The following is a 243,172-nucleotide window of genomic DNA, read 5'->3' as shown; positions in this document are numbered from 1 at the left end:
TGTGCTTAATTATGTGGCAATAAATAAGTCAAGTAGGCTAACATCATGTGCACTCAAAATTCAAAATACTGCGAGACAACAGCCTGATCTGTATGCGTGTGTGTGTGTGTGTGTGTGTGTGTGTGTGTGTGTGTGTGTAATATTGATGGTTTTAGTAGTTTCTGTTTTTGGAATGCATTTAAGCTGGATTTGGGGAGATCCCTGTATCTGTGGAGATCCACTGAATGCCATATATAAGCTGGGTGAGAGCTATGTGCAATTATTCAGCAACAAGGATGGGAAAGCAAGAGGATCTAGGTGACCTCATAAGGGGCATGAGAGCGGATGCTTGTGTAACCAACGGGCCTCTCAAACGTGTCCATCCATCCAATTTCCTGAGTGTTCCTGGAATGGAAACGATTGTAGAAAACCATCAATGGAAACCACAACCTAGGCTGATATTAACAAAAATACAAATAAAAGTGGCACAAAAGTCATTCAGATAAAAACCAAACCCACACGAGAGTAATTCTTACAAAGCTGTCTTATTCCACAGTTCCCTAACTATTCCCCCAACCCCTTTCAGGTGATGAAGTCATTAACTATTTAATTCCCCTGATAAGCGAGAGCCTGTGTATAACGTTAGTCCTCAGAGTTCACCCTCTTCCTGCCAATTCCTGCTCCAAAAGAAAAAAAAAAATCATGTGCAATATTTCAATATAAAAACCCTTACACATATTTTTACTCAGGAAAGGGATCACTTGCCATAGTTGTGCCTACACTTGTGCATGCTCTAATCAGTGAGGTGGCAGTTCTGTAAAGAGGACACACGTTAGTTTATTTTAAATTAAGACAATTATTTGGTATCTTTAAATTTAGGGCTTTCATTCATTCTAACTGACCCTATATTAACACGCTTTTGGTTTTCCCCATGAATTTTTAAATTTTTAAATTTAGAATGTCCAATTATTTTTAGGCTCAGCTCACCACTACCACCCCTGCTCTGACTCAGGAGGCACACGCTGCCCATTTCTTTACACACTGCAGGCTCATCAGGCAGCCACCTCAGAGCTACAGCGCTGGAGGACAACGCAGCCCCGTGCAGCTTACAGACAAGACCATAGGGGCAGCTGGTGCACGGTGAGCTAAGGACACCCTGGCCGCCCCAAGTCTCCTCCCACCAGGCAGCGCTTGGCCAATTGTGCGCCGCCCCTTGGGAGCTCCCATCCACAGTTGGCAGTGGAATAACCTGGACTTGAACCGGCGACGTCCAGGCTATAGGGCACATCCTGCACTCCACAAGGAGCGCCTTTACAGTGAGCCCCCTCAATGACCTTTCTTGTACAGAAGCCAGGATATTTGGCTACTTGCCTTGTTGATTGACCGTATTTTACCAATGACATGAAAGCAGTACCTTTTTCACAACTGTACGGTTACATGAGTTTCCTTTAGTTAGTGCAATACGTGAGACCAAATCCAGAGGGGGGAATTCATCCTTAAATTTGAAGCCAAATAAGCACATTCCAATTCAGCACGTCAATGTAAGCTTGCTTCAGACTTCTGCATCTAAATATAGAACAGAGCAATGACCATCATTGTGATCTACTTGCAACCTGGGCAAGGCTGACCTTTTTGCAGTTGTTCGTAGTAGCAACTATATATAAGTAATGTTTTACCAAGATTGTTTTAAAATACTTAATTGTTGATGAAAATCACAAACTTCTGTATGAACACGATGATTAAGAAAATGATTAACAATCACCATTTGTGAAGTGTCTGTCTGTCTGTCTGTATAGTGATGGATTGCCCTCCAGTCACACATTTTTTTTTTTCAAATAAACGCTTTAAACATAGGATGCCAGGAAACACGCTGTAGCTTGTGTTTATGTACAACAAAAAAATAAATAAACAAAACAAAACCTAACCTGATCTCGGGCCCTAGCTCAACAGCTCTTCTCTAACTAATAACGAGGCAGGCTAAACCTGTTCCCTCGTTGTCAAAACCAATTCACAATCCAAATACCTTTCCAATAGTTCCTTGTCCCGCTTCCACAATGTCAATACCCACAATAACCCGCTTACTTTCCCAACCAAACTGCACACGATCACTCTCATCCAATATCAACAAACACAGAGTTTTTAAACACGAAACAATTACGTTGTTAGACAATTGAAAAGATGTAAATTGAATAATTAATTTAAATGGAGCTAACCCCTGACTCCAGTAGCTTCTACATGGCCCTAATGCCCCATATTGTCTCTGTACAATAAGTATTTATTTTAAACCCGATTTAATTATTTTTAGTCACCCTTATTTAACAAACCATTATCAATTAACATAGTATTAATTAACCAATCTTTAGTTTTTACTACCAAACACTTCACATTAATTACTTTGTTTACCAACCACTTTGTTTACATTGTCTTTTACGTTTTTTTTCACCTCTCTCTACTCTCTCTCTCTCTCTCTCTCTCTCTCTCTCTCTCTCTCTCTCTATCTATATATATATATATATATATATATTATATATTATATATATATATATATAATATATTATAATAATTTTTCCTGGATATTTAAGGTTGAGGTACACTGAAGCATATTTCCCCATAGAATTTACCTACAGCAGTTAATGAATCAAGGAGTAAATCACAGAGTAATCTTTCTTAGGACAAAAGACAATTTACATCCTCAGACCATGGCATGTAGGCTGCACCCTACCCATTCCATGTCTTTGCACAAATGCACATGGTTGCTCCTGTCTGATATGAATACTTTGCTGAAACAGCTGCCTGAGAGTGTGACATTACATTGTAGATATCATGTCACATTACATTTATTGGTAAAAATAATAATAATAATGAGTACTAAAAAAAAATACTCACAAACCAAAAATCACAAACCATCACTGGCCATATCATTTAGATTGGCACAAGATAAAACAGCAAAAAAATGCTGGAGATAATAATTAAAACTGAACAGCCCTGTTGTCAGTTCAAAGCACATTAACTGGCTACAAAAACTAAAAATGTAATTTTAAGCTACTGTTCTGGTGAATATTCTTTTACCTGTATATTATATTGACTAGAGACAATATGATTATCTTTAGTGCATTAAAAACATTATAAAAAATCCTAAGGAAAAAAAAAAAAAAAATTAAAAAAGGCTAATTGATTTTGTTGTTGTAGGCAGTTTATTTAAGAACCAATGCATATAGAGTAATCAATTGACGTTCATACTTTGTGTGTGTTGTATTGATTCCGTGTGTCTGTCTGTGGCCAGGGGGTGTATTAATATACCTCTGATTGCCTCACATAGTTTATTATTAGCTTTTAAGCAACTAGTTGACTTTATGATGTTTAACAATTAGAGTTGGTAGGAGTATCGGTTTCAAAATCTTTTCACAGGATGGGAAAAAAAGATCCCCAGGGTATAAACAGGAAGAACGGAAGGCAATAACATTTGCTAAGAACTTGATATACATTTAAAAAAATGCCTCTTAAAAAAGCATCACCCTTCCTATCAGTGATACCTTTCTAGCACTAGAATAGCTTCCTGAGGAAAGTTTTCTAGCCTGATTGCGACTTGTACCGTAACAATGAGCGCTGTGCTGTATAGTACTGTACGATGTAAAGTTGCTTGATTACATTTCAGACAAAAAAATAGCACTTTTTGATGATAAATACAAATTCTCTTATAGCAAATATTTTTTACATATCTTTCTTTATCAACTGTGCATACAGTTGACAGCAAAGTAGAATTAGCTAATCAATGAATTAATATAATAAAAGTGATTTATCTAACTGTGGCAGACTGGCGAGAGGATAGAGGCCCACAGACAGATAAACACAAAATTAAAGTGCACAAGGGCAAAATAAAGGGATTTAAATGCAAATAAAGCAATACAAAAAAACAAAACTTACAAAATAACAATTTCCAGGCTGGGCAATGCCTTCACTGGATTCACAAATCACAAATCACAAATCACAAATCACAAATCACAAATCACAAATCACAAATCACAAAAACCTGCTTCCTCAGCTCTCTCCTCCCAAATGAGAAGCAGAGGCCTCCTTTTATGTCAGGTGGCTGGGCGTTGATTGATCGTTAATTAACCCAATCAACTAATCAACCCTAGCCACCTGAACATAATAAACCCAGGCAGGTAGGGGAAATTGACCCCATCCCTGCCAATTTAAAAAGGGCAGAGCTTTGCTCTGCCACACTAACTAACACTGTTTTTCACATATTTATAAGACCCAGGTGTTTATTTGGCTTGCTTTGTTTGTGATTTCTCTCCATAGTAATTAATCCCAGTCCCAACTCTTGTTTCTTTGTCATGCCAACCAGATAAATATTTAATAGCTGTTTATGTCCAGATATGTAAAAGAATGCAACAGTAACAGAGGAACCATCTCAATACAACTTTTGTGTAATGAGTGCATTTATACTCTCAGTGGTGCTGCTGGTGGGGGGGAGCAGACAAGGGGCAACTGTGTACAGTGTATACAGTAAATAGAGAGCTAGTTGTTAGCTGTTAGAAAAACAGAAAGAAACTGTCAAAGCTGCCAGCACAGTATTGAGAAACGGGCTGGGGTTACTGTACAGTGTGTTGAATGCTGAAGATTATCAACATGCAGCTGTCAATTGCAACGGCAGCTGTCTATTCTCATTACAGGACAACTTCCATACAAGAGTTTTCAGCAACCACTACAATATGGGCTGGCATGCCACACTTGGCACTGTGGCTGGCAGCGCCCCTGCACTGACTTCTCTGAAATGTATGCATAGATCCCATCGGAGAGGGCCAAGCCGGTGTCCTGTATTGGTGCAAACACACTAGGTCTTCAGTCCCAACCCAACAGGGATATTGCACAGCTGCCTAAATAGAGCACACACACCTTGTAAAGCTTTCACTGGAAAACAAAGCAGAAACTAAACCTTCATTTGAGAACAACCCCTGTGCACTGTATTCCTCTCACCCTGATATCCATCTGTTAAGGAAAGTTGATAAAGGGCTGTGGAAGCTGCTGTAGCATGCAAACTAAGGGCAGGTCACAGAGTTCAGTGATCTTATCATAATCGCCCCTCCCGTCAACATCTCTAAACCACTTCACAATTCTGGCCTAACATGTGCTTGAGAGAGGCCCAGGACTGAATGACAGGCCAGGGGTGTGATGGGTCATGTTTTAAATTTTGTTGCTCACTGAGATGTGAGGGGAAACTAATTTCTGCTGAAATCATGTGTGAGCTGCCAGTGCCATTGTCACTTACATGAGCATTGAAGTCTAAAAGAACACAAAAAAGAAAAAAAATTGAAGGGCTGCACATATTGGAGGAGCACAGTTTAACACCTGCAGATCCTACTAACAGGTGATGGGGGCACCTCCAGTGGTATAAATAAGAATGAGAAAATAGGATCTATAACCTTGCCCAAAAGTCTCTGATAGTGTCTTGCCTGGACAGAAATGAATAAGGCTTTAGTAGGAACATTTTAATATAAGGCCACTTTCACCCCCAATTTATTTGTTCCTATTTACTGGTTAACATATGGTGTTTGGACCATCTAATTAAATGTCCAGCATGTTTGTTTTGTAGTGAAATGAAGACAGTCCTTCTGTCTCAATATCTCTTTCATCTGTCACATTAAGGTTTGTTTATCTGTCATCGGGAGTATTTGACCCAACCTGGCAGTTGGCAGCACTTCAGAACACATTTCAGCACACGTTTTAATTACAATCTGTACACAGCACTTTCATATATGTACAGAATAATGGAAACAAAAAAGGGCAGTGCAATTTGTTGCTATTTATGTTTCATTTTGAAATAAGTTGAGCAGTAAATAACTATTCTAGACACCAATAATTAACCAAACAGAAATATGTTGTAAAAACAATGATTCTTTTGACATAGGGATCATGGATTTTGAAACATTCTATTATACTTGGTATTCAGTATTTTTTACATTATAAATATAACATTACTTTTATTAATGCTTTTCCTTTTGGATGTTTGGAAGTTTGTTTCTTTATTTGATTGATCTGAGAATTTATACTAGCATTTGCATTGAGATTTCATTTACATAGTGGGCTGGTCTGACTTTTTTGTCTTAGTGAAGATAAATAGTCAATTACCTCTTGTAGTACTTATAACCTTATTTCACAGTTCCTAAAGTTTGTACAGAATTTTGAAAAAAAGGCTCTCATGTTTCTTGGTCCATGGTCTTGGAACAATCTTCATGGTGAACTGAAGTTCATTGTATGATATGCCACTTTCTCAATGGGACTTGCCTGGTTAAATAAAGGTTACAAAATAAATAAAACTTGTCTAATAGTTTGGAACAGTAACAGGCACAGTTCAGGATTATTATAACACCCCCACCACCCACCTCCCAGAACACCCAAACTCCCCCGATAGATATTGACAGATGAGTATAATCATTTGCAAGTGCACACTGGTGAGATTTTCCATGTTATTCAAACCCACCCCTACAGTAGCTTAACAGGTTGTTATGTTTCCACTCCTACTCCATCTGCAACACAGTCTAATTATAGGTACATTATTTAAACAGTTGTAGCAACACGTGGGGATGTAGAATGCTATTTTTTTTTGGAACGCTGCTACACTTAAGGTTGCTCAGAAGGATGGTTACTGTATTTTAAGCCAGTTCTTAGCCAATAAGTCTGACAAGCTGCAACAAAAGAAGCACAAGAGATTTAATTTAGAAGACACTGTTAAAACGATTGTATTCCTCTGAAAATTTGCCTTTGAGATTCTGTTTAAACAGGGCTCACTCAGACCCTTTATTGACTAAATATATGGGTATCCCTGAATAGATGCCAGTACAATGCAGGATAACTTCACTGACTACTTGCAAGACTGGTGTAGTGATCAATGTAGTGATGTCCTTGGCTAGCCAGAGGGCAGAATGAAGAGAAAATGCAATACAGCATTGGCAGTATTCAGGGATACCAAGATATTTAGTAAGTAAATGGTCTGAGTTAAAAAAAAAATGGGCAGTGCAATCCCCACTCGCGGTATTGCTGTAAATCATCTATTGTGACAAAGTGGGGTACTTTTAGTCACAGTTCTAGGTTCTTTACCACAGTCTTCTAGTGGCAACAAAGGAGACTCACAATAGCAGGAATCTGTTACAAAATGAGTCTTTGTTGTTTTGAAGGTGTAAATGACAAATGTACAACACTGGTTTTCCAACAAAACAACACAAAACAAAAGCCTATCTCCACACTGGAGAACTAAAGTAAATACCATAGAGCTAAAGTAAACTATAATATCGGACGTCTACACTTTGTACATCTCCTTAATAAAGAGCAGTGACGAAACCTTGGAGTTTGCAACAACACACTGGGTCTGTGGGCAGGACTGCGCCTTATCAAAGCCCCAGCACTGTTGCTTCAACCCTGCTTAAATAACTGATCGCAGGTGTTTCTAATTAAGTACCTGTTGGGACATGTATGGTATCCTGGGAAATGTAGTTCAAGGTTCTAAGACAACTGAACTACACTTTCCTTTACAACACACAGCTATTTTGTACAAACCGCGGTCTAATATAGCCTGTATATACTCCGTTCAATACTTTTCCCCGCACTTTGTTACTATATATAATGAATGATGGATTTACTTAATTTGGGAAACAATCTATTGTGGAATTGTTGATTTATGGTAACAATTTACATTTTTATATGTATAAAACCATTTTTTGTATGATCAGAAAAAATATATATTAAAACTTGTGAGAACAACTCAAGGTTAATTTAAGGACTCAGAATACATCAGTATGTTTATGAGATTTGTAACGTTACTGGTGTGTTTTCCATTAAAAAGGTTAGAATCGGAGTAAACAATTTTGATGAACTAGGGCTACAAGCTATGGCACTTCCTGAAAAAGAGGACAGGATGTTGAAAAAAACAACACTGGGGCCTTATCTTTTTATCTAAAAAAACTAAAAAAAACACCATCAATTATATATAACTGCCTTCAAAAATAAGGCCTTGAGAGTTTGTTTCAACATCCTGTCCTGATTTTCAGGAAAGCTCTGCCCATTGAAGGGGAAGCAAAGGGACCAGTGAATCCTATAAGGCAGACAGATGGTATGTAGTATCATTGATGTCTGCCTTGTCTATCTTCAATAACTGTCCTTGGTTGTATTTTACTGGATCCTGTTTCAAATCTGTGTAGTTGTGAACTGCAGCATTTCTTTGTTTTTTTTAAGACTTTTCTCTTACTGAAGCTTGGCAAAGCAAGGCTTAAATTACTCCCACAAACAGGATAAATTTAGTCGGCTATTTAAAATGTGGGCCTGTCTGTGCACGTATGAAGAGATCAGTTACTTTTGGTTGATGCATTAAAACAGCAGGTGTTAAATTATGGCAGCCGTTAATCAAAGTGACTGTGAGTTTTTCTGCAGCCCAGTCCAAGGCCTGCACAACACTATGAAGCACACATAAAACAGTAAAGCAGCTGCATTGCTTAACCCCTCCATAAAGTCTGGAGAGGTGTACATAATAAACTGATAACAAGAGCCTTTTTTTAATCAAACTGTTGTATTAACAAATGAAGCACCCACTATCGTTTGCAGTTGCTCTTTGCACTTCAAATGTATTCTTAATCCTAGTACACAATTAATTCATACCAGAATCTCTCTGGTTTTCATTTGATTTTGAAATTTTTGCAAGCTTTTGTATGTACAGTATGTTTTTGTAAGAAAGGTCCATTTATATACGTGATGACATGAGACCAGTGTATAATAGGATTGCCTGTGTAAATTAAGGTTGATGTAAAACTGCTAACCTCAGTTTTCAAAAACAAACTCAACCATCAGTACATGAACACAACAAAATGTCGTCAACACCAAAACAAACAACAATGGCCTGCAGAGTTAACGTTTTATCCGCAGAAGACACAGGGACAAACATGTGGAAGAGCAGAATAATGTAAGTACTTTTAAAGCAATACACAATATACATGTATTTACCTCAGCCACGTGTCCTTGGTGGGATGTCAGGCAATGCAGACTGATGGCCTTCAGAAAGCAGAGGCTTTTGAGTGACAAGGAAATCATCCAACTCCACCCTCCAAAAAAGCCAAGTGAACAAATTGTTAAAAAAAACTAAAATTCTTATTTTACATCTGTTTTCCAGAGATATTTTCAATGCTTTTTCTAATTTTAAAAATAAACATAGCTACTTCTATAATTTCTATCTATATGTCACCATGCATTATAACAAATAATATACTCCAAAACTGTACATATAGTGCTGTAATTTAAAGGTGGCTTTCTGGGTGATAGAATTACAACCTATATGTCTTGGTGTATATTACTTGTTATAATGCATGGTGACATTATTCCTTATAATAATAATAATAATAATAATAATAATAATAATAATAATAATAATAATAATAATTCCTTGAAATGTCTCTGATAAAATACATCATCATGTGACCAGAAAATAAGACTGTAAAGTGAGACAATAAATATTACATTATTAAGGGATTGAAATGAAATTTTATTACTTTATTATTAAGAAAAGCAAATGAGTTCTGGGTCAGGTAACCGAGGGTATTCCAGTGCTCTCTGAACTATAACATGTGTTAACTATGTGACATGTTGCATAGTCATGTGAGCATTGACTGTTATGAGCGCCAGGGGTCATGGATTGTGGTGTTTTGATACAGCGAGAAGAGGTGGAGCAGATTTCAGTAAGCCTTGAAGCAGTAATCACATAAGTAATATCAAACAAAACCAGAGCCAGACTGATACATTGATATTGCACCTCCAGAGCCAGAGGGGCTTGGGAGGAATGTATTCATTAACAAGCATGACCTACAATGTCTCTCAGGTTTTCACATGGATTTGGCTGGACAAACTTTTGTTATAAGACACAATATGATTGAAATAAACTACCAAAAGAAATAAGTTTGGTGATTATGGGAGGTTTCTAGCAAGTTGTATATGTAGATATGGTTGTTGGTGACTAGGATTTAATAGTTTTTGTATTTAATGGTTAATAATTTGTAATGTTGTTAATTGATGACTTTTGAATAGTTTATACAGAAAAGCCTTTGATTGTATGTATAACGATTGCAAGTGTAATGCATTCAGCTGCCTTCCCCCCAAGAGCCCTATGAAAAGGAGGTTTATTCATAAAATACATACATACATTACATCTAATTTAAATTAATTGCTGTTAATATATACAAAAAACAACTACAAATAAATAAATAGGGTAAGCAAGATAGCTGATACATACTTTAACATAAAATAATACCCAATATAACTTTTATCTTTACTTTTTTTTCAGTGGCTGTTGTACTGCTCAAAATAAAGAGTGTTTGGCCTTGTGTGATACTCACAGCCCCCCATAGCAAAGTGACAGTGGTGAGTAGCTTCACAGGCATTTGAAAACTGCAAACTTGGTGTGAATTTGAGCTTGTGTCAGATTGCAAATTGACTGGAAAATGTGGGAGGAAAATCACTAAATAGGATGAATTCAAACAAAGCTTTCCTGGCCCATGAACTAAACTGACACTGAATGGAGATGCACTACTGTACTGCAGGATGCCATTGTAAATAATAAACAAATAATACATTTCATTTACAGAGGCACTCATAAAGTCACTGTTTTATGTTGTTTTACTTTTTGTCTGATGTGTGGCATGCCAGGACTTTAAAAAAGCAACAGAGGATATAGTGAGCTGTCATCAATACTGGGAAATGTGAAGCATCCCTGCTTCTTGCCTGCTGGCACCAGAGTTTCTGTTTCACATGTATGAGAAATATAAACCCCTAGCCCCTGCTGGAGAGTGTAGGAAAAAAAAAAACCCAAAAAAACAGTTCTTATGTGTTTGTGAAATTAGTTTTAAAAGACGTCACTATACACATACAAAAACAGAATAAATGTCTAATGAAACTGTTTACCTCTGGAATTGGAAATGTGCAAAAATGTAGTTTGTGGCTAACATTGCTTCCCCATTTTTAGGTGTTATTGCATAGGCAGTTTCGAGTTGTGTGTTGAAACAAAGCAAATTCCACTGAACTTGGTACACTGTAATACTTTATTACCCTAAAATGAAAAAGGTCAGCTAGCCATATGTTTCTTTTAATTACCTATATAGATATATCTTTTTTTTAGTGCTTTATTGTCCCAAGGAGTTCAAAGTTTGGTTGCCAGAGCCACAGGTGCAAATGGCATGCAAAGTCTAATCTCTCTTAACTTACATTATACAAAGGAAAACCCTTGCTTGCAATGAGAGTTTCTTGTAAAATTCAATAGAAAAAAAATAGAAGGGTGTGAAATAATTCTTCTATTCAGTCTCATTCATATTACAGTATCCCTATTTCAAAAGGAATCAAATGAGGTATTTTGCCATTCCATATGCACTTATGTATTTAATGTTTTGCCAATAAAACAACAACATTAACAGTGATGTGCTGGTATAGTTAGTTCCGCACTGCCTTGTCAGTGAGGTGGACACAACAGACGTGACCTTGACACTGTTTTGCATAGAATGGACTGTATTGTTTTGTTTGAATTTGTTTCTTTTGATGATGTGTTTTTTTATTTTTATATAGATATATATATATATATATACTATTATATATATGATATATATATATATATATATATATAGAATATAATTAGTCAAATCAGTGTTTTTTTTTTTAATGATGGATGCTAATTATATGTTGTCTTTGATACACTCTGAGCTTTCTTGGCCAGGTCACCATTAAGTGAAAACCTTTCTCTGTTTATTATTATTATTATTATTATTATTATTATTATTATTATTATTATTATTATTATTATTATTATTATTATAATAGTAGTAGTCATAGTAGTTTTTTTTTTTTTTTCTTTTTTTAAACTTGGTTAGAGATGCCACAAAGTAATTGGCAAAGCCTTAACCGTATGTGTGTTGAAGGCCACTTGACCGCTTCCGTCCTTGTCAAGGCCTGGTTTAATAAAGGAATAATTGATTGATTTGCTGATGTACTATTATGGTGCATAATGTACAGTACAAAGTAAACAGCTCCCCTTAGTGGCTTAGTCACACATCAAATCCAATTTTTATGGAGCTAATAATATTAGACATGTTAATATAGTTCGTTTTTTTTTTGTATGTGTGTATGTATTAAATCAAATATTAAAAATATTAAAAATATTTCTATTCTTATTCACAATACAGAATTATGAAATTAAATGTTCTTGGGTTTTTTAAATTTGTCAGGTCTTAATGAACAAACTTTTCTTTGCAAGTGAATAGAAGGAATTTAGGACAGGTGGTTTAAATTTAAAAAAAAAAAAGCAAAAAAAAAACAAACAAACTGGAGGACAAAAAATAATTAAGATTAAGCATTAAAGGGGAAAAACGACATTTCCCACAATGCCCAGCATTACCATTCTTTTTTTTTTTTTTTTTTTTTTTTTTTCTTTCTTTCGGGGGCGTTATTTAAACCAACTTCCTCGTTTTTAACCTTAGACTTATTAGTCATTGTGATTAGCAACATTGCAGTTCATGTCCACAGTTAGAAAGAATGTTTGCGAAGTTAATGATTAAACTTAGTTTTAATTAGGCATTTCTCGCTCTGCTTGTACAGCGAAGGCACCGCCGAAGAAGTGTGTTCTGAGGAGAACGATGAGTAAATCTGATACAGCAAGTTCTGTGCGCAGTGACACTTCAACTCAAGATCCTGAGGATGAACTGGAATTATTGGGGTAGGAACTAACAATTTATAAAAAGCAACCTTTAATACAGACATTTGTGTATATTTCCATACAATAATTTGAACATTCCTATAGATTATTTATTTATTTTTTTTTTAATGGTAACGTTTATTTGCAAGTGCAACAGGGGAGTGTTTTGTTTTCTGTGGGAAGATGGCAATTCACGAAGCTGTGGTTACGATATGCTAATGTGAAATACACAGTGAAAATTAAAACGTTGGTGATGCGGTATAAACAGCGCGGTGCCAGTTTCAACCACTTGGACAAGTTCAAGTTCACTATTGGCACATAATTTTAATAAATGTTGTCTAAGGAAAACGTTTAATAGTTTAATGGGTTTCTGCAGGTAAATTAAATATGTCAGTAGACAGCCCAGGGCAAATATTTCTGTTTTTTTGGATTGGGACCAGGGGTTGGCAGTACACAAGGAGGACAATATCAAGCTTCATACTTCGAAACTAGTGAACAGACCTGTTTACTTAAAAAAGTAACAGAACAAAAATCCCCTTTTCTATTGTTGTTTCCACTGTTTATGTTTTGTTTCTGAAGGCCCTTATCTACACAGTGCTGTGTCCCTGTGCCACATGACACTTGTGTTGTATATAAGGTAATGCGCTGTACAGTGTATGCTTTGACCTTGCTTTGCTGTGCAATGTTATCTGAATACCATTATTTAGGTTTAAAGGCAGCAGTGTCAGTATTTGATGGGATAGTGACTGTGCTAATAATGTGTCTGTAAATATGCCTAAAAGGGTGCCTAAATAACACTTACATTTTTGTTAATTGATTAAAGATTTGAGATGTAATTCTTAAAATGCATAAAAGTTAGTTTGCAGTTCAAGACACATCTTCTATGTACTGCGTCGACTTTAGTGTCCTAGTGCCCTGAACCGAACAAACACCTGCCTCATGGCCTGGGTTTATTGACATTCTGGGAGGCAGTGGGAGGTGTCCGCTGGTGTTCTCAACAAACTCCACACAGTTTACAGCTAAAATACCTGAGGAAACAGACCGTTAACTCAACTTCTGTGATACAGTCTCTATTTTCTGTCTGCCTGACCGTCCATCAGTCCATCTTTATGTCACACTTACATTTTTGTGTATATCTGGATTACCGCGTCTCAAATTGTGATTAAACATTTCAGTGCCATTGCTCATTCTATACTGTTCTGTACATACTACTGATTAATGACATCAAGCTTTTCATCATACCGATAGCGCAAATTTTCACTGTACAGCCATGGTGGGGGACCCATGTTTCTGACATACTTGTTGCAGTGGTAGCAAAGTTTCAGATCGTTGATAGCTGGCAACTGTTATTCTTAATAAAATATTTTCATACTTTTGAAGCTGGTAACATTTTTTTTTTTTTTTTTTTGTCGTTTTATATTTTGGCTCTTTGTTCCCAGTTTGCATTCACTTTTGTTTCTCATGGCCCTTCACACCAAAGGCGACACGACCGCGCTGCGACACAAATTCCAACGCGAGCGATGAAAAAAAAAATGAAACTGATCTTAATTTTGCGAACTGTTTCGCTTTGTGACGGGGTGCCCACCCCTTGCGTGTATTTTATTTTTTATGTAGGAATTAATTATTATTATTATTATTATTATTATTATTATTATTATTATTATTATTATTATAAATATATTGTGCTTATGTGGGGATGGGGTGAATGCCGCCCAGTATATTTATTTATTATTTTAGATGACGGCGAAAAGCGTGCGTTTGTGTTTTGTTTATTTATTTTAAAAGGTCGTGCAGAAGGTAACCACTGACCAGAGGTGGTCATCTGTATAAAAGCCTGCAGCTTTCTGTGCTCCAGCAGAAGTGTCAGAGGTGACACGTGAGTCTAAATTAATAGAGAAACAATTGCTATATCTAAAATATACTTGTTTAGAATTGTTATTCTCACTTTGGCCAGAGTGCCCTTTTATACAGGTGAACATCTCCCAATTAGCAACAATTAATCAATCAGTTAACTGTGGAGATGGTCACCTTCTGCACAAGGTTTTTAAATAAATAAACAAAACACAAACGCACTGCTTTTTGCCCCCATCTGAAATAATAAATAATCATGTCAGACGGCTTTCATCCGTCTGCACATAATCACAATTTATTTATATATATACTACTACTACTACTAGCCATGTTCAGGGACCTGGTCCGGTCCCGGGTTAATTTAGAGCACGCCCACGCGGAGTTTGCTGGCGACATGTCCGCCTTTGTTGCCCAGAGGGCTCTGGGTGGCGTGCTCTGTACCACCCCCCCTTTTGTTTTAAATATTTAATTTGCAGACTTTTTGAATCCTCAAATTGAGGATGCTAATTTGAATTCTTCTCTCCAGCCATCATTTTAATAATAATAATAATAATAATAATTATTATTATTATAATAATAATAACAAATTAATACCTTCATACATAATAAAATGCACACAAGGGTTGCACCCCGTCGCACACTTTCACTGAAAATGGAGGTAAAGGTCATACTTGCAGTATCTAATTTCCCTGACCTATAATAATAATAATAATAATAAGAAGAAGAAGAAGAAGAAGAAGAAGAAGAAGAAGAAGAAGAAGAAAAATAAGCCATTTTCTATTGCATCTGTTAGTAATCATACTTTCTGAAAGATCTGGCAAAATTCCATCTGTCTCGTCGTTTCTCTGATCGCTTCTGGTGTGCACTGTGTTTTCACAGTGAATTTGTCCTGTCGCCCCAGTAAAAATTGTGTCGCTTCTGGTGTGTGCGGGTCTTCAGACTACGTTTACATTTGGTTTTATTACTGGGAGGCAGGAAATAATGTTGAGCAAAAAAATGGCACTGTGGTTTGTCAGCATGGATGAACGGCAGGCAACAATCATAAAAATAAAGCTACAAAAGATGACTACATGCAATATACACCAGTGAAGCTCAGTATGCCACATACAGTTCCAAAAAATACATTGCTGTTGAAATGCGGCCAAGTACAGTACTTATTTCAAAGTCTTGCATACTTGCCCCTTTAAATTCAGGTCAACTCGACATAAATGCTGTTTTAGTCAGACACACTCACACTTGTTCCGCTGTTCTACAGATATTTGGTTCAGGATTTTGTTTTATGTTTGGTATTAGCCATTCTATTACTACTGAAATTAAATCATCATAAATCTCTTGAGGAATGAGGCTGAAGTGCTGCAGGCTGAAAAAGGATAATAGATTTCATCCAACCTGAATATCTGGTAGAGAAAATAGCTAAACATTCAACATGTGGGCAGTATAGTCTTCATCAACAATAGTAGGAAACATCAGTGAGCATGAATAGAGAGGGGAGCTAGTAAAGTTGTTAGAAGAGCCTTAGAAAAGATAATGCAGGTTTTGCAAGCTCCATTCACCATCCTTGACTCCAAACCCTACTCACTGACAAAGAAATAGCAAACAGGAGTATTCATGTCTTAAAGAAAAACCTTCTGCACTGGGTAAACTATATTCTCTTAGTTGTTAACAACCAGTGCTTGAAATGGGAAAAAAAGTGCCAGAACTCGGAGAAATGGAGGGCGAGGGGTGGGGGGAAATAGCGGTCATGCATGAATTTGCAACATTTGAACCAAAATATGTAACTCGCATGTTTAAAACTGAGTACTTGCAAAACAGAACTCCAATCAAAAGATATTCACAGCTTTGAGAACAGCAAGCAGACTCATGAGCAGATTAGAATCCTGTGTACTTGAGAAATACAACTCCCAAGGAGCTCTACGCTTTCAAGCACTCAGCGTCAACTTTCAAAAATCTCTATGTGCAATATAGGTCATATTTCTGGCTATAAGAATTGCCGGTACACGAGTATTTGGAATATAGAAGTGGAAATACCAACCTGTTTCTGTCACTGCTAGCAACAGCCTGAACCAGCACAGAACTCAGCAAAGGAATAACAGCTGTATATGTCCAGCTTTGGGTTTATTTTTATTTATTTAATTTTAACAACACACCTGTACTTGGTGTGGTTTAGGTTGTTTATTGTATTTGTACCTATAAGTAAATATAGACATAATATTATTATAATATATTATTCTAAGTTTAAAAATAATAGTGTGAGCAGTGGGGGGATGAGGTTCCTATAAGTTGTGTTTTCTGTGATATCGCTAGTCATTTCAATTGCAAGTCTGCATAGTGTTTACTTTTACAATTGAGCTGCAAGTGCATCAACATCACTGCTGAATGTTTTTGGAATAACTACATAGAACCTATTGTTTGATGTTACTTCCTTTACAGTCTGTTTTTGTCTTTTTAGTTTCTATTTTTATTTTAAGCAGGATTTTATTTTTGTTATTTTACAGTGCAAAAAAAAGTGTGTGTTAAACACATTTGTATGGCTTGTTTCTTGTGCAATTTCTTTGCAAAATAAATTAAAAGGAAGCCAACTATAGAGAACATTGGGAGCCCCTGAAAGTTTAGTAAGCAGCACATATTATTAACAATACATGTGTCCTTTGAGTTATGTTTTTTACAGTATTTTTGGTTGCAGTTCTATCAGGGTTAATTGTGTTATCCAGTGGCATTCCTCATAGGCATAATTTACACGGGGGACCCCGGGGACGTGTCCTCCTTACTTTTTCATTATTTCAGATAGAATCGTCTTTATGCATGCATCAGCTACAGAAACTAAGCTTTGGTCTTCTAACCCTCTTTAACCCATTGCAAAGGGCTTCATGACAACAAACTTAATTATTCAAAACAGTGCTTAAAGTTTTGTGAATAGCAGGGTCCAAACTCTTAACCTGCAGTCTACTTTAGCTTTCTGTCTGTCTCACTCAAGTAAGAATCAGACTCCTCTAACAAGTTACACTCTGACTTACAGGAAACAAAGCTCAGAAACTACCAGAAAAAGGTTAACACTACCCTCAAGATAACCATATTGGACCTTATTTGCAAAACTTTAAGGACAGTTTTAGGGAATGTTTCTTTAAGCACAGCTTTTTGAAGAGTGGTATAAACATTCTCATAGCTTAAAAAGTCATTTGAAAATTTAGAAACAACTAATGAATCTGTTTTTAAATACCTGATGGGTTTCATACAATGAAAACTTAACTGAATTAATCAAAATGGGCTCCTTAAAACAGCCCTTACAATTTTGTGAATAAGGCATTTTGTTAGCATTTGGCATTCTTCAACATGTATACACAAGTGTTTTGTAAGTACATCTAAAGGGTGGGCTTATGGATAAGGTGACCAGATTTTTAAGTCCTTAAACTGGGACAGTATGGGAATATTGTGAATAACTTCCAACGTCAAAGCTACGGGGAAGATCTTTTGTTTTTATATTTACTTTGGTAATGTTTGATCTGATATCATATTGAAAGTGAATGCAGACTAATGATGATATTCAGAGTGGAATCTTTTACTTTCAAAAACTTTTGTGAATAAATGGAAAATCAGTAGACGTAAAGATGTTTTATACAGTTATAAAGCAATTATATGCAGGCCACCAGTTATGCATTTCCATTACATGAGAGTAGATGTTAACTTCATGTTGATTTGAACTCAGCTCTCGCCAAAATAAGCACCAACTAAGACCTAGCTTTGCAGAAAACTAATGTGATGCATCTGCATCTCCATTCATTTGCGTTGCTTTCCTTCTGATGATGTAGATATCCTTCTGTCTGGTGTTGATTGCTGAAGTGTAATGCTGGCTCCAGGGATCAGCTCATTTTGCCTCCCCAGTGATCAGCACACACAACTGCTGCGATGCTGGCTCCAGGGATCAACCCAGTGCGGTTTCCCCAGTGCATCAGCATGACAACCGCCTGGATTGAGCTAAGTAGGGTACATCTTTAGGGTCTTCAAGTGGGCACCTTCCATCCTTGGTGTTTCGTTGACTAGCCCACGACACGTCAAGAGGACTCAACGGTGATTCTTCCGTCTCAGCATAACCCCCCTCCATCCCCCACTCAGCTCAGCCCAGCTTACTTACCTGTACAACAGTGTTTTCTTTCTATTATGCTTGAGATCCCCATCCAGAATCTTTCTGTCTCAACCACAGCCAGTTGCTGCTCCTTTCTGCTGTTTCAGATAAGTTCTTCACTGTGCGACGCAACTCTTGGCCACTGAACCCGACGCCTCTGAGAAACCGGTTTGTAGATTGTGCCACAAATCCTCGAAAACCCACCTCCACTGGGTAAACTCGGACTCTCCTTCCTCGCTGTTCCGCTTCAGCAGCTAGTTGAGCATACCGAAGTTTCTTCCTCATACGCCTCATCCACAGTATCTTCCCATGGCACTGTTAACTCTACCAGATGAACAAGGCGTGCTGATCCAGACCACAAGACAATGTCTGGTCGAAGGTTAGTGGTGTCAATCTCAGGTGGAAAAATAAGCCGTTGACCAACATCTGCCAGCATTTTCCAGTCTCTAGCAGCTTCCAGTTGTCCTGGGCGAGGCTTGGTTGTAACACCTTTTCTTGGTGATTGCTTTCCTGGATGGAGGAATATTGTCTTTTGCGTGTAATGCTTTGATGGAACTGGTGGCAACTTAATTGGTCAGGTTACGCTTGCCTTCCAATGCTAAGGCCAAACATCACAGCACCTGGTCAAGTAAACTGTCCTTGGTAAAGACCCACCATACATCCTGTCAAAAGTGCCTTAATGTTGCAAGTGATGAACACATTAACTGATGAACTGATTAAAGCTTCCAGCTTCTCAACTGTTGTCAAGGAAACCTCATACACAGTTAGTGCCACAGCAGTCTTGGCAGTAAACCAAACTGAAAGCACCAGAATTTCAGTTTGCCTGGTAAAGCGCTGCTGTCTATGCTCTTCAGCCCTTCCACTGCTTGTTGTCTAACTTCTCCCACACGAACTGTGTCCTTTAGATCCCCGTTGTACCATCTCCCTAGACTTTTCACTGGCTTCTCGGACACTGTTGGTATTGCCTCACCATTGATGTAGAACCTTTTAGCTACTACTTTACCTTTAATTATAGAGATGCTCCTTGATTTAGTGGGCGTGAATTGCATTCATGCCCATTCAATGTTATTGGTTAGTTTGCCCAATAACCAATTAGTGCAGGATACTGTTGTAGTCATTGTTGTCATGTCATCCATGTATGCTCGAATTGGAGATAGTCGCATTCCAGAAGCCAAGCGCTCTCCTCCCACTACCTATTTTTATTCCCTAATAATTACTTCCATTGCCATGGTAAAAGCCAGTGGAGAAATGGTACATACTGCCATTATTCCAACTTCTAGGCATTGCCATGTAGTGCTGAATTCTGAAGTTGAAAAATTCAAATCACGAAATTTGTTATTGTCATTGGTACACTGAAAAAATCAAATGCTGCCCAAAGAAGTTCATGTGGCACTGAACCATATGCATTAGCCAAATCCAGGAATGTCACATGGAGCTCCTTCCTCTCCTTTTTTGCTGATTGAATTTGTTGCCAGATTATGCTGATGTGTTCTAAGCATCCTAGGAAACCTGGAATGCCTGCTTTTTGTACTGAAGTGTCAATGAAGCAGTTCTTTAATAGGTAGGTTGACAATCTCTGCACAATAATGCTGAAGCAAATCTTGCCTTCTATGTTTAATAAGGAAATAGGACGAAACTGGCCGATGCTTGTAGAATCCTTTTCTTTCGGTATAAAGACTCCACCTGCTCAGCACCATGCTCTTAGTACAACCTGTTTTTCCCATGCCACTTTCATCAATTTCCACAGGATTTGTAGAACTCCAGAAGCACTCTTATACACTGTGTATGGAACTCCATTAGGCCCTGGAGATGATGATGCCCGTGCTTTTTTCACAGCTTGCTCTACTTCTTTCCACTTAGGTGCACAGTCCTCCATTCGGTATTCGGGTGGATTGATAGGTGGGATGTCTGAAGGAATTGACATAGGCTCCTGCCTTTTTGAATCTGTATGTGTTTCTTCCAAATATCTCTTCAGCTCAAACCAGTGCGGTCTCCCCAGCACATCAGCATGGCAACCGTCTGGATTGAGCTAAGTAGGGTACATCTCTGGAGTCTTCAAATGGACACCTTCCATCCTCTGTCTTTCGTTGACTAGCCCACAACACCTCAAGGGGGCTCAATAGTGATTCTGGCGTCCGAGCATCACCCCCCTCCATCTCCCACACAGCTCAGCCGAGCTTACTTACCTGTACATCAGCGTTCTTTTCTTTCTATTGTGCTTGAGATCCCCATCCAGAATCTTTCCGTCTCAACCACAGCCAGTTGCATCTCCTTTCTGCTGCTTCAGATAAGTTCTTCACTGTGTGACGCAACTTGATACTTGTGTTGGAAGATTATTTCAAAATTGTATAATGCAAAAAAAAAATATTAAAGGGTTAATGCGTGGTCGAAGGTTTCTCACTAATCATTTACCTTTTCTCAGTCAAAACGGCAAGCTTGGAAAGCTGATGCCAATAGAAAAAGTAAAAAGTGAAGATTAAGAAAAAGTCATAATTACAAATGATGCATATTCAGAGGGTATATAGAGAATACATCATGAAAGTTCATTGGGTAGTTATTCCACAAATAAAGATAGCAGGATAACCCTCTAGCTCCCAGAGGGGTGATATAGCAGAATGACTTTCTTTAGAGCAAGCGCTGCATCTTCTAAGCAATGTGGCATAATCTGGAACAGTCACCACGTCATTGTATTTGAATGAATGGGTGAAAGATTCCAAAATAAGATCTGTTAAGATAAATATTCACTCAGCACCACAAAATAATAATAAAAAACACTAATAATAATGAAATGCTAGATATTTCAACACTTGTTGTATAAGGCATCCCTTTATAAAGAGAAAGCTGGTATGGGTATGAACTATCAAAGTTATATTTACACCTAGGCAGAGTGTTGCAGGGAAAAATGGTGATGGCAAAAGAGAAAATGTTTTGCAAGGGAAAATTACATGGAAGTGTAACAACCTCCCAATTCACCATTGCCCAGCTAACTATACATTGACTGCCCTTGGGGCACTTTGAACTGAGCTGTGATCCTGGAAGGATGTCCTTCATCTGTTTCCTTTTATTCCCAGGTGGTTCCACAATGGGCTTTCCCGACACGCCACGGAGGCCCTTCTCCTCTCCAATGGGAAGGACGGGAGCTACCTCCTCCGGAAGAGCCATGAAGGTCCCAACTGCTATGCTCTTTCTGTCAGGTAAAGTACCCAGCATCCCTTTCGTTTAAGAAATTAACATATTCTCTTCCCGTGAGTAACAGACGTAATCACTTCACCCGTACAAATATTAGAAGGACAACTATTGCTAAAGTTAATGGAAAGGTTGAATGTTTTTTACACTACCTAGTGAAAACACAACATTTTAATAAACTTGTATTTCCTTTGCATTTAAGTTTTGGATGCATGTACTGTTATTAAATGTTAACCTTTTTACAGAGAGAGATTTTTTTTTTTAAATTGAATTTGTATTTGCTTCTCTTTAAATACTGCAGTAGTTGTAGTAATGCTTTAGTGTTGAATAACCAACTAAATTAGCCCTATTAATAATGTGCCTCTCTTTAAAAAAAAAAAAAAAAAAATATTAAATTTAGTTGTCTCCAATTTAGTATGCCCAATTATAATATGTATCCTTGACTCACTGCTCACTGCCCCTCTTAAGGTTGTGCTGGAATGGAAAGCCATACTTAAGAGACCATGCTATTTTGTATTTTGCCTCACAATGGAAATGCAAGTGCGTGACAATATGTGTCAGTGATATAAAGGGATGCTTTATAAAGCAGAAGCCTTTTAAATACGGACTCCATTTTGAATCTAGTAACATGGTGTAACAGGTGTTACATGTGTGGGTCATCACTGAATAATGAGGCAGACACAGAGCATTGGGTGTTAACACAAGTGCTGTCACTAAGCTACCAGCAATGGTAGCCCTAGAGTTAGATTTAATCTTTCTTTCTTTCTTTCTTTCTTTCTTTCTTTCTTTCTTTCTTTCTTTCTTTCTTTCTTTCTTTCTTTATCTTTATTTTTTTTATATAGTGCTTTTCATAGTGGACCACCATCACAAAGTGCTTTACAGAGGTATGCTGTGAACTGCATTATATGCAGAGTGTTAATAAAGAAAACAAATCAAAACAAAGCTAAAAATAAAAGTTTGCCACACAAGGTGAGCGCTAGCCTCATGAAAAGAAATGTCCAGCTCCAAGAACCTACTACACTACAAAACTCTCTCTATACTGGTTGGGATCCACATCCCCTCAACTAACCTACTGCTGTTGCTCCCGAAGTCCCAGCCTCCTTGCGACTCTGGGTCGTTGTGCTGGTGTCACGGGAAATAAGTTAGCCGTGAAATAAGTTAGCGTTTGCCTTTTTGAGCCTTTCTGCGCATTCGTGAATCTTAGAGCTTAAAGGCAAGGTTCTCTGTGTTCATCAAAAATTACAGGACGCCATTTGTATTTTTTTTTTTTTGAAAAGTTTTGCATTGCAGCAGTGATTTTTGTTTAAATATGTTGTCATCTTATTTATCGAAATGTATTGCAGACAGTATTTTTTTTAAAGGTTACATTTATGGTAATGTATATTTACATTTCATTTGTATTATAAATACATTTTATCTTCAGAAAATTGCTTGCTGTATTTTAGGTTTTTTTAAAACATAATAAGTATTTTAAAAACATTACTTTGTCGGTATAATTTGTGTCTATGTGTAGTTAAAGTCACTACTTGCCAAATGTGTATTTCCTCTAAAAAATGTAGTTCTTGGACATGTCATATATACTGTGGGGTAAGAAAATAAATGTTTAATACGTGTTTATGTAGGCTCACTTTAACAGCTATATATTATTTTCATGGTAAATTGCTCGGTGACTTTGAACCTTTTCAATAAATTGAGCGGGAAATTGGGTACAAACACTTTTCTGCATGTAGAGAATAATGTTTTTGACGTTATAATCAAGTCTATGTGGGATATCTAAACCTGTTAATATAGAAAACGTACACGTTTTTAGTGGAAGATAGTGTTTTAAGGTGTATATATAATTTGAGAAATGCCCAGAACGTTTGGCTTCATATACATACCGTCCTAAAGTGCAGTTTGCACAGCACCAATACTGTACTAATACTTCAGATAGTTCTCCAATTTAATGTAGTACCCTGTGCAAATCTCTGATCCTCACTTCTACAATAAAAGTCCCCACTCATCAGTAGTTGTATTTCAGGAAAGATAAAACATCATATTACACAGGTTATACTTTTTAAGGTGTAAGGGTGGATATGGGAAGGAGGGATATGTTTGCAGAAGGTGTGGTTTAATTCCATGCTGGGAGTTTTTTAGGAATATACCATTACCAGTGTCATTCATATGGACAGCGCCCCACCTAAAAAGTCCAACCTGATTAAAATTATTATTTTTTTTTTTTTGGCGATGCCTTTACATCTTTCCAAAGACTTGGCTGGGTGATGCACGAGAAAATTATGAGGAGTTTGGCAGCTGCAGCTCCAGCCCGAAGTGGTTTTTTCTTTGATAACTTCCATGAAGTTCCTGTGTGTGTATATGCACGCACACACACGCACACAGACACAGACACAGACACACGTTTTTGGTCAAAGACATTTTAATAGTAAGCAACAAAAATGTCAATTTACTAGACACATTGGAAACATCGCAATAACAGTCTGTTCTGAATAAAAGTACACAGACAGAAAATCGACGGCTTAACTTGCCTTTAAGCTCTAAGATTCGCGCATGCATAGAAAGGCTCAAAAAGGCAAAAGCTAACTTATTTCATGGCTAACTTATTTCCAGTGACACCGGTCCTGGCTGACCAGAGCTTTCACTGGCACCGTGTTGTAGTTGAAGGGTTCCGTAGTAGTTATCCTGCAGAGTGGACGCTCTCCTCCTGGATGTAAACAGAGTGCCCCTCTGTGTAGCACGGAAGTGCTGTCACCTCGAGCTGTGGCCTACCTGCTCAATTAGTTACCTATTACACAGATTAATCATTTTTATAATCTCCTCTATGGTGAATATACCTTCCTGTGAAACATTGGGATATTGTAGAGATGCCCTAATGTGTAATTTATAGCCTTGGGGATGTGTACTGACATACCATGTTTTTTCTTTCTCTTTTCCAGAGCAAAAGATTCTGTCAAACACTTTCAGGTCACACGGTCTGGCACCACTTATACCTTTGGGTTTAATGAGTTCCTATCGATTAAAGAGTTTGTCAACCACTTTGCTAACCAGCCCCTTTTAGGGAGTGAAACTGGTGAGTACAACCCCCTCCCCCATGTGCCTCTATTAATGGGACTTGTATTTGTAAGATAATTATATTGACTTAAATAAATATATATTTTTCCAGTCTTTTCTATTACAACATGGACCAAAATAGATTAATATTGTATAAAAAATGTTTAACAATTTTTATGAGTTGATTTGTTTAACATTTTACAACATAAAATATTAACATGGGAATACAAATAAAGGAAGTGAAAGTGAGCTTGCAGCTGGAAGATGTTAATAAAACATATAGAAAATATGTAAAATCTAAGATGAACATGAAAGTAAAGTCTTGGAACAGAAGTGGAGGGAGGATAAGACTGTGGTGTCAGCAAGGACTGAATGTTTCAGTGGATCCACAAAGTGTATATTTTACACTGTAACCTGAGATATTGGATAGGATCCCTAATTCATTGAACATACAAGCCATCTCCCAACCAGTGGTGCAGGCATGTCAGTGGTTTACTAGATGGATGGGATCCATGGGCAGTTGTACATTGAGAGAAACCAGGATCTGGGAACAATAAGTGCCAATAATAGTCAAGGACCTGCTTCAGTTTGTAACAGGTTTAGACCTTGGCTAGTCTGACCTTGACTAAGTGGATGCAGTCTAAGCCTGCCCCCTTGTCGGCTTAGAATACCAAGTGCACGCAGCATCACATTCTCCTTTGCTTCAGGCCGCGAAAGCTCCCGAAACGACCTCGTGACGTGATGGTTATTTTCTCTTTCAAGAAACCTTTCAATTCGAAAATAACCATCAAGGATGGGAACAGTTTACCCAAGCTATCGCGAGGGAGAAAGCGCGGCAGCAGAACAGTCTTACGTCATAACGCAACTGCATAGGCATCCGTCTACGCATGTACGGAGCAGCGCCTCAGCGTCTGTGCCCAAAATGACACCTGTCCGAAGGTAGAATTGTCACCACCAAAAATACTAGTCTGTCTACGTGTCCGTATTGTGCGGCATGAGAGAGTCTAACACAGATTCTACGAATGATGGAGCAGAGGAACCCAGCACATTCAACCTGTAGAACCTCATAAATGTATGTGGTGTAGCCCAACTGGCTGCAGCGCAAATCTCAGACACGGGCACATCTCTGAAGAAGGCCCAGGAAGTAGCCTTTCCCCAGGTGGAATGCGCCTTCAACTGCCCTGGTGGCAGAAGGTCTGCAGATTCATATGCTAACTTAATAGCATCCACTATCCAATGGGAAAGACGTTGCTTTGATAATGCCTGCACCAAGTTCTTAGAACCATGACACACAAATAACTGCTATGTCTGCCTCACGCCTCGTGTATGATCAATATAACCCCATAATGCCCGCACTGGGCAGAGCGTGTGTAACCGTTCTTCCTCTCGGGAGGATAGAACGCCATCAACTCCACTGACTGGTTGACATGGGCCAGGGATATAACCTTCGGCAAGAAAGCCAGATTAGGACGCATGGAGACCTTAGATCCGTCTCCTGCGAAGCAAGTACAAGAGGGATTCACTGATAGTGCGTGTAACTCACTCACCCTCTTAGCTGAAACCACAGCTAGTAAAAACACGTTTTTTACAGATAGGAGCTTCAACTCCACATTGTGGAGAGGCTCAAATGGGGTCTTGGTAAGGGCTTCCAGCACCACATCAAGGCTCCATGACGGTAAGCTAGTCCGTTTTGGAGGTTGCAAATGCCTTGCGCCCCTCAGGAACTGAGATGCCAGAAAATGGCATCCTGGTGACAACCCATCAATACGTTCGTGGCAAGCCGATATGGCGGCTAAATACATCTTCAGTGTAGAGGGAGATTTCCCTTTACCTAAAAGCTTCTGAAGGAACTGTCGTATTACTGCCATCGGGCACGATATTGGGTCATAGCCCCCCGCCAGACATCAATCTTGAAACAACTGCTACTTGTACATATACTGGGACCTAGTAGAGGGCGCTATCGCACTCTGAATGGTCGAAATAACTGCTGTCGACAGTCCTAAGGCGGACAGGCGTTCCCGTTCAGGGGCCAAACCCATAGCTGCATCTGCTCGGGGCTCAGTTGCCACAGCCCCCCCCTCGGCTGGGGATAAGAGGTCCGCTCGCAGAGGGACTTCCCTGGGGCGACCATGCAAGAGCTGCACCAGGTTTGAAAACCATATTCTCCGAGGCCACCGAGGGGTGACCAGAATCACTGTCGCTCGCTCTACCCTGTCCTTCTCCAAGAAGGCGGGGAGCATCAGTATCGGGGGGAAAGGCATACAGGAGCCCTGGCGGCCATTCGTGCGCCAGCGCGTCGACTCCTAGGGGGCTGTCGAGATCCTTCACCAAGAACCGCAGCGGGCAGTGCGTGGATGCTCGCGACACAATGAGATCCACCTGCGCTCTGCCGAACCATTCCCAAATGTGCGCTACCACTTGAGGGTGAAGGCACCATTCGCCTGTAAGGGGATCTGCTCTGGAGAGGAGATCCGCTGCGTGATTGGCTTGGCCCGGCGGATAGACTGCCCGGAGGGAGATTAGACAAGTTTGTGCCCACAGCAATAACCGTGCTACCATCTGGTGAAGCCCCTGGGACAGCAACCCGCCCAGGTCCAGGTAGTTTAGCAGTCAGACACCCTGTACCCGCAAAGTCCATACACTTCGAAAAGGTCAAAGGAGTGAGTGACAGGCCGAATGGAAGGACACGAAACTCGTATGCCTTGCCCTGAAAGGCGAAATGCAGGTACTTCCTGTGACCGGGACAGATGGGGACATGAAAGCATGCATCCTTCAAGTCCACGGTGGCAAACCAGTCACTGTACCGGACAGACTGGATGTGTCGGTGTGTGAGCATCCTGAACGGTAACACCCGAAGGTACTTGTTCAGTAGCGTACTTGCTCAGCAAGGCTTGAATTTCCATACCCAAGACTGAAAACTGGTTGAAGTCCTTCACTGCGGTCACCATCACTCCCCGAAAGGGGGGGGGGTTAACCGGAACTGAAGGCTGTAACCGATAGCTACGGTTTTATGTAGGCTGCCTGGCTGTCTCTGGGCTTTTTGACCTGTTGCCGGTCCTGAGAGGTCTGCACGGGGTCACGTGGACGTGGTCTACCGCCTCCTCTAGAATGCCAACCTCCCTGCTGTGGTCTGGTGAACCACAGCAGGGAGTGTTGCAGTATTATCAGGTGAGGGCTTTCTACCTCTTGGGTGAGTCGGCTGGTGTGGTGGTTTCCTACGCCACTGCTGCTATTGTTGTGGGCGTTTTAGCTGAAAACCCCGATGTGGCCACATTTGCGCCATCTGCTTAGAAGCCTCCCGGGCCTTAGCAGATCGTTGGAGCATCTCCTCCACCGCTGGGCCAAACGTGTGTCCCGGTGTAATAGGGGCATCTAACAGGGGAACCTTGTCAGGCTCTTGAACTCTTGCTTGCGAAAACCAGAGCTGCCTTATAGCCACCACCAACGAAGCTATGCTCCGTCCCTGCGCCCTAGCATTCAAATGGGCCAGTTTGACCAATAATTGGGCAACTAAACCCAACTCAGTACGAAGGAACTCCGAGGGTCATTCTGGGAGGTCCTTAATAATCGCCGCCTGATAAACAGTTAACAGGTAGGCCACATTAGATAGCCTGACTGCCTCTGTTGCCGCGAAATAGCCCTTCTTGAGGTGCACCTCCATAGTCCTGCATTTCCTGTTAGGGCATGCAGGTTCCTTTGTCAACTCTGATAGTGTCGGGGCCTTCACCAGAGCGGTGATAGCAACGTCTACTGGTAGAAAAGACGCCAACCCAACTGCGTCCGCCCCTTGCATTGCCGAAAAAGCAGAAGCTTTTTGCGATGTGGCAGGAGAAGAGGCCGGAGCCCCCCAAGTGGACTGCACCTCCTTGATCAAGTCCGGAAATGCTGGAAGCATCTTGGTATGATGTACCTGTGCAGACGGTGATTCAAAAAGCGACCGTCTAGGTTCTTACACGGTTGGCCAGTCAACTCCCAGGTGGCATGTTACTCGCTCGACTACCTACCACAAAGGATCATCTGTCTCCAACACCTCCAATGCAGGCTCATGCTGTGAGGCCGACTCTGTGTCCAACTCTTCTTCATAGAGGAGGGGTTCCACGTCTGATGCATCCCTAGAGATTGCCTCCAGATCCCAAGACGCTAAAGTTGGGTCCTGCTGTTGTACAGGTGGAGCCGACAGAGTTTGTGGAGGAACCACCGGTTGGGCGACAAGTGACGCAACTGGTTCATCCCTGGGTCAAGGTGCGATATTTGGCACCAAGGCCATGAACAGAGACTGTTGGCCCATCATGACATCCATGAATTTAGACATTTTGGACGTGAGCTCCAACACGCCTGACCTGTCCCTATGACTCCTGTCCCTACGAGGAGATCGAGATTGATATCAGTCCCTTTGATGAAGTGATCCGGAGAGAGATCTAGGGCGATCCACTTCCCTACGGGGTGAATGATAGCGTGGGCGTTTCCCTGCTAGAGGGAGAGTAGCCCCGTGGCTGTGAAGATGGGCTGGGGAAACGTTTCCGAGCACATCTGGTGTCTGGAGATCTCCAGCTAGTGTTTAGCTGGGAAGACGGACTGCATGACAGCTGCAGTTTAAGAGGAGGCATTGCCGACCCTGAAGGCAGGGCAGACTCGGCGTGAGAAGCCTGCGATGAGGGAGAATGACCCCCAACTGACTTCTTTGCCCTGTGGTGGAGAGTTCGCGGTTGAAATTTAGCGCACAGCTGGCAATATGTTTTGTCTGCCAAGGCAGATACAGCATGATATGGCCCCAGGCAAGCCACACAGTCCTCGTGTCGGTCCGACGCTGGAAACTTAGAGTTTCAAGTGAAGCATCTGTGGAAGCCATACATTATGTGATGAGTGTGAGCAACGTGTACGTTACAGCACCAATATAGCTGTACCGAGCGTTGAAACTCGTGGACCGGGCACCGAGCATCAAAGCGCCGAGCACGTGGACTGAACGTAAAGCACCACGGCAAACTAAAGCACGTGCGTTGAGGTGCATGCACCGAGCGTCAAGCGTGTGTACCAAGTACCAAGGCGCGTGCCCCTAGCGTCGATTGCTGAAACGTCGAGCGTGTGCACCGAGCGTCGACGCGGCGCGTCGATCGTCAAGAGTGTACACCGAGCACCGAGGCGCGTGCACCAAACGGCGAGCGCTGAAGTGTTGAACGCTGAAGCGCCGAGTGCGTGTACCGAACACCGAGGCGCATGGACTGAGCGTTGAAGCGCCACGTAGAGCACCGACGCGCGTGCACAGAGTGTCGGGCACCGAGCGCACGCACAGAGCGTCAAAGCGCGTGCGTCGAGTGTTGAGCATGTGCACGGAGCACCGAGGCGTGCTGGTACTATACTTGCCTATATTGCTCTGAAAACACAGGCCAAAGGCCTAAGGTGCTACAGACCCGTGTGTATAATTTTAAATGCAAATAAAATAAAGTATACACAACAAAAAAAATATGGTTGTGGTGGTTCCCTCCTTCTTTTTTTTCTTTTTTTTTTAATGCAGGGGTACTATAGCCAATGCACAACGCATAAGTAAGCTAATAGTGACTACGCGGCGAGTTAGAATAAGCCGTGGGTGATATTACCTTGCTGGCTGACAAGCAAGCTCCAACCTTGGGCTGCTTGAAACTCAAGACTGAGGCTGCAATGTGTGGCCTAGTCGTCAGGATGCACAGCGTATCCTTGCTAAGATCTAGTCTTTTTTTTTTTTAAGTGATTCTCAGAGAGAAAAATACTTACGTGCTTATACCTACCTGGCTGAAAGCAAAGGAGAACATGATGCTGCATGCACTGGGTATTCTAAGCCGACAAGGGGGCGGGCTTAGACGTCAGTGCATGCAGCAGCTTTGAAATACATAAGCTCAGCTAAATCTTACCGCCTGGGGGCTATATCCCATCCTTGATGGTTATTTTCGAATTGAAAGGGAACTATCAATTTTGTTGGCAGGCAAATTGTGTAAAAATGCACTAGATGTACAACAAACTCAGTGTTACAATAGTGTTGTGGATGGTTTCTTATATTTCATAATTTATTGTTTGCTTACTCATTTTCTAATGCCTGAGTGATATTAGTAGGTCATTCTTCATCCATTGTACATTACATGTTATATTTGCTTCTGATTCTCTAGTTTCTAAGCCTAGCGAAAGCAGGAAATCATGCTTTAAAATAGATCATACTATTTGTCCAGTAAAATATTGTGCTTTACTGGTTTACATAAAATTGTACATGCATCATGTAAAAAAACAAAACCCAGAACAGTTAATGTAATCAGTGACTGCTTAAAAGAATGTGTAATTATGGGTAATTAATTGTCAGTTACCCATGAATACTACTAGAAAATATTAATATCCAACAAGATAAAATGGAGACAGTTTCCTGATATACTGGCAACCCACAAAAAATAAATAGATAAAATAGCAAAAAAATATAAATTAATTGAAAAAAGTAAACAGTAATGGAATGTATCATAATTTGTATTATTAAAGTTGTGATACAGCACTTATTTGGGATGTTTTGGGAGCTGCAAATATCAATTTAGTTTCTTAATCTTAGTAATGATCATGTCCCTTATTGTCAAATCTGTTATTTTACTAAATGCCTTCACTTATGAAGATGTCTAGACATTTAACAAACCATTTCACTAAATACATTTGTTAACTGACTGACACCTGAGGAGTGAAAAACAGTTTAATCTGATTAAAGTACATAGAAGTGTGAGGAGATATGCACCACTCAATTTACAGTGCAGCACAGTTGCAAGTGAATGTGCCTCTCTGATCTGTTGCAGGAACTCTTATTGTACTGAAATGTCCCTATCCCAGAGAAGTGGAGGAGCCATCTATTTATGAGTCTGTGCACGTGCACACAGTCATGCAAAGCGGGCGCACAGAGAATGACCTAGTTGCCAACGCTGCTTCGGTAAGTTCCCCATTTGTAGCTCTGTGGTCAGTAGTCATTGTGAACAGGCTTGTGGTTTGTGAAACTTCTTGTAAAAAATTGTTATATATATATATATATATATAATATATATTATATATATATATATATATATATATATATATATATATATATATATATATATATATATATATATATATATAAATGGAGGGTGTGGTAGAGGGATATTAGTAGCTGTTGAAGTACAAGGCTAATGTCACAATGTAATATATCTTGGGATCCAGTAACCCACCTCAGGATGTGGGTTGACATGCTTTGACCTGGGTTGAGTGAGACAAAATGCTTGATGTCTGTTCGTGAGCCGGTGCACTAACAAACAGCCGCGCCTGCGTGAAGGTTTCACTTCCGCAAGGTACATTTCTGTTTATTCTGTTTAGCCATATTTTTGTTGCTTGAGACACACCATGAGCCAGATTGCAGCAGGGAAGAAGAAACATTTGCTCTAGTCAACATTTAGGCTGAGGGTTAAATCCAGAGAAGCTTAGATGGAAGCGTCTGTAACAAGCTGCTTCTGGTGCATGATACTTGCGTCTGTCACCCAGGTCAACCCTGGTTTATGAAAAGCAGTGTGAAATCACGTAGCTGATTCCAGGTCCTGACCGGGTAGGTTCTGACCCGGGTAGATCATGCCAGTGTGAAAGGGGTTTTAGTGATGTCAGAGATCTCACCTCATAGGAGGGGTGTCTCCTTTCAGGCAGAAAGGCATAATCCTGGACCTCACTTATCCTTTTATTCCCTTTAAGAAATATTCTAAAGCTTAATTATCCTGTGACCTCACTTATTGAATAACACATTGACTACTCATGCAGTTCTCACCTATCTCTACAGTATATAACAACATAGCCACCCCTAGAAATAAGTTTTATATCTCTGGGTCACTTGTTTCCTAAAATATCTTCTCTTTTTTGTGGGGATCAAGCTGGGTACAAAGGAGGGCTATCTTATAAAGCAAGGAGCAATAATTAAGGTAAGTGTATGGGAATTCTAAACCCAGATAAATATAATGTGAAATCAAGGTGAAGAATTTCCTACCGGGGTGACATAGAGCCAGGTTTCCTCTCATGTTTAGTAACATCAGTGAAAAAATGAATGATACGCTTTTTTTATTACTTTTGCTGGTTATTTATAATATAAATAAGTTGTTTAATGGTAAACATGTAATGACATGAATGTTTACTTCAAAAAGATTTCATTTTATTAAACCAATACATTTGAACCTTTGTGATGATGACCAATGGCATGACCCTAATTTGTCATTGCAGTCATTATACTTTATTCATAACTTTAAACACTGAATCATTGTCAATGAATACTTATCAAGATACATCAAGATATCTTCAAGTTTTTCAATTTTAGTGAACATTATACTCTAAAATGGCAATAACATGTACCAATATTCATACCAATAGGGAATAATCCTTGATATGCTTTTAAAACTTGCCAGTACTTTGTTCAGATGTTTTAATTTTTTATTATTTTTTTTTTTTTTTTCAGAACTGGAAAACTAGATGGTTTACGTTAAATAGGAATGAACTAAAATATTTCAAAGATAAAATGGTAAGTTGGTTTCTTTCTTTAAAAAAGGTGTATTTTTTAATGCAATACTCTTACACTGTATCCGATGCATAGTTTTGCAGGGGGGGGGGGGGCAGATAAATTGTTGAACAGATGTATTTGGTAGTTAGACTTGGTTCTGCGTGCTCTTTTAAGGTCACAGTAGTACTTTAATCTTTAAACTGTTTCAGAAAGTCACCAGGATGTGAAGAAGGAAACAGAAAATGTTGCTAAACAAATTACTGTTTCACAACTGTACTTATTACACATTTAGAAGAGTGTACTAAGTTAGTTTAGATTGGCTTGTCATAAAGAAGAGCTTAACATTTTATTTTCTTTCTTTGAAGTGTGTAGAGCCAATTCGTACTTTAGATTTAGAGGAATGTACAGGCGTGCAGTTTGATTACTCTCAAGAAAAAGTCAATTGTTTTTGGTAAGTATTCATTGTTTAATATTCATAAATATTCGTATAGAAGAATATATGGCTTGGAGTCCATTATCAGACAATAATAGTAAGTCATATGTCACCTCGCAAAGTAAGGGAAATAACATATAATAACTTTATACATTTTGAAATATAATTTAATGGGGGATGAATGGGACACATGCAATATATTATATGTCAATACTAAACAGCGTCAAAGGTGTATAACAAGTTTAAAACCTGCAATTCTTTACTCAGTACTTGTTTACCGTACATCAGAAAACATGTTTAAACAGTTTCATTTTGCTGCACTTGTGAAAACCAAAGACTCTAGAGCTTGGTACCTACATAGCAAATAAAAAAACCATACAATTCATAAATACTATGCAGTGTGTCATCACTAACCTTTTAAAAAACCTGAGCAGTAATGTCTGGGTCTTTGGGGTTGAAGCTGATCTTTTCATTGTAAGTACCAGTTATATCACCATTGTCAGTGGTAGAGTTTAATGGCTGTGATAATATACAAAGTGAAGGTATTTAGTGTTACTTTCTTTCTTCCGAATAAACCATGATAATTAGGCTTGGTAGTTTTTGACGTGTATTTCTACCAAAACTACTTGCCTTCAGATGACACTTGATTAACAGCGAACGATTCACGTAATGAGCCTTTCATTTCACTCCAGCAAATGATGCACAGGAAAAAAGGCAATGGACTAATTGACTAGTGGTCACTCTAACAGGTTCATTGCTCTGTATCACCATATTATATTGCACCCTTTTTAATTCAAACACAATTAACCCCCTTATTGTTTCTTGCTGTTTCTGCATTTATTATGTGCTTTTCTGGGCTTATTTATTTTATTAAACAAGTGTGGTGACTACATCTTCCTTACAGTGAGAGTAAAGTTTTATTCAGGCAATGTAGAGCTAGAACATGTTTTTAGCTTGTTTCATTGTCAGATATCCGTGATGTGATTAAGAAATGGAGATGGTTTAACAATGCTGATTCCATCTCTAAAGGCAACTAGAGAGGACAGAAATAAATGTTGAAAAATAGCAAGCCTAACCTTTTTAGCAGTCTAGACCAAAACCCAACTGTACATTTAACAACCTATTCCTACATGTGTTACTGTACAGCATTCACTGAACTAGTCCATGCATATTGCATGTAAAACACATAAAAATCAACAGTGGACTGTAATTAGCTGTATAAAACAAATGTCATGTAATATTGTTTATTTTAACATAAGTGGCACAATTTACTGAAAAAAGTTATGTTTTCAAAAACATTGCAAAGCCAAAAAAAGAAGGGGGAATGTATATATACAGTGCCGTGAAAAAGTATTTGCCCCCTCTTTTCTTGAGTTGTAGCAGTATATAGAGGGAGTCTGAGAGAAAAAAATGACACCATAGTTTGGTGCTTTTTTCATTTGTTTGGTGTGCAGGACCTAAACCCGATTGAGATGTTGTGGCAGGACCTGAAACGAGCAGTTATTGAGTCTAAGGGGGCGATTACTTTTTCACACAGGGCATTGGGTTTTGCATAACTTTCTTTAATAAATAAATGAAATAAGTATCAAAATGCTGTGTTATTTGTTCACTCAGGGTCCCTTTTATCTAATACTAGATTTTGGTTGAAGAACTGATAACATTCAGTGTCAAAAATATGCAAAAATTCAGAAAATCAGAAGGGGCAAATACTTTTTCACAGCACTGTTTTAAATGTATTGTTTATTTATTTTTAGAACGGGGTCTCCCCCTCCGCCCTGTGTTATTTTATATTTGCATTATGATTTATTTATTGTATTTATGTATTTGCATATATGACGCCGTAGCCATGCGTTTTGTTTTGTTATTGTTTTGAAAATTGATTTATTGTAAATGACGGCGGGGCAGTATGTTTGTTTTGTTTTTGTATTTTATGTTCATAATTAAACCTCATGCACAAGGTGGCCATCTCCCGAATTAATTAAGTGATTAATTTGTTGCTAATCGGGAGATGTCACCTGTATAAATACCTGCTGCTCTCTGCACTCTGGGTGGGTGCTCAAAGGAGTGAAATAGAGCTGCAGAGGAGACTAAAAAAATAAAAAGGAAAACGACACAGATACCAAAACCTAAAGGATCTGTGAAGGCTACTGCCCAGCAGGACCTTTAAGTCTATTCTGTGTTCGGGATTTGTTTTGTTTCAACCTTTTATTTTCTGGGCTCTGTGAGCGTTCATTTTTGTTTAAATATTTAATTTTTTTGTTGTTTAATAAACGGTGCGTAGCGTGTCTTTTTGCAACTGCAGTTACCTGTGTGTTCTTCCTCATTCTGGCCTGACGTTACCACTCACGGCTGTAACGGACAGTATAGATATATATATATATAATATAGTATATATATTTAATATATCTATATATATATATATATGATATATATATAATAATATTATGATCTTTGCAAAAAACTTCCATCATTTAGGGTTGATATTAAAACTATAAAAGTAGGGAAATGCGATGTTAGGGTTTTTAACCCTAACTCTGCATTCCCTCCCACCCCCTCACAAGCAGTGGAAGGGGCAAGGCAACACAAGCAACCACAAACAGACTTCATTAGTTAAGACGAACAACATACAACTAGATAACACAAGCGACATCTGTCATCTTGGTCCACTAGGTGTATGACCTCTAAGTGCTCCATAGAGCCCTACTGGGAGGCTGCCAAGTTTGTCGGGGAAGGCGCACTGCTTACCGATTGATATTTACAGAACGCATGTGTGTGCTATCTGCAGTAGTCCTAAAACACTGGAGGATACAGAACATGCTGGTATTTCAGTACAATTTATACAGCCCAGCTGTGACGGGGAGGCCATCCCTCCCATTAAACTGTATTGTGTTGCTCATCCTGTATGACATTGATAAACTCTTGGTTGATCCACGTTGTTGGTGCTGCCCTCTCAAACTGACATGACAGCACATTCCACTCACCCATGTAAGCACAGTGTCATAACAGTGTACACTTCCATTTTTGCAGGTGACAATATCATTGTGTCATACATCTGTTGCATGAGTGTCTTAAAGTGCTCCCATTCCCCTTATCCATGTTACTATGAATGCTAATGTGGCCCATCACCCTTTCCTCCCTTACAAGACATAAGAAAGGTTACAAATGAGAGGAGGCCATTCGACCCATCTTGCTCATTTGGTTGTTAATGGTTGTATATTTATATACACACATACACACACACACATATATAGTTAGAAAGAAGATATCCTGTATATAGTAATGTAGAACACTAAGTAAAAGTGGCTATACTTGTAAACCTTTGTAACATAAGATTTTCTTTTTATTTATATTGCAAGCAATCTTATCTTGCTAACATTATTGTAACACTTTAGCACTTGTTGAGTTTCACAGATACAGTAAGATGTTTCTGTCTGAATAGTATAAGAAAGGATTTGCCAGATACCTATACAAGTCCATAAATATATAATCAAAACATAGATGCATTTGTAAAACTGTATTTTAGATGGCGAAGTCAGAATCTGCATATCCGAGCAGAACGAAATGGCCCACATCAAGAGATCTAACCATAGGGAACACACATCCAAATGTACGTGCAAATCCACTGAATGGGAACAAAGTTCTTAAAGTACAGAAATTGGGGTTTAACATTAAACTGCCTACTGAACCCTACCTCACCATTACTATGTGTGTGTGTGTGTTTGTTTTATTTATGTGACGGGGTGGTAGTCTGAGCTTACCCCCACCCACAAGACAGGTTTTTGGAATGCTGCAAACACACCTTGATAGTGTTCACAGGCATAAATATTTATTTTGACACTAGATACTTCACACAAATGACAACTAGTGCTCACAGGCTTAACAGGTTGCACATACAATGGCTGACACTCACAAAGACATCATGAGTGACCCAATGCACAGGAAAGACACAGCATTAAATAAGCCCCAGCCCTGCATACTAACAGGATTAATAATTAAATAAACACTTACACCTGGAATGATTTTATACAAAAATAAACTCTATAATTTAACATTCATTCCATTCATACTTTTTACAATAAACATTTAGATATTTTATGTGAAACATGTTTCTTCTCCTTCACACTTTTTGTTCGTTATTATTCTCTCATTCTTAACTCTTACCAGTAATAACAACATTAGTATTACCCCTTCTATTGGAAGGTGGCTGTAACAAAACGCTTGTCAAGCTATGGCAACTGCATTGAGATAAGCACCCTAATCTAAATAAAGCAATGTACCGTCATATATCAAATACAGTTTCTCAACAACATGCATGATACATAACCTGCTGCTCTATCCCCAGTAGAACAACAATGTAAACACAATAACAGGTATTTAAATATTACAGTGAGGGTCTCGCCCTCACGATATAGCTTACTAAAGTAAGTTATTTTGAAAAATAAGTGCAATGTTTCATTCCGTTCAGATTTTATACAAAACTGCACTTACTTACGACAATAAGTAAACAGATTACCACAGCTTTGTTTCTTTAATAGTAAAACAAATGTGGTGATGCAAACCTTACATTTGCTTTCTCTTGCCGTTTAAATCTGCTATTTCTCAAAATGAGGTTAAGTATTTTGATTATAGAAATGTAAGGACTACAGAAAAAAATATTGAATTAAATAAACGCTGATATGTATAATCGAGTTTCTGTCATGCAGATCGGTATATTCAATTTGACCTAAGACCGTTTCAAATCCCACTAAGAAACTGTTATGTTCATACTTCTGTTTTCTGTTCCCATATCCAACAGTTGTCTGTGATCATGGAAAATGTTTTCTAATGTAAATTCACCACAGTTTATGAAAAAACCATGTTAATACACAACAGTGGCACATGTAGGCAGCTTTATTTTTTTAGAGTAAAAGTACTGGGGCGAAACCACATATTCTAAAAAGTAAGGGGGCCATGTATTGCGAGTGGTAATTTAATGTGCATGATAATGTCTGAGACTTACCCACAACCACAGTGATATAGAAAGCCCCAGCAGTCCAGGCGAATCTTTTGGTCACTGGCTTGTTGTGAAAGGTGGAGGTGGAGGTGGCTTACATTGACCGAAAATGAGTGATTAACAGACACAACCCTCTGCATGGGACAGGTAGAGGCAGCGCAAACTAAAACAGTACAGAGTTAGAAATTCTAGTGGAAGAGGTTGTTTTAAATTGGAATACCTTTTTTGCTTCAGTGTTTTATTTAACTACCAGTGTAATGAACTATAGAATAAAATCTAAGAAATGAAAGCATTCATTCACGTTTGTTCACACTTAATATAACCTGTTATTTACAGGTAATTTTCACTGCTGTATATGAAAACGATAATGCAAATAATGCCTCCGTGATGCCAGATAGATTTCAGCCCAGAAAAATAGGTTTAAATAGTGTGCCTGTCAGTGGTTAAAGTCTGGTTTCCAAAGAAACTAATTATCGCTGACTTTAAAGTGCACATTACGATTATCACCCTTTAGTAAATATGTTTTAAATAAAGTGGGGTGCCTCATTTAAATACCTTATCATGCATTACCATACAAATCACATTTTCATTCTGATTACCATAGTGTTGCACAATAAAGTGAGTGTGCACCATAATGTGCCCACTATTTTGTGCGATAATTAGTACAATTGCTATAGTAAATACAGAAATCATTAACTTGCAGAGTAATTGCAATCATGGTGCATCATAATGTTTAATGTACTTTCGTAAATGAGGTCCATTGAATGTAGCCTAGGGTGTAGCCTGCTGGGTAGATGTTGCAGTTATTAAGCTGTGGCTAAATTTCGTCTAAGAAGCTTCACTTCCCCATGCTGGTGTGTGTGTGTAACAGTGTGTCTTGGGAAATAAGCAAACAGGATTTACTGCACCAGCGGCATATGTGTTCTAAAGCACAACTTTTATGGTTCAGCAGTTAGTTTGGGATGAATAGCAAACATCTATTTTGTTGAAAATATAGTAATACAAACTACATGTTTTTAACATTTTTTTTTTTTTTTTATGTACGATTGTGTTCTTTAAAATAATAGTTTAAACATAAATTATAATATAGAGGAGGGTTAAATATGGACAAAATAACCTTGTTTTGCGAACACACCGACAAAAGTCAAATTACAAAGGCCTCTCTTGTAAATAGACACACCTTTTCTGTGTCCACACCTTTGACTGGAAACTGATGAGTTGGACAAGCTTTTGCGATGGAAATTATGAGCACGTTTTAAAAGGAGACTCCGTGGTAGACCCTGGGATATATATATATATATCTATATACATATATATATATATATATATTATATATATATATATATATTATATATATCAATTAAAGTCCCAGGCCCAGTCCACGGGTTCGTTTCTATATGCACTTACGATATCATATCGGGCAAGTACACTGTTGGGAGCAGAATATACGATAGAAGCAGTGTTTCTGTATAATGTCGCACACACTACCTGGTCGTACTGCTAGTCATATTCTAGCGACACCATCTTACCTGATGTATAAGCACGACAGGTAAATCTCACAGTCATTTCCTATTTTGAACCTTCAGAAATATGGCTGCTCTAATGCATGCAGTGTATTTGCGGCACAAACAGAAGTATTTACACCGACAGAGAACATCGGTCATAGGAATTTTAATAGAAGATATGTGCTCCTCATTTTTTTACGTTGTTTCAGATTAATAAATTATTGCCAAGTACTGTTTGACATTGTTTTACTGTTTTACATTCATTCATGGCTGCAATGAAGAAAGGCATGCCTATTGGATATAATGGAAAAAAATATGAATTTGCAATGAAAGCTTGTGTCTGAAAATCCGTAACAGAAAGCTTAAAACCCCTAATACCGTTTCTTACAAATAAACTAATGTACGAAATCAAAGTGGAATGGCGTGGAATTGCAGCTGTTTTCCATGGAATGGCAGGCTTTGGAATACTGGAAAATGAAAATATTTAGATATATGAAAAATAACAGCTCATCATTTTAATATCTTAACACACATCTTAAAACCCTTCATGCCACTGCTTACAGGTGAACTAATATGCAAAATAAAAATGGAATGGCATGGAATGACAGGTTTGGAATACTTAAGAGCATGCAGGTGATTACTTGTTTATTTTAAACCGTAATGATACATTTTAACAAATAAATAAGTTTTAGTTATGTGTATTCTAAAACTGCAATAAGTAAACTTTGTTCATTTAATGATATAATAATAATAATAATAATAATAATAATAATAATAATAATAATAATAATTATTATTATTATTATTATTATTATTATTATTATTATTATTATTATTATTATAAAATTGACCTTGCTAATAAGTTGTAGATAGATAGATAGATAGATAGATTATTGTAGAAAACATTTTGCAGGAAGTAAACAACTCATATAATGACAGATATTATTTTTAAAAATGAAATATATGATATACTTTTTTGCATGCAGATTAAAGACTTCATGAAGTGATGCAGAAGTATGAGAAACGTGATTTCTCAAAGTAATATATATTTTGAAAGTATTTATCTACATTGGCATTTTTTTTCATACAATAACAATGAAGAATCAACAGCAATAAAGAGATTTACATCATTCTGTTAATTAATTAACATGCTTTCCATCAGCCTTGTATACTTCAGAATATGAAATTGTCCATCTATAACCTTTGCTGTCCAATAAATGTCTTTATTTAGGAATAAAGCAAGATAATGACAAAAAGTATGAGGCACTGTGGCAATGTGCCTGCCCCTGTGTGTATTTTGTGTTGTATGTTGTGGGTTAATTTTGATGTATAGTCATTGGTACACAGGATATAAACGGGTCTGTGTAACACAAGTGCTTAAAATGTATATTTGTATTTAGGCACGAGGATTGCACAAATCTTCACGTGCAAGTAAAAAGTAACAATATGTGAGCACGGGGAATTGCACTTTATTAATTCACATGCAGTTGTACCGCGACTCCAATTGAATGATTGCTAAGCAATCGAGTCTCGGTACAGCTGCATAAAAGCTGCATGTTTTCACTCACTCGGGGTTGTGTGTTCGGTGAGTGGAGAACGGGATTGGAGACAGAGGTAATAATAATAATAATAGTAATAATAAGTGAAATATCAGCTCACTGTGTTTGTTTAGCGTTAATCCGTTTTGTTTGTCTGTTTATTTTGGCTACCAGTGCCGTGTCCTTTGTCTTGTTTGTCTTTGCAACCTTTTCTGTCTGTCTGTGCACTATTAAAAGCTGAGCGAGACCATTCGCTCAGCTCCACCAAACTCCACCTCTCTGTCATTTATTTCCTGCTTCCTGTTTCTGGTCTGACATCCCCCACTACGGCTGTCTTTGTGACAGGCACCCTTCAGGAAATAATTGATTGGTTAATTTATAAACAGTAGGGTTAGTTTATAAACAGTAGGGTTCGTTTATAAACAGTAGGGTTAATTTATAAACAGTAAGGTTAAATTATTTTTAAGATGGTTAATTTATAAACAATATGGTTAATTTATAAACAGTATGGTTAATTTATTTTTAAGAGACAGTTAATTTATGATATGGGTAATTTGTTTTTAAGATGGTTAATTTACAAACAGTATGGTTAATTTATAAACAGCATGGTTGGGACATTAAATGGCACTGTGAAGGGCACCCTTGGGATCCTTACAGTCATACTATATAGACACTTAAATAAACGCATATTCTTATACTTAGATGCTCCTCCTTTTCCAAGAAAATTGCTGCTTTTTATTATCTCACATTTTCCACTCCAGTGACGAAGATAGGCATAAACTTTCCATGAAAAGGCTCAAGTGATGAGGCGTTATTTTAAAACTACAACATACTTGGCTAGCTTCTTATTTGCACCCTGCAAATGTAACACAAATTGAATAAGTAACTGGAGCATTTCAAGGGTAAAATCACTTTGGGCCACTTCCCTCAAAGTTGATTCTGACAGAGGGGGGACCCTTTTACGTCACCCATATGTATTCATCCTGGCCCAAAATGTATTTTGGTACAAAAACTGGCACAGAAAGCAAGTTGGTATTTTATCCAATAACACAAATTGAATAAGTAATTTAGGCATTTCAGGGGTTGAATCAGTATTAGGGGTTTTAATATTTTTGTCAGGGATTTTAATATACAAGCTGTCATTCCTTATTTATCTATGATTTTACTGTTTGTTTTTCAGTATTCTCAGTCTGTCATTCCACTTTTATTTTGTATAATAGTTCATGTCTATGTAATGACATAAGGGGTTCTAAGAAACATTTTAAGTTATAAGCTGTCATTCTTTTTTCCCGTTATATTCAATGGGCATTCCTTTCTCCATTGTAGTCAGTGGGCATTCCGTTTTGTCATTCATTTAAGTCTGTCCCCATTCATTGAACGTCTAGATAATATATAACCACAAACTGATTGTTAGAAATGTGGTGGCTACGTGACTGGGCACCACACTTGTCAAATTGTGATGCTAAAGCCATTGGAGAGGAGGGTGGCCTTTTGCGGGTCCAACTGCTGTAACCAGTCCATTTTTTTTTTTTTTTTGCCATGTTATACCCCTTCCTTCACTAACGAAAGTCATTCTGTTACCAATTTGGTTCCATTCTTTTTGGACATAGTTGTTACATGGTAGTTCAGTTTAGAAAATAACAAATCCTTTTTACTTTCGACGACTTCTAGTACCTGCAAGCTAGCCCTGCTGAAATGCTTCCTTTTACCTGCTGTTTGAGATGCCATTGTCATCGTCTCCTAACACTCCCGACAACTTCCCTGTTAATTCTGGTTTTATATTGTGACTCCTCATGTTTCTCATGTGTCCTGATAGATGTAATAATTAGTCAAGGCAGTCCCAAACGTTTCATTTACATGGGAATACATTAAATAAACACAGGGTAGATGGAAAATGGGGTAGTAGCACATTTAAAACTGTAGTTTCTGTCTGTTACAGGAGTACTGATTACGCAAACTTACTTTTCTAGACCAGTCAAAATACATGGTATCCTTGTGCTGCATGATTAAATCATTTTCAGATAATACGGCATTGCTAGCGACGTGACTATAGAAACACGACGCTAACACCGATTCGAGTGGGTTATAGATGACCGATGGAATTGGCAGGTGATAAGTGGTCGAAAGACCAATCAGAACTGCAGTTACGAACTTGCAATATAGAAACAGCCCCTGGTCTTTGTTCTGAGTCCAACCATGTCCTTTATCATGCAGTTGAACCAGTTAAATTCCTGACCAGGTCCTGAAGCACTTAAGCATTATATTACATTTTTCTATTAAACCAGGAATGGAATGGACTCAAGCAGAGTTGCCTATACCTAGATTAAATGTTAACCTGTTGTTGAAATTTTGGATGGCTTTAATAAATCAGTACAAATGCATTGGCTTGTATTATCAAATAGGAGGGTAAGTCCAAGGTAGATCTCCGGGACCAAGTTTTTCGATATGAGCAATTGGGATCAAAATAATAATTGTTTTCAGAATATGTCATTACTGGATTACATTTATCACAATATCAAATAATCACAATTACTAAATCCCTTTTTTAAAAGTAAGAATTCTTAATATTTTCACTTTAATTTAGCTGTTATATTATGTTCACCTACAATGTGGTTTCAATACTTTAACATGCATTGAATTAACATGTGGGCCATAAATTAATATGGGCTTAATGACTATTTAAAATATGACATTGTTGCCTTCCTCAAATTTGAGTATTCCACTTCATAAAATAATATGAAGGACCTTTATCATTTTCCTAACTAACTGGGACCAATTACCAGCAATCAAACTAACTCAAGTACCAGAGTTGTATGTATTAATATGTACCCAGGGTTTGAAAGCATAACAAGCTCTGCAGACACCAGTATTTCTGTTACTTGCATATATGTTTAGCCAATCTGCAGAATTTACATCTCCAGGTTACTTGGTTTTTAAGAGAGGGCTGGTTAATAGTAAAAGAAAGGGAAGTGGAATGTGAATGTAATTTTTTTCTAATGTGATTTATTCTGTTTTTCAGTCACAAATTAAGAAAAGCAGATGACCAAACATGTCAAAAGAATTTATTCAGATTCTGCTGTGGGAAACAGTGCACCGAAGACTTTATTATTTGCTAACAGCGTGAATATGATAAGTCTACTTTTGAAGATGATAAAATTGACTTTTGTACTTTGTTTCCTGTCCTGTCCTGTTTCTTTTATTTCTTTTATTTGTTTTTACTGAATTGCTGTTCCTAAGATCTAACGTAGAAGCCAACTAATGAAGAAGATTTAATGACAACTGGATTTGTTATTTATACTATTCTTTGAACTTGGAGTGATGACGCCGTGAATCCATTTTCTACAGACACCCATCATAAGGTTAAAATACGGAACAAAAGTGTACATTACTTTCTGTTAAACTAAACAGATAAACTCAATGACATGTTTTTTTTTTTTTTTTTTAAAGTGAATATCAAATGTAATGTTTTGCATCAAATACAAAACGTTTAAATGGTACAAGTTGCGTAAAGAATAAATCGAAACATTTAGTATTTGCTTTGCACGATTAACAACAAGACTACTGAACTTGAACTTTGGGTCAATTTTAAAGATAAGATGTTCTGCTCAAAAAAAAAAAAAAAATATATATATATATATATATATATATATATATATATATATATATATATATATATATATAATATATATACACATATACACACACACACACACACACACACACACACACACACACACACACAGTGGCTTGCAAAAGTATTCAGACCCCTGACCAATTCTCTCATATTACTGAATTACAAGTGGTACATTGAAATTTAGTTCTGTTTGATATTTTATTTTTAAACACTGAAACTCAGAATCAATTATTGTAAGGTGACATTGGTTTTATGTTGGGAAATATTTTTAAGAAAAATAAAAAACTGAAATATCTTGCTTGCATAAGTATTCAACCCCAGTGCTGTGGAAGCTCCCAGTTTGCACCGATGAAAGAAATTGCCCTAACGAGGACACAATTACCTTACCACTGGCCCCCACCTCTGAACCATTAAAGTTGCTGAACCATTTTCTGGATAAAAACCCCACTGTTGAAGGATCATTGGTAAGGCTGCAAATCTGAAGGAAAATGAAGACCAAAGAGCATTCTACAGAAGTATAGAGATAGTAGTATAGATAGTAGTAGAAGTAATACAAATGCATAGATTAGGGAAAGGGTACAAAATAATATCTAAGTGGTTGGATATCCCAGTGAGCACAGTTGGATCAATAATCAGGAAGTGGAAGCTGCATCACACCACCCAGGCACTGCCAAGAAAAGGCTGTCCCTCAAAACTCAGCACTCAGACAAGAAGGAGACTTGTGAGAGAAGCCACAGAGAGGCCAACAATCACTTTGAAGGAGCTACAGAGTTCAATGGCTGGGAGTGGCAAGAAAGAAGCCGTTATTCAAAAAGTACCATCTGAAAGTATGTCTGGAGTTTGCCAGAAAGCATGAGAGTGACCCAGCTGTGATGTGGGAAAAGGTTTTCTGGTTAGATGAAACCAAGATAGAGCTTTTTGGCCAAAACTCAAAGCGCTATGTGTGGCGCAAACCTAACACTGCCCATGCCTCAAGACACACCATCCCTACAGTGAAGTATGGTGGTGGCAGCATCATGCTGTGGGGATGCTTCTCATCAGCAGGGACTGGGCATCTTGTTACAATTGAAGGAAGAATGGATGGAGCAAAATACAGGAAAATACTGCAAGAGAATCTGCTTCAGTCTGCTAAAAAACTGAAGCTTGGGAGGAAATTCACCTTTCAGCAGGACAATGATCCCAAGCACAAGCCCAAAGCAACATTGGAGTGGCTCAAGAACAAAAAGGTAAATGTCCTACAGTGGCCCAGTCAAAGTCCTGATCTCAATCCCATTGAGAATCTGGCACTATTTGAAAATTGAGGCCCAGAAGTGTCGTCCAACAAACCTGAACAACCTGGAGCAAATCTGCCAAGAAGAATGGGCCAAAATCACTCCAACACTGTGTGCAAAGCTGGTACATACTTACCCCAAAAGACTTAAAGCTGTTATTACAGCAAAAGGTGGCTCTACCAAATATTAATGTGTGGGGTTAGAATACTTATGCAAGCAAGATATTTCAGTTTTTTATTTTTCTTAAAAATATTTCCCAACATAAAACTAATGTCACCTTACAATAATTGATTTTGAGTTTAAGTGTTTTAAAATAAAATATCGAACAGAATTAAATTTCAATGTACCATTTGTAATTCAGTAATATGAGAGAATTGGTCAGGGGTCTGAATACTTTTGCAAGGCACTGTATATATATATATATATACACACACATATATAGCCCAGTGTGATGCTCCACCACGCATCTGTTCATCTGGATGCCTAGTGCGCTCCCCCGAAACCCCAGACGTCACTGCACTGTCGGCAGATGTCATTGGAGTATCACCTACCTCCTGCCTAGTTCCCCCTGGTGGATCAGTCTTTGATTCGCCGGTTCCAGGACTCTCACCTCTGCCTGCTGGTGCCAAAGCCTGGTCACTGGCCTGCGCTTCAGTCGCCCCTGCCACCCCGTTTGGTTCCCATGTCACCGGGTCTCAGTCCCTGTGAGGAGGCACTGGAAAGTGGACTGACCACCCATCTAACCTGCCCACAAGAGTCCATATGGAGAAAAATGAACATGAGGGGAGGGGGGTGGTCGATTGCGGCCATACGGGGAGGTATGTGGCAAGGTGAAAGGTGTGGGGAATATTAGATTGACAGGGAGGGGGTTAAATTCCTCCCTGTCATATAATGTGGGAATGTGGCTGGAGCCATAAATTAAATAAATAATTAACCCTATAAACTCCAAGCCGTTTTCACCTGTTTTTAATTGTTCTTAGTTTTTTTACATAAATCTTCATAACTATAGGGGTCACATGAAAGTGCCTTATATCAAATGAAAGGGGACAAACGGGATTCAGGAAAATACTTAATTAACAATCCTAGACTCACCATTTTTGTAATAGTTAGAAAAAACACAGAAAATTAAAACTTTTTAGAAAAAATGTTAATTTCTTGTTTATATATTTTTTGGGGGTTAGGTTTAGAAATGCCAGCTCAAATATAACTATTTACAATAAAACTCCAATATCTAAGGAACATCTGGTAAAAAGAAAAAAAAAATTGCAAATTGTTTATTTATAAAACTATTTACAAAAAAATCATCCAATCCATACCTCTTTTTTTTGTCTATAGGCCTAACCAAAATGACTGGTGCCACTTCAAAAAACAGTTCCTATCTATAATGAAATACAAAGCCACCCCACCTGCTCAGCACTTCCAAGGAGTTTTGGAAAGAAGTCAATTTTGCTTGCACAGTTCACAATACTTTCTTCCGGCAGTGGCTTTTTGTGATTGTTCAACATCGCTGTCTGCAGTGGGTTCTGGCCGGTGTTGTGTTTTTACACAAGAAACACTGTGTGTCTGTGTGTTTCTGAGGTTGAAGCCTCTGTGAGCTGCTTCCCAGCACGTTCTTTGCACAGAATCTGTAGGAACTCCTTCTGTGTATTTGGTTTCTGTCCCTTTAGCTAACGAAGCTCTTTGTAAATCAAAAAGCGGTTTACAACAGCAATGTCAATAAAATGGTGAAAAAAGGTCTTGTACCATTTCATAGTTTTATGATGGGCACTGTAATGTTGAATCAGCTGGTCTGACAGATCCACTCCACCCATGTGCTTGTTGTAATCTTTCACTGCTGCTGAAACTGTCACATTCTTTCGCCAAGAGCCATCTTCCAGTCTTTGTAGTCTCTGGATTGTGTCACCTGAAAAAGCTTTATGGATAGTGAGGCATACTGAAACCTCCCTCGCATCCATCCATTTGATGAACAGCAGTTCCCCACTCCTAATCCATCTGAAGGACTCTCTCAGTTTTTTCCTATAAAGTGTTGACCTTTGTGCAAGGGAAGCCTTTTCGGTTTTCCCTGATTGTCCCACAAGCACCAAATATATTTTTGTATAGGTCATGATTAAGCTGTGAGCTACTGTAGAAATTGTCACAATATAAATTGTAACCCTGTCCCAAACAACTTGTTCACATCAGAGACATGGCTGAATGATATCTCAGCCCTTACCCTGCATCAAAAAGTTCCCAGTATAGATGATAAAGTTGCATGTATAGCTAGTACTAGCATCTGCCAAAACAAAAGGATTGTAGCCCCATTTGCTAGACTTATCTTTCATATTCTAATTCATTCCTATTCTTGATTTTGAAGCAACCATCCTTTCATCTATGGACAAGTTTTTTTTCCCGGATGATAGTAAGCTTTACAGGAGGTAACAATGCTATCTAGCAGAGGTCTCAGTCGGAATAGCCTATCATAATCTGGAGTGCCTTTTTTTTCTGTCATTGTCAAGATTCCAGGTAATGGCAAGGAATCGGTTCCAGTCCATTATGGATTTTTTCTTACACTGTGCCTATATTTACTTCACCCCCTAAGGGTCTAAAACAATACAAAAGATGTTCATCTATTTTATGCACACCTCCAAATCAATTAAAGGTAACTGGCTCATAATGAGCTTGTAACCAAATCCAAGCTCAGCCACTGGCTCATTATGTGACCCTGAGCAAGTCACTTAACCTCCTTGTGCTCTGTCTTTGGGGTGAGACATTGTTGTAAGTGACTCTACAGCTGATGCATAGTTCACACCCTAGTCTCGCATATCCTTACATCACATTATAATATTTGCGCTCGCTTAGTATCCAGATCCCACCCAATTCCCTGCTATTTTCTTCATTTGAATGCATTTCGGTATAATTTTAATGGATTAATGATGGCAAAATGCAAATTTGATAGTGGGTGCAGAACGCCAGGTGAACACCACTCTTTATGTCGCATTTTTATGGCTGCTACATACGATTTACAGCACCCCCTTAATGTATACTAGCATTTCTGCTTTTAAAGTGTTGTGTTGAAATGCTACCGGTAATGTAAAAAATAAATGCTGAACATGTAGCATTTCCACAGTCTCAAGAGCTAACATCTAATTTTAGGTTTCTGTGGTTTTTATTACTTACTGTATGCACAAGCTGACTGATTTGTTTTTTTAAAAATGGTTTTATTGTGTTCAATTATAGTGTTTTCCCCAATTTGGAATGCCAATCGCTTTTCCCCACATGGCACAGGAGACCAGAATTTTCAGTGAGCGTCCACTGATCCCACAACAACCTGGCTTCCTTTTTCACCCAGGAACTCAAGAGCAGATGTCAGCAAGCTACCGACCACTGGAGAACAAAGGCCAGTCCTGCACATGTCCACTCAGCTCACCAAGTGCCTGGCCAGTAGGGTTCGCTGTTGGGTGATGAGGAGAAACAGTCCCTGCTGGTTTTAACCTCCCTAACCCATGGGAGCACCTGGGCTAATGCGGCGCTCCCTTTGGAGTCCCCAGTGAAGACGTGTCAGCTTCACACAGCCAGGATGAGAACCTGCGCTGTATGACTCGCCCTGCATACCATGCGGCTGTGCTTCTACCAGGTGAGCTACTCGGGGACCCCTAACGGTGAAGTGGTTTATTGCATCCAAGCACAGAAGAATGAACTCGCATTTGACCTACAATACTGAGAGCACATTTGTTTCTTTTCCTTCCCCCCCCCCCAACCTATGCTGCATCGTACAGTTTAATTAGGGCTTCTGATTTTCAGTGTTTTACCCAGACTTGTATACTCTCCTTTAAAAATGTAATTGATTCCTGCTAAGCCATTCATGTATCTCAATCACAATGTGTTACTTTTTCATTTCAAAGCAGATGCGACTCATCTTTATTAATGTAAAGACAGTTACGCATAACGATCGTAATAAAGTGTGTCCAGCATAAAATACGTTCTTTTTCATTATAGCTTTAATAAAGATCATTTACTTATTAACATGTTGCAATCTCGTTTGTAGGTTCTGCTTGTAAATGAAAAAATAAGCCTTGGCCGATTTAAAAGCCCATTTTGTTGTTTCACAGAAAAACAAAACAAAACTGTAAATTAAAGCAATTTTACTATTAACTTGTTTCTCATATATATAGCATAACAGCTATCAATTGAATTAAATAGCTTAACAGGTATCAATTGAATTCTTAAAAGAGATTATAAAAGTCTAAAGCCGTAAGTATAATATACAATGTGGTATACTGCTCAGTAGAGTCTGAGCTATTGGTACAGATTTACCATGTCAAACAGTTTACTGTGTTTGCACATTCCCTTGGTTTGAGACCAGAGACAACCCAGAGTGGTGAAGAGCCGAGGGGCTTCTGTAAATTAAATCCTGTGCTTTTATATACAAGCGACTTCTCCATGAAAAAATATTATTTCACCATCACTGGTATAAAGTTAAAACACAGTAAAATAAACACATTTGTGGCTCAAAGTCTTTGATTATTTATTTAAATGTATGCATATCCCAAAAAGGTTTATATGAATATATACAGGTATACATACTCAGCAGAAATAAACTTGGAAGGCAAATATACCAAGTATCCCACAATATTTGATTAGATGATTTTTAAAGTGTTTATGATATGTATCCTAGCTTGCAGTCCAAAACAAAAATATAAATGTTTTCTATACTGAATGAAATTACTTATCTACAGTAGGTTTACTGTTATATTCAAATTTCAAATTTATCTGACAGAAAAAAATAAGGTCACAACATATATTAGCTACTTCCTCAACACAGTACATGCATTTTATATAGTTTTTGCAATGGCACTGGGAGCACACGTCAGGCCAACAAGGACATATCTATCCAACATGCAAATGTATACACTACAGTAATGTACAATATATATATATATATATATATATATATATATATATATATAATATATATATATATATATATATATATATATATATATACCACATACACATATATACACATATATATATACATACATATTATCTATATAAAATATCTATATATATAAAACATAATAATATCATATTTATAGATTATATTTTTAACAGGTTTCCAACTGTCATTCTGAGTAACTTAAATTTGGAAAATCAGCCTGAAGTGTGTGAGACAGATGTCTGGGATGGAAGTAAGACTCCCATAACAGTTTGATCCACTCCTGGTTTTACTATGAGTTTAAAGACACAACTGAGCTTATCTTTACACTCTGGCAAATCAAGGTCATATTCAAATGACTGAATGGGTGAAACTGCTATGCAATAGGAGTCTTATTTCCATCCCTGGATGTTTAGGTAATTACTGCTTGAGCTAGTATAAACCCTGGAATTACATTCTTAGTTCCCGTGCCACAGTTCAATGCAATCTATCATGGCTGCAGATGAATACTGCTAGAAAGAAATACACAAACTGGAATACCATGATGAATACATGATGCATTATAAAGATTCACTGAATCCATTCTTAAACTTCCACGACTTGGCGCAGTTCCTCAAATAACAGAACAAGATCTTTTTCCAAGTTTATAATCAATCCTGTCAAACAACAAAAAAAGAGAGGAGGGGGGTCAAACTTGTATTTTAATAGACTGAAAAAATCTTCAACAACAAAAGGTGAAGAAACACCACATATATGCTGGCTTTATATGTAGAGTATAGACATACCTGTGTTTGCACTGCTGCTTGCTATGAAGCTGATGACCAAAGGCAATCGATTAAACTGTACAATCTAAGGGGGAAGAAAATTTTAAGTAAAAAGTTACACGCCAGTATTAAATCTCACTGTCCACAATGTGGCATGTAGTCAAGTTTGGTGATGTCATTACCTGGTACGTGTTGTAGTAGCAGATGATAGTCTTGTTTTTAGAGAGACCAAGCTTACTGCCTTGGTCTGTTGCCAGTGCAAAGGTGGAGAGGAATCCAGGTCTGAGAGCATACTCAGGAGCATTGTCATTAGCAACTAGGGAAAGAATACACCTGTGTCAGTGTCTGAGTAGACTGTTTCAATGCAGAACACAAAGGCAAGTGGAAAATGTAATTGTTTACAGACACATGCACACAGACAAAAGATCATTAAAAATAACCAACCTAACTGAGATTAAACAAGGTCATTTTTATTTGCACAATATAATGTTCTAATAGCTTGAAACTCATGCTGTAAGGCAGCACTCGACTTTTACTGTGGCATTGGCCAGAAGTGAATATTTTTTAGACTGAAAGCAAGGCTTCACAAACTTCCTGAAAGGACAGCAAGTACAACACAATCAACAGTAAAAACAGCCTAAATAAAGCAATTCCAGGACAATTACCTTAGCTACATGTAAAATGTTGCTTTTAAATGAACACTTCATTGGTAAATGTACCTTTAATTACTGGAACACCGTCTCTATCGGAAACCACAATGGCATGAAGACCTTCAACGCTATGCAAATAAAGGGAAAGAAAAAATGTAATTTGGATCACTAGAATATACTATTGTGGATAATAATAAAATACAGTAAAGACTTGAATAATTCTGGGAACAAATCTGTTGATGTGGCTCACAGGTACTGTTCATTGTATAATAACAGCCGAACTCACATACCCCAGTCAGCACTAATCTTGCACTACCTAGCTCTCAATATGGGCCCACTAATCATGGGAAACCAGCCAGAAGTCCGAATAATTACAGTATATACGGTTGTTTTTAGTCTGTTGTAGGCCTATATATTACAACTGAACAAGGGTCATATTTTGTATTTCATCCTAGAATTGTGCACTCTAAAAAGCCAAAGCCAACCTACCTTGGCAACTGTTTATAAAGATACCTTTTTAGGTCCTGTCAAGAAAAAAAAAAAAACAAGACACCTAATGAGATTCGTTGGCTGGTTTCACAGACCTCGAACTGCACCAACCTTAACGTCACCTCAGTTAAGGTAGAGCTTGAACGGTTTTTACCACAGGCTCATTAGGGACCTTTAAAATTATAACTGTGAAGCGTCCTCGGATGCCTTGACATGATGATCGCGAACAGTAAATATGCACTTTATAGTATTATTTATACTGTATTACATTTTATTACTTTCCTAAATGCGGCTTCTCACTAAGTTTTATCAAAACAAATAACCTGTATATTTAATTTGTGGCTGTTGTACTTTGCACTTTGTATAACTGTAGTAATAGTTAATGCAATGCACGTAATTATATATATATATATATATATATATATATATATATATATATATATATATATATATATATATACTTATATACGCTATTATGCACTCTGGTTTAAAACTAGTTAAGTTAACAAGTTTTAATTGTTACTTTACTTTATACTGTAAATTTCTGGCAGTCATATTAGATAGCAGTTTTAATTAAATTACTAAAGTACACACAAGAGAATGTAATACCTTTACATGTATACATTAGTAAAAACAATAGATCTTACATCATGCCATAGCCATATTGTCCGACGCTTTTATCAAACGCCAATCTTAGACCTAAAAAATAATTTTAGGCGATATAATAGATATATATATATATATATATATATCGATTAAAGTAAGCTACATTTAGGCTATATATCACACGATTAAAGTAAACATTTAGGCCTAATCACACACGAATTAGTGTAATGCCTCAAATATTTTAACGATTACAACTTTAAAACATGTTTCTTGAACAGGGAAGCTCCATTCACAACAGTAAAGCATTTAATTAATGACATTTTAAAACTAAACATGTCTTACCTAAATCGATCTAAGTTTTTTTGTTTTGTCTGGCGAATATAACGTTACCTGTCTTTGTTCCTGTCAGGTTTCAACCAAAATATCACATGACACTTAGACACAACAGGAAGTGCTTCTTACTGACCTTATTTTGACGAGAGCTTCCTCTGTCCTCTGCTTTCCGGTAAAATGGGGAAGGGATGGGCAACTATACTAAAGAATAGAGTTGTGGGAGGTTCCAAGTTTTACAGTATTATCACGAATATAAACCAGTTTCATTTCCCAAGATACTACTTCTTCTGATTAGAGGAAGTTGGCGTATGCCAACTAATAACAGATGATTAGCGCCCTCTAACGCCGTTATACAATGTCTTCATCCACATTTCCCAGTAGTCATTATGTACTGTAATGTTTTTCTTTCCCGTTTTTTTTCCCCTCCCCTCATTCAATTTACCGTGTATTGATACATGATCCACCTCTAATGACTTCAACTGATTTGAATTTATTACATTCTAATTTTGTACGGTTTTTAACCTTTGACAGTCTCCACATAATCCATCTACATGTTTCCCTATTCTAAACAGATGCTGACTCAATGCTGTATGTCCAATTCTCAATCTGTTCATTATAGTTTCTTTCGCCCTGTTCAATTCCCCTCTAGATGTTTCACTCCCTAACCTGACCTTTGGCTGTATGTTGTAATAAAACCTCCCCTTATGATTGTGTTCCCATTGATTTTGTTATAATTCCATAATGTTTTTTTTTTTTAGTTATTGCATTTATTTCTGCCTGGCATAGAGGGAGTGGGAGAGTTCATTACCTAGCACCCCAGAATGGCTTGGCACTCATGCACATTAATTTAATGCTATTAAAATATCATATAATATCTTTCCTGAGTCAATGCAGCCCTGTCAAATTTTCGTTTTTTGACATGTTAAAAAAATGCATCAAAGTTGTACTTTTGACCAGGGTGTCTTGAAAAAAATGACAACACTGTCAAACTATGAATAATACACAATTATGAAAAATGCAGCACAGTATTGTGGTGCATGCACAGAAATGCAGAGTAATAGCATAGCCAGCAACTTCTGGCTAAGCATTTGGAAGGGCAAAGCTGAAGAGACTTTTGAAGCTGTATCAGAAATATTATACAATTCAAAAGAAATATTTTAAACTTACAAGTTATTTTAGTTTATTTTTGCAAACAATTAAGAAGCTCAGTGGAAACACTAAAATAGTAATGGTGCTACCTTCTCTTTACTATTTTATCTGCATTATAATAAGGAGCTGCATATTATAACTTAACAAAACTGTACATTAACAGACAGCACCAGACATTATCTGATACATGATTATTATTATTTCTATTAAATAATTCTATCATTTTTATAAATTGAGATAAAAGCAGGTTTAATACTGCTGAAACTAGGCCAAGTGCTTCAGAGGAGAGTGGTAAGACCTCCAGTTCTTTGGTAACACTTCTCAGTACACAGTAAATATACTGTATATCAAACTTGCATATAATCGCTTAACCAACTGTGATGAAACTTGAATTATTCATTAGAACAAGTTATTAAGTGTATCATAATATGGAGGTATATGCAAGTGGGTCGCATATTGGCGAATCACATATCTGATTTAACCTGAAAAGTATATTCTTTATCACAATTTGAGTGCATCAATCCAGGGATGAAGACATCAATCCACTTCACATTTTCACATGCACATTGAGCAGAAATACCGAAATGACAAATTAAGATTTTTTTCTTTTTCTTAAGGCAATACAATGAAGTTGTAACCAGTTTAACCAGATTTATACATGTCCACAAACTGAATGGAAAACTTTCAAACCAAAAACCGTATATACAACCAAAATACGATCTCTACCCAGCTAGCTGGAGTAAGAAATTGTCCCTTTCACACAGATGAAGAGGATCTGGATTAAATAGGAGATGTGTAGATATGCATCCTCTTGGCTCGTTTGACACCCAAGCACTCACTGTAAACTCAGCCATAGTCATCTGTTGTTGGTTGTACTCTCCTTAAAGTTGCCTAGATCCCGGGACTAAGGATATCCAGGTAGGGGTATTCTCAGAGAACAAAAGAAATGTCACATCCTGGAATAAGAGAAGGGGGAGAAAAGCAAGGTTACATTTTAGACAAAATCAACTCATTAAAAAAAAATAAAAAAAAATAAAATAGTTGCACCATAATTTTCAGGACGCCTCAGGCTTTAGCCATTACAAATCTTCCCATCAAATATCTCTTATCCAAAAACACAAGCAGCAGTACTGCCCAAGACACTAGCAACACTCACCCAGCCAATCAAGTTCTGACAATTAAAGCAAATTTCGCAAATATATATATATATATATATATATATATATATATATATATATATATATATATAAGTATATATATAGATGCCAGCGTGAGCCTTGCCATGAGTATAAACTTGGAAATCACTTAAGTCTGAAATATAATACTATGGAAGTAGCATCTTGGAAGTGCTACTAAAATTGAACTACTGTAGTTAAATTCTGTCAGATGGTCTTGAGAAGACATTGATAAAAACTGATTGTAGGTCTGTTTGTAATTTTACTTTAATAACTCCTAGATATTGAGGCAAGGTACAGGGTGGTTTCTGTGACCATTTTTTTGTTGCAAATACCAAATATTTTCCATATATAGACATCAATAATAATAATCTCTCTCTCTCTCTCTCTCTCTCTCTCTCTCTCTCTCTCTCTCTCTCTCTATATATATATATATATAATTTATGCGGTTTCTGGGGAAAACACGAGTCATTTCAAGTGGCAAACTGCATTACTATCCATGTTTTTGTAATAGTTTGTTTCAAATATTAAAATAGTTTATTAATTATTGTCTTTATTAAAATAGTTTATTCATTGTTGTCTTTTAATTTATGAACACGGCAAAGGCGAAACCAAGTTCACCCTATAATTAAATCAGAAAAAGAAAAACAACGTTTCAAGAAATGGGGACAACTGATTGAGTTGTAGAGACCACTGCCATTTTAGAATAATATCAAACGTTTTTATTGTATGTTATATAATATCAAAGGTACACAATGAAACACAAATTGGTATGATAAGGGCAGAATACTATTTTAATACATAACAAAAACCTTTCAGCACCAAATAGAGCTTAAAGCAGAAATTGAAGCAAGCTAGTTACTATTGAAATACCTATTCAATTTCTGTACACATTTCTGTACAGAATGGCCCTGATGGAGAGACAGCGATCGAAGCCAGATGAAATAAACATTCTTAAATACTGACAATTCTTATAGACAACTCCGGGCACTCTGTGCAAAACATGTACAAGACAACATTCTCATGACTCCCAATCCTGTATAAATTATCATTTATTAACATTAGTTTCTTCCTCTCTTTTTCCCTTTCCCCAATTCCCATAGGTTTGTACTTCCACAGTTTTTAGTGATTTTATAATAAAATTCCGAGTTCCATCTGGCGACTACTCCAAGGATATGCTGTGCCAGCAACCGACTTGCATCTGCATCGCAAAAGCGGCTACAACACAAGGGCACTGTCGTAAAGTGCTGCAAAAACAATGTAACCGATTTAAACAAACATTACCTAATGAAGAAATCGAATAGATATTTCATATTAATCAGCAAATACATCTGCATAAAATACAAAACGTATTGCGTATATTTTTCGTAACATTAATGTTCCAATTTTACGACACTACGAATTCGTTGTATGGTAGCTGCCTAGTTTACGGCAGATTGAGGTAAGCAGCCCACCACGTGTGCTCTGGTATCGCAACAGAACCTCCGGCTGGGGAAGTAAGCAGTTCTCTGGTCAATAAGGTAAGATAAAATACATCTTTATATATTTAATTATGATGGTGGTGTTTTTTTTTTTTTTTTTAAATAAATAAAACGGCTTTACAAGAATTGTGTAACTGTAGGAGCCATGAAAACACACGACAGCCTGATATCTCCACTGACTTCAGTTTTGCAAGTGTTGGAATATTTCCTAGACATCACTAACATCAGTACTTGTACAAAATGTAATGAATTAATGTGTCTAGCTGCTTAATGTATGTGTGTGTGTGTGTGTGTGTGTGTGTGTGTGTGTGTGTGTGTGTGTGTGTGTGTATATATATATATATATTATATATATATATATATATATATATGTTTTTGTACTGTTTTTGTTGTAAGTTATGACTACGATACCCGCGTGTTACTGCACCACGAGGACACTCGGATTTTAGTTATGTTAAAAAAATAAATAGAACCACCAGTAGCTGTGTGGTGTGCGCATCTGTATGTGAGACGTGCAGTTTGGCATTAGCTTCCTGCAATCTTGCTGTATCAACATAAGACGTGTGGTACTCAATCAAAGCTGTGCCACTGGTTTAAAACAACAAATACATAGTTCCACATACGACTTTGGAGACCACTGATTTAAGAATGAGATGTCCATTTACTGAAATGTGTTAGAATACACTACTTTGTTTATAGATTTATATTGTTTTAAATTGTTATACAACAATAATATTGTACAACTACATTGTTAATAGACAGTATTGAAAATATGTGTGTGTGTGTGTATATATATATATATATATATATATATATATATATATATATATATATATAGCGCCAAAAAACTCTTACAATTAATGCAGTGCCTATTATGTTACAAAACAAAACAGGCATATTTGTTGTCAACACTTATTGTGTCATGTAATGTGTGTATCATTAGTCAGCTGGTTAGTTTGTCTCTGTGTTTGCTTAGCCCATACTAATAGTTTTAAAGTGGTTTGAATGTAGTGGTAAACGAGCGCAGCCTCAGTGAAATCCTCTGGCTCTATCGTGTTCCGAATGCGCTATATTTTTGGATCATTATACATTTCAACTATAATTATTTATAAACATTTATTAACGGAAAAAATACTTTTAAGTAATAGCGACATCATTTGCACTTGGATTTAATTTGCACAGATCCAGTGTTAAAAAAGAAAAGGAAAAAAATGTTAGGTTATTACCATAACCCTGGTTCCCTGAAAGAGAATGACAACCATTACAGAACGGAAGAGCCTCTCTGACCGTCAATCTCTGAGCAAATATACAAAAGCTGACCTATCAGCCCCCTGCTGTGAGGGGGAAGTCCCGCCCACCTGTCCCCTGGTAAGTGTCTCCTCGAGTGGTACCGCCTCTGCAGTGACCATCTCGCCTCCCTTGAGAGGTGTCTGCTCCTCTGTACCGGTGGTGGGGTACGGGAGGGTGACCCAGATGAGCGTGAGAGCTCCCTGTTGTCCTGGATGCCGAGGGCAAGGGCAGCTGCGCTAGGAAAGCCCGAGGATTAAGAGGGGCGCTTGGCCCAAGCTGTTTTTTTTTTTTTTTTTTTTGTGGTCGCTGTGGCTGATTAAGTCGGCATAGCGGGCGTCTCCTTACAGCACCACAACAGCTCTCACACAGTGTAACAACTACATAGGGCCTCGTGTAGTGAAAAGAGCAATGGCCGCTCGTTAATCTCTTCAGAGGGGTCGAAACCAGCTCTAGCCAGAAAACTGATGCAAGAATAAAGCAAAGGCACTCTTTTACCATGAATTAATCTTTAATTTGCGGATAAATCCAACAAATTAGCCAAATTCTGTACTAAAAGCAAAAGCAGTGTATGGCCTGTCTCTGAGAGATCAGAGAGAAAATGGCAATGTGCTACTGTGAGGACGTCCCTCTTCAGTAGGAGGTGGGTGGGACTTCCCCCTCACAGCAGGGCCCTGATAGGGCAGCTTTTGTATATTTGCTCGGAGATTGACGGTCAGTGAGGCTCTTCCCGTTCGGTAATGGTTGCCATTCGAATTGAAAGGGAAGCATATTTAAACGGTAACAGCAGTGTCTTCATATTGAGGAAAACAAACACAAGACCTGTTCAGAATACTCCAGGCAGAAACAATATATTCTTTAATTTCAAATCTTAGAGAGTGTGTGTGTGTGTGTGTTTATATATATATATATATAATATATATATATATGAATATATATATGAATCATTGGTTGTGGTGATGCATAGATGCCCCATCTGAACTGTGATGTCAAGTTGGCCATATTGTTTAAGTTAATTTAAGTATTCTCCCACTGTACATCAGATCATGAATAACCACCTCTACAGATCTATGCATGCTTAATTCTAATCCTTATTAAGGACTGTTGTCTCTTCCTTTCAGTTTCTGTGTTTAAGGACGAGATGTCTTTCCGAGGCGGCGGTGGAAGGGGAGGTGGCTTCAGTCGAGGTGGTGGTGGAGGCCGAGGTGGATTTGGTGGCCGAGGTGGATTTGGCGGCAGAGGAGGCGGCTATGGAGGCCGGGGTGGTGGTGGGGGCTTCAGACAGGACTATGGGCCTCCAGAGTACGTAGTGGGTAAGGAAGGAATTACTTTTCATACCAGCTGTGCTGTACTAGCTTGTTTACCACACCAGCCTCCTGCGTTTGACCAGTTAGTACTGCTTTCCTTGAGACTTGGGCTGAAGGTTAAATGTCTTACCCAATGTCACTGGCTCATGGATTTGAGGTTTATCCCTTTCCTAGCTTAGTGTGGCTGTTTCTAATTTATTTTTTCTTTTAAATTGCCCCAGGATTAGGAGAGTTCATGCACCCCTGTGAAGATGACATTGTATGCAAGTGCACTGCAGAAGAGAACAAAGTTCCTTACTTCAATGCTCCAGTTTATTTGGAAAATAAGGAACAGATCGGAAAGGTGGACGAAATATTTGGACAGCTCAGGTGTTTTGTATCCTTTCAAAAAAAGAAAAATAAAAACATAATAATCTCCATTACAGGGGCCTAATTGCTGATCATCTTTGTAACCCTCCAGATTAAGTGTTTTTTTTTGTTTTTTTACATGTAAAGCAACACAACGAATCATAAGGAAAACTATATTATGTAATGGAAGTACGTGCTGTATACCACCAGAAGATAGTTTCACACACCCTGGTTAGCACTAGTTATGGACTGCCATACCTATATATTGTCATTTTAAGATTTAAGTGCTTATCTGGGTCTGAAACTACTCAAATGTCCTTCATAGATATGCTGTTGGTCATTCAACTGTAGCTATATTGTAGGTTGTCCAGCCATACAAATAAAACAATCGAGATGTGCAGAAATAAATCTGTGTTTTCTCTGTCAATTTTGTAAATGACAAACGTTTGAGTAGGAGTCTTTATTTATGCATTCAGTTGAAACATTTGTCAAGTAATTGTTCTACTTTCTTTTAGTATTTCTTCATTGTGTATATAAGCACTGGAGTTGGTGCATGCTTATTTTTTTAGAAACTTTAAAGCTGTGAAATTAATCTAAATGTTACACTTGCATTTAAAATAATTGATTTCCTTAACTCAAAATGCAGTACTTTTCAGTCAAACTCTCAGAAAATATGAAGGCGTCTTCATTCAAGAAATTACAGAAGGTCAGTTAGAGCTGAACTTATTTTCAAAGAGAAAGGCTTGCCTAAGGATGCATTGCTGGATCGGGATTGTTTCTTATTGATTTACTGTCTGTATTACTCTTTGGAATAACCAGTTAAGAGCTGAAGCAGCCTGATCTTGATTTATTATTTTTGAAGTGTGAACACCATTTAGGCTATAACATTTTTACAGGAAATTCTTGCAGTTTGTAACTTGCATGTTATTTTTTCTGTACTGCTGTGCTGGTTTGGATGTGTGTGTTGTTATTAACACAGATATTTATTTGCAGTTCTATATAGACCCAGCGAAGTTGCTTCCCCTGCAGCGGTTCCTGCCTAGACCGCCGGGTGAGAAGGGTCCTCCAAGAGGCAGGGGGAGGGGTGGCAGAGGTGGCCGAGGAGACTGGGGTGGAGGCGGACGAGGGGGTCGTGGAGGTAAGAGGACAGAAACAAACAGCTGCTAGAAAGTACAGCAGGTGTTCTTTAAGGCTGTTTTTAAGGAGCTCCATTGTTTAAACAAATGATTTGATTTGCAACAGAGGCGGTTTATACTTTTTAAATGGAAAACCCAGATTGGTAACTAGGCCAGTCTTGCATCGGCCTCGTAAAGACGGTCTAGTACTCAGTATGTTGGACTGTTCTGAATGGTCCTGGGTTAAAGTGATGATAATGCTTTTAATTTTGATACATTCACAAGTTCATTGCAGTGTGTAAATCAAATGTACTTTACCTATGGAAAAACTACTCGCTTTAATAAATAGTCTAAAAGGTGAAAACATAATAGTAATTTATACAGTGCAGAATTGTAATATATATAATAGTTTGTGTAGTAACAACAGCGGTAGGCAGTAGGGGAATTAATGCAATGACAACAGCCACAGGTAATGTATGGATTCCCAGTGTCTGTTGCATTTACCTATTGTCGTAGTAGATAACAGTAGGTGATTGCAACAGCCTGAAGATCTGCGTTTTGACCATGCTTGTAACCATAGCCTGTAATGTGGTGTTTTCTCAGGTGGTTTCCGGGGTGGTCGAGGTGGTGGAGGAGGCTTTAGAGGAGGCTTTAGAGGAGGGAGAGGAGGAGGAGGAGGAGGAGGTGGCCGAGGTTTCAGAGGTGAGTGTAAAGCAGCTAATCTGGTCACACTGGTACCTTTAGTGCATCATCCACCATTGAAAACAGAAGCGGTGTTGCACTGCTTTGTTAATACGAATATTTTCACACTGCCGGATTGCGACTTAAAGACAATGTGTTTTCAGTTTAGTTTTCCCTCATGAGTTTTGTTCACACCTGAGCTCATGGCATACACCTGCAATGGGTGAATTCTTGTGTCTATCCCTGATGTAATAATTTAATACACCCATTCATTTGTTCCAAAAGTCTTACTACAAAGACTTTAAAAAGAGATTACTGGCATGCCTAGTCACATTTCTAGTAAAACGCCTAATCTTTGGGCACTGTGATTCTTATTGTATGGTAAATGTCAGTGCACTTGCAAAGCTGGTCATCAACATGTAAAACTACAGAAATACTTTGATATTTACTAGTGCTGGGACAAATATCCAGATATTCGAACAAATATTTTTTGACGTGTTCGGATGCAAAAACAAGATGTTTCTATTTGCTACAAATCGCATGACAAAAATAGAATGCACTTATTTACCATCTCACCAGAATTTATGCGACAGTTTAAAAAAAAAAAAAAAAAGCAAATGAAACGGCTCTGTGTGATGTGATATTGATTGATTGATTGATATAGATATGTCTATTTACAAAAAAAAAAAAGGCAAATGAAACGGCTCTGTGTGATTTGATATTGATTGATTGATTGATATAGATATTTTATTTAAAAAAAAAAAAAAAAAAAAAAAAAAACACAGCAGCTCTTGAGCCTCTATTTAAAAGTTTTAGACAGCAAAAAGTAAACAGATTATGCGCGTGCATGCCTAGCGATCTCTATGGAAAGCCACCTGGGTCAAAAATGTGTTGTGCTGCTTTGGCATACCAGAATCTCATGGGGAAAAAAAAACAAGCATGTCATTCTGAAATGCCTTGTTTAAACAGTACCCAACTTCCAGAAAGTGCTGTGTAGTGATTTTTATGTAGATTGTATATATTATATATTTTTTGTTGTGACTTTATGTGGAATGTAATAAGAGAACCAAAATGTTGTGTGCCCCCCCCCTTCACTTTACAACGCCATTTCCACGTTTTATTTTATTTGAAGTGTTTTAAATGTTAAATTTCAGTTTTCATTTGCTTGTTCAGCTTCGAAAAGGCACAAGTAAACATCATGTTATTACTTTATGAAAACGTGTCTAGGGCCACTGTTTTACTGTGAAGAAATAGTAAGGAATGAAAAAATAAATACATAAAATGCATTGTCAAATTTATGTACTATTTATTTCGGGAATAAATAAACATTTAACTTGAACTGCTATTTGGCATCCTTTGTTTTGTAGTTAATTCACTGGGGCAAAGTAAGCCTTACACAACTTATTCTTTACTCCTGGGATATTTTTCTATTTTAACATGTTACATATTATAAGGTCTTGTTGTAAAGTAAAGGCACACACAGGGTTCAGGGCCACGCCCCCTGCTATGCACTGTGCCTGCGTTCACAGCAATAATGGTTTTTATTACTTTTTAAAAAATGAACAAATATTTAAATGGGCGACTATCCGAACATTAGAATCCCGTGTTCATCCCAGCACTTCTTTTTACACAGATGCTTCAGCAAAACATTCAAGCCTGAAACATATAGGATGTAATGGCAATAGTAAACCTTATGTAAAGGCCAGTCAACAGACCACCAAAGTGTGGTCTTAGTAGAAGGATGGTCTTGATACATAGATTTGTATAATACTGTATTGAAGCTGTTCTAGACCAATATTTAGTAAATATGTCTGTTCACCTGATTATTGTACTAGTAGGTATCTAAATATGCATTTTCTTAACTCCTAGGTGGAAGGTGATGAAAATGGGAAGTGAGACCTGCACTGTTATGGTTCCAGTTTCTGCATCAGCTGTTTGGCATCAACGAGGCTGCAGCTCATTTGTTGGTTTCTTGATATTTAAGAGAAAGTGTTTTACTATTAGAGACGGTGACCAAAAACTATTTTAAACTGCTTTTTTACTTTCACACTTTGTATGAGCAGTCCAATCAGGGATGCCTGTGTTATTAAGTGTTTTGGGATAACTGTGACTTTTTTTACGATTTTTTAAACATAATTTTTTTTTTTTTTTTAATCTGGTTTTATTTTTGGTTGTAGTCTCCTTTTTTTTTTTTTAAATGTATTTTTAATTGAAACCGTTCTGCATATCGCAATCTGTGATGTTAGGAAGTACCATTTCAGGTCCCATTTTGGTCAAATTTCTAAAGCATTGTATATAACTTAGTTTTTTCAAGTTCCTTTCTGAAGTAAGTTTTACCTGGAATTATATTGGCAATATTTACTATTTGTACTGTACTGGGATCTAAAACAATAAACCCACCCATTAAGACGTTTGTTCTTGTAGTACATTTAGCCCCATAGGTACTTCTGACACACTTCACATTTTTCTGGATGACCACTTATTCAACTGTTGTGAAATTTGGTATAGTACACCCTCCCTATAACAAAGCTGTTGGGGTCCAGCTTTTTGCTCTTTATATCAAGGGGTTTGTTATAGCGAAAGGACAATCAAAATGAGGGATGAACTATTGGAGTAAGTTAATGAGATGAGATTGTGAATAAAAGTAGAATTACATGTACCTGTTTCTCATGTATGCAGTATTCTGCCTTTGCTTTATCCAATTCGTTAAGTAATTAAAACGCAGTAACTTACATAAAGCAAAGATCCTGAACTTTTATTCCAAATCATCCCGACATGAAAGGCTGGTTGTTTTTTCTTTAATCAATTTTGCTTTGACGCGTGGTTGCTGAACAAGTTATAAAAAAAAAAAAAAAAAAAAAAAAAAAAGTAAAAAAATAACCTATATTCACAACAGAGAGATATATGCCTGCGTTACTCCTTTTTTTTCAAATATAGTTTCCTGCGTTGTCTTTGTTTAGGAGGCATAGTTACACAGCGCATGCTTTTTGAGACAAATAAAAGTCTTCACTGCAGAGGTATATAGACCGGGATATTGACAGTGTGTGTTTATATTCTTTATTTTTTATTTGCGGTCCAGGGGCCAGGTTTGTTATAATGAAGGCTGTTCTAGCGAGGGTGTACTGTATATTAACCATCCAGCTGCCCATTTATTTTGGCAATTTCCATGTTAAATGTGCTTTTATTTATTTATTTTTTTTGGCAGATTTTTCATTTAGCCCTCAAATAAGCAATCTGGACAGTTTACGAAACAATTTGCTATATTTTTAAATACACACTTTTTATTGTGATTGATAACAGAAATACAGCATTTCAATAGAACTTAAATAACAAAATAACAGCAATGTTTACAATTGTAGCATTATAATACAGATCACAACATAACATCATTTATATAAATATAAATAACTTATTCCTTTTTACAATGGCAGCATTATAACAACAATATAATACTTGTGCAGACATATCACTTTAGAAATTATTTTTTGTGTGATAGATTTCAAAGCAGACTCGCTTTAAAGTCTCATCAGTGATTATCTTCTACATATACACTACCGGTCAAAAGTTTTATAACGCCTCCGTTTTTCCAGTTTTTATTGAAATTTACGCAGTTTAATGTCTCAATGTACTTTGAAATTAAAGCATAAAACAAATAAACAATTGGAGATATAAAAGAAATCACGGAATAGTTTTGTTTAACAACATTTAATCTAAATTTTTGACTCAAAGTAGCCACCTTTTGCAGATATAACAGCCGAACACACTCGTGGCATTCTTTCTACAATGGAAATCAAATATTGTTCGGAAAGTTCTTCCCAACACTGTTGCAGAAGTTCCCACAAATGTGCTGCACTTGTAGGTTGCTTTGCTTTCACCCTTCTGTCCAGTTCATCCCAAACCAGCTCGATAGGGTTTAAGTCTAGAGACTGTGCTGGCCATTCCATGATTTGAAGCCTACTGTCTTGTTCTTTTCTTCTAAGGTAGTTCTAACATAGCCTGGAGGTATGTTTTGGGTCATTATCTTACTGTAGGATGAACCCCTGACCAACTAGGAGTATACCAGAGGGCATTGCATGGCACTGCAAAATGCTGTGGTAGCCATTTTGGTTCAGGGTGGCACTCACTCTGTGCAAGTCGCCGACTCTGGATCCAGCGAGTCCCAGACCATCACGCTTCCTCCTCCATGTTAGACAATTGGTGTCACACACCGAGGAACCATCCTTTCACCTACTCTACGGCGTACAAAAACCCTGCGTGATAAACCTAAGATTTCAAATTTTGATTCTTCGGTCCATAAGACCTTCTTCCAGTCTTCAGTAGTCCACTGGCAGTGCTTCATGGCCCAGGTAAGCCTCTTTTTCTTATTTTGCCATCTTAGCAATGGCTTTCTTACTGCCACTCGGCCTGTCAAACCTGCAGCTCGAAGTCTTCTCTTCACAGTTGAAACTGAGACTTGCTTACTTCGACCAGTGTTAAGCTGTGCTTGAAGCTGTTGTCCTGTGAGCTGCCTATCACGCAAGCTGTTGACTCTCAGTTAAACTTGTCTTCTGATTCTGTTGTGGCTTTGGGTCTACCAGACCTCTTCCTGTCAGAGTTTCCTCCAGTTTCCAAGTGCCTTTTGATGGTGTAGGGAACTACTCACTGACACTTTGGCTTTCTTTGCAATTTCTCTAAAGGAAAGACCTACACTTTTAAAGGTTATAATGGTCTGTCTCTGTCTTCCTTTGTTAATTGCCTTTTTCTCACCATTATAATAGCAATATACTACTTCCTGCAGTATAGTACTGTCCAAATAATGGTTAAGAGGGTGTAGTAGCAGTCTGTTCCAACACTGCTTTTATACAGACAGGGTTTGTAAGTACAGCTGTAAGTTGTTAACCCATTACTTGTTCCCTGAAAAAGGCCTTTCTGTATAACTCAGAAATGTACATTATTGTTCAGTTTTTGGTAACCTAAACTTTTTTTTTTAACCTCTGGCATTTTACCTCTTACCTTTGTACCATTTCAGGTTATTCACTGGACTTGAACTGCTTAAATTTCAATAAAAACTGGAAAAATGGGGGTGTTCTAAAACTTGACCGGTAGTGAACATCACAAAACTTGAAGCAAATTTTCAGTCACATCATATACAGTATCTTCCCTAGCTTCAGGCACATGTGTATAGTGTTATTTGTATTATTTGTGAACCTGACCAGGCTTCCTTACAGCCTGTAACACCAACAAATAAATAAAGAAATCTTGTTTTATTCTCTAGATACACAGGCATCTATTTTTCATTCTCAGCTGTCAAGCATATTTCTTAGGGACTGCTGCCATCTGCCAGTAAGAATTAAAATGTCATACACTTTTACAATACAGTTCTATTACTTTTTCTTTGAAGACATGTTAAACTTTGCAGATGCACTTATAAGCCACACACGCTATTATGGGAGCGACAAATTTGGACTTGCATGAGCTCCACGTGGAAATCGCGAGATAAGCAGCCGAGTGGTTATCACATTCTGAATATGGGTGTGTCTGTTCATCTATCCATCCATCCATCTGTAGCTTATATATTTGTTTGCCATGGAACTTGGTATTCTCATTTTAGTTTAAGTTATTGAAAGTGTCAGATTCTTCAGCTCTCGGGGAGTGGCCATACATCCTCCAATCTGTATGCCACACTTGCATTTGTGTCATGTATCTGGAAAACCACATGTCCAGCTGTCATGAAAATGTTTAAGCATCGCTGTAAAGTGAAGTTTGTCAACCTGCCATCACAGCACTTAATTCAGTTTAAAAGTGTAGGTTTGGGAAGAAAGGACTGCCCACATTATATCCAATTATTAGAGAAATATAAATAGACTGGTAACTTATCCTTCTGTTGTGTTTGATTCATTTGTACCCCTCCACCTCCCCATTCCACCCTTTTAACGTTGGTAGTATCCGTTAGGGGAGTCTATTGTCCCTTCCAGCATTCCAGGTTTAAGGCTTTTGTTAATTACTTTACGTTGCATAATCAATAAAATATTAATTATTGACGTTTGAGTTCTGGGTGTTAGTCCTGATCTACTGCTAATATTTTATAAACCATTTAAAAAATTGTCACTGTTGTGGAAAATGTGGGCAAAATCTAATGTCACCCTTCACTTTAACCTGTGACCTAAGGTAGCCAACATATTGAGGTCATGTGAATTTTTCCATTCTGGACGACTAAAGTCTTGAGATTCTGGCTTCATACTTGGTACAAATATGTATTCTGTGAGACCTTAGGTAAAGTTTGATTGTGAGTGTTGTACAAAACAAAGGAAATGTTTTTTTTTTTTTTATTATTACTATTATTATTATTTTTTACAGTGTTTTGCAAAGCTGCCAGTACCTTGTGTCAAAGCATTCTATGTCAGAAACCATGGCAGTGACTTACAGGGTTATTTATAGACTGTGAGTTAAGATTAACCCTTTCACTACCACATTGCTTTAACCTCTGGCCATATCAATTTTACAGACCATGTGCTTTGGTTCTCTTAATAAAGTTCTTTTACAGGTGGTGTGCAGTGAACATTAACCATTTCAGTGTTGTTTTTTTTTAATATTCTATTTAAATACCAGTGTTACAGTCTTTTTTCATTTTACTTCGTGTTTATGAATTGTTCAATCTGATACGGCATTTCCATTGGAGCAGGCTACCAGGGATGCTTTCTTTTTATAACTAAAAGTGTAACTTCAAAAATCTTTTTTTTTTTTTTTTTTTTTTTTTTTTTTTTATTGTGCTGGATAGTTTCAGACTACAAAGTACATGCAGCATTTTACAAAGACATTGACTAATCCCTAATCCATGACTGCATTTGATGAAAGCAGCTCTTGTTTAATGGCTAATTGCATTAAAATGGGAGAACCGTAGCAGTGAATAAATGAGCTGTACTGCGGATATTCATTTTCACAGCCTTACATCTTTTCCATAACTATTAAACACTCAATAGCGCACAAATTAGAAATACTAAAAGAAACTTAAATACAAATGGTTTTGAATTCAGGTTTCTGTTAGCATTGCTAAAAACTTACACGAATGTTCCTTAACTGCGGAAATGTATGTTACTAACGTATGTGTTCAAGTGCCCCCAAGCGACCTCTGTGTGTGTGTGTTTTTTTTTTTTTAAGCTTCTGTCACTGCTGAAAGAATAGGGGCTACTGTTTTTCTAAACCTCTGAATGGTTTTTGTTTTGTGATTAGGCATGAAAAGATGGCATGTGACATCAAATCCCTTCTTATGTTCCCATTTTTTTCTTCTTAATTCTGTTTTTTTTTTTTTCATTGTAACTGTGTAGATTCCAACAGTTTGATCTGATTTCTGAATGCCTGTACTGCTCTGCACTGGTGGGCTGTATAATATAATATAATATATATATATATATCTATATCTATATATATAAAAATTTGCAATGGAGAACATTTCTCGGATTCTTGTAACCAAGTTAGCAGAAGATGAATCATCCAACTCTTCAGATAGAGGTGATGAATACCAGGGACATTCTGTTTTCTCACAGACGGAGCACAACATAGTTGCAACTTACTTGATAACAGCAGGTAAACTCATTTTGGATTTTTTTTTTAATAGCTTCATAATTGACTTGTAGGACTGACCTCTAATTTTAAAATAGCAAATACAATGATCTACAAGCTATAGTGCAACTCCACACATATGCATAAACTTGTGTATAGTTGCATTAACTTTGCATGTGTCATTCTTGGGCAGTATACTCAGTAAAAAATTCCATGGCTGACTGACTCACTGAATTATGAAGATAAAAAAGTAAATGTATTGTCGCTGCCCTTTATGTCAAATTATACTTTGAATTGATGGACTGAGTAAAACTGAAGTCCATCTAGGCTGATATGATCATTATGTTTTCTTATGGTTACATTCACTTTGTTTTCAGGAGTTGTAAGTCTGCTTAGCAACATATTGGTGCTAGCCATGTTTGTCAAGTTCAAGGAGCTACGAACAGCAACAAATGTCATCATTATCAATCTTGCTTTCACTGACATTGGCATCAGTGGGATTGGCTATCCTATGTCTGCAGCCTCAGACCTGCATGGCAGCTGGAAGTTTGGGTACACTGGTTGTCAGGTCAGTATAGAGAATATAAACATGAGAGAGACTTTCAAAGTACATTTGACATTGTACAGGTGAAAAAAAAAAGACAACCTGTTTGAGGGGCACCAGAGTGGCACATCCAGTAAAAGCACTCGCAAAGAGTGGAGGATGTGCCTTATAGTCTGGACTTTGCAAGGTCAAGTCCAGGCTATTCCTTTGGGACCAAGGACGGGAGCATACAATGGGCCGAGCACTGCCCAGGGGAGGAAGGGTTGGTAGCAGTGAGCTGAGCTAAACAAAAGAATTGGACACTACTAAGGGAGAAAAAAAAAAACTATATCTTTTTTTTTTTTTAAAGGGACCACCAGAAAGGAAAGCCAGGAGTCAATATAACCTAAAACATGATTGTGAGATACAGCTGGCTTATTAACTTAAGGAAAACTAGTATTTAAATACAATTTTAACAAAAAGTTAAAACCCTAGTAATGTGTTATTTTAGCATAAATAAGTTTAAAAGACCATTAAATAATATATTATTTAAAAAATAAATTAACATGGATATGTAGTTCTACCTCTTGAAAAAATGCTAATACAATCAATTCAGTAGTATAATAAAATAAGTTGCATATACACAACTATTTATCTATTCATTTATTTGCCACCTCTCTAACACTGTGCAATGTATCTACAAACTATTACATAAGGACTGACATAGGCCCCTCATCCCTGGTCCCTTACCAATTGGGAACAATGTTGAGAGGTGTGGCTACAGAATATCAGTTTGTTTTTATATTTTTATTCTCATATTTTATTGTTAACTAAACAGTTTAAGGTTGTGTTTTTAATGTAGTTTTTTAATAACGGTATGTTTGTCTTCCACCAGATATATGCCGCTTTAAATATCTTCTTTGGGATGGCAAGTATTGGACTGCTGACTGTGGTTGCAACGAGGACTGGCGATGAAAATATACGTCTGGACTATATCCATAGGTATATATATATATATATATATATATATATATATATATATATATATATATATATATATACATTTTTGTTTGTATGAATTTAAGTATCTTTGGTATTTTTTTTTATTGTATTTATTAGTGAGGGACAAACATTCAGGCATGGTGAAGTAGAAACTTTTTTCACACAGAAAGTGCATCTCAAGCCATATGCACAAACCAGCAGTCCTGGGCTTTTCTCAGGTTGAGGGTGCTAGGCTGCTTGTGTAGTGGTATGAGGATTCAGACTATAATCCATTGGGGGCTAAATTGAGACCATCTAACTTATTTTACTTGAGACCTGAACTGAGGCCTCTTGAGATACAATTGCTTTATAAAGCTAAGTGGAACTATTTAATAGCAACTTTGTAGGGGTCTGAAATGCCAACTAATGTATTCTGTTTCATGTTTAGAATAATTTTTGTATGTTCTTTTCTATTTCAGTCATCACATTCTGCTGACTTTTTAAAACTCAGAGGTTTGAAGCAACCATGTGGCCTCAAAAGGGCTTTCAAACATAACTTCTCATGTTCAGCTGGTACAGCAGATTGTATCAATTTACCTGTCCCCATGCAAAACTGTGCCCCTAGTGGGTGAAATTAAAACAGCAGTAAGAAATGCCATGAAGAACTTGGGGCCTCATTCACTAAACCTTATTAAAAGTTTAAATAAGGCACGCATTAACACAATCTCTTAATGCGGGCCTTATTTCTTCAAGTGAGCTGGTATTTACTCATTTTAATTTAGGCGTGCTATGGAACTCATTAGCATACCACAGCACATGCCTTATCTGCGTGCACCTTACGGAAATGGAGCAGAGAGCAAGTGGAGGGACTGCCACGGCTGATAGACACAACCTGTGTTTCCATCAAACAAGTTTTTTGTTTTTTTTTTTCCCATCAATGCAGCACATTTCTACCCAGACAGGGCACTTAATTAAAACTTAATAACACATAACCCATGTCAGTCAAATACTCTATAGCTATGGCCAAATTATGAGACATAATTAAAAAAACAAAATGGGAGCAATAATAGTAGTACAGTATTTCATGTTAGATTTTGAAGTGTCACATTTTTACATTTTTGTTAGTTTTTCATTAAGTATATGGAAAACTACAATATGTAATTCAATATGTTAGTGTAACATTATTCGACAGGTTTCATTCGACTTTATGAAACAAAATGTGCAAATTCTATAGGGTGATGCAAAACATTTGGCTTTCTCTGTTTTGAAAATGCCACTTTTCTCTATTTGCAAAGAGTGCCTCCATGATGAGAGAAAAAAAAAAAAAACTTCTGCTGAAAGGAAGCTTTTGTAAGAAGGATCTCGGCTCATAAAACCTGCTTTCCATCTGTGCTACTAAGCATGTGATTTAAGATGCACCTTATGGCTGCCATGGTTTAGTAAATACACTGTGCATACCATTCCCCTCATTAGTGCTATCTTTCCACATCATTTGAGTACATTACAATGTATTAGTCATATTCATCAGATGCTAATCAACCCAACACCTTATTTTGAAGGTGCATGTTTTAGTGTGCACCTTATGCTTTAAGGTGCATCATATCTAAGTTGATGAGTAAGGTATTCAGTAGAGCACACCTTATCTTAGGATAAGGCATGCCTTAAAGCACAAAAGCCTTTAGTAAATGAGGCCCTTAATGTGTTTTTTCTTCTTCCAGTGAGGAAAGTGCGTTGCATGGGAACAGGTTAAAGGTTAGAGAAAGACATGTTAGAGACCCCTTTTAAAGAAGGCTTAAAGAAGAATGTGTTACAAAAAAATACATTAGTCATGATACCCGTGCTATTTCATACCCATACCAAATCTATGCCGTGACAGTCTTTTTAATGCCCCACCTTTTTTTCTGACAGGAAGGAATATGACCAATCGTACATACGCTCTGCTGATCGGGGCTGCCTGGGTCAACGCCCTGTTTTGGTCCACAATGCCTGTCATCGGCTGGGCTAGTTATGCAGCAGATCCGACTGGTGCAACTTGCACAGTAAACTGGAGGAAAAACGATTTGTGAGTGAGCGTTTCCTTTCTTGTGTGGCTTTGACGACACCAATGTAGTGATGATAAAAGACAAAGTGTATGCAGTACTCTATTAACCTTGTCAAGCTGTTATCAAACTGATGCAGTAAAAAGAAAAGAACTCTACTGAGTCTTCATTGGAGTAGTAATCTTATAACTCATGCTCCATTCTAAGTTACTGTACAGTGCATTTGTTATATTTACTAAGGTGTCTGTAGACATATTAAAATCCTTTTTTTAGGGAGTACTCTGTCCTCTAGTACAGTGGTTCCCAACTCGGGTCCTGTGGACCCCATGTGTCTTCCAGTTTACATTCCAGCTGAGGTCTCAGTTACTTAACTAGACCCTTAATTGAACTAATAATGTGCTTAATTAGACCTTTTTAATTGTTTTCAGATTTCAAAGACCAGGGTTGGGAATGACTGCTCTAGAACACAGACCTATTTAACACTATGATGAAGACAACTGTCTACTGCTTAGCAAAAGCACTGGACAGTGTTTCCAACTTTGCCTTCTAACTAGGGAGGCAGCCAAATAGATTCAGAATGCTCAGAAATGGCTGAGAAGTGTTCCAGTTACCAATAAGTCAGTCCAAAGCCAACTATTTAAAAATTCATAAAACATGGCACCTCCTGTGCCCTCTCATTCCTGCTGTAAAGTGTGATTTGCTTCTGTTCCCTTACAGGTCCTTTGTTTCATACACAATGTCTGTGATTTCTGTGAATTTTATAGTGCCATTATCTGTCATGTTCTACTGCTACTACAATGTGTCTCAGACCATGAAAAGATATACCAATAGCAACTGCCTGGAAAACATCGACATGGACTGGTCTGATCAGCTAGACGTGACAAAGGTAACCCTTACAGAAAAGTTTGAAAACTGTCATTGTGATATAATACCTTTGTATTGCCAGACTGCACCGTTATTTTTAATACCAACACAAAGGACTTACTCTGGCAAATTGGTGAGCAATGGTAATTAAATATACTGTACTATGCTTACCATGCTTTCACTTTGCTTCACAAGCTTTTAATATTATTTTACCATGCTGTGCTTTATCATGTTTTACTTTGCCACACAGCGTTGTGTTTTCATCATAAAATTCATTGAACATTAATGGTTGTGTAAAAAGAGAAATTGCTACAGTCAAACCTTGGCTATTTAAGAAGATACAATCCCTATTCTTTAAAATAAGCCTTAGCCTATGTGTTTTAGCCTAAGCACACTTTTTAAAATTATGTTAGATGTGTAAGTTTCGTTTTGATCAATTTTTAAAATCAGTTTAACCAAATTTCCAGTGTCCAATTCAAAGTCTCCTCACCACTGCAACCCATTTAGGAATTTCCACTGTCAATTAATTGCCTCTTCTCACCTGCTGAACCGTAGCAATGGAAGGTAATTCTCTGCCTAGACTTGCCACTAAAGCACGCTAATTTTCCCTCCCAGCCTATGGGAGTGCACATGCCAATGCGGTGCTCTTTTTAGGCCACCAGCCAAGATTCAGTAAGACCAGGATTTGAACCAACTGTCCTCAACATAGTGTTTTTACAGGATAAGTCACTGGGGACTTGTGTGTAATTCTCATTTATTTGTTTTTGCACAGTGTCTGTATGGGGTCTACAATGTATAACCTGTTTCATTATTTTTTTTTTCAGATGTCCATTGTGATGATAGTAATGTTTCTTGTGGCTTGGTTGCCATATTCAGTAGTCTGTCTCTGGGCATCATTTGGAAACCCACAGCAGATTCCAGCCCCCATGGCCATAATTGCTCCCCTGTTTGCCAAATCTTCCACTTTCTATAACCCTTGTATATATGTGATTGCCAATAAGAAGTAAGTTCTTTACACCTTTGGACTATCTAGCATTTTCTTTATCATTTTTGAATAGTAAAATCAGATGTTGAAACTTGTTAATAGTTTGGGTGGTACAGCCTTTAACTAAGGGGCTATATGGTATTTCTGATAATTTGCTGTCCAAAATATTATAACTCTCTTTAAAATATTGTAATATTACTGTTTAGTGCTAAGTGGGCTTGTGCACTCATCTTTCATCTCTGGAGGCCAGGGTTCAATTCCGGTCACAAGTTGTGAAAATGAAAGGACATTTACAATCTCAGTATCAAACCTTTGTGCTTCATTTACTAGCTGGGTAAAGCTTACCTGTATTTCTATATATTTTCACCTTTCCTGACTGTAGTTGACTGAACTTATTTATTAGTTCAGGTTTATGAATTAGCACAGCCAAGTTTGCCCCTAGAGCAGTGTTCTTCACTAATTTTCACTTTGGCCAATAAGATATCAGCGTGAGGGCCTCCCCACCACTTTTTTCACATTTGTGTATTGTCGGGGGCCGCACTAAAGTCCACCAGGGGCCGTCAGTGGCTCGCGGGCCTTGCAATGTGATTTGTGACGGTATTATCTCACGAAAAACACGTGTTTTTTGACATTAAATGTTCTTCTTTACAAAGCAAGTACACATCTTACCTTATCAAAACCATAACTATGTGTTCGAGTACATAAAACAGTAAGATACTGAATTTGTTATTGACTCAAAGTTTTTCTGAAATTTACTGTCTTGACTTTACATGTCAAAAAGAATCTGATCCTTTTGCAAAGTGAACCCTTCGAGCATATCATATATATATATATATATATATATATATATATATATATATATATATATATATTATATATAATAGAATATATAGACTAGATAAAGTGTTGGTTTCGGTTACAACAAATTGTAAAAGAAATGCAAAGTCTAAAGCTTTTCGTTTGAACGTTTTCAAACGACATTTTGAGCAGTCCTCGTTTGCTGTCAAACTCGTCAGGAGATCACTATCAATAACCTGATGCCAATGAGTATCTCTCATTAACACAATAAGAATTAAAAAAAAAAAAAAAAAAAAAAAAGAATCTAAAAGTTATAAAGGTTAATTGAATGTTATGCAATCAGAGAACAAAATGGAAGAATAATCACAGATGAATAGCTAAATATCACTCCAGTACAATTTCAGTACCTTCACAGAAAGTCATCCTGGTCCTGATTGCCCTTGCTGGCAGAATATGCTTTTTGATTAAAAAAAAAAATGATGATGACATTTTCACATCACTTGAAATATTTACATATCTTCCTGTAAAAGAATATAGCCACAAGAGATTTTGTCACAGTTCATGATATTTTACTTTTGGTGGAGAAAAACGAGCCTCCTATGGTTGTAAGTTTTCTGTCCAGCGCTGGAGAGAATAGAAGGTAATGGCATGTCAACAAGCTTGGGTTATTTATCACACTGTTCATGGGCCTATCAAGTTCCTTTCTGATGAAATGTATTAATTGAGAACAGTGTATATCATGGGCAATAATTTGAATGGCAAATGGTGCAGACAGATGGCACTACTTTTAGCAGCACCAGCCCCATCACTGTTCAATGGTGGAAGGTAATCTATTTTTTATTTGTTACTGTATTCCACAATATTCAAATACATGCACACTCTATTCAAATACATACAGTAATAATATGTCTAAATTGTCTTTGGTATACTGTACAAATAGCATCATAGCATCTTCTATAGAACCTTATATAGTACACCGTATCATACAAAAAAAAAAAACTTCAGTTTTGTTGTTAAAACAGATTAGAAAACTCAACATATTTCTTGCAATTTATTTGTAGTTGCTAAAATATAACCCATTGAATTAACTTGGCCTACAACTAGGTTGTATTGTCATTATATTAATAAAAAGTGTACTATAATTGAATATTCAGTATTTCAAGTGCATGATTCATACCCATAAATCATTTTACTGTATTTATTGAATTCTATTCAATAATATGTTTTTATAGAATTATAGTAAAAAATGTTATGTTATGAAGTGCAAGTGATGCACACTCCAGTACACCGATGATGCTCAGATCCTCCTCGCCTTTCCTTCCTTTGAATCCCACATCTCAGAGTGCCTCTCAACTATCTCAACTTGGATGCATGCTCACCACCTCAAACTCAACCTCTCTAAACTTGATCTACTTTCCTTCTGCTTCCTCTCCCTCCCACCTCTAACCTCTCCATCTCAGTATCCTTTCTCTATCACTCCATCATCTTCAGCTAAAAACCTAGGTGCTACTCTTGACCCCTCCCTCTCTGTATTTTCTCAGCAACATCTACCAGATCTGTCCTTTTCTTATCCATCCAACTCTTGTACTCTCCAGACTGGACTACTGTAACTCTCTTCTTGCTGGTCTACCTGCTTCAGCTATCCACCACTTCCAGCTCATTCAAAATGCTGATGCTCGTCTTATATTCTCCCAACCTTGCTACTCTCATGCTACCCCTCTGCTTCACACCCTCCACTGGCTAACTGTCTCTGCTCACAATCAATTCAAGACCCTTGTTCTTGCTTATGGTTCTCCTCACCACTTACCACTCTTACCTTCTCCTCTCCTCCCGTAAGGGTCAACTGGCCATGCCTTCCCCCATTCTCCATCCTCCCATGCCCGCTCCTTCTCTTCCCTAGGCCCTCGGTGGTGGAACCAGCTACCGGAGAAATTCAAGACTCCATCTCTCACCGCCTCCTCAAGACCCACCTGTTCAGACTTGTAGATTTCTTAATCAACCCCTCCTACAGTACACTGGACTTGCCTGACCTATGCACCACATTACTGGATCCTCAGCTATCCTTGCACTATTGCAATGTCATTGTAGCTAGAACTTATTGTAATCCTAACATGTTGCATCCTATTTCATATTGTATTTTGTAGTATTATTTGCACCTACTGTAAACTGTACTGTTTAAATATTAATCTTGCATTGTAACCCTGTACTGCCCTGTAACACCTGTAAGTCGCCTTGGAGAAAGGCGTCTGCCAAATAAACTAATAATAATAATAACAATAATAATAATAATAATGTTTTAATTTTAGGTAGTGTGTAGTGAAGTAGGAAATGTTTATGATCAGGTTTTGCACATTTCACACTTCTGTTTAGCCTCTCGAGATGCTTATAGTTACAATGGCCAAGGTTATTTAAAACACATCCAGTCTGCCATTGTGGATTAATGCACTATTGATGTACTAAGGAGCAGTGGCGTAACTTTGGCTTCAAAAGTGGGGTGGGGCGTGCATAAAGATTATCTGAAATAATAAAATATGTTACAAATAAGTGTAACAAAACATTTCATCCCTTGTATGTCTAATTAAAAGATCCAAAGACATTCCTGCGGCAATCATTCAAAACAATGAATTGTTGGCACAATGTTGTCATGAGTGATGAGTGTGACAGATAGCTTTATTATTCAGTCACTTCTGAGTCATGGGATTACAAAGCCATGGCTTTAGTCTTCGAAGAGCACTGAAGCTCCGTTCAGATCGGAGCCTGGATCCAGTATCAGATCCCTTTAGTATAACCAGTCCCTGCTCAACGCTGTGAGCACTAGAGCAAGTGTGGCATAATGCAGATTTAATGAGTTTATAGTTTATAGTTGTGTTGTTTTTCTATTGCACTTTGATTTTTTTTTTATACTGATATTCTTTTTTAAAGCACGTGTTTAAACTACGTGCCATGTATATTCACTTCTCAATGGTCAGTGTCCCTAGTTAAGGTGTGTGCAGCTCCAGGATCTTATCAACATTATGGATCAGTGGAGCCTGATCCAGATCCGTAGTAAAACACCATCTCATGATCCGGCTCCAGTGAACCAGGATCCAATCCCATAATTCTTACTATTGACTTCTATACTGATTAGTAATTTCCTCATCATTGAAAAAGTGAGCGGGTCATGTGCCCCGTGTAAATTACGCCTATGCTATGATATGCAGTTTTCAATTCATGTGAAATTTATTCAGTAGTTATCTAAAGTTAGCTCACACTGAACATCAGAATAGTGAGCATCACAAAACAATTACTACACACCCACTCTCATAAATTAGATATGTAGATGAACCCGTTTCATATCACCTCTCTTAATAACATACCCCGTTTATTATCACGATTTTTGAAAAAAAAAACACTTGCCATGCACCATAGATACTTTGAGAAATTACCTCTCTTAATATCATCTCACAAACCATCTTATTGTCATGTTTTGTACAGGCTGTCGAATGCTGCGTAACCAGGCTTTACTAAGTAACCACAGGATATAATTAATTTCCTGCGCAACTACCAACCAATAATCATCTTGTCTGATAAACTGACATTTTGTGCAGCCTGTCAAATGCTGTGTGGGCGGTCTTTACGGGATACAGTTCAGTTACAAAACACCAACGTCACCAATAACATACTCTTATACAAATGCACAAGAAAAAAAAAAAAAACACCTTTTTTTTTAGATAATGACAGAAACTGTGTCGTTCCAGTTAATGATACAAACGTATTTGTCCTGTAGTAAACTGTATGCATTTGTTTAAATGCAAAGAACGACTAAATGCACAGTATTAAAACACTGCTCTTCGATTTTTTAGTTCTTTCTTTTTCTCGCGCTCGTAAATGTGCTGTTATAGCCCTTATGAAAAGAAATATATTTTATTTTATATCAATATACTGTCATATATTTCATAATGCATGTGTTGTAATATATTTTGCCATATACAAATTATTTCTGTTTTCATATATTTGTTTTGAAAATATATTATAAAATATGAGGTCATATATGCAAATATATTTTTACATGTATGTTCTTTATATACTGAAAAATATATACTAATAGATAAGCTATTTTGCAGTATATGCAAAATAGTGCTGCACGGCTTTTATCAAGATCTAGGAAGCATGAGCATATATCACCAATCTTGGCATCATTACATTGGCTACTAGTACAATTTAGAATAAACTACATGATCTTGATGCTAACTTTTAAGGCTTTGCATGACCTTGGCTCATCATATGTCAGGGACATGCTTAACCTTTATTTGCCACAGTGGAACCTGCGGTCTGCTAATGACTCTAATCTACTTGTGCCAAAGACAAGGCTGCGCACGATGGGCGACCAGACTTTTTGCTCAATGTCCCCCGGCTTTGGAACACTCGAAGGACTGTGAGACTATTGAGTCTTTTAAATCTGGCCTAAAGACATATTTATCCATTAGCTTTTTTGTAATTGTTCTACATGTATTATTTTTTCTTCCTCTGTTGTTAAGCCCTTTGTGATTCCTGCAATGAAAGGCGCTATAAATAAAAATCATTATTATTATTATTATTATTATTATTATTATTATTATTATTATTATTATTATATATTATGTATTGTTTAAATGCAGATGTATACCGCAGATATACTATACTGGTATATAGGAATATATATATATATATATATATATATATATATATATATATATATATATATATATATATATATATATATACACTGAGTGTACAATGTTGACTCCAGTGCTTCCTACAGTTGTGTCAAGTTGGCTGGTAGTGGATCTCTACTCCGAATAGCTTGTTCCATCTCATCCCACAGATGCTCAATTGGATTGAGATCTGGTGACTGGGCAGGCCATTGCAGTAAACTAAATTCAATGTCATGTTCGTGGAACCATTCCTGGACAATGATAGCCTTGTGGCATTATCCTGCAGAAAAAATCCATTAGCAGATGGATACACTGCTGCCATGAAGGGAGGCATCTGATTGGCAATGATGTTCAGATATCCTGTGGCCCAATATGTGCCATGAAAACACATCCTACACCATCACCACCACCACCAGCCTGCAATGTTGACACGCGGCATGATGGATGCATGTACTCGTGTGGTTTTCGCCATACCCTAGTCCTCCCATCAGCATAAAACAGCAGGAACCAGGATTCGTCAGACAAGTAATGTTTTTCCAATCCTCCAGTGTCCAGTGTTTTCGTTCCTTAGCCCACTGTAACCACAGTTTCTTGTGTTTTGCTGAAATTTAGGTCGTTGGGTGCCATACCCCATTTGTGTCAAGGTATGACGAGTTGTGCATTCTTTTATGGGTCTTTCGGCACCAACATTGTACTGGACTGTCAGTTGATTAACTGTAGCCTGTCTGCTGCTCTGCACGATTCATGTCAGCCTCCTTCGGCATCTTTCGTCAATGAGCTGTTTTCGACCACTGGCCTGCCATTGGCTGGATGTCCTTTGGGTGGTGGACCATCCTTGATACATATGGGAAACTGTTGAGCGTTGAAAACCCAGCAGCGTTGCAGTTCTTGACACACTCAAACCGGCACCCTTGGCACCTAATATCATACCCCGTTCAAAGATACTTACATTTTTTGTCTTGCCCATTTACCCTCTGAATGGCACACAAACACAATCCATGTCTCAATTGTGTCAAAGCTTAAGCAGCCTTCTTTAACCTGTCTCCTCTTCATCTACACTGATTGAAGTGGATTTAACAGGTTACATCAATAAGGGATCATAGCGTTCACCTGGATTCACCTCGTCAGTCTATTTCATGGAAAGAAGTACGAGAAATTATATTGAATTCCAATTCCGATTGCGATTTAAATTCTTCTACTGAATCAGGTGTCAGTGAGTGTGTCAGTGAAGAATATTTATATTCAACATCAAGTTACAGGTGTCCAGAAAAGACTTAGTTTTGTCGATTGTGCAACAAAATCTCTCAAGTGGTACAAACTGTTATTGTTTTAGGATTTATTTTGTGTTAGCTCCCATATTCCACAGTATAAATATGCATATTTCCACCAACGACATCAATATCTATATTATCTTTGATTTCGTGTTTGTTTTTCTTTGGTATACATCAGGGGGTCCAACCACCAGGAGTGGTAGGGCCAACTTTGGCCATCCTGGAATTAATATTTAATAGTGTTTGTGTAGTTCAATGGCTGTCCAGTTTCCAGTCTTTTTGACTGATCATTTTTGTCTAACCCTCACAGGGTGGATTCAGTAGTCTGTGGTGTTGACATGTCATAGTGCCACTATCTAAACAAACTCACAAAACACTTTTGATACTGGAAACATTTGATAATCAGCCATCATGTAATCATTGTTTTGACACACACACACACACACACACACACACAGTATAGTATTAGTGTTGCCATGAATATTGCATTCAGCAACATTATTAGCCAAGCACAGGTATAATGAGACTCACCATCTTTGAATGCACTAAATGGATAGGCATATTCAGTTCAGCTTTGAAAGTAATAGTTCAATCATATTTTGATAAAGTAAGAATTGGTGAAAGTGTTCAAACTATAAATGCTTTCCACTGCAACTTTTCTCATGTTATTATAGTAGTCCTACTTTTTGATATACAGAAAATGTATTTATGGTTATGATAGATGCTGAAATATGTACTATCAGTACAATGTTGGGTAACGTGCAGCAAATGCAACAACGATACTTGATACAGTATGTTCCCATATCACTTTTTATTAGCTAGGCCTACTTGCAATGTGGTATACAGTAGGGTTAATTCTGAAGGTTACATTACCTGGAGAGCTCTGTTAATCTCCCCTAATATCCCTAATCTTCCATTAGCAGCCTGATGTTGGAATACCACGAAGCAGACAACACATGGACTCCTGAGGAATAGAATTTTTTCCTTCAGTCCTGTTTTGCAGTGTTTGTCATGTATCTGCTTATTTATATTGATATACTGCTGTGATATTTAACAATTGTGCACCCATTTTGCCCTTCTCAGTGTACATGCATATACCATGGCAGGAGTGATGGGACAGGCACCAGGTATGCTGTTTTGTTATTTTTATTCAGCTTTTAAAAAAAAAAAAAAATGAAAGAATGAAATAATGTTTGAATGTAGGTGCTTTTATTTTGTATGGATCATGCTTTTTAATAGTTATTCAGAAATTGTATGATAGATCAGCAAAATGCTAGCTTCAGTTATTCATATTCATAATTATAACCTAAACATTTAGTCATATTTGGCTTGGGCAACCTTTATTCTTGTGGTATAAAAATTATTAATAATTGTATAATTGTTTGTAGGGGAATCCTGCATAAGAATTAAAGCCATTTATATTTACATGTGATTTTTTAATTATTTTTTTTTGTGGCAGATCTGTGCTGACCCAGATATGTCTGGCATCCCAGTCAATGTTTCTGTGGACAATGTTAAGCTCCGAGTGGAAAAAACAGTGGTAAGAAGAGTAATATTAGGTAGGTAAAATAACATTTTTAAAGACCTTTTGTCCATTATATATATATATATATATATATATATATATATATATATATATATATATATATATATATATATATAATATATCAGAATTTTTTTTTTTTTTTTGTTTTTTTTTATTTCAATGTGAGAACATGAATCTGGAACACTATCTGGGTAACTACTATCACTTTTTAACAGTGAGCATACTTTTCTAGGCCCCATAAATGACTTTTTTGTGTGCCAGTAGCTTAGAGAGTATAAAAACCATTGTATTTCTCTTGATCAGGAAGCCAATTAGCAGTTTCATTGCTCCCATTTTTCTGCAGGTTTAATGAATGTTGCACAGTTTCATAACATTTCCACATTGCCAATGATCATTGTCCTGCTGAAAGGTAAATTTTTCGCCCCATTTTTAAGTTTTTAGCAGACTGAAACAGGTTTTCCTCTAGTATTTGACTATACTTTGTTCCATCCATTTTTCCTACAATCCTAACAAGCTTTCCAGTCCCTGCTGAGGAGAAGCATCCCCATAGCATGATGCTGCCACCACCATGCTTTACTGTAAGGATGGTGTTGACTTGGCATTTAGACCAAAATGTTCCAATTTGGTCTCATCTGACTACAACAAATGTTTTGAGATGGCTTATTTTTTAGTAATGGCTTCCTTCTTGCCACCCTGCCATACAGGCTACTTTTGTGAAGTGTTCTGGATAGTGTTGACTGATGCACATTTTCTCCCATCTCAGCCATTGAACTCTGTAGCTCTTTCAAAGTTGTCATTGGCCTCACAGTGGCATCACTCACCAGTTTGGCTGCTCAGTTTGGAGGGACGGCCTGATCTTGGCAGTGTCTGGGTGGTACAATGCACCTTCCATTTCTTGATGATTGAGTAGACTGTGCTCACAAGGATATTCAGAGACTTCAATATTTTTTTGTACCCTTCTCCTGATCTGTGCTTTTCAATGACTTTATCCCTGACTTGCTTTGAAAGCTTCTTGGTCTTCATGGTTGAGTCTTTGCTTGAAATGCACTACCTGACCAAGGAACCTCACAGAGATGGGTGTTTTTATTCTGAAATCATGAGAACCACTAATATTGCACACAGACAGAGACCATTTAACTAATTGTGTGGCTTGTTAAGGTCATATTGTGCACCTGAATTAATTTAGATTTGCCACAGCAAAGGATTTGAATACTTATGCAATCATGACTTTTCAATTTTTATTTCGTATTAATTATCTATTTATGTCTTTCTTTATGTTTTTGCTTTGAATGTGTGGAGTAAGTTGTGTATATAACACATATTAATTCCTACTTCAAAATGTCATGACTGCAAGCTTTAAAGCAACAAAATGTGAAAACTGTGAGAGGGTCTGAATACTTTTGCAAGGCACTGTATATACCTATAGAAAGTCTACACCCCCTTGAACTTTTTTCACATTTTGTTGTGTCAGTGCCTCAGAGTTTCATACATTTAAATGAGGATTTTTTCACTTATCTACACACCATACTCCACGCTGTTAAGGGGAAAAAAGTTTTTATTGAGAAAAAGATTATATATTAAAAATACAAAACTGAAAGATCATAATTGGAAAAGTCTCCACCCCCCTGAGTTAATACTTGGTGGAAGCACCTTTGGCAGCAATTACAGCTGTGAATCTGTTGGGATAGGTCTCTACCAACTTTGCACACCTAGATTTGACAATATTTGACCATTCTTCTTTACAAAAGTGTTCAAGCCCTGTCAAGTTCCTTGGGGAGCGTTGATGGACAGCAATCTTCAAGTCACGCCACAAATTTTCGATTGGATTTAGGTCTGGACTTTGACTGGGCCACTCAAGGACATTTACCTTTTTGTTCCTTTGTCACTCTAGTGTAGATTTGGCTGTGTGCTTTGGGTCGTTATCATGTTGAAAGGTGAACTTCCATCCCAGTTTCAGCTTTCTTGCAGAGGGCAACAGGTTTTCCTCAAGGACTTTTCTGTACTTTGCTCAATTCATTTTCCCTTCTATCCTGACAAGTGCCCCAGTCCCTGCCGATGAGAAACATCCCCATAGCATGATGCTGCCACTACCATGCTTCACAGTAGGGATGGTATTCTTTGGGTAATGCGCTGTGTTGGGTTTGTGCCAAACCTAATGCTTTGAATTTGGCCAAAAAGTTCCATTTTAGTTTCATCAGACCACAAAACCTTTTGCCACATGGCTACAGAAGAGTATTTTTTGCATACTTCAAATGGAATTCAAGGTGGGCTTTCTTGAGTAAAATACAGGCCAGATTTGTGGAGTGCTTGGGATATTGTTGTCACATGCACACGTTGACCAGTCTGTAGCTCTTGCCAAGTTGCCATTGGCCTCTTGGTAGCCTCTCTGATCAGTCTCCTTCTTGCTCATTCATCCAGTTTGAGGATGTGTGCAATTGGCATGCTGACTGCAGGAATGTCCACCAGAGGTGTTGCTAGAGAATTGAATGTTCATTTCTCTACCATAAGCCGCCTCCAACGTCATTTTAGAGAACTTGGCAGTTCGTCCAACCAGCCTAACAACCACAGACCACGTGTTACCACGCTAGCCCAGGACCTCCACATCTGGCTTCTTCACCTGCGGGATCGTCTGAGACTAGCCACTCAGACAGCTGATGAAGATGAAGATGAAACTGTGGTTTTGCACAACAGAAGAATTTCGGCACAAACTGTCAGAAACAGTCTGAGTGAAGCTCATCTGCGTGCTTGTCATCCTCACCAGGGTCTTGACCTGACTGCAGTTTGGCATTGTAACCGACTTCAGTGGGCAAATACTCACCTTCAATGGCCATTGGCATGCTGGAGAAGTGTGCTTTTCACAGACGAATCCCGGTTTCAACTGTACCGGGCAGATGGCAGACAGCGTGTATGGCGTTGTGTGGGCGAGCGGTTTTCTGATGTCAACATTATGGACAGAGTGCCCCATGATGGCGTTGGGGTTATGGTATGGGCAGGCATAAGCTACGGACAATGAACACAATTGCATTTTATCGATGGCAATTTGAATGCACAGAGATACCGTGTCGAGATCCTGAGGCCCATTGTCGTGCCATTCATCCGCCGCCATCACCTCATGTTTCAGCATGATAATGCACGGCCCCATATCACAAGGATCTGTACACAATTCCTGGAAGCTGAAAATGTCCCAATTCTTCCATGGCCTGCATACTCACCAGGCATGTCACCCACTGAACATGTTTGGGATGCTCTGGATCGACGTGTACGACAGCGTGTTCCAGTTCCTGCCAATATCCAGCAACTTCGCACAGCCATTGAAGAGGAGTGGGACAACATTCCACAGGCCACAATCAGCAGCCTGATCAACTCTATGCGAAGGAGATGTGTGCAACTTTGAGGCAAATGGTGGTCACACCAGATACTGACTGGTTTTCTGATCCACGCCCCTACCCTTTTTTTTTTAAGGTATCTGTGACCAACAGATGCATATCTGTATTCCCAGTCATGTGAAATCCATAGATTAGGGCCTAATGAATTTATTTCAATTGACTGATTTCCTTATATGAACTGTAACTCAGTAAAATCTTTGAAATTGTTGCATGTTGCGTTTATATTTTTGTTCAGTGTGTGTGTGTGTGTGTGTTTATATATATAATATATATATATAATATATATATATATATATATATATATATATATATAATATAATGAATAATATATATATTCATTACAAGTTACTTTATGAATGAATTGGCAAAAATTTCTCATTGCGTTTTTTGCAATTACTTACTTGTAAAACTTCAATTAAACACCTCTGCTGTTTATTTACAATATTAATCTATCAGACCCCTACATATTGGAGACCTCTGCGGCGAATATTTGAGACTGGCATTTATATTAGATCACAAACTTCACATGCTTCATGCGATCACTGAGAAGTCGCTAACACTCAAACTTCTAGCAACATCGTAACTCAATTGAAACATTCCAGAAACTTTGTTAAACTGTTGTATGTCAGTGGGAACTAAGTAACAGTTTTGTTTTACAACAAAATTACATTGTATTGTACACCTTCAAGTATAAAGTCTTTTTATATGCCCTGGTTAACAAGGACACGTTAAGCAAAACATTGGAAAATGAACAAGAAGTACAAATTTGTGTTTAAAAACAGAATTAGATCTACCATTAATAATAATAATAATAATAATAATAATAATAATAATAATAAATAATAATAATAATAATAATAATAATAATAATAGCTCCACTAATGAATGGCCATAATAGACAGCCCTGTAGATATCATAATAATAATAATAATAATAATAATAATAATAATAATAATAATAAATAATAATACAAACTTCTAAAATGTTTTTTAAAATGAACAATAAAAGCAATAAGTATAATTATCAAAAATAATGTATTGTTTAATCTCAAACTTGTACATTGTTAATACAACAAAACACGTTAAAATACACCAAGAGGTTTGTATCTGGCCTACTTTCAGCACGCTTAAAATTATCAAAACTTTTAATAACTGCATTAAACAAATATGCGTTACATTTAGACCTACCTTAAATTAAGTTTTCTATTATTATATTTATTATATTATTATTATTATTATTATTATTATTATTATTTATTAATCCTGAGAGTCACTTTCATCGCTGTCAGTTATTAGCATTACGCTCAAGCACCCCCCCCCCCATCTGCCACAGCTTATATGACAATGATAGAGACCCACCGTTTATTTACAATATTTGCCAGCAGACCCAGCAATTATTTGAAGTTTTTCAGTAAATATTGTTTTATACAATTGCTTGTCAAATCAATAATATAGGCTAGATCAGCCAAGAGTTACGCTAGCAAAGTAACATAAAGACACTCTGGCTGGTCTACTCATGTCAAAGCACATACAAAGAAAAGGGACAGTAAGTGAAATCTGTGGAAGTGTAATTGGAAGTTGCTTACTCTTGTTGTTTCTATTCACTTTCCTTAATTGTCTGCTTCAGTCATTACATCCTTTTTGACTTCTTAAAACTCTCAGATATGCTTTATCTCCAGGTACATCTGGCACACCAGAGTGTAACCACGACACTGTCCCTCAGCAACACTGCCTCTAGTGGATATCAGAAATACCTCATTCTACAGTACGTGATAATACTTACTGATGTATTGCTGCTGTCCACTAGAACAGTGTTCCTGGAAGCACACCATGTCTGCTGGTTTTCATTTCAACGCAACCCTCAATTGCTTAATTGAACCATATCAACAAACAAAGAGCGAAAATAACGGGGAAAAGCCCAGTTAATCACTTTATTAGTTCAGTGAAGGGTTCAATTAAGAAAATGAGCATGGCGTCGGAACAAAAGCCAGCAGACATGGTGTGCCGCCAGGAGCAGGGTTGGGAAACATTGCACTAGAAGCAGTGTTACAGGGGTGCAGATTAATGGTTAACTCTGATGTACCAGATCTATTAAACTAGAGGGTTAAGTTATTTTGGAGTTACACTGGTGATTCAAAAGTTTAAATGTAGTGGATTTAAGAAGTACATCAGTAGGAAATAAGCATATTAATGGTTACTCTCTGATGCACACAATGTAAATAGAGATGCAATTAGCAACAACATTGATGATGTTCTGTGTGACATGGACATCTGTTGCCATTTTAAAATGTTTTGGTGCAGGAAACTACCAGTATAAGTCTTAATAATTACATTGTCAGTATAATGGTGATCACTTACAAGTACCCCTACCTGTTGAACGTTTATTTCAATGTAGCTGAACTTCAATGAATTGGTAATTGAATATCATTTATGTCATGCAAAATAAAGCTTTACCTAATACCGCTAATCTTAATAGGAAATACGTTTACAAAATTAATTTTACAACCTTACCATTTGCTTTAGATAAATTCATTTTTATGGAATACCAAATATTATTTCTCATCAAAGATCCACTTATCGTAACATTTCTCATGTAAGGCTGCCAGGAACATAAGATTGTACAGTATGTCAAATTAAAATCCATCTAAACGCAATAAACATTCACAACTGCTGTTTGCCTCTAGGTTTGCAAGACAACCCATGGTTTTGTGACAGTAGAATATCAAAGCTGATAGAACTCTCTAAGACTTTTGAGATAGCTATTGTGCTTCTGGATCCCCTTCTGATGTGCAGCGGCCCTGAGAACCTGGCAGGAGTTCTCTTCCAGAGAGCTGAACTGGAACAGTGCCTAAAACCTTCAGTGATGACCTCAGCGACAAAGATTACCTCACCACTGGGGAGTAATGTTCTGCTTCGCTGTGATGCTACAGGGTATCCTACACCCATTCTGATCTGGACCAAATCTGATGGCTCTTCAGTGAACAACACAGGTAATATTTAAATGTGTACAGACTTTATTTGTTTCTTTATTTATGTCACAAATACACTCATTACTTTGGTCTCCTGAGCTTTTTTGGTTGTTTTCATCTGTGATCCTGTAGATACATAATCCATAATTATTAAGCACTAAGTTGAGTTACACTAAGAATAGCTACACCACAATTAAATAACTAGTATTATGTTTGTCAGCAGATTAAAACTTATAAATACTAAAAGAAACTTAAAAAATATAATCGAAAACAACTGCTAAATGCCAAAAACATTAATTATATTCAACATGTTTTTGTTTGTTTTGTTATATTGTTGTGTATAAAGAGCCTTGGGGTAAACATGCCTTTGAGACACATATTTCTTCTGTTGCCAAATCCTCTTTTTTCCATTTACGGAAGATTGCCAAAGTTCGACGTTTTCTTTCTCTCACTGATGCTGAGGTTTTGACCCATGCATTTGTAGCCTCTAGGTTTGACTATTGTAACTCACTATTTGCAGGCCTTTCATCCAAAGCAACTGATAGATTACAAATAGTTCAGAACACAGCTGTCAGAATCTTGACTGGTACAAAAAAAAAAAAATTACACCAGTCCTGGCTAAACTTCATTGTATCCTATCAAGTATCGAATCTCTTTTAAACTACTTCTACTGAATTACTTTGTGCTTACCAGCCAGTTCGTACTCGCAGATCCTCCCAGGCTGGCCTGGTGGTTGTTCCTGATGTGAAAAAGGTTGGTCTCAGTGGTCGTTCCTTTAGCCACGTGGTTCCTGTGCTATGGAATGACCTCCCCGTTGACACCAGGAACTGCTAGTCAGTTGATAAGTCTGAAGACATCTGTTTTGTCTTGCATTTGGTTAAGGCCCTTGAAGCTTTTATAGCCAAATCTGGTTTTTGTGTTTATGTCCTGATTTTATGATTGGTTTGTTTATTTCTCTCTCTCTCTCTCTCTCTCTCTCTCTCTCTCTCTCTCTCTCTCTCTCTCTCTCTCTCTCTCTCTCTCTCTCTCTCTCTATATATATATATATATATATATATATATATATATATATATATATATATATAGCCACTGAATCATTGTGTGACCCTGAGCAAGCCACTTATGCTCTTGACCTACTTGTCTCCACTGAGAGGGTACGTCAATCAAGTGTGTGGATCAGAACACACCCTATTTCGTGTAAAGCCACCAGGTGATTGGTTTCCACGATATATTTCTATATAATATATAAATGTGTAAAGTACACATGATGTGTATTCGGTCTGAACATAAGCCGACTATATATATATATATATATATATATATATATATATATATATATATATATATATATATATATATATATATATATATATATATATAGAGAGAGAGAGAGAGAGAGAGAGAGAGAGAGAGAGAGAGAGAGAGAGAGAGAGAGAGAGAGAGAGAGAGAGATTGTTGTTGTTATGTAAGGATAGCATAGCCATGAATGTCACGATATCTTGTATAGTCTTATTATTTAAATACTTTTTGAAAATAGAAAGGGTATTTTCATCTGCACACAATTCTCAATCACTCATTTGTTACGCATTTAATACTGTATTGTTAATATCTGCACATATCATGCGCCTCTATTGTGTCACTCCCTGTAACTACAAGTGCAGAGATTTCCTTTAAACCTATTTTAAACTACAAAGCCACCCCTACCTTAGTGTTACACATTTCAACTGGGGGGCTTAGAAGACTGTAAAATAAATGTATATACAGTAAGAAAGTTAATTAAAACAGACTATTTTTTTGATCACTCATATTGTTTTAATATTAAACCTCTCTTGTTTCCCTTTTTACAGTAGTGCAAGAGTCTCCAGGAGAAGGAAACCAGTGATCTATTATAAGCTTGAATGGGATTTTATACAAGGATGCTGGTGAATACCGATGTAAAGCTAAAAACCTTGCTGGAATGTCAGAAGCTTCCATCACTCTGACTGTGGTTGGAGTCATCACTACGACAACGTCTCCTCTGAGGTTCTCAAAGCGATTGAGCGCAGAACAGAGTGTCACCACTCCGGTGAAAATAGAACCTATTACTGAAGGGTTAACGACCCTATCTCCTACAACTCTAGCTACCACCACACTTAGTAGTGTTCTGAAGAAAAATCATGTACAAACTAACCAAACTAACCCTGTTGCTGAGGGGAAAAGGTCCACAAAGTCACAACCAGCTGTCAACAACCAAAAGCCACAACAGGAAGATGGAAACACAACAACCTCAGCCATAATCCAAAAGATCACCATCACAGACCTGCAAGTTGTGGATCAAACTGAGCAGAGTGATATACTGAGCGAACGGTGTAAGAGAGAAGCAAATGATTAACACAGACACAGGGAAAAGCAAAATCTCCATTGATGGATTAATTCCAAGCACTAAATGCACAGCATGTGCGAGTCCAAAAGGAAGTCAAACTAAGAAGGACCAATGTATTGTTTTCTCCACATTAGACGTTGTGACGGAAGACCCTCAGGCACACATTCTGATTTTTGCTGGCGGCATCACCTGTGCCATTGCGCTGCCTCTCGTCATTGTATTGCTTTATAAAGTTTTGAAACTGTACTGTAAAAAGAGTGCTTCTGGGGGTGATGAGATTTCCAAAGAGACATATGTAAAATTTGAGACATTGTCACTGAAGCAGAAAACCATAGGCACTAATGAGGACCTGTGGGCTCGCAGAAACACTTCCGAATCGGAGAGAATGCTCCTTTGTTCCAGGTCCAGCACTGACTCCCAGATGACCTTTAAAAGTGACAGTTCCTGATCAGAATACTTGTGCTAGTTTCTGCTGTATGTGCAGTGTTTAACAAAGGAAGAAGTGGGGTGAATTTTAATCATGCTATAATGCATATCAGACTGCCATGTAAGAGTGACGTCACACTGTGGACAAAGCTTACAAGCTGGAAATGTGTTGTCATGAACTAATGTATATGTTTAATGAACATTTGTTTTCCAAAATCTGTGAATCTATGCATTTTTCTTACCCAATGTGATTAGAATATGATTGTAATGTTGGATTTGTCTGTGATACAGCCTTAAATAATTAATTTCAGTCAAACTTGTTCTTGCACCTAAAACAGAAGTGAACATTGTGACAGTACAGTAGATAAGAGTATTGTAAATGCCTGCACAAAGAAAGGTATTGTGTCTAACTAGTGTTTCACCCAGGTATTTTACAGAAGATTAATTTGTAAGTAAGCTAACACTTGATTGATTTCAAAGATAACTTGTGGTTGTTTGGCCTAGAGATGTTAAGCAACATATAAAGATCTCTTAACCACATATTGCCTTTACTGAGTACCACAACATTTTCAATGTGGTTTTTGTAACCAGTGGTTTATAAACCATTTATCTAAACCTGAACTGAACCTCAGTTTAGCTGGAGGGCTGTGCTGTGATATTTTGTTTAAGTAACAGTTCTCCACTTATACCAACCTATGTGGGAGTCATGTGCCTGCATTTTCCACTATGGGAACTTGCAGGCAAATTATCCACTCCCTAGCAAATGTATAAGTAGGCAATCAGTGGAAAGTGATTAAAATAAGATGTGTTTTAATTATTTTAACATTAAATGTTATGCTTCTCTTTAATAATTTTAGTTTTTAATGCTGTTTTGTTATCTGTACTGTTCTGTTTTTAAACTGGAATAACCTCTTTATTCAGTTTTCTTTCTTTGTCGTAATGAAATCTGATCTTCAGATAGGTAGTCAACCTGCATGATAGAAGTTAGAAGCCTGTGTTGAAAAGGTTGTAGAGCAGTACACAATTTATTCAACATGTTGCCAATGTTGTGAACCAATTCCCTGGTATTCTTTATTACAGTAGGCTATGTGTTAATTAATAGTTAGAATTGTGGGTTTATACCAAACTAGAATTGTAATACTGTAGAAAAGGAACAGAATATCCCATTTGTGATCTGAAGTATTTTTTTAATCCAATTTGAAATGCCTAATTCTAATGTCAACTCACTGCTGCAACCTATGAGGAGGACTGAAGGTCAGTGGCTGACCTCCTGCTGTCCAGCCAATCATTTCTTTTCACCAAGCTAGCTGCCATGTTACTAAGCCCTAACAGCTCCCTATCACATAACCCTGTATATTAAGCAATATTTAAGGATATTTAGAGAATATTTTTTGATATCCCTACTATTATCAAAAAAGTAATCTTTCAAAATGCTTACAAGTTCTGTCTTCAGCATTACTAGTCTTTACTGGCATTCCCTTCAAGTCAAATGCAACCAGGCCTGGGTAAAACCAACAGTGTGAAAGCATCTTTAATTGTACAGTCAATTGCTTAATGTTTTTGTTTTAATAGAACACAGAGATTGACTAGTTTTGCTATGTTACTGTTACAGCCTGTGACAGGGTAGCAGCAAGACAGAGACTCAAAAGCCAGGAAACTGCAGAACAAGCGCTATAGTGCACTTTAATAAACAAAAATAACTCAAAAGTACCAAAAAAGGCACAAGGGCAAACTAAAGGTTTATACACAATGAAAAAACTGTTCAGGCTGGCCAGAGCCTTCATGGATCTTTTAAAGACAGCACAAGTTCACTCACCAAACTCCTCTCTCTAAATGGAGCCCTGGGCTCTCCTTTTATGGAATGGGGCTGGAGCCTAATTAATCAATAATTAGTGATTATCTAATTAAGGCCCCAGCCACATTCTCACATTTTTTTTGGCAGGCAGGAATTAACTCCATCCCTGCCAGTCACCACCAAACACCAATAAAGATACATGGGCAGAGCTCTCAATCTACCACACAGCCCTCATCAGATTTTACCACAGTATTTTTTGCATGGTATTTTTGCAGTTTTCCCATAGTTATACTATGTGTTTACCATAGTTTACATTGCTTTGCCATGTTTATTAATATGCTTTACTGTACCTTGCTATTCTTTGCAATGCTTACCTATGTTTTACCATGCTTATATGCTTTATTACACTTTGCTATGCTTTTACTATGGGAAATTCTTATAAGGATTCCGAGACACATGTGAACACTCGACTTGTGGTCAGAGAGTTGCATGGTTTGGTAACACCCTTAATATTAATATCTTTATCCACAGTATGTGATTTTGTGAACAAAAAGAAGCTGTTTCACACAGTTACTCTTGGCAGAGAGCACCACAAGTCATAATTAATGTTTCATGCGTCTTTCTCAATCAAAAACGCACCCAGCAGCCCTGTCAGTATTTGGAAATAGAAACTGATTCCCAGGGATGAACCCGCCTCCAGCTGGTATGTCTCCTGCCAATGTTAACAGCTGTTTAGTTTTCAATACAACATTTGTACAGTTTGTTTTACACAAATCTAAAGAAAAATAAAGAACCGTGTATTTCCTGAAAATACATTCAAATAATTGTTTGTTAAGGTGTGTCAATAAATATACTGCCACACATTTACTAACTATTTCTGCACTGTTTATAAATAAAGACAACTGTATTTGAAAACAGAACTTATTAGTACAGCAGCTGTGGCAAAAGATACAGTATGAATACATTTTTCAGGTCAGTAGATAATATTATTTCACTTTGCATAATAGTTTACAAATTCATATTAATTTGTGTCATTCTCTCACTTGTCTTAGTTTTTGTTGTTATGTTTTAGATATATTTGCACCTTCATTATCAAGCAGTTTACAGCCAAATTCTTTCCATAGTTGAAATGCACTAGCACACCAGTAAATGCATAGGACTACTACAATGCATTTACTCACATGCAAACACAGAAAAACACTAAACAAATTGGGGATCATATACAACAAATGCAACTCCAATCTTACAAATCAGTACGCTCATTTTATACGGATTACTTAGCTGGCCCATTGCATGTGGAAACCTGCACAGCTCAGTGACTGGCAAAGAAAATAAAGGGGAGGGACAAAGTAGAGCTGAGAAACAGCGGGGTGTCCAGATCATCTGAAAAGAAGCTACTGACTAAGGAGGCACATCTATTCACTTAAAGAAGAGATTAAACAGAAAAGAGTGGTATCACGACTCCAACTCCTTCCCGCTGCATATTCAGCATTCTAATTGCTCCAGTGAATTTCATGTCAGAAAAGCCCTTACGAGCGGCATTTTGCAATGTGTAAAATGTGTCACCAAGGTGTCAGGCATTTCATACTTTGCTTCCAAAAGAACTGTTCCACAGAAAGTTTCTTGCTGTGGTTCTCTGCAGAGCCCCAGTTGATAATGTGAAACGCCTTCTCTTCTCCCCACCCCTGAAGTTGAGTGAAGATGCCAATGCTTAAGCTGGGCTCAGAAGAAACCTATGGGGATTTCTCATGCTTTTCTTTTTCTGGATATGCTTGAGTATCAGTGAAGTGTGCCTTCCTGGGCAACACAAAGCTCAGGATTATGTTACTTGCTACTTTTTTGACAGTGGTGGTCAATGTTGCTTTGGTAAACCCTTCTCTGGCTCCGGAATCAACATGCTTGGATGGATACAAGTTAGCTACTGACAATTCCACTTGTATAGGTAAGTTTTTTTTTTTTTTTTCTGTATGGATCTAAGGGGTGTTTTTTTATTTTTTATTTTTTAAATCAGTTTGCAACAGCTTCTTCATTGTACCTAACAAAAATTATTCAGGAAATCGGACAATATTCACCTATTTCTTGCTGTTTATGAACTAGTTCATATTAAACATGAAACAGTTACAAATATGTAGTAGCTTTTCTCCATATTAAGATACCTGGGCATTAAATTGTTAAAAAGTATGGCAAGGTAACTATTTCTGATGTATCCTCTCATATTTAACTTTATTAAGAGTGCTTGCTTTTACCAATAACAGACTTGGGCTAAGGGCTAAGATTTCAAAAAGAAGATGGAAAAAATAACCCAAAGCTTAAAATCTGACTTTTTCTAGTAGCATTGTGCTTAAACAAGATTTTTTTATATCATTCTGTGGGAAAACAACTACATCTCTATTTATTAGTGTCTGCCTATGAACAGTATTACCTGTCAAAATATCATAATGGTTCTCTGGTTTTACAAATAAATCAGCTAATTTACCACTGAATTCACTGTGAAATGTTCTGGTCTTTCTTAAACCAGCACAGTCAGCGTTAGAACCAGCATCCCAAGCTCTAAAACCAACGTGACCTGCACAAACAGCTCTGACTAGTCCTAAAAACAGTGCTTCTGGTGGCCCTGGATTGAGTTTCACCAGTAACCTCCTCCATGTGGTCTTGTTTTCATTATTAGCTAATTACAGTATATTCCTCTGCTGTCAGACCTGCACTGTACCTGTGGCTGCTCCATAATACCCCTGTAGTTGTAACAATGGTCGTTAGATAGGTCAACAACTCTGCAAAACCAGACCACCCTCCTTCCCTCCTCCCTTCCTTCTTCCCTCCTCTACTGTTGTGGAAATCCTTTTTGTAATTATTATATAATGCTGTGGTTGTTGTAGTTCGGTGTATATGTGCAGTATAGCTGAGGGGGCCCTGTGTAGTAAAATAACATTTAAAGCACAATATCATTATTACGAATGTCTATCATTTTACTTGATAAAGACATGATTTTGTTTTCATTTGTTCCACTTGTTTCATATCAGAATAAAAAAAAACAAACAAACAAGCTTACTAAACAACCAATAAACAAAATAGACGAAAGTCCCTTATTGGATAATAATGTGCCCTTTTTAGACATTGAGTTCTTTAAAAAAAATCGTATGTTATAATATATAGTGTAAGTTGTTTTATGTAATGTTTTAGACATTGTAAAGCAAATTTTTTGTTCAACCCAGATTATGAAAACTAGACTGTGGAAAATAAATACATTACACATTGCTATAAGGTTCAAGTTGGCAAATAAAATATTCAATAGCTTCCATTGCATTTATACATCATATAATAATAATCTTTATATAGTACCTTTCATAGTGGTCCACCATCACAAAGCACTTCACAAGATACAAGACTAGGGTGTATTAACTATGCATCAGTTGCTCACTTACAACAACGCCTCACCCGAAATACGGAGCACAAGGAGTATAAGTGAGGCCGCTCAGGGTCACACAATGAGTCAGTGACCGAGCTGGGATTTCAACCAGGGACCTCCTGGTTACAAGCCTGCGTCTTTAACCACTGGACCACATAGCCTCCTGAAAGAATAAAGTTTTTGGTAAAGCAATCCTTTTTTTCCAGAGCTTTGTATATTTTGATTAGATCACCACCTCATGTAAACAGTAATGCTGGTATCTACGGTATCAAGAGCACAGACAATGTAATGTGTGAGTTCAAAGTAACTGGCAGCCACCAGGTTCTTCTGTGCTTCTAGCAGTAAACTGTGAGCCGTCTCCCCAGACTCCCACACCTCAAACTGGTCAGCTAACATCACCCTGGCTTGTCTTCCCCTGGATTCGATTCATCTTTTTTGTTTTGCTGAGTAACCTGAAAGCTGTAAATCTGAGGTAGACCTTAATGCTGCCAAACTCTCAGCTGTCAGAGGAATCTGATTCAGTATACTTGTTTACAGGATATCAAAATGTTGTGTCTGTCAAGTTATTTATGTCAGCCAGGAAGACACACTGTACTTCTACAGTACATCTTCTATACTGTTATGGAGACTGTTACCTTTTACCTAGGATGAATTAAAAAATACATATTTAAACTTATTCATCTCCTTTGGTGTATCACTTATGATACTTTGTCACCACCTGGAGTATTGTGTTTACAATCCAGCCTCAAAAGTCAACTATTTAATATGCAAAATATTATGTACTCCCAACAAACCTTTCATTTGGTGTTTGGAAAGAGGAATGGGGTGTAGTTACATAAATATAGTAGCTTATTGCATATGAAAATACAGTATCAAAAGGTGACTATTTTGTCTGAACCTACAGCAGTTATGGACTAAGGGCGAAAATTTCAATTTCATAATAAAAAATTCATAATTTTACTTATGGTTAAAAATACTGACTGTATGTCCTCATCTATCTGAAAATATTTCTTTGTGCTTACAATATCAGCATGAACAGACTACCTGACAACATTTTATCTTAGTACTCCATGGTGGACAAGTAATACCTTTTCCCCATATAACACATTTTTAATTCAAACTCAATGCAACTGGAGTTGTGAAAAGATATATTTTTTTAATTGATGTACATTTTTTCCCTTTGTCGAACTTATATTTTTTTCACACCAATGATGGATGAAAAAAGTTGTTATTCAGTAATCCTTTTAAAAAAACAAAACAAAAAAAACCCCAAAGTATTGTTTTCTACATAGCATACCTTGGAATGGCTCAACACGTTTGTTATTTGTCTTTTGGTAGCAGTAAAACAGTAATAACAGCTAGCTGTCCTGCACAAGAGCCTTGGTAGTAGGGCTACAAGCGAGTACTGGGTTTCCTAAGCTGTCTGATTCTTTCCTACTTTGACGTCACTAAGAACTGAAGAATTGAAGATTTTAAGTGTAGGTCAAGATCCTACTCAGACTAGCATGTTGGAGTGAGGGGAGGCATGCTGTGATGTTTTTTGGGGAAAATGGGGAAATTCCCCCATTTACTTTTGTGCCTGGATAAAACTGCTGAAGGAAATATTGACATCATTGTGCACCTTTCCTCTTCCTCCTGCTTATTTTCAAAAGCCTCTTCTATGCTTTACAAAGATCAGAAAATCCACTGCAGTCCTACCCTCGTTATACAGTTTTTAAAAGAGTTCAGTGTTGTTTGCATGCAAATGTTTTCTTTCATAAATGCAGAATTTGCCTGACCTACTGTATCGGCTAGTGTTATTGACTTAACACAAACCTTCAAGAACTTCTGTCTCAAGAATCACTGTCTGGCCAAGTAGTAAAAAGCACCTTTTTATTTGCTTGGTTGTTTCTTTTCTCAGGCTCATAAATAGATTGGGCTATATATGCCTAATGAGATGCAGTCTGTCTTAACTGTGGATTGATTCATAGTCTTTTTTGTTTTCCTTTTTTTTTTTTAAAGAAAGCAGTATCCGCTGAGCCGGCATAAAGGGGCCTATTGAGATTTTGTATTCTTGCATTCTAAACTGTCTGTCAAGTTCTTTCAGACAGCCTTGGCTGGGATAGCTAATTTCACACACAGGAAGGTTCTCATTAGCAGAAGCTGTTGCTTGGATACCTGAACGTATCTTTGAGCACCCTTCTGATTTCAGTCATTGACCCTGTAGAAATAGAGCCTGGCCACTGTCATTCATTAATAATGGCTTACTATATTTAATAGTGATGTAACCAAGAGTTACTTAGACGTTAAAACATAATGCCAAAGCAGATTAACACAAAATAAAAATATCTAATATAGAAAATCCGCAAATCCTAGGTGTGACATGACCACAGGCACCAGGGCCTGAAAGAGACATATTTACAGTATTTTGTTTTAAAAACATGTATTGTCATTGTAACAGGGAAGTGTTATGTGTGTGGGTCATCACTGAATAATAATAAGTTAGACACAGAGCATTGGGTATTAACATGCTCATAGATTTATTAAACACACAGATGCTGCCACTAGGGTACCAGCAATGGTAACTCTAGTGTCAGATTTTATAAAGGAAACAAAACAAAACAAAGCTAAAAATAAAAGTTTGCCACACAAGGTGAGTGCTAGCCTCATTAAAAGAGACGACCCGCAGAAGGGTTCGGTAGTAGTTATCCTGCGGAGCGGACACTCTCCTCCTCGATGTAAACAAAGCATCCGTCTGTGTACCATGGCGGTGCAGTCGCTTTTTCAGCAGCGCACAGTCTCCCTGGACAAGACACCAGCCAATCCCAACCTCCCGATCAGCTCAGCGCCGGACGAGCCTACCTGCTCAATCGGTTGCCTAACAACGCATCTCCTGTTACGCATCACAGCTGCACACATCCGCGCAAGATCCGACAGGATCCCCCGTCACAGTCATGTATAAATGTAATAAAGGAAAATTAAACTGCAGCCTGAACATCTAGAACACCCATAAACACCACAAAAAAATGTTGTGCTTACTGGTATAATGTCTCCATTTGTGAATCTGACATATTACTGCAGAACTACAGAGTATTGCTTTAATTGTAATGCATTTACTCCTTAGGAGACAGATTTCAGGTTCTCGACTTAATGAGCCAGAAGGTGTTTATCCCAAAATACATCAAATAAAACTGTTAATCTTACAAAACATATACTGTAACAAACAACTCATGAGGTTAGCTGAGGGTGCAAAAGAGTGTCTTTGTCTTTTTTTTTACATTTACAGTTTTATTTTAGAAGAAATTGCATTTTGATGTATTGACCTTATCATTACTTTTCCTTTCTTTCAGAAATAAACAGATAACAACAAACAGCCAATAAACAACCAATAAATCTAACTATGCTAGAATAACAGAAAAAAACTGGAAAAAATCTAAATCATTAAGCTCACCAAAACATAAATAATATTTTTTTATTTTGACTATATCTTCTTTTTAATCTTATTGCAGCAAAATGTATGAGTACATTATCATTGAGTTACAGCCAGCCTGTGCAACATGCTTTATACCAAAAAGGTAGAAACCCTGTTGTTCATAGAACACACTACTTTCTTCAGCCCATCTCAGATTTACAATTTAAACCAGTTTATTTGTTTGTTTCATGTTGTCCTCTGTTGAACCAAAGCAAAGAGTGAAAAAAACAGCAACAAGATTCCTGAGTGCTTATCATCTTAGGCAGCAGGCTTTGCAGATAGACACAACAATTCACAGCAGAGAGGCAACAAACACATTCAGTGATTCATTCAGTGTTTGGCTTTTATTATGGTGATAGATTTTTTTAAATTGTTTGCTGTTCATGTCTGGAATGTGCTGTATCACTGACAGACAGTCTGTCTAAATGATAACATGCTGTCAAGTCACTGAGGTAAATGATGCATAACCACATGACTCTCAGCATATTCCCCTCTTGTGTCTCACATTTTATTGTGCTGGAATTAATAACAGGACCACTTCATCTTTGTGAACAAATGACAACCTGGGAAGTAGGTGGTGGTATAAACAACAGACTTAATTTTTTCAGGTGGATGTTAAAAGTTTGAATTACAATATGTAATTTACAATAGTTATTTGGTTCTGTTGTTTACAGTTTTCCCCTTTCAGAAAATAGGAATTAATTTAACACTGCACTATACCATTATGAGTCTCCATAAAACGAATTCTACAGAGCCCAGAATATAAGAGAAAAAAATATACATCTTGTGCACACAACTTACTATCTTGAGATACCTGTGTCATGCACATGTGATATTATCTGGTGGCCAGATATTAAGACGCAAGCACGCAACATTTTTTCTCTCATGTCCCCTCCTGGGCTCTGTAAAATTATTTCAAATGTATTTCTTGAACTTGAATAGAACCCTTGAGATATACATCTCATTTTCAAGCAGGTCCTGGCAAGAAAGCCAGCAAGAAATGACGTACAATCTAAATAAAATCAATAGCAAACATAAACAATTAAACAGGACATCAGTTTTAACTTGAGTTTGTTATTGAGTGAAGTGATGATTAGGCATTCATACTTCTAATCTAGGAGACATTGCTGAGTTGAGCTGATATCTTGTCCCTTGCCTTTCAGCATTAAACACTGGAAATGTCTATGCTTGCGATTGTGCCTGGCTACTGTTAATGAGCTTTCATGTGTGCTCTCATTTCATTTCATTTCTAGTGTGGTTGCAGCTTGCTGTTTCTCTTAGGATTCTGCAGGTATTTTGCTGTGACTCAATGATACCTCACTTGCATTGCTCACCAGTGATCTTTTTAACAGCTTCAATGTTACCCACAAAATACAATAATTGCTATTGAATCCAGTAGTACTGTGGTCACTTTACTTGGATATATTACTTTGCAGACATTGATGAATGCCATGAAGGAGGATTGGGGACTTGTGGGCAAATCTGTCACAACAGTCCAGGCTCCTATATCTGTTCCTGCTTACCTGGTTACACACTGGATGATAACACATGGTCGTGCTTTGTTGATGGTATGGCCAATAAAGTTTTATACTTACAGTCCTAAAACAGTATATTTGTAATGCAATGTTATTAGAAAGACAAATAAATGGTATTCTGAATAAAGGACCACTTCACCGAATTATGTAATTTTGCACACTAACTTGTATGTGTTGCTTGGCTATGCTTTATCATGTCTTTCATCATGCTTACCTCTCTTTTAATGTAGCTTTGCTACACTTTGCACTTTGTGCTATGATATACCACTGTGCATGTTTATAAGAACTGAAACGACACACAGCCCAAAATGTTTTTCTTATTAAAAAAAAAAAAAAGGTAATTATTTCAAGACTTTACTTTTCTCAAATAATAATAAAACAATAATTATTTTATATTTGGAAAATAGTTCCTCACTTTTTATATTATTTGAGAACAATATTCTTACATTTGTTCTTAATAAAAAAAAAACATTCTTCAAATAGGCAACCTTTTTTGAATAGGTAAAGCATTTTGGTGGAGAATCTTTTTAGATTCATATCTTAGATTCAGATTTATTAATTTTTTTAAAATAATTGCTCCATGGTGTCCACTGATTTCCTGGAGCTGTTCTTCAGGTCTAGTTGGTTGCCATAAACATATATAATGTAGACCAGAAGAGTAAGGGCCAGAATCAACTATTTGAAGTCTTAATCTTTAATATTTTAACATGTTTAAAACTTGTTATAATAAAAGCTAACAGTAGAATAGGTTGTTATGGAGATTATAAGGTGGGTTTTTGGTAAAAAAAAAAAAAAAAAAAAAAGTTTGGGAAACTTTTCTATAAACACCATAAATGAAGCTGTTTCCTGGCCTGTAGGCCAATCTGAGTTATAACTGATCCTGGACAGTCCCAAGCAGCCAGTGCAGTGTATAATTGTTTTTTAACCATGCGTTCACATAAGAATCTTGACTTAAATTGACTTTCAAAAAAACTTCAGAATCCACTCTGTTTAAAAAAATAAATAAATTAAAAAAAAAGAAAACAACACAGAAAAAACCCCAGCATGTAAACCATGGGGAAAGTAACCAGTTGTTGGCAAAAAATATAACACAGCTGTCACATTCCTCAGACAAATTGACCTTATTGCAGTTCAACATTCTACTGCTATTTACGTAAACCAAGTCTACCTATTCAAAATATTCTACCATTACACTGCTCTGTGCAAACACTGGGGAAAGCTAAACCCCTGATAGCGGCTTCCAGATTATAGTCGCTTACAGTAGAGTTACCGCAAATATTGTGTAAGAGGAAATGGTCAAAATTTGCTTTGGAACGTACATACAGTGGTGCCTATATGAATGGATACCCACTATTTACTTTCAATTATTTCACTGAGTAGCACAAAATAATATTGATTTAGAGTATGGGAAATGTTTTAACAATGGGGAGAAACCATGACAGTTCTTAAAGTTTAGAATCCAATGAGTATTGCTGGATCTAGTAGAAGAGGGTGGTATAAATTACATAAAATAAATTATTCCAAAACTTTATTACTGACGTTTTACATATCTGTCTTTTTACATCTTAAATATTTACTGGTTCAGGACAGTAGCAAATCAAAGCAGTAATCAAAACACAAGCACAGTTGCAATGGCAGTCTAATGTTGGAAAGCAGCCTAATTGTGTAACTGTTTATTAATATGTTACAGAGCCTCAATAAATTGAGAAATTATAAAAATATATACTGCTATCAAAATTAGTAAGAGTATCTGAAGCAATAGGGTATCAATACTTTTTATCACCACTTATTTGTTTGCGAGATCTAGCATTGAATAACTTTTCCATACTCAACCCTTGTGAGTGAACATATGTTTTACTGTATTTTACCCCATTTTGGAATCTACCATGCATTCATTCAACGACAGAATGAGTAGGTGAATTGTTAAGCTTTGTCTAGGGAAGGTAATTCTCTGAATTCATCTTTTTAATTTAGGTTTAACCATACATACTTTATTTAAACTTTACATAAAAAGTCATTAACTTTCATGGAGCACTGTGTTTCTTTCACTGACAAGGATGATTATACTCAAAAAACTCTGGGGCTCATCATTCACAGAATAACTACTATTTGCTGTATTTGTAAAGAAATCCACGATAACAACATTACCCCTGGACATGCTGTAATGGGTTACTATTGCTCACCATGGTCTAGTAATATCAGTATGAGGTCAGCATTGAAAGAGTGTGTTGCTTTCAGTTTGGGGTGTAAGGAAAACTCAGTTTGACGTCATTTCTATTGCTCTTTGTTGCCTTTGTTAAGCCCCTGTGCCCTACCTCATCTTCAGCCATGGAAATGCCATTTTCCGGATTGACAGAGAAGGATCCAATCACAAGAAACTGGTGACAAACACAGGGATCTCTGTCCTGTTGGACTTCCACTATAATGAAGAAAGAATTTACTGGGTAGACTCTGACAAGGGTCTTGTAGAAAGGGTTTTCATGAATGCCACCAACAGGGAGGTAATGTGGTTTACTCAAGTCTTCTTTGTATGGCTATAGCTGTAGTTTTAAACCCGGTCCTTAGTTTTTTGTTTCAAAGAGGAACTGAATATTTGCTTTATTGTTCAATGCACTTAAGACAGAACAAAACAGAAAGTATAATAACGAAAAATATTTTCCTCAGAAACTGTAGATTACAGATACATGCATTTTATGATGCTTGAGATATCTAGTAGTTTAAATAAGGGCAGCACAGTTGCATACAGTATATGAGAGGGGTTAAAATGTGTTGGCCTAAATAGGTATGTACAGATGCACTACAATTTTGACATTTGACAAATTACAGTTATCGATACAGTCCCAATTGATGAAGGACATGGCATAAGGGTAAAAATTTGACATAAACATTTTCAACATATTAAAAACATCCAGAAAAAATATACAAATAAACAAAAATAACTGCATTGTAATTCACGTTATCCATTGTTTCAATAAGATTTCTCGTTTGTGTGTACAGAAAGTACGTTCAGTTGGAAAAGGTATTTCTGGATTTGCTGTGAACTGGATTCAGAAAAACATTATCTGGACCAATCATCAGAAGGGAAGCATTGAAGTTGCAGACATGGATGGGAAGAATTCCAGGGTCCTTTTAGAGAATGTGTCCCAACCAAGTGGCATCACTGTTGATCCCATCCAAAAGTATGTCTTTTTTCATTCCTGAATGTTTTGTAAGCACTACAGCAGTTCTGGAACATTAAAGGATCTATTGAAATTATCCAAACAGTGGCAGATCTAAATACTGTCCCCTTTAAATATTAAATTAAGTAATACATCCTACCACTGTTTTTTAGATAAATTGCTTATAATTGTTACTTAGATTTGTCCAACTGATTATTATACTGAACAATGTTTAATGACAATTTTCTCAGGTTAACTGCCTTGTATAAGTTCTATAATTGCATAATAAGGTTGTTTCAGCCAATTGGATCACAGCCTTTCACTTATTACATAGCAACAGGCCAAACCAAGTAAATATACCCTTGCCTTGCAGTTATATTTCTAAACGTGCAATTATAGCCATGCAGTTGTACTACAACCCTGGATGAAACCTGAGTCAAAATTGAATGAGATGCAATTTAGATGCCATGGTTCAGTCACAGCACATCTCGTGTCTTTACTAAAAGTTCCATACCCGTGGTGACACGCCCTCTTTCAACCTGAGTAGGGTATTTACATTTACACTACACTGGTCCAGTTGCATCTCAGTACCCTTCATTAGAATTGCACAGATACAAGAAACCATAAATTTGAATGAAATAACTGAGCAGCATGACCTGGTAACCTCAGAAACGATTACACTTGACCAGCTTGTTTACCAATGGTGTCCGTGTGTAAATATTTACAGCTGTTACTTGATTAGTCTAGGTACAGTATAATGTTATTATTCTAGAATCCATTATACATGGTTCCATCACCTGTAAGTTGAAAGCAACTTTCATGTTAAAAATTCCACAAAGAAAAGAATCCCTGATAAAATGTAACCATCATGCCAAAGGAAGTGTATATTTTTTTAAATGTAAAAACAGTGCAGTATTAATAGTACTATGCTGTGTCATGATACCAAAATGAAAGACTCCTGGTAAACACTTTCAGAGCAAGTTTTTAGTATACACTTAACCACCATCCTTCAGTTTTACTATGTTCTGCACCCAGTTATTGAGCTAGAATTCAAACCAAAGATCTGTAGACTGTTCCCCTTGCTACACCCAGGTGGTCTTTGAAAAGTTAAGGAATCACTACACTAGTGCTTTACCCTACTACACCACCAGGTTCACAACCTGAAAGAGTTATATTTTCATGCTACTGATGACCTGTTACTGATCTTCCAAAATGAGGACTGTTTAAGAAGGCAATATCAACAATATTGGGCCACAGTCTATATAATAAACCATTTCAGTCAGATCTTTATTAACAAATATCTTTCTTTCTGTTTAGTTTGTCTGTTACTGTAAAACTAGACGCTAGACAACAACATTCCTTCAAACATGGCTGGCACTTGGGTGTAATCTAGCTGGCTGGCACATTAGCTCCCTACTGTCACGTTTTACTGTAGAGTAGTAGATTCCTGAAGAAGGACCTTCCTTTTAGTAGGACTAGAGCTTGATATTTTGTGTGGCAAAATCTGACTCTGTGTCACAATGATATCAAAATAAAAGGCTTCTGGTAAACTGTCCCAATACTTTGCTGCAAGTTTGCAGTCTTCACTTAACTTCACTCCATATTTCAATTTTACTGTAGTGCTGACACCTATTGTTGAGCCCAGGGTTTGTAGGCAGTTCCCATTCTGCCATTCATAACTATAAAACCAAAGTATATAAGTACATTGTGAAATATAGGGCCCTATTCACAAAACAACTACATAACGTTATTTTAAGAATGTTTCACAAACAAAATTAAATGCATACAATGTTTATAAATATTTACACAAATCTTCATTTGAAAAACTTGTTCCTTCAATAGCAGTATATTGGGATGTTTAATATATATTTTAAACATTTTCTTTTGAATTTATTATTTCTCTCCTAGGTTTATATTTTGGATTTCAGATGGACTGGTACCAAGCATCAATCAAGCAAATGTTGATGGTGAAAAGGTCATCACGGTTTTGAGCACTAGTGAGAAAATAAAAACACTGTCTCTGGATTTTATCGACAAAAGATTGTTTTGGGTCCAATATGGCGCGAATGATGAGAGTGCCATTGGATCTTGTGACTACAATGGTGATGCTGTTCATATTATGAAACAATTAATACAGTAAGTCATATGACCTGCAGAAAGTTTTTCATCAAAGTTACCATTGCTTTATTTTTTAGATAGGTAATGTACACCATAAGACAAATACACAACATTTAGAATTTCCCATTATTTTTCATTATTTGTAATGTATGGCAATATATTTTTTGGACATTTTGTTCGTATAAAATTAAAATGGTGGTGGCTGTTGGTTAAAATTCATTTTGTGATTAAATTAAAATATATAGAAACATCTTTGGGGGAAAATTTGTGCTGAACTCCACCTTAAATGCCCCTCAGTGCTAGTTTTATTTTTATTATTATTATTATTTTTTTTTTTTAGGTCCCAGCCTTTTGGGATGTCTTTATTTGCAGAGTATATATACTATTCAGAGTTGAAAACTGGTACCATTAGAAGAGCCAACAAATACACAGGCGAGGATGTCGGCACCATCAACCCCAAGCCTTCATTTCTTCCTCCTGCTGATGTCAAAGTTGTACACCCTTTCAAACAACCTGCATCCTCCCAAACAGCTGGTTGGTCTTCAGGTTTGCCCTTCTATATCTGAATAGAAGTTCTCAGTGGGTGATAACTCCAAGACAAACATCTAAGATTTAAATGGTTTGGCTTAGCCTGGTTCCTGATTTAATAACAGCTCATCCAAAAGCATGAACATCTTAGGTATAAACCTTGCCAGAAACTTGAGATTTTTTGCTAGAAATTTTTAACTAAGTACAATTATATTGTTTGTAGTTTACGGTAAGAAACCTGTTCTAAAGCTGCCAGAGGTTCATTACCTTCAGTATGTTTTATTGAGGGATCCTTGGATAGTAACATGACTTTCTGACATTATAATAAATTCTGCTGATAGACTGTGTTGAATTGAATGTAGGACTTTTGAATCTCCCACACATGCTAGAAAGTTCAGTGGTAAAAGCCATTTGCCTATTGCTTTTATTTGACTTATTGCCATCATTGTTCAATTAAGAATGCAAGAAGTTGTAATCAGAGGATGTTTTTAGATGCTTTGCTTTCTGCTGCTGCTTCATCCAAGCCTTGACCTAGAGCTTATAGGAAGTCCAATTAACCAAGAACACAAGCATAAAATGCCTTTTTAATAAATGAAATAATGGGGATGATCTGTTTTTGGCAGAACATGTTATTAATACTTTATGCTGTGATTGTCCTTCTCATATATATATATATATACATTATTTTCTAATATTCAGAGCAGGGGTGTGATGCTACGAAAGAGGACTGCTTAAGTGTGTGCACCAGAGATGCAGAGAAAGAGCAATGTGAATGTAAAGATGGCTATGTCCTCAGCAAAGACGGCAGATCTTGTGAAGGTATTTTAGGCTGGTTTTTATTTTTTGGACATTGCTACTGCATTGCTTTGGACATGGCTCCTTACCTATTATACCTTCATTAGCTTGAAAAGGGTTTTTTCACATATACAAATCATCTGTGAAACAGAAGTAAAAATTTGTTAACTTTGCTAGTACTAATAGTTCAGAAAATAAATTGATATTACGGGGTTTGTGTTGGCTGCACCACCAATTAAGTGTTGATTTCTCATGAGCAGTCCCTTTATAAGAAATTGTATGTTCAGTTCTATCCTATAACCCTAACCCTATCCTGCACAGGTGTTATTCAACCTGTTATTTTCACATGTTGTTTGATCACTTAGTACTTGTGGAATAGCAGTGACCTTTTCAGGTTTTACACAGTTGAAAAACAATTGGCTTGGTTATTATTGCTAAAGGTGCCTCAACTATAAATTAATTTCATTTTCCGTGTCAGGGTATGAATACTTTTAAATTAGCATTTTTGGAATTTTGTACAAAAAAAAAAAAAAAAGAAAAATACTGAAGTTGCAACTTTTTTTCCTCATCCACAAAAGCAAAACTTTTGCTACAAAAGATTTTTCATATATTATTTGTTATATACAGTCCAAGTGTCACAAACACAGTTCAAAGCTAATTTGTCACAAGTATTTTTAACTTGTCCTTTCCAATGCTTTAGCTTTCACCTTGTACAGCACAAACCTACGCACTTGCCCTCTCCCAGAACAGTGGGTTAGCTGAGTTGAAATAGTTCAGCTCTTCATTGTTAACAAATTCAACCTGTTTCTAATTGCTTGGAAACTGGCAGCCCTTTTGACTCTAAACTAACTCCAGTGTATGGTGTGATCTAAAATGTCTGCTTATGGAAGCCTCCCAAGGACAAGCTTTCCACCCAGGTCCAGGGGTGTACACTCCGTCACAAGAAACACGGAAAAGAGTAAAGAACAAATCCAGTGTTGTGCAAAACTAGTAGATTTGTATTTCTGTACTGCAGCTTTAAGGTCGAAACATGCAAAATATATATGAAGTAGTATATTTTATATATGTTATATATTTTTCAACACATCAACCGTACTAAATCTAAGATACATGAAATGAAGGGATTTGAAAATACTAGCCACTGCACCATTATCTTTTTTTTTTAGATGTCAATGAATGTGCTTTCTGGAACCATGGCTGTACTTTAGGCTGTGAAAACATCCCAGGCTCCTATTTCTGTACCTGTCCTGGAGGTTTCATTCTTCTTTCTGATATGAAAACCTGTCACGGTAAGAAGACTAATAAATATCTGTAATATCAGAACATAGGAACATAAGAAGATTTACGAATGCAAGCTCTCTCCTCTGTCCTGATTCTGTCTCTACTTAATTTCCAATTGTGTCCTCTGGTCCTGGTTCTGTGCATGCTTGAAGTACTGGCACAGGTTAACTTTGTCAATTCCATATATATATATGTGCGTGTGTGTGTACGCATGTGTTTGAAATGAAGGGCCGATAGAATGAATTTTCACTTTAACCAATATAATTGTGTTTCACAAGGTCTATTTTTGATTACTGCAATTTTTAACTACAGCTATTCCACAAGGCAATTAACTATGTGCCCTTATTGTCAACACTTAATGATGTTAACAGTTTGCAATAGGATAATACTACTACACACTGGTGGTGAAATGCAATATTTGCTACAGCCTATGAACATGGGTTGCTCACTTAAGTCATCTGATACATGTTGTCAATGCTTCAGCTGACAGTAGATTTACTATGGGGATAATCTGCAAAGCTTAACTATGTACTCATTATACTATGTCCTCATATTTTAAAATATTATCTAACATTGAAAAACAGTTGTAATCTGCATCTTTTTGTGTTCAATTTAAGTTGATGAAATCAATCTGAATAGTTCTACCTTTAAAAAACAAATACACCCTCTTTACATCATTAAAATATATTTTTATAGATTTAAATTATTTTACTTTCTCCTCTTGGCACAGTTCTTAACTCTACAATGTACCTCACTGTGTGATCATATTTGTGAAAGTACAGAAATAAGAAACTTGAAAAGTCTGCCAACAAAGCAGCTCCAACTGAAAGGAGGAAGGTAGTTGCTGAAGTGTAAAAGCAGGAAGAGAGGATGAGGTGTGTCAAAGTGCTGTCCCAGGCTAAGCAGGGAGAATGGATGAGATGGGAAAATGTGGAACAGAGTAAGATCGACTGGCGAGATCTATAGACAATGGAACAGGATCAGCCTCCAAATACAGTTAACATATGATGTTCTTTGTGTTAATTCTTATGGGATGTAAGGTGCCAGGGTGGCTTCACTTGGCTCCATGACCAGGTATTGTGATGCTTGGCATTAGCACTGGAAGAACGGCATAATAAGATCAACAGCTCGCCACCAATATCAGCAGTAGCTGGCCAACAGGAAAGGTTATTATATCTAAGATTCACCTGGGACAATTAGAGACTGCTAGAGGTTGGAGAATGCAGACAGATGTTGGCCAGCACCTTAATTTACCACCTGAGATTGATACAACTACCCTTCGACCTGACATCATCCTGTGGTCGTCTCAGCATGCAAATAGACTGATTCCTGGAGCAATCACCACCAGGCCCATACAAGGGCACTGGAAGTCTGGGTACTGGGGGTGCGGCAGCACCCCCTTGGCTTTGCATGGCTTCCATCATATGCAGGAGTAACAGTTTTATTCAATGGCTTTCAGCATCCCCACTTTAAAAATTGTTCCAGTGTCACTGGGCCCATAGGAAATCCATGTTACCTGGTGGAGGAAAAGTGCTGAAGGCTCATATACAGTAATCTCAGGGTATAGGAACATCTCCTAAGGGAACACTTTGGCTAAGAGAACACTTTTGTGGTGAAATTGATTTTTCACATTGTAAATGCTCCGCTTAAAGCAACTTCACTTAAAAGAACACCTTTTGGGCACCGCTACCGATTTGTTCACAACTGATGCTGTACTGTTTTGTAACCTCATAACTCGTCATCATCAAACTTAAATTCAAATGGTTTATTCAATCATTTCAAATGTGACTTGTCATCGCGGGAGTGTATTGAGGCACACCGATTGGTTTATTAAATCTTTCTAGAACCGCCGTCATATCATTGCCTCATTTTGTTTTATTGATTTCCACAAATGCACCTCATTGCTACAAAATGGCTTGTAAACAAATGTCAAAATGCACCGCTGTTTCTCTTGCTACAAAAAGTTGGAAATTGTTCGAGCTCCTGAAAAAAACCTAAATCAGTCATACTGTAAAAACCTATGTATAAACCCATTTTCCATCATTTTAGGGGGTCCTAAAAGGGGGGAGCGACTTATACATCGGTGTGACCTATAGGTTTTTTCCTCAATTTGTTGTCTCAAAAAGGGGGGGAGACTTATAAACAAATCAGACTTATACACTGTTTTGTACGGTAAGTCGCCAAGCAATTTGGGGTTTATGTTCTGGTGAGTTGCTTCACCATTCTTTTTTTTTTTTTGCCAATTTTTTTTACCCTGGTTTTTCTCCCCAATTTTGTTTACCCAATTATTAACTGTATCCTCAGCTCAACATGCACTTTTACTAGATGCGCCACTCGGGTTCCCCCCCCCCCCCTTTTAAATACATTTGTGCTTGTCTTGAATATGGCTCCTGTACAGGCATTCATAATTAATCTAGAGCTGCTGCTGTATTTTTTTTACGTGTGTAGGGGTGCTGTGTTAATTTAGTTTGACAGTTTATTAACATTCATTATTTCTGCTACTTTATTATTATAGTTTATTAACAGACACTTGCCTATTGCTTTTCTCTTACTTATTCTGTTCATTTCATATGTTGATGCATGTGCGTCATGACAAATAATAAATATTTATTTATTAATAATTTATTGTGTCTGGTGGTCAACTCCGTCTCAAAGAACACAACAAATGTCAATATTATCATGAAATAAATAACAGCTACTCTCATACGATAAAAATCAAGAAAATATACTTAAATATTTGTTTTATTGTGCAGGTTTTAACCTATTGTATATAAAAACATTTAGCTGCAACAGTTTAATGTAGTATGTAAACCTATGATAAGCTTCTTATGTCACATGAGCAATAATCTCTGAGCTATACCTCCTGTGCATTACCGGCTGTAAACTGTTAAAAAGCAGGACCCTACTGTAAATATTGTATCAGCTGGGCACTCATTAGTGAATGATAGTGAGATACAGTATATACTGGCGTATTGCTTTGAATTACCGTCAAAATTCGATCTCCCTTACCAATTAGGAGGAGTGACGATCAACAGAAAACCTTTATTCTTACAATCAAGCCAAACACCTCTTTTCACCCACTTGACTTAACCATTGTTACCAAGTTACTGAACCCTCTAGTCTCCATCTTGACCCCTTGGTAAACGAGTGCAACCGCTTCTCCAATCTGCAACTGCCATGTTGTTTCCCTTCCGGGTCAGTGCGTTATTCCAACGGAGTCTCACACCCTTCCAGGCTGGCCGACTTCCCTTGAACCCTGGGAAAGAACTGTCAGACCAGCCCGTCCAGGAAACTCTGTTCTTACTGCTTAATGCCCTCACAGGTCGGGAGGGAGATTTACTACCAAGAATCATTGTATTTCGGTCACAGGGATCTTTTTTGTTTTTGTGTAAAGATAATATACAATAAAGTACAGTTCAAGGGTTATTTGATAACCAACAGAGCCAATCATCAAAGAATGATTCAATACTTTACATAGACGATGCATAATATGATTTAGTGAAATATCACTGTAATATCATTGGACACAAATGTATAATTTAATTATGTGGTATTTGTTTTTTACAATTACCGGTATAACCATTTAGTCCAATGTTATTCTAATGATATAAAGTGTGCCTAGGTTATTTAGTTAATAGGGTTGCAACAATACATAAATATCATGATACAATAAGTATTGTGATATGCAGGTTGCAATACGATATGTATCACAATACATGTGATGAGTCTGATGGATTGCTTGTATGATGCATAATAATTAATAATAATTTGATGATGAATAATTACACCCTTATTTGTATGTATTTAGTTTTGTTGGTTTAACAGTTATTTTATTTTTGTTTAACAAGAATGGTACAAATTGCATTTTAATTTAAAGAACTTGATAAATCTGGAATACTGTGTCTGGAGCAACAATAAAGATACATATGTTGCCAATTGTATGTGACAGACAGTCAACCTCTTTGACTGTACTGAATAACATATTTAGAAATACATGTAACGCTAATGCTAAGGAATTATGTGTATTAAGACAAAAAGGTTAATAGGTTTTGGTTTTATATTACCTTCTTAGAGCTTGTCCCATGCTTGAAAAACTACACTGAATGCAGCTATGGTTGTGTCCAGACAGCTAAAGGACCCGTGTGTGTGTGTCCAGAAGGATCTGTGTTAAGACCAGATGGAAGATCATGCACAGGTAAAATCATCTAACAAACACTCTCATACATGGTAAGTGAACTGTCTGAGCAAAACAAAAGGATTATTTGCCCTGTATTATTTATTCATGTATTTATTTATTTGGCAGATGCCTTTATCCAAGGTGACTTACAGGTGTTACTGGGCAGTAAAGGGTTACAATTCAAGCTTAATATTTAAATACAGTGTAGTTACAGTAAGTGCAAATAATAATACTAAACTACAATATGAACAAGGATGCAACAAGTCAGGATTACAACAAGTTATATCTAGAGTGACATAGTAGTAGAATAGTGCAAGGACAGCGCATGAGCTGAGGATCCAGTAACAGGGTGCATATGTCAAGCATGTCCAGTACATAATAAGAGCGGTATAGCATTCTGCAAAAAATATATGCACAATGAATTGATCATCGATCGCTGGACAAGGTCTGATTATCAATCTTGATTTACCCTCGGATTCCCATCATTAATACAGTAGATATGTAAATGAAAGAACATCTTTTGTCCTTAAGGTTGCACTGCACCAGATAATGGAGGTTGTAGCCAGATCTGTGTGGCTTTGAGTCCAGTGAAGTGGGAATGCGAATGCTTGCCAGGCTATCGACTGAAACCTGATGGGAAGCATTGCAGTGCAACGGGTAGGCTTTTAGGAGCAGTAATGCATGAGCAAGTTTAATGCAATGAATGGGTGTGCATGGCACCGATTCCTGAAATTTGGGAGGTTTTTTTTGGTGTCTTCTGTTGTTCATACCAGAGTGCGTCTTAATGTCTTGCCTGTGCAAGAATGAAATAATGCAATCTTTCTTTACCTAAAATTGACTAAATAAAGCCACCAACTGACTCTAAACGAGGTCTTACAAAACCAAGCAGCAAGACAAAAGCCCAGGGTCCAGCTGTATAAGGTATATAACTTGAAAGAATAATGAGTTCTGCAAATTACACTGCCTAAACTGAGGAGCTACAAACGCGTGTCAAGTTTGAAAGCAATCAAAGGCCTTAGAATGCTGTTCTCACATAATAAGAGAGCTTTAGCATTTTTAAAAAAAATCATTATATTATTGTTTTCAGTAGATGTTTTTTTTTTTTTTTTTTTTTTTACATTTTTGGAATGCTTATATCATTTTAGAAGATTGCAATTATTTTGTGGTGAATTGTTTTTCAAAAAAAAAAAAAAAATTCTATTAATTAAAATGTTGTTTTATTTTTATGGATATATCTATCAATCTATAAAAAATCCATCTTTTAATTTGCAGTAATTAAGGGCACTGTTTTGCATTGATTTTACCAGGTCCCAGACCTTATTTGCTTTTTGCAACTACTCAAGACATTCAGCGCATCAATTTTGATGGCACAGCTTACCAGAGTCTACTAGATAAGCAGATGGGGAGAGTCTTAGCTTTGGACTATGACCCTGTTGAAAATAAGGTAAGGTATTTTATATTCATTGAATTGGAAAGGGCAGCAAGGACAAATTACTTTAAATAATCTTATTTAAAAAAAGTTATCTTAATACAAAAGGCTCAGTTGCTCAGTTAAAATCATTAAATAATATGAACATCCAACACAAATGTTGAGATAGTATGGCTGTTTTGTTTATATACAGCAATTTGGAAACAATTTAAACACTTTTCATTTATTTATTTAAATGCAGGCCATGTGTTTAACCTCTTAACACAGTAGTAGTAGGAACACATGTACTACAAACAAAGCCACAGCACTCACAAAGCATGTGCTGAACTTTGTGTCTTTGTGTTATTTTCAAAGCACTTCCGTCTTTAATTAACTGATATTTGTTGTTAACAGGGGAATATCACATCTTCATGATATGCACTGGTGAGACCGCACTAGATTACTGTGTTCAGTTCTGATCACTACATTACCAAAACAAAGAGCAACCAGTCTAATGTCCAGATTAAAGGAATACGCTAGGAAGATTGTAGGGGATCTGAATTAATTTAACCTAAACAGAGTCTTTAAAATCTTGAAAAGAGATGACAAAGGTAAACCTATCCAATACATGAACTGCAGAAACCAAGACCAATGGACAGTTAAAAATTGGCTGGAGACACGTCAGCTTTAAACAGAGTAGTGACGGTATGCAATGGGTTATGAAGCCATGTTGTTGATGTTAAATTATTGGGATACTTACCAAGTATTGAGATCAACAAGCTACTAGAAACCAGATGAGCACTCCTGGCTCAAATGCAAGAATAAAAATAAGTCTCATGTTTTTGTAATGCTATTTTGGTAGTACTGAATTCACCTTTAAACCAATTTAATAAATGTATGGGGTACTATCATGGAGCTATTTTCCTGTTCTTGGTGCAACATGTGTTGGGGAGATGATAGGTGCTATTAATGTAACATGAATTCTAATTTATCTTAATGTTAAGGTATTGAAAAGTCTGAAGTTTAAAGCAATCAGCTATCCAATCACCAAACCTGAAAACAAGGCTGTAAAAAAAGGAGAGAGGATTTGAAGTTTCTAACCTGCATGCCCTTTCAAAAGGTTTACAACACTAAATAAGCATGGTTATTTTTTCCCATCCATTTCCATGGTTATGCTATATATTTATGTCAGTTTACTATGGATTGCTATGTTTTTTTAATAGGCTTTACCATAACCTCCTTCTTTTTTTTAAATCTCACAAATAATATATACTCTCACAAACAAACACACAAAAGCTTTGAGGCTTTTAGAATGTTAAGAAATTCATTTGATGCATTGTATGTATTTGTTAATATTCCATGAGCTTGACTTTTAACGCTGACCTGCTGATGCAGTGCTCAGATACTTAAGCTCTCTTGATTATATACAGCAGGAAGACAGGACAAGGGTTAGCATTTCTACAACAGGCAGTGTAAGCTTGTGCATGCTATTTTCAACACTAAGTAGATTAGATAGCTAATAGCAGTGCAACTTTGAACTGCATTACATTAAATCCTTTAATACAGTAACCCTTTTAGTTTGAACATAGCCACTCTGAAACCTAAGAATTGTGTATCTAAAAGAAATAAACAATCTGATTAAGATTTGTGTCAGACTGGGTTAGTTCATCTGGCATTGCCATCTCAGATTAAACATCTAATTTGTATTGAGTCCTGCTACAATTTGGTTGCAGTATAGGATGGAGACTCAAGGAAGTGACATGCCTGAGGCCGAACACACATAAATGAAGTCAGTGGTGGTGGAACACAAATTTGAACCCCTTTGTCTTTAGTCCTTACCTGTTTTAAAGGCAGGACTTTTTTGTTTTGTGGTGTTGCGCTGATAATTGATAATTCCATGCTACACACAGCAGTTATACTATGACATATATTAGTTTTCATGAAGATAGTTGCAATAAGATATGTTCTGCAATAAAAACATGTCAAAATCTGTGATTGTAGAAATAACAAAGTCATATTGGTAACACATATCTTGCCTTTTCTGAAACAAATCTCTATCTCTGTGCTATACTTGTAACAAACACTTGTTTATGCTGTACTCAGTATGCTGCACGTTAGTTTCTCTTCATAGGTGACAATTTGCCTGACTGAAACGCACCATAGCACTGTTGTTAAGACTCATTCTGCTACTGAGTGCACCAATATTGTCCCTGTATTAAACAGCACATGTGTAAAGCCTTAATGATGAGAAAGAGCCTCTTCAGTGAAGCTTAATTTTTTTGTATTCCAGGTTTATTTTGCACACACAGGCCTGAAGTGGCTGGAAAGAGCTAACCTGGACGGGAGTGAACGTGAGGTGCTGCTGCGTGAAGACCTGGATTATCCTGAAGGCTTAGCTGTGGACTGGATTAACCGTAAACTGTACTGGACTGACCGAGGGTAAGACTTCCAGGGTAGAGATATGGAAGATTCAATGAGCTGAGAACCAGTATGCTTGTAATACCTTTTCTCCAAGTAATTCAAATACATTATTATTTTCGGTTTCACCAAATATATGCTCTGAATGGCTGCATTATGTGTACAGAATAATGTGTCATATATACTGTATAATTATGTTGTAACTGAAATCTAGCAGATTCAGATAACATTATAAATAAAATATGTATTATCTATCTTATTACCTTTAAGATATCATGTAAGGGCCTGTAAATGGTGTCATAAATCTATCTCAGATGAACATTTATATTAAACCTCAAGTAGCAAAGAAATGACACCGATAAATACAGATTCGATGTCTAGATTAAGGGTAATTTGGAATGTCAGGATTGGAGAGGGAGAATTACATCAACATCATGCAATTTAAATCTATCTGTCTATCATCATTATAATATCATTATCTGATACTGCAATCTTGAAGCAATAACAACTGGTCAAGTATTGTTTTATAAACTCAGTTATAGGACAGTCTAAAATCTTAAAGATAGAAACCATAATCGGCAGGTGCCAAAGCTTCCATTGCACCTCATTTTTAGTCGCTGTTATGTGTCACATGTACAAACCGAAAAAGAGTTTTGAAGCCTGGAGCTGTAAAAATACATACCTTGTATCTGAGCACATGTTTTGAATTAAATCTACTTTGGTATCTTTAATTAAACAGCATGACATGCATAATAATCTTTTTTGACTTTGGAAGCCTATGTCTGACAATTAATACAGATACCTAATTATTGTGTATTAAAAAACATGTTACAAAATGAGTGTAATATTTATCATTGTGAATAAAATACCTCAAGACCTTTATACTATTGGAGGTAGCAGTATGGTAGCAGAGCTCAAAAAAACTGAATTGCTGAAACGAAACCAGGCGAATTTTGCTAGCAAATTACTTATTTACTTAAGTCCAGATTATGACATCACTATTGGAATGGAACTCCTCCTAGCGGCTGATAGGTTAATAATACTCACATCAGCATGAAATTGACTCTTGCAGAGCTTGCTCTTTAGATGAATGGTAAGATGTTCATATTTGAATGGTGGGGTTTCTGGAGCGTGTCCAGCCCTTGCCTTTCCATTAACTTCAATGAGCTGAGATTTGATTACACTATGTTATGTCCAAGAAGGCATGGAACATGTTTTTAGTAAAAATACAGAAATATCTCATAGTACCTTCATAGTAGGTGGCCTCTTCCATTGTCAACTTTACAAAACAATAGTTTATGCATCTTTTAAAAGAACAAGAAACAAAAATATATATTTGTGTGACAGGGTAGCCGAGTGGTGACATCAGGCCAGAAGCAGGAAGACACAAACAATACAGTACTGCAGGGCAAAAAGGCATTGTGGTGTCGTTTATTTTTGAACCAACACAAAAACCAAATAAAAGGGTTAACAAAAACAAACTTTGCTCAAAAAGCTAAATAAAAGGTTCAAACTAAAACAAAACTCGCACACAAAAACCACATAGGTCAGGCTGGGCAATCGCCTTCACTGTTCCACTATTTTACTTTTTACTTTTAAAATCCTCATTTGCTCCGTTCTCTCCTCCGAACACCCCCTAGTGCAAGAGCTGCAGGCTTATATGCAGGTGACCATCTCCTGATTAGCAACAAATTAATCACTTAATTAATTATGGAGATGGCCACCTTCTGCACAAGATTTATAATTCCTCCTGGCAGAGGACGAGCTACCGACCTCGCCTCTGCCAGAACATGTGTAAATGAAAACAAAACAATAACAAAACATGGCTACACCGTCATATTTAAATACAATAAATCATAATAGTAACAACAATACAACAAAATACATACAAAATAATAAACACTAAACACAGGGGTGGAGGGATACACAATTCTAAAATAAATAAATTCATTTTTAAATCATAATACAAAACAAATATATTTTACAGCAGGGCTTTGCCCTGTCCTCTTTTATGTACAGGGTTCCTGGCCCTGTTACAATTTGTAATGAAATAATTTTGAACTTCAGTCTTGAAGACCATCTGTATTCATTCATACTCTCTATACATAGGCCTGGAGTTAATGGTATTCATGTTGCTAAAGAAATGTCTGCATTGTAAACATGTCTGCTGTTAAATGTTGCTAAATGCTTTATTCAGGCTGTCCAGAATTGAAAAGAGTGACCTAAATGGGGTTCACAGAGAAGTGATCATCAGCGAGGGTGTTGACAAGCCAAGAGGAATAGCTGTGCACCCACTGGCAAAGTAAGGCCTTGTACATTTCTCATTAGAATTGAACTTTTTAGATTTAGAGATGTACTGATGGGCGAATGTAATATTTATTTGGGTTAAATGAACACATCATCAAAGAAGAGTCGGAACTAAAACGTACAGAACACAGTGGTGGTTACTGGCTCTTGGCATGGTTTAATTTTTATGTGCAGATGGAAAAGATTGTCTGAGGAGATAATAACAGCTTTAAGTAGCAAATCTGTCACTTTTTAATTACACTTCAGAATACCTTGCAAATGTACAAATCCAATGACATCCCACCAACAATATCTAGTACAATGATGGCCAGCTCAACCAATCAAAACCATGGACACTAGCTACTGCTGCCCTTTTGTGAAGACTGCCTCAGCAGAGGATAAGTCAGGAATCACTTTTCACATATTTGCGGTTAAAGTTTGAATAACTCTCCATGTTTACTTTATACTGATATACTAATTAGAGAACCTACATTTTTCACTTTTTGACTCTCTCGGTGTAGAACGGTTGCCTGGATTTTAAATATTAAATAAGCTGATATTACAGATACTAAGTTCCACAAAGAGGGAGCAGCTATAAGCACAGGTCCCAGGTAACAACATGTTTTTGTAATAAAAATAGGGTAACACAACTGTTCATTTGAGTGTTTCCTGTTTCTTCTTTTCCTGAAGCTGGAAATAAATAAAAGTTGTTAATTTGTAATATTATATTTGAAGAATACCAGTGCTCCATGGGGTTACATAAACGTGTCTCCTAGTTGCCTTTAACTATGCTACACTACATAATGCATTTTCTGGTATTTTTAAATTAATACCAAATTGTGTCAGTTATTCATATTCAGTTATTGAATTGTAAATTCTGAGGTAAAACGTTAAGCAAGTACATATTGAGGCTAATAATTTCCATGGGTAATTATACCATGGTGCTAATAACAAATACTTACAATCACATGAAGTCTTAATAGGACAGATGAGGGCTTTGTGCTGTGAGAAGTATTTTTCGGTGTAAGCCCACTGGCAGACAGATCCACCAGAAGCATTATTGCTCTGATTTTTACATCTAAAATAAAAGCAGCCTGTGGCTGGTTTTGTTGCCTACAAAAGCCAAAATAGTAAGATTGGTTTATATTAAAACATTGTAATTCACCTTGACTTTATTATAATTGAAGAAAGCTGTTCTGGACGGACTGGGGTGAAAAGCCTTGCATAGAAAGCTCTTCCTTGGAAGGTGGCGTCCGATTGGTTATTGCCAACACCAATCTTATTTCACCGAATGGAATCACCATAGACTACCTGGCAGACAAGCTCTACTGGTGTGATGCCAAGCGATCAGTCATCGAAGTGGCAGATCTGGATGGCTCCAACCGACGGATCCTGACACAGATCGAAGTAGGTGAGACTTTTTGCGTTGTTGTTGTCAGCTATTTACTGGTTCAGTGTTTGATTAAAAAAAAGGATAAATTCCAAAGTGCCTTGGAATGAAACAGTTTTTTCACCCCCTTCTTTCCAGGACGCCCTTTTGATGTAGCTGTGTTTGAAGATCACGTTTGGTTCACTGATTGGGGGAAGCCATCCATCATGAGGGTTGACAAGTGGACAGGGCAAAACCAGCTGCGTCTTCGCGGGAATATGCTAAGACCCTTCTCCTTGATTGTTGTTCACCCTTTAGCCAAACCAGGTATGTCCATAGCTCTTTCATAATGTCAGGTCTTCATTGAAATGTATGTGCCGGTAAACAAGGTGCTCAAGCCAGTATAGATAAAATATAAATTAAAACTTTAGCATTGTAGTAAAGGATTTCTCACAGATCAATACACCTTTGAATGTTTTCTAGACCTTTTTAACTATCTTTCATTGTAGATTATTAATATTTATTTCTCAAAGAGAATTAAAATGCAGTATAATATCGTACTGTACTGAATACAATATACAGGTGAGTTGGTTTCATAATAAAAAACACTACATCTGAAGCACACTCTGTTAAATGTCAGTTGTGAAAGTGCTAATTAAAAGTGTCCACTATGTGGAGCTTTACTGCTAGACAAACAAACAAACAAATGATACCTGTCAAGAACAGTACCAGTATCATGGGGTAGATAAAAAAGGGTCTATCAAACACACAAAAAGACTGAAAACCTAGATGTATTGCTTTAGAAATTCCAAAACACCTTATATAAATGAATCAACACAAAATACAAGTCACGGAGGCTATAAGGACTTCTTGATAGTTACATACACTATGAGGTTGTTGTGCTGAAGCTGTTTGTTTCCTGGTTTTCACAACAGGTGCTGATCCCTGCCTGTATGAAAATGGTGGCTGTAGTCAATTTTGTGAGAATAGTTTTGGAGTTCCTCATTGCTTGTGTCATGAGGGCTTTGTCAAGCATGCTGATGATGGAGTCTGCCACCCAGTCAGCATTGCCTTGACAACTCCAGGTGGGTAGAAGCTTGTCTTCTTGGTGGTTCTTGGTGGTTGAGTGTTTTTTAACACAGCGGATAGATTAAGACATGTCATTGATAATACTGTCACTGGGGGGATATTTGCTCTATGCAAAAAGCACTGAAGAAACCACACCTACAATATTTGCAGACAAGTCTGTAAGTTGAAATTTCATAGAAGTAAAGTTTAGCTTTTTAATGAGTGCTATGTTGTTATTTCACACATTTCTTGGCAGTGTCTCGTGTGACCCTTTCTCACAGTCAGCTCTTGATGTCAAACACAACATTAAGAGATGAAAGCAATCCACTGGCTCATCCCAGCCCATCAGCAGCCACTGAGGAGCAGCCAAAAAGCATCCAGGTGGCAGAGATAATGGTATCAGGTACATTCGTATAGTAATATTTGTAGATCAGATCAAACAAAATGTTTCAGCAGATGCAACTCATTTTGAATGAATTTGCACCAGCTGATCCGCCTATGTGGTTGCAATATCAGATGTCCTCATTTGGTCCAAACTGATTCAACCCATTGGATCTTATACTAAACAATTTTAACTGTATAAAACTGTCTAGAAAATCTTAGTTGCAGGAAGTAACGGTTAATTAATTGTTCTGAGTAGTGTTTTACAATGTAATCTTGTCTATATTCCTCTTATGTCTTTGCATACGCTTCAAAATATGACTCATTATGTTAGACCTATGTTGGTCAGGACATTAAAAAAAAAAATTCAAAATAGTAAGATGGTGTAGAATCTGACTGGAGGCATTTGTGTGCTTTATTGTCTAAACTGTATACATTTCTGGCATATTTATTGATTATTCAAAATAGATTTGCTTGTACATTCTTTATATAATATCATTATCACTATAACATATATAAAAATATATTTTATTTACTGTTCTTATTACATGTCTCTGGTCTTTAATGTCAGAATCTTCCTTTATTTCTAAGACATTATTCACATGTGTGCATTTCCCCTTGCAGATCAAGATCATTGCTCAGCTCTTGAATGTGATGTTAATGCTCAGTGTATCCCAGCAGAAGGGGGAGCTGTTTGTCAATGTTTGGAAGGGTTTACCGGTGATGGCAACGCATGCAATGGTAAAACTCCTAGGATACATGTTAATTTTTTAGTCCCTGCAAATATTTGCTGCACCGCTGGTTTTCATAAATGTATTATCTTGTCTAATTTAAAACACTATACATTTTAAAAAATCATTATCAACAGTTTAATGGTAACCTATGAATTTAATGGTTTTTTTTGTTGTTGATTGGGAAACATGTTATTATCGTTGTTGTTGGTTTGAATGTGTTCCATTTAATATATTAGAATCTGGGTACCCCAATGATGTACAAAAACCTCCACTTTAAAACTCCATTGTGCTCGAAGAAATGAAGTAGATGCCATGAAATTGGTTCTTGTTGCATACAATATATATATATAATATATATATATATATATATATATATATATATATATATATATATATATACATTTTATATATATACATTTTACAATGGACTGCTTACATATGAGTCTTAAAAAAAGCATGTGTACTCTTGTTAAATTAAATCATTGTGAAAACAAGACCTTATCCTGGTTTTATTGTAATCACATAGATCAATACTACAAAGTATGATATAATATAATAAATGTAGGATTCATCAACATTACATATAAACAGGTAGTCCTAACAGTCATTACAGTTCCATAGAATTCATTTGTACACACAAGCAAAACTAGTGTCAGCATGTGAGGTGGCCCAGAATGTGGAAACTCCCCACATTCTCGAAATAACTTCAGATTCTTCTGTTGCCAGGAAAGGCAGAGATAATACTATTTTCCCCAATGAGTCATAACCGTGAACTTTCTTCCCAAATAGAAAAGAAACTGTCCATAAAACTGCACTTGTATGCTCACATTTGCACTTAAATAGCTCACATTTATTATGTTATCAACCCCCCTTTTCTGTGTTTGCTTTGCAGACATTGATGAATGCGTTGTTGGCATTGCTCTGTGCAGCATGCAGCTTGCAGACTGCATTAACACAGAGGGTAGCTATGTCTGCCGGTGCAATGCCGGCTACAATGGGGATGGCTTGTACTGCTCGGGTAAGGAATCCCAAAACATGCGGCTTTGCCAGCTGTAATCCGCAAACTAATCTATTAAATAAATATTACAATATTAGTGTGTGGCCTCTTTTTCTTATTGTAGACTCCACACCCTCCATACTTCTGTAACTGTCAGCACAGCTTGCAGATCACTTTGCTCGTTACCTGCTTAGGTTATTGATTTTAATATTATTATCATTATAGTCTTGTTTAATTTACTGAAAAATTCTGTTTCTGGAGTGTAAAAATAAACAAAAAGCACCACTGCTGCCAATATGTTTTGTTCCTTTCTCATCCTGTATACACTCCGCTTCTCCGGGAGAAGTCCATGAAGGTTGTAAAAATGCATAATGTCATTTTATTGGGCAATTTAAAATCACTTTCATTTAGTAAAGGTGACAGAGAAAGAAAAGAAAGAAAAATGAAATGTGAGAGAAGAAAATGCAAACTAAAAAACTACTAATTAGGTAGATGTTTGCAGTTCGGTAAAAAAAAAAAAAAATGTATATAAGTAATTGTATTTATTGTTGTAATTGTATTCCAGTGTAACAGCTGCATTCAGTGTTTAGATAACTGTGCATCCTGATTGATGCATTTCAGATGTGACAAGCCTCAGCATCCATTATTGCTTTTAACACTTTTTGTGACACAGTAAGTGAATGTGAATGAAGGGTTGGAATAAGGCTGTTTATGTGGTTTCTGAAGATCATTTATTGTTCACTTAAAATAAATAAATCCATATAAAATGACACCAAAAGTATTTTTTTTTACTGTTAGTTTGTAATGAAATCATTGCAAGATGTATAGGAGTTGTTAATTAGAAATAAAATTGTTGTTTGTGATGTGAGTGAAGCTCGTTATTTGTTTTGGCAGATATTGATGAGTGTAAGTTTGAGATCCACAGCTGTGACAAACATGCTGACTGTGTCAATACAGAGGGAAACTACACCTGCACATGTAGGACTGGGTATTCTGGATCAGGCTTCATCTGTGAAGGTGCTACTTTGTTTTTTAACTGGTGTATGTGTACCCATTTATTCATAATTGTTAACATATTCCACAGCAGACAGTTGCTCAGTGTTATAGCGCTATATTAATGCAAGATCCAATCCAAATGTTTCTGTTCTTCGTATTGCAGGTGTGGTTGCTCCTACCACTATGATGAGGACTAGCAGTTCCTCTGAAACTACAACCTACTGGCGCAATGATCACCTGGAAGACTGTCCGTCTTCATATGAGGAATACTGTCTTCATGGAGCAGTGTGCTTCCACATTCCGGAGATTGGATCCTACGCATGCAAGCAAGTATCTGGTGGTGTTACTGTACCCATGTGTTGTTTTGTTTTTTGAACTGTGGCCTCACCCCCTAGAGACACCACCATATCTAATAGTGTAGTATTTGTAATCTTGAATGTCATTATCAAATCGTTGTTGCATGAGCTTTTAGCAAATAATTGCTTGAAAAGTGCTTGAACTTCAGATTCCACAGTGTGGTGATGTGTACCTACAAGAGGGCTAGGCCTGCACATAACCTGCTTTATGTTCTTGATTTTATCAGCATTTCGTCAAAATACAAAGAGAAAGATTTACTAAGGAACATTTACACGAGGTAAAACAAACTGTTAATAGTACACTGGTGAGAAACAGTCTATTCAGAAAGGAGACTTTCACAAGATTTCAAATGAACAATTCTTTATTGCATTTTGACAAAAGACCATACCCATAATGAAACTTAATATAATTTAGTCCATGGCCTTGTCCATTGGAGCTCGATAGCTGCCCCTATACGCTGGCCGAACTATGATGTAATGTACAGCATATTGATTGATGTCAGCGAATGCCAGCGAACATGACGTGGCACTCTGGGCCACCTTCCCTCTGGACAAGGCGCGCTGCAAGGTGGAGGCAGTGGAGGAGGAGGACCAAACAAAGAAAGGAAAAGGAGGTGTAGACGAGAGGGCTATTTAAAAGAACAGTTTGATTATGTATTTCAGCGGTTTCCAATCTTTTGATTGTCACGTACCCCATTATTGTTAAGATATGGAAGATTTAAAACAAAATTGCAAATTGTGGCAAAATGTAAAAAAATGCCTACACACAAAAACCCCAGAAGAATGTACGCGTGCCCATAAGGATTTAGTTGTTGAAGACAGCAAAGGAAAAAGGATACAATTTAAGTGTGCAAGTACTGTGGAGTTGCTATACATTTTTTGACAGAAAAAAAAGTCCACACATTTTGGAAAGTAACCAAAAACAATATTTTCATAGAGTATATAAAAAAACAAAACCTCAGAGGAAAAAAAAAAGTTTTACATAAAACAAAAAAATAGCTAAAAATAAGCACCAAAAAATGAAATTAATAAAAAAGAAACAGAAGCCCTAAATATAATACATATAATTTGTGTGGTGTGGTGATTAGTGGTGAGGGCCCTGTATGTCATTGTGTATCTTTCTTATCATTGGTACTTCTTAGAGGTTTGCAATAAATGAGTGCAGCAGAGTGGTGAACGCAAGTATCCCGGAACTGCATGATTGCCTTGCACCACACAGCCTCTCTTTTTGTTTCTGAGACTAACTAGCGTCATGTGCCATAAAATGAATTCCCAATTCCCAGTCTGAGTATGGCAAGTCTTATGAAAATGCAAAAAAAAAAAAAAAAAAAGTTTGCCATTACACAATTTGTCCCTGGGGGTATGCGTGCCAGTTTGGGAACTGCTGATGTATTTGATTAATGGGTGGATTTCCCTTTCAGAAACACAACTTAGTTTCCAAGGTGCATATATGAGGTGGCCATTTTCACTGGTAAAAAACTTTGCAAATCAGGCCCAAAATGTATGTAATACAGTACTAAATGCACAGATCCCTCGATACTCTGGTCTAATGTACTTTTAGTGCAATATTCATACTATTTCATAAAACACTGATTATGTTAAGGAGACATGGCTTTCAAATGAATGTTTCCACATGCTTTATCACCTTAAAACATGGAATGGATGTTTAGTTTCTTTTTCTAAGTCATTCACTATTCACAAGTTTTGCTAAATTAGATTTATTTTTTCTAAAGCCATCGTTATTCCACAAATAGTACACAAAGCTTTGCAGGTAATCTGTGATTTCTAGACACAACAAAGCAGGCCATTACCTGCACGCTCAGCTTCCCTTGACAAGTTGCAATTTTTGCATTAGGATATACTGTACCTGCTGCAACAAACATATAAAAGAGGCAGCTAATCAGCATAATTACAGTAAACTGCTGCTGTTGGGGCCTTTTACCCAGGAATCTACTGATAAGATCAGGCTGTCCATCTGCCTCAGGTCTTTTAAAACCTTGCTATTGTGTTACTTGAAACCTAGTTTAGGTAATTACTTTGCGTTGGCATAAGTGAAAAGTAATGATCTGGTAATGCTCCCATGCTTCTACCTGTGAGGTCAGGAGAAGAAAAACAAAGCATACAGCTATCAAAAAGAGAAACAAATAAAGAATGTTTCAGTTCCAGCACCATTTTATTATAAATCATAGACATTGAAGCATGTCAAAGGTTCAGGGTTTACTGAGTTCATAATGCATAATTAGTCTTTTTTCCAGCTTTAACCTTGAATATTTTTCTGAAGGCTGGCACATAAATGAGCTTTCTTTGTCTTGTAGCCTTGATTTCTGCTATTCCCGGTTCGCTTATTCTGGGAGCCAAAAACAGGGAATAACAAATTCCAGTAGGTGGTGCAGCAGTTCAGCAATTGTCTTGTTTGCTGTTTTAGAAGGCTGCTTATACCATATCACTGGTGACTGAAGCAAACAACAGAGGAGTATTATCACTGCTGTCCAAGACAATACCAAACACAACACAGACTGTCAATTTCAAAATGAACATATCAGACAGCGAATTGTATGGAGAGTTTCCTTAATCGAATTCAAATCCATTCATGCATGGAACTGACATTTACTGACATTTACATTACTGTGAAAATGTTTGTGTATGACTCTTACACACCCACTTCAGTAATGCATTCCAACACACCTTGTTTATTAAAATATGCAGGGCATTGTTATCTTAGAAAAATGACAATCTTGACATTTATGATATTATTCCTTGTCAGTTTAACATAAAACTCAAGCAGACAAAAGAACCAAACAGCCATTCATATTCCATGACCTGACCAAATTGAGTAACCTTTTCTCTGTGGGTGAATCATCTTATTACTCGTTCAGGTTATTATTTTTTAACTTAGGTTACCCAATCCATTCTTGACATTCACTGATACCCTGTTATCCTCCATAATTATGAGCACAGTAATACAGTAGGCACTTCTGAATGTACTTATTTTTCAGCATTTTGGAAAATGAACACTTGGGGGCACTGAGGTACCATCAATTCTTTGGTTTGTTTTGATCCTGTATTGTGAATAGTTTTTAGTCATTAGATTAGTTTAACCTTTAAATTTTTCTTTCATTAGCAGATTAATTGCCCTTGATTTTGCACCGCCAGGGGTATTGTTTTTCCCTCATAGTTAATGCTCAGCCAGTGTTGATAAATACAGCTGGTAAGTATATAATTGTGTGTTAATAGAAATGCATGTTGTGCATTGACAGCTGTGTGACAGGCTACATGGGGGAACGGTGCCAGTACAGTGACTTGGAGTGGTGGGAGTTGCAACGAGAGGAAGAGGAGAAGAGGCGCAACCTTACTATTGCAGTCTGCATGATCATACCGATCGTACTCTTGTCTATAGGAGCCTGTGCAACGTACTGCTACAGGTGAGGATAACTTCTGTTGCCCCTGTTTAAAAATAAATCAGTATGCCAAGATAAAGATTTAGCACATATGAGTTCCTACATGTGCTCCACAGTAACTGTTAAGCTATCTGCACTTTGTAAGGAAGCTAGTTTTACATTTGACCAAAGATTTTGAAAGGTTTTTTTATTTTATTTATTTATTTTAAAGCGTCAGGCAGCCAGCTTGCTTTACGCACAAACACCATTTTTGAAAAAGTCAGTTGTATTGACACAAGGATGGAGCTTGTCAACTTTGGAGTTAATCAACTAAACTGTTCAACTGAAGCAGTTTTAAATTTAAATATGAAAACGTGGGCCTGGCCGCCAACTTCTTTTTTGCAAACTTGAAGCGGGTTGGTTGCTGATGATTTTATATGTCATCAGCAACCAACCCGCTTCAAGTTTGCAAAAAAGAAGTTGACGGCCAGACCCACGTTTTCATACTTAAATTTAAAACTGTTCCCGAGAAGAAGATTTTGAAAGGTTTTTCTAAGTTGACACAGGAGTAGATTTTTTTTTTTGTAGTTACACTCTTGTAATGTTAAGGGTGAAACCCGGTGGTCTGGCAAGTTTAGTTTTGCCCGGGCCAATCTATTTTTGCCAAGGGCTTCTGGGTGAATCCTGAGGTTACCACTTTTTTCGGCACTCACCCGCATCCAGTCTGGCGAATCTAGATTGGCACCTAACTTGAAAAAGATGATTGGGTGAAACACGTTTTTTCAACAGTTTTCACTGAATTTCAGGGCTAGCCCAGGCGAGTCTAGTTTCGTCTAATTAATTTGGGCAAATCTAGTTTCATGCCGTTAATTTGGGTGAATCTAGTTTTGTCCAAAGCTTGAACATCGATGCTGGGCCAATCTAGTTTTGCCTATGACAATTATTTGGGTGAGTCTAGTTTTGCATTTCAACACACTCCCCTGCCAGCTTCTAAGTGTGTGCCAGGGTACCTGCCTCGCCTCCACTTCTGACAATAATGTAGTGACCGTGTGCTGGTTTTCCAGTGGCAATGCAGAAAAGGCAGGACACCAGGTCTGGTTTTAATAGCTATTAAAAGTCAAAAGGTTTCACTCCTTCATACGCACAGGGAATTGATTGTTAAATCTTTTCCTGGACCAGGTTTCAATGTGATCTATGTGCTTTGTCCAAGTCATATTCTGTTGGAACGTCTCCCCCAAAGACTTAGCAGTTGGCTCTAGTTTCAAATTCTCACCATATAGCTGTAATGTTACTGGTATTTGATTTTTGTTCTTTCTGAAGAGTGCACATTGAGTTTTTAGTGGGTTTAATTGGACTCTCCAAAGAGTCAAACTATCGCAGGCACACAGGTCCTCTTAAAGGGAATGTTGAATCCTTATTGGTTGTAACCTTACTCCCCCCACTGTGCTTTGACTGGCTGGGCTCATGATTCTCTATTTGATTTGCGTTACCCCACGCATGAGACTTGACTTCTAAATCATTTTATCGTGCGCTATTGCAGTGCTTCGCAGCGCAGTCAATTTTGCCCTGTCGATAGCGGCTGTACACATATTTGCTAAATAGGGCTCAATGTATATTAATAGGTTAAAGAGCACGTTATAAACTAAAGCAACCACAGTCTGAAAGGCTTTATAAATACTACAGAGATAATATTTTGCAGGGTCACGTTTTACCAAACTTAGTGTGGTTCAAAATAAAAGCATACCAGATTTGTGACCAACTGACCCATATTTTTTGTCTGTGAACACATCAGTAAATATTTACCAAGTGAGAGTATAGGGAGTTGAAACGAATGCAGTCTGTGTATTCAGTATTCTCCACAGACTTTTGCTTTCATAAAAATGTTGAATTTAATCAGCCTTGTTTTTTTGTCTGAAACAAACTCTTGTACTCTCTCTAGACACTTCTGTTTTCCATTTCTCTTTCCAGTCTGTAGCTCTGTGAATATTTAAGTGTATCCCTATAGATTGTCAGAGGAAGAATAATCTTCTCATTATTCAGTTCTTGCAACAAGCACTGTAATAGGAGTATACCCTTTTCCCTTTCTAGCAACACAGATGAGCACAATAGCTCCCTGAGGGCCACCACCACAGCAATGGCGGCTCCCAGTTATACATTAATCCAAATACATTCAAGCTCTTGGTGAGACTCCATGAAATCCCATTGGCTTAAACTAATACATGTCCATTAACAATGATGTAGCTGACAAAATCAATGTCTGTGGGTGTTTTAGAAATGCAGCCTAAAAAACTGTTCTGGTCCTGTGTAAATGTTTATTTTTAACAGAAAGGTTGGCTAAGAAAATTATATATGCCAGCCCTACAAAATGTCTTATAAAAAAGAAAAAAAGGTCAATTATCTTGTGTTCCACATTCTGAAATCCATGTTCCAAGCTCCTTAGTAATGTAGAAACAAATTAAAGAAATACAAAACAAGACAGAACTGTGTTGCAACAAAAGATTAAACAAAAAGGAAATCCATAGTGCATGAGATCACAGGTATTATTGTGTGCTTAGTTGTACATCTGCACACGTTTATGAAAGGGTAAAAACGCAAAGGGCCATGTAATGTAGGTTGCTAACAGTGATATAAGATCAGGTGTGTAACAGCTTTACTAACAGATCTTTTTTTTTTTACAAATGAATGGTTTGAGAGCTTTTAAACTCAATTTACTTCTGCTGTTTAAGTACATGATTCCCTTTACACCCGTTCCTCTTATTCTGTCACACTGCGTTGAATTTGCTCTTTTGACTTACAAAGCAGCTGAGATCAATGCAACCTTGTTACTTCCTAGTGGAAGTGTACGCTTTCAATTACATGCTTGATTTGGCTTGTACTACAGCAATTACAGATATAACTAGGCCATTTCTGCACCTAAAAATGGAGCCACTGGTCTATAACCTTATTTAACCAAGGCATGGTTACCAATATTTCTCCTGTAAATGACCTTTCTCACTTGACTGGCAGAACAGGGTGGTGGATCTTGAGATTTATATTTCCTAAAATTGCCTGCGCAATTTACTTTAAGGCAGGAAAAAATACAATTCATTCTTGTTCAGGGTACATATAAAGCATTCTAGGTTTGCTCAAAAAGATATAGGGTCATATAAAAAATACACAGCTTTCATAAAACCAATTGTATGTGTGTTTTTATGTTATGACAAACTATATCCAGACATACTTTTATAATAATAATAAACAGATGTATTAGGTGGCATGCACGGTTCCTTATGGTTTTGTTACAACAATTTTAAATGATTGATGGTGGCACGGTAGATAGCATACTTGCTTCAGTGTCAAAAGGTCAGGCATTTGTCCTTGTATAGGAATACCAAGAGCACACTCCATCTGCCAGCACCCCAGCATGTAGTGGTGGGACTTTGTGCAGTTACAGGTGTCAGCTATCAAAATAGAAAAGGACAAAATCAAGCAAGTGAAAGTAGCAAAAAGAACAACAAGTTGTGAAGTATAGCTGGCGTCTGCTTGTGTGGATTTGCACGAAAATCTGGATTTGTGGTCCCTTTGATTAGATCTCTTGATTTGGTCCATTTCGTTCTGATCGGATATCTGTCAGTCTCTAAAACTGTTTGGAATTTTTGTTTGGCAATTTTAGGGTACAAGAGGACTGGCCCAGAATAATGACTTTTTCTGGTTAGGTGAAAAAATATGAATCTGTTCCTGAGTTATAGGGATTTGAAATTTTTTGTGATGAGAATGCTCAGTACAGCACTTGCAGTTAGAGGTTTGATCTCGAAAAAGGAATTGGCCTCACGACGAAATATCCTTTTTCCGCGAGGGTCCAATCTTTTTTCGTCAGGTTGTGAGGCGGACATTTTTTTTCAGTTTAAAAAGAAAAAAAAATGGAAACCATCTTAATCATATATCTGTAGTAATCTATGACATGTCTGTATATAATTGGGACTCCATAAGATTGACTGAACATTGTCTTTTCATTTTGCAAGTGGGAAAATTTCTTTTAAAATCTTTTTTCATCTTACAAAAAAGGAATTCTTCTCACCAAAACAACAGCTGTTCCAGTGAAAATAGAAATATACTGGCAAAAAAAGAACTCAGAATTTACATTTCTTTTATTGTGAGGGGGGCCTTCTTTCGTGAAGTTTTTTCCTTCTCACGAAAAAAATATGTACTCTGGCAAAAAAAAGATTGTGGACAGGCTCCTCAGAGTCCTCAGGAGAGGTTTGCCAGAGACAGACAGCACTTCCTGGGGCAGCCGTGTGAGCTACCTCCCTTACATCTGAACTGCTGATATCTCAGCCTCTCTACAAGTTGGAAACACAAAGGACCCCTCATTTTGTTCCTCTGCTCTCCGGGTCCTTGACTAACAATAAGTTTGTAGTGTAGAGGTTAGCATGTTTGCCTGGCATGCCAAAGATCAGTGGATTGAAAACTGGTGAATTTTTTTTAATATTAATATTTTATACTAACATTATGACTGCAAACATTCAAAAATGCCAACAGTGTATTAGTTTTTATATAATAAACATTTTAATGGTTATAGTAAAATTAAACATCCTTGCTTGAAAACTATCAACTATTACATTTTTACATTTTTTTTTTTGCCGAGACAGATGGTAGAGATGTGGCCACAACTTCTGCATCACATAAAAAAGCCTAGATTAACATAATTTAGATGTTTTATTTAACATCATGTAATAAAATAAGCTACAGAACAATATCACAAAAGTCTACCGGAAGCCAGAATAGTTGTACAGTATTATTTAAGGCATGTTGGATTTCAAAATATATTTTTAAATGTCTTTTTTTTGTATAGAAAACTACAGTGATATGCAATTCAATATGTTAACGTACTATTATTCCACTTATTAATATTTACATAATTCTCACTATCCCCCCCCCCCCACTCCCCCTTCTCTTTTTGTTTTGGTTATTATTTAATTCAGAATATGCAGACTTGTCAAATACATTGCTCTTGGTTGAAGAAAAGGATACAACTTCATAATCGAAATTAAAGCATAAAATACAAGAAAAGAACAGAAAGAGACTAGTGCTGATGTGAATAATACTATTAGGAGGAAAGAAAATGGATCTTAAAGTATTATGCTCCATCTATTTACAAATTGTTAATAGCAGCACCAGGATTCAGTATAGTACAATGTTGGCCTCCAAATGATAAATGATTGGAGTTTATGTTAATGGGATGCCATTTTGTGATTTCCTGCAGTAATTGTTTTGATTGCAGGTCTAAGAAGTACCCAATGAAGAGTCAGTATGCTGATGAGATGAGCGAGACCTGCAGCAGTGACAACAGCATAACCGAAACTTCAACCAGCAGTGTGCAACGGGTAATTACACAGAGAAACTGGCAGGCAAGCACTGCTGTTCAGTGAAAACAAAGCCCACATTTGTGTACATACTGTTTTGTATGTGTAGGACTACGCAATTGCTTTGTGTTGAACATTGTTCAGTAGTCCACATTTGTTTCATATCTAAGGTTCATGTTGTTTCTTTATTTTACCTTCCATTTAGAAAGACTGGAAAAACTTGGTCCTGGCATGATGGAGGATGCATGCATGCATGCTTGAAGTTTCCTTTTGTTTCTTAGTTTGTGACAGCAAAAGTGTGGATCAAAACCTTTAAGCAAATATTAACAACAAAACCCCTGAACCAATATATTATAAAAAATACTGCATACACAGAAAAAGGTTCAGTGGTTGATTGACTGGCTGTATCCAAACAAATGAAAAAAATATATACAATAAATAAATGGTTCCCGATACAGTACATCATTCAAAGCTAACCGTGAAATGTAGATCATTTTATTACTGCTACCTTATATATAAGTGCTTACATTTACCGTTATTGCAGCCATATTTTATATATTGTAAGTGTACCAAATAAAATAATTACAGGAATTCTGCCTGCATTTCAAAGACACTGTCCAACAATATAAACCTCAATTTCACGCTCTGTTAGGAAAAAATATAAACCTTTAATTATCATCACAATATTTCCAACAATTAATCTTTAAGTACCTCTGTAAGCACTACTGAAATTATGTAATTAATCTCATAATATTTACTTGGGATGTTTAATTTAAAGTGTTACCAGTATTTGTCATATGAAACTGTTGCAGTGATGCCTAAACTTGCCTCAGTGTTATTTCAGTTTGTCTTGGGTTATGTCCTAACTGCTAATCACCTGAGCTAACTAGTAGTGGTCTGTTTGTAGTGTCTGACAAAGTACTCCTTTAGTGCAACGAAGGAATTTTATTCCAGCACTGCTCACTGCAAGACAACATCAACAAGAAGACACATGTACTTTAGGATCATCAATCACTAGCATTTGCTCAGAAAATCTATTAAATATCCGATGCAAAATATAACCCTACTGCTTTAAATCACACAAGTTATACAGAGTGCAAACCTTTGGGACCACCCCACTAAAAAATTACCTTTTGAAGCTATAAACAAACTGGAATGCAAGCAAAGTCTGCATTCTAAAGAACTTGAGTGCACAGATAACTATGAAAGAATGCAGTAAAGCTCCATATATAATCAACAATAGTTTAAATATTGTCTTTCAGAGATTATCCTTTCTATTTAATTTTATATTTTGATATTAAAGTTATTCATAAATAAATTAGTATTCCTCAATTTAGTTGAATATTATTACTCTTGTTGCATACTGTAATGGGTAACTTGATGACTTATTAATTTACCTGCTGACTTTATCCAAGGCGACCAAACTATTTATGAATTATTATTTTGCATTAGTCTCATAACTCAATACATTTAAATACATAAATGACAATATTTGTTATTTATACAACACACTGGGAATTAAGGCTTTGGCTATTTATTTATTGCATTTATATCATGCTTTTTATACAAAAAGGATTGCAAGACACTGTACAGTACATAGCAGAAAAAAGAGCAAACCACAATACATTTGTATAGCATGTCACACATACATCTGCCACAATCAGACCATGTAAATAACATTTAAATAACAGTATACACATTTTGTAAAAGCAGCAATTTTAAAGTTACATTAAATCCCACTAAGCCATTTTATAAAATTATGTTTTTAGTCTTGACTTTAAAACTGTACAGCCTCAGCTATCCCTGACATACGAAGGCAGAGCATTCCTTAGTTTAGGAGCTCTACAAGAAAAAGCCCTACCTCCTGTGTTGCTTTTGTTGACCTTAGGATTAACCAGTAGACCCGCATCCTGTGATTGCGGTTTGGAAAATACGGTGTAAATAACTCCTGCAAATAACTAGGTGCTAATCCATTCAGGGCCTTAAGTTAACAGCAAAATCTTGAAATCAATTCTATACTGCACAGAGCGCCAGTGTAAAGAGGCCAAAACAGGGGTAATACGTTTACTTTTCTTGGCTTTAGTCAGAATTCTAGAAGCTGTATTCTGAACGAGCTGCAAGCGGGATACCACACATTTTGGGACACCAGAAAAAGAAGAAAAAAGGTGCATTACAATAATCAATTCGAGATGAAACAAAAGGCATGCATTAGTGTCTTGGAATCAGACACAGAAATAACTGGTCCAAGTTTGGCTATATTTCTCAAATGGTAAAAAGATAATTTAGTAACTTCCCTAATATGAGTCTCAAATGATAGCTCAGGATTTGATGAGAGACTGCAAGGGTCGTGCTCATGTAATCCCACATTTCGTTGTAGTTGTTTCTGTGACCCCACTACCATAACCTCTGTTTTATTTGAATTCAGTAGAAAATTCTGTGACATCCAATGCTTGATGTTTGTAAGGCAAGTAGCTAATAACACCCAGGCAGAAGAAATTCCTGTCTTTATCAAATCAATCGTTTATTTTATATCGCGCCTTTCATAGTGGACCACCATCACAAAGCGCTTTACAAGATAATGAGGTACAATGCATAATACATTAAATACAGTGAAATACAGGGCATAATACATTAAATACCAACAGTAAAAAATCAATACAAATACATTAAATACAGACATAACACAGTATACATAAGGCTAGGATGTAAATTCTAAACATTGCGGACGCATGTGTCATACAGAATCATATGAAGAAGATGGAATGAAAACCCTGAAACAGCAGTTTAGACAGCAGCTAGTAACAGATATAGGCTAAAGAGCATTGAAAGCAAGAGAGAACAAGTGGGTCTTGAGAGTTGATTTGAAGCGAGCGACTGTGGGGGCTACACACACTAGAGCTGGGAGAGAGTTCCAGAGATTCAGGGCCATGAAGCTAAAAGAGTGCTCCCCGAGTGTGGTGCACTTTTGCTTGGTTATGACAAGCAAGTCAGAGGACCTCAGCTTTTGTGCAGGGACATAGCGGGTCAGCAGGTTGAAGAGATACTCTGGACTTGTGTGATGAAGGGCCTTGTAGACAGGCAGGAGAATTTTGAAACTAATCCTGAACTTTACAGGAAGCCAGTGCAGCTGGCCAAGACAAGGGGTAATGTGATCATGTTTTTTACATCTGGTAAGGATCCTAGCAGCGGCATTTTGAACCAGCTGCAATCTGTTTGTGGCATGTGACGGAAAACCATCATAGAGAGAGTTGTAGTAGTCGAGAGAACATGAATGCATTGCAGAGTATGTCTACATCTGTGAGTGAAAGGTAGGTACAGACCTTTGAGGTGTTTCAGTAGTGGTAGAAGGAGGATTTGACTAAGAGGAGATTTGGGCATCAAAGGAGAGGTTACTAGTCAGAAATACACCAAGGCTTCATACAGTGTTGGGAAAGCAGCAGCAGACAGTTTCCAAGGTTCAATATTGAGATTCTTGGGTTGAGTTTTCGATCGTACTAGAAGTTGTTCAGATTTGTTAACCCTTGTTTCATCTTAATTTTGGAGACTAAATGAAGTCAGTTGGTTGTCTAGTATTTGAGCAGATATAGTAGTGGGTTCTCTCAGTTACAGCTGCAACATAACCATAACAAAATCACCAATTCACTATCTGTAAACAACTGTGGTATATTAGCAATGGGTTTGGCATTCCAAAAACATGAATAATTTCAGTGTAATATTTTATCCAAGATGTGTTCCAAAATACAAACTACAAGATACATAATTTGTTTTTGTTGCGATTTAGAGTGAAGTTTTTGACCCTTTCACCTTCTAATGGGGACAATGGAAGAATGCAAGACATTTCTGAATAATCCACTGTGTTTTTTAGGGGAAAGAAATGTATATATTTCTGCAAGATAGACTTTCTATAAGTGGTTCCATCATGTGGGTGGCTTGTAGGATTAGATATTTCAACAGTAATACCTTTCACAGGTTTTACAAATATAATTTGTAAAAAAATTAAAGTAAAAAATCCCACTACTTTTTTTATTGTTCATTTACAAAAGTAGAAATCACCTTTTTCAGGCATATGTTTTGTACAATTATGTTTTGACTTGGCATTGGCAGTTTTTATATATCTAGCTATATATATATTTTTCAAGCATGGTGTACTCAAACTTTTGACTGGTACTGTATGTATATATATGTGTGCGCTCTGTTCTAACAGCTTCTTCCTGTCTCCTGCTTTTCAGTTCTATGTTGTCTTAGAACATAGCTCAAAAGGAGACAGCAAAGTTATCCACGTGGTTGGTTGTAACAGCAGACGGGTTTGCCATTCCTGTTCCTCAGAAACAGGTGAGTTGATATGCACGGGACTATATTTGTTTGTCTGTTACTTTCATTGTTCCTTGTTAAATACCCAATTGAATTTGTATTTCATTTCCTATATTTTAAACTGTCAATAAATGTGTGACCCGTCAGCAAAAAGTCAGTTGCAGGGTACTTTCTCTACAGCAGGGGTCTCTAACCCTGGTCCTTGAGATACCCAATTCTGCAGGTTTTATAGGTGTCTTTACATCAATGGCTAAAGATCTGGAACACATATTAAGGTTGACTAATTAAGTCAATAGAAGGTTCAATTAAGTAACAGAGTTCGGTTGTAATGAGAACCAGAAGACCCTGTAACTCTCCAGGACCAGAGTTGCTCTACACCATTAGAAAGAGAATTATCTGCTTTAAATCCAAACTAAATTATACTATAAAACAAAGAGGTCCTCTGAATTTCATTACAGCAGCAGTGTGAAAATATAATGAAGTGTGACATTTTAAATTGTTGTTTTACAAAACCCTCTCTTCTTATTTCACAAGGAGAAAGTGTAGCGTCTGAGGAAGCTTGTAATTTGCAGAGGGACAGAAAAGGCCTGGTTTTTGTATCCCAGGTGCCTTGTAGCCATATGCAGCAGGACACCAACAGGACTGTCCTCCATCTTAGACAGGAGGAGAACCTCATATACCTGGAAGATAATGAATCTGACATCGGTGGGGGGAGCAGGTCACCTCAGCCTGTTTAACCCTGTCATTCTCTGACACTCTTACAACACTGGACCAAGGACAGAGGAAACTCAATTCATTTAAAGTATTAACACCAGTAGTAGACAGTGTTTGAGAGCAGACCGGACTTTTATTGGTAAAACTTTTTGAATTTAATGTACATAGCATTCAGTTTAATTTTATGTTACTAAACACTAAAAGCACTGTTTTGTAAATTATTTTAAAGGAGAAAAACACCTGTTAATTTTACAACTAAATAAGATAATCAACGGGCTCGAGTCTCATCTAGTGCTTTTTTCAGAAAGGAAAATCACACCTAATAGTTACCAAAACAGATATAAATACTCAATTTAGTTTAACATCTTGTAATTAGTTAGATATTGTTTCTTGTTTAAGAATTGTAAATGGTGTTTTGTCTTTTCAGAAGAAAATGTACTGCCAATGATAATTTGGAGTAAATGACTTTGAGAATCTAGTCCAATGTCTATTAAGCACTCAAGTTGGTTGTCTCTCATTTTGAACATTAGTGTCAAAAAATAGGGAAAAAGTTTAGATAAGTGCTAATTATTTAATGAAAAGCAAATGTAATTTGTGAAAGTAGTAGGGACCCCTCCAAGGGTTTGCGTAGGACTTATTATGAAGGTATTAATGTCTCCTCCATACTATAGACTTTAAATATTTGTTATTGTAGTTTGTAACACTGGTGGCATTGGAGTTGATGTGTTAATAACATGCAAATAATTTACTAGAGATGCATTAATATGAATCAGGTATTATAGAAAACATTGAGAATGACCTGCTAACACAAAGTAGAGATATATGAATGTGTTGCTCAGTTATCATTGAGTCAACTCCCGGGTGGGTGAGAGTCACGCAAGCCATCTGCTTGTATATTTTTTTTTTTTTTTTTTTTTTTTTTTTTTTTTTTTTAAACATATTTGCTATTCAGAACAATAAGTCAGTTGCTTTCAAACAACAGCTGAGACTTTTGGTATTTGGTGGTGTGATTGTCAACTGATTGATAGTGTGAAAAGTTGTTGCTGTGGGGTGCTAATGGCCAGTGTGAAAAGTTGCCGATAAGGTGGTCTGTGATGGCGATCAGTCTCGAATACAGCTCAGCTTTTGATTCAGTCACGGTAAGGTTGCTGCAGGGCAGGTAATGCTCTTTGATTGTCTGGAGGGTAGGTAAGCTCATGAAGGTCTGGAGCACCGCCTACCTGTTTGTTCTGCAGGGATTTACGTAACAAAGGTTTAGTGTGCACAGCACATGTAGCACCCTCTCTCCTTTACCTGGGATTGGAACCAGGTGTACATTGTTCCCTTCCACCAGCCTCTTGGCAAGCTGGCTCTCACAGAACATTAACCCAGTAGTTGCCAAATCCTGCTGTATGGACAGGTTTCTCCTGTTCCCCTTGCTGGTGGAAGTTCATCTTTTCAGTGAAGGGATTTAATCTACCCTGTCATTTATCAATAAAGGGTTTTTCAATCCTCACAATTTTGCCAGCGTGTTTTGAAAATAACTTTAAAGAGTAAGCTGTGGTGTTTCGAAAAATCTACCGTTACACACCCCCAAGTGTTACTGCAACTGTTTAAATAACATACCTGTAATTCTTGGAGGCGTGGGTTCGAATCCCTCCGCTGCCACCACATGTCACAGAGACAGCGTTGCGGTGACCCAGACCAGAATGAAGCACAACCATAACAGAGGTAAATAAATTAAATATTTGAACAAAAATAAACACTTGCTCGCAGAGCAGAAATAAAACAATTAAAAAAATAACTCACGAACACAAAAATAAACGCTAAGGCCAGGCTGACCAACTGCCTTTAAAAAAAAAATAAAAATAAAAATCTCTCTCACCTCTCGCTCTCCCGTTCTCCCGTTCTCCACTTCTGAACACACCTCTCCTCGAACATGGAGAGCTGCAGGCTTTTTATACAGGTGACCATCTCCCGATTAGCAATAAATTAATCACTTAATTCGGGAGATGGCCACCTTCTGCGCGGGTTTTAATAAGGTGGATGGGGCTTCCCATCCACACTGCAAAACAAAACGCACGGCGGTTCGCCGTCATTTATAAACAAATATTTTTAAAACAATAACACAAAACACACGGCGGATCGCCGTCATCTATAAACAAACATTAAACAATAAACAAATACAAAATAACACAGGGGAGGAGGGGAAGACCCCGTTCTAAAATAAACACTGCAGGGCTGCTCGCCCTGTTACAGGCTGAAAAAAAAATATATAGAGAGAAAATCCCAGTGCCGCCTGCTAAAAAAAAACAAATAATAAAATAGTAAATTTATGTGATGTGTTCATCCAGATGAACATAAAATAGGAGCAACTATACTCCATCTCCACCTCCCTACCACCGGCCCCGCCCAGATAAGGCTAGGCGTGTGGTGGTGGTGGTGGTGGTGCTGGTTAGGGAGGAGGTGGTAATTTGAAAGCAGGGCAGAACTGAGTTTGCAAAGTAGGTTTATATACCTTATAGGCTGATGGGAACTTGTCAGTAATTGGCTTGTAGATTGATCAATGAATGTACTAGGTACTTATATTAATGATACTATAGATTTCCTGCCTGAAAACCTAGCAAGCTTTATAATATCTGCAATACTTTCTTTGGATGAGTTTAGCCTCATTTTAAAAGGGGCTGCGGAATGACATGGTTTGTGAAGGAACCATACCTATAAGGACCATATAAATAAACTATACACTAGCACCAGCACTTAAGACTATTGATTTACTACAGCTACTGTAGTGTTTATTTGCCAGCTATAAAACCTGTTTACAGAGAAGTATCAATTATCCAAAGTACATCTATTCAGAGTTTTTGTAAGTACTATATACAACCCTAAAGATATCAATATATTTCTTATTTGCCCTGTATGTCTGTATGTATTGCAAATATGCACACTTGTATCATTGTACCTACAGCTACAGTAGCATTTAAGATTAAGTGCTTGAGCTTGAGTAAATATTATATTACAGTGCACACTAAACCAGAACTATACTTTGCTCCTGAAAAACCCTGCTATTAACATCACAGCAATTCAGACATTTACCGTATGATGTAGCAGGCAATTTCAAAAATATAAATACACCTCAGCTATTTATTTATGGGCAAACACAGTATAAGCTAGCTGGGATTTGCTCTGATAACCAACAGTTTGTGAAATCGAGCTTCAGATAGTTGACACTTCACTGTGTATCTGGAAAGACATTTGCATACTAATAGTGTTATTGTATATGTTGTCTTACATTAAATATAACTGTTTAAAACTGGCAACATATTTTCCAGATTGGTTGACTTCAACACAGGTTTCACTGAAGTGCATGTTGAATAAGCTGTTATTTTCTTTTAGGGAAGAAATGGAGAAGATAGGATGTGTTTTTTATTTGATTTTGGGAAATCATCAATGATGTAACTGCTTCGCCCTTAACTTGTACACATCATGTTTTTATTAATAAAAGTAACATTAAAAGTATTATAGCCAATCAACTTGCAGTTGTGCGGATGCTTCCATTTTAATGTACACAATCCTTTGTCTTAAAATAGGTTTGTAACAGTAAGTTAATTTATTTAAAACAATGGGTCCAATTCACAAAACATCAGCTTGGTTTTTGTTTGAATATGTTTTGTAAATCCTTGAAACACGAGAATAAACACCAAACCCTCCATAAAAGGAAAAGAAAGAACAAAAACCTGAATTCAGCAATACGACATGCAGGCCTGTTGTTATTTGTGTTAAGTGTGATTGAGTTTTAGAACCGGTTTTAGAACAGGACCACAGTAAAATAATTTTGTATTTAAAAAAAAAAATGTTAACCAAATTTAAGTATGTGATAGAAGTGCCTTTGTACAATATATAATATTTTCCTTTTTTTAAGAGAAATGTATTTCTTAATTTGATATAAAATATTAACATTGCTTTTTGAATACACGGTATTGCTTTTTAAAATATTTTGCTGTATTGTCATAGTTTTGAATACTTGTAGACCCATTTCAGTTAAAAAAAAAAAAAAAAAAAAAATGTATGCACTGTGTTTTGTTGTACATCAGACATAGAATCTAAGATTGTAGGCTTCTGTCTTTTGCTTTTGCATGTCACAGAATAGGTTAAAGAAGGGAGATAATACAACCAGTTCAAATTGATTACCACTGATTTCCACAGGTAGACTTTCTCAATGGTGTTGTGTTTATGGATGTGAACCCCAATAATTCCTAGGTATTTACACATTTTAGAATAAGTAATACAATTGAAACACCCTAAAATGTATTACAATGCATTTAGAAGTATTCGAACAGTTAGGCACTCCCCTAAAGAGATTAGTGGCATCAGGCATGTAACCCCTTGGGGTGTGATTATGTCATGATAACCCAACCTTATTGCGCTATATTGCAGGCACATTGTTTTCGATGCTACTGACTAATTGCCAAATAACATTAGTAAAACGTCCATGTAATCTAAACTGCAACATATTATTGGAAAAGCTCATTTTTGGTTTAAACCTCACAATCAGTTCATCAGTACTGCGCATATATCTCTGAGAAAGATATTGCATCAGCTCTACAAGCTGGCGAGAGCAGGCGTTATTTCAACATAACCTTTCTTTGCAGTGCAAGATGTCTTCTTTGACCATAATTCTAAAATATTTGGAAACTTAACAACACCAATCTAGTCAAACTACTAGCACAGTCTTACGGCAAACAAACAACACCAGGGAAAAGGGTTTTGAAGCAACAAAAAGTATTTTGTCAAAAAAATAACAGCAGCAAAGTAAATACAGATTTCCATTGCTAAGATGGTACCACATGTACTCTCATGCTTTGTCAGTCCTGTGCAATGGCAGTCTTTGTTTAGGAACAGTTGATTCACAGCAAGCCAGATTATGTTTGGTTTATGAAAGAAACCATCACAGCACAACCTAGCGTTCTATCTAGAAAAATTGATTTTGCAAAACAGCACACATCTATGTATTGCTCTTCATTAGGGAAGTTAGGCAGTCATGACTTGGCAGTACAGTATTCTTAAGCAGCAAAATTGCTCTCAATTCAAAGGTAAGAGTTTGAACACTGCGAAATTGCTACAGAATCACTCTTCATTGAAGCCCAAAATGATGACAGTGGCATAATCTCTTTTACTGTGTATGTTTCTTTCCAGAGCTCCTATTTTCCATCAGTGCTTACAAAAACTGAATGAACTATAGCTAACCATGCCCTAGTAACTGGATATTAAACAAGATGCTTCTGTTGGTTGATTTTAGCATACCCATATTTTATTTTTACATTTTGTTTGAAAGTGCTTTCACCTCTTTTATTTGTGAATCAATTGTTCAGTATGTTATTGTGTCAGCCTCACTAAATGCCCTTTTCCAATATTTTGCAGTATGTGTCTTACCAACAGAGAGGTCGATAGCAGAAGCCTAAATAAACAGTTCATGAGCCCACGTTATTTAAAATATAAATTATTGGTTGCTATAGAAAAAACAGTGTGTACAGCTATGGCCTATATAATTAACTCATTTTGTTTCATAAAGTTGAATGAAACCTGCTGAATAATGTTATGTTAACATATTAAATTACATACCACTTTGTAGTTTTCCATATACTTAACAAAAAACTGAAAAAAATGACATTTTTAAATCAAACATGAAATACTCTACTACTATTATGGTTTCCAGTAGACTTTTGTGATATTATTTTGTATTTTATTTGGTGACATGTTAAATAAAATACCTAAATTATGTTTATATATATATATATATATATATATATATATATATATATATATATATATATATAATATATATATATATATATATATGTATCAACCTAAAATTCCAGATGATGCTAAACTTTTGGCCATAGCTGTAAGTATCTGTTTATTTAATGTTTTTTTCAAGCGATCTGGAGGTTAGAAGATGAGCTGATATAGTGTCTAACAGTTAGAACAGCAGTCAGTGGATGGCTGTAGTGGCCACATTATTAGGAAATATTAAGACCTCAAGTAGGCATATCATAAGCAGTTTAATGGATTCAGCTCTGCATTTTGAGAATGGAGTCCAATATCAAAGTTCTGAATAGAAGATTCTGATGAGAGGTTTACAGAATTTTGGTGATGTTATTTACAAGTGGACGGGGGATTTACATGGCAATGTTAATTAATCAAGCCCTTTACGAAAAGCACATGGTTTGTCAAAAAGAAAGCAAGGATATTTGAAAATCCTTCAATAGGATTATCATCAATCAAACCAAGTTATGAAAACCAAAACATCATTTAACGTTTATCTATTCCATGGGAAGATAAACGGTGTGGCCAAATGCTTCGAGACCTTTAAAAATTAAGGAAACCACTCAAAACAAATTTAAAGACATTACAAGGCTTTGTGTTAATCTGAATAATACTACCAACACAGACCCACTGAATGTAAAGGGCTTTTGCAGGCCTTACTGGGATTAAAATAGAGCTAGCTATGAATTAGGATGAAGTGAAGGCTGAAGAAAATTCTGATCTTTCTAAAAAGAACTACAGCATAATATTGTACATTATACACTATACATTATATTTAATGTAGACGTACATTAGTAGAAAAACAAGCCTAATCCCCTTAGTTTCTTAGTTTTAGAAAATAATTAGCTCAGGCTATTAAAAACTCCAATGGGCAAAAAAAAGAGGTTACATTAGTGGGTATTAAAAATGCCTCCTCCTTCTTAATACCTAAGCAGCAGAAAACAATAGTATCTCTCACTGTGCCCCTCTGCTGGTAAAGCATTTTGTATAATAGATGAAGATATGGATCCCCATCTGTACACCTTCATTATAGAAAGAGCCACATCAGATAGTAGAATTTTTTTTTCTTTTTCCATCAGCTCAATAATAAGGTTTTTAGCTGAGGTTGTAGTCCAGTCACATTTTCAGTTCAGCTGTTTGGAATTAAAATCAGGATAAAGGGATCAGGGGTAATCCACCTGAGGAGAATAGGCCATAGCAGGGGTTGCCAAAGCTTACAGTATCTTTTTCTAATTTCTCTGTCAGACAGGAGCAGTTGGCCTTAAGTAACAGTTTTCTCTCTCAAACCGCACAGATGAGGGAGTCAATCAGGTATTAACTGCCCACTCAAAGGCTTTGCTCTTATCCTTAAGGTCACATCATTGCCTTTCGAGCTCCTGACCTGAGAGAGCATTCTGTTTGGCAACGCTTACTAGATTTACCGGAAGATAATGCATGTATCTAAGTATTAACACATATGGTAGTGACAAACACTTGTGTATCAGTACGGTAGCCTATTCTCTTATTACCCTATTTATTAAGACACTTTTCACACAGGAACCTTTTGTTTTTCTACCCCGTTTCAAAACAAACAAAGAAACGAGTTCGGTAAATATGAAATTACAGATGTGTATCCATGTTGCTGATTACTCACTTAGTAATAATAATAATAATAATAATAATAATAATAATACACTTTTAAGATGCAATATTTTACTTTTATTTTTGAAATATCAAAAGCATATTTTTCAAATTAGCATGTACTGAAGACACTGATTTTTTTCAAGACTTTTAAGCAAATAGATGTTTTACACTGTATTGTTTAGTGAGTGTTATCAGAAAATATAGCATTTTTAAGACAGTAATTTGTCAATCTATTTTTACATATACAAAATAACATGTGGTATTACAGGCATGATTAATTAATAATAATAATAATAATAATAATAATAATAATAATAATAATAATAATAATAATAATAATAATAATAATAATAATCTTTATTTATGGAATGCCTTTCATACCACAAGGTTCAAGCCTCTGCACAAAAACCAGAAAAGATAGCAAAACACAGAAAAATTCCATTAAAATTAATAAAACTGCATAAATTGATGAATAAAAATTAAATAGGTTAAAATGCACACACATACATGTAGACAAATACATAAACATACAAACACACACATATATATGAATAGGGTAAAAAAGCTGAAAGATAAAAATAGGTCTTAAGCCTAGATTTAAAAGTAGATACTGTAGGTGAACCCCTGACATGGTTGGGGAAACAGTTCCACAACTGCGGAGCATGAACGCAAAAAGCAACCTCTCCTTTCCTCTTGAGCCTCACCCTCGGAATACAGAGAAGGCCACTATCAGTTGACCTCGAGGCTGATAAAGAGACAACAACTCTGAGAGGTAATTTGGTGCCATTCCATTTAATGCTTCAAATGTAAGCAATAGAATTTTAAAAGAAGTTTGATATTTCACTGGAAGCCAGTGCAGAGAAGCAAGCACAGGAGTTATATGTGCTCTCTTGTTGGTTCTGGTAAGGACCCTTGCAGCTAAATTTTGCACAAGCTCCAGTCTTAATAAATCTTAGCTAGTAAGTCCAGAAAAAAGAGCGTTACAGTAGTCCAGTTTACATGAAATAAAAGCATGGATTAATTTTTCAGTATCAGATAAAGACAGAAATTATCTAATGTTGGCAATGTTTCTTAGATAATAAAAACATACTTTTGTAATCTTTTTAATATGTGACTCAAAACTTGATAGAATCAAAAATAACACCCAAATTTCGCACTTCAGACTTCAAATTAGGAGTTAAATCCCCCAAATCTATTTTTGATGAGTCAATTTGATGCTGAGAGCCTACTGCCAACACTTCTGTCTTATCAGAGTTTAATTGCAGAAAATTTAAAGACATCCAAGTTTTGATGTCAGTGATACACTCAAGTAAGGCTGGTGTTGTGGTAATGTCACCAGGTTTCACAGAGATGCATAACTGTGTATCATCAGCATACCAGTGAAAATGTACTCCATGTTTATAAATAATCTGGCCCAGAGGTAACATGTATAAAGAAAATAATATCGGGCCAAGAATCGAACCCTGAGGTACAGCACAGGTTATATTTGCTAAACCTGACACAGACTCCCCCAGTGAAACAAAGAACTGTCTTTTTGAAATGTAGGATTTAAACCAGTTTAGTACTTTACCGCCTAGGCCCACCCATCCCTTAAGACAATCAATTAAGATGGAATTATCCACAGTATGAAACTCAACGCTGAGGTCCAAAAGAACAAGAATGGATATAGCATTTGAATCTCCACTCATTAATAAGTCATTTGTTATTCTTACCAAGGCGGTTTCTGTACTGTGATTTGAACAAAACCCAGACTGAAACTTTTCAAACATATTATTAGTAATCAGGAATAAATTTAGTTGCTTAAGCACTACCTTTTCAATAACTTTTGCTAGAAAAGGGAGATTTGAAATGGGTCTGAAATTACTCAGAAGTGAACTGTCTACGTTGGTTTTTTTTAAGTAGGGGCTTAACCAGGGCAATTTTAAAAGAAGCCGGAACTATTCCATTTTCCAGCGAACTATTCATAATTGCAAGGATATCATTACACAAGTAACTAAGAACATCCTTGGGAGACTTTGTTGGAATGGGATCTAACATACTGATTGTGGATTTCATATGAATAATAGTCATGTTTAGTTCCTGTACAGTAATACAAGAAAATGATTCCATCACTGTTTCCCCCAGTCCATCTGAAATATTTAAATTAGAACCATCAATTGGAACGTGTTCCCTTATGGTTTTTATTTTATTTTTAAAGTAGTTAAGAAATTCTTTGCACTTAGACGATGACACCAGACCAGACAGCTGACACAGACACACAGAGAGGTGCTAGGAGTGAAAGCGCTGGTGTGCCATTTTTACTGAAACAAAAAAATAAATAAATTACTGTTACTATTACTTATTTATTTTTAAACGCACCAAGACACAGTGGCAGTGACTGCTTGAAATAGTGACCAACAGTCGTTATAAAGGTCAGGATCTTAATTCAGCAAAAAACAAACAACAAAGAAACAAAAACCTCTCTCAGTGTAACCACATCATTATGTTTGGAGCAGGCTTGAGACAAAGTAATGTCAAATTTTGCTTTGGCAAGTCATATAAACCACATTTAAGGAAAGGTTGCATAATGGCACAAGAAGCATTCAGCACATGTTTGAACTACAGGTGCCTTTGATTCATTATGAAATAATGACACATTCCACTGCTGCTCAAGAAGATTATATGGAGGGTGGAAAAGGTCAACCACAAAATGAATCAGCTGCAGTGAGATTGTAGCATGACCCCTTCCCAGGATGGCAGATAATCGAATGCATAAATGCTTTTTATTGAAAGGATATTGTCAGCAGTTAGAGATCTAACATCAGATCCTCAGTCTGATGAAAGCAGCTCAACTGCTGAGAAATACAAATGACTTCACTGGCTAAGCAAGTAACGGCAACCCTTTATACAAACAATATCCAAAAAGGATTTGTGTACAAGTAAATGCATAGGACAGTCATACATGTACTTGTATGCTAATATTTCATGAATATGTTCCTCAGTGACCCGAGCTTGCCTTGTTGTCAATGTTCTGAATGTAATTGCTGTTCTATCCTCCTATATGGTGGCTAGAAAATGGGTCTTGCTTTTCAGCACTGGTAAATTAGGTGGATTTCTGTAAAAGTCCCTTTTTCCTCGCCCACCTTTGAGTTTAGTCTGATTAGCATTTGTTCTGTGTTTTTCCTCAGCAAGCCTGACAAGACTGAATGTGTGCAGATGGATTCTCTGGAATTATACAGAAACTCAGTTCCTTCAATTAAATATTAAATGCAAGGGTTGCCAGAGAAGGGCCTTAAATCTCAGGGTTGCTTCAACAAATAGATAACATAACTGGCTTTGCTGAGAAATGGTGTTTAGACATTATGACCCATTACTACCACATGAAATGTAATAAGCTTTCAAAGTGCATTATCGCAAACATTGCGTGTCTTAAAATGTTCAGTCCTATTGAAGCTGGGTCTGGGTGGAGGCAATAACCACTATAGCTGCTATGTTTGGCAGGTTGTTCAATGTCACACAGTCAATGATGAATACCATTGCCACTTGCTTAGCTTGTTTAAACCATTGTTACATTACATGGTTTTCTGTTCTTGGTCTTTTGAGGAATGCTGCTGTACAACATTGTGACAATAACCTTGCCTCATACAATGATACCCATTGCTATCAGTTCCCATGAGTGTTTATTTACATTGTGTTTATTTCATTGTTAGGATACATATGCCAACTAACGTCTGCTCTAGCTATTATATACTACACAGTAAACACAGATACATCATATGGTTCAGCACATTTGCATAACATTGCCATATAATGTGCCAACATTATAATTATGAAGTGGTGAAATGCTATAAATAATTATAAACCATTGTTCTACTCATCCACGATTTGAACAGCATCAGCTGTAAAATACCCAGCTGGGGGACTGAGTAGTGACATTCAGGGTAGGACTAAGGTTAGTTAGATTAACCCTTTGAGGTCCTATGTCGGACCAGGTCCAACATTATAATTTTCCCTTTCCAGTCTGATGTCGGACCCTGTCCAACATCATCAAAAAGACATAAAGCACAGGTCTGTAGTTGTTTTTCTCTGGAAAAAAGCGGAGAAAACCTTTCAATGGCCAAGTGAGATGATAGGAGCTGAACGAAACCGAAAAAAAACCAACAAAAAACCGGTGTATGCCCCAGGCACTACAGAGATAAACACGGACATAAACAAAGGAAAAAGCTGCTTCTGCATCTAGCGCTCAAAGAATATCACAGACATTTACAGAGCTTTTATTTGATGTTATAGTGATAACACATTGACTTGGATTGCATTATTGATGCAAGTTTGGTGATAAAACGAGTGATCAGGAGAGGATTTATCAGTATGCACATCTATAAAGAGTTATGTGAAAAATACAGCAAACAAGTGGTGAGGAAATACAGTACTGAGTATCCTTTTATGATTCAATGCCTTTTAAACCTTTTTACTCTGGAAAAATCTATATTTTAAACAGTATGTGTAAAATAAACAGCGTGTGTGAAAATAAATTGGACCTAATGCGCCTGACAAGCGCTGAATAAATGGACTGCAATGGGTTAAAGGGTTATATTTATGATTTACGGTTAGTTGTAGGTTTATGTGTAGATGGTTCTGAAAGCGCAGATGTTGACGTTTGTTCAATTTAACCAAGTGCTGGCAGAAGAATCTGGGCTCTGTTTTGAAGCAAGTTCAAAAGCTTGTTTCCTAAGACTTTACTGTTCATTATTGCTCTGAGAAGCTATTGCTTGTATCCTGTTATCCAGCTATGTTTATACTGCTCTCTATGTTATACTCCATCAAGGATTCTCCAAAAATAAAAATACAACATGGGATTGGAAAGTGTGGATTCCTTTCATAACAGCTATTGGTTATATGTTTGTTGCATATTGCACTAAAATAATGTTCTGTTCTCCTATTACAACAATAAAGTCAGATGCTAGGCACCTGTTATGATGTTTGAAGCAATATGTATAATGTCTATACTGTACATTCCTGTATCATTCATAGTCCAGTCATTTATTTATTAAAATCAGTGCCAGACAGAAACAAATATTATTTTGCTGAAATGGAGGACTGAGATTTAGCAAGTGCAGAATGGGAAGGCATTAATCCACTTGACGAAACTTCTTTTTGACACCACGCAGTTAATATTGCAGATCAAAACATCAAGTTGGTGACGGGAACATACTATTAACGTACCATCTAAGAAAACAGAAGACTGTGTAGCTTAAGTGCCATTCCTTAGAAATAAAAGATGTACGAAGCATTGGGCATCTTTGAAGGAAACCATCAACCTGACAGAAAGAAGCCTGTGTGTTTCAGTGTTCAGGGCTCGTACTGTGGCAGATGTTCAGGTTGGAAACTACTAGCACTAGGCAAGGTTATTGTCAAAAGACAAACAGCTAAAGGTATAAATAAAGGTGCAAAGCAATAAAATAGAGCAGTTTAACAGCAGTTTCATGCTGTCAAGCTATTTCATCCGCAAAAGCTATCTCTAGTTTATTCAGTTTTACAGTACCAACTGTCTCCATCTGGTGGCACTAGACATCTGACAATTTGGAAAGGAGGGGGGACGGGGGACGTTAGGTTACTTAACCCTGGTTCCCTGAAGATGACCACCAAAACATTACGTATGGGGTATGCCTGCCTATTGGTAGGTATTTTCTGAGCTCTCTATACCAGAGCTGCCGATAGGCCCCTTTCTGGTGTGATGCCCTCTATCCTGTCTACAGAGGGATTAAATAGTCATGTTCTCTTATTGCATTGAAGCCGTGAGGGAGACCAATGTGACCTCGCTGGTTGGTGGTCGTCTTCTCTTTCAGGGAACCAGGGTTACGGTAAGTAACCTAACGTTCTCTTTCAACCAAATCATTGTATGGGAAATGTATACCAGAGCTGTCGTGAGGGAGAAGGAACGGCAGCTTACGAGGGTTGCATCAGAACCGCTTAACCCTAGGATAGCAGTGCGAGCGTGCAACCTCAAGAACCCTCGTGCCTAAATCTCAATTGCTCCTATTTTCTCAAGTTGTGATTGCCCCTTGTAGCTTTATGTCAGAGTTATGAAAAGAACCTGGTACAGAATTACCTGGAACATCATTCCACTGCCCGATCTTTCTATCTTCATTTTGGTAAGGGTTTTATCATTTACACAGTATATTAGAAAGAAACTTCTTGTCAAATATCTAATTGTATTATCTAATACTACTACTCTATGGTATTATCTAATACCATAGAGTAGGGCTAAGATATTTGTGGTTAGTTTAGTTAACCACACGTACATACAAGGGTGGGGAATTTTACTACTTGGCCATATCTGTTTTATAATTTTTATAATATAAAATGGTCTTAAACCCCTTATTCCTGCCTTGCCCTTGCGTTCATAAATAAATAAGTAGAAAAATAAACAGGATGACAGGAGGGGTGAGCTGGGAAAAATCTGCACCAACAAATATGAGAGAAATGGCCTCTCTTACATTTTGGTCTTGGTACAGATACTAAAAAAATGGTTTCCCATAAAGTAAATTTAGGAAAACTATAACTATAAAAATAACTGTGATTGAAGATTTTAATTTAGCAAAGACAATATATGGTATTTTATATTCCATAGCGGCATTTTAAAGAATAATACTTTGGTAGTACTTAAAAATAGCTGTTATATTCAATAAAAAATTAATTAATTAATTAATTAATTAATTAATTACTTAATTAAAAGTGCTACTTTTTTTTTTTTTTTTTTTTTTTAAATCATGTTGGGGGACATTAACCCTTTGGCAGACTCACTGGGATTAACCTTAAGATTAGCATCTGCCCTGGACAGATGTCTATAAGATAATTACCATCAATAATTATTAGTTTAAAAAGGTCTTAAAAAAAACAAAAAAAACAAAATAAAAAAAAATCACACTACTAGTAACAGTATTTATTATTCTTTTAATTGTCTTTAAATTCAAAAGATTTTGTGATTTGTGATATTTTTTGGATCAAAAGGCAAGAGAAACAATACATTTCTATTAAAAACAAAAACGAGTTGTACTTCAGATCAGTCTGACAAATGAAGAAGACATTCTCAGTTGTCTCAATTCAGGGAAGGTTCTACTTGACCATTTCACTCATACAGTAAAAGTGTCAGAAACAAGTGCAGCTCCTTTTATTTGTGTGATCTATCACACAGCACGCAACTATATAGAAATTGATGAAAACCAGCTGCAGTTAAAATTCATATTTCTTGTGCTTAAAATACATTTAATCATAAATTGGCTGTTTATTATTATTAAAAAAAGAAATCATAATTACACCACCAGTCGGGTTGCCTGACTTCCTTTTGAATAAACACCTTTCAAATAAAGAAAAGTTCCACTAGGTGGTGCTATGTACACTAAGTTAAAAAAAAAAAAGATCAACTGCGATAGATTAGGCTGTTCCTTTTTTTAACCTTCATTTATGGTCAGTGCTGTTTTCACAGTTCTCGCTTGTTTAGATCGTTTTTTAAATTATTTTACTACAAGTCTTTGAAGGTACTGAGACTGATATGTTTTCTGTGCTTGACAGAATATACATTTCATTCAACCTCTCCCACTCTCACAGTTAAAAAGCAGGATGGCACAACATGTGTTAAGTGTTGATTTTTTTTCTTTTATTTTGTGAAAAACAGTAATTTCACCCATAACTATAAAGCACCCCATAGAGATAAATTTAGAAATACTAAAACAAACTAAATCAATTCAAAGACAAGCGTTTCAACGCAAATTCTTTTTCAGTGTGTATAATGGAAAATTTAATTCATTAGGCTTATTTGGGTATTTCCAAAAACATCATTACAGTGTGGTAATAGTATACAGTAATTCTCTTGAGTAACTTAATATTAAGACCACTCTGTTCGGCCCCTTTTCATTTAGAGATCTATTAGAGTGACTGCCTTTCTGTATTGCAAACCTGTAATTAAGACAGAGACTCACATGGTATTATATTGAAGCAAAAAGCAATAGAACGATAGGTTGCGGATGCAACCTTGGTTCCCTGAAAGAGAAAATAACCATTAACGTATGGGACATTGCCGTCAGGTAGTAGGGAAGGGATTTATAGCAAAGCTGCCGATAGGCCTCTGCGCGAGCTGCCGTGTAAGCCCGCCCCCCTGGGAGCTTACTATACGCAGCGCGCAGAGACTCTCTTCCTCTTTTGCTCTTCGGGCCGAGAAGACTTCCGGAGCAACCTCGTGGGTTAATGGTTATTTTCTCTTTCAGTGAACCGGGGTTGCATTCGCAACCTATCGTTCCCTTTCAATTTGAAAATAACCATTAACGTATGGGAACAGTGTACCCAAGCTGTCGCAAGGGAGGATTCTCGACAGTAGGAGAGACTTACGTCATAACGCAATTGTGTAGGCAATACATCTAGGCATATGCGGAACTGCACCTCAGCGTCTATGCTCGCAATGACACCTGTCCTAAGGTGGGGTATCAGACACTACATTGGCATCCTGAGGTGCCACAGAGTGTAGTACAGATGCTCCAAATAATGGAGTAGAGGAATCCAGCACGTTTAATCTGTAAAACCTCATAAAGGTATGCGGTGTAGCCCAACTGGCTGCCGCGCAAATATCAGACACTGGCACCCCTCTAAAGAGGGCCCAGGACGTTGCCATACCCCTAGTGGAATGCGCCTTCAACTGCCCTAGCGGTGGAAGGCCTGCAGACTCATAGGCTAATTTAATAGCATCCACTATCCAGTGGGAAAGGCGTTGTTTTGACAACGGCTGACCCAACGTCTTAGAACCATGGCATATGAACAGTTGTTCTGTTTGCCTCACGGTCGTTGTACGGTCAATATAACACCTCAATGCCCGCACAGGGCAGAGCATGTGTAACCGTTGTTCCTCTGGAGAGGAAAAGGGAGGAGGATGGAACGCCATCAACTCGACCGGCTGGTTCATATGGAACGGGGATATAACCTTTGGCAGAAAGGCTGGATTTGTACGCATGGAGACCTTAGAACCGTCTCCTGTGAAGCGGATACGTGAAGGGTGCACTGACAGTGCATGTAATTCACTGACGCGTTTTGCTGACAGCAAAAACGCGGTTTTCACATATCCACTGAGTGGAGAGGCTCAAACGGTGCCTTGGTAAGGGCTTCTAGCACCACGTCAAGGCTCCATGACGGTAAGTTGGTCACTCTTGGAGGTTGCAAGTGTCTTGCGCCTTTAAGGAACTGAGATGCCAAAAAATGGCAACCCGGTGATAATCCGTCAATGCGTACATGGCAGGCCTGCAGAAACTGTAATATTACTGCCATAGGACAAGATATTGGGTCATGGCCCCCCGCCAGACACCAATCTTCGAACAACTGCCATTTGTACATGTGCTGCGACCTGGTAGAGGGCGCTCTGGCGCTCTGAATGGTCAAGATCATTGCTGTCGAAAGCCCTAAGGCTGACAGGCGCTTCCGTTCAGGGGCCAAGCCCATAGCTGCATGAGCTTGGGGCTCGGGTGCCAAAGCCGACCTTCGGCCTGGGACAGTAGGTCTGCTCGCAGGGGAAGCTCCCGCGGTTGACCATGCAGTAACTGCAACATGCTCGGGAACCACCCTCTCCGAGGCCACCGAGGAGCGATCAGAATCACTGTCGCTCGCTCTACCCTGACCTTCTCTAAGAAGGCGGGGAGCATTGGAGTCGGTGGAAATGCATATATGAGGACTGGCAGCCAATCGTGAGCCAGTGCGTTGACTCCTAGGGGGCTGTCGGGATCCCTCACCGAGAACCATAGGGGGCAGTGTGTGGTCTCTCGCAAAGCGAAGAGATCCACCTGCGTTCTGCCAAACCATTCCCAGATGCGCTCTACCACCTGAGGGTGGAGACGCCATTCTCCTGCAAGAGGGCCTCCTCTGGATAGGAGGTCCGCTGCGTAATTGACTCTGCCCGGCAGGTGAACTGAGCGCTGAAGGCGGGGGGACCGTAGGCCAACCTGGCGATTTAGATATACGCCACAACCGTGGTGTTGTCTGACCGCACCAACACGTGCTTGCCCAGAAGCACTGGCAAGAAGTGCCGAAGTGCGAGGTCCACTGCTCTGAGTTCTAGAGCGTTGATGTAGGCTGACCTCCAGGGTCCTGACCACACTCCGCGGATCCCTGAGCCGTTCCAGACTGCTCCCCAACCTTGGTTGGAAGCGTCGGTCGTAACCACTTCCCTCCGGAAGATGGGACCCAGGAGAACGCCCTGGCGGATGTCTGCTGGAACTTTCCACCAGCGCAGTGCTTCCCAGCAGGTCCTGGATACCGACAACCTGCGATGTTTGTCTCTCCGCGGATGTAACGCGAAGGCATTGAACTAGGCCTGTAGAGGTATCTGGTGTAATAAGCCCAAGGAAAGGGCTTGTTAGGTGGCAGCCATCAGCCCCAGCATGCGCTGACACAGCTCCATGCTGATTGTTTCTCTCAACCTGAACAGGGAGAGACACTGTTCCAGCGAGGCAACTCTTTCTGTCGACAGGGTCGCTTCCATGGACACTGAGTCCAGACGCAACCCCACGAACCTGGTCTGTTGGCTTGGCACGAGGCGTCTCTTCTCTGAATTGACCTTCAGACCCAGCCGCTGAAGATAGTTCGTAACCATCACTGTGTGCTGAGCCAGCTGCTCCTTGGACTGCGCGCAGACGAGCCAGTCCTCCAGATAGTTCAGCAGTCGGACACCTTGAGCCCGCAAAGGAGCTAAAATGGCATCCATACATTTGGAAAAGGTTCAAGGAGCTAGAGACAGACTGAATGGGAGAACACAAAACTCGTACACCCTGCTCTGGAATGCGAAATGCAGATACTTCCTGTGACCCGGACAGATGGGAACGTGAAAGTACGCATCTGTCAGGTCCACGGTGGTAAACCAGTCGAACTGACTGGATAATGTGTCTGTGTGTAAGCATCCTGAACGATAACCGCCGTAGGTATCTGTTCAGTGCTCGCAGATCTAAAATAGGGCGGAACCCGCCGTTCTTTTTGGGCACTAGGAAGTACTTTGAATAGAACCCCTGGTCGATCAGAGCAGGGTCTACTTGTTGAATGGCACGCTTCCTGAGCAGTGCCTGTATCTCCGCATTCAGGGCTGAGGACTGAACCGAGTCCTTTACTGCAGTTACGACCACCCCCCTGAAGGGGGGAGGTTTTAACCGGAACTGAAGGGTGAACCCAGGGGAGATGGTCTTGTGCACCCAGATGTCGTTGGCGCACTGTTGCCAGAACTGGATCTATGGAACTGTGTAAGGGTGTAATAGCTGCCTGAATGTCTCAGGGCTGCTTTGGTTGGGCTCGCTCACAAGGGGCCTGGCTAGCGCCACGAGGACGCAACTTGCCACCACCTCTAGGGCGCCATTCCACGTGGCGCGGTCTTGGAAAACCAGGCTGGCTGCGTGCTGATGGACCTGCGCGGGAAGTCCTACTACCCCGAGGTTGCGCCTGTTGCTGTGGTGTCGTCTTATGCCAAGGCTGTTCCTGAGGCCGCTTCAGCTGGAACTGCTTACTTGGCCACATTTTGGCCATTCGCTGTGACGCCTCCCGTGCATTGGCGAAGCGTTGCAGCATCTCTTCCACTGCCGAACCAAACGTGTGTCCGGGAGTGATTGGAGCGTCCAGCAAGGGGGCCTTATCAGGCTCCTGCACTCTTGCCTGCGAGAGCCAGAGCTGTCTTCTGGCCACCACCATGGAAGCAATGCTCCTGCCTTGCGCCCGCGTGTTTAACTGGGCCAACCTTACCAGCAGCTGGCTGACAGTACCCAGCTCGCCTCTGAGGGCCTCAGAAGGGCACTCAGGTAATTCCATTATCAGTGCCGCCTGGTACACCGTCAGTAGACTGGCTATAATAGACAGCCTGACTGCCTCCGTGGCCGCAGAGTACCCTTTTTTAAGGTGTGTTTCTGTGGTCCTGCACTGCTTGTTAGGACACGTGTCTATTTGGTGTTTATATACCTACCTTGGTGCTGGGGAAAATGTGCTTGTCGTCTTCTTCTGGTGAAAGGGATTTTTTTAAATTTTTTTATTATTAATCTGGAACACTGCAGTGCTTGGTGTACTGTAAATGGGCTGTAGGGCAAACCGTACAGCTACCACATGGTGGGGAACACACAGCAGTGGAAGATAATAGCAGGCTGCAAAGCAGACTCCACACACACACACACACACGGTCTAGTCATGCAAGACCGAAGCTGCAATATGCGCGTGTATATATATGAAAAATAATATATACAACCCAAAAACACACAGTATATAAATAATATTAATAAATATAAATAATTATAATACAGGAGAAGACGGAGACCACAAGCTTACACAAAAACGCGATGCCGAAGCAAAGCGTGAAGGATATATAAAGTAATATATATAAAAAATATATATAACACAATTATAAAATCCAGTGACCAATAAACGTAACTGAAATAAACTCAGAGAAGGGGCAAAAACCAGCTTCTCAAGCCTAAGCTTTGTGAGTACAGACAGTCACGGGCTCTAGTACCTACCGCTACCAATGCTGAAGACAAAAGAGGAAGAGAGTCTCTGCGCGCTGCGTATAGTAAGCTCCCAGGGGGGCGGGCTTACACGACAGCTCACGCAGAGGCCTATCGGCAGCTTTGCTATAAAGCTCAGCCAATCCCTACTACCTGATGGCAATATCCCATACGTTAGTGGTTATTTTCGAATTGAAAGGGAACTAGAACTAATAGGTTAAGCTAGTCCTGCACATCTGTCCCTTTCCTTGATACTCGAGATGTATTTCAAAACAGATTTTGCTGGTGTTAAAAGTATTCAATGACTGCATAACTTGTTAGGTCCAAAAATGTGAGTTTGCTGCCTTCTGATTTTATGGTCCAAATTCAATACACAAATGTTGCTGGCAGTGCATGTATTGTGTACAATTTCAGAATCAAAATGGATTATTTTGCAAGAACCATCCAGCAAGTCATACATTTCGGTTCAAAGTTTATTTTTTTGGCATTCTATCTCCCTCGCCCTTTTTGTGGGGATTCAAGGGTTATTAAAACTAAAATCAAGAAGACTGTTAATGATGTTATAATGATACCCTTAATAAGTTCCAATAAGCCACACTCAAATAATTTGTATATTAATCAAACTGCCACTTTGAGCTGTGTTCCGTTTTGCAGTAACTTTCATGGAACACTCAATCAGACAAAACCATCTGCTGTGCGTGAGACCGTGTGCATATGAACTGCTGTACCATGTATGCCAGTATAAACTAAATATCTTGGATTAAAGTAGACTGCAATGTCTTGTTCCTGACATGTCTTCTGTAGTACGCAAGCGCTGTAGCAAGTCAGTTAGGTTCTGAAAGACAGGAACGCACTAGGCAAGTGCTTTGATATCCACGAATATTCCTTGTGAAACATCAGCAATCTGTGCTGTCTAAAAGGTGATGGCTGAAAGAGGCGTTATGGAGAATAGAATGTGCTGCAGAATTAGAGGCAGCTATCACTGAGGGACATATTTAAATCGCCTTCAATATTCACGTTGAATCAGTGCCTTCCTGGCTTCCCATGGTGGCGCTGTAGGTTTATTGGCATGTTTTTCGCTTGCTCCCAATATCAACAATAATGACTACAGCATTATAATACTATTTTGAGGAAATCAACACAACACTTTTTTTTGTTATTTAAAAATGTATTTTAATGATACAGGCAGACACATAATTCAGTGTAAACATGGGTGCTAATCCATTACTATGTTGAATCTGCAGTGAATACACAGAACACATAGTGAAAAGGACAAAACACGACACAATTAGCCTGAACTAATGGGTACACAGAGTGCAACATTTAACAGCTGCCATATCACAGGTTTGTGTGTGAGGCTGTTTTAGAGAGGTAAGCAGGTCATTTTTCGGTACGCTCTGACATAACTGTTACAAAGACTGTTACCCTGAAAAATCAAACCGCAGCAAAAACTTTGACAACGCACAATGCTACAGCACAGTAAAGTGAGATTTGGCTGTGCACAAAAAATTATCTCTATAAAATATAGTAAACTGTTTTACCTTATTAAGTCAGTGCTACACTGCTAATAACAACTGTGTTGCCTATAATGGATAATGATTAACAATACACTGCTTTCAGACTACCTTCAACAAAATGTAATACATTGACTAATGTACAAACATATCTCGTCTTTGCATGGCTGGCCACTGTGATACAACAAACTGTTCACCATGAGCAGTATTCATAAATCGTCAGTATGCTTGAAAACTCATAGGATAGCAATACCTTGTCTGCCATTCTAACACTTTATGAATATGACATTCTTACTAAAGTAGCAACATATATATTTAATTTTTCATACGGTGTCCCTTTTTAAAATCACTGGAATTGGCACTTATGTTCACAGACACCGGACAACCAATCAATCAGAAATCACCCAGTCATTGTATCTTTTTATAAAGCCTTAAATGTAAATTATATTTTATAGCAGCACATTATGTCCCTATAGAATTGTTGTATGCAAACACAAACATTTCTTAGAAGTGTAGAGCTTGATACAAGATAATATATATATGTTCCTTCCGTATTATATTTTGAGCATATTTCTATTCATAGGTTACATACAATTTTATCCTGTTTTTAATGTGCTTCTATCACATTGATTTCATATGCACTTCACTATAAAGAATAGTATATTCACTGTAAAGAATATTATAATAGTTCATATTTTAAGAACATTACTTTTTATTTAAAAGAGCTAAACATTTGCTCTTAATAAATTAAATAGTTTGTGATATCTAACCCTTACCAACACTTAAACCAAGTAATCACATCATAACAGCTGATAACATTAGGAAACTACTGTAGATATGTGTGTTTGTTGAACTATGAGGTTAAACTAGGATTCTACCAAGTGTGGAAGTTTCTGTCATTAGCAGATATGGTTAGCTGTATTTAGATATAGCAGATCCAAGCTGCTACCTAACTAACAAATTAACAAGGCATTTTTTATCTACCTCAAGGGTATATGATATTTTTTTGAAGGTGCACAAACAACTGTACTCTTGACAGTGCATGTCAATTTGAAAATAAAAACAGCTCAAACCTGGGGATAGTTAAAGAAAGGCTCTGCCCCATGAAGAACTATGTATCAGAGGGCTCTTATTTTAAATAAAATTAAAATACAATAAAAGATTGTACTGTTCCCCACTTAAAAAAAAAAAAAAAATAATCAGGGTTTTGCATACTACCTACCTACACATTATCTAACAAACTGAATGTACGCAGTGCATGAGATAATACTTCTGATTGTATGAATTACTACAAACAATATTTGATATGTTAACAAATATTTGTTAGAAGTTCCGCTAACCTCTCCCATTCTTTATTTGCAATGTTTATTAGTTTTTTTTTTCCCCTTCAAAATAGGAATTAAATTACTGTATCTTCCACATGTACTAGAGTATGGCAAGCTAGTGTGCTCTGTGCACTATTTTCCAGTGTGAAAGCCCATTACTTCCATGTGTTGTGTAACTGTATATGAAGCAGATTAGTAAAAAAAAAAAAAGAAAAAAGGCAGATGCCGCAGTAGTAGATGGTGGCGTTTCCATTTTGGGATAATTTCAACTTGAGATTATCTTAATTGTTGGTAATGTTATTTTGATCATACGACTCAAACTGTGTTATCCCTTTTAAAGGTATTTTAAAAATAAATATTTTAGTCAGATTCTAACTTGATGAAGAAGTTTGCAATAATAATCACATTGCATTTCAATATTTCCACCCAGTTTACATCAGAAGGGTGTGTAGATGCAAAAGCATTTAAAACATAATTTACCTCACTTATAGGTGTCATTACCTATATTCCTTTTGACATGTCTAAAATTCTCTACGCAGGGGGCAGGGGAGGAATGGAAACAAAATGAAATATGCAACAGAATTTTATTCTGCTAGTACTACTTCTTTGCAGTGCTAGTGCATCAGGTACTATTGGTAAGAATCATTATTAGTTCATCATTTTTTTTTGTGTGTGTGTAGATAACACAGACAGTCCTCAAACCTTGAAAAGAAAAGGTTCACACATTTACTGGGTTAAACCAAGCTTGCTGTTGGACAGGCTACGTTGTGTAAGCTGTGCCAGATATGGCTTCACGCTCCCTTTAAACGACAACTCTGCATCAGTCATCGCCTGCTCCTGAGCTACGGTTTGGGTCTTTTTCCACAATTCTACTCGACCTTGCCTGCATTTTTTTTGCTCTTGTGGATGTACGCCTCAAAGAAGAACTGGCAGAAGAGCACAAAGTAGCTGAGGTACATGAGGGAGGACCACACAATGTTCTGCACGTGTGACGGACACTGTCCTTGCTGCATCCAGGAGAAGACCAGGTAGTTGACTATGCAGCCCACCACCATCTGGGTGATCTGCGTGAGGGTGATGATCATGGCGAACTTGCGGGACACCCGGAAGCCAGCTGCTCGCAAGGCGTAGTAGGAGTACATGACTGCATGCACCAGGTAGTTTATGGTCATGAACCAGCCCCCTCCGGCCACCATGTCCTTGTACGAGTACCAGGAGTAGAGGAGCACAGTGATGTGGTGGTACCAGTGCAGGAAGATGAGCTTCTGTTTCCTCAGTATAATGAAGATTGTGTCTCCTGAATAAAAGACAGGACATTGCATTAGACATGAAGGATGATGAACAGTCATTGTTCTTAGCTACTCCAAAACAGAATGCACAAGTTTGGCTCCTTCGTACACAGCAGCACAGAAAGGGCCCGTTTGGCTTTTCAGAGGAGCGTATAGCTGATCTACGTTAATACATTTAACAAACCTTTGACAGAAGCTATAGGTGTTCCATTTTACAATGAGTATGCCAGTTTTTATTCTGTAATGCACAACCCTATTGAGGCCTAAAGTTACTTATCTTCTTACAATTAACCCAGTTTTCATCTGGTATAATTAACATGAACATAGCTGTTTCTAAAAAAAATCTCATATAATTAAAAATAACAACCATTAAAACTACCACTACTATGGCCAATTACTTATCCTCAAGCAAATTCTTATGTATTCGCTAATTAGATCTGTAGCTAATAACCGTCTGTGTTAATGTGTTCTATATGCTGAGCACTGCTTGTTATTAACACTGTGTTGACAACATCAAGTCTAAACAATTAAGAAGCCAGTTACAGTATGATAGACTATGGTCTCATTTCTGAGGCAGGCTGACCAGCATCATAGTGTTATTATAGCTTTCTTTAAAGGTTTAACGGACCTCGGCTGAACAACTTTGATGCAAAAGAACATTCTGCATGCACACCTACTGTTTGAATACAGAGGTGTCCTATAATGGTATACAATTATGTGTTCCATCCTAATGGAGTTATCACAGACCAATGAACTTCAAATAAAGGAAACTTGTCCAGTAATTGCTATGCTATTACCTTCTCAAGTGTCAGAGCTACCACAATTTGTAAGTGTGATATCCAGTAATTGAGTAAACGTAAGGAGGTAAAGCGAGTGGAAAATGAAAAACACAATATGATCATGGAGCCTTTAGTTAAGAATTATATATATATATATATATTTTTTTTTTAACTGCACATCACTTACCAAGTTCAGGAGCCTTGCTTAGCACAAATGCATAAGCCCAGAATTTGCTGACTGGTCCATTGTAGAAACTCTGATCGCAAACTGACTGCTTTAGCCCTTTGGTCATCAGAATATAAACCATATATCCCCCTGTGCGGGCAGCACCAAAAATACTGCATGCCAAAGAAACAAAGAGAAAGGTGTCATTGCAGAGTACTAAGGCAGGTAGCAAGCATTCAAATTATACAAACTTGTATAAACATATCTCAGTTGATATGCTTTGTACATAGCAAATACTGTAGAAAAAAATAGCTATGATTAGTCAATCGCATTCTTCACTCATAGAGACCTGTGCTTCAGTTTGGCTTCAGGGATGCTTAATATCAGTATCTTTCATCTTGTGACTAGTTTCATAGTAACGAGCCAACTCAAAAATGCTTTTATCCAAAATCCACATGCCTATCTGTTGATCTGTTTCACTCTATCTACTCTGACAAATGACCACACTTATAAAAAGAAATAGTCTTACCTTTGTGCTTCATGACAAAAAGTACGTCAAGCACAGCACAGCAAAGACAGTAACATAGACTGATCTACCATGCAGAACTGGAAATCTTAAAACTTTTTTTTTTTTTTTAATCATAACCCTGGTTCCTTGAAATAGTAGTGCCAGCTCACCGAAGGACCTCATCACCAAAGGGCCGGTAGTCTAAAAGTCTAAAGTGTGGTAGTCCACATGAGGACAGGCCAATGTGGACCAGCTGCAAACTTTTGTACCCAAGCAACAATTATGAAGGCTTCAACTCCAGAACAGGTTTGCGTATATTTTGTTCTTTTGTATCTGTCACTTAATGCTCTGGCTCCTCTTGTACCTGTCTCTTTTCGCCTCGACACCACCCTCTCCCACTTCCACTTCTACTCCCTCTCCTCAACTGCTCTCTACCATGACTAACTTTAATATTCCTGTAATCCTCTCCTCCCGCTCCTGTCATCTGGCTCCTCTCTGCCACAAATCGAACTCCTCTGACCTGATCTCCCTGCCTCTCCCCCTTTCCTCTGCTCACCCCCTTCCCAACCCTACCACCCCCCCACGGGGGGGGGGGGGGGGGGACCTCTCTTTGGTGACCTCTAGAATTGTCTCTTGGCTTGCAAGAAAGCTGACTTTATACTCGGCTTTTTCCTCTCATCTCTCGCTTGACTTCCTTGCTCTCACTGAAACCTGGATCTCCCTTGATAACACTACCACTCCGGCCACCCTTTCCTCTCTCTATGTCCTGTCCCACTCTCCTCGCCCCTTTGGACAGGGTGGGGAACAGGACTTCTGCTCTCTCTTTCTCTGCACTTTTCCGTCCCACCTGCTCTCTCCTCTCTCTCTGTTAGCACCTTTGAGTTTCACGCTGTTGAAATTACTTTCGCTTGTTGCCTCCTCATTGTTCTCCACTGCCCTCCTGGACCCCTTAATCACTTTATTCATGAGCTTGACTTCCTCCTCTCTTCCCTCCCCTATTAGATGACTTCAACATCCACCTCTACAACCTTAACCACTCTGCTGGATTTTTCCCCTTCTTCACTCCTTTGCCTTCAGTCCCCCCCCATCATCAACTGGACCTCTAGAGACTATTTTCTGCCCACCCTCTCAATCACTCCTCCTGATATCTCTGCTCACTACTTTATCTCCTCATTGTCGCTCTCATCCGTTCCTGCTCCACCGAACCCCTCTGTAACCTGTTCTCTCTCCCCTTCAGTCTTTTCCTCTGCTGCTCTCTCACACCTCCCCTCCATCAACTCCTCCCATCTATCTGTAGACTCAGCAACCTCAGCCATCTTCTCCTCCTCACCTCTCAACCTGCTTGCTCCTTCTCATCCCAACCCTGGCTCTCCTCAGTGCTCCACCCAGCTTGTATTAAACTGTGCTCTGCTAAAAATTTGCTCCCTGCTCCCTGCTCCAGAGGCATAAACCCACCAGCCAAAACTACTGTCCTGTCTCCCTTCTCCCTTTCCTCTATAAAACCCTTGAGCGAGCACTACATCACCAGCTCTCTGCTTTCTTGTCAGAACACTCTCTGCTCAACCCTCTCCAGTCTGGTTTTTGCCCAGCACACCAATGAAACTGCTCTTCTCTCTATCACTAACTCTCTACTCTCTGCCTGTGCCACCTCCCTCTCCTCTGTCCTAATTCTCCTAAGCCTCTCTGTTGCCTTTGACACAGTCAACCACTCTATTCTCTCTACTCTCTCTATTCCCTCGCTGCCTTGGAATCTCTGGCACTGCTCTTGCCTGGTTCTCCTCCTATCACGTACAAAGTGTCCTGATGTGGCTCACCCTCTCTTTTGACGGGCGTCCCCCAAGGCTCAGTCCTGGGACCTCTCCTGTTTTCTCTCTACACCTGCTCCCTGGGTCCCCACATCTCCTCCCATGGCTTTTTGTATCATTTCTATGATGATGATGCCCAGATCTTCCTCTCTTTTCCCCCCTCCAACTCCAACATTTCCTCCAGTATCACTATCTGCCTCACGGCCATCTCCTCCTGGATGCACCCGCATCATCTTAAACTTAATCTCTCCAAATCATATCTCCTTTTCTTCCTCCCCCAGTACTTACGTCAGCTTGTACTTGTACTGAACAACTACATACCTTGCTGTATTCTACTACTGTCATGACTCCACCTCTGAGGTATTAAAAGGACTGCGCTTATAGATCTCAGCATCATTTTTCTTTCAAGCCTGCTGCAATCATGGATGCAGCGACCTTGAAGGTTAATGGGTACTTTTCTATTTCAGGGAATGTGGCATGTTACATTGCTTGTATTTTGTTTTGTATGTGTTGTATTATAATTTAAATGTATTGATATTATTGTTTTACTTGTCCGTAATGTGGCCATGTCCCAATTAATCAAGTAATTCCTAACTGGGAGACAGCCACATATATAAAAGCGAAGCAGCTGCTCCAGTGGAGTTGATGAGGGTGCAGAGAGTTTGGAGAAAGGAAACAGAGAGACAGTAAGAGTTATAAAACCTTGACTTTCGTTAGAGCCCTCACCTACGGTTTGGGACGCATTAATTCCAGTGGTGGTCATCTACCACATGGTACAGCCCGCATCAACGGGCTCTATTGCTTAAATAGAACCATTTAGGTCTGGGCTAATGCAAAAAGAATATACAGTTTAGGTTCGAAAAAATGTTTGGTGTTAAAATTCCTTTTGAGTTGGTCACTGTGAAAAAAAGTCAGGCTGGTAAATGAACCGGCTATTAATCTCCAAACCATATTTTATACAGTATTGCATATGTAATATATTGTCGACAAAACAGTGATTGGACATTGTTCGATATTTTTTTATTTTATATATCAATTTTATATGTCAACCGGCCTCAACTGGCAAAACATCAGCACCCCAAAAGCCTATGAGGTATAGCAGTTACACACTGTATTTAATATGCAGTGAACCTGCAAAGATTAACTAAACAATTTGTCCTTTGGGCATGGAATGAAGGCTGTACTTAACAGTATGAATGATAAGTCTGTTCTGAAAAAAAAGAAACAGCCTAGGTTTTTGCATGCAAGTACAGTACAAGCAAATTCAATACTTGAAGGAAAGTCACCTAAAAACAGATTGGATTGTTGCTTAAGTTATTGTTGTTTCAATAACTAACACAATAATTAAAACGTTTACAAAATATTTTATATTATGTGCGTTTTTGTTGTTGCTGGGAAGATTATGTTCTGATGTTAACAATCATCTGTGCTGCAGAATGGTGAAGCCCCCCAGTTGCCATTACTGACTGAGTAGATACGCACATTTTGCCCAACCTATCGTAGGTTATCCTCTAGTATTTAAGACATCAAAAATAACTGCTTACCACAGCAGTCTGTAAAGTGAGAACCATCAGCTGGGATTCTAGAAGCAAGGCAACATTACAATCCTGAAACAATTATATCCCTGTACTTTATACAGCATATATAAATAACATTTAGAGAATTACAAAACTGGTAATGAAAGCACTGCTAATCTGCAAGGCAATTAAGTTTAAGAAAATTATAAACCAGGTTTCATTTCACACTGTCACTTTAATAAGACCAGAAATATACAGTACATTTATGTCACATTTCACATGCACACATTATAAATAATTATGTAGAACAAGATTTAAAGCAACTTGATATTCGTAGTAAATATCACAGCAATCTTAACTTGTGTATTGTTGTTGTTTAGAATCACTTTGTAAATAATCATACCTCATGGTGACTTTTTAGAGCGCAGTTTATAGAATCCCTGAGGCCTCAATAGCTATTAGAAGAGTCCTTATCTCATATAAAGGAGCAGTTTCTCCTGCTTGATGCCACTACCACCGCCATCAAAAAAAACTTTTTTTTTTTTAGCTTTTTGGAGGCCACAGGAGTGCTTAAAAATTAAATGTTGTTAAAGGTCACCAGGATGTGAAGACTGAAAGAAAATGATATATAAAGTGAATGTAAACAAGAAGAATATGTTCGTTAACTGGTAGTTTGTATACCAATGCTAAGGGGCTCATTAGGTGCTTCTGTTAAATTTGCAGGCATAAAATATGGCCCAACAACCCCCAAATTACATTTTGGATTTTTTTGGACCTATTGCTAGAACGATAATGTGAACTGAATATGCTAAGCAAATAGCAAATAGACATCCCAATGTTTTAGATGTATTCCAGAAAAGGACGGATGTAAAATATACAAGAGATGCAAACTACCAAAAACCTAAAACAACACTAGGCACCTCACAGTCATGCAGTGATGTATTTTCATGCAGTTACTGGATGGATTAGAAATAAATACATCATTTAACAGAAGCAAGCTTGCTTATCAGTTGGACATATTGAGGATCACTGAACTTCAAATACATATGTTTTTAATATAATTTCAATACTACATTTATATTTTAAGTTTACGGTGTTCAACATCATTCTTTGTGAATAACTTTTGGCAGCACCTGAAACTTTCACACTCTTGAAGGGTGAGGAAGCAGTTCAGTCTCCATGTCTAATTATTGACCTCTCTTTATTGAACCTACTTGCATATAGATTTTGACTACAGTACGAAGATTTAAATTGAGCCTAATTTCAATTATAACCTGATTTGTACCCTTGGACTTCCATGAGTAAAAATTCAGTGCATTAACCCACAATGCTAATGCAATGAACTATAAGCAACGGTGTCTAGTGGGAGAATGTGGTTTTTAATAATGCTTAGATTTTAATATTATGCCTGATTGACTTGCTTACTGCTTCCAACTATTTCAAACGGAAATCATTCACTTGTTCGCAATTATAGTAATTACCACATTGTATCTACCTACAGTACAGCACGTTTTAATCAATTCCTGGACAGTTTGGTTCATTTTTAGGTGCCTTTCTTAAAAATCTGGTACTACACTAGGTTAAAGAATGTTCACATTTTGCTTGCCTTGCCTTCCAGGAAGTCTGTTGCTGATTTCGGTCATTTCACCCTGGCAGGGTCTTTGGTGTCGAGGCATATTACTGGATGAAAGAATATCAGTCAAAAGGAGAAGCAGCTCATTTCACCTTATTGTCCAAACAAATGTTAAAGCAACGTCTCTCCCCATACAAACAAACTGATAAAGATTCAGACTTCATTAGCCCTAGCAATCAGATGCCAGAACAAATGCAAAAAAAGAGGGACCGTGACTAGATCATGTTATGTTAAAGTGTCACACAGCATTGGATGATGAGAGATAATGAGATGAGGAGATAAAAAATGTCAATTTTAACAAAATACAATTAGTGTGTGTACGATAAAGTGTAACAGTATGATTAATGCCACATTGATGTCACGGGATACATATTACAATTCTATCGTTTTCCTAGACTTAGCTTTAGGACATGTCAAAGCACAAGGGTGCTGCAAGGATGCCAACCTGGCCAGATGGTCACTTTGGGGTTAATAACTCAGTAACCAATTACCTTGTGACACTGACAATGCATATATGGTTTTTGTTCTTAGATAATCTGAAGCAACTACTAGATGATAACTACAGTGGTTCAGGAGCTCTCTCAAGTACAGTAATGTTAATGGTGTCATTGCACTTTCATCTACACTCGCCTAAATCAAATTAATATTTAGCATCTCACCAATAGGCACACTGTTGACACATTACTAACTTGGAGGAGAGCAGCAGTTGTCTGTTATGTGAAAATATCGTGAATGCTTTGAAAGATCGGATCTCTCAAACACAGCCCCTTTTCACAGCTTGTTTCCATCCCACACAGGCACCCCCTCTCCCTATTATCGACCAAAAACTAAATAAGAGATGACAGCTAATAATGTGGGATTCTTCCTAAAACACCAGGCAAATATGACATCATCAGATGTGGAATGAGCTATTTTCTTATTTATTTATTTAAATTTATTATCTGGGACTAAACGAGATTAAAGAAACACCTAAAGAAAATACATTTTCTGATAGGGTTGTAGTTCCTTGGTCAGTTCTTTTTATCCTATTCACTAACATACTTTATTCACCCAGTAACATACTTAACTAAATGACCTAGGAAGTGCTGCAGGTCTAACAGATTCTCTTCCCTGAAGTGTAAGGCATTGGAACTGACAATGTTGTTTAACATAATGAAGTAAAAGATATCATGTTTTAAAATGAAAATACATGTTTTCTCTAACATGTCTTTCTTACAAAACTGGAAGGGCAAGCCAGGAAAGAAAGAAAGAGATATATATATATATATATATATATATATATATATATATATATATATATATATATATATATATATATATATATATATATATAGTACCTATAGAAAGTCTATACCCCCTGGAACTTTTTTCACATTTTGTTGTGTCAGTGCCTCAGAGTTTCATGCATTTAAATGAGGATTTTTTTCCACACACCTAGATTTGGCAATATTTGACCATTCTTCTTTACAAAACTGTTCAAGCGCTGTCAAGTTCCTTGGGGAGCATTGATGGACAGCAATCTTCAAGTCATGCCACAAGTTTTCGATTGGATTTAGGTCAGGGCTCTGATTGGTCCTCTCAAGGACCTTTACCTTTCTGTTCCTTAGCCACTCCAGTTAGCTTTGGTTGTGTGCTTTGTGTTGTTCTCATGCTGAAAGGTGGACTTAACTTGATGTGTTTGGTTACACCTGAGCTAATTTAGGATTGTTATTACAAGGGGGCTGGACACTTATCCAACCAAGCTATTTCAGTTTTTATTTTTCATTAATTTTCTACAAATTTCAAGAATATTTTTTTCACTTGGAAGTTGTGGGGTAGGATGTGTAGATAAATGAATCACTTAGGAAACTCAAACTTGTATCCTTCAAATGCAAGAGGGTCAACACATTAATAAACAGGCAAGAACATATTATTTAGCTTAATGTAATTAATTCACAATCCATTTTCCCTACTAATTTGGATTATTGTAAAGGAATAGTGGGTTGCAATAATAATATTGTCCTTCTATTATTCTGTGACAGGCTATAAGATGAAAATGAGTAAGCATTAACCAGCTTGCATTAAACATCTGACAGGCTTTCTCCTTTACAAAACAACTTGTACTTACCTAAAGACTGCAAGGCTCATTGACCAGAGCACTAGAAGTTTCCGTAATTCAAACTTTTCGCGCTGTTTCATCAAGTGTCTGCCACCAAATATAAAGGCTGCATAGAGAGCAGAGAACAAAAATGACTTCTTCCTGTAAGAGAAAGAGTGGATTTTACCAAACCATAATACTGATACAAACTTGAACCTGAATCTTAATTCTCTGTGCTGCAAAATTGCAAATTGATAAACAAGCTACCATTTAAATACCAAATAAACAAATAAATAAAAAAAAAAAACTTTTGAGTCAGTGGTTTAAACATAATGGGAGTTGGATGTATTAATCTTTCCTTTTTGCATTTCATGGCCAACCAACTAAACACAGTCAATCATGTGACCTGCTTTGTGGTTTAGTTTCTTACTAAAGTAACCACAGCCTGCAGGGCTCTACGCTAACTTTTTTTAGTAGGAGCACATTAGGAGCACACTGAAAAGCACACACAAAGACTGTATATTTGTTTATTAATATACACAATTAACATTTTCTTTCAATTTTGCACAAGATAAAACGGAGAACAGTTATATATTTTTCATATTCCGGTACATCAAATAATGAGTAACTAAATCAAAACTTTTAACATAAGTATTCTCTTTTTTTTAAAGCAAAAAGTAGGCTAAATATATTAAAAAGTAAATAGTAAATCCAGTAAACCTAATCTATCAAATAAAATGAATACACACAAATTCTCTACACTTTTAACACTCTTTTAAAATCATTAACAGAGACCACTTATGCTTCCTGTTTTTCCTCCCTGATCTCGTTTTTCCTTCCTCTCACCCTTCCCCACACAGTGTTATTCTGAACGTTTTCAAATGAGCGCCTGTTGTATCAATGACTGAACAGAACTTGTAGTAGGGATATGTTGTTTTTAGTGCATTGTTGCAATGGGCAACAGACACTAATAAACTACATTCCCAGAGTGCATTGCACCTAAACTGAATAGTGATTTAACAGTTAGGCTATTTTTTTTTTTTTTTCAACAGAGGCCCAAGCATTTAGCAGAGGAGCATAATTGACTTTAGGCACCGTGGTGGAGCATCAATAAAACATCTTCTCCTTGCGGTTTTTAGTAGCATAGCTACCTTTTTATAATTCTAGTCAGGCATCCATAGATAAAAGACCACGACAGCATGGTCTTATAACCAGTTATGCAAAGGAGGGTCCTATAAAAGAGATAGCACTGCATCAAACAATACAAAGACGTTTTTATATTTTATAATCTGTACACCTAGGTCAAAAGTTTTGCATCAACCTATAGAATTAACTAATTTTGTTTCATAAAGTCCAATGCAACCTGCTGAATAAATAATGTTACGTTAACATACTGCATGACATACTGATATTTAATTAAAAACAGACACATTGAACAAATTTGACATTTTGAAATCTAACATGAGATACTGTATTACAGTTATGCCTTCCAGTAGACTTTTGCAATAGCATTTTGTAGCTTCTCTGACTACATGATGTTAAATAAAATATCTAAATTATGTTGATATCATTTTATTTTTTGTTTGTGCAGACATTCCGGGTAGTCCAGTGCTTCTCGGCATTTACAAAAAATGATTAATCAAATCAAACATCAGCTGTGTCACTCAGTGAAGGAATACAAAGCCTGTTTTTTCTTAGAACGTGATAACACTACAGTGACTCACAGATACGATAATGCCCTTAAATGTCACATAACATTTAAATGATAGAATGATTTACAAAGAAGGCTTTTGCTACCGCATAATTATTGATGGCCTCATTCCAAACCGATTCCAATATGCGAGACACATCCATTTGCACATTGGGAAACAATGGTAGATAACAAGATGTATAATCCAGTGGCGTAGCTGGGGGTGGTTTTAGGGTTTTCTATATGAGTCTCATATAGAAATTATAGGCTCGGGGGACGAAAATACAAAACACAATTGGCGACTCTTAAAAAATGAATGCTTTTAACGGTGCATTTGAAGATAGATATGAAAATGCATATTACTCAAAAGACAAAATTATTATTGTAGCCTTTGGATAAGAAAGTACAGTGAAATTAGTTATTTAAACCTAGTTCATTGTTTACAAATGATGCACAAAAGCGCCTTCTCTGGCCACAACATCACATAAAATTTAGAATTTTACCGACTTTTCTTGATAAAAATGAATCCATGTCTGGGAGGTAACTAGTTGGCCTCTGCTTTTGACCAACTCTGAGAACACCTGTTTTTTAGTTCCCTGCAAATCATGCTTTAAACAGCTGTTGTAAAACCGAGACCTATAAGTACTTGACAAGTTTGCAATGAAAAACAAGAGGATGGACTTGAGAATCTAAACATCTTACAAATTGCTGCTGATTGAACAAGATAATGTTTTTTTTTTTTTTTACTGTTCTCGTTGACGAAGCACATAGTTTCAGACAAGAAGAAACGACAGGAACGATTTCTAGGATTTGTTAACGGCTCTGAGTGAGGAGATGCTGATGCCATCTATCAGAATACAAAGAAGTTCTTAGAAGAAATGGGGACTGCAAACTTGCCAGTCGAAGCACTGTGTTACGATGGGGCAGCTGTCACGGCAGGTCATGTAAACGGTGTACAGCAAAAAATATTGCAAGATTATCCGACAGCTATATATATATATATATATATATATATATATATATATATATATATATATATATATATATATATATATATATATATATATATATATACACATTGCATTGCTCACAAATTGAATTTGGTTTTGGTAGCGGCCTACAAAGTAAACTGGACAGCAGCAGGATTTTTTTACTCTTTAGAGGGCTTATTTACATTTTTTTCACAGCCTGGCACTCACCATGCTTATTTAGAGGCCCAGAAGACACTTGGATTGAAACTGGAACTGTTTAGCTTAAGTGACACGAGATGGGCATGCAGATGGAGGAATGTAAGTGCTGTAAAAAACTTAATGACAGCACATCTTAGCAGTTTGTCAGGACTGTCTGAGCCTCCGAACCGAAGGTTTGTTGAAGCATCAGGTCTTTCCAAGCATGTGCAGAAAATAGGATTTTGTGTGTGTTTGATTGTTTTTGATCACGTTCTTAGTGTGATTCACATAAAACGTAAAGCACTGCAGACACAAGACATAACACTCTCAGGCTTTCAGTGTATTGCAGAGAAGTGTGAAAATGTTGTAAACAAGCACTAAATGGGATGATGTTTGGGAGGAAACCCAAAAGTTCTGTGAGCTGTATGATGTGCCTGTTAATCCTGATGCAGATGAAAAGTATGTTCACAAAAGACCTGTGAAAAAAAAAAAAAACAGCTTTACTTGAATGCTCACTTGTTGCAAACACACTTGGACAACGGGAATATCAGTAAGGTAAAAATGAAAGTGTAAAGGAAAAATGGGCCAGACAGCTGTATTTTCCTGTGTTGGACACACTGGTTGGTGAATGTAATCGCAGGTTTTCATCCATTCAATGGAGACATGTGAAAGGTCATTTTCTGCCATGTGACGTGTACGAAACTGGACGCGATCCACAACTGGTCAAGAGATTGTCGACTTTGTGTTTACTGCACATTGAAAGTGACCTTTTTTTGAGACATTAACCCAGAGCAGATCACTGACTGCTAGTCTAGTCTAGTCACCGGATTTTACTCCACTGATGTTTAAGGTAAGACTGCTGCAGTTGTTATTAATATTTCATCGTGATATATTATTTGCACAAATAGCACCTAAATGCATTGAATGCCACGGAATATAATTATTATACAATTATACTGTCACAGTGCTATAAGTGTGTGTACAGGTTTACATGTGAAGCAGTATAGGCCCTAGTACAGATAATTAAATTTGTGTAAACTGGTTAATGTAAACATACAGAGAAGTGTTCAATTTTGGTTTACTGTACCAAAGGTTAACAGGTATTTTGAAGTGAGCTTGGTAACCCTACTGTTTTTCTAATGTGTTGTTTCACAATGCTACAATCGCTACCTTGCTACTGCTTACACGTCAATAGTGCAGGTAAAGCTATTATTTCCATATCAGGTTGGAAAGAAAGATAGTTATATCATGTGCAGGGCTTGAATTTCAGTTGTGTGCTGGGGGGATTCCCCCCCCCCCCCCCCTGGAAAGTGTGTGATGCAGGGGGGATCTTACTGTACGTTGTTCAGTTTAGTAAATACAGGGCAAAAGTACAAGATAGCATTCTGAAATGAAAGACTCACGCGCCGCCTATGATAATCATGATACTTCTATACCTCACCAGATAGTGGCGCAGCAACCATAGAGAACCAATTGGATGTGCCCACCATTTTCTGCATCAATTTTTAACCCAGTTATGCTTTTCATTTGAAAAAACTCCCCAGTAAGCAGCTCCCTGTCCCGGATCTAGATTCCTAACAGCTATCCTCTCATCTTCACATTCGCAAAGTCTAGGAAAAAAACATCCATTGCATAATTCAGTGTAAAAGTCAATAATATATATATATATATATATATATATATATATATATATATATATATATATATATATATATATATTTGTGTGTGTACATACTGGGTTGACCTAAATATGGATGCACACCAAAATGGTTTAGAAGATGTCATGCATTGGGTTTTTCCATGGTGTGTCATGGAATAGAGCAAGCAAAACATGGCTGGCAGTCTGTAATACATAAGCGACCCTGAGATTTGAATGTGTTGACAAGACTTGTATAAATGTAAAGACTTACAGTAATTCAGGGCAGGAATATCCAAGTTTTTATTTTTCAAATGGTGTGCTATATCTTTATAAAGTGCTTTGATTTTCTACTGACCTAGACTTTACATAAGCATGATCTAAATAGATTTAGATTTAAAAATAAAACAAAAATAAAACAGCATTTGATTTATGGTAAATAAAAAAAAAATAAAAAAAAATAAAATAAAATTACACAGTAAAATAAAAGGCAGGTTTCAATAACAAACTACCATTTACTCCACAGAGAAACTGACCTGAAAAAGCAGACATGCTTATCCTTATTACTTTGCTACAAAACAATCGAACTGTCACAAAATAATGACGCACTCGCTTGAAGACACATTTTCTTCAAACTGCTTCTCCCTCCTGGTAATATGGAAGCTACAAGATGAAGGTCAGCATAGGTGTGCTTTTCCTTGCATTCATGTGTTCTATTAAAAAAAAAAAAAAACATTTCCAGCAAAATAATAATAATATGAATAATAAGAAGTACTGTAGAATGTACTGCTTCCTTTTAAAATGTCACTTATCATCAAATCAGTAAAGTTTGTAGTTTATGGGTGATGATAAAAATCTGTTAATTTACTGGTTGGCCAATTGTATTATTATTATTATTTATTATTATTATTATTATTATTATTATTATTATTATTATTATTATTGATCCTGTTAGATCAGAGTTCTGTTTACAATGTGTTGAGGAGGCAAGTCCCTGCCAAACAACATTGGTTTTAATGGGGAATTACTCTGGTTTATAACGTACATACTGTTGAATACGTACAGTTTTCCTGTTCCACAGGTAGATATTTTGTGATACTTATGGCTTTTCCTGCCTGATGTCACAACGGCATTTGTGACATCAGGCAGGAAAAGCAGTTTCCTTTTATTCTTCTATTTTTGTGGGCACAGTCATTACACAATTTAAATGTAGAACATATACTATTTTAATTACTTTCAGCGAAAATATAAATTCGTAAAATGGTACTATTTATTACATGGAGTCTGTTTTACATTTAGAATGGGAGTCCAGAACTGCCAAGCTTGGATGCAATCTTTTTACCACCTGAGTACACCCTGAGGGTTCATTGGGTGAACAAGCAGAGAATATTATCTCAGAGTAGATGAACAATGGGACCTGAGGTTATAGCTATTATGTAACATGTGTTAGGGTGCTATGCTGCATCAAAATGCTGATGCAATTCAGATGTAGCATGCAGTGGGGCAGCCAGCTGGCGAGTTCAGAATGGACATGGATGAAGAGCCATGTTGCTCTGGTGGTGGTGGTGGTGGTGGCGATTTAGGGTTTATGGCAGCATATACTGATTCTGTATTAACTAAGTTTCTTGCAGGATACACAGAATTGGAATCCCCATAGAATTACACGTATCCACAACTATCACTTCGAGCAGTCAACTCTTAGCATTCACATTAGACCCTAGCAGTTCCTGCTGGAATACACTGAAGTTTTCCAAGGCAGCAACAGGATGTGCAGTAATATTATTGATGGCAACGGGTTGGCTTTCCCTGACTCAGTTGCAGAGAACTGGGTAAGCGACCATGCCTTTTAATGGGAAACAACATGTTCAAGCTATATTTAGTCAGCACCTCGATCGATGTTTTAATTGCCGTTTAATATTCAAAATGCATCTGACAACAACATCTCATTAATAAAATATACAGGATAAACAAGATAGAGTTCACTCAATCTGACGTCACTGTCATGGTAGAAGGAACTAGAGCTGAACAAAACTGGAGAAAAAGGCAACGCCACATTTAATTATTTATCAAACTTACATGTTTAAAAAAATATACATTTACCTTCATTGTAAGACATATTTTATACAGGAGTTTATCATTTATTTATGCCTGGGGGAAAGCAACTTCATTTGAAATCACTGTTACCAACCCCCAGTCTTCTGTGCTAAATGAAAGACAGACAGGGTTGGCAGAAATATCAAAATTGTTTTACTACTCAGCTGGCTACTAACAGACTGATACATAAAGCAAACCTTGCTTAGTTCTTTATTATTTTAATAAAAAGATAGCTTAATTTAAAATGAAAACTTAAAAAACAATCTGAATAATTTATATTACCCCATTTAAAGTAAACTCCTTTCTCATTAAAGATCAATTAATCTCAGATGGGCAGTGTTCAAATCGGATGATTGTTGTTGTTTAGCACAGTTCTCTAATAGGTCAAAGAATCATTTAATTGATCATTTAATTTTCCCTACCCCTTCGATACCTTCTTTCCTGTCATTAACCAACCAACTCCCTTTGGAGCTCTGCACCTAGACATGCTTTAAACCCAAGTGCATCTGTAACAGGCTGCCTAAAAGTGTAAGACTTGATAGTTTTCCTTAAAATTGAAATAGTGGTATAGTAAAAAAAAAACAAAAAAAAACTGGTAAAGCAACGAGTTGATAAACTATGAAAGGAATGCAGTAAACAGTCACACAGGAATAATTCTTACTATCAAACTGGATAATAACAGATGTTTTACCAGTTTAATTGTATTTTCAAATAGCCTAAAAGTAAGGGTATTAAAGTAAAATACAAAAATGTTTAGTGTTTTTCGTTTTCCATTGATGTTTAACTTTAACTGACAATGTACAAATGAGTAGGCTTATTGTCTGTGTTGACATTACACATGCAAAATATTTAGATTTAGATACTGTATCGGAACAGGTATGTGCACGCAAAGTCCACAGTAAACTGATTTTATCCAGCAAGTGTTTGGAACTTTGTGCTCCTCAGCCACCTATTTAATGCAGCAATAATGTTTGTTTGCAAAAAACTTTCTACGCTTCAATTGCCAGTAATTTCAATTGGAGACTAAACTGAAGTAATTTAAACTAATTTATATTATCTTTTGCCAGGAATTTGCACCAGGTCACCTTACCACACAATGATGATATTCACTCTAAAGCTTCCGGCTCTCGGCTACAGAGCAATGATGGCTGTCACTACAGTAGTAGTAGAGGCCTGTGTGCAGACAGCAAGGCATACTTAATGACAAGCACTACCTGTGTTTGATATAAATAAGATAATTACGTACTATATTAAGAATACAAGTACTATATTGTGGGCCAAATTTATTAACCAAAGTTTAATTTAAAAACATGGAAACAAACACCCAAGTCACACTTTCTCGTTTTCTAGCATTTTGTTCCTTTTACAAAAAATGGTGTTCAGACCTTGATAAACCTGGCCTTATGTGTGTGTCAATTTCAGAACAAACTACCCCACTGTCCAGCTATTCAAAATCCATCAATAAACCACATAAAAACCAAGGTTAATGATACGATACGAAAAATAAGCAAATATGACCTCCTTTTGAACACACTCATTGAAAGCAATTCTGCGTCTTGTATTTATACATTATATTACTTGCACTGGTAAATGTGACTGTGATGTCACTGCAAATGTAGGTTTTGTTGCAAACAGCAGCTTACACAAGTACACACTAGTATGTACTAGTATTAGCACATTTACTATTGTTGAAGTAGACAGGGTTCCTCCTAATAACTGCCAAGAACCAACCAACAAACAAAAGAAGATGCAAGTAACGGTACTTGTTCCTGCAACCATACAACCCCCCCCTCCCCCCCCCAAGAATCCAGGGTATCCTTGTATTGCTAAGCATGAGAAGCAAGAGTAAAAAGCTCTCTTCCCAATTTCCCTGACCGTGAATATTCTGAAAACACAAAAACAGCTGATCAGCGCTCCAAGACTTCAACAGTCTTGCAAATCATTCCAGTTCGCCAGGATTTATTCCCCAGAGGAGTTCCCATTACAGACCCTAATGCTCCATTCCTTCCTTCAATCCTATAGCCAGACAGCACCCTGAACAGTCCACTGTGATACCCCACAGGTATTAAAGATGCACATGGGGGAAAGGCCCTTCACAAGCTGGCTTGCTTGGGGAATCTTGCTTAGGGAGTGAACAAACATGCCTACAATAGAGACCTGTCGTTAGACAACATGTACAACATTGAAGAAAGATGGCTCACTGACTGTTCTCTGAAGTTACTTTCACATAAAATCAGTGTATATTTACAAATCTCAAATATTGACTCAGGTTCTGAGTTGGGCTGTCATTATGCAAGATTTTTGTTTTTTATGGTGTTTTTCTGGTAGACGCCCATTTCATCAACAAAAAGTGGATTTGTTTGATAAAGACACATTAAAAAAAAAATAGAATACAATTGAAATATTTTTCCAATAAATTACAATTTTTTAAAGTTTAGTACTATTCCTGTTTGATATTGACTTTGGCTTTGAAAAAAGTTAATGCACATCCCTTGAAGTACATACAGCTACTTAAATAATTACAGCAGATTTTACATATTGCATTTTGTAGGTCTCATATTTTCCTGTATAAAAGATACACACATTATTGTAAAACTGTGGTTGATTTCATATTGGTTGTATTTTTTTAAAGTTATTATGAAGGAAATGTACTGATTTCTCCTTCCTGCACTTCTGAAGTGAAGAAGAGGTCACATGAATATTATTACATGGGGATTGAAACATGAAAGCCATTGGAGATACAATGATTGGTAACAGCGGACGTAACACTTCTTGAAGTTTTAAATGAACTCAAACTCCAAGAATCCTCTCGCTTTGACTCTCCTTCTCAGAGCATTTCAGACAGGTATGAGAGGGTAAGGGTGTTATAGGTTAAGAGAAAGACCTTAACGTCAACTTTAAAAAGCAGGAACAACCAGTGCAATGATGTTACAACCGTGGTTAACGTTTCAATTAGGATCTCTTTCAGCAGTATTCTGAAGCTGAGGAAAAACAGGAAGGTATGATCCAAAACAATGGATTCTTATAATCAGTCACTTAAGAAACAAACTTGTGAAACAGTTTCTCAGCATCATGAAAAGGAAAGGCAGGGTCTAAGCTTGGCTATATTTCTAAGAGGGTAAGAGGCTGGGAAATTATCCAAAAACATACACTATTTAAAAAAAAAAAAAAAAAAAAAAGGTTAGTTCATATTAGGTTTATTTGGGGATTTTAGACTTCTTGAAAAGGTTATTTATTTAAGTTAGTTCACATACATCCGTAAAACTAATTTTGTTTTATTTTGACAAAAGAAAGAAAAAAACAAAACAAAAGAAGATACTTTTTTTGTTGGTTTATTTGATATCCGCTGTATTATTTAATGTTGCATAGTAATACACACAGACCTAATAAGCCAGGTGCCTGTACAATAACTGATAATTGCTTTTAATTTACTTTGCACACACAAGCTACTGTCTGTTTTGTTGAAAAGCATTCACATTAAAAAAATGTTTATGACACAGATTTACGTTCCATGAGTTACATGTGTTATTTTTTCTTCCTTCACCGGTTTTGTACCAGTATTGGGTTCTCTGAAAACACTTACTGTGTATTTTTACAGACATTCATATATAGGACCAATGTACAAAAAAAAAAAAAAATAATAATAATACAATATAATTTTATGTTTAAATAACTTACCCCAAAACATCTGGTCACAAAATTAAAACGTTCCCATGAGTGAGTTTGTTTATTAAATAGGATTTGCCAATGAGATAAGCACTTCCTATTTCCATAAATCTTTTTTTTTTTTGGTAGTGTTTGCCTCCATGAAAAAAACAAGAAAGTACTTTTTGTTTTTTAAAGACATTTCCGTGCATTTCATTTTGTATATCTATAATATCAACTAACAAATATATGAACAAATATCCAGTGTATCTTTGATCACAAGGAAGTTGTATAGTGTAGTAAATAGTCAGCACATTTACAAACATTTATAAACCACACTTGATGGCTCATGAATAAGGTTAACAATCAAATATGTTATTTAAGCACTGGGAGTCTTATTCTCAAAGAACCCCCTCTGTTCCTGTCATCCCCTCAACTCTCAACACTGGAGACATATTTGGCTGCCCTGCTTGATAACGGGTATAACAGTAAAGATTTGTAATAATAAAAAAAAAAGTTCATTCTGAAGCCGCTGTTACCTTTAGAACTGCAAAGCAGCAGCATATGTTTGTCCGTGGTGTTTCTATATTGTTTAGTACAGCACATTTTAACAGTGACTAGTGCAAGCAAAGCCTGATAGGATCAATCTATCTCACATTTCCTGAGATCACTCAACCGTACAGGAGGTTGGTGAGTGTATGGGAAGATGCATCATATTTTCCGTTTCATCAATCACATGTCTGTTTCATAAAAAAGACGTGCCTCGTTAGGTTTTAAATATTTAAATCTAAGTCTGTTGTATTAGCTCTATAGGTTTCTTCTAAAAGTAACCCCCCTTTTAAAGTTGTTTGAGTTTCAAAATTTGTAGTAGCAGGCTGACACGGTATCCTTTTAATTTGTCACGCACTTTTCATCTACAACAATTCATCACCAACGACAATTCATGATGGATAATAACTCACCAATTTAGGCCACATTATATCATAAAAGCTGTGCTAAAAACAAATAGATAATAAATATAATAAATCATAAATAACAGATACAGTACGTATTCTCTTACACATTACATAAATAAAACCCATAATGTACTAACTTTTAGTAGTTCGTAACCACCTAACTAACAAACAAACAAGCAAAAAAACAAAACAAAAAATAATAATTTGGGTTTTCAAACCTTTTATTTTAACACTAGAAGCGCCGAAATGTCGAACTACCCACAAGCGTCGCAACGGTCATTTTCACCTGTAGCGTTTTAAACAGTTGTGCATACGACAATGTACCCTCCGTGATGAATTGTCGCTGGTGATGAATTGTTGGTGATAAATTGTTCGTGATGAATTGTTATAGACCCGACTGACGCAGTGTCAAAGCAGGTTTCAAGGGAGATGTAAATAACAACTCTTTTTTTGATAGTACCAGAATGCAAAATTATCAAACAAATGTGACATGCTGACACCATGGATTTACATTTTGACAAATTGACTCTGTATTGTGGGACACTGCAGCTTTAAAATGACACAAACGGAAACAGATTATGCTTGGAAAGTATTTTACATCCAGTGAATTTTGAAAACTCTGCAAGTACACAAGTACTGTAACCCAGCATGTAAGGGCGGGGTAAAAGAATAAGAAACAAACCTTAAGCTTTTGAGGTAGAAGATGTGTTAAATATTCTTTACTTTCAACTCCTTGTGAGGCCACACCAATGCCCAACACGCATGCTTTTTATACAGTGTTAATAGTTTGAGTCTATTACAAGCTTACAGCTTCCCTGGCTGGTGACATGTTTATTTATAATTGCTAGTGGTGGCATGTCAAAAGAAAAGAAAAAGTTCGTACTTTTACATTAGTGTCGCTTGAGATGGAGCAATTGAGAGCTATACTTCTAAATATAACACTGGCAGCTTTACACTCGTTATAAGAGCTTACTGCAATATAAAGTATAGCAAAGAGTTGAAAAGCTATTGTAAAAAAAATGGTAAAGCATGGAAAACAACATTATAAATTGTGGTAAAAGCTTGAGAATCTATGCTGCAAAATTGTAAGATGTACCTTGGGAAGTTTTTACACTAAAATACGATCGAAAAGTTGTTTCTAAATAAAAGCTACATTTTTTTTTTCCTTTCAGAAAAGAAAAAAAAAATCTTTGAGAATCCAGCCTATTAATGGTACTTACACATATCTGTATATATTAATCTAAACTATTTGTGCATGAGTCTTAATATTTTTTGGGGAGAAGCTGTACATATCTGATGGTGTTAGAATGCTTATTCATTCAACAAAGAAAAATTCTGAGAGTGGAAAGTAACCAGCATCACTACAACACATACACTGTGAGTTAACCTGTAGTCCGCTGCTAACAAAGCACAGCAAATAACAAAACCACCTACACATAATACTGTTTATTCACCAAAGTATGTCCTGAAAACAGCAAGAAAAAAGTACACTACTTCTAAGACAGGACTAGAAAACAGATTTAGTCGGCCTACATTTGCCTTCTTTTTCCCAAAAGTTCTCCTGTATCTAAGCTTAAGTAATTTGAGAGTACTCCTCAGGTTCTAATAAAACATGTGCTGACAGTGCTATTCATGTAAAAGAGGGAGGCAGGTTAAAAAAAACAATCTGGATGCAAAACAATAAAGTGGTAGATATATTGTAGTGTGTAGCACAGTAGGGCAAGTAGCAGAAGGTTGGCAAACATAATAGTAGATTTATGAGTCGAACAGGGCTATCTTCTGACTAAAGTTCACAGTCAAATAAATTATATCCATATTGGATGCAATTTATTGGAAGTAATGTTTTCATGGGCAAATAAACTGGAAAAAAGTTGGATCCAATTTATTTTATGATGAGCTGTGCTTTCTTTGGAATCAAAATTGAACCAGCTTGTCAATGTAGTGAAATGGGTTCCAGTCTTCATTGTTTTAAAAGCTTATATGTGGGATCTAACTTCCTGATAGTTTACCATCAATCAAATACATAAATGAAGAAACACTAATTTAACTTGACCCAGAGGAAACTTAAAGGATTATACTGTAACTTGAAGCCCCTGGGAATTGGATCACAGTACACACAGTGCTGTACAAAGAAATCTGGACCACGTACATGCCAAGCTAATTATACCATGCCATGCTCCCATGTATTTACTGTAGGCCAGGCCACACATGAGCTTGTTTGTGTGTGTGTCCTGACCTCGCACAGAAACTGCTACAGTAGCCTCAACATGGATGGTGGTAAGGAGGTACACATCTTTTTTGTCAACTGCGAGGAGTTCCTCACAGCGCTGGTTTCGCCATGCCTGTTTGTGGATACCAATTGTCATGGAAATCCTTGCTGGGTCTTGTTGTACCACAATCCATTGTTTGTGATGTGTACATGGCCCTAAACAGAGGGATCCCTGTGTAAAAGGTATCTATCTAACAAATGGTAGCCAAGATTTAGAAGGGGAAAAACAAGATCCAACACAATTTTCTCAGTGGTCTGGAAGTATGGGGGCAGCCAGGTAGCTCAATCTGAGAGTCCTTCCCTGTGTACACTCTGAACCAATTAGTGCACCCAGTGGAGCTCTCACAGAGAATATGTAGTTTAATCCTATAATGGTCACGTTTCATGGGAATATACTGTTTAAAAAGCAGCCAACCCTTGAAAAGCAGGAGGGACTCATCCACATATATATTTTGGCCAGGGGTATACTGTATGTCTCTTCACATTTATGCTGCAGATGGTGTAGACTTGGCCATAATCTGAAGAGCCTGTCACGATGCCCTGTAGTATTAGTATATAATGTCCTCCCCCATCTTTTCTGGAGCTCTGCATTCAATACAATTCCGAATCACACAAATGCTCATTTATTTTTTATTCGTCACCAATTTAACAGCTGTATCAGTACAATTACAATTACATTTTTGTTTTTGAAACGTATTTTTAAAAAGACTATCTGCTGACCGTTCTAGACAATTTAATTGTACACTATATTTCTGAATATGTTTTTCTCCTGGATCAGATAAACAAAAACAACGGTTCTGGAACTTGTGAGAAAAACAAAAAAGCAAGCAAAACAGATAAATAAATAATTTATAACATTACTTGCCAGTGTAGCACTTATTTGTGGTTTTGTAATATATATTAAATCTTAAAAGCAAGGGCAGAATGAATGACTGCAAGGGCAGTCGTTCACTCCATTCCCCGGTTCTCGGCGACAGATGTACAAAGCAGCTTTAAACCCATGTTTATGGTCAGTCATAGGATGCACTTTTGCTGTCAGCTGTCTTTGTCAACATTTTTACTAAGAAAATAGTTAGCCTTCTTAAAGTTGTACTGTAGTTTGTAATATAAGTCCCTAGTATTCTCTTCATTGCATCACAAGGACAATTGACTGAATTAGACGATTGTGCAGATTCTGGATTGCGGAATCGTGGAATTAGGCAATGGGAACGGAATTAGGCATTGGGAACGGAATTAGGCATTTTGGGAATGGAATTGTGCAGTGTTTCTGCTCGCAACAACAGCTTTCAAGAGTTTTTTTTTTTGCACTTCACACAGCCAAGTTGAGTTAATTCATCATGTGACTTCACTCACGTTTCTCTGCTGAAACTCAGAATGGTGGCTGCACCAAAGAAGACACTCTGCCAATTTTGCTGTCATTCGATTGATCATGTAGGAGAACAAGAAAGCAAAAATGATCGCAACAAAAAATGTCAAAGCACTGCATTCTTCTACGCTAAAAAATTTAGACCTAAGGTACTGCGCTCAAGACGCGGTCTTCCTGAAGTAAATTAATTGCATATTTAATTATTGTTTAGTTTATTTCTTTCCACTTTACCTGCATTTTATAAAGTGATAATTAGCAATGTTAAACCATGACCGTTTCTTAATTAAATTAAGTTATCTGATGAAGAAACAAGCTCAAAGCTATACATTTGCTAGCTATACATTCCTTAACACTAGACCCGCCATGCGGGTCATTGTGACCCATTTTGCACTTAAAATGTGAATTACTCTTCCGTTGTAAGTCGTATGTTTATGTCTGTTTTTGACTTTTCCTAAATATATGAATTAAATATCCTGACAGTGTTTGATACTCTGAATCGCAAAAATGATACACATGTATAAACAGGTCTACCTAGAACCGCCATGTGGGTCAATGTGACCCAGTCATGTATTTTATTATATTTTCTTACTGTTTGTAATTGTGCTGTATATGCGTGCATTATAAAAATAGCATTTTACGTTTACTTTTCCATTTAAATACAGTGTTTCTACGATGCAAATGTTAGATATGATGTTCACGAATACAACTTTTCAGTTTTATCTAACAGTATGTCCTTCATTTTCATAACGAAGCAGTTTAAAAATGTATCAGTCAAAGTGAGCCACGTGGTGGTTCTAGGTAGTTCGAAAATCTGTTAGTTCTAGTGTTAAAAGAAATTGATCACTTTACCGTGTAAAGAATATAGTCACTACACTACACACCTCTTGCTATATTTTGCAAAGGACACACCTCTTGTTATATTTTGCAAACAACAAGGCAGAATTAGCAAAGAAACAATTGGGGGGATTCATTATGTGTTTACATTAAAAGGGGCTCTACTTAAATTATAAATCAGGTGCTACACATCAGTGAACCTGTCTAGCAACAAGTCAGTCACCATCAGCGTTTTAAATTTGAAGGAATATGGTACACACACACGTATGTGTATAATCACTAAAAACAAATCACCAACACAGCAGGATGTTCTTCACCGCACCTGATGCACCTGCACAGTGTGATTTCCAAGGTCTCTTACGAGGAGGTGAAGCCGCAGCCTTCAGTGGGATCTGGGGCACTCTCTGCGCTGCGATTGTTACCTTGGAAACGATAATTGGCGCAAAGGCTCAGTTCTACCAGTAGACAAGATGAATACAGTTGAACAGTTACTCGTGAAACCATTCTTGGGACTGAGTTATGCAGATAAACTTCAGTCCTGGAGCTATCCTCAAAAAGACAGGGGTAAGGAGTATCTTTGGAGGTTTACAACAGCCTGGTACAAAAAAAAGAAGTTCTTTGTGTCAGAGCTTCTAGAAAGTGTGTAGATGCTGTATACCTTTAAGAAGAAATAGGTAAATGCTTTACTAAAAACGCTGCTAACATACGCAATTCAATGGTGAACAATTCAAAGTTAAGCATTAGAATTAATGCTACATTTCTAAAACAAATTAAATGGGCCACTGATGCCTTCCTCTTACGTGTTGTTATTAAAACAGAATCATGTTTAACCGTATTCAAGCCAAATGTCTGTCAAAACAACGCCCCAGTGCACCTTAAATAAGAACACAACAGATTTTACTAGCAAGAGCAGGCCATTCGGCCCATCATGCTCCTTTGGTTGTTAGAAATCTTGCGAAGAAAGTAAATTAGACAAATGACAACCACTCTGGCTATTATAATAAACTGTAAGTGCTTTTTATTCATTTCATGCTGAACCTGTAGCTGTCTGCATTAGCGGACTTTTGCAGTGTGGCTCGGAGGCTTTAGGTCTGCTTTCCTCTGCAGGTGAAGCGTCACATTGATCCTGTAGTGAAACTGATATGCTGGCAATGAAGTCTGTATTCATTCTGGTCTTTCCACTGCTCATGCATGCAATTCAAACTCAGGATTTTCACATCTATCACATTGCATACACATAAAATATGGATTAACACAAAATCCCAAAAATCTAAAAACATTGCTAACATTTTTGTCATGTGGTAGACTTTTAATGACACATGTCGCCAAATTATATTTTTGCACTTTCTAGCAAATGCACTCCTTTTTTTTATCAGCTTCTAGCACGTTCCTGTTATGTGTGATCTTTGCTGTGACTTTTTTTTTATAAGTAATATGCACTGGGCTTCACTTAAACTAAAATAACGGAAGAAACTACAACAAAGAGATCAGGGTGGTGATCTGAAAGACGTTTCAATAAATTGGTGGCATTTCCTCCTTTGTTTTTTACTTCTTTAAAATGCTTTCAACATTTTGACTGTCCACGTTCAACCAGACTGCCGTTGTCACCTGGCTGAAAATCCAAAAACAGATCCACATCAAGCTTCTCTCTCCGTCATTTGCCATGACTGCTGCAGTAATTAGTTTTCCCAGAACGCGCAGGGTAGTTGTTCACTTCCGTTAAGCGGAAATGAGTAAGCTTAGTTCATATAGTTTTTAAAGCTCACAATTCCAGAGTTTTGTTTTAAAAGCTCTCTCTCTCGTGGAGGATTGTGGGAAGGGCTTGCAGAGAGGTGGAACGCCGATGCGGTAGGACCGGGAAATTTAAAACTTTATTTATCTATTTATTTATTTATCTATTTATTTATTTATTTATTTATTTTGTTTGTTTGATAGTTACTTAGTTGTTCTTTTTGTGTGTTTGTTTGTTCGTAGGTTAGTGGTGTGTGTGTGTGTGTGTGTTTGTTTGTTTGTTGGGTGGTGGTGTGTGTTTGGAGATCCCGTTATGGGGTCTCGTTCAGGAGGGCTGGGGGCTCTCACCCGCCGACACGGGGCCCGTTGCCTGCCTGACCCCGGGGTTTCGGTGGAGGAGTGCCTGCTGGCAGTAGGAGAGGTGGTGGGGTTTGAGAATATTATGTCGGCGTCAAGAATGAATAAAGCGCTGGTAATATTTTTAGTGGAGGTGTCTCTGGTACACAAGCTGGTAGAGGAAGGATTTACAGTGAAAGGTGAATTTGTTCAGGTTTCCCCTCTAGTAACCCCGGTAACGAAAGTTATTATTTCTAATGTGCCTCCGTTTTTAAAAAATGAGCAATTAGAAAAGAATTTAGCTCGTTTTGGTAAACTGGTGTCCCCGATTAAGGGAATCCCGCTGGGGTGCAAAAATAACAGTGTTAGGCACGTCATGTCGTTTAGAAGGCAGGCGTTTGTCTTACTAAATGATCCTAATCAAGTCATTAATGTTGCCTGGAATTTTAACGTGGAAGGGATGAATTGTGTAGTTTTTGTCAGTTCGGAGACGATGAGGTGTTTTTACTGTGGAGAACAGGGACACCAGAGGAAAGCCTGCCCGAGAAAGGAGGCTAGAGCGGAGACAGGGCAGGATCAGGGCGATGCTGGCGGGGAGGAAGTCGGGGGTGTTGGGGGTGAGCGGGAGGAAGAGTCGGCTCCTGCACCGCAGCCGCAGAGCGAGCCCGTGCTGACCGAGGAGGGGGCGATCCAGAAGGAAACCGGAGCAGAACCACCAACACCACGGCCTCGCACAAAGAGACCCAGCCGCAGCCTGTCACTGACGGGTTCGGAGGATAATACCGCTACTACTGAGAATGGTGAAGAATCATTCAAGGTAGTAGCGAAAAAGACACGATTTCAACGGAAGGCTGCAGAGCTGCCGGATGGCAGAGCGCAGCCAGTGCAGAACTCCGAACCCGTGCAGACAGGGAGACTGCGGGCTCCAGGCGGGGCGTCAGTCCCTCCCAACACGGAGGAAGAGAGCACAGCGCAGGGTGAGCCAGGCGCGGTGCAAGACTCTCCACTTGCTGAATCTCAGCCGCCTGAAATAGTGATGGCTGTGGCAGAGACAGGTGTGGAGGAGTCGGAGGGAGCTGCGGAGGAGCGGATTCTCGGGGGCGAGCGAGAGGACAGCGCGGATGAGATGGAGGGGGAGCTCTCTGACTCCTCGCTTATCTCAGACATCCCTGATAGCCAACCCGTCAGTAAGAAAAAGTTATACACGCTTGAGCAGGTAAATGATTTTATGATAGAAACAAAAGGGAAAAGGGGAGTAGAAATAGAGAGTTTTTTCCCTGATCTAAGGTTATTTCTCCACTCCGCTCACGTTATAACAAGGAAAGCCACAATAGAAGAATTTGATCAGCCAAAACGTTATAGATTAAAAAAAATTGTTCAGAAAATTAAAAAGGATCTTAAAAGTGGTTCAAAATCTCTTGTTTAAAAATGGCTGTGTTTTATGAAACTTCTTTTATTACTTGTTTTAGTCTGTTAGTTTTTTTAGCTATGATGGAAAGGTGCGTTTTTGTTTCTTTTAATCTAAACGGCTGCAGACAGTCTTTTAAGAGGGCGCAGCTAGTCGAGTTTTTAGAGCAGAAGCAGGCGGGGGTGGTGTTTCTGCAGGAAACGCACTCGGATCAGGAGAATGAGGAGGCGTGGCGAGCGGAGTGGAAGGGGCTGTGCGTGATGAGTCACGGCGCTAGTACTAGTGCAGGAGTAGCCGTGCTTTTTAAACCCAGCCTGGGGGCAGTTTTACTAGATATGGATGAAATCGAGAAAGGGAGGATTTTAAAAGTAAGAGCTAGGCTGGGCAGTACAGTGTATGTTTTTATTAATATTTATGCCCCCAATAGAGGGGGGGAACGAATTTTATTTTTTAAGAAATTAAAGCAAGCTCTTTTTAATATTAATAATAATGATGTGGTGGTACTAGGAGGAGATTTTAATTGTACTGTTAATTTTAATATTGATAGAAATAATGATGAACCACACCCTCAGTCCTCCAGAGAGTTGGCTGCATTGTTAGAGTCCAGTGACCTGGTTGACATATGGAGATGCCTGCACCCCAGTTCAAGACAATACACCTGGTCTCAGTATCACACAGACTGTGTATATAGAGCAAGACTAGACCGGTTTTATACTTCTAAAAACGATTTAAATAAATTTATCAAAGCAAGAATCATCCCCAGTAGTCTCTCTGACCACCACTGTCTATTAATTACAGTAATAATTCAATCAGAACCCCACAGAGCATCTTACTGGCATTTCAATGTAAAATTATTACAAGATGTAAAATTTAAGCAACAATTCAAACTTTTTTGGATAATTTGGAAAAAAGAAAAAGCACAATATAAAGATTTAAGACAGTGGTGGGACATTGGCAAAATACAAATTAAATGTTTTTGTCAACAATATACTATAAATGCAACCAGGTCACTGAACACAGCCGTGAGAGAACTGGAGTCAAAAATCCTCCTCCTAGAGGAAAGTTTAAATTCAGAATTTAAAGAACAGACCCTGGAGAACCTAAAAGAGCAGAAAATCGCGCTGGGGAGCTTGCTGAAGGAAAGAGTGAAGGGGGCGATTGTGCGTTCCAGATTCATGGAGTTGAGAGACATGGATGCCCCCACTAGTTTCTTCTTCAACCTGGAGAGGAAGAGAGCGGACAGTAGACAGCTGTGCTGTATCAGGACTCCTGGTGGGAAAGAACTGCACACCCGGGAGGAAATCAGCAGAGAGGCGGTGCGTTTTTACAAGGAACTTTATAATAAAGAACTGTGCAACATAGAGGACACTGAGCGGCTGCTCCAGGGGTTACCCAGCCTCAGTGAGAAGGAGCAGATTCAGCTGGACGCACCGCTGACCCACCAGGAGATGACCGCCGCTGTCAAGCAGCTCTCCAGCGGAAAGGTTCCCGGGATCGATGGACTGCCAGCAGAATTTTATAATAATTTCTGGGATATAATGGGGGAGGATTTGCTCCAGGTTCTGAGAGAGAGCCTCAGCCACAAGGAACTGCCTCTTAGCTGCCGTAGGGCAGTGGTTACACTGCTGCCCAAGAAGGGAGACCTTTGCCAGCTTAAGAATTGGAGACCTGTGTCAATTTTATGTTCTGATTTAAAGATTTTATCCAAAACAATCGCTAATAGATTAAAAAGTGTTATTGGAACTGTAATACATATGGATCAAACATATTGTATACCGGGTCGCTCTATTTTTGATAACTTGTTTTTTATTAGAGATTTTTTAACTGTAAGTGATATTTGTGATTTTAATGTAGGAATGGTCTCCCTGGATCAAGAGAAGGCTTTCGACAGAGTCGACCACACCTACCTCTTTCATACACTGGAAGCCTTCGGATTCGGTCCTGGTTTTATTTCTTATATTTGGCTTTTATATTCCAACATTTTTAGTATTTTAAAGATCAACAATGGGCTGAGTCAGCCCTTCCCAGTGTGCAGGGGTATAAGGCAGGGCTGTGCCCTGTCTGGTATGCTGTATTCACTGGTTATAGAGCCCCTGCTGCACCTGCTGAGGGTCAGGCTAGCTGGATGGACAGTGCCCTCCTCGCCCTCCACACCCTCCTCTGCCACAGTGAAGGTGTCTGCCTACGCAGACGATGTGACTGTGTTTGTGAGTGGGGATGCAGATGTCCAAGCACTGCAGCAGACTCTAAATGAGTTCCAGAGAGCATCTTCTGCCAGAGTAAACTGGGCAAAATGTGACACCTTCCTGTCAGGCAGCTGGGATGAGGGCACCCCTCCTTTCCTGCCTGAGGGGCTGAAATGGAACAGAACAGGCATTAAAGTGTTGGGGGTGCACCTCGGAACAGAAAACTACATGAAAAAGAACTGGGAGGGTTTGTTGGACAGGGTGAGGGGGCGGCTGCAGAGGTGGAAGGGACTGCTGGCTCAACTGTCCTTCAAGGGCCGGGTGCTTGTTATTAATAATCTGGTGGCCTCTAGCTTGTGGCACAAGCTGGTATGCCTGGACCCACCCCAGGGCCTGGTGAAGGAGATCCAGAGAGTGTTGCTGGAGTTCTTTTGGAGCGGGAGACACAGTTTGAGGCCGGCAGTCCTCTACCTCCCTAGTGATGAGGGGGGGCAGGGGCTAGTCAGCATTGCCAGCAGGGTGGCAGCCTTCAGACTGCAGGCGGTTCAGAGACTCCTGTACACTGAGGAGGAGGCTCATTGGAAGAGGCTGGCCTGTTTCCTTCTCAATAGAGTTGGGGGGCTGGGGTTAGGAAAACACCTGTTTTTAATTGAGAACACCAGTTTTAGTAAAGCAGGACTTCCTCCTTTTTATCAAAGTATTTTAAAAGCCTGGCAGCTGGTGAGGGTGGAAAGGGATGTGGAGTCCTTGACAGGGCAGGACCTGTTTGAGGAGCCCCTATTATTTAATCCACTCTTTCCAGTTAAGTTCCTCCAGTCGATGACGCTCTGTGCCAGTTTTTTAAAAGCAGGTGTAACCAGGATGGTCCACCTGTTAAACCTTGAGCTCTCCTGCTGGCTAACTGCCTCCCAGCTAACTGCACAGCTAGGCTGGCACTCAGAGAGGCTTGCAGAAAGACTGATGGGTGAGTTGAGGGGCTGCCTCTCCCCGCGGCTCAAGGCAGTCCTGAGGGAGGAGTTGTCCAGAGGCACAGAGCAGAGACAGCTTTCCTTATTTCCAGGGATGATCGTGTCACCAGCAGTAGGTGAGGAAGGTGAGGGGGGTGGAGAGAATGGAGGGACTTTGCTTAAATTGCAGAATGTGGAGGAAATTATCTTTCACACAATGAATGGAAAACATATATACAAATTGTGTGTTAAAGCCACAGAGTATAGTAGGCTAAGGGGTCTGGTAGACTCTAAGTGGCGAGCTTACTTGGCTGTAGAGGAGGGGCACAGGCCGGTGTGGAGGATGCTGTACGAGCCGCCTCTCTCCAAGAGAGTGGGGGACCTGCAGTGGAAGATTCCAGAGTGGACTCCAGCATCAGTGAGCAGTGCGCTTTTTGCTCAGCAGAGGAAACTCTCTTTCATGCCTACAGTGAGTGTGAGAGGCTGCGGCCACTTTTTAATTTACAGCAGGGAATCCTGAATAATTTAGGGGTTGTTTTTAGTAAGGAGCTTTTTATTTTTGGGGTTCTATACAGTTTTAAAATGAAAAACAGGTGTGTTCTTATTAATTTTTTAATTGGACAGGCAAAATTGGCTATTTTAAAGACAAGGAAAAATCAACTCTCTGGTTCTGGACTGACCAGTTTAGTGGTTCAGTTCAGGGTGCTCGTGGTCAGCCAGATCAGAGTAGAGTTTGAGTATTTTAAACTGGTCAGTAACCTGGAGGACTTTCAGGAGAGGTGGTATGTGGGAGACGTTTTGTGTGCTGTGAGTGAGGAGGGGGAGCTCCAGTTTTTGTTCTAATTTTATTTAATTTTTGTTTTACAGTGTTTTATTTTGGCTTTTATCTGTTTTCAACAAAGAAAAAAACACTGTTTAATATTGATTTTTTAATGATCCTTTTATTTTGTTTAAAATCTGTTTTTAAGGAGAACACAATGTATTTTAGGATTTTTTAAATTTTGCTCAGGCAGTAGGAATCTTAACTTTTGTTGTGTTTTACCTTTATTTGAATTTTAATGGATTTTATTTGGAATATTTAAATAAAAGATCTTAAAAGTCTCTATTTCTCTCTCTCTCAACACAGTACTTGTTGTTCTCTCTCTCAACACTACTTATTCTGATACTATGATAATTTTATTTTAATACCCTATACTGTATAATATCCATAGGCATCCATATATTATATATATATATATATATATATAATAGATATATATAATATATATATATTAATTTTATTTATTTTTTTTTTTACTGTAAAGGTTATGTATTTAATCACATGCAGATCAATGTAATGTAAAAGCAAGAGAAGATTAATAACAACTACAAACACTATGATTAAATATCAGAAAAAAAGCAAAAATATATTTTTTGTTTTTACTCTGTTCACGCTGAATCACAAAACTGAATTGTCACAGGGTATGCTACTGCACGACTAGTTTCACTCACTTAGTGTCTTTCAAGCAAATAGCGATGAAAGGAAAGCCTGCGAATACACAAACTTTAATTAGTAATTATTTTTAAAAAAATCCTAAGGAATTAAACACAGTCAATATATGTTTCAAAGATATATGGCAAAAACACGATAATAATAATAATAATAATAATAATAATAATAATAATAATAATAATAATAATAATAATAATAATAATGAAACTCTTCTTATCAATCGTGTTTGAAGTAACTGTGCACACTGAACTAACTTTACAGTGGCTTTCCAAATATGTGCTTTCCAATTGTCAATATGGTTATATTGAACATAGGGTTGACCTAAACTATTTCTGATTTGTAGAATATCCTAGATCCTGAATGCGTACAGATAGTATCATTAGATGATGTTTGTAGAATGTAACATATAGATCTTGATGCAGTATAAAAATGTTCTTTAATTTAGAGGTGGTGAGCAGTGCTGGATATGAGAAACAAGAGAACATTACAGAGCAAGCAGCTGCTGACTCTGAGACATCTCCCTCAGTCGCTTCTTCCTCCCTTGTTAACTCAACCATCTCACCACAAACAGTTTCTGCCTTTGAGCCATCTCCTTCAAATCACTCCTTCCTTCCCAGTCAACACAGCCTTGCCACAAATACCAGAAGATGAGAGAAACAAATTAGAAAAGTTGCTTCTGCCACCTAAAATTGAAAAGATGGATTATTATGTTAAATGCAGACCAATGGGTTAATGTGCACCCTCAAAAGAAGAAACAGAAAGTCAAAAAGGAAAAAGAGAAAGACAACATTGTATTGAGCTGAAACTGGTAATTGGTGGCCAAAGAGTGCCTGCTTTGCCGTAAGCATCTGAGAAAATCTTCCCAGAATAAATTAAACGTTTTCTACCAACCCGTCAACTAGGTTTAAGTGGAGCACCCTTAATTGCTGAATAGTGTCCAGCTCCCAAAAGCAACTTGATGAAAAAGAATCAACCAAGTTTGAAGTGGCAAAAAAGGCATTGTCTTAGTTAGCAAAGGAGTGTATTACTAATAGAAAAATTACCTCTCTTCTTGACCTTTTGGAACTTTTAGGCCTTCAAGAGCTCAGGTATTTTCAGCACAGGTCATGTGAATGCCCCATGTTAACGTGTTGTACAGTCAACTCCAGAAATGAGACAATGACACAGTTTATGTTGAGAGTTACTGTCAAGTAGGAGTAGCAACAAAGTGCGTGAATGCATTGACAACCTGGGTTAAAAATTGCCAGCCGAGTTTGTTTCCCAGGCGCAGAGCCAAACAAGAAAATGGAGCAAGCGGCTAAATATGGGTGTGACATAAATGTTGATGCAAAGGAATGCTTTGCATTCACAAAACATCTGGTGAGTGCAAAGTTATTGCAAAGTGACTTGTTTGAAAAAAACAACCAATGCTTTCCAATACAAGCATTATCCGACACAGTGCAAGCACATCCACTACTTAACAAAGAAAGACTGCGCACTGAACTTTCTATTATATATGGGAAGATAGAATTCGCTTCAGAATTTGCTTAATTAGACCTTATTACTTGTCTTCAGCTCTTAAAGAGTTGCATGTTTCAAGTTAGCTATAACATTTGATAAATAATTTGAACTGCAACTGTTTAAGAGTTGGAAACAAGTAAAAAGGTCTAATTAAGCAAATTATCAGTTCAATTAAAGATCTACTTAAGTAATTGAGAGCTCAGGTGGAATGAAAACCAGCAGCCACAGGGACCCCAGGAGTTTGAGAAGCCCTGGTCTAGGGCATTGAAATGCCTCAAATGTGTGTAAAAACAGGTACTGGCAGCAAGTCTAGTAGTTAAATAAGAAAACTTAAAAGAGTGAAAAAAATTAATTGTGACATATGTAGGTGACTTTTTATGTATTTAAGTTGCTTCAAATAAACTGGGTCTAAGAAACTGGATCCAATTTCTTTGACCATGAAAACACAGATTAAAGGAGATGCAAGCCTCTCGACCACAAGGAGGGCCTGGCAGCTACAATAGAACAGAACTTTACAATAATCTAAAGCTAACAAATATTTGACAATTTAAATAAATTGTGGATGTTAAAGTGCTGCAGAAGATTCTGTTTTATCATCACAGGCTTGCTGGACTGTTCAATAAAATTGGCTTTGGTGGTTAGTTCTGTGCAGCAAAGATGCTGGTTTTATGAGGGATTCGTTGTAGCTTCTTGAGACTGACTAGCCTAGGTTCTAGCCTTTCACACATTTACTTAACAACAGTGTACAGTACATACCAGAGGTATAGAATAATTTGTGCCTTAGTTTAAGACCTAAGGTCAAAATCATGACGGAACATTATACAATACTCAGGATTGCCTCCGATAAGGTTAAAGAAATCCACAGTTGAAATCACTATATTTGCTACACTGTTGCTACACAATACCTACCTCGGCAAAACAAGACGTTACTCACCCTTGGGTTAACAATCAAAATCATATTATATATATAATTAGTTAGTATATATATTATATATATAATCTATATATATATATATATATATATATATATATATACACACACACACACACAGCTCTGGAAAACATTAAGAGACCAAATGCTGCAAAATGATCAGTTTCTCTGGTTTTACTATTTATAGGTATGTGTTTGGGTAAAATGAACATTTTTGTTTTATTCTATAAACTACTGACAACATTTCTCCCAAATTCCAAATAAAATCATTTATTTGCAGAAAATGACAACTGGTCAAAATAACAAAAAAGATGCAGTGTTGTCAGACCTCGAATAATGCAAAGAAAATAAGTTCAGATTCATTTTTAAACAACACAATACTAATGTTTTAACTTAGGAAGAGTTCAGAAATCAATATTTGGTGGAATAACCCTGATTTTCAAGCACAGCTTTCATGCGTCTTGGCATGCTCTCCATCAGTCTTTCACATTGATGTTGGGTGACAAAAATTCAAGCAGCTCGGCTTTGTTTGATGGCTTGTGACCATCCATCTTCCTCTTGATCACATTCCAGAGTTTTTCAATGGGGTTCAGGTCTGGAGATTGGGCTGGCCATGACAGGGTCTTGATCTGGTGGTCCTCCATCCACACCTTGATTGACCTGGATGTGTGGCATGGAGCATTGTCCTGCTGGAAAAAACAATCCTCAGAGTTGGGGAACATTGTCAGAGCAGAAGGAAGCAAGTTTTCTTCCAGGACAACCTTGTACTTGGCTTGTTCATGCGCCCTTCACAAAGACAAATCTTCCCGATTCCAGCCTTGCTGAAGCATCCCCAGATGATTCCAATTTTCAGCTTTGCCCAACACCTGTTCATCTAAGAGAGGCCTACGAGCCACAGTGTCTTGCACCCACTGTGAAATGTGGTGGAGGATCGGTGATGATCTGGGGGTGCTTCAGCAAGGCTGGAATCGGGCAGATTTGGCATGAATCAAGCCAAGTACAAGGTTGTCCTGGAAGAAAACTTGCTCTAAATGACAATATTTTTATTTGGAATTTGGGAGAAATGTTGTCAGTAGTTTATAGAATAAAACAAAAATGTTCATTTTACCCAAACACATACCTATAAATAGTAAAACCAGAGAAACTGATCATTTTGCAGTGGTCTCTTAATTTTTTCCAGACCCTGTCATCAAAGGGAAAGTTTAATAGAAATTTGAAAGTATCCATCCAAAAATGTTAAGACTTAATCATTAAATCTGAATACAACTACTCCAGCAGACAAACAGTTTGATGAACCATTTCTAATGAAGAGTGTTGTGTAAAGTTCACTGAATATCAATTCAAGCCTGGGCTATCCACAAAGTACACATGTTAATTTAACAAGCAAGCTCTACGAGCAGATTAATATGCAAATACTGTCTACTGTTGGGCAGAAAAATGGTATCTCTTAGGTAACAACTGCTAGGAACCAATAAAGCAAGTTATTAATTACAGTAATTAAGACATATAGAAATAATCTCATCAAGATTTACAGCTCAAAAACGGATTTATTGTTTTGAAAATTTACACTAACAGTCTGGGAAACAAAAAAAAAAAAAAAACATGTACTGTATGTCAGTGACATACATCCCTGCCATAACTGTAAATACAAAAAAGAATTTGTAAACTAAACCTACATCCACCGCATTCTAAGTTTGACAGATGGACAAATAACTTCATATACTCCCAGGTTGGGACTAAAACATGTTTCTTTCAAAAATGTACATTTGATATGAATGTAGGAGAAGTGCAAAGTGGCTGATATGTATGGAATTATTTTGTCTGCACTGATGAGTCAGTATTTTACTTAATATGCATTAAAAGTTGAATTTGGAGTGTAGTTGCATTACATTTGTTTACTGGGATTGTAAATTAATGTAATGCAATGCAAGTGATCTCTGCACTTCCCATTAAACATTCAAGTAAAGATCACATGCTAACCTTATAATGTCACTCTTATTATTGCTGCATAACATAGACTAGTTCAGCTCCAGTTTTGTTCTGGTTGTCACGAGAGAGGAAAGGGGAGAGCCTTCCTTTACCTGCAGCTCTGGAAAGGTTATTTCACTTTTTTATTGTTATTTTTTTGGTTTGTTTTGTTTTACCCAATTTGAATTTCGCCTCAATGCTGTAACCCACTGGAACTCATTGGGCGCATGACCAATAGAGGGTGTCGACAGGTTAAACTACACCTAGACCATTTTCTTCCCTAACTCTGCAGGAGTGCAAAGAACAATGCAGCCAGTATGATCCTACACAAGATCATGCTTGTATGACACCCTGCACTCCAAGCAGCAGTGATTGTACTAGTGGGCCCCCTCCATAAAGTCTTTAGTTGGTTAGTCAGTTGGTCTCTAATGCCATGTTGGTTTGTTACTCACAGCTACACTTAATGGTGACAAGGACAATCTTTCATCATTTATATTAATTTCTGCCAAACTGATACAATGAAGAAAAGGGCATTAATCTGTTGATCTGGTATTACTAGACTGCTCAAATAAAGGAGCTATTACAGAAGAGTTCTGAGGCAAGATGCCAACTGCTACAGGGCTAAGGGTTGTGTCAGGCTCACACCGAACTGGGGTTGGCGTACAGCGAAGGCATGCATACCTACAGACCTTGATAAAGCTGTTTTGTCCATTGTTTGTGGGCCTGTATGTGTTTGTAAGATTGATTATACATCTATGCCACTATTGCCAACAGGGAGCAAAGTCTATTGCTCTCACATACCAGTATTTAACACCTGCATATTAGTAGACTAACTGACAGTTAACCAACTGATTTGTTTACATGGTACCTGCAATGCACATGCAAAATGATTACTATGAATAGCGAGAATGCAGCTTTCCAAACACACCCAGGAAGGTCCAGGTCCTGAAACTCATGAACTTTGACGGGTTTAAGTTTCGTGTCACTGTGGAAGTTATACCATTTAAGGCCATCTCAGGGGAATAAAGGGATATAGAAGCATTATGGTTGGACATCCCTGTAGACAATGTGGAGAGCTGTGAATGAACAGACTGTGCCCAAAATGTTTAAGTTGACAAGGTGCCTCAAAGAGACTTTGCTACATGCAGCTATCCAGGATAAAAAGTGTCCGAGCCCATCTGTATGTAGAGGAAGTTACTGTTGCCATGTGATTCCAAATATTACACAAATTGGAAGGACTTCCCATTTTATGTCAACCTCTGCTGTGACATATTCACTTGGGGACTCAGCCAGCAGGGGTTTAAAACAATATTTATTAGAGCGCACGTTACTAGAACATAAATATGTCAAGCAGAACAGCAGACGTTTTAGCTCAGCATTGTGTCTGTGTTAACTTTAGAAGAGGCTTCCTACTGACCTGGCTTGTCCACAACTGACAGAGAACCGAAGTGCTCAGGAGCTATGAATTAGCACACTTCATTATTAAAATTCCATCTATATCTGCTTGTCTACATCCATAGATAAATTAAAAGATACTAAGAGGCAGTACATCATGAAGAGGCAGTACATCTAAACAGGATTTAAAGCTGGGTGTGCTGGAAATGACTTGTAATGCTTGTACAATGGAATGACACAATCCAGAAGCAGAGCAAAGTGTTAACTATGTGTAAACTCAGCTTCACTTATTATTAACATCATGTACCAAAGGCGCATTGACCTTTACAAAAGGAACATCACTGAATTTAAACTTCATGGCACATCAAGCTGCACCATTACTGGCAAGCCTTGCAGTGCTTTAACTTGTTATAAGAAACTGACTTAAGTGGTATGTTTTTTTAAAGCACATAAAATACACTGATTAAATAATTAGCCTACTGTTACAGGACATCAAGTACTGTCGGTGAAAAATGCATAATAAAAGCAACACAAAATACTACAATAAGTACAATTAAATGTCAAAAAAGCTTATACACTAACAGACCATGGTGTCTCATGGAGAGTATTGCGATGTGTGAATTGCGGAGCGCAAAACTGATCTGTTTATTAGCACATAAAAAGTATTTTCAATAAACCTAAGGGGGGAGGTTGGGCGGGTGTGAATCTCAAATCAATCGTTTATATATGCATCTGTTAATTATGTCATGCCCATTTACAGATTATATATAGCTAGACAGATAGTCCTTTATTCTGTGATAGAACCTGTTTTTTGAATGCGTCAGAGGGTATTGCTGGTCTACCTGTCAGTGCAAGCAATTGCACAGTCTCATTCTTCAGAAATGCACTGCAAGTGAAATAAAACAAGAAATTAAGTCAAGGAGACAAACATTTCAACTAGTGCATTCAGTGAACTCTGAAGTGTGTTTCAATGTCACTTCACAAATATACAGACTTGGAATGGGACCTACAGGAATCTTATTACGACTACTCCAAAGCTTGCTATTGTGTTCCACGAACATCATTTTAACTTCTATTTATTTGCAATATATGCACAATTCTATGGAAAGATCTTGTGCTAATGTGACAATAGTTGGACAGGGTTATATGCAGTCATGCAGGCTGAGATTCGGGTTATGAAATTCTGACAATGTGATTTAAATGAAGAGATACTATTTGCAACTTCAAAAATCAATACAATGTCACTAATCTCCCATGTCATCTCCATGTGATATTCAGTAATACATTTCAGCGGACGTGAATACAAAATAAATAAATTGCACAGCAATTAAACATATGCACACAGAATTCAGATACATTCACGTCCCATTTAATCAAGAGCCCTTGCAGTCGAGGCTTATGTGTTGAACTCATTATGAGAAGCATTTTGCTGCCTGAGTCAAAATAAGCTTCAGTGATGCAAGTGTAGCGTGGAGCAGTCAGCACAAAACAGTTCAATCTGATTGGCCAGTACACTGTCAGCAGACATCATAAGATAATTACAATTGGCTACTCGATAGCAGTTCTGAAGTGGTTTCCTTTACTTCTCCTGTGCATGCTGATGCCTAGAGCTAGGGATGGGGAATAGAGAACACACTGTAGCCGGCTATTGTTTGTTTTGTGACAATTAATTTATTTATAAATGCAAAAGAAATATACATTTGTATTTTTCCAAACAGACATTACACACATTAACTGTATTGTATACAGAACCTCATAGTTTATAGCCCTCAAGAGAAAGTACTATGTTATACCCAGATCGAAAATCCGGTTTTATATATATATATATATATATATAGATATATATATATATAGATATATATATATAGCGGGATATATATATAGATATATATGAATGAACGATATTTTTGAGACTTTTGCTTTAAAACTCTAAAATAGTATGGCACTCATTTCACTTGACCATTCTTTCATTATGAGATTACAAAAGTAATGAAGTACCCTGACAGCGCAAGTGACCTCACTCAAATTAATTTGCTTCAAACAGCCAGTGACTAATTGATCCCCCCTGAGAGCTAATAGGTTTTGTTTCACTAATTGACATTTGAACAGGTGTATTTTCTATTATTTCTTATTTCTCAACAGCAGCCTCGTATATATACAGAGAACAGCTGAAATGCAGGATACACTTTCTGTTCTTTCAGGTAAGCATTTTATAACAGCATGTACTCGGTGGCACAACATAACGTTAACAACCAACAGTGGTTTGTAAAGGCCTTTTAATGCATTTATAGTGCAAATCACAGAAATATATTATTTATATTCTTTACATCGAATAAACATTAATAAATACGCACAAATAAACAGCAATGAATTAAACATCGAATTAGGTTCACAATAACCTTCAGCACTTCAGGGGTTAACTGGTAATCTGCGATGAGCACATGCAGTGCCAGCTGTTATCAACTCCAGGCACTTTTTACACACTCCAATGAGTTAAAGGTTTCACATGGAAAGATCTGCATGCTACACAAAGAAATGTGAAAGCACCAGTGTAACAGGAACTGGAGAGTATTCAGTTGAACGAACAAGGTAGAGGGAGATAGTACACGGGTATCATCATCGAGTTTCTTACTGTGGTGTCTGCCTCAATGTTTTTATAGAAGGATCTTAAAACCCAAGAGCTATCCGGACCAAAATAACTTCTTGCCATCGGCGGCCTTGTTACAATACATTAAATGTGCCTGCCTATCTATGCGTGTGCAAATGAAATGATCATAGCTGTCGTTTTAGTACCGGGTTACCGTTGCACACTCAGCAGACTGCACAGCCCACCGTAGAAATTCCGGATGAATGAACCAAAGCAAAAATTAGAAAAGTTGACAAGACCACGACTACACAACATGCACTTTATATCAGTAAATGTTATAATGAAAATGAACAGCGGTACAATTCAAAAGATGTATTTTCACAGAAATGGGCGGATATAATTGCACTGCACGTGTTTAATTCATCCAGCGTCACTGTGAGTCTGTGTCTCCCTCTCAGCGATGCCATAATTCTTTCTGTGAATATACTGGAATTTATTTCTAAATTACACCATATTGGCCGAGACACTGTACGTGCAAAGGCAGGTATCGTCGCAATGTTATTAGTAGAGAGAGCATTGTCTTAAATATACCTGAAATCTGATTACAGAAGTAATGCCTAAAATATTAATCTCTATTCACAAGAATCACTAAGACTATCACCGATGTATCTGTCGCATCAGAAAATAAGAAAATGAAGACAGACAGAAAACATTAAAGCACGAATCACCAGTTACAGATATGAAGCCTAAATAAATAAATAATAAACAACCTAAATCAACTACATCTATACCTCAATTTTATACATCCAAATCAAAAATCGAACTCAATCAATCTATAATTATTAAAGACTCCTCCTAGTTTAATTCCTACAATAATAATGCGTTAATCATCAGGTAAGCACATTACCAGTTTTCTTGCATCCATTGAATGGCTTCATCCTCGTTGAACTGTCTTTCAAATTCGTATTCTTGCAAAGCCAGGATTGACATGTTCATGGGATGTCTTCTTGTAGACTGAATCAATAACCTACAGTAAATCGTCTTTTTATTTAACCTGTAATCACTTATATCATTGCCTAAGCTCTATCTTGATCTCGCATTGCTCTTGCTGCTGGAGCCTCTCTTCCTATATTATTCTCGTACATCAGCCTGAATGTTCGCCACCTCCAGCCAGCATCTGACCTTTTGCAAAGGAGGACGCTTCCAGGTCCTAAAGCCTTCCTTTACCGTTCTCCTCCTTGATCTTCCAAAGTGGTATGATTTGAGAAGTGGAATAAACTTTCAGGCAATTTCATAATGCTGGAGCCAACTTTTTTTAAAATATCTGTAAATAGGTAATATGGATGAGGAGATATATTTAAGAAACACTTAAATATATTGGTTGCTATTGACAGACAACCATCAGAATGAATAATCCTGAAGTACTTAACGCCTAGTAAATCTTACAGACATACTCTTAAAAATGTTATATATATATATATATATATATATATATATAATATATATATATATATATATATATATATATATATATATCATATATATATCGTTGATTTGATTGAGTTATTAAAGTTTTGTATGAACTACCTAAGGGTTTTAAAATGGAAAAAGAATATTGATGTCAGGCGATTACCCACAATCATAACAATGTTTTGATAGGCGCTAGGGTCATTTGGGGCACCCAAAAATACAAGTGTCAAGTTTTGTGCAAAAGCATGGTTTAATAAGTGTAAGAAAATTGAATCTTTGGGTGCTACATCAGAGGCATGCTGCCACCACCACTTTCTAACTTTGAAATATGGCCACAAACAATGACACTGCAAAGTCGTTTTTGACAGGTTTACTTAGCATTGCCATTGGCTTCAGAAACAAATGTCAGAAAGGGAAACTGTCAGCAAATTAACAAGATAGACCTGTCAGCTGCGTCCTGGCTCTCCCAGCCTGTGGCTGAATGATCAGGATAAGGGCAATCAGAATCTGACAAAGAGAAATAAGAGAGGCAAACTGCCCAGTTGTATGATGGTCTAAACCCTGGCCTGCCCCCTGAGAATGCCAACAATGCTGCAAAAGACAAAATAAATAAGTTTAGCGGGTGGCTAAGTGACTCTACCATTCATTTTGGTTAAATTAGGTAACAAGTTAAATTGGTTTGCTGGACAGTTGCAGTCTCGTTGAACAGTTCACACCATCACAAACCCACATTACTATTCGTCAGCACAACTGGAGTTGTTTTTTTTTGCAGACATGATCAAAAAGAGCAGCCAAAAACTAAGTGAGCATGGAGACTGTACTTTGCTTTCTTGATTTAGCAAGTGGATGTTCCAGAAGAAGCTTGTTACATTTTTGTGGGGCATTGTGGGGCGAGTCACATCGTCAATGCTTTAGCTATCATTGCTCTGTTGATAAGTGAAATACTAAGACCCCTTTTATCAGCACCAACACCATAAAAGAAATGTAAATGTATTTAGCCTACAGGTGAAACCAATAAAACAGAACAATGTTTTGCAGTGTTGTGAAGTATAGTGGAATATGTGCAATTTAAATTACAGCACAATTAATTTAAATGGTAAAAGACCTAAAAGACCTGTGAAGATGGCCAATCTCCAGTTTAGGAACACAGAATAATAGTTATCAAGGAAGCTTTTGGAATAATCCCTTTAAAAAAATAAATATCAGCAAGCCAGCCAGTTTGCCTATGTAGATCACAATTCTGCATGTTGCCATTAGAATACTTATAGAAACTGAGCTGCAGCATTGTAGGATACATCCAAAATATTCCTCTAATAGACCAGACTACTGCCTTGTAAAGTGTATGTGGGGTGATTAGAAAGTCAGATGGAGGCTTTACAGAGCTGCTGTCTTTGGAAGAAAATACTGTAAAGCAGTGGTTCCCAACCCAGACCCTGGGGACTCACTGTCTGCTGGTTTTCATTCCAACTTAGCTCTCAGTTACTTAACTAGACCCTTAATTGAACTGATCATTTGCTTAGTTAGACCTTTTTAATTGTTTTCAGCTCTTAAACAGTCGCAGAGTTCAAGTTACTTATAAAATGGCATAGCTAATTTGAAATATGCAACTGTTAAGAGCTGAAAACAATTAAAAAGGTTTAATTCAGCAAATTATCAATTCAATTAAGGGTCTAGTTAATTAACTGAGAGCTCAGTTGGAATAAAAACTAGCAGCCACAGGGACCCCAGGGCTGCTTTGGAAACCACTGCTGTAAACCAATGAAGCGTGGTAGATGGAGGCAAAAAGATTTTAGAACTGCCACAGAAGGTCAAACTGTGCCCTGTATAGCTGATGTCTGTACATTATTATTGCTTTTATAGACTGCTGAGGATGCTACAACACAAAGAAACCAGGTTAATGAAATCAATTACACATGTTAAGGTCCTCTTTTAACTAATAATAATAATAATAATAATAATAATAATAATAATAATAATAATATAATAATAATAATAATAATAATAACTGGCTCAACAACAGATTACAACCACTGTATTGCTTACCTGAACAATATGGAACAGGAATAATGCTATACTAACATCCTAGTACTTTGGAATAGATGTTCTTTGTAGCAGCACCCTAACTCTGGACTCTGTAGAGCCTCATTCTGCATATAAACACTCACATTTTGCAGGTTATTGATTCAGCCACTGAAAAAGGCTCTGGGAACATTTTTTTTTTTTTTTTTTACTTAACAGAAAGATTCGAAGACTTCTGATCCCTCTGTAATTTATATATATATATATATATATATATATATATATATATATATATATATATATATATATATATATATATATATACAGTGCCTTGCAAAAGTATTCAGACCCCTGACCAATTCTCTCATATTACCGAAGTACAAATGGTACATTGAAATTTCGTTCTGTTTGATATTTTATTTTTAAACACTGAAACTCAGAATCTATTATTGTAAGGTGACATTGGTTTTATGTTGGGAAATATTTTTAAGAAAAATAAAAAACTGAAATATCTTGCTTGCATAAGCATTCAACCCCTGGATCAATAATCTGGAAGTGGAAGCTGCATCACACCACCCAGGCACCGCCAAGAAAAGGCCGTCCCTCAAAACTCAGCGCTCAAACAAGAAGGAGACTTGTGAAAGAAGCCACAGAGAGGCCAACAATCACTTTGAAGGAGCAACAGAGTTCAATGGCTGGGAGTGGAGTAATGGTGCACCAGTCAACCATATCAAGAGCTCTGCATAACACTGGCCTGTATGGGAGGGTGGCAAGAAAGAAGCCGTTAATCAAAAAGTACCATCTGAAAGCACGTCTGGAATTTGCCAGAAAGCATGAGAGTGACCCAGCTGCGATGTGGGAAAAGGTTTTGTGGTCAGATGAGACCAAGATAGAGCTTTTTGGCCAAAACTCAAAGCACTATGTGTGGCGCAAACCTAACACTGCCCATGCCTCAAGACACACCATCCCTACAGTGAAATATGGTGGTGGCAGCATCATGCTGTGGGGATGCTTCTTATCAGCAGGGACTGGGCATATTGTTACAATTGAAGGAAGAATGGATGGAGCAAAATACAGGAAAATACTGCAAGAGAATCTGCTTCAGTCCGCTAAAAAACTGAAGCTTGGGAGGAAATTCACCTTTCAACAGGACAATGATCCCAAGCACAAGGCCAAAGCAACATTGGAGTGGCTCAAGAACAAAAAGGTGAATGTCCTACAGTGGCCCAGTCAAAGTCCTGATCTCAATCCCATTGAGAATCTGTGGCACTATTTGAAAATTGAGGTCCAGAAGTGTCGTCCAACCAACCTGAACAACCTGGAGCAAATCTGCCAAAAAGTATGAGCCAAAATCACTCCGACACTGTGTGCAAAGCTGATACATACTTACCCCAAAAGACTTAAAGCTGTTATTGCAGTGAAAGGTGGCTCTACCAAATATTAATGTGTGGGGGTTGAATACTTATGCAAGCAAGATATTTCAGTTTTTTATTTTTCTTAAAAATATTTCCCAACATAAAACCAATGTCACCTTACAATAATTGATTTTGAGTTTAAGTGTTTTAAAATAAAATATCAAACAGAACAAAATTTCAATGTACCATTTGTAATTCAGTAATATGAGAGAATTGGTCAGGGGTCTGAATACTTTTGCAAGGCACTGTATATATATATATATATATATATATATATATATATATATATATATATATATATATATATATATATATAGATCTATATATATTATATGGTCACTTATCTGATAAAAGTGTTGTATCAGATTAAGAGCTACGCTGGATTGGTCCACATACAATATTTGAAGAGCTATCTGAATAAAAATGTAATCAGAGTATTGCATGGGGGCCTTGAACTACAAGCAAAAAGTGGTGCCCTGCAACATTTTATGCCATAGTCAGTGAAATAAAGGGCATAGTACATTAAATACAAACAATAAAAAAGCAATGCAAATATATTAAATACATGCATAGTACATTAAATAAAAGGCTAGGATGTGAATTCTAAACATTGTGGATTTGTGTGTCATACAGAATCATACAAATAAGATAGAGTGAAAACCCTGAACTAGCCATGTAGACAACAGCTAATAACAGATATCAGGCTTAAAGATCATTGAAAGCAAAAGAGAACAAGTGGGTCTTGAGAATTGATTTGAAGCGAGCGACTGTGGGAGCTGCACGCACAAGAGCTGGGAGAGAGTTCAAGAGAGTCAGGGCCATGAAGCTAAAAGAGTGCTCTCCGAGTGTGATGCACTTTTGCTTGGGTATAACAAGCAGGCCTGAGTCAGAGGACCTCAGCTTGCATGCAGGGACATAGCGGGTCAGCAGGTTGGAGAGATACTCTGGACTTGTGTGATGAAGGGCCTTGTAATCCAGAACTTTACAGGTAGCCAGTGCAGCTGGGCAAGACAGGGGGGTAATGTGATCATGTTTTTTATTTTGTTTATGGCGCGTGACGGAAAACCGTCATAGAGAGAGTTGCAATAGTCAAGTTGAGAGGAGATGAATGCATGGCAGAGTATCTCTACATCTGTGAGGGAAAGGTAGGGATGGACCTTTGAGATGTTTCAGAGGTGGTAGACGGAGGATTTAACTACAGGGGAGATTTGGGCATCAAAGGAGAGGTTACTATCCAGAAGTACACCAAGGCTTCATACAGTGGGGGAAAGCAGCAGCAGACAGTTTTCGAGGTTCAAGGCAGCAGTATTGAGATTCTTCAGTTGAGTTTTCGATCGTACTAGAAGTTTTTTAGATTTGTTAGTGTTGAGCTGAAGAAAATTGGCAGATATCGAGGCCTCGATGTCTTGGAAGCAAGCTGAGAGCCGGACCATGGCAGAGGGAAAAAAGTCTAGTTTTAGGTAGAGCTGGGTGTCATCCGCAAAGGAGTGAAATATGAGGCTCTGTTGGCGGACGAGGTGACCGAAGGGAAGCAAGCAGATATTGAAGAGAAGAGGCCCAAGAACAGACCCTTGAAGGACACCGCAAGTGACCAGGTTTGAGTCAGCACTGCTTCCATCATAGAAAACAGACTGCATGCGTCCAGATAGGTAAGAGGACAGCCAGGAGAGACAGGTTCTAGAGATCCCAACATATTTCTCAAGGCAGTCAAGAATGATCAATGGTATCAAAAGTAGCAGTTAGGTTGAGGAGGACAAGGACAGAGGAAGCAGCAGCATCAGCATTAAGCACAAGATCATTTACAATCTGGAGCAGAGCAGTTTCGGTACGGAAGCCTGCAGAGATTCAAGCAGATTGTTACCTGTGAGATGTTTCATTAGCTGACTGGCTACAGCCCTTTCAAGAGTAAAAGGAAGATTGGATATGGGACGGAAGTTAAATAAGACATCCGAGTCAAGGGAGGGTTTTTTGAGCACTGGCGTTACTCCAGTAGTCTTGAGGGCAGCAGGAACCAAGCCTGATACTAGGGACAGGTTGAGTGTGCATAATGGAAGAAGCAAGGTCAGAAGCACAGAGATGGATGAGATTTATTGGCCAGGGGTCCAAGGGGCATGTGGCAGTAGCTGATTTCAACAATAGACAGGAGATATCAGTAATGGAGAGAGAAGGAAGAGAGAGTAGAGGGGTAACCGGAGGTAAGTCAAGGTGGTCAAGTACTTTACTGAGTTTGTGGCAGGAGAGTGTAGAATAAATGGAGTTGATTTTGTTCTGAAAGAAAAAGGAGAAATCATGGCAGATAAGAAAGAAGGATGAGTGGGAGCTGGATTTATTGATGGCTAGAAGCAGGATTTGATCAATGGTTTTGAAGAGAATATTTGTTTGTCCCACAGATATGATTTCTGATAAGTACTTCACCCTGGCAGCAGTGAGTGCATGCCTGTACCTACTGAGGTGATAGGTCCAAATCTCTCTGTGAACTGTTAGTCCAGATGACCTCCATTTCCGCTCAGACTTGCAGCAGGCTGACTTAAGCAGTTGAAGTTCAAGGGTATACCCTAGACATTTGCAATGTTTCTTGGCTGTTCTGGTTGTAAGCGGGGCAGCTGTGTCGATGATCTGAGTAAGGGTGGTGTTGTGAAGGGACACCGCATAAACAACTGAAGACAGGAGAGTACCAGTCAGAGGGAAAGAAGAGCAACATTCTGAGAGCATTATAGGATTTAGCACATTTTTGGGACAGAAGGAAATAACAGTATCAGTAGTAGCTGAAGGTGCGGGAAGATTAATATTGGCAGTGATTAAGAAATGGTCAGCGAGAGAGAGAGAGAGAAATATCTGAGACAGATTGAAGATATCAAGACCCCTGGTGATGAGCAGATGTGTCTTTAGTTACAATCATAAACTAAATCATTGTAGAAAATGTATGTTCCTTCTGGTTAAATGAAAATGTGTGTACCTTATTGTGGTTAGATCCACACCACTGTGAGGCACACAGGATATGTAACTCATAGGATTCTACAGCATGCGCATTTTCATTAGAAATGTGCTTCACTTTAACAATAATATGCCATTAAAATGTATGCAATTAATTGGAATTCATTGTACTTGAAATATTATTAAACCTCTAAAATGAACCTACAGTAATATTATATAAAAAAAAAATCTGCAAATATAGTTTTTTCTTCATTTTCCAGCATATATATTCACTCACTGGCGCAACACTTAAACACTGCTCTTACAACTGAACTAAGTTCCTCTGCAACAAATGGACCCTACCTGTGCCCCTCACTCAAATTCTATGCAGCACAGACTCTGTGGGGCTAGGGGCCCTAATACCTGCTGCACACAAAGTGGCCTGACCTGTCACAGCACATCCGCCATCTTAGTAAAGGTAGGACTTTTCACATTATAAATAGCTCTTAATGAACAAAATGTTTTCAGACAGAAAAAAAACACCTTTTAGATAATCCCCTAAAATAAAAAATGTACCTTTTAAAACCTCCAGATAGCCCCTAGCAGAAACGCAAAACCTCAATATCTCTGGAGAGAAAAACCTCTGATCTGGCAACACTAAGCAGGATAAGTCAACATTTATTTCAGACAGTGCGTGATTGACACTTTAGTTGAGATGAGGGTTGTGTCGAGTTCATAGGGCTGTGGTTTGTAAGGAGTCTCACAGCTAGCCAATCACATTAAAAGCATTTTCATGAGTATAAAGTCAGAATACAGCTAAACAGCCTATCAAATCGAATGGTCAGACGAAAAGCTCGAGCTCCAACAACTCACACAGCTTAACTCTATGGGTCAATTGCAATGAACAAAAAGTTGTGGATGATCTCATAGTTAGTATCTCAAGACTAGGTTAAACTAATACGCTAGTGAACACTAATTGCAACGAACCAAGAACTTCCAGATAGTCCCCAGGTGCATAATAAAAATGTTCCCAATTGCAACAAACTCCACATGATGACTGCTGCCCCCTAGATGTTCCTGATATACGCTACTAAATTAAATCATCGAACTCTTCAGACTAAGTAGAAGTTATCGTACTATCTCAGGTTAATGAGAAACCTCATTAAAGCCACATTTTCTGAAATGAAACCATGAATAAAACCGATACAGAATACATAATATTTTCCTAACATTTAGCAGGGTTTTCAATTTTTAATAAGGCATGAAATATAACTAAATAAATCCGATAATGATACGCTTTTATTAGTCACTCCAAGGTCCCTAAAAATTGAAATCACGGAGGTGGATATTGTCTTTAGCCTATGTGTTAATTGGATATTATGCTGTCTCCTTTATGGGCCTCTTTGTTCCCGTAATTTGATAGGTGCAAAGATGTTAGGTGACTGTGGTTACTTTTTGTATGCTCGAAGAGTATGACCAGATATCCAGATATTATAATAATGATATCCAGATATTATTGCTGTTTACAAGATCCATGCATTCAATGAAGGAGTTTAAAAGGCCATATCGTTTATCCAAGGCAGTAATTAGAAGACTGATAGAGATGCTGGAACCATGGCTGCCAACTAGAGGAAGAGGAGGGCATCCTATTGACCCCGTACTTCAGGCTTTAATAATATGTGCTTTTGTGCCATGGGATACTTTTTGATAGGAGGAGGGGGTCTGATTAACATCCACAAAAAGCACCGTTTGCCGTGTTGTTCACAGGATCTCATGAAGCTCACAGCGGCACTTCATGAACGTTACATTGTCATGCCGAACGAAGAGAAGCAACAAGATATTTGACCACATTTTATACTACATCTGGAATACCTGGAGTTATTGGGGCCATAGACTGCATGCACATCCATATTCGTTTTCACAAGCAACATAAGTATCCAGGCTTCATCAACAGGCATATGCTCATTTTAATCTTGTCTTGATTCTCTGCTGCATATTAAACCTGAGGATCAGCTGATACCCAACTCATTTGTTGTAATTGGAACTTAATCCACATCTTGAGATGATCCTCAGGAAAGTACCATACTAGCTAGTCCGCAATTTAGTACGGTTGATGTGTACTAACTCTGATGTTTGTTGCAATTAACCCTCTCTCTCTTGTCAACCCGCTTAACCTCATTTTATTGCAAGGTCTGAATAAACACAATAACACACTGAACATGATTTTATTATTAATCACACAAAACTACGTATGCAAGCAGTCTTGTCTTCTCAGTATTTCAATAATGACATCACGGTTAAAATTCAAGTTTGATAGATTATGATTTAAAACTAAGTATAGTGTCTACAACAAATATTCTGGCATTGCTACATTTCTTGTAATCTTTTATATTGAATTTGAATGTGCAAAGAAAAAGCTACTTATTTATATTTAGTAGGCCTATATGCCTAGACAGTTTGTTGTGGCAAGATCTTCCATGTCTGAAGATCGGCTTTGCATTCTTCCCCTGCTACACTGTCAGAGATGAAATTGAGATGAGATGAAATGCCTAGGTAATCGTTCATGGCTGACTACAGCCCTGTAGACCAGAACTAAAGGTCATTAAACAAACCAATAATAATAATAATAATAATAATAATAATAATAATAATAATAATAATAATAACAGTAAAGGTTCAAAGCAAGATCACAATGGGGAAAGCCTTCCCAGATGAAAAACAAAGAGACAGAGGAAGCACAGAAGTCAACGTCAGCGCATCTACAGGAACCACAGAGAAGCAGGTCGGCCGCCATAAAGTGAATGAGTTAGCCTGGGTTTCAAAAGAGAAAGAAATAAGTTTCTACTTTCCAATTTACATCACACAGAGGTAAATCACAAGAGGCTCCACTAACAAATAACCACACTTCTATATACCCAAAAGTAAAATAATTAATATTCTCACTTTAACACAGACGCCACATGCTCCGCTTCAGCGAGTCCTTGCCGTTGTACTCCCAGAATACACCTCCCTGCCAGAAATTTGCTACGGTACTAATTTGTGGCAGAAAATTGCAAAAATTGCCACTTATCGTATATTTTATAGGAAAGGAAGGTAGTAAAATATGGTAAATCATACTGCAATGTTAGAAAATACCATCCTACATAGTCTGTAGGAAACATTGTATTTTAGGGTCAGAAAATGCCACTCTTGTATATTCTGTAGGATAAAGAAGGTACCTACATTTTACAATAACCCAAATGATTAAAAGATTATCTGTATAAGCCTGCCTACATTTTATCATCCTGTTATGAAATAAGTTTAGTTATGAAGTATATTAAAAAAATTATGTTTTCTATGTAAACAGACACAAGTAAGTTGTAAAACTTAACATTTATTGATGAAACTCTTGACAATAACAATTAATAAATGGAGTCTTACAGGGTTTGGTACTGGTGCCATTATCTAATATACATAAATATATATATATATATATATATATATATCTATATATATATATATATATATATGTATATATATATATATTATGTATATATATATATATAGACCTGTTCTCTTTTTATTTTTTATTTTTTTATTCTAATAGGATAATAAAACAAAATATTTCCGTCAGTTACATTGCACACTTAGCACATATAAACACATCAACGTTTTTGAGGTCCTTGGCACCACAGCCTTGCATGCCGCAGCAGCAACCTTTCAATTATTATTATCAGCTATGTTGATTCACCAAACTGATGTTAAATTCCCCGCACCTATGAGCACCAAGTGATGTCACTTCCGACTCAGCGATGCAGAGCACCGATGAATTTAACAAAGTTTGGTGAATCCGCTATACATCGGTGCATGCAGCTGTGAATTTAATAACGCCCCCGCACCCAAACTCCTCTTAGTAGATGCCGGAGGAAGTGATGCGCGAAGGGGAACAAAACAATCATCAGTAATACAAAAACATTTAGATTTAGACATGAGACTTAAATTGGTACCAGGTGCAGTGCCAACTATCCATGTGACAGATCTGTCACAACCTCCGACAAAAAAGAAACGCAGTGCAATAAGAAAGCGTAACATACCTGAGCTAAGGGCCCCCAATAATTTGTTACTTGATATAGATGCAATGTATGTAGCCAGAGCACTTTGAAATCGATCGTATAATGAAAAATTTCATAAAAAAGAGTCATGAGTTTTTCTTGTACATTTGATTTTTTTAAAAACTTTTAACACGTTGGCTGTCATTACAGAAATATAAAATGGAAGTTTGTCGCTGTGTGTGTTGTAATTGTTTACTGTTCTGACTAATTGGACAGAAGATCAGATTACTTATAGCTATACATCGTTATAGTACAGGTCATTACATCTTCCCCACTTAGGGTGACCAGATAGCAAGAGTGAAAACTTTCAGTTGGTGAGGGGAGGAAAGAAACCTTGTGAACTACTGCACAATGCAAGCGATGCAAACTACGTGTCTTTCTTGTGTTGATAGGCTTTTTTTATTCCTTCGCCTTCTTGTTCCATTGCACTTAGGCAAAAGCAAAAACTTAGAGAAATATAATTTTTTTTTAAAAAATACTCCAAAGTGGTTAACTTTCTTATTTACTGTTCAGATGACAACAATGTTTTAATCAGCCTATAAGTGCAACTGTACTGGCTTTTCTGTGACCTGCTGTACTGTACATAGCAGGTGGGACAAAGTCAGTGCTGCATTGTTTTGGTTTCTCCCATCATGACACTTTACCAGTAAAACCAGCCGCATAGGTGCATGCACCAAGAAAAACACATACTGCATCATATGACTGCAGGTTGACATGATTGGCCAGCCACATAGATGCAATACAAACAACTCGCTCAAACAACACACCCTAAACCAGTACAGTATGCTGCATCACAAGACAGTACAGCAGCCACATATATGCGAAATTTCCTAACGAGAAAATAAAAATTTAAAATTTTACGCCTGGGTTTTCAATGTTTACTCTAAAAATAGCGACAAATGGCGTCCCGACCGTACCTCGATCAGGACGCGGGACAAAGCTCCTAATATTTGGACAATCCCGATTTAATCAGGATGCCTGGTCACTCTATCCCCACAGGGAAGTGTTACAAAAAAATGTCTGTGATTAATTGTTAGTCCTATTATAAATTATTTTATTTTTAACAGATCTTGCAAGAATTTCCTAAAGATTATGAAAGCATAAATGACTGTGCAGCAAAGGATAGAGTAGAGGACACAACTGAATCAGAATGGTTTCCTTCAGCAGGCTGTAGATGTAGAAAGATGTCAGGTAGCAGTCCAAACACCGAAATGGAGATTGCCTTACAAAAGCATGGGTAAGAGTAGAATTTAACACGGTAGTAACACAGTCCCATTTTGCAAAGGTACTTTCATAAAAACAAGATACCATCATAATTCACAAACAGGGCACTTACTGAGTTGCAAACGTTGGCAAATAATTTACCTGCATTTTTTTTTCTTTGTTAGGATGAATACGTGTTCAATAAACTTCAAATTAAGTATAGCTTTTGTGAGGCGAGAGTGTATTAAATGGAATGTCCAGACAGTAATTTATGTGTACAGAAATAAAATAATTTATTTTTATTTTCTATACACAACAAAAGGATTAAATAACAAACGAAAAACAAAATGGTGTGAGGGAAGGAGTGCAGGGGTGGAATCCAAAACAAACTGTGATGACTCGTCTTTAATTTGTCTTCGTGGTGACCATACATAAACAAAAAAAAGACAAAAGAAATGTTAGTGTTTCAAAAAATCCCGCTGCACAAAACCAGACTCTCCCTCCACCCGTTACTCCTCCTACTTTACTTTCGGACCAACCCCGAACACAGTAGTACGTTCCCTTTAGTATGTAATGTCCCGCCTCTGTAGTCAGTGGAACACCAATCCCCAACCGACACGTGTCCTTCTCCTTCACTTGACTCCAGTGGCTGGAATTTACATACTCGTACTTCCGCCCCTCACCAAGGTGCCGCCCCTCAAAAGATGACTTTTGCCATGGTCACGAGATCTTGGTAAGGGAAGTCCCGAGTTGGTTTGATGCCATCTACTGTCGGGAGGCTGAATCACAGACCGAAACCCCTTTGACTCATCACATATCCCACCCCTCAGAGTGGAGCCGAAGGAACACTCGGAAACCTCTAACCCTTCCCTTTTACCTCCCTCCCGGGAAAAAAAATCAGCATTTTGATGTAACTTACCCGCACGATACCTTATTTGAAAGGCGAAGGGTTGGAGCGCCAGGTACCACCGCGTAATCCTAGCGTTTGAATCCTTCATCGTGTCTAACCACTTTAAAGAAGCGTGATCTGTGATGAGTACAAAGGGTCGTCCCAGAAGATAGTATTTTAAAGATTCCACTGCCCATTTCACTGCCAGGCATTCTTTCTCCACTACCGAATACCTCTGTTCTCTGGGCAGTAACTTCCGACTGATGTATAGTATCGGGTGTTCTATACCATCTCTCTCCTGGGACAGAACCGCCCCCAGACCAGTCTGCGATGCATCTGTCTGCAGGACGAACTCTCGGCTGAAATCCGGGCTTATTAATGCTGGGGCCTGACTCAAATTAGTTTTAATAGATTCAAAGGCTGTCTGACACTCTGCACTCCACTTAATTTTATTTGGAGCGTTCTTTTTAGTGAGATCAGTGAGAGGGGCGGCTATAGTGGAAAAGTGTGGAATAAAGCGGCGGTAATAACCAGCCAACCCTAACAGTGATCTCACCTGGGTTTTCGTGGTAGGTACCGGTGAATCCAACAAAGCCTGGACTTTTGAAACCAACGGTTTCACTCTACCCTTACCCATTATGAAACCTAAATATTTAGTTTCTTCTTTTCCAATAGCGCACTTTGCCATGTTCGCTGTGAGCCCCGCCCTCCTCAGAGACTGTAAGACGGCTTCTAATCTAGTCAAATGTTCTCTCCAGGAAGAACTATAAATGACTACATCATCGATATACGCAGCTGCATACTCTCGATGAGGTTGTAAAACCCTGTCCATTAGTCTCTGAAAAGTAGCAGGCGCTCCATGAAGTCCGAACGGCATAGTACAAAATTGAAAAAGACCCTCTGGGGTTGAAAATGCCGTTTTCTCACGAGAGGCTTTCGTTAATGGAATTTGCCAATATCCTTTCGTCAGATCCAGAGTTGAAATAAACCGAGCTTGCCCCAGTTTGTCTAAGAGTTCATCTACTCGAGGCATGGGATATGCATCAAACTTGGAGATAGCATTCACCCTCCTAAAATCGATACATAATCGTAGTGACCCATCTGGCTTGTCTATTGGTACTATTGGGCTACACCACTCACTTCGGGAAGGTTCAATTACCCCAAGTTTCAACATACACTCCACCTCCCTTCGAACAGAATCTCTCCGACTCTCTGGAATGCGATACGGTCTCTGTCTAACTCTTAGACCTGGCGGAGTGATAATAGCATGTTCGATCAAATGCGTTCTTCCAGGCACGTTAGAAAACACATCACTGAACATTTTAATTAGATTGCTTACCTCTTCACGCTGATCAGGAGTTAATTGTTCCCCCATCGGGACCTCAATTGCTGACTCTGACTCAATTGAGGGTCCAAAATCCTCTCCCTCCTGTACAGGAGATATAAAATGGACTTCCCGTTCTTTCCACGGTTTCAGGAGATTAACATGATAAATTTGACTTTCTTTCCGACGCCCAGGCTGTCGGATCTCATAATTGACTTTACCAATTGCTCGAATAACCTGAAAAGGACCCTGCCATTTAGCAAACAACTTAGATTCCGATGAGGGCAACAATAACAACACTTTGTCTCCAGGTCGAAAGTTCCGAATTCTTGCATTTTTATTGTAGCTTTGTTGCTGCTTCTGCTGTGCCGCTTTGAGATTGTCATGTGCCAATCGACCGACTAATTCTAAGCGATCGCGTAACTGCAACACGTATTTTACTACATTTTTAGACTCCTTTGACTGTTCTTCCCAGCCTTCTCTTATGAGATCCAAGATACCCCGCGGCTGCCGACCGTACAAGAGCTCAAACGGGGAAAACCCCGTTGAGGATTGTGGTACCTCGCGAACTGCAAAGAGCAAGTAGGGAAGCAGTTTAGCCCAATTGCGTTTTTCTTGATCTACAAAGCGGCGCAACATATTTTTCAAAGTCTGATTAAATCGTTCAACAAGCCCATCCGTTTGTGGATGAAAAACTGAGGTTCTAATTGAACGAATTTTCAATAATTTATATAATTGCTGAATACAGTCTGACATAAAATTAGTGCCCTGATCAGTGAGAATTTCTTTCGGGATTCCCACCCTAGAGAATATTTTTACCAATTCATTCGCTACAGCTATTGCATTCATAGAGCGTAAGGGAACAGCTTCTGGATATCTCGTTGCGTAGTCCACTACTACTAAAATATACCGATATCCTGACTCTGTTCCCTCCAGAGGGCCTACTAAATCTACACCAATCCTTTCAAACGGTACCCCAATAATTGGAAGTGGAACCAGAGGTGCGGGGCGAACTGACTTAGGGGCAGCTAATTGACATTCAGGACACTCCGATACATACTTCCGCACAAGACCATAAACCCCAGGCCAAAAAAACCGGGCCAGAATTCGTTCCTGAGTCTTTTCAGTTCCCAAATGACCTGAAAATGGAATGTCATGCGCCAATCTCATGATTTCTGACTGAAAAGGCCTAGGAACCAATAACTGTTTTACGAGCTGTCCCGTCCCGGGAGCCCGGGTTATTCTATATAATAAGTGCCCAGATACAGAAAAATGCGGAAATACCACCGGTTGTCCTTCCTGCATATCCTTCCCCTCGATATATCTAACCCGTTTCCAAGCATACTGTAACGTGGGATCATTTTGTTGTTCATATCCCAAGTCAATATCTCGGTCCCAATGGTTAGGTACACAGAGAGGAGTGTCTTTTATTACATGACCTTCCACCTCAGTAACCTCGCAGCCCCGGTTACACTGAATACCTACTCCCTTTCCTTGCCGTTTCAGCGATTGGTTTACTTTTGTGTCAGACCCCTCCCCTTGTCGTCTCAGAGTTCCCTCATATTTTTCCACCCGACGCTCTCTTTTTGTTTTTCTTGGGCGGATTTTAGGGTTAAACAGGTCGGATTGCAACGGAAAAATCTCGCCAATTGTTTTCTCCTGTTGCTTTAATTGTCCCCTGGTAGAAACTAAGACCATTTCCCGACCTAAAATACGATCAAAAAACGGCCAGTCTCTTCCCAGGAGAACAGGGTATGGTAAACATTGCGCTACAGCCACTTTAACGCAAGCTGAATAATCACCTACAATAAGTCTAACTTTAGTGGTGGGATAAACCCGAGTTTCTCCATGAATACAGGAGATAGCCACTTTACCCTGTGGCTCCCAGGCTACCCCATCCAAGAGAGCTTGCCGAATCAATGTTTGTGCACACCCAGAGTCCGCAAATGCGTAAGTACTCTTTCCCCCGACCTGTACTCTTAACTGATAAGGGCCCTCCCGACATTCCCCAGTGTTCCTACCTGTTACTGCTGACCAGGATCTTGTCGCCAGGTCCACCTTTATTACTGGACAATTCCTGGCAATGTGTCCAGGCTCATTACATTGGTAGCACACTTGGTTAGGAGGCATCAACGGAGTTAATCTGTCCTGCGAGTCCGCGACCGGCAGGTTAGGGGGATTCTCTCTCGCCCAGGATGGGGCTAACCTCGACCTCCATGGTCTGAAGGTCCGGTTACCCCCTCTGGGCTTCATTGGTTGGTTGGTCCGAGTTAGTTTAGGGGCAGGAGTGGGGTCTGACCCGGCACCTTCGTTTGCGTCTTCGTAGGCCTCCGCCAGGAGGAGGGCATCCTCGAGAGTGGTAGGTCTATTCCTCTTAATCCACTCTCGATTCCCTGGCGGTAGTATAGACGCAAACTGTTCTATAACTATTTTCTGCACCAGTTCTTGGGGTGTATGTTCTTCTGGCCGCAGCCACCGGGTGCACTGATCTAAAAGATATTGTCCCGCAACCCGGGGCCGCATCCCCTTGGACAGCTGGTATTCCCGAAAACGGCGCCGGTATGTTTCCTCCGTGATCCCGAGGCGTGAGAGAATGGCTTCTTTAACTTTAACATAGTCCCCTGCATTCGTGGCCGTCAGGGCTCGATATGCTGCCTGAGCTTCCCCTGTCAGGCAGGGTGCCAATTTCATGGCCCAGTGTTCCCTAGGCCACTCTGCAGCCTCTGCCACTCTCTCAAACGTAATCAAGAAAGCCTCGGGATCATCTTCCGAGGTCATCTTCTGAAGATTAGGCTGAGCTGCAAACATCCGGGCAACCGCTCTCTCTGATGTTGATATTGATAGTTTTTCTACCAGCTGTCCCAAGAACTGGGCGAGCTGTTCCAGGTGCCGTGTCTCTCTCTCCTCTCGCTTCTCCTCCTGCTCCCTAAACATTGTCAAAACTGTAGCTGGATCCATTTTCACTTCTGACACCACGTGTGAGGCGAGAGTGTATTAAATGGAATGTCCAGACAGTAATTTATGTGTACAGAAATAAAATAATTTATTTTTTATTTTCTATACACAACAAAAGGATTAAATAACAAACGAAAAACAAAATGGTGTGAGGGAAGGAGTGCAGGGGTGGAATCCAAAACAAACTGTGATGACTCGTCTTTAATTTGTCTTCGTGGTGACCATACATAAACAAAAAAAAGACAAAAGAAATGTTAGTGTTTCAAAAAATCCCGCTGCACAAAACCAGTCTCTCCCTCCACCCGTTACTCCTCCTACTTTACTTTCGGACCAACCCCGAACACAGTAGTACGTTCCCTTTAGTATGTAATGTCCCGCCTCTGTAGTCAGTGGAACACCAATCCCCAACCGACACGTGTCCTTCTCCTTCACTTGACTCCAGTGGCTGGAAGTTACATACTCGTACTTCCGCCCCTCACCAAGGTGCCGCCCCTCAAAAGATGACTTTTGCCATGGTCACGAGATCTTGGTAAGGGAAGTCCCGAGTTGGTTTGATGCCATCTACTGTCGGGAGGCTGAATCACAGACCGAAACCCCTTTGACTCATCACAAGCTTAATTAACAATATGTTTTTTGGGGTTTTTTTGCAAACACTTACTAGCTCCCTGCCTAAGCATGCTGCTTCTGTTCCACTCCCTTTCCCTGTGCACATCATATAGCAATGGGAGGAGTTCCATAGCAACCACTGAAGCAGGCTTCCTGTTCAAACGCAGATTTAAAACTTAATTATACTGCTTTCCAGCAACTTTTGAGCAAAACGGAGCTTGACTTTTCCTAAATAGATATATTAAATATTTTCAGAATATAATAGTACAAGGCTATGGCTAAGGTTAAGGATAGGGTTAGGGTATGGTTAGGTACAATTAGGTACAGTTGGCCTTCCCACTATCTGGACTTAATGACAAGGGGCCCGATATTCGAAAGGTTTGCACACCGCGCAGAGGGGTATGTGCATCGCTAATAGCCGTTGTGCTGAAATTGTGCCAAGTTGCCATATTCGAAACGTCCTTTTGCGTGTCACAATCCATTCTGCGCTGTGCAGACATAAAATGTATGCATCGCTCAATATGGGAGGAGTGGTCGACAATATGTTTGATCCTGGTATATTCGAACGTATGCACTAAGCACAAAACCAGGTTTGTGACACGCAGAATAAGGATTGTAAAAGGACTGTGTTAACTCCGCGCACACTACCATTCCAGCACTGACTACAAACAGGCAACAATGGGAAACGTGGGTAGCATGCAGCGTGTCCATCGATGTGTGGATGTGAATGTTACAAGGTACACCCAGCAACAGCAACCCCGATCAACCAATCAAAGACCTCTATTTTCTCCGCAGCAGTCCAATTATAAGTTGTTATAAGACTGTAAGACTGTTCATTTATTGAGAAATCATAGTAGGCAACAATTAACATTTTAGGAGCATATGTAGAATTAATTATGATTCTCACAAAAAAATGGCATAAAGAATAAAATCCATTCAGGCCACACTCAAAACCTTACAAACTGGGCTTAATCATGATGTTCAAATGGGTGAGTAGAATGAATAACATAATGCATTTTTATGTATTGTGTATATAAAAATGCTTGATTGATGTTTACTTTGCAGGTGAATGACCTTGTTACATTTACAAGTCAGAGTGTGCTACCACAGACTTTGGCATGGCACAAATATAGTTTATATATATATATATATATATATATATATATATATATATATATATATATGTATAAATCATTCAGAAAAAAAAGACAGTATCCAAAGCCTTTTTTAAAATTTTCCTTCAAAAACATACAGCTTTGTCGGATCAGCTGGCCTTTAAAGAAACCTATATAGTATTTCCTTGTGATACAATACTGTCCGTATTCAATAATACTAGCTATGGAGCCAATTGTGTATTTGTATGGTCCATATGTATGTGTGTACAATATACTGTGTGGTCTCGTCTGCTGTCATATCGGTACATAGTGTGGCAACAGCAATGATAGCAGCTTGTCACATTACTAATGGTGACTGTCCATCATTCTGCATTCTCACTTGGCTGTTGTGTGCAGTTACTATATTGGTAGTGAATGCACAGACGGTTTTGAGAGGCACAAACAGATTTGCAAATTGCTCAAAAAAAACTGCTATATTCCAATGTCTCGCAACTACTTTGTGCCGTTTTGGAATATTTCTCATTTTGTCCCAAAGCACAATTTTTTTGCGAGGCACAAATTTAGCGAGGGGATTGTGAGAAGATTGAAGATCAGGCCCAAGGTATTTACGTTTTTTTGTTTCTTTCACTGATCCTAGATCAGTACTTGGGGGAACAATCTGCCCGGAGCACTATATTCTACCAAACAAGGAAACCAGAAATTTTCAAACAGGAAACAGAGCATTTCTAGAATCGAGCAGAAACCTTTGTTTCCAGTACCAGTAGTACTGGAAACAAAGGCATGGTTGTAAGCTTAAAAAACTAACACATTTCAACAAATGCCCATTGGCTTAATGGGCTAAGGCCACGTGCTCTTTAAGGACATCATGTTGCAAGTTCAAACCTCAGTAATTCTTTTTTTTTTTTTCTGCGATATGTGCTGTTTTAAAACATAAATACATTGTTTAATATAAATGGTGTGGATATGAAACTGCTTGCAATCCCTGGTTTATTTGACGTTGACCAACACGTGGAATCACATGATTGGTAGATGTCCAGTTATGTAGCTTTTCTGTTTGAAAAGTCACTTTGCACTCTTAAAAAGTAAATGGAACAGGAAGGAGAATAACAATTTTACCTTCGTTTTTCATTGTGTAAAAGAGGTATTTATGTTTTTTTTTCACATTTGATGTAAGAAAGTTTCAGACTTCTGGTACTGGTACAAATGGTAATTCTAAATATAGTTTTGCAGTTGCAACATGGTGAAAACAGCAAAACTTTTGGATCTGTATAGAGACTAGTTTCAAACAAGTTTTAATAACTTGTACAAGGAACTGCCGTTCCTCTCAATCTTGAACGGGGAAAGCACAACGCTTAAAAATGAGTTATTACAAAAGATAACAAAGGAAAGCTAATTCACATCTTTTTTTAGGCACTTATATTCACTTTTATTACTCGTCTTGACATTAATGATGAGGAATATCAAACTTTATTAGTCATAAAAATACTTTCTAAAAAATATTTTAAAAGCTTTCTGATTAGGGACCATAATCTCTGGATCGCTTTGGAGTTTGTACTTCTGGGGTTGTGTATCGACCAATTTTCTTTCACAACCAACTGAATCTCTGTTTCCTTCTGTTCTGAAAGAAGAAAAGCTCACTCAACAAAGAGCAATATCTGATGGAAATCCTATGACCATGCATTTTTTCCCAATGCATTTAAATATAGACTAAAGTTAGAATGAATAACCACCCAAATGTAATGTCTATTGACAACACTGCTGTATTGTAATACAAAGTTTAAAGTCCAACAGTATAGGATTGTTTTCAATAAATATGTTAATGTTTATTGTATATTCATTGTCATGTAGTCAACAAAAACTTTTTTTATGGTCTGATAATGTGATGTTTATCAAGAGAGCTGTTTAAGGATTATCAGTCATTACATTCATCAGAAAAACAGATTTCTTGGAGATAGCATAGAGTAGGCAGTACCTTAAACGTAGGCTAGCAGTATTTGGCTAGAACATGCAATATACTCACGCAACAGTATTAAATAACACAATGTATAACATCTCCATATCTTTTTGTCTCAGTTATCTGTTTTTTCTCTTCCTTACTAGCAAATAGGAATTAATAGTAAAACAATGTAACAATACTAGGAAGTGATATATGTTGTATTATTATTATTATCCAGGCCACTGACCCTTACCAAATGATGTTTAATGGCAATCCCATAATACCACAATGGTTATGCAGTCGCTCTATACTACAGGGAAATCGAAAATATTCATCAAAACAAAACAAAAAACTTTTAGTCCTCACATCTTTTCAACACCAATTGGTCTCTATCAGGGAAAGAAAATGAAGGAAGGGAGCAAACAAATCACAGAATTCCATCCCTTTTGGAAAGGTATCCATACGCTCTTAAGATGTCTGTCATAATTCCGCAGGCAAAATAAACACCTCACTGTGGGAACAAAGACAGATTTCAGTCTGGATTTATTCAAACCAACAGTGAAATTTGGACTCAATTCACAACATGGGAGCTCCACAGTGCACCCCCCTCCAGTAATAAAGCACACATTGAGAAAGATAAAGGGCAAAAATCCATTTTGCAGACAAAGACCTGTCTCAAGAGAGAGATGTGCAGAGAGAACAAAAAAAGTTAACAAGCTCATGCTTTCTGCAAATGTTTCCAGAGGGAGGCTCGCCAATGGAAAGATATTTTCAAAAACGGAATTTTAATCCTTCAGCTTCAATTAATTAATTTATATTTTTCTACTGTGTACATAGAGGTTTTTGTTTTCTTTTTTTTGCCCAGCTAAAAATATTTTAGTTGCTGGGCCACACAAGATTTAACTTCCTATGTTTACTGTAATGCACCAAAGCTGAGGTAAAACTTGACTGCTATTAAAACAAAATTTTTAATTATTCTATCTGCCTGACTTTAAAAAAAAAGAGAGTGAGAGAGTGCTCATCATGAAAAGAACAATGATGCAAAGAACCCTAGAAAACTTTCTTCAAAAGAAAAGTCGAAGGGAAATAGAGAGTGAAGCTGATGTCGATGCATTGCCAGTAGTATCTCAAGGCTGAGAAATGTTTATGCCTTTCGACCAGACAGCATTCTCACAAGACTTACACACCATAATGGAGAGACTGGCACATTCTTTAGAACTCACCTCTACAATGAGTGATTGAAGTGATTTAAGTCTATGTAAAAGTGACTCTCCGTACAGCCAGGACTACATAGATTTTCTCAGAATTATTACAATGTCCACAAGTGGATTAAATATTTGTTGAAAGAAAATGGTGTTTATTGTTTTCCATGTCATCATTTTGCTGGACATTTGTTTAAAAAAAGGAGAAAGGGAAGGAAGTAGAACATACTGCTTGATAAAGGCTTCTCCAGCTGGAAAGATATGCATGCTCTCGTCAGGCAACATGCAGAAAGTGACCATCATAGAAGCTCAATTGTTGCATGGACAGAGTACCGGGCCATATCTTCAGGTGAAAAGCATCCACAGCATCACAGATATCTACAAGGAGGTCTGCAGAAGTCCAGGAAAACCGATCTCATCTCAAAGCTCTTCTTAGATCAGCAAGTTTTCTAGGTAGACAAGGATTGTCTTTCCGAGGGCATGATGAATCCAGTACATCTAACAATCGAGGGAACTTTGTTGAAGTGGATGTGCTTTCCATGACTGATGATAACCTTAGAACAAAGGACAGTGTTGAGATGGTGTGAGTGTCATGAGTGGATGCGCAAATGGAGTGCAGGCAAAAATAAAGGAGAGAGTACCTCATGCTGTGTTCATTCGCTGCTATGCTCAAGATTTCATCTGGTGCTAGTCCGCAGCATTTCAGACGTGTCAGATCGTTCAGAGTTTTTCTGCATAGTGCAGACATTCTACAACTTCACAACAAAAATCAATAGCAGACACAAGCTGTTAATCCAGGCGCAGAAACACTTAAATCAGTCTGTCCTTAACCTAGAGCGAACTGCTACCATGCGGTGGCTGTATTGGTACAGAGCAATTAATAAGATAATTTTGCGTTATGACACTATTCTGGCTGTAGTACAAGCAATTGCCTCGATGCAAAAAGACAGCTCCACCGAGGTGACTGGTTTGAAGATGAGGTTGGAATCTGCCTCCTTCATCATCTACCTTCATATGCTGGAAAAGGTGCTGGATATAACAAATGCACTTTCTAAGCAACTGCAACAAAGCGACCTTGTATTGCTTCGAGCAACAGACCTGATCAAAGTTACCAAAAACCAGTTAGAAACAGCCGAGACCAGCCAGAGTACATAAAGCATCGAAGCTCTTAGCTGACTATTTAACGAATGCAAAAACTGGATTGTGAAACAACGATGACAAGCCAACCAGCATTCACTACAAGATGAGAAGGGTTTACTACACACTTACTGATTGCTTCACTGCTGAATTCAGTCGACACTTTACAGATAATGAAAAAATGTTCCATCAATGGAAGCATTTGACAAAATTGCTAAAGTTCATGGATGTAGAAAAAATTGAAGAGTTTTCGAAACTGTATAGCACCCACATTGATGAGGTCATTTTGAATTCTCAAACCTGTGCAGCAAAAGCATACTTGCATTCAGTATTCAAATGCAGAGGACTGTGACATTCTCACATTATTCAACAAATTGCAGACTCTGCCTGAGGTCTACTCAGAAGTACTAAAGGTAGTTGAAATCACCCTTACCTTGCCAGACACCACAGCTGCCAATGAAAGATTCTTATCAGTTTTGATATCAGGACAACTATAGGAGATGTTTCTGAGCAACAACTGGTGAAATCATTTGATTTGGATGTTTTGGTGAATGATTTTGCAATATGCGTGAAGGTCAGTACCCTTTGCTTGATTAATCTATCGTCTGGATCTTTTTTTTTGTAATCTTTTTTTCTACTGTTACATCTCAAACCAACACAAAATAATTTTATTTTTTGAAGGCTGCTTTGTTGGATTACAAAAATTAAACTATTAATCAACTGTATAGTAAAGAAATGTATTGAGTGTTCTGTCTTGAATTACACCAGGTACCATCCAAATACCAAGGTAATGCACAATATTTACTAAATAGTATGGAAATGTATGGTAAATTATTGTATGTGTTGCACACATTCATTTATTGATAGTTGTTTCTTCAGTATTTTTATTCTGCTGTCGGTTCACAACACGGTAACAGTATCACTTCTTTCTTGAAACAATGTATCAACCGTTTGTTTAGAACTTTGGTCAAAACCAACACACAGAACAACAAGGGGGTGTTCCAGGACATGTATGTCATTTTTTATTGGGTGTTACATGCATTAAAATGAAATGTAGATGTCTGCAACACTGCACTTACACTAGTGAATTATTAAAACAATGTATTAATTATCTATCAGTATAGGGTTAAATACATGCCAATAGCATTTTGTTTATTAGTTTGATAGTTTACTGGGATGATAAACTCAGTAAATGGGGGAAAATAAATCACTGTAATCTTTGCGCTTTATAAGTCTTTATGATCTTACATAAATTGTTGCTTGTGGATTTTGTTTGAGAATATGGAATTGGATCAGATTTTTTTTTCCTTTTATTGAACATTGATGTATTGAGGGTTTGTTGTTAATGTTGTTATTCGCATGTCATGTCTGAAGTGTTTACGTAGGTGCTTAAGATGAAGATAACATGAGTTAACATTGATAAAACCTGACCGGTTTCATTACAATGAACACCATTAATTAGTAATCAGTTTTCAACTTTGCCCCCCCCCAAGGTTTTGCTGAATTGGCACCACTGCCAGATCCTCTATGGTTTCACAAGGTCATGGCTGCCTTTTATATGCATCTGTTACAACATGCTTGGCTCACTTTTCAACAGACTTCTGTCATCATACCTTTGACTCTTCCTGAAAAGAAAGTGCTCAGTACAGTATATATGTGTAACATGCTTAGTAACTAGGATATAGAAATTCTAGGCCAGATGTATTATACTTCAAATATGATCTGACTGTGTCTCGCTGACAGTTGCCTCATTTAATTAAAGTTATCATTTTACTTGCAGTACTCAACAATGGCACAAAAGCTCTAAGCATGAATCACGGATATAAAGTACAACAAAGCCCATAAATAAAAAGTATAAATATTAAATTTTAATTAAAAAAAAAAAAAAAAATGAAATAATGTATTCTTTTGGTAACAGAGGACTCACCCCTTGTCTTGTAAAAAAGCAGTCAATTGTCAGGGCACACTGTAAGTTCTAGTAGAATTGTGGATATTGATCCTGTCCTTACTGCAGCGTCAGGTTTTAGTTCTAGGTTTCCAGCTGTGTTCAAATAGATTAATGTCTAGGATTATCTTGTCTAGAGCATGTTTCTTCAGCTACTTTTAAACATTACCTCTGCAGAGATGTTTCCCCAGTTCTGATAGAGTTGAAAGTTTCCCCCCTAATCTGGGTAACCTGCACGCTCCCTATTTGAGAGAAATGTTTCCCCTTATCCAAGTAATCTGCAGCTTGCCCTGGGTAATCTGCACCTTTGCAATGTTAAAGAAAAATTTCCTAAAACCTTGGTGACCTGCACTCTCTCATTACCTTTACCTTTCCCTATAGGTACTTTTAAGAAAAAAATGACTTGAAGCATTTGTATTAACTGGTTTTGAAGTAGGCTAAAGCACATAATAGATTTTGCAAGGACAACTGGACTGCATCAGAAAAAGTGTACATATAAATTAAATACTGTACAAAATAGTAGTAGCTGTTTCAATTAGTGTGTTCATATTCTGTAATGAAATACATTGCGTAAAGCACGTATTGTAATCAGAAGTTTACATACCCCATTGAAAATTTATAATTTCTAGAAAACTCCAAAAATGCTAATTCAGAAGTATTCATACCTTTTGATGCTATGATGTTATTGTTTACAAGGTGCTAGAAATTTAAACATGATAATGCAGAACCTAATTCTAGAAAAGTCTAGAAAATGGATGGATTGTAGGTGAACATTCTTAGAGAGTATACAAGGGTTAGACATAGGAGGATTGCTGTCATTACCAATAAGCCAATGTGGGAAAAATTTAAGAGCTATCTTAGGGATCGCTTCTCGGTCTCTTGGCTAAGCTCGAGTGTATGAGGCCTGACCGAAGTGCCTGAGTGCCAAGGAGGATGGCAAGGATGGGATTATTGTCAATCCCTAGGGTGCGATTACGGGAGACAGTTCGGCTGGCGGTTGCGGGTGACAAAGATCTACGGGAGAAAATTGATTTAAAATACATCGTAGCGAAGATTCTGGTGAGAGAGTTTGGGCTGTATATTCACCAGATATTCTGACTGCAAAAATTCTTAACAATAAGGACCTACAATATCATGTTGAAATCTGAAGGACTATGCTACAACCTGTGGGAAATTTTTAAGAAAAAGAAGAACTTTCCTAGCTTTGTTGGGATAAGAATGGAACTGTTGTACAGTATACTAGAGAGGTAAGAACTCGAACAGTTCATATGCTGAAGTGCAGAATGGAGAGAATATTGAAAATGAGTATGGGATTTCGAATAAGTAAGTACGCACAATCGCTATGACCCTTTGAGTGAGGAGCAGGAGGAGCACCAGGGGGCAGAAGACCACTTGGAGAGTGAGCACCAGGTGGAGAGTGAGGCTAGTGCATCCGGGGGGGAAACTCCTGGGAAACCAATTCCTCAAGGGGTGGTGACATTCGATAAAGGTAACAGGGATGCGGCAGAAGGAACAGGGTGAAACAGGACAGAGCAAGGAGTCAGGTGAGTGACAGAATCTGTTTTTAATCACCCAAAGGAACTAAAAGTACTGTCAAACAATGCAAGGGGCTTGAGGGACACTGGGAAGGCAGCTATTTTCTTGTTCTTTTTAGTGACTGTGAATTTTGGGGTGGCATATATTCAAGAATGCCACTTTAAGGACTTGGGAGACATTAAAAGTTTTTTAAAAAGTTCATGCATTCTGATGGGGTGGGGATATTGTTTAAGAGAAAGGGGTTCTGTATTGAAAGTTCTGTCTCTGTCATTCCAGGAAGGGTTTTATGTGCTGATGTAAATTGGGAGGAATTCTCAAGGGAATCAATTCCGGATTGATTATTTCTTTCTTCAAGTGGGGGTCGTGAGTATAAAGGTGAATGTAGCGGGGGGGGGGGGGGGGGGGGGGGGGGGGGGGGGGGGGGTTCTGGAAACTCTAGAATCTTGGAAGATGGGATTTTCAGGCTAGGTTTCAAGAAATGTTTAAAGGGTAACAGCATTTAAAAATGGAGTTCGATTCTCTGGTGGGGTGGTGGAAAGATGTAAAAAAGAAAGTTAGTATGTTTTGTTAGTATATTGTAGGTAACAGAGACAGAGGAAAAGAGACAAAATAACAGAGTAAATTATAAGCTACAGGGGCTGCTATCTACAATGAATAATGGTGATGAAGTGGACTGGAGAGAGATTAAGAGGTTAAAAGGTAAATTGAGGGATTATTTTGAACAGAAAGCCCAGGTGTACGTATAGGTTTCTTGCTAAAATAAATGAAAAAGAAAATGATGAGAAAGCAAGTAAGTTTTTCTTTCAATCAGTAAAACAAAAACAGAATAAAAGTTTATTAACTGGGCTGAAAACAGAAAAGGGGGTTGTTGGTGGAAAGGAGGAAATGATAACTCTTGCCAGACAGTTTTATCAGGATCTGTTTGCAGAAAGGGAAGTGACACAACACTAGAGGTGTTGTTAAATAACATAAATTCACTGGTGAAGAGAAGGATCAACTAGAAGGGGAGGTAACAGATGGCAGAGGTGAAAATTGCCCTAGATTCAATGAAGGGAAATAAAACTCCAGGGTGCGATGGACTGCCCAAAGAATTCTTTGTGTGTTTCTGGGATTGGGTAAAGGAAGATTTGATGAAGGTCCACAGGGAGGTTTTTAATAGCGGAATAATGCCTGAATCTATGAGGAAGGGGGTAATAAGTCTAATATTTAAAAAAGGGGATAAAACTGAATTACAGAACTGAAGGCTAGTAACTTTACTTTCAGTAGATTATAAAATACTCTGTAAAATATTAATGAATAGGTTGAAGGGAGTAATGCCATCAATAGTATGTATTGATCAGACATGTGAGGTGAAGGGACGATCTAGTTGTTTAAATTTGATGTTAACCAGAGACATCCTCATTTGGAGGACAGAAAGAGATCTACCTCTATGAATATTGAATTTGGACCAGGAGAAGGCATTCAACAGAGTAAACCAATCATTTCTGTTGAATGTATTGAAGCAGTGTAATTTTGAGGCAGTGTTTGTAAAATGGATTCAAATATTGTATAGAGAGATGTTTAGCTGTGTAAATATAAATGGGTTTTTCTCTGAACCAGTTAAGTAAGCGGGGGAGGGGGGGTGCCCTGTTATATGTGATTTTTATGGTGGCTCTAGCTGAACTGGTCAGAAGAGATAGAGTTCAAAGATATCCATGTACCGGGAGGGGCAGGGGACACAGTTAAGGTTTCCCAGTATGCAGACGACATGACATTGTTCTTGCCTACGGACAGGGGCTTGGACAGGGTGGTGGAATTCTTGAAGCTGTACAGCAGGGCTACAGGGTCAAAAATTATCATGGGTAAGTCCTCTATAATGTATTGTGGAAGATGGACAGACAAGAATGATGTAGGGCATGAATTCACATTGTGTTAAGTTGGTATATAAATGTTGGGCTTAAATTTTTACGAAAAAGAATGTGCCAAAAGGAATTGGGTTGGGAAAATTGAGAAACTGAAAAGCAAAATTGGACATGTGGAGGGCTAGAAGGTTAACAATAACAGGGAAAGTGAGAGTTATTAAATTGAATCTATTGCCGCGGTTGAATTACATGGCTTACATATTCCTTATTCCAACCAAATGTAAATTACTGACAAAATGTGGTGTTCTCTTTTTTATGGGGGGGGGGGGGGGGGGTTGTAGTAGATACGAGTCAGTAAAGAGAGAGCAGATGTACATTCCAGTACCAAATGGGGGCAGAGATGTGCATGTATCCCACTAAAATTGGACGTATTGTACTTTCATAATATGTGTAAAATGTTAATTGAACAGAACGCTCACAAAGCTTGTTTTTAGGCAGAAAAGTATTTATTATCATAAAGCGGGATAAGGATAAAATAAGATTTCCAAGTATTTGAGTGTCCCAGTTTCAACTGTTTTTTTTTTTTTTCTATTATACCTCAGCTACCTCAGTTTGGAAGAAAGAAGGTTCTTTCACTAAAAACAAGTAGATGAATTGTAAGGAAGATTAATAACAATTGAAGATTGACTGCCAAAGATATTCAAAGTGAATTGGTTGCAGGTGGGACTGGGGTTTCCATTTCAGCCACAGGTCGAGTATTGAATGGTGAAGGTCCAGTGGTCGCAGGCCAAGGAAAAAGCCACTCTTAAGAAAATGTCAGAAGGACAATCGCTTAAAGTTGGCAAAACAGCATTTGAATGATGGATATGAGTTCTAGTCAAAGGTTTTGTGGAGTGATGAAACAAAAATTGAGCTATTTGGTCACTCTGATAGTCATTACATTTGTAAAAAGTCTGGTGAGGCGTACAAATACTGTCAAGCATGGAAGTGGTAATATCCTTCTACAGTGCTGTTTTTCCTCTAATAGCACAGGAAATGTAGTTCCAATACATGGTAAAATGGATTCCATAGCATACCAAAAGATACGGACCAATCATTTGAAACCCTGCAATACAAAACTTCATTTAATGCATAACTGGACATTTCAACATGACAAAAATCCAAAGCACACATCAAAATCTACTTCAGAATGGTTAAAGAAGAATAAACTCAAGGTTCTGGAATGGCTTAGTCAAAATCCTGATCTAAATTCGATTGAGAGTCATTGGTATGAGTTCAAGAAGGCTATGCACAAGAGAAGTCTCTGAATTTGAATGAACAGGAACAATTTTGTGTTGAAGAATGGTCAAAAATCACTAAAGAATCATACCACAAGCTTATTAAAAAATATTCTAATAGTTTAAAATAGGTTATTGTTGCTAAAGGTGCCTCAACTAGCTATTAATTACATTTTTCCTTGTCAGGGCATGAATACCTTTAAATAAGTATTTTTGGAATTTTGCAAAAACAATTGCTGAAATAAAATTGTAGAATCTATTTCTTGTAACTTTTTTCCTAATGAACAAAAGCAAAACTTTTGATACAAAAGATTTTTTTTTTTGACTCCTAGATCATTTTCATAGATTCCATCTTCAATTTCAATATCTCCCACATGGTATTTATAATGGGCATTTTTATTGCCTGTGTGCAGTACCTCACACTTTTTTATATTAAATGTCATTTGCCGTGTGTCTGCCCAGTTTCTTTTTTATTTATCCGAAGAAGATATATGATTTCCATTATATGAGAGTAGATGTTGAACTTCATGCTGATTTGAACTCGGCTCTCGCCAAGATAAGCACCAACTAAGACCTAGCTTTGCAGTAAACTAATGTGATCCATCTGCGTCTCCATCCATTTGTGTTGTTTTCCATCTGATGATGTTGATATCCTTCTGTCTGGTGTTGATTGCTGAAGTGTAATGCTGGCTCCAGGGATCAGCTCATTTTGCCTCCCCAGCGCATCAGCACACACAACGGCTGCGATCCTGGCTCTGGGGATCAACCCAGTGCGGTCTCCCCAGTGCATCAGCATGACAACCATCTGGATTGAGCTAAGTAGGGTACATCTCTGGGGTCTTCAAGTGGGCATCTTCCATCCTCTGTGTTTCGTTGACTAGCCCATGACACCTAAAGAGGGCTCAAGAGTGATTCTGGCATCCCAGCATCACCCCACTCTGTCCCCCACTCAACTCAGCCCAGCTTACTTACCTGTACATCAGCGTGGCTTTCTTTCTATTGTGCTTGAGATCCCCATCCAGAATCTTTCCGTCTCAACCACAGCCAGTTGCTGCTCCTTTCTGCTGCTTCAGATAAGTTCTTCAATGTGCGACGCAACTCTTGGCCACTGAACCCGACTTCTCTGAGAAACTGGGTTGTAGATTGTGCCACAAATCCTCGACAACCAACCTCCACTGGGTAAACTCGGACTCTCCATCCTTGCTGTTCCACTTCAGCAGTTAGTTGAGCATACCAAAGTTTCTTCCTCTCATACGCCTCATCCACAGCATCTTCCCATGGCACTGTTAACTCTACCAGATGAGCAAGGCGTGCTGATCCAGACCACAAGACAATGTCTGGTCAAAGGTTAGTGGTGGTAAGCTTAGGTGGAAAAATAAGCCGTTAACCAACATCTGCCAGCATCTTCCAGTCTCTAGCAGCTTCCAGTTGTCCTGGGCGAGGCTTGGTTTTAACACCTTTTCTTGGTGGTTGCTCTCCTGGATGGAGGAATATTGTTTTTTGTGTGTAATGCTTTGATGGAACTAGTGGCAACTTATTGGTCAGGTTACACTTGTCTTCCAATGGTAAGGTCAAACATCGCATCACCTGGTCATGGCGCCAGGTAAACCGTCCTTAGGTAAGACCAACCATACATCCTGTCAAAATGTGCCTTAATGTTGCAGGTGATGAACACAAAGGACATGAGAGATCCTCACCCACCCAGAGGTTTAGGTTCTGTGGTGATGGGAGAATATCATATGCTGATCGGATGAGGAAACTGATCCTGTTCTGTTCCATTGTCCATAGGTCTTGCCAGTTGATGTTGCGTTGTTCCACACTCTCCCATCTCATCCATTCTCCCTGCTTGGCCTGGGAAATGGCCTTTACATACCTGATCCTCTCCTCCTGCTTTTGCACCTCATTGACTACCAGCTTCCTCCGTTGAGCTGGGGTTGCCTTGTGCCATGTAGGAGGAGCTGAACTGAGTCCAAAACCTTCTTTTCCATGCTGAGCTTGCCCCATAATATTGAAGGGCAACTTAGCATCTTCCACAGCTTTCTTTGTCATCCATTTTCTTCCAGTTTTCAACACAGGTGCTGCCTCCCTTAAGCATTTGTTGCGTGAATCTACTAATGTCATTTCCAGTCGGACTTTGGCGCACTTAAACTCCTCGGTTAGAGCAGAGATTGGTAGCTGCAGTATTCCTTTACCATAAAGTCCCACTCTGCTGAGGCAGCGTGGAACTCCCAACCATTTCCTGACGTATGAGCTGATTAAAGCTTCCAGCTTCTCAACTGTTGTCAAGGAAACCTCGTACACAGTCAGTGGCCACAGCAGTCTTGGCAATAAACCAAACTGAAAGCACCAGAGTTTCAGTTTGCCTGGTAAAGCACTGCTGTCTATGCTCTTCAGCCCTTCCACTGCTTGTTGTCTAACTTCTCCCACACGAGCTGTGTCCTTTAGATCCCCGTCGTACCATCTCCATAGACTTTTCACTGGCTTCTCGGACACTGTTGGTATTGCCTCACCATTGATGTAGAACCTTTTAGCTACTACTTTAACTTTAATTATAGAGATGCTCCTTGATTTAGTGGGCTTAAGTTGCATTCATGCCCATTCAATGTTATTGGTTAATTTGCCCAATAACCGATTAGTGCAGGATACTGTTGTAGTCATTGTTGTCATGTCATCCATGTATGCTTGAATTGGTGGTAATCGCATTCCAGAAGCCAAGCGCTCTCTTCCCACTACCCATTTTGATGCCCTAATAATTACTTCCATTGCCATGGTAAAAGCCAGTGGAGAAATGGTACATACTGCCATTATTCCAACTTCTAGGCATTGCCATGTAGTGCTGAATTCTGAAGTTGAAAAATTTAATTGCAAATCTACAAAGTAGGCTTTCACTAAATTTGTTATTGTCATCGGTATGCTGAAAAAATCAAATGCTGCCCAAAGAAGTTCATGTGGCACTGAACCATATGCATTAGCCAAATCCAGGAATGTCACATGGAGCTCCTTCCTCTCCTTTTTTGCTGATTGAATTTGTTGCCAGATTACGCTGATGTGTTTTAAGCATCCTGGGAAACCTGGAATGCCTGTTTTTGTCAATGAAGCAGTTCTTTAATAGGTAGGTTGACAATCTCTGCACAATAATGCTGAAGCAAATCTTTCCTTCTATGTTTAATAAGGAAATAGGACGAAACTGACCAATGCTTGTAGAATCCTTTTCTTTTGGTATAAAGACTCCACCTGCTCGGCACCATGCTCTTAGTATGATCTGTTTTTCCCATGCCACTTTCATCAATTTCCACAGGATTCGTAGAACTCCAGAAGCACTCTTGTACACTCTATATGGAACTCCATTAGGCCTGGAGATGATTATGCCCATGCTTTTTTCACAGCTTGCTCTACTTCTTTCCACTTAGGTGCACAGTCCTCCATTTGGTATTTGGGTGGATTGATAGGTGGGATGTCTGAAGGAATTGTCTTAGGCTCCTGCCTTTTTGAATCAGCATGTGTTTCCTCCAAATATCTCTCCAGCTCAAACTTAGATGATTTTAGTGTGCCATTTTTACAAATTTGAATGGATCTTTATAAAAGTTAGTTCTCTCATGCTCTTTCCTTTTGTAACATTTCCGTAGGTGCTCAGCTCTGCGTAATGTTGCAAGCTTATCTTTTGTAACAGATGGAGATCCTCCTTCTGACTTTGTTCTGCTTTTCTCCATTGCTTCCTCTACAGCCTCCTTTCTCTAACTAAGCATTCAATCTCCTGCTGCCGTCTAGACTTTCCAGGAATAGTTTGTACTTTTTCCTTCCTTTTTTCAATTCCAAACCTCTCGCTTCCATATGCGTAGATGATGTCCCCAAATTTATCCAGCTTCTTTTCAACTGTTCCATTTAATCTTTCTAAAGTAAAACAAAGATCCGTGTTTACTGTGTCCCATGCAATTTTCTCACAAGCTCTTGGTCATTTAACTCCAGGCTTGTGCCCGTTGAGGTTCTTTTCTCTCTTACACTGGTTCGTCTGACCAGGTTCGCAAGGATCATTAGGTTCATCACTAGTTGTATCCACGCAAGTCCTCCTCACGTCTATGAAAGGGGTACTGATATCCTGTGAACTGTGGTTTGCTTCATGTCACTGATTTAATTCAACTGACTTGACTGACTTCGTAAGAAGTACTGATCAATGCGAGGCCCTTGTTCCTTCTCCCTCAAGCATTTCATTCTCCCTTGATGAATCTTCAAACCCCTGACCATTGTCGCCTTGCTCCAGCCGCAGACACAACCCTGGAGTTCATTGTCTTTGCTAACTGCAGACCTTGAACTAGTCTTTTGTGAAGTACTCTCCATTCTCATATCCGTTTCTGTTCCTAAGTCGTTAACTGTGTTATCCAACGTTGAGTCATCTTCCGCCGCCACTCTCGCAGACTCTAGGGGTATTTTTCTCTTTAATTTCTTAGAAGCCTTGGGCGGGTGTCTCCAGCATCCTGTTTACCTTTGAAAACAAAGAGCTGGATACTCTTGATACTCTTGGATACATAACCCTTGCCAACCCCAATGGGATCTCTTTCCTCCTGTCAGCTGTTTCTCCATGCTGTCATAAGGTCTTTCCCTTGTTGCCAGCTGCACTATTCACAGCAGTCACTCATTTTATCCAGAGCTTCATGATTTCCATAACATGAGAGTAGATGTAAATTTTATTATTCTAATGTTGATGTTTAATTAATGTAATGTTTAATTAATGTATTTGTGTATTTATTGTACTAATGTGTGCTCAATTATATTAAAGTGTGTTTATTTAATTTAATTATCGTACTAACATGTGTTCACTTAGTTTAATATAATTATTTCATAGTTTCTGTGTTTCAGTTAATATGTAATGTTCCTTTTCAACACTCGGTTTGTCAATTTATTTGCACTTTGTGTTGCTATGACCTCCCTGGTTAAGTAATGAACAACACCTGTCCATCATTATCTCTCTCTTTCATTCCAAGGGAAGTGCTCCCAGTTAAATAGATCACGGTCACTCAGCTCAGGGAGCAGGAGGATCTCGCAGCACAGGGAAGACCAGCAAGCGTCGGTATCACAGATATTCTAAACTGTTCTTGTAGTCGTGAAGCTTTGAGTTTTGTAAATCTCTTGACTAGTTTTTGATTTGTAAAATACTTATGCCTGCTCCTTGATGTAATTATCACATAATTATCATTGGGTTTAGTTACATAGGCACTGTATATACGCATTTTAATTACTTACGATGATCTGCTGATCCTTGTGCTGTTTGTTTGTATTTTGTAAATCCTCTTGCTTCTGGGTTGTGGTTAGAAATGAACTTACTTCCCTGTGGCAGGCTGGCGAGTGGATAGAGGCCCAGAGACAGTCTGTAGTTCAAAATAATAATTATTTTATTATAAATACACAAAAATAAAAGGGCACAAGGGCCAAAACAAAACGATTTAAACACTTTTAAAAAGAAAGACAAAAAGCAAAACTAACAAAAATAACAATTTCCAGGCTGGGCAATGATTTCACTGGATTTATCAAAATTCAAAAATCACACATCAAAAACCAACAACCTGCTTCCTCAGCTCCCTCCTCTCTAATGAGAAGCAGAGGCCTCCTTTTATGTCAGGTGGCTGGGCGCTGATTGATTGTTAATTAAACTAATCATCTAATCATCTAATCAACCCCATCCACCTGAACATAATAAACCCAGGCAGGTAGGGGAAATTAACCCCATCCCTGCCAATTTAAAAAGGGCAGAGCTTTGCTCTGCCACATTCCCATTGCAATTGTTGTTGTATTTTTCTAATAAGTAGGTGCACCTATTTTAAGTCAATTGGCATTTTAATGTGTTCTCTTTCACTAGTGGAGTATTGGTAAAAGAACAAGACCACTTGTATGCCCTTACTTTTTAATTCTTATACTCCTGAGAAAAACAAGATACTGAAGAATGTGTGCAATTTTGTTTGTTAATAAAGTTATTTAATTTAGATTAAAAAAAATATTGTTATTAATTGGATCTGTTTCTTGCCTGGTGTATTGTGGGGGGAGGGGACACAAACCTGACCCAAGAGGGGAACTTGAAATCAATTGGAGATCTTCCGCCTCTTATACGGGAGTGGCGTGGTCAGATCACATTGTGCGCCCCCTATAGTAGGAGGTCACATTACATCACACTCAGTTAATAGCGTTACATTAAC

The 243,172-nt window shown here is 37.8% G+C and overlaps 6 protein-coding genes and 3 pseudogenes across 11 annotated transcripts; 5 read left to right on the top strand and 4 right to left on the bottom strand.

Moving 5' to 3' along the window:
* Positions 1–11,865: 11,865 nt before the first annotated feature.
* Positions 11,866–11,957, bottom strand: LOC121307357 (annotated as a pseudogene).
* A 498-nt stretch (positions 11,958–12,455) lies between these two features.
* On the top strand, positions 12,456–45,050 carry LOC121295651 (dual adapter for phosphotyrosine and 3-phosphotyrosine and 3-phosphoinositide-like). Its single transcript, XM_041220583.1, has 8 exons — positions 12,456–12,721; positions 21,743–21,865; positions 24,791–24,924; positions 31,703–31,833; positions 32,792–32,839; positions 33,367–33,429; positions 33,774–33,859; positions 44,897–45,050. The coding sequence occupies exons 1-8, from the start codon at positions 12,642–12,644 to the stop codon at positions 44,991–44,993; spliced, it is 762 nt and encodes a 253-aa protein (XP_041076517.1). The 5' UTR covers positions 12,456–12,641; the 3' UTR covers positions 44,994–45,050.
* A 6,805-nt stretch (positions 45,051–51,855) lies between these two features.
* lamtor3 (late endosomal/lysosomal adaptor, MAPK and MTOR activator 3) lies at positions 51,856–54,155 on the bottom strand. The gene is made up of 6 exons (XM_041269838.1): positions 54,129–54,155; positions 53,601–53,635; positions 53,181–53,239; positions 52,644–52,777; positions 52,483–52,546; positions 51,856–52,353 (listed from the first exon to the last, which is right to left on the bottom strand). Exons 1-6 carry the CDS (start codon positions 54,153–54,155, stop codon positions 52,283–52,285), a joined length of 390 nt encoding a protein of 129 aa, XP_041125772.1. The 3' UTR covers positions 51,856–52,282.
* Positions 54,156–58,295: 4,140 nt separating this feature from the next.
* On the top strand, positions 58,296–65,491 carry LOC121295645 (H/ACA ribonucleoprotein complex subunit 1-like). Its single transcript, XM_041220570.1, has 7 exons — positions 58,296–58,383; positions 60,753–60,944; positions 61,160–61,314; positions 61,933–61,992; positions 62,280–62,424; positions 63,005–63,103; positions 64,952–65,491. The coding sequence occupies exons 2-7, from the start codon at positions 60,773–60,775 to the stop codon at positions 64,960–64,962; spliced, it is 642 nt and encodes a 213-aa protein (XP_041076504.1). The 5' UTR covers positions 58,296–58,383; positions 60,753–60,772; the 3' UTR covers positions 64,963–65,491.
* A 4,963-nt stretch (positions 65,492–70,454) lies between these two features.
* rrh (retinal pigment epithelium-derived rhodopsin homolog) lies at positions 70,455–83,730 on the top strand. The gene is made up of 7 exons (XM_041269824.1): positions 70,455–70,645; positions 70,999–71,189; positions 72,040–72,146; positions 73,969–74,187; positions 74,882–75,050; positions 75,853–76,031; positions 83,676–83,730. Exons 1-7 carry the CDS (start codon positions 70,501–70,503, stop codon positions 83,728–83,730), a joined length of 1,065 nt encoding a protein of 354 aa, XP_041125758.1. The 5' UTR covers positions 70,455–70,500.
* Positions 83,731–83,766: 36 nt separating this feature from the next.
* LOC121326502 lies at positions 83,767–93,556 on the top strand (annotated as a pseudogene).
* A 3,069-nt stretch (positions 93,557–96,625) lies between these two features.
* Positions 96,626–141,941, top strand: LOC121295627 (pro-epidermal growth factor-like). Of its 5 annotated transcripts, none has more exons than XM_041220528.1 (25): positions 96,626–97,180; positions 103,532–103,663; positions 105,932–106,131; positions 106,628–106,809; positions 108,697–108,924; positions 109,247–109,440; positions 110,134–110,253; positions 111,396–111,518; positions 115,583–115,705; positions 116,219–116,344; positions 116,995–117,131; positions 119,386–119,534; positions 121,711–121,815; positions 122,987–123,210; positions 123,328–123,495; positions 124,104–124,253; positions 124,493–124,639; positions 125,242–125,358; positions 126,244–126,369; positions 127,243–127,365; positions 127,508–127,670; positions 130,958–131,122; positions 136,338–136,440; positions 140,649–140,751; positions 141,265–141,941. In XM_041220528.1, the coding sequence occupies exons 1-25, from the start codon at positions 97,060–97,062 to the stop codon at positions 141,465–141,467; spliced, it is 3,732 nt and encodes a 1,243-aa protein (XP_041076462.1). In that variant the 5' UTR covers positions 96,626–97,059; the 3' UTR covers positions 141,468–141,941. The 5 variants fall into 5 exon arrangements, with proteins under 5 accessions (XP_041076462.1, XP_041076453.1, XP_041076481.1 ...); XM_041220519.1 differs by having other exon boundaries at positions 109,247–109,452; XM_041220547.1 differs by lacking the exon at positions 103,532–103,663 and having other exon boundaries at positions 109,247–109,452.
* A 16,383-nt stretch (positions 141,942–158,324) lies between these two features.
* On the bottom strand, positions 158,325–160,677 carry LOC121326498 (annotated as a pseudogene).
* Positions 160,678–162,550: 1,873 nt separating this feature from the next.
* LOC121295617 (elongation of very long chain fatty acids protein 6) lies at positions 162,551–207,266 on the bottom strand. Of its 2 annotated transcripts, none has more exons than XM_041220498.1 (4): positions 207,021–207,266; positions 174,004–174,135; positions 166,455–166,606; positions 162,551–165,496 (listed from the first exon to the last, which is right to left on the bottom strand). In XM_041220498.1, the coding sequence occupies exons 1-4, from the start codon at positions 207,107–207,109 to the stop codon at positions 165,069–165,071; spliced, it is 801 nt and encodes a 266-aa protein (XP_041076432.1). In that variant the 5' UTR covers positions 207,110–207,266; the 3' UTR covers positions 162,551–165,068. The 2 variants fall into 2 exon arrangements, with proteins under 2 accessions (XP_041076432.1, XP_041076440.1); XM_041220506.1 differs by having other exon boundaries at positions 174,004–174,100.
* Between the last annotated feature and the right edge of the window lie 35,906 nt (positions 207,267–243,172).

Source organism: Polyodon spathula, chromosome 2, assembly GCF_017654505.1.
Source record: "Polyodon spathula isolate WHYD16114869_AA chromosome 2, ASM1765450v1, whole genome shotgun sequence".
NCBI classification, from domain to species: Eukaryota; Metazoa; Chordata; class Actinopteri; order Acipenseriformes; family Polyodontidae; genus Polyodon; species Polyodon spathula.
This window is presented reverse-complemented; position numbering and strand designations above follow the sequence as displayed.

Excerpts from the sequence above, each read along its gene's own strand:
- LOC121295651 (XM_041220583.1), top strand. The coding sequence starts at position 12,642 with ATGAGTAAATCTGATACAGCAAGTTCTGTGCGCAGTGACACTTCAACT. Across the intron at positions 12,722-21,742 it reads GATGAACTGGAATTATTGGG|GTGGTTCCACAATGGGCTTT; the intron begins GTAGGAACTAAC and ends TTTTATTCCCAG. Across the intron at positions 31,834-32,791 it reads TAGTTGCCAACGCTGCTTCG|CTGGGTACAAAGGAGGGCTA; the intron begins GTAAGTTCCCCA and ends GTGGGGATCAAG.
- lamtor3 (XM_041269838.1), bottom strand. The coding sequence starts at position 54,155 with ATGACTGCCAGAAATTTACAGTATAAA. Across the intron at positions 52,778-53,180 it reads CGGTGTTCCAGTAATTAAAG|TTGCTAATGACAATGCTCCT; the intron begins GTACATTTACCA and ends TTCTTTCCCTAG. Across the intron at positions 52,354-52,482 it reads AAGCAGCAGTGCAAACACAG|GATTGATTATAAACTTGGAA; the intron begins GTATGTCTATAC and ends GTTGTTTGACAG.
- LOC121295645 (XM_041220570.1), top strand. The coding sequence starts at position 60,773 with ATGTCTTTCCGAGGCGGCGGTGGAAGGGGAGGTGGCTTCAGTCGAGGT. Across the intron at positions 61,993-62,279 it reads CATTCAAGAAATTACAGAAG|TTCTATATAGACCCAGCGAA; the intron begins GTCAGTTAGAGC and ends ATTTATTTGCAG. Across the intron at positions 62,425-63,004 it reads CGGACGAGGGGGTCGTGGAG|GTGGTTTCCGGGGTGGTCGA; the intron begins GTAAGAGGACAG and ends GTGTTTTCTCAG.
- LOC121295617 (XM_041220498.1), bottom strand. The coding sequence starts at position 207,109 with ATGAACATGTCAATCCTGGCTTTGCAAGAATACGAATTTGAAAGACAG. Across the intron at positions 174,136-207,020 it reads CAATGGATGCAAGAAAACTG|GAAGAAGTCATTTTTGTTCT; the intron begins GTAATGTGCTTA and ends TTTCTCTTACAG. Across the intron at positions 166,607-174,003 it reads ATGAGCCTTGCAGTCTTTAG|TATTTTTGGTGCTGCCCGCA; the intron begins GTAAGTACAAGT and ends TTTGGCATGCAG.
- LOC121295627 (XM_041220519.1), top strand. The coding sequence starts at position 97,060 with ATGTTACTTGCTACTTTTTTGACAGTGGTGGTCAATGTTGCTTTGGTA. Across the intron at positions 97,181-103,531 it reads TGACAATTCCACTTGTATAG|ACATTGATGAATGCCATGAA; the intron begins GTAAGTTTTTTT and ends ATTACTTTGCAG. Across the intron at positions 125,359-126,243 it reads TGATGGCAACGCATGCAATG|ACATTGATGAATGCGTTGTT; the intron begins GTAAAACTCCTA and ends TTTGCTTTGCAG.
- rrh (XM_041269824.1), top strand. The coding sequence starts at position 70,501 with ATGGAGAACATTTCTCGGATTCTTGTAACCAAGTTAGCAGAAGATGAA. Across the intron at positions 74,188-74,881 it reads AACTGGAGGAAAAACGATTT|GTCCTTTGTTTCATACACAA; the intron begins GTGAGTGAGCGT and ends GTTCCCTTACAG. Across the intron at positions 75,051-75,852 it reads ATCAGCTAGACGTGACAAAG|ATGTCCATTGTGATGATAGT; the intron begins GTAACCCTTACA and ends TTTTTTTTTCAG.